At 42.9% G+C, this 251,368-nt stretch overlaps 3 protein-coding genes, 3 long non-coding RNA genes and 2 other non-coding genes across 19 annotated transcripts in view; 5 read left to right on the forward strand and 3 right to left on the reverse strand.

Annotated features, from left to right (window-relative positions):
- LOC120097005 (uncharacterized) overlaps positions 1–14,874 on the forward strand; it is a 20,041-nt gene extending 5,167 nt beyond the window's left edge. Inside the window, exon 3 of the long non-coding RNA XR_005494002.2 lies at positions 14,392–14,874. This is a non-coding gene — a long non-coding RNA (uncharacterized LOC120097005). The remainder of the gene's footprint in view (positions 1–14,391) is intronic.
- A 14,296-nt stretch (positions 14,875–29,170) lies between these two features.
- Trnas-aga14 (transfer RNA serine (anticodon AGA) 14) lies at positions 29,171–29,251 on the forward strand. The gene has a single exon. It is a non-coding gene; the product is annotated as a tRNA-Ser (tRNA).
- A 17,145-nt stretch (positions 29,252–46,396) lies between these two features.
- LOC120097167 (uncharacterized) lies at positions 46,397–49,575 on the reverse strand. The gene is made up of 4 exons (XR_005494394.2): positions 48,335–49,575; positions 48,023–48,128; positions 47,326–47,433; positions 46,397–47,191 (listed from the first exon to the last, which is right to left on the reverse strand). It is a non-coding gene; the product is annotated as an uncharacterized LOC120097167 (long non-coding RNA).
- Positions 49,576–92,492: 42,917 nt separating this feature from the next.
- On the reverse strand, positions 92,493–113,026 carry Spryd7 (SPRY domain containing 7). 2 transcript variants are annotated; one of them, NM_001009635.1, is made up of 5 exons: positions 112,621–112,816; positions 106,374–106,490; positions 102,770–102,936; positions 97,711–97,813; positions 92,493–92,867 (listed from the first exon to the last, which is right to left on the reverse strand). In NM_001009635.1, the coding sequence occupies exons 1-5, from the start codon at positions 112,724–112,726 to the stop codon at positions 92,770–92,772; spliced, it is 591 nt and encodes a 196-aa protein (NP_001009635.1). In that variant the 5' UTR covers positions 112,727–112,816; the 3' UTR covers positions 92,493–92,769. The 2 variants fall into 2 exon arrangements, with proteins under 2 accessions (NP_001009635.1, XP_017455114.1); XM_017599625.2 differs by lacking the exon at positions 97,711–97,813 and having other exon boundaries at positions 92,766–92,867; positions 112,621–113,026.
- Positions 113,027–113,087: 61 nt separating this feature from the next.
- On the forward strand, positions 113,088–115,708 carry LOC134482127 (uncharacterized). The gene is made up of 2 exons (XR_010058156.1): positions 113,088–113,166; positions 113,247–115,708. It is a non-coding gene; the product is annotated as an uncharacterized LOC134482127 (long non-coding RNA).
- A 3,134-nt stretch (positions 115,709–118,842) lies between these two features.
- On the forward strand, positions 118,843–157,975 carry Trim13 (tripartite motif-containing 13). 5 transcript variants are annotated; one of them, XM_063274481.1, is made up of 3 exons: positions 118,843–119,473; positions 149,388–149,486; positions 156,391–157,975. In XM_063274481.1, exons 1-3 carry the CDS (start codon positions 119,465–119,467, stop codon positions 157,618–157,620), a joined length of 1,338 nt encoding a protein of 445 aa, XP_063130551.1. In that variant the 5' UTR covers positions 118,843–119,464; the 3' UTR covers positions 157,621–157,975. The 5 variants fall into 5 exon arrangements, with proteins under 5 accessions (XP_063130551.1, XP_063130553.1, NP_001012210.1 ...); XM_063274483.1 differs by lacking the exon at positions 118,843–119,473 and adding an exon at positions 126,704–126,956; NM_001012210.1 differs by lacking the exon at positions 118,843–119,473 and adding an exon at positions 149,152–149,172 and having other exon boundaries at positions 156,391–157,633.
- A 200-nt stretch (positions 157,976–158,175) lies between these two features.
- Kcnrg (potassium channel regulator) lies at positions 158,176–230,193 on the forward strand. 7 transcript variants are annotated; one of them, XM_063274279.1, is made up of 5 exons: positions 158,176–160,365; positions 163,886–204,981; positions 223,229–223,326; positions 224,710–224,885; positions 229,525–230,193. In XM_063274279.1, the coding sequence occupies exons 1-2, from the start codon at positions 159,794–159,796 to the stop codon at positions 164,118–164,120; spliced, it is 807 nt and encodes a 268-aa protein (XP_063130349.1). In that variant the 5' UTR covers positions 158,176–159,793; the 3' UTR covers positions 164,121–204,981; positions 223,229–223,326; positions 224,710–224,885; positions 229,525–230,193. The 7 variants fall into 7 exon arrangements, 2 of the variants coding, with proteins under 2 accessions (XP_063130349.1, NP_001178616.1); XR_005494005.2 differs by lacking the exon at positions 158,176–160,365 and adding an exon at positions 221,004–221,068 and having other exon boundaries at positions 170,579–204,981; XR_005494011.2 differs by lacking the exons at positions 158,176–160,365; positions 163,886–204,981 and adding exons at positions 204,988–205,145; positions 221,004–221,068.
- LOC120097224 (small nucleolar RNA SNORA42/SNORA80 family) lies at positions 163,254–163,391 on the reverse strand. The gene has a single exon (XR_005494454.1). It is a non-coding gene; the product is annotated as a small nucleolar RNA SNORA42/SNORA80 family (small nucleolar RNA).
- Positions 230,194–251,368: the final 21,175 nt, after the last annotated feature.

The following is a 251,368-nucleotide window of genomic DNA, read 5'->3' on the forward strand; positions in this document are numbered from 1 at the left end:
GGTAAATGGGAGAGAGAATGTCAGTGGTCTTTCCTAATGGTGAACACTGCATGCTATAGTGCCAACCTGCTAGGCAACATGTGCCCATCGGAGCAATAGTGGCCTGCCTGTTAAAATGGCGATGGGGGGTGGCTAGTGAACCACCTTTGAATTGGATTTGAGGTCTGCTCCACAGGAAAGAATTCATGCCTGGTACTGTAAGTCTGGTCAAAAGCCCTAGAGGGGAACACATTACTGTTGTCTTGCTAAATGGATGTTTTGTCAAACCGATCTCTAAATAACTATATTTATACACGTAGCCTAGTGGCTTTCCTCAGCCTTGGGCAAGAAGCTTCTTCTCCCTTCAATGATCAGCAAGTAATACAAAGACTCATCACTCATCCAAGTGCTAAGAATAAGTGACTGTTGCCTGTTCGTACCTAAATGGGACCTTGAAGGCAAAGGAGCAGAAATATGTAACAAGTAGAAGTAGAGAAGTGCTTCTTCTGGACATGACATAAACATTACACCCAGGAACTCACTGCAGCTATGGCTACCTCACTGCAGCTGTGGCTACCTCACTGCAGCTGTGACTACCTCTTTGTAAGGTATGGCTACCTTTACAAGATCAGCCAACATTCCAAAGGGAGACACTGATTGGATTAAATGGATTTTTTTAAAAGAGAGGATGAGGAAAAGGTGAAGGAGGAGGAGGAGGAAGAAGAAGAGGAGGGGAGGGGGGAGCAGGGTGAGGTGTTGGTTACTTGCAAAGAGTAAGAGGGGAGAGGCGGAGGTCCTACAATAAAGATACATTGTTTGTATGTGCGAACTTGTTAAAGAAGATAAAAACAAACAGTATTCTTTTTAAAAATTTTTGAGATTCAAATTAGACCTGCACTTTTATCTTCAGTACTCAGCAAACCCTGCTGGACACACGCGCACACACACTAAATTAAATTTAAAATGTCATACAAATTGGGCATGGTGGTACATGTCTGCAATTCTAGCATTCTGGTTGTGGAGGCAGGTGGATAATGAGTTTGGAGCCAGGCTAAACTGTAGTGCAAAACTGCTTTTTAAAAATGATGGTGATGATGGTGATGATGATTTAATTAAAATTGAACGATAATTGAATATCTACATATTTTTATTTCTTCCTTCTATCGGAGAAAAATGAATTGTCTCAGAGAAACTAGATTCCAAGCTTATGCTCATTAATTGACCCTGAAGATTCTTGATTCCCAAATCATCCCTGACATTTAATTCTGGGACATGTTTGGCAAATGTCTGTACTCACATAAGAGAAAATCTGTCAGCTGTCTAGATTTGATTTTCAGAGCACTGAAGCAAAACTCATGCTACTGTCCCCGAGTTTAGCTCAGAAATAAAACCCATGTAAGTTCTACTTCAACTTATGCATTCCTTCAGATCAACATCAAAAGCTGAAGGGGGAGGGTCAGAGTGTTGTGGATGAGTGCTCACTGAGCAGACCAGGAAAAAGAGCACACTCTAGTTAGGAATGCCAGCAGTCACAAGAAGGGCAGATCCTTTAATCAACCCTTATGACAGGCCTCCACCCTCAAACAAACAGGGAAAGTGCTGAGTGACGTAGAACTCATGCTATGAAGCACACAGAACCACTGAAGTTACTCTTCAATGGTCTGCCATCCCCGAGGGATGACTCTATTTCTTCTTCTGTGCGTTTTCATATTCATGACAACTACAGGAGGATGTTCTCCCCCCAGCCCAGGACACAAAACTGTTGTGGTAGAAAAGAAAGAACAAGAGAGCAGCAAATGGATGTACCACCCAGGTTAGTTTTTATTGCCAGCTTGTCATAACCGAGAGTCGCCTGAGATGAAGATACCCTAATTGAAGAAATGTCTCTCTAGCGCGGAGATTAAAATTGTGTGCCACCATGCTGAGCTTCAAGGATTTTCCTATAGCAACAAAGGCAGTATCTTGGTTAGGGTTACCGTCACTGTGATGAGACACCACGACCAAAGCAAGCTGGGGAAGAAAAGGGTCACTCAGCAGTGCTTCCATCCTGTGACCCATCACTGAAGGAAGCCGGGACAGGAACGCAAACAGGGCAGGAACCCAGAGGCCAGAGCTGATGCAGAGGCCATGGAGGGTGCTGCTTACTGGCTTGCTCCTCATGGTTTGCTCAGCCTGCTTTCCTATTGAAACCAGGACGACCAGCCCAGGGATGATCCCACCCACAATGGGCTGTGCCATCCTCCATCAATCACTAATTAAGAAAATGCCTTATGAATCTTATGGAAGGAGACATTTTCTCAATTGAGGTTCCCTCCTTTCAGATAATTCTAGCTTGTGTCAAGTTGACAAAAAAACAAAAAAAAAAAAAAAACTAATCAGTACACCATCTCTAGCCTGTTGGGTCTTACCCTTAGAGTTGTCTCTCATGGTCACGAGAAGGTTCTCACAGGTATAAGACTTATGTCTACATATACCTGCATCTAAATGTAGGGAGAAAAACATGTCTCCTTATTCCCTTTTCCAACATCAGAAAGAAAAACCTTTCCCAGAAACATTGCAAAAGTTGTACATATAAATTCAATTGGGGTTGGGTTACATACTCATACGATGATGATGATGATGGTGATGGTGATGATGATGATGATGATGATGATGATGATGATGATGATGATAAATAATGGCATTTTTCAGTTCTAGATGGAGAACTGGGTTCTGGCCACGAGGATGAAAGTTGAGGAGAGTCTAGCTGCTGGAAAAGGAATAATATTGGATGCTTTTGCACTCTGTGACCAAAATCAAAATGTGTGCCAGAAGACTCTTTGGGAGAACAGTTTCAGAGGGGTTGAGTTGATCTTGGCAGGGAAGGGTATGGTAGGACAGTCCCGTTGATAGCAGAGAGAGCTGGTGGCAGAAATTTTCATTATCTGTCCTTCAGAAAGCAGCGAGTAAGACAACATCCAGAGGCTACGTATAATTCTCAAAGGCCTTTCCCCTGCCAGCTAGGGCCCACATTCTAGTGTTCTCATAACTTCCTAGAAGTAGTGCCTCTAATTTGATGCCCACATTCAAGACATAAATATGAACTGCCAGTCTCTACCACCCTTTGATGCTCTGCAAGGGTAAAATGTCCGTGTGTCACCCAGGCATGCTCTTTGAGGTAGGTCCATAGCAACCAACAGTATTATTCAGGAAGACTTCATAGAGCCCATATCTCCCTGCAAAGCCTGTGGGATCAAGGGAGAGGATACCAGCATTCCCTCCTAACAGGAGTCCTAGAAATACCTTTACTGCCATTTCTACACACACAGTCTGTGCACGGGTGACTTGACACAACCTAGAACCACCTAGGAAGAGAGCCTTAATGAGGAATAGTCTAGACCAGGTTGGCCTGTGGGCATGTATATGGGAAGATCGTTTTGACTGATAATTACTGTTGAAAGGCCTATTGTGGGCAATCCCATTCCCTAGACAGAGGTCCTGAACAACATAAAAATCTAAAAGACAGCTGAGAACAAGCAGGCAAAGATGCATTTATTCACGCATTGCTGTGGACTTTTAATGTGGTATGACTGGGGGTTTAAGCTTCTGCCTTGGGGCTGGGGATTTAGCTCAGTGCTAGAGCGCTTACCTAGGAAGCGCAAGGCCCTGGGTTCGGTCCCCAGCTCCGGAAAAAAAAAAAAAAAAAAAAAAAGCTTCTGCCTTAATGCCTCCAAAGTGAGGTACTGTGAACTGGAATTGTGATCTATATAAGCCCTTTGGGATGGTTTGAGTGAGGTTGGCCTCCATAGTCTTATGTACTTGCTTACTTTGTCTCCAGTAGGTAAGCTGTCTGGGAAGGAGTAGGAGGCATGGCATGACTTTGTTAGAGATGTGTCACTAGGGGTGCACTTGTTCAAAGGCTTAGCCTGGCTTGTGCGTGCTCTCTCTCTCTCTCTCTCTCTCTCTCTCTCTCTCTCTCTCTCTCTCTCTCTCCTTTCTCTTTCTTCTCCCTTCCTTCTTCTCTCCTCCCTTCCCCTCTCTTCTCTCTCTTCTCTCCTCTCTCTCCTCTCTTCTCTCTCTCTTCTCCTCTCTCTCTTTTCCCTTTCCCTCTCCCCTCTCCCCTCTCTTCTCTCTCTCTTCTTTCTCTCCTCTCCTCTCTCTCTCTTCTCCCTTTCCCTCTCCCCCCTCTCTCTTCCCTCTCTCCTCTCTCTCCTCCCTCTCCCTCTCTCTCCTCTCTCCTCTTTGCTGCCAGTAGACCAGCCTGCATTTGAGCCACCATGTTCCCCACCATGACGATTATGTGCTTTATTCTGTGATGCTCATGGACTCAGTCTCTTTTACAGTAGTCAAGCTTCCCATTAAATGCATTCTTTTATAAGAGTTTCTATGGTCCTGATGTCTTTTCATAGCAATAGAACAGTGACTCACTCAGCCTTCCTCCATTACGTTGCTTCTTGTCAAGATTTTTTATCATAGCAACAGAGGTGAAGTAGAACAATCCATCAAACTGAGAATTATCCTAGTACAGAATCAAGACCCATGTGGCAGAGGTACTTGAAGTGACTTTCCCAGTGTTAAAGTACTGAGGAGGCCTGGCTATATCTGATAGTGCATGATTTTAATTTCAACACTCAGGAAGCAAAGGCAGGTGGATCTCTATTCGTTGAGGCCAGCCTGATCTACATGGAAAGTTACAGGCCGGCAAAGGCTACATAGTTCCTGTCTTAAAAACAAAAACAAAACAAAAATCTCTGAGCAGCTGGAAAATGCTTGGGGCACTCTGGGAAAACTCTGCTAATTAAGGTCAAAGTCTACCATTGACCATAGCCTTCTGGGGTTGGAGCAATATGGAGGACTCCCTTCATCAGCAAGACTTACCCTCTCTGACTTCGTCTGAGGAATTCAGAACCCTCATACACACCTCTACCTGTAGAATGACACATAGCCTTGGTTAGATTACAGTTCAGCTTTCTCCCCCTGAGAATCCAGTCAGCTGGCACCGGAGACTCTTGAAGTGCTTCTCCATGCTAATGGTATCCTAAGTCCTCAATGACCTTTGCCCATCTTGAATGTTTCTACCCCATCTGCCAAAATTATAAAAGCCTCGAATGGCTGCAAGCGAAGTTGATCTGCCTCTCCGAGCTGGTCCCGGGTGTTTTCTTCACTGTACACACTCACAGGCTTCCAAACCCCCATCTGCCTGTCGTCTGCTCTCTTTGCCCACAAGGACCTATACCTATATCAGACAATCCACAAGGGCTGGGAGAACCACGGGGCACAAGCATGAAGACCCGAATTGGATTCTCAAAACCCACATTAAGAAAAAAATAACGCCTGGCACAGGGATGAATCTGAGATCCTAGAGCTGGGGAGAGAGGTAAAGATGAGAGGAGCCCTGGAGCTCAATGGCCAGCTAGTCTAGAGTAATGGACAAGCTCCGAACTCAGTAAGAGAATCTGTCTCAAAATAAAAGTAATTTAGGACTTCCACATGTACACTCACATTCATCTTCAAACACACACACACACACACACACACACACACCTCTACACACACATACACACACACAAACACCTCTACACACACATACACATCTTCACACACATACACATCTACACACACCCCTACACACACACATATACACACACCCCTACACACAGCTATAGATACACACCCCTACACACACACACACACACACACATCCCTACACACACACACACACACACACACACACATGCATGTGCCCCAACACAGAGCACTACTAAATGAAGCTAAACACTTGTACACAGGCCGCCTTGGCTTCATTGACCCTGCAATCAAGGCAAACTGAACAACCCTACCAATGGCCAAAAAGAAAGAGAATGGGTTGAAACTACACCAGAAAGGGGATACTTTCCTGACCTTGTGGTAACTAAAACTCATCCTCAGTGTAAGGAGGAATGCAATTTCTGTCCTTGGCTGTCTTGGAAGGCTAAAATAGATCGGCACTTCAGCACTCAGCTGTGGACACATGCCCATGTCTGTCTGAATGAATAAGCATAAAATGCCAAGAGCTGGGTACACGGCCATCAAGTGCCCAGACAGTGACCCAGACAGTGTCACTCACCGTGCAGCAGTGACCTGGAGACCTGGCCCTGCCCCAGCAAGGGGGTCCAGGACAAGGGGCTTGATAAACAGTTTCTTTCACCTCAGTGTGTCAAGTGCTATTATGGGCATGTGACCAGAGGCTGTGGGTATGCTAGTGGGCAGAGGGTCAAGAGGGTAGATGTCAGGAAAGCCCCGCATTAGGTCATCCCAGGTTTGTGGACAGTACAGTCACGCAGGTTCAAAGCAAGAGCCCTGAGTCATGAGGAAAGAGCTAGAAGGACTTCAGAAGCTCCATCAAATAAGGCAGGGTAAAGGGTAAGGGGAGGGGCTTGGAAGATTGTCCCTCAAGATGGTTTGCAGGGGGGTGGGGTGGGTGGGGGATGGCAGTTTTAAATGTCAGTTTCAGAATTTTTTTTGAGACTGTTTTGTGAAGCAGTGGTTGCATGTGACTTTATTATGTTATCTCAGATAATATAGTAGCTTCCATACATCATGTAATTTAAAGCCTACATTAACTATGTTCTATTCCTTCTTCTGACCTCCATGGGCAAAAGACATGCACACGGTATACATACATACATGAAGACAAAACAGCCACACACATAAAATAAAATAAAACGTTTTCAAATTCAGAACATCCAGGATTTGAGCTGTAATAATGTATTAGTGAAGGAAACTGTATACCACAGTGAAGGAGGTGTATATCACTCTGCTCTGCGTGCTGGACCGTATTCTCTGTAACTTGGATTGGGACACAGAAATGATCAACTCTGGCCACTTGAGCTGTCCAGGCAGCATTGTCAGAGAGAAACACCAGTTCTTAGAGCCCTGCTCACAGTTACACAGTAGGAACCTGCTGGGCGCAGGGCCCCCTGGGAAATGGATGCACAGTGAGCTTGAGGCTCGCTGCTCAGTGCAACCCTTTCCCTGGCATCTTCCTACCCTGTACAGAGAAAGTCCCAGGGGAACCCTGAAAATCAAACCCAGCAGAAGCACATGCTGTGGACAGTAGAAGAGTAATTTTGGATTGAAGCGATCTGTGGACAGTAGAAGAGTAATTTTGGATTGAAGCGATGTCTTTTTTTTTTAAAGGCTTTAATTTAATCTACAAACTTCATTTTTTTTACTTCATTTATTTTTTAATTACTTCTTTTACTTTTTGAAATTATAATATAATTATATCATTTCCCTTTCCTTTTCATCCCTCCAAACCTTCCCATATACTCCTTCCTGCTCTTTCCAATTCATGGCCTCTTTTTCATTAATTGTTCATACATGCATACATACATACATGTGTGTGTATGTACAGACATATATATATATATACATATATACATATATATATTCCTAAATGCAGAAATACAACCTGCTCGGTCTATATAATATTACTTGTACGTCTGTTTGCAGGGCTGACCATTTGGTACTGGATAACCCATTGGTGTGCTCTTCCCCGAGAAGACTGTTTCTCCCACTCTCAGCTTTCCATAGTTGACTGTAGTTCTTTGTGTAGGGCTGAAGCCTCACGGGCTTTCACCCATCCACATTAGCATGTCTGCTGTTGTCCTTGTTCAGTTCCTGCTTAGGCGGTCATGCTAACAAGAATGGACGAGTGTAGCTTTTGACATTCCTAGGGAATACAAACTCACAACGATCTCCCCCATCTTCTGACTCTTTCAATCTGTCTGCCCCCTCTTCCAAAATGTTTCCTGATTCTTAGGTCCAGGAGTGTTTTACAGATGTATCCATTGAGACTGGGATTCCCAACTCTGCATTTTGGTTGGCTGTGGTTTTCTATAGTAGTCTCTGCTGCAAAGAGAAGCTTCCTCGGTGAGGAATGAAGACATGTGGGCACCAAGACAAATGTTTGTAGATTGTTGTTGGGGATTATGTTGGTTTAGTGGTGGATGTAGGTTCTCCTCCAAGATCCATAACTTCACTAGCCCCCTGCTAACTGGTTAGGTTTCAGTACTAGCCATGGTCTACCTCTTGTCGAGCAGGCATTAAGTTCGATTAGAGCACTGTTGGTTACCCCCAAGGTAACTACAAGCATGCCACTACCTCAGCCTTAGGGTTACTGTGCCATGCTGGTCGCTGATGTGGTTCATGGGCATCATAGCAGGGTATGGGTTCTCTCATTTTGAAGTCTTCATGGTATCTTATGGTACCATAAAAGCTACTTCTCAGAGAAGAGACTTCATGTCAGTTCCAGCTCAAGGGCCTCGGGGTCCTTTGTCTAAAGTACACTGTGACTTCAGCAGCAGGGGCATACCTCCCACCTCTGGGTCTGACCAGGGCAATACCAATAGCTTGTAATTTAGGGGAGTTGCTTGAACCAACGTCTTGACCAACAAATCGAAAGGGGAGTTGCTTGAATAGCCTTGGCCAACAACTCAAAAGAAGGCTTTTCATAGCTGACGTGGGGTTTTTGTTATTTGCTCTGTGGCTCTTGGAGGGAGCATTATCAAATGAGAAAAGTTCATTTAAACTATGTATGTGTATCTATACATAGACTTATGTTTTAGGCTTTTAAAGATAGTTAATAGTATGATTTCCTACGACTTTTTCAAATATCCTTAACGTTATTCTATTATCTCCCCTCCTTTTGTATCTATCCTACTCCCTCCCCATCCCTAATTAGATAGCCCATTTGTCCCTGATCAGGTGACTCGTACCCTGCTGCTGTCCTGTCAACTGTTCATGAACCCCACCGCCCCAGCAATGGTTCCGTGTTCCTTTCCTAGTCTGCAGTTCCTCCATGGTATTTACTCACACCTGACAACCGGGAGCTCGGAGCGTTAGATGAGGAAGAACACACCATGTTGTCTTCCAGGGTTTGGGTTTCCTCACTCAGTACGATCTTTTCTTCTACCCATTTACTTGCAGGAGTTCATATTTAATTTTTCTTTATAGCCCAATACAATCTACTAATTTCTTTTGCATGGAGTTTTGGGAAGCTGTGGTCAGACAAGAAAGCAGTGCTAGTAAGCAGCGGTGTCCTACTCCTCCCAGGCGCAGGGGGCAGGTGTGAGGACCAGGACCCCAGAGCAGTGCTGTTTGGCCATTTCACTGCTGCTTCAGGGACCTTCCTGAAAGCAGTGAGACGCAGACTGAATGATCTCCCTTTATATTAACACAGCATTGCTGGCCCAATGAGATCCTTCAAAACCTCACAACTGAAAGTCTCTCTAGGGCAGTGTGGCAAACGGGCAGGGGACACTTTCCTGCGGAGGAAAATCAACTTGTCTAAAGAAGGAGAGGGAAGAGTTTCAACACAAGTATCAGCCTTCATGTATGTGAAGGAAAGAAAAATAAGGACAAAACCAGGAAAGAGATAGGGCAGAGCAGACCTCAAAGACAAACAGAGGCAGCCTTCGAAATAACCAGGAGGAGGAAGCCATTTCGCCAGGCCGCCTCTGACTTCTACGTGTGCGATGTTGTGTGAAAGCAAGGGGAATCTGAGCTAGGCAGCAATCTGGACAGGAAGCATGTGCTGTGCTGACTCCAGCCCAGCCAGTGCCCCAGCGTTAGTGGCTTACAGCAGAGCAGTATGCTCACACCTAATGAGGCCTGCACCCATAGCAATCTCCTCACTGCAGAGAGCTGCAGAGCGCTGAGGTGTGAGTGTGAGGGTCAGCAGAGTTCATCTGTCGGGGAGTTGCTCCACGATGAGCACCAGACGCTGGCCAGAGGATGAACGTGTGACAATTAGCGCTTTGTCGATTACACCATTGCTCAAGGTAAGGTAAAGTTGTAAAGATGCAATATATTTGAACTATTTGTAAAATTCTTAAAATTCCCCAGAGGCATATGCTGCTTTAACGCTAACATTTACTAGACCCGAATTGAGGATTCCTGCCTCAATTCCTTCAGTGTGAGGTCCATGGAAGTTATAGGAAGAAGGTGACTTAATGGAATCTACATGTCACAAGGGGAAGCAAGCTAGGAGAGGAACTAACTGCCTTAGAGCCCTGAAAGTGTCAAAGGTGTACTGGGGACACAGGTGAGATTTTTCTTAAAATGGTAGTTCCTAGCTCTCTATGTTTGCTTGAGTGATCCTAAGACAGGGTTTTATACCAACTATCCAACTGTATGGTCAGCCTTAGTATTCTGAAGGACTGACATTTAAACCAATGGACTAGAACAAGCGCACATATCTGCTCCTTCCTAATTAGGGAGCCTTGCTCAGTCAGCCCAAGGCTTGTGGAGAACTCAGACCAACTTTCCCTGAGCGGGGGTGGGGGTGGGGTGGGGGTGGAGAGAGTTTCCCAGTCTGGCAGTCTTTGCATTTGGACAGCACAATTGACTCTTCCTAGGTCTCCAGTCTGCTTGCCCATCCTGAAAACTGTGGACCTGCCAGTCTCCTGACCCATAAGAGACAGTCCCTCCAATGTGCCTTTCTCTGTACACACCCTGTCAGCTCTGCTTCTCTGGAGAGCCCCTGAGAACTTCACTGTGGGCTTCTAGAGAAAGAAGACTTCCTGGATTCTTCAAATGTGCCAACTTGAAAAGCCAATACCTAGAAAATGGCACACAAAGAAAAAATTTATTTTGCGTGTGATTCCCACGGACTCACCAAAATTTGGAGCATGTATGAGGATTTCCTCCCTCAGGTGAAATCCCCCAGCCCTCTAATTAGTGAAAAGGATAAGCCCACTTCCCCCCTGCCCAGATGACATCATTCTGAGAATGACTCCACATGGTGGGAGAGGAAGCAGTATAACTTCATAGAATTGCAGAGTTCCCAGAAAGGCCTCCAATCCACAATAAAATACCCAAAAAGAACAACTCAATGGGAGAAGGGCTTGTGGATTCAGAAGTTGTAGTCCATGGTTGCTTGGCCTCTTGCCACTATACCATCTGGGAAGAATAGCAAAGCAGGGACATGGATAAGATGGGCTGTTCATTCTATGGTGAACAGAAAGCAGGGTGGGCAGGACAGAGGATATCCCCAAGCATCCTCACAAACTGATCTGCTTCCTCTGCCTACATCCCCTAAAGCATCCTAACTCTCCCCAAATAGCACCACCTGTCCTCAAAATATGAGCCTTTGTGGGGAACGCTTCATGTCGAAACCACTATGCCTTGCTTCTCTGCTAGGAGTTCTTCCTGTTGGCGCTGACGTCCTAGGCAGAGAGCCTCGTTTCTCCCCATGGAAGAAGCACTGTCCACACTTGGAGACAGCTGAGGGCAGCTGGCAGCTGGTCAGCATCATGGCACGCTCCTTTCCTTGCCTTCTCTGATGGGCTGTGGCAGCAGGTGATGTCTGTTACCTCCCATCAGAGGTCACTTGGGTGATGACACTTCTCTGTCCTTTCTTCCATTGCTCCCAGTGGTAGACTTCAGATGATGGTAGAGGTGTTAGACAGAAGGAAGCCAGAAGCACAGGGACAAAGTGCCCGTTCTTCCCAGGCCCTGTACTAGATCAGGAAGAAACTTTTCATTTTGTTAAATTACCGAATTCTCCAAGTGATTTGTCAGCAGACTCGGATATAGAAATACTGCTATTCAAAGGCAGGAATACTAGACACATTTGAAGACTAATGTTTGAAAACCGTGATTTCCCACTAACCTTAACAGGGACAAAAGTCAGGGTCTTGCCTTGAGAAGGACAGAGCTGTCCAAACACAAAGATGCCACAAAGAGATTGAGCTCCCGCTGGGTGCTGCCCGGCTCCACAAATCCAGGAGGTGTTAACTGCCTTCCTTGCTCTAGAGTTACCTGTCTGTGCAAGTAGCTGCTCCTGGGAGGAAGGGATGTCCAGGCTGGACGCTGGGAGAGTGACTTAGTTAGGGTTTCTATTTGCTGCAAGCAAATACCATGACCAAAGAGTTATGGAAGAAAGTCTTCACTCAGCTCATCACTCAATGAAGTGGTGACAGGAACTCAAACAGGGCAGGAACCTGGAGGCAGGAGCTGATGCACAGGCCATGGAGGGTGCTGCTGACTGGTTTGTTCTCATGATTTGCTCAGGCTGCTTTCTTATAGAATCCAGGGCCACTAGCCCAGGGATGGCACCACCCATAATAGACTGGGCACTTCCCCATTGACTACTAATTGAGAAAATTCCTTAGAGTTGGATCTCACGGAGGCATTTCCTCAACTGAAGCTTCTTTCTCTGGAACACTCTAGCTCGTGTCATGTTGACACAAAACCAGACAGTACAGGGAGGAAAGAGAATGACATAGAAGCCCTGCATGCCTGTTTCCTGGCTTCATGCAGTACCTTGGAGTTTTGTAACAGATGCCTCTCTGTTTGATACATTCCATGCTGCAGGGATGCTTGCTGAGTAGGGAAGTAAAGAGTTCAAAACAGATTCAGGAAATCCCTGAAACTGACCAGATTCACTAGGCCCCTCCCTCCCAGAGTAAGCAATAAAGCTCTTAAGAGTCACTCTCAGACAAGCCAAGCTGCAGAGAAGACACCAGAGCTGCCTAGAAGAGGTTTAGACCAACTGAGCCACTTGGAAGGGACACTTGTCAATTTGTTGGGCTCCCTGAAGGCTATGCAGTCTGCTCCAGGTTTCCAGCTCTAGAGAGCTGTTAGCCATGCCAGGGTGGGCTTTGGTGATGTAGCTGTCTTTGAGTCATTTGTTTCTGTAATTAGCCCCAGTAAAACTCATTATTTCATCAAGCTAGACTTTAGTGATAGACATACCTTGGTATGTCATGGACTCCCTATCTGAAGTGAGTAGGCATATGCGTAGTGTCTCCCCGGGAAAAGAGTTGTCCCACAACACCTGGTCATTGCTAAGAGCCGGGAGAGTCTACCAGCTCTTCACCAAGTCAGATTCCAAGACGAATAATCCCAGTTTTCTGCCTATGGTAGGAGCTACCTTCAATTAGTAGCTACCAAGAGAAAAGCCATGCTGAAAGATGACCTACCTGTTAAGCCCCGAAGTTGGAAGATAGGGACCATTTATGTGATTTGTCATAGGAAAGCTTTCTCGCTGGCTCCCTGTGTGTGGTTGGCTCCTTCCACATTCTGCTGTTCCTTTTTCTAATGTGACGTCATACAAGGTTTCAAATACGCACAAACTGTGGAAACCCCTCTTACTCCATCCTCACCCTCGGTCTCCTGTAGCCTCACTGGACCATTTTGAGAAGGATACAAGACATCCTATTGTTTCTTTCACACATACTTTGGAATAGCACCTCAAAAACCAAGGACTCCGTTAGAAGCATAACCACAACATCATTATCATGTCTAAAAGTTTCTTAATATTACAAACACCCAACTAATGTATAAAACTTCTCATTACTTTGAGTCTGTAAGTGCATGTGCGTGCGTGCATGCGTGCGTGCGTGTGTCTAGGCTGGAGGTCAATGAAATGTCAGGTGTCTTCCTTACTTACTTCAAACCTTATTTCTGAGACAGAATCTTCACTGAACCTGGAGCTTGATAGCTTGAAGACTGGCTCGACTAGCTAACCGCCAGGCCCCAGGCTGTGTCCTCCTTCCCAGTCCTGGCTGTACTGTTGCACACTGCTGCAGTCTACTTTGTATGTGGGAGCTGGGATTGGGATTCAGGTCTGTGTTTGTGAGGCACACTTTTTACAGAGCTAACTCCCTTGCTCTGTCTTTTTTTTTTTTTAGTTTGTTTATATTAATATCCACACATGAGCAACACACTGCAGGTGGCTAATCATGTCCCCTGGGTCTCTTTTCATTACAAGCTTCCCTGCCTCCTTTTCTTTTTTTTTCTTTCTAATTTATTTGTTGGAGAAACTGGGTCATCTGTCCTGTTGAGTTTCCACACACTAGACTTTGCTCACTGCACCCCCACAGTGTCATTCAACATATTTCCTTAAGCCCTGGATTGCCTGAAATGTTCAATTAGGTCTAGAACTTTGCTGCACTAGGTTTGATTTCCCTGGTAACAGTTCCCACGAGGTGGTGGTCTGCCCTTCGGATGCATCCCATCAGAAGTTCATACTCGTGTGTCTCGCCTTTGCGATGTTATGGTTAGGGGTTCAGGTCTTGCCAGTTTTCCACTAGCACAGAGCCACCATGAGCCTCCAGGGACTTTGCCTGCTATTGACATCCCTCAGATCCATTGCTCTATGATGGCGGAGTCTTGGCTTCTCATCGCTCTCCTGTTCCTCCTTCATCTGCTAGCTGCACTGTTTCTAAAAGGAGACCTTTCCCTCAACAACAGTTTGGCTACCTCAAAATACTGCTCGTATAGAAAAGACAAATGCTTGTTTCTTTTCCTTTTTAAGCTAGTTTTCAGAGAAATGAGTTGGTTCCCTAGCAACCCGTAAAGGTGACCTATGAGAGGGTTTTTTCCCCTGATATAATTATAAACGCAAGGATTTTAACATATTTGATTTATTTCAATCCATTGCAGATGCTCAAATTATTCCACCTTTGAACAGCGGGAGTCTCTTTCCATTGGCTCCCAACTTAAGGCTTCTGGAGACGGCCCCGAGGTGTGAAGCGTCTTTGCTTTTCAGTAGGACAAAGGTGTCCATTCCTGCTGCAGCACCGGGGTCACTGGTGACCCAAGGAAGCCATGTTTCCCTTAAGTGGTGAATGGCATCGAGCAGAGGCTGGCGATTCGATCAACTGCTCCTGGGAGGGACTGGCCCCTCCTCCTCCCCGCCCCTCTCCCCTCCCCCTGGCCCTTCCACTCCCCTTCCCTTCCTCTTCCTTGCCCCTCTCCCTCCCTTTTTCCTCCCCTCCCCCTCCCCCTTCCCCAGCTCCTGTCTCCTCCGCCCATCTTCCCTACTGAGTTTTCTCTGTGGAAGTTACCCATTGTGATGGTTTAACCCTCGTTATCAACTCTACTGAAATGAAAAAAAAAAAAAAAAAAAGTGAGAATACAAGCCAAGCAACAGCATTTGTGTTTAATTTCTCAGCTAATGACGCAGACACCAGCTGCCTCGGGCTCCTCGGCCCCGCCTTCCTTGCGGTGATGGGCAGTATCCCTTCTTCAGCTGCAAGCCAGAGAAAACCTTCCTGCCTTAAACTGTTCACAAGAACATCACACTGTGCAGGTCATCATCCGTTACCTGGGGATCCTTTGTTTGTGTTTGTCTCCTTCGGTGGAGCAGAGGTTGTTGTCGTCTTACTCAGGGACATGTGATTAGTGCCTACTATAGAGTAGAGCACAGACTGTGTACAGAGTGACCAGTGTGACTGTGGTGACCTAAGCCCACTGGTTTTTCAATTCCTTTGGCAAACAACCATATCCTACAAAATTCCCCTAAGTCAGGAAATGGGACTAAATTTAAATACTGAACGGTTGAGGAGGGAGGAGGCTGGGAGATGGCTCAGTCTGGCAAAGTGTTAGCCATGTCAGCATGAGGATCTGAGTTTGAATCTCCACTCCTAATAAAAAGCCACATATGTCCGCATACATCTGTAACCCTGGATCTGGGAAGGGCTGGAAGGATAGGGTCTCTGAGGCTTCTGGCCAGCTAGGTTAGCTGAACTAGTGAGCTCCAAATTCAGTGTGAAACCCTGTCTCAAAGCACAAGGTAGAGAGCAATTGTTCACACAAGAGCCAGGCAGCCCACTAGGGTAAGGAGACATCCCAGTTAAGGAGGCTGAGGAAATCCAGTGGGAACCCTCGCCACCCAGGGCATTGTCAGTGCAGACTACTGAGCGCTGGTTGCCTCACATGCTGCTGACTGGACCACACACAGACTACGGGATTGAAAGCAGTAAGTTTTGCTTTTGTTATCTGTCAAAACAAACTCCTGTCTCCATGTCAATTGATTCTAAAACAAGCCATAAACAATATAACAAAGACCCAAGACCATGTTTTTCTGCTTGAAGGCCTTGGATCCAGGCAGGCGACTGTCCTGCCTCAGGCTGGCATGAAGAGAATGTAGCCCAGTCTCTCATGTCTGAGAATACTCATGCCATGGCGGAAACTCCCACTCTTGGCAGTAGGAGTCTGGGGAGCCACCTCTCCCATGTGTCCTACCTTGGAGCTGAAGACAGGTGACACAGAACAGGCTACATTGAAGCAAGGCTGTTTAGGCTGGGGAGGTGCCCCCAGGAACTCCTGGTACCTTATAGCCTGGCTTGCCCCACCCCCACGTTTTGTCCAGCTTCCCCTCTGGCAGTGGCACCCCTCCTTCCTAAAGTCTTACACCTCACATTCATGTTAGATCCCCAGCCTGTGATCGCCCCAGCCTCTCCACAGCATAACCAAAGGGGCATAGCTTAACAGGAACGTAGATGCTAAGCAGTTAACTCTGGATCTGGGTGGATTCAAACACTTGCTCTTACAGTCCATTCCATGTTCTGGTGCACGCCTTTGATCCCAGCACTGGGGGGCAGAGGCAGGTGGCTCTCTGAGTTCCAGGCCAACCTGGTCTACAGATCAAGTTCCAGAGCAGCCAAGGTTACATAATAACCTGTCTAGAAAAGCAAATGAACAAAACAAACAAAACAAGAATAAATGCCTAGGAGATTAGTAAAGCACACCTCTGAGGATGAGAAATAGAGAGGGCATCTCCAGGGATGGTCAGGTCTCCATGTCATGCAAAAATGTGTTAATCCCTTGAGGAATTCATAATGCCACACCATTACTAAGAAGTGGTAGAAGTCAGGAGGTGGCACCTAGTTGAAGGTAGTAGGACACTAGGGTCTTGTCCTTGGGACTCTGGTCTCACTCTGGCCCTTCCTCACATTCCCCTTTCTCTGCTTCCTGGCCACCATCCCGTGAGCTGTCCCCGCACCTTCTTCATCCTGACGATCTCAAACCACAAGCCAACAGACCTTTCATCCTTCAGCTGGCTTCAGTCACATTACAAAAAGCTAACTAACACAATGCGTAAGGTGTCTATTCGAAACCAGAACGGACACGGTGAAGAATCGTGACAACTGGGAGGCTGGCTTCACTTTGCAGGGAGGCTCCATGGATGGAGTTGGAGGTGTGCTCTTGTAGAGACACGTCAGTTTCCTGGCGGGGAGATGACAGTGGGGTGGTCGTGCTGGGGAGATCATGTGTGCTAAGGGGGAGACAGCAGTGGGTAACCATGCTGGGGAGATCGTGTGTGCTAAAGCTGGTATTTAGGAGCTTGTACTCTAGCCGCAAGCAACACCATTAGAAGAGGTGAGAACGTGCTTGTTGAGAAAGCCTGAGGAAATTGGCTTCGGTTCTAGAAGGTGGCCATGACATCCCCTGTAGCCTTGAGTCAACCCCCTGCACAGTATCAGTAGAAGGTGGGGAGACCTACAAAGACTCCAAGCCTAGGTGGGATTGGGTGGAAAGGGTTATGGGTTCTCATGCCTTATCATCAGGGAGAAGAGATGAAAACAGAACATGACTTATTCTTAGGTGACCACATTCTCAAGTGATTCCCCCCTCTGCCCCAAAGTTGAGTTTGGCTTAGTAAGGCCTGGTCTAGAAAGCAGCCTCCCTCTAGCTGCCAAGTTTGTCCAGTCTAGAATGATTATACCCATATCAAAATGACACCCATCACTGACCTTCACAAACAGAGTTCAAGTGGAGAAAGACAGGTAAAGGTGACAGCATAGATGTCTTGAGCATTTGAGCTGCCTCAGCTCCCTGGAGGCTGCTGCTTCCTCTAGTCCATCCTTTGTAGGCCTCCCTGTCAACAGAGTGGGAAAGCTCTGGATTTGCTTCCCCAGTTCCATGCAACCAACGGGACAGTTTTGGGCCAATCATACCCAAAAACGGTGTGATGGGCAGAGCGGTAGTGAGTAGTGTGTTCAAGCGAATAAGCACTTTTTGCATACCTATTGTGATCAGAAAGGTTTTTCTGATAATTAATCTTCAATGTCAACCTGACTAGATTTAGAATCACCTGGGTGACATCCATGGGCATTTCTAGACGGGCTTAATGAAAGAGAAGACCCACCCTGAATATAGAAAGCATCCCCAACTCTGGTACTAAATAAAAGGGGACAAGGAGAAAGGAAGCTGTACCAGCAGGCGTTCACCTCACTCTGCCACCGGTCTGGGAAATCAGAAACTTCGTCTCAGACAAATAAGTGTCAGGCCAGTGAGATGGTCCAGCAGGTAAAGGTGTTTGCCGCTGAGAGGACAGCTTGAGGTCATCCCCCAGGACTCTTATGGTGGGAGGACTCCCACAAATTGTCCTTAACCTCAGCTGTATCCTTACAGTTTAGTCCTAGAAACCTGACACAAAGACAGGTACAGAAAAGCTTCGGTCAGCTGGGCCATGTATACTTTTAGGGAATGACACCAAATACACAACGACCCAGGGAACCTTAGTGAAGTTATTATGTACACCACAGAGGGAGGAGTTAGCTCATCTCTGTAGGCGAGCAGTCTAAGGCTGGAGACACCCAGCCTTAGGAAGCTGCTGATGCTATTTTTACATACACTGGTCAAACAGTCGTAAACCGTCATTCTTACACAACATTCACACTGAGACTAAAGGGAGGCTTTGCCATCCCTCAAAAGCCTCAACCCTCTGGCAGGCTCATTAGGGGAAGCTTTACCACTTCTCTGCGTCTGAGGGTATGATCCTTGACATGGCTGTGCCTATGTCAAACAGCACACATATACTCAGGACTTCATCGGTGTCTTCCACATTCTCACACGACTTCCTCAGCTCTCCACAGACCCCCACACAGCTGCTTTGACACATGCTCCCTGGTAATTAATAAGCAAATGTAGTAAAAAAAAAAAAACTTAACTAAGTAAGCAAACAAGATTTACCAAGAACATAATCAAGACACTTTTGTATTGAAAGTTGCCTTTAAGATGTATGCCCTAAAATCAATGCTTATGTGTTACTAACGGTGTCAACAATGTTTAAATTTGCTTTGGCTTACAGAGCAATTTATCAGTAAATCCAGAAGCTACAATTACTCTGAAGTTGGTCCAATGTTTACGTACAAATATCTTTCTGTTTGCTTTGTCTTATTGAGACAGTGTCTCACTCTCTAGAAAAGACAGCCTTTGAGACAGTGTCTCGTTCTCTAGAAAAGACAGCCTTTGAGTTCTCCTGCTTCAGTGTTCTGAGTCCTCCTGAGGTAGGCCGTGAGGTGTCTTAGTTACTTTTCTATTGCTGTGACAAACGCCATGGCCAAGGCAACTTCTAAGAGTGTGCTAAGTTGGAGCTTATAGTTTCAGAGGGTTAGAATCTGTGACGGCAGAGTAAAGCTAAGAGCCCGCAGAAAAAGCTAAGAGCTCACATCTTCATGCGCAAGTAGGAAGCAGAGAAAGACAGAAAATGGCCTGGGTGTTTTTGAGACATGCAAGCTGTCTTAGTCAGGGTTTCTATTCCTGCACAAAACATCATGACCAAGTAGCAAGTTGGGGAGGAAAGGGTTTATTCAGCTTACACTTCCACATTGCTGTTTATCACCAAAGGAAGTCAGGACTGGAACTCAAGCAGGTCAGGAAGCAGGAGCCGATGCAGAGGCCATGGAGGGATGTTTCTTACTGGTTTGCTTCCCCTGGCTTGCTCAGCTTGCTTTCTTATAGAACCCAAGACCACCAGCCCAGGGACAGCGCCAACCACAATGGGCTGGGTCCTCCCCCCTTGATCACTAGTTGAGAAAATGCCTTACAGCTGGGTCTCATGGAGGCATTTCCTCAAGGGAGGCTCCTTTCTCTGTGATAACTCCAGCTTGTGTCAAGTTGACACACAAAACCAGCCAGTACAGAAGCTCTGTCTCAGTGACACACTTCCTCCACCAAAGCTATACTTCCTGATTCTTCCCAAACACTTCCATGAATGCATTCAGATATCTGAACCTATGGAGGCCATTTTCATGAAAACCAGCACTGCCACCATAACCTGATTTACTTAAAAGCATCTCAGTCAATCCTTCAGAGGAATTCCAAACTCCTGTCTCCAGGAAGCATTCCTTAGCAACTAGACCAAAGTGGTCCCCTTTCCCCCACTGAGGCTTCAAAACAACTGCTTCCTCTCCCATTGACTTACAATGAACGTATTCTGCAGTAGGACACCTATTTTTAAAATTTATTTCTTCTTCTTAGTAAAGATTTTATTTAAAAACAAACTTAAGTGTTTAAAAATTTAAAGCAGAGCATCTCATTGCATTTATCATTTATTTTGGGCTGAGGTTGGATGCACATGCCACAGGGTGCCTGTGTAGGTCACAGGGCAACTTGCTTGCTTGCTTTCATTTTCCCCCTTTTATTAAAAATAGATTTCTCATATAATATATACTGATTATAATTTTTCCTGCCTCCACTCCTCCCAGTTCCTCCCCTCCTCCCCTCCAGATACTCTCTCTCTCTCTCTCTCTCTCTCTCTCTCTCTCTCTCTCTCTCTCTCTCTCATTAGATAGGAACAGGCTTCTAAGAGATAACAGCCAAACATCACAAAATAAAATATAATAAGGTAAAGCCAAAGGCACAGCAACGAGAAAGGGGGGGCACAGCAAAGAGACTGGACAAGGCAACATCAAGAAAAGAGCCCCGAGCGCAAGCACAAGAATCAGAGACCCGCTTGTTCCCACAGTCAGGTGAACACAAAGCTGAAAGCTATAATCTGTGCACTGAGGACCTGGTGCAGACCAGTGTAGCCCTGTGTGTACATGCTGCTTCAATCTCTGTGGGTTCCTACGAGCCTGCTTAATCAATTCTGAGTACCTTGTTCTCTTGTGGTTCTCTACCCTCTCTGGCTCTTATAGTCTTTCTACCTTCTCTTCTAAGGGTTTCCCTGAGTTCTAAGGGAAGGGGTTTGATGGAGACATTCTATTTAGAATTATGTGTTCCAACAACACACTCAACTCTCTCTCTCTCTCTCTCTCTCTCTCTCTCTCTCTCTGTGTGTGTGTGTGTGTGTGTTTGTGTGTGTGTGTGTCTGTGTGTCTGTGTGTCTGTGTGTGTGTGTCTCTCTGTGTGCATGTATGTGTGTCTGTGTGTGTGTCTGTGTGTGTGTCTCTCTCTCTGTGCATGTATGTATGTGTGTGTCTCTCTGTGTGCATGTATGTGTGTGTGTGTCTGTGTGTGTCTCTCTCTGTGTGCATGTATGTGTGTGTGTCTCTGTGTGTGTCTCTTTCTCTGTGTGCATGTGTGTGTGTTTGTGTGTCTCTGGGTGTGTCTGTGTGTGTGTCTCTCTGTGTACATGTATGTGTGTCTGTGTGTCTCTCTCTGTGTGTGCATGTGTGTGTTTGTGTGTCTGTGTGTGTGTCTCTCTCTCTCTCTCTGTGCATGTATGTGTGTGTGTGCGTGTGTGTGTGTCTCTCTCTCTGTGTGCATGTATGTGTGTCTGTGTATGTGTCTGTGTGTCTCTCTCTGTGTGCATGTGTGTGTGTGTCTGTGTGTGTCTCTCTCTATGTGCATGTATGTGTGTGTGTGTCTGTGTGTGTCTTTCTCTGTGTGCATGTATGTGTGTGTGTCTCTGTGTGTGTCTCTCTCTCTGTGTGCATGTATGTGTGTGTGCGTGTGTGTGTGTCTCTCTCTCTGTGTGCATGTATGTGTGTCTGTGTATGTGTCTGTGTGTCTCTCTCTGTGTGCATGTGTGTGTGTGTCTGTGTGTGTCTCTCTGTGTGTGCATGTATGTGTGTGTGTCTGTGTGTGTCTTTCTCTGTGTGCATGTATGTGTGTCTGTGTATGTGTCTGTGTGTCTCTCTCTGTGTGCATGTATGTGTGTGTGTGCGTGTGTATGTGTGTGTCTCTCTGTGCATGTATGTGTGTCTGTGTGTGTCTCTCTCTGTGCATCTGTGTATGTGTGTGTCTCTCTCTGTGCATGTGTGTGTGTCTGTGTGTGTATGTCTGTGTGTGTGTCTGTGTGTGTGTCTCTGTGTGTGTGTGTCTGTGTGTGTCTCTCTCTGTGTGCATGTGTGTGTGTCTGTGTGTGTGTGTCTCTCTCTGTGTGCATGTGTGTGTGTCTGTGTGTGTGTCTGTGTGTGTGTGTGTCTCTCTCTCTCTGTGCATGTATGTGTGTGTGTGTGTGTGTGTGTGTGTGTGTGTGTGTGTGTGTCTGTGTGCATGTATGTGGTCTGGCTGTGGATCTCTGCATCTGTTCCCATCTGCTGCAGAAGGAAGCCTCTCTGATAAAGACTGGATAAGGCACTGATCGATGAGTAAGGCAGGAAAACATTAGGAATCATTTTATTGATACTTTTGTTTTTCATACCAGTAATCATTGTCTTTACCCTAAGTCACTGGGCTATCTAGTCTCTGGTTCTTGGTCACCCAAGTAGTGTTGGGTATAGGTTCCATCTTGTGGAGTGGGCCTTAAGTCAAATCAAACATTGATTGGCTATTCCTACAAGCTTTTGGTCCACCATTACCCAAGTATAATTTGGAGGCAGATCAGATTTTGGTCAAAGATTTTGTGACCGGACTGGTGTTCACATTTTTCCTTTGGTTGTCTACAGAGTATCTTCCAGTATCAAAGACACAAGAGGGGTTGGGGATTTAGCTCAGTGGTAGAGCACTTGCCTAGCAAGCGCAAGGCCCTGGGTTCGGTCCTCAGCTCCAGAAAAAAAAAAAAAAAGACACAAGAATGTAGAGGTGAATCTCCATGTAGGTACCAGTTCAACTTCTCTCCATGTTCAATGAGTTATATAGTGTCGTCCTCGACAAAGGGCCCCTGCTGTCCATGTGCAGAGAGCAACCCACTGTCTTAGCAACAACCCGGGTTGTTTGGGAATTTCCATGGCAGACACCTTTGGTCAACAACTCAGTTGAGTGCAGTCTTGATATGCGAAGCTTCATTTGGTGACAAGAGGTGGCCAGTTGGGACTCCATGTCCTCCAATTTAAGGAGACCTCATGAGGACCTCATTATGATCACCTTCACATATTTTAGGAAGTTTCCACTATACTAGGTTTCCATATCATCCCTCAAATGTCCCTCAATTCCAGCTGTCCCTCCCTCATTCCCTTCTTCAATCCCATCTCTCCCTCCAACACATCTAATCTATCTGTTCACATCTCCACTGGCCCCTAGTCCACCCATAAAATCTATCTATTTCCCCCTTTTAGGAAGATCGATGTTGGGAGATCTAGGGGTTCCTAGTCCCTTCCTCTATAGCTTACCTCTCTTGGTCAATGGATTGTAGGTTGGTTATAATTTATTTAATGGCTAATATCCACACTTAAGTGAAATACATACCATGTTTTTTTTTCTGGGTCTGTGTTACCTCACTCAGAATGATATCTTCTAGGTCCCTTCATTTGTCTGCAAATTTCATGATGTCATTATTTTTTAAAGATCTGAGTATTATTCCACTGTGTAACTGTACCACATTTTCTTTATCAGTTCTTCTGCTGAGGGACATCAAGATCATTTCCAGTTTCTGGCTTTGAATAGAGCAGCAGTGAACATGTTTGAGCAAATATCATTGAGGTAGAGTGGAGCATCCTTTGTGTACATGCCCATGAGTGGTATAGCTGGATCTTGAGTTTGATTTTCAAATCTTTGAGAAGTTGGCATATTGATTTCCATACTGGCTGTACAAGCTTGCACCCCCACCAGCCATGGGTGAATGTTCCCCTTACCACACCAGCATGAGCTGCCACTTGTGTTCTTGACCACTTCTATTTCACTAGAGTTATAGGTCTATTTAATAGCTTATTTGATCTTGACTTAACTTTGATAAATGCTACCTGTTGAGAAATTTTCCATTTCTTGTAGGTTTTCCAATTTGGGGAGTATAGGCTTTAAAAGTACGTCCTTGTGATTCTCTGGATTTCCTCAGTGCCTGTTGTTATGCACAGGCAACTCTTACGAGTCAGCTCTTTCCTTCCACCATGTGAATTCTAAGGACCGAAGGCTTGGCAGTCAGCACCTTTACCTACCAAACCATCTAGCCCAGAGATAAACTCTATTTTAAAGACAGTTTTAGATTTACAGGAAAATTACAAAGTTAGAAGCGAGAGCTCCCACAGAGCCTCATCTAATTGGCCTTATGATTACCTCACATGAACATGAAGAAGAGTAATATTTTACTCCTAATAAACCAGTGCTGATGGGTCCTGATTGAAATCCGTGCTTGATGCAGATTTCCTTAGTTCTAATCTAGCACCCCTGGTTACTCGTCTTGTTGCTGTGACACAATCTCCAGCAAAAGCAACTTGAGGAGGGAAGGGTTTGTCTTAGCAAAGGCTCGGCAGCAGGAGCTTGAGGCAGCTCCCGTCACATGGCACCCCTCTCAGGAAGCCTGTGCCCAGACAACTTTCTCTTTTTCATGGAGTCCAGAGGCCCAGTCCAGGAAAAGGTGAGGCCTGTTTTCAGGGTTTCCCCACCTCAGTTAGCCTAATCAAGATAACCCTCCACAGACAATGCCCAGAGGTTAATTTAATCTAGATCCTCTCACAGATGTGTCCAGAGGTTTGCTTTCTAGGTGACTCCACATGCTCTCAGGTTGACAATCAACACTAATGGTCATACTCCTTTTCTATGATAGAAGACATTATATTTCTAAATTTTTTTTAAATTTATTTTATTCACCTGAGTACTTTGCCATGCATGCCTGGTGGTGAGTAAAGGTTGAGCCTCCATTTGGGTGCTGGGATTAGAACCCAGGTCCTTTGTAAGGACAACAAGCACTCTTAACCACTGAGCCAACTTGCCAGCACCTAGAAGACATTTAATCTTCTTGTCACTTGGTTTCTTCTGATGTTTAAGTTTCTTAGACTGGCTTGTTTTGATGGTCAGGGCTTGTTTTGAGATACACTAGTTTGGGTCTGGAGAGATGGCTCAGTGGTTAAAAGATACACTGGTTTAATGGTTAGGTCTTCTATAAATTACTCGTGTCAACAATTTCTTATGATTAGACAGGACTTATGGATTTGGTGAGAGGTCACAGATGTGGCCTTTCCATCACAGGCTATCAAATGTTTGTACAAAGGCTAGGCGGTACACCACTGCTATGGAATGATCTCACATCATTAGGATGGGTCTTCCCACTACACAGACTTGTCCAGAGGCCTTCCTTCCAGGTATTTCTAGATTCTGTTGGGTTGACAGTTGACACTAACTACCACAGAAGCATTACTAGTTAGTTTTCCAATATCCCTGACTGGGTAGCGACTGTACCTGGGTGGAGCACTCTGGAGCCATAGCTAGGTGTGTGATTTTTCTATGCTCCGGTAGAACCACCAAGGCTAAAGACTTCTTCATTACCATCAGACCAATTATTTATCCTGAGAACATTAATACTTGTAATATATTTGAGTGTTGTTATGTGCATCCACTTATTTGTGATGCATTAAGATGCTCTACATAGCTTTCTCTTTCTCTTCTGGTCCCAGGTGCTGCGGGAGCCTTGGCTTACTGTGCAGACATGGCCAAGTCCAAGAACCACACCACACACAACCAGTCCAGCAAATGGTACACAAATGGCATCAAGAAACCCCGGTCACAAAGATACGAATCTCTTAAGGGGGTTGACCCCAAGTTTCTGAGGAACATGCACTTTGCCAAGAAGCACAACAAGAAAGGCCTGAAGAAGATGCAGGCCAACAATGCCAAGGCAGTGCCAAAGGGCTCCAGCTGCAAACTCAGCCATCTGGCTTTCATCGCTCACCCCAAGCTTGGGAAGAAGACTCAAAGCTACATGGCCAAGGGTCGTAGGCTCTGCCCAAGACCCAAAGCCCAAGGTTTAAACCAGCTAAGTCCCAGGCTTCAGCTCCAGTTTAGGCTCCCAAGGGTGCCCAGGCCCCTGTGAAGGCCCCATAGAAAAGTCTCCTGCCAGTGTGAAGACAGACGGACTGCTGTGACACACCCACCTACACACTATGTGCAGATGACCAGGGTCCTATGTTGTTTTTACAAATAAACTTGAGACAAGAAAAAGAAAAGATGCTATACATAGTGTTCATGTATTCATGATGCGTTAGGATGACGACACACAGTGTTCGTAAGTGTTAGTTTCTTGAGTGCACTCATTTTCGTTTTTATCATTCTATTTTGTTCACTGATCTTAAAGTGATTTTGTTGCATATCCCTCAGGCTTTCTAAGTTCCATAAATCAAAGTTGCCAAGTTCAAGTGTCTCTAAATCGCAGCAGTAAGAATTCATAGAACTCATTCTGTAGCCCAGGCTGGCCTTGAACTCTGGAAGTCTTCTTGCCTCACCTTCCAAGTGTTGGCATTTTCCACATGTACCATCGTGCCAGCCTCTTGCATTGTGTGTATTTGTCTTTTGGAACAGGGTCTCACAGTGTATTCTTGGCTGGCCTGGACCTCAGTGTAGACTTGGCTCATAGAGTTCTGTCTGTCTCTGTCTCCCTGGTGCTGGGATTCAAAGTCTGTGCCACCATACCCTGCATTTTTACCGCCTAACACGGCATGGTACACTCAGCATTGTAAATGAGTTGATATTTGTATATTATTTGTCACAGCATCCATGTTGTGCTCAGAAGTGTGTGTCTGCCTAATGCCCTGGCTTTTAGCTCTCGTGTCTCCCAAAGCTCTTTTTCTTACTGTTTTCATACTTAATGACATTGATACTTTTAAATGTGTTTATTTTATGCTTTACTGGTTTAAAAAAATCTTTTAAGTGTATGTGTGTATGCAAATAAGTGTGTGAGAGTGGTAAGCGTGCATGTGGTGAACGGGCAAAATGTATGCATGAGTATGCGTGCCTACTGAGACCAGAGTGGGACAGTGGGCATTCGGTTCTGTGATGCTGTGCCCTGTTCTTGTGAGTCGGGATCTCTGAGTTAGCCTGGAACAGGCTGTAGCTGTCAGTCCCACCAACAGGGCTGTGGTAACAGGTGTCTGTAGCCATGCCTGGCTTTCTACGTTGGTTCTGGGATCTGAACCCAGGTCCTTACGTTTGCACAGTGCTCGCTCATGCTCATGGAGGCGTCTCCAGCCAACCAAAACAGATTTGAGAAAAGCTGGCCAGGAGTTGTGTAGAATGTCCCTCATGTTATTTTTTCTTTCTGTTTTCTTTTTCTTTCTTTCTGATTGATACTGAGTCAACTTGAGGAGGAAAGGCGGAAAGGCACGTGAGTCTAATCATGTACGTCTGGGAGCCAGTTCACAGGTAAGGGCTCTACTCCCCTTCTTGAGGGTGATACCCCTCCCAATTACTTACAGTCATTCTGTGTGGATGGTTTGTCTGCCTTTCCTCGTTTACTTAATTATCAGTCACTTACATTAAAATGGACTTCTGGGTTTTTATTTTATAAATTTTGTTATAGTCCCCTACTACTTTATTGATTTTATCGCTTAAAGTTTTCCCATCTCTGACCCCCAGAGCTCTCCCAGTGGCTCCTGTACTCTGACATAATCCACTACGGGGATTTACTGGTCCATTTTGCACAGTTCCTTCTCAGACCTAGAACCAGCTGTTTCCCCAAGAAGGCCTCCTTCTTACCGTCCCCTTCCTTCTCTTTGTTCTCCTTACTCTTTTCAAAGAGTAACATAAAAGTCAAGATTCAAGCACTAAGTGTGCCCATGATCATTGGGGCACTGTGAGCTGGTAACGTGTGCTGTAACTGGAAAGGCTCTTCACATCTTACAAAACGTGCTTTGTAGGATGACCAAAGAGTGGATGCTTCGGTTCTTCTTAAAAGAGGGAACAAAAATACTCATAGGAGGGAGATATGGAGACAGAGTTTGGAGCAGAGACTGAAGGGATGGCCATTCAGAGCCTGCCCCACCTGGGGATCCAGCCCATATACACACAGCCACCAAAACTAGACAATATTGATGAAGCCAAGAAGTGCATGCTGACAGGAGCCTGGTATAGCTGTCTCCTGAGAGGCTCTGCCAGAGCCTGACAAATACAGAGGCGAATGCTCACAGCCAACCATTGGACTGAGAACAGGGTCCCCATTGGAGGAGTTAGAGAAAGGACTGAAGGAGCTGAAGGGGTTTGCAACCCCCTAAGAACAACAGTACCAGCCAACCAGAGCTCCCAGGAACTAAACCACCAACCAAAGACTATATACATGGACAGACCCATGGCTCCAGCTGCGTATGTAGCAGAGGATGGCCTTGTTGGGCTCCAATGGGAGAAGAAGCCCTTGGTGCTGCCAAGGCTGAACCCCCCTGTAGGGGAATGTTGGAGGGGACGGGAAGGAGGGTGGTTGGGGAGAGGGAACACTCTTATAGAAGAAGGGGAGGGGGAGGGGAAGGGGGCTTATGGCCTGGAAACCAGGAAAGGGAATAAATTTGAAATGTAAATAAAAATATTCAATTTAAAAAAAGGAGCTAAAACAAAACAAAACAAAACAAAACAAAACAAAACCCTCTCAGAGCTGCACTCTGCGATGCCAGTTTGGCTGCTGCTGGCTTTCCCTACACCTGTTCCCATGCTCCTTATGCTCCTTATGCCTTCCTTTCCTTTCCTCCAACCTGCACCCTGCCACACATGCTGATCCCCGAAGGGCCTGGCCAAAGGGCTGACGGCTGGATTCCGACAGTGGAGACACCTGCAGGTGTGAAAGCAGCGTTCATGTGCACACATACAGACACACGCATATACATATAACATACACATGCACACACATGCACAAACACACACATATGTACACAACAGACACACACATACACACAACACACACATACACACACATATACATACAACACATACACACACATACACCACACACATACACACATACACACACACAGACATACTCACACACATATATATACAGATAACACACGAATACACACAGACACATACACAGATGCATACAACACACACAGACACACACAGACATACTCACACACATACACATGCACACACATGCACAAACACACACATATGTGCACGACACACACACACATACATATAACACATACACAGCCACACACACACACACACACACACACTCATGCTCTGCCTCCAGATTTTGTTTCATAGTAGAACTGGGGTTCCAACAAGTGACTCATTCTTTAGATCAGCTGATGTCACTTCTATCCTTGTTCCTACTGTCTAGAGGTATTGCTCCTAGCTGTGATTTTTCTGACTTCGTTGGACTTCATATCATCTATCAAATGAGTAAATCATTTCAGGAAATAAACGCTTTGTTTAAAGTACAGAGCGCGGGGGCTGGAGAAATGGCTCAGCAGTTAAGAGCTTTGACTGCTCTTCCAGAGGTCTTGAGTTCAATTCCCAGCAACCACATGGTGGCTCACAACCATCTGTAATGAGATCTGGTGTGTCTGAAGACAACTACAGTGTACTCGTATACATTAAATAGATAAATAAATAAATCTTAAAAAAAAAATCCGGGGTTGGGGATTTAGCTCAGTGGTAGAGCGCTTGCCTAGAAAGCACAAGGCCCTGGGTTCGGTCCCCAGCTCCGAAAAAAAAAAAAAAGAAAAAAAAAAGAAAGTACAGAGTGCTCTTTATGAGTGGCCCTCTTAGGCCGGAGGAGAAGCAGTGACAGCTAGAAGGCAACTTCCTTCGTTAGCTAGAAACTCAGCTTCCTCAGGATCCAACCACCACTCAACATTGCCATCGACTAGGACCAAGCTTTTAGAGAAAGAAGCTTCCTATCCAAACAGGACAGAGTGGTAACACCCAAGTACTTCTAACTTCATGAATCTCTGAATGGTCCTGTGGGTCCCCACAGGCATCTTCTCTACTCCCAGAAGAATCTAGAAATTCAATGTGCAGTTGAGGGAAGGAGCCGAAGAGATCCGTTGCCCGACTTTTTCAGGGTGAGTGTGAATCAAGGTGCATGCACTGAGGAGAGGGCACTAACAACAGCCCAGAGAAATCGTTTCATCCAAGTCCAGCTCAGTGACCCAGGGAGTTCACTGAGGACAGTCCCAGGGTGCTCTTGATTCAGAATCAACTGTGTGAATGAAAACACAACCCCAGCATGTTGACAGCGGAGGAAAACTGTGTCTCTGAGCTCCCTGCACAGCTTGCAGGCAGCTGGATCAGAGTTCCTCTCCTAGCTCTTATTATTGCTTATGTAAAGCTGTGAGGGGCCTTGTGTATCTTCTAACTTTGAGCCCTGGGATTCCAGGAAGGAATGTTTCTATTTGGAGAAAATGGCTACACAACAGGGTATCAGCATAATTGGTTACCACAGCAATGCTAGATTCTCCTTTTCTTAAGACATGCCGGAGGATGTGAGGCAGACATAGAGATGTTTGGTACTCCAGTATGCCCTTGGACTGTGAGTAGTGGCTATTGTGACGTTAGGTGAATCAGCTGCCTTGGCTCTCATAGAGCCATTGGAGTGATTCAGAAGGCAGGCAGGCCTGATGAGCTGTAACAGGTTTGTCTTGCTTTTGGCTCTGGCTCCAGGACACACGGTCTAATCTGACACACAAGCAGGTTAAAAAGGTCTGGAGGGCTGGAGAGATGATTCAGCAGTTAAGAGCACTTGGAGGTCTTTTGGAGAAGCTAGGTTTCATTCCTATCACCCACCTCGGGGAGTTCATTACCACCTATAACTCCAGATCCAGGGTGCTCAGTGTTCTCTTCTGTCTTCCAAGGGCGCTGCACACACATGAGCCACATCCAGACAAGCAGGCACATGCACACATGCACAGACAGAAATAGATAGATGATAGGTAGATAGATAGATAGATAGATAGATAGATAGATAGATAGGTAGATAGATGATAGGTAGATGATAGATAAATGATAGGTAGATGGCTCTCAAACCATCAGTATTTCTAACATTTAATGTTTATATTTGAGCCCTCAACCCACATTTCAGAACCTATTCAGCCTATGTTTGAGAACCAGAAGTCTAAATTTCCTGCCCCCCTTTTTTGTGTATTTTCTCCTCCTGGAATGATTTCTTTGATTTTACTTAACTTTTATGGGGTCAAATTTAAGAGGTTTCTAATACTCAACATTAAAGTGGAGGTGGCTGAATATAATGAGTCACCTTAATCCCAGCACGGGGGAGGCTGAATCAAGATGATCAGAAGTTCAGTGAGGTACATAGTGAGACAGTTCCCTCCCCCATCTCAAATAGACAAATGACAACAACAAAGAAAGTTGCATTGCACTAGGAAGGTAATGTCATGCACTAGGAAGGTAATGTCATGCACTAGGAAGGTGATGTCATGCGCTTGGGAAGTGATGTCATTCACTAAGAAGATGATGTCATGTACTAGGAAGATGATGTCATGCACTAGGAAGGTGATGTCATGCGCTTGGGAAGTGATGTCATTCACTAAGAAGATGATGTCATGTACTAGGAAGGTGATGTCATGCACTAGGAAGGTGATGTCATGCACTAGGAAGGTGATGTCATGCACTAGGAAGGTGATGTCATGCGCTTGGGAAGTGATGTCATTCACTAAGAAGATGATGTCATGTACTAGGAAGATGATGTCATGCACTAGGAAGGTGTTACAATCATGACTTGTTTTACAATCATGACTCTTTTTGTTTCAATTTTCCAATTTGTAGAAATGTGCAAAAATAAAACAGACAATATTATCATTGGCTATCTTAAACATTAAACACACGCTTCCCTCAGATTTGTCTCTGCCTCATCACCATCCATCTCTAGAACTTTCTGTCTTTCTGTAGCAGTTTGAGGTTTGGCTTGGCCCCCATAAACTCATGTGTTTGAATGCTTGATCCATAGAGAGTGGCACCATTAGGAGATGAGACCTCGTTGGAGTGGGTATAGCCTTGTTGGAGGAAGTGTGTCACTGGGGGCGGGCTTTGAGGTCTCCTATGCTCAAGCTACACCCAGTGTGGTTCATTGTCTCCTTCTGCCTGCGGATTAAGATGTAGAACTCTCAACTCCTTCTCCAGCACAGCATCTGCCTGCGTGACCAAGCTTCTCACCATGATGATAATGGACTAAACCTCTGAAACTATAAGGCAGTCCGAATTAAATGCTTTCCTTTATAGGAGTTGCCATGGTCATGGTGTCTCTTCACAGCAATAGAAGGCGAGTTCAAACTCTTCCCATTTGACACTAACTTCCCTCTCCCTCCCTTCTGTCCCTGGCAACTACCAATTTACTCTCTGAAAATGTCAGAAATAGCAAAGATGTCAAACAGATCCAAAAACTTAAAAATTAAAGAGGTAGAGAAAAGAAAATAACAGCCACATATGTAGCTCTAGTTTCAACAATTGTTATTAACATACGATCCATTTCATTTCATCCACACCCCCACCCCTTCCCTGCTATCAGATATTTTAAAGCAAATTCAATCCTCCATTCCAGTCATAATATTCTCACATATCTTTTTCTAGTTATCTAGTTACAAGAAGTGACACATGCCAGCCATCCTTTGTTTGCTCTCCATTTGCCTGAACTCCAGAGAGGTTCTTCTAAGGGTATCTCCCCTCATGGCGCATGTGGCTGTGTCATGCTTGAAGTGGTTGTAAGGGCCTTGGGTACATTCACTCACCTCTTGGGTGATGTCACTGTCACAAGGTCAGGCTGTCACACTGTCAGGCTTCACTGTCACAAGATCAGGCTGTCACACTGTCAGGCTGTCAGACTGTTAGAATGCCACACTGTCAGGCTGTCATGATGTCAGGCTGTCACAAGGTCAGGCTGTCACACTGTCAGGCTGTTACACTGTCAGGCTGTCACACTGTCAGGCTGTCATGATGTCAGGCTATCAAGATGTCAGGCTGTCAAAAGGTCAGGCTGTCACACTGTCAGGCTGTCACACTGTCAGGTGTCACATGGTCAGGCTGTCAGCCAGGACTCACTACATGACTCTCATCTATCAGTCCGACTTGGGCTTCCTTATGTGACACCAGAGCATTTTTAAAAGCCTGACAGTAGAGGCTGTAGGCCCCTGAGGATGGGTGCTAGAGCCCAAACAGCTGTGTCCCATGTGGTGGAGGAAGAGTTAGGGCTGTCTAGGGCCCCCTTGGTGAGGTACTGGTCTTGCGCGCGGGAGTAAAGCCTCCTTCCTCTTGACTACCTTGGGATTTGGGGGAGATGCAAACAGTTATATGAGGGTAGCTTTATTATTATTTTGAGAAGTGTGTTTAATTCACTGCAATTTGCCTTCCAATTTGCTGAGCAGTAAAATAAATGAACAACTGAAGTGTTTGTTTATATTACAGTTTCTGAGAGTTTGGGAAGATGGAGATTAACTTGGTGGAATCCTCGACATCAGAGCAACGATCCTCAGTGTGTGTGTTTGTGACACAGTCACAAAGTAAGTGTAGTGACGTAGTCACTGCAGACCACAGCGCTAAGTGGTCCACAGGCTCCAGCCAGGTGCGAAGGGGCCAAGAATGGCCTCTGACGAACTAACAAGGAACAATCACGTCTCTTTTGTAGGTGTTGGTGCTATGTATGAAACCTGGACCTTGTGCCTGGCAAATGGTTTTCTATTGAACTATAACCTCAGCCTCTCATATGATCTTTAGCACTAAAGACACTGTCAAACAGTCAAAGTAATGAGTACACACGTGGTTTATCAGAGACACCAAAAACAAAAACAGCTTCTAGAAAAGGAACTCAAAACTGAGTAGTTTTGAATTATTAGATAGGTAAAGTGATCTCTCAAAGGCCACAAGCACAACACCGGGAAGGAGTCCCCATAGGAACTAGGAGGTGGCCTTGCATAGCACAAGTCCTGTGTTGGTCCAGGCACTGTGTGCCCTGGGACATATTGATCTCCCTGATGCTTCACTTCTCCCTATGTCATTTGAGAGCTAATGAGTTAATGCTTCTCTAAGCATTCGAGCAAGCCTGGCTATGATCTGTGCTATGATCAAGAAACAACAGGCGTCTGTGTGTTCCCAGATGCTGCCCAAGTCCTCAGCACAGTGTGGATGACTCTCTTAACATTGCCAGGGTGCCAGGCTGAGTACAGTGTCCACATGTCTCCTGACTGCCCAGACCCCTGTTCTAACACACGTGTTCCAGCACTGCAGGTGAGCCATGGCTGAGAAGACAGGATAAGGAGCTGTGATGTCCTATAGGCCAGAGGCTGACAAACTATGACTCTCAGCCCCAAACCTACCCACTTCCTTGTTTTCTAAAATAAAATATTATAAGGATGTCTTTACGCCTGCCAATTTTGGGCACTGCCCATAACTGGTTTTAACACCGCTTAGTTAAATGGTCACAACAGAGACAATAGGCATATAAAAATTCCCATTCCTTTGCAGAAAAAGAAGGCTTTAACAGTTCTCAATCAGTGCCTAAATCTTATAATCACGTGTGGCGGTTTGATTAAGAATGATCCCCATGGGCTCATGTATTTGAATGCTTGGCTGCCAGGGATAAAAACTAAAGGGATTAGGATGATTAGGAGGTGTGGAGGACCTGTGTCTGGGGGTGGACTTTGAGATTTCAAAAGCCCAGCCAGACCCCGTCCTCTCTCCTCTCCTCCCTCCTCCTCCCGTCTCTGTGGATCAGCTCTCACCTATTGCTCCAGCACCAAGCTCTCTGCTATCTATGGTCATAACAGACCGACTGTCTGAAACTGTGCACAAGCCCCCAATTAAATGCTTGCTATAAGAGCGTTTCCGTGGTCACAGCATCTCTTCACAGCAACAGAGCACTGACTCAGACATTGTGTTTGGCCAGTTGCAAACTAAAGAATAATCAGACGAGGAAAGAAAAGGTAAACTGAGAAAAGTTATCTGCGGAGACAAGAGAACGGCATGCACATTACAGGGCAGGGCTACAGCTCAGGATGGAGGGGCGGTGACGTCACAGGGGGTGGGGGCTGGGGTCTGTTACTGTGGGAGGGAGTTCTCACTTCCTCTCTACACGGACCTTCCCATAGGACTCTCCAGAGCGCCAGAAGGTGCTTGATCCAAGAGGAAGCAAGGCAGAAGCCATTCCCATAGCAACGTTAATGACACAAGCCAAACCCAATTGTAAGGAAGGCCCAACGCTGAGCCTGAGGGGGCAAGGAGAGGCTTCTGGAGCTATCTGGGGACTCCCTGTGTCTACAAGGCCTCTCTGGATTTCCCACAGGAGAATTGGCCATCTTCTTACCTCCGTAAGAACCAACTCTTCTTCGTTTCCCTGAGGTGACAACTGCATCTCTGTGTTCCTAACAAGTAAATCCCCAGCTAAGATGTGAGGGAGGAGTTACTTGACCAATCACCTCCTATGAGGAGCTCCAGGGCCCGCCCTACCTACAGCTTCTTTCTAGCCCATGTCTCCTGTTACAGTGTGGCCATGGATGGAGCCTGGGCTTCTGCATTTATACCTTGATCCCTGGGGTTGGGGATTTAGCTCAGTGGTAGAGCGCTTGCCTAGCAACCGCAAGGCCCTGGGTTCGGTCCCCAGCTCCGGAAAAAAAAAAAAAAAAGACAGTGGTTATACCTTGATCCCTGGTGGTCTATGCACCTCAGTTTAGGATGGAGAGTGATTTGGTTGTGACAGCGTCACCTCATTGAGTCCCTGGGTTGATTTCACAGATCTGGCTGGCTAGATGGGTGCTCACCTCCTCCCTCACTACCCCATGTGTATCCCCATCAACACTCCCTCCAGGAGTCAAGGTTATGCAAGTGGCTGCCCTCTGCTTCTAGACCCACCAAACAAGGTCTCCAGACGAGATGAGTGCATAAGACTCTGGGGCAATGTGTAAGTGCCTTTGAAGAGTGTGGTCACCAATTTTAGTGGAGGACATTCACCCAGCTAGTGTTTTTCTCATGGTACTGTGTCATAGGGGGTGGAGTAAAGAGGTCACTGGGTCTATCCAAAGTGGTAAAGGCAGCCAAGGAAGTTAGTGGTTGTCATGGCTTAAATAGGAAATGTCCCCTATAGTCTTGTGCACTTGAACACTTGTTCTTCAGTTGGTGGCTCTGTTTGGGGAGGATGTATGTCACAGGGCTTGGGTTTTGAAAGCTTCAATCCTCACATTATATGTACTGTGCTCTCCCTGCTTCATATTCACACTTAAGAGTGTGAGCTCTCGACACTGCGCCCGCTGCCACACCTCCCAAATGTTACAGACCCTTGCCCTTGGTTCCGTCGGCCCCAAATGAACTCTCTCTCTCATATGCTGTCTTGGTAATGGCGTTTTATCACAGCAACAGAAAAGTAATAAAAACTTCCTTTCTACAAGGAAGTGCTTCAATGGGATATCATGTAATCGAACCTGATTGCTATAATTTGAATTGTGTGTGTGCGTGTGTGATGTATATGAATGTGTAGGTGTGTGCACCCTTGCATGCCCATGGAGAGGCCAGAACAGAAAGGTGTTTGGCTGGCTAGCAAGCTCTTGATCCATCTGCTGGGATTATAGGAAGATGCAGCGATGTCAGGCTCGCCTCTGTCTCTCTCTGCCTCGCTCTCTCTGTCTATTCCTGCCTGTCTCTGTCTGTCTCTCTCTCTCTCTCTGTATCTGTCTCTCTCTCTGCGTGTGTTTATTTTTGAAATTAAAATATATTTGCATCATTTTCCACATTTCCTCCCTCCAACTTCTCGCATCCCATATACATCCCAATGTTTTCTCTCAGATTTCTGGTCCTTTTTGTGGATGTCTTTAAGAGTGTGTGTGTGTGTGTGTGTGTGTGTGTGTGTGTGTGTAACAACTTGTTTAGTCCATATAATAATACTTGTATATATATATATTTATATTTATATATTTTTTATTTATTTATTTCAGGGATGACCACCTGGTATTGGATAATCAATCAAGGGCAGAGGGCTTCGCTAAGAAAGACTATTTCTCCTGATCTCAGAATTCCTTAATTGCCCATCATTCTTTGTCTAGAGTTGAGGCTCTGTGAGATTTCCATCTTCCACATTGACATGTCTATCGGAGTGGTTCTTGTTTAGGTCTTGCATATGCAGCCCTATTGATGAGACTTTATTGGTATAGCTTCTCTGACACTTCAAGGAGACATTATCTCACAGCAAATTGCCCGATCCCTTGGCTCTTCTAGTCTTTCTGACCCCTCTTCCAAGATGGTCCCTGAACCTTCGGTGTATCAGTTGAGACCGGACACCACAGGGTCAACTGTTCTCTGTATTTTGATTGCTCGATCGTGGTCTCCTATAATGGTCCCCACCTCTTGCAAGGAAAATCTCTTTGATGAGGGTGGAGAATTACACTTACCTTTTGGTGTCTGAGTTAGCATTTTTTTATTGTTGTGATAAAACACCAATACCAGAAGCAACTTGGGGAGGAAAGGCCTTATTTCATCCTACATTTTCAGGTCAAGGTCTGTAGCTAAGGGAAGTCAGGGCAGGAACCCAAGGCAAGAACCTGGAGACAGGAGCTGAAACAGAAGCCATGAAGCAATGTAACTTATTGGCTTGCTCCCCTTGTCTTAGTCAGCTTTCTTTTTTTTCTTTCTTTTTTTTTTTTTTTTTTTTTTTGGTTCTTTTTTTCGGAGCTGGGGACCGAACCCAGGGCCTTGCGCTTCCTAGGTAATCGCTCTACCACTGAGCTAAATCCCCAGCCCCCTTAGTCAGCTTTCTTACTCCATCTAGGACCACCTACCTATGGGAACACCGCCCCCTGTCAGATGAGCCCACCCACATCAATCCTTCATCAAGAGAGTGGCCACAGACTTACCTACAGCCGGATCATAGGGGCATTTTCTCAGTTGAGGTTCCCTCTTTCCAAATGATTCTTGTCTGCATGTCAAGTTGACAAAAACAAGACAAAACAAAAACAACGGACTAGCACATTGGGTATAAGGATAAACATCTGGAATGTAGTTGGGAATTTTGTTTGTTCAGTGAAGTGGCAGGCACAGGTTCTCCTCCAAGATCCCTGACTTCACTAGCCCCAGGTAGTTTGTAAGGTTTCCAAGACTGGGCATGATTTCTCTCCTTCTTGTTGAGTAGTCCTTAAGTCCAATTAGAGAGCCGTTGGTTGTTTCCAAGGTGCACATGTCATCACTGCACCTGTAGGGTTACTGTGTTGTCCTGGTGTTGTTATGGTTCACAGGCATCCTGGCTCGGTAAGGCTGTTGGCTGCTTCACCCCCTTGCAAGATTACATGGCATCTTCTTATACCATGAAAACTAGTCCTCAGGGAGGAAGATTTCAAGGATCCTGCTTGGGTCCTCTGGGTTCTGTGTCTAAAGTGTCTTTAGCAATAGGGGCTTACCATCCACCTCTGAGGGGCAACCAAGGACAACAGCAATAGCCTATAATGTTTTTGGAGTCTTTGGACAACCCTGACCAACAACTCAACATGCCTGGTGTCAGGGGTTTTGTTAGATAGTCTGTGGCTCTTGGAGTAGCATCACCAGACCAAGTTGATAAATTTTATTTGGACTATATATGTATCTACAGATTTTTATGTGCTATATGGAATTTTAGGTAAATAGATAATACTATGATTCCTTATGACTTTTCCAGACATTTTTACTGCGATTTTGCCCTTCTTGCCCTCTTGCTTTAACCTCTATCCATAGCTAAAAGCCACCTCCCATTTTTCCTTTCAAATCACTTGTACCCCGCTATTTTCTTCCCTGTTGCCCTGCCTCCCATACCTTCTTACTTTCCTGCTTTCAGAGCAGATTTTAGGTTGCACACTCACACCCGAAGATTTGGAAACAGTAACCACAGATGAGCGACAACAGAGATGCTTCTCCTTCTGGCTCTGGGCTAGCTCAGTCTGAAGTTTTCTAGTTCCGTCCACTTTCCTTATACCTGGCTTTTTACATGGGTGCATGCTTCTGAACTCTCTGGTTCTCATACATACTTGTACCACTGACCCATCCTCCCAGTCCTCCACAGTTTGGGTCTTCTTACTGTATGCACACACATATTTTTATTAATTCTTTGAGAATTTTATACATGTGTACAGTGTATGTTACTCATATTCACCCCCACTCCTCCCTCTAATTGCTCTTGGTCCACCCCCTGGTCCTCTTCTTTCTAACGTCATGTCCTTCCCTCCATCACAGAACTGAATTTAATTGGTACTGCCCTTCTAACCACGACTGTGGGGCCATCCACTGGGGGCATGGTCCACCTACCAACGACTTTTGGTAGAGCAGATTTCCAGACAGCTCAATAGGCACTTTATCACATGATTATGTAATCAGTTTAATCCGTGCCTACGATTAACAGAAGAAGAATGGTCAGGGGGAAAAGGAAATCTATGGTTCAAAGAGAAAAAGATCACCAGGAAATTGAATGTTGGAACCAAGGCTGATAATAAAAGATGTAAAGATATCAAGACAACATCTCATGCAGGAGGCATAAGGAATTTTCTGCTCCTAAATAGAAGGAAGCTTCTGTAAAGGGGATCAGGTTCCACCCTAAGCAGAAAGGCAGACTTGGCAGTGTCATCCATGTGGTCTGGGTTTAGAGTCATGAGGGGTAAGAGAATAACTGGGTTGTGGAATCCTCCTCTGCAATTACGGAGAGCCACTGAGGCCAGGCATGGGGCAGGCAAGTCCCTGCATGGGGCCCAGTGTGGAGCTGTGAAAGTGAAGCCTGGGTTGCATTGGAAACCACAAGATGATAAAAATGCCACACTTATGAGCTATCTGCCAAGGAGAGCTGCAGACAGAGAATGGAACCAGCCTGGGTGAGAGACAAATCTTGTGGTCAATAAATCTGGAAAGGTGGAGCTGTCTAAGACTCTTGACCTTAAACATAGAGCTACAGGGTATGGGGTTTGTCCTGCTGAGGTTAGGTCTTGATTTGGACCGATATTTCCTCATTGTGCTCCAACTCTTCCGGTTAGGAATGTGTCTTAGATACCTTTATGTGGTTGTGATGAGACACCATGACCAAGACAATGTATAGAAGAAAGAGTTGATTTGAGAATTACAATTTCAAAGGATTAGAGTGCATGAGCAGAATGACAAGGAGCTAACTAGGAATGATGTGGGCTCTTGACACTTCTAAGTCCACTCCTGTGACACCCCTCCTCCAACACGGCTATATTTCCTAAGCCTTCCCAAACAGTTCTACCTACTGGAGAACAAGTATTCAAACATGGGTGTACACAGGACATTCTCATTCAAACCACCACAAATTAGTAATGTATACTTTGCCATTGTTTGTTGAAGATACATACTTTTTTTTTTTTTGCAGGAAGATACAGTTGAGAAATTGCCTTGACCTTTAAACAGTGTTAAGACTTATTTCTATTACTGTTCTATTGCTGTGAAAAGACACCATGACCAAGGCAACCTGTTTTTTAAAAAAGCATTTAATTTTCAGCTCATAGTTGCTGAAGGTTAGAGTTCATGATTATCAAGGTGGGGAACATGGTAGCAGGCAAGCTTGGTGCTTGAACAGTCGCTAAGAATTTGGATCCTGATCTGTAAATTAGCGGCAGGGAGATAAAGAGTTAACTGGGAGTGGTTTAGGCTTTTGAAACCTTAAAGCCCATCTCCAGAGACATTCCTCTTCTAACATTCATTTTTTAAAAAAGGTTTATGTATTTATTTATTATGTAGCTGTCTTCAACACACCAGAAGAGGGCATCAGATCCCACTCCAGGTGGTTGTGAGCCACCATGTGATTGCTGGGATTTGAACTCAGGACCTCTGGAAGAGCAGTCAGTGTTCTTAACCACTGAGCCATCTCTCCAGCCCAAAGCCACACTCTTAATTCTTCCCAAACAATCCTACCAACTACATAGCAAGCATTCAAATATATGAGCCTGGGGGAAGACATTTTTCTTTCAAACCACACCAAGACTGTAAAAGACTATGGGAACTTTGAAGTAGGACTAAATGCATATTGCCTTATGATGTAGAATGTCACCAGCCAATGGCAGTCAGAAAGTACAATGTGGTAGTTTGAATTAGAATGACCTCAGAGGCTCAGATATTTGGAGACTTGATTCCCAGTTGGTGGAACTCATTGGGAAGGATCAGGGGGTGTGGCGTTGGTGGAGGAGGTGTGCCACTGAGGTGGACTTTGAGGTTTCAAAAGCCCAAACCATTGTCAGTTAACTCTCTGTCTCTCTGCCTCCAACGTACAGATCAGGATATAGATCCGTAGCTACTCCTCAAGGACCAAGCTTACTAGTTCCAGTGTGCCTTTCTGCCTCTGCTACCTACTTGCAGATCAAGATGTGAGCCATCAACGTTCCTGCTGCCATGCCTTTGCTCCTCTATCACTGACTGTGACTCTCTGAAACCATAAACCCAATTAAACACTGTCTTTTATACGTTGCCTTTGTTCAAGGTGTTTTGTTGTAGCAATAGAAAAGAAGTAAGACAGCTCTTCACTGGTGGGCGGGAACTCATGTGCCCTTTCCTACTTCATGTTGGGGTATGAGCCAGTTTAATCTTGAGCAGGCCTTGTGCAGGTCACTACAGTACTGTGAGTTCATGAGTGTGTTGGTCCTGTTGAGTCCAGAAGACCCTGTTTATGCCTGTGCTCACAGACTTCTGGATCGTACAGGTTTTCTGTCGCCTCTTCTACTATGGTCCCTGAGCCTTGTGAGTAGGTCATGATATAGATGTTCCCTCTGTGGCTGAGGGCTCCACGGTCACTTATTCCTCACAACAGTTGTGAGTTTCTGCACTAATTGCCATCCACTACATAGAGAAACTTCTCTGATGAGGACTGAGAGCTGCGTTATATGGTTTGTATCTTGAGTATCCCCTAAAGACCTGTATTACTTGAGGTTTACTACAAGAATAGAATAGTTCAGATGAGTGTATGAGTGTGTGTGTGTGTGTGTGTGTGTGTGTGTGTGTGTGTGTGTGTGTGTGATTCAGCTACTGCTACTATCCTATTAGATTAGAAGCTGTCAAAGTGTGTACCCAGTGCAAAGCACATTCTGGGACCTGTTGTGTTGGCGGTCATGGGCAGGAGGTTCTGAACCCAAGTTCTCGCAAATTCCACCAGGGATGTTTGGCTGTAGGTGACGTCTAAGGACAGAGCACGGTCCCTGGCTTAGAGCAGATGGGGTGTAGATGCAGCCGTCTCTCAGTAGAAGAACAATGGAGTCAGGGTGGCTGAGTGGGATCGAGGAAGTGGAAAAGACAGATTTCCAGGAAGAAGCGGGAGCAGATGGTCTGCAGGACAAGGGCAGGGATTCAGTTCGTGGCACAGAGCCAAGGGGTCAGCTGGACAGTGAAGTTCCAGGTCAGAACCACATCCTGTCATGGCTCCCTTCTGGGGCCTAAGATGGGCTCCTTGCAGAAAGCTGCATTGGCCACTGTGGGCCACAGTAATAATGACATGGATGTCCCCAAACACTACCCCTGTGAATCATAGCATCCACAAGGTGCTTCCACAACAAAGAAAGAAAACTAGCTCTTAGGATCCTCCCAGGACCTCCAAGACCAAGTTCTCAGCGCATACCTTAGAGGTATATTTGCCCCAGAGGGACAAAGGGCAGGAATAAGTGACAGACAGGAAATAGAGGATGAGGGGGGAGGGAACAAAGGAAAGGGGGCAGGGGTATTTGACCTAGAGGGACAAAGGACTGCCTTAGGAGAGAGGAGACAGATGTGGTCCACAGGCAAAAGGCAGCTTATAAAGATAAAACGGGAAACCCCGTTTTAGGATGAGGTGTTTAATTCTGATTGGACATGTTAATCAGGTGACCCAAAGGGGCTTTTGATTGCTGGACTTCAACACTTTGATAGCTGGACCTCAGTAGTCAGCCTCAGGAGGAGGAAGTGACCAAATAAGGGAACAGACCTTGGAGGCTTTAGAACGTAATCTAATGGTCTTCAGCAGGGCAGAGGGAGTGTGGGAGAAGGGCAAGGCCTGCAGGAGCCATGCTCACTGTGCTCCAGCTGCCCAGAGTCCCTTCATGGCTACCAGGATCACTCCTGCATTCCCAGCTCCCAGGAAGCCGAGGCAGGAAGAGTACAGGTTCGGAGCTGGCCTAGGCTAGACATCAACACCCTGCCTCAAACAAACCAAAAAGGAAAAGAAAACAGAAAAAGGGTTTGAAGGAGGAAGGAAAATGGGCAGGGAAGAAAAAAAAAAAGAAAGAAGGGATGGGGAGAGAGAAGAAGGGAGGAAGAAAGGGAGAGGGAGACAGGGAAGGAAGAAGGGAACAGGAAAGAGGAAGGTGGGGAAGATAATTTAGTCTATAAAGTCCTCCCTTGGGAGCACAAAAGTTCAAGTTTAACCCTCAGAACTCAGACAACAAGTAGGGTATACTTTCCTACACCGATTATCCTGGAGACGAGGCTGGACAGGAGGTTTGCTCCTTCCTTGGCCAGCCTAAGCAGGAGCGGGGTCCCAGTGAGAGACCCTTCTCAAAAACTAAAGTGAGGACATTCATAACATGCCCGAGGACAGATACCCCAGGCTGACCTCTAGCTTCTCCAAGCAAATTCGCACATGTGTGGCTCCCTTCCCACTCCCTTACAGATCCCTTACCTCCCAGAGAACAATTTACTGAGAGAAGAACGGACCAGGGAGGCAGCGAGACCAGTGAGTCTATGAGCATTGGTTTAAGCAAAGGTCTTATAAAATGCAAAGACATGGGCTGGAGAGGTGGTACAGTAGTTAAGAGTACTGACTTCTCTTCCAGAGGTCCCAAGTTCAAATCCCAGCTACCACATGGTGGCTCACAACCATCTGTAGTGGGATCTGATGACTTCTTCTGGTGTGTCTAACAGCTACAGTGTATGTATAACACACACACACACACACACACACACATACACACACATATATAATTTTAAAAAAATGCAGGGGTGGGGAAAAATGCAAAGAAGTGACTCATTCAGACCAGGTAACCTGGTTTATCTTGACCTGATATCCAAGAGTCATTCCTGACTCAGAACTGCACATGTCCACTCCAATGGTTATATGTACTTTCTAAGGAAATCATGTCCAGCAAGACTGGGGTAATTATAATAGTCACCCTCAAGATGGCAAAAGTTAGGTCAGGACTAACGGACCCCACAGTCCAGTGAAGTTGCCCGTCTGTCTGCCTTGGGGCAGGGTGAAAGATTTCAAAGCTGGGATTCCAAAGGCTTCTTCCCCCAGGGGGAAACTGCTTCCTGGCAAGTCATTCACCTCTGACATGGGATTTCAACATCTGATTCCAGAGTCAAATGAGCCACAGAGAATCAGAGGCATCCTCTTAGCCAGTATTTGAGGCAGTCTAAGAGTTCTTCTGGTCTCAAACTCCTTTCTCTCCTTTGACAGCTGCCCAGTGGCTACAGTCAACCACCATAGAAAGTCAAGTTGACCTTCCAAGCATTCTTTCTCCAGTCCGACTTGAAATTTCACCATCTGAGATCTCCTCTTTAACTGGACTCTGTGTCCACAAAACCACAAGTACCTCATGGGAAGTAATACTTCTTTACAAAAGAAAACCCCAGTATTTATTTCTGTATCACACACTGGTGTTCCATATCTACTCTCGTGCAAGCCCCAGAGGAATATATCTCTGGCCTCAGGAAAACAGCACTCAGGATCCAGAGGGTTTGTCCACATGCACAGAGCTTGGGGACAGCAGGGACAGCCCCTGACTCTGTGTCATCTGCTGCTGATGCTGTGGTCTCTGCTCCTGCGCGCAGCAGCGACAGATGAGGCTGGGACGCCTGGCTTAGGTTAAAGAGCTTAAATAGGAACTGGGACAAGGACATGGAGACCTGCAGAGCTAAGGGCTGGCCCCAGCCAGCGAGACCAAGGCTTGAGGATGCGTCTCAGACATTTTCACTCCCCCACAATTTTGTCTCCAGGCACCTTTCAAGAGACCCTGAGCCTCGACAGCCTTTGGCGGAGCTGTCTTTATACAAGGTATGAGAAGAGAGCAGATCCTGAACAGACCTGAGACACAGGAAGCTCTTTCTGTCCCTTAACCCATACAACAGGAGCTCAGAGCCCAGCCAGGCCCCGGGGCTCTTCTCCAGAGGTCTCAGGACTGTCTGCTTGCACATGAATGTCATTATGTCTGTGAACTTTGTTGTTGACAGACAGGAGAGATAGTAGAGGCAATTCAAGGCTGTGGAACTGATGATACTTGTCTGTGAAAAGACAGCAGCAGAACCAGAGAGCATTGTGTGCTTCTTATTTTACAAAACAGAGACTCAACACCCCACCACAGGGCCCGGGACTGGACCTAAGCCCTTGTGCCCTTGTAAGTGCTGCAGAACTACCTCACACAGCTGGGTGTGGCGACCCATGCCTGTCACCTTAGCAGGAGGCAGGAGGATCATTGTGAGTTTGAGGCCAGCTCAGGCTGCTTAATGAGACCCTATTTCAGTTCCTCACAAAACAAAACAAAAACCACCACCAGCAAAACTTGCAACAAAACCACATAAGCCTGCCAATGCTTTTGTGGTTTTGTGGCTTCTGTGCGAGCATGATGTTCCTTAAAGCATTCCTGAGAAGCATTCCCTGCTGCTCCCTGTGAGGGACACTCTGCTAGACCTTGTGTCTTGGTGGCAGCTTGGGGGTAGGTCTCCCTCTCCGCAGCACAATGTGAGGTTACCCTGACTCTGATGTATTGGTGGGTTATAGGGATGGAGGTGGGTGAGGAGGAAGACGAGGAGGAGGAGGGGAAGGCAGAGGAGGAGGTAGGGAATGCTACCTGGTCTCCGAATTCAATAACACAAGCTCTGGTCTTGGAAAACTTGCTGAGGAAAACTTTTAATCCCTCAGCAAAATGACAGTCTTTGCCAGTTCACCGCATGTTTTGGTGGCTTGAATGACAATGGTTCTCCTAGGTGCGTATATTTGAATGCTTGGTCCCCACTTGGTGGAACTGTTTGGGAAGGAATAGAAGTGCAGCCTTGTTGGAGGAGGCGAGACACTGAGGGTAGGCTTTAGGTTAAAATAAATAAATAACAGAAGAACGAGGCAGACCTAGTCTTGCTCTCTCTCTGCCTGCAGTTCGGGATCAGATGTGAGCTCTCCTCCAGCACCCTGTCTGCTCCAAGCCCCCAGTCTTGATGGTCACAGACCAACTCTGGAACTGTAGGAATCCCCTCAGGTAAACACTTTCTTCTATAAGTTGCCTTTGCCGTGGTGTTTCCTCACAGCAGTAGAACAGTACCTAAGACACGTGCTGTCGATGTTACTGGCATTTTAAATTTTAATTTTTTTAAGAATTTTTAAATTTTGCGTGTATTAGTATTTTGCCTGCATGTATGTCTGTGTGAAGGTATTGGATCCCCTGGGACTAGATTAACAAACACGTGTGAGCTGCCATGTGGCTGCTGGGGATTGAACCTGGGGCCTCTGGAAGAGCAGCCAGTGCTTTTAACTGCTGAGCCATCTCTCCAGCCCCTTAATTATTTTTAATTGGTATATAATTGAACGTACGTATGGGAGTACAGTGTGGTTTTCAAAGGCTACATTTATTTGTTGTGTGAATGTAGTGCGCCAGCGGTAGAGAATGACTCACAGGGACCTTTGTTCCTTCCACTGTCTGGACTGGAGAGATACAAGTCAGGTCCTCCGGAGGGGCAGCAAGGACTGGAGAGATACAAGTCAGGTCCTCCGGATGGGCAGCAAGCAGCTTTTCTCTGAGCTGTCTCCCCAGCCTAGAACGATGTCGTAAAAGCTGGATAACAGCCTGCACTGGCCAGACCATATTAGCATGTCCATCACCTTTGAAGTCCTTTCTTGAGAGTTGGGGTAAAGTGTGGGTTTAGCATATAGGAGGCACTGGGTTCACAAAAGTAAATACGTAAACAAACAAACAAACAAACAAACAAACAGGTTTTTTTCCTAGGTCTTTAGAAAAAATGTTGTCTGATTTGTGTCTGGCCCCGTAGGTGACCCTGTGCTGCTGCTCTGGCTTAGCGTGCGACTAAAAGCTGCTTCGTTCCTTGGCAGACTGCACACTTTAGCTACCAGATGGTTAATTCCCTCTAGCTGTGTCTGTCTAGGCCAACTACTTACAGTGAGCCTGCATTTACTCCTTTGGATAAGAACAGGACTTAGGAGATACAGCCTTCTGCCCTAGAAGCAGAGGGCGCAGAAAGCAGCGGCTTCACCTTACAGCAGGCGCGGGCTGGGGCTAGCGCGCCCCCTGGAGGCCAGCCACGGGAACCGGCTGCTTCCAAGATCAAGCCGTCTGTAAAGTTTCAATGCACCCTAGGCTAGTGAACAGCTTGGAAAGTAGGGCTATTTAGAGCCTTTGACATCCTTTTCTTGGGGGCCTAGGGAAGATCCTGGGGCCGTTCGCAGATCCTCAGGCTGCTGAATTGACCACATTGGCCACACTGAGAAAAAAGAAACTTATTTGTTTAGCCGACATTTCCTGAATATCCAGTCTACTCCGTGTCAGTCTCCCCTGGGAGACGCTGAGAAACCCCTCACCCAGCTTTTTAAAATGTGCTCCCTTCTCATACTTACACGGCAAGTATTTTACAGGCCGAATCTATCTCTCCAGCCCAACAACGTGTTTCAAAAGTTCTTCAAAGTTTTGTGTGGTGGCGCTCCACTTTAGTCCCAGCATTCTGGAGACTGAGGCAGGACAATCTCTGTGAGTTCAAGGCCATGCTGGTCTACATATAGAGACCTCACCCAGGGCTACCTTGTGAGGCTCTATTTCAAAAAAGCAACAAAAATATCCCACAAACAAACAAACTTGTGCTTACAAGTTCCTCATTCGGTGTCACAGAGTCAACGTTAAAACCAGCAGTTTAGAAAAGTTTCTCTATCGTGGTGTAGTGGGATCCAATATCCAGGAAGACAGTCTTCCTGTCCTGTAGACCAAGGAAAGGAGACCACATCTGTCTTGAGTGCTACACCTGGATCTAGTTCTGCACACTTTTTTGTTTGTTTGTTTGTTTGTTTGAGGTTTTGTTGTTGTTTTTGAGACAGGATTTCTCTATGTAGCCTTGCCCAACCTGGAACTTGCTATACAGACCAAGCTGGCCTTACATTCACAGAGATCTATCTCTGGCCTCACCCCCAGTGCTAGAATTAAAAGCATGTGCCACCACACTAAACCCCCTCCTCTTTTTTATTCAAGCATGCAGGTTCTTACATTGGTCAGAATCAGAGAACCCAGCCAGAAAAAAATGTATATAGAAAACAAGAGAGGAAAGACCCGCATGGAAAGAAACAGCAGGGGTTGGGGGAGTATGGACAAGGGGAATGCCTGAAAAAGATGCTCAGGGTAGAAGAGATGTCCTGGAACCCACTGGAGGAGAAGACGGTACAAACAGTACCAAGTGATGGGGTAACTCACCACCAACTCATACAAGGCTGCATAGAGAGACCCTGTCTCAAAACAACAACAAAACTCCAGCAAAACTGAACAAGTGGATCAAACCAGTTCCACAACTGTACCTTCAGGGGTTGCGCTTGAGGTGAGGATCAATTGTCTTGTTATTCTTCCCCTTATTCACAGGCCTTGGGAGAATAACGGTGCTGTCAGCCCTCTTGAGTTGCATGCCTTGTAAGACACAGTTGTTTTTTCTCCTTTAATTCTTTGAGAATTTTATACATTATATATTTGATCACAGTCACACACCCCAATTCTCTCAGAGCTGCCCACTTCCTTACCTGCCCGACTTTGTGTTGTTCCCCCTCCCCCATTAAGTCTGACCTATGTTTCCCAGACACTCTTGGATATTTGCATTCCGCTGGAGGGTCATCAACCTGCTATAAGGGCGATTCCTGAAGACTGGAACCCCAGACTCAAAGAGTACGCATCAGCAAAGAGACTTTGTTTATTCTGCAGAGAACCTGCATCCAGGGGTCCACCATACATCAGGATGAAGACAGAGGTGTGGACTTTGCAGGGGCAATTTAAAGACTGTTAGGGGGAGTGGGTGAGTTTTACCTTTCTTTCTTTTCATTGGTTGGCTCTACCTCCATGGGTATGGGTGCCTCTGTGACTGGTTAAGGCTCTGGGAAATTTTGGGGACTTTTGCTGATTAACTATTCTTGGCTCAAGCTAGGTGATGAGGCAGCCTACTGATTGGCAGCCCATGAGCGGTGTTTTTATTTCTGGAATTGTCTTGTTTTGGATTTTTCCAGTTCTGGGAAAACAGAAACTTAGGCCTAGTCTCCCAAACTGCCGGTTTGCAACCTGTCATGGAGTCAGCCTGGCTCTGGCTAACTCCGTCCTCTCACTACCTGTGGTCACATGTTAAGGAGACTGTTATCAGTTATCCACTGCCAAAGTTCCTCAGCTAGGAATGAGACTTTGTGCCTGATCCAACCTCTGCATGCTGGGATTTTGTCTGGCTCGAACACTGCTCTGAGTTCATACAAATGGCCCTGCTGTGTCTGGAAAACACTGCTTTCCAGTAATGTCCTGCCACCTCTGGCTCTTCTAAACCTCCCACCTCCTCTTTCACAGTGATCCCAGGTCTAAGGGAAGGGGGAATCCCACTGAGGGCTGAGCAATCCACAGGCTCTTTATTTCGTTTTGTGTTTTTATTGTGCTTTTGTTTTTTTGTTTGTTTGTTGTTGCCATATTTTTTAGACAAGACACACTACAGAGCAATAGAGATTTAAAAAATGTATGGTATTGGTACAGAGACAGGCAGGTAGATCAATGGAATAGAATTGAAGACCCAGAAATGAACCCACACACCTATGGCCACTTGATCTTTGACAAAGAAGCTAAAACCATCCAGAGGAAAAAAAGACAGCATTTTCTACAAATGGTGCTGGTTCAAATGGAGGTCAGCATGTAGAAAGAAGAATGCACATTGATCCATGCTTATCACCCTGTACAAAGCTCAAGTCTACGTGGATCAAAACCACATAAAACCAGATACACTGAAACTAATAGAAGAAAAGTGAGGAAGAGCCTTACACACATGGACACTGGGGAAAATTTCCTGAACAGAACACCAATGGCTTATGCTCTAAGATCAAGAATCGACAAATGGGACCTCATAAAATTGCAAAGCTTCTGTAAGGCAAAGGACACTGTCATTAGGACAAAAGGGCAACCAACAGATTGGGAAAGATCTTTACCAATCCTACATCTGATAGAGGGTTAATATCCAAAATTTACAAAGAACTCAAGATGTTAGACTCCAGAGAACCAAATAACCCTATTAAAAATGGGGTACAGAGCTAAACAGAGAATTCTCAACTGAATAAAATTGAATGGCTGAGAAGCACCTAAAGAAATGTTCAACATCCTTAGTCATCAGGGAAATGTAAATCAAAATGACCATGAGATTTCACCTCACACCAGTGAGAATGGCTAAGATAAAATACTCAGGTGACAGCAGATGCTGGCAAGGATGTGGAGAAAGAGGAACACTCCTCCATTGCTGGTGGGATTACAAACTGGTACAAACCACTCTGGAAATCAGTCTGGCAGTTCCTAATTGGACATAATACTACCTGAGGACAAAGCTATACCACTGCTGGGCATATACCCAAAAGATGCTCCAACATGCAATAAGGACACATGCTCCACTATTTTCATAGCAGCCTTATTTATAATAGCCAGAAATGGGAAACAACCCAGATATCCCTCAACAGAGGAATGGATACAGAAAATGTGGTACATTTACACAATGGAATACTATGCAGCTATTAAAAATAATGACTTCATGAAATTTGCAGGCAAATGGATGGATCTAGAAAATATTCTGAGTGAGGTTAACCAGTCAGAAAAGAACACACACGGTTTGTACTCACTGATAAGTGGGTGTTAACCCAAAAACTCAGAATACCCATGATACAACTCATGGACCACATGAAGCTCAAGAGGAAGGAAGGTCAAAGTGTAGATGCTTCAGTCCTACTTAGAAGGGGGAACAAAGAATGCTTCACTCCTTCTTTAAAAGGGGAACAAGAATACCCTTGGCAGGGAATAGAGAGGCAAAGATTAAAACAGAGACTGAAGGAACACCCATTCAGAGCCTGCCCCACATGTGGCCCATACATATACAGCCATCCAATTAGACAAGATGGATGAAGCAAAGAAGTGCAGGCCGACGGGAGCCGGATGTAGATCTCTCCTGAGAGACACAGCCAGAATACAGCAAATACAGAGGCGAATGCCAGCAGCAAACCACTGAACTGAGAACAGGACCCCCGTTGAAGGAATCAGAGAAAGAACTGGAAGAGCTTGAAAGGGCTCGAGACCCCATATGAACAACAATGCCAAGCAACCAGAGCTTCCAGGGACTAAGCCACTACCTAAAGACTATACATGGACTGACCCTGGACTCTGACCTCATAGGTAGCAATGAATATCCTAGTAAGAGCACCAGTGGAAGGGGAAGCCCTGGGTCCTGCTAAGACTGAACCCCCAGTGAACTAGATTGTTGGGGGGAGGGGGGCAATGGGGGGAGGGTGGGGAGGGGAACACCCAAAAGGAAGGGGAGGGGGGAGGGGGATGTTTGCCCGGAAACCGGGAAAGGGAATAACATTCGAAATGTAAATAAGAAATACTCAAGTTAATTAAAAAAAATAAAATTAAAAAAAAAAGAAGGGGGAACAAAATAATCAAGGGAAGTGGAGGGTGGGAGGGACTTAGGAGGAAGAGAGGAGGGGAGGGGGAAAAGGGGGCGGAGTCAGGTATGGGAGGAGATGGAGGAGATGCACAGAGGGTCAGGAAATTGAACAGAGCTGTGTAGCAATGGGGGATGGGGAACTGGGGGTAGCAACCAGAAAGTCCCAGATGTCAGGAAAACAAGAGCCTCCTAGGACCCCCATAGGGATGACTTTAGATAAAATACCCCACAAAGGGAGGGAGATCCTGTTGAGACCATATCCAGAGGTTAGGCATGGGCTCCTGGTTGAGGGATGGGGCCACCCACCCATCTGCAAAATTTTAACCCAGAATTGCTCCTGTCTAAAGGAAATACAGGGACAAAGAATAAAGCAGAAACTGAAGGAAAGGCTACCCAGAGACTGCCCCACTTAGGGACCCATTCCATACACAGACACCAAACACAAACACTATTACTGATGCCAAGATATGCTTGCCAACAGGAGCCTGATACAGTAGTCCCCTGAGAGGCTCTGCCATAGCCTGATCAATACAGATGCAGATACTCAAAGCCAATCATCAGACTGATCACAGGGACCTAATGGAGGAGTTAGGGGAAGGACTGAAGGAGTTGAAGGGACCTTACCTGGCATCAATGGGAGGGGAGGCCCTTGGTTCTGTGAAGGCTTGATGTCCCAGTGTAGAGGAATGCCAGGGCGGTGAGGCAAGAGTGAGTGAGTGGTTGGGGTTGGGGGGAGCACCCTCATAGAAGCAGGGTAAGGGGGATGGGATAGGGGGTTTGCAGAAGGGGAAACCAGGAAAGAGGATATCATTTGAAATGTTAATAAATAAAATACCCAACTTAAAATAAAAAGATTTCAGTGTGTAGCTTTGGCTGGCCCAGAATGCCCTGTGCAAAGCAGGGTGGCCTCAGAGTGAACAGGAACCTTCTGAGCACGGGAATTAAAGGCGTCTTCGGATCCACGGTTCTTACTCTCTGAACCTTGACCAGTCATGGGTCTGTGTGCTGATCATCATCTACTGCAAAAAGGAGCTTTTCTGGTAAGGGTTGAGAGATGTGCTAGTATAGCTGTAAAGAGAAGTCAGGTATACTTCTTCAATACTGTGTCCACTTAGTAGAACGATAGCGAGTCCTCCCTCCGGAGCCTAGGACCTGCCTAGCCACAGTGCCAAGCATGGCTTCCAACTTGCATAGACAGAGGAATGCAAAACACCATCGAACTGGGCACTGCTAAATCATCTCTCAGAAAATGACTTGGAAGCCCCTTTAAGGCAGATAGCTGGGTGTCTCCCGTAAACTCCTAGACAAGGAAGAGCATCCCCTTGGGTGAGCTTCCAAGTGAGAGAAGAAACTGCAACAGACAGAGACGCCAACATCAAACAGACGTGTTTCTCAGAGCCTCGCCGGGGAAGCTGCAGCGCGCGCTGCAGTTCCTGTTGGTCTTTCTATCTGGTGCTAAACTTCCCGTGGAGGCACTCCCAGCTTCCCTTTCCCACGGCAGGCATTTTAACACCACGGAATAACCAACAGCAACCTCCCCGGGAGACAGTTCACTTTCTAGCTGGTCTCAAGGACACCAAGTACTCTTTTGAGGTACTCTCTTCCCTGTCACGGAGTTGGGGGAGCCAGATTATCCCCAGCCAAGGGTCCTTGGAGGACACTTTGGGACAAACATGCTTGGATCAACTTCCAGAGTCAGCTTCTCAGTGAACTCAGACAACATATGCAATTTACTAGCATAATGTACATTATTATATATTATATTATATATTATGTATTATTATTATATGCCTCAAAAGAACAGGCAGCGAGTGATAAAGGAGGACACCCGATGCCCTCCTCTGACTTCCACGCAGTTGTGTGACGCCATTCCTGGGTAGATGGGAATTATGTCTATTCACCCCGGATAGGGAACCAGTGATTGATCAAAGCAAGGATTACCACCAACGTCCATCACTTTAACTGGTGAGTTTGCTGGAGTTGCCTACAGGAGGGTGGATGAGGGGATACTTATAAGAAGAAAAAGAAAGTCCATGGAGCTAGAGCCATCTGAGAGTAGGGAGCCTCAGCTGAGAAAATGTCTCTGTAAAATACAGCCGTGGCTAGCCAGTAGGGCATTCTCTTAATTAGTGATTAATGAGGGAGGGCCCTGACCATTGTGGGTGCTGCCTCCCCTGGGGTGTGGTCCTTGGTTCTGTAAGAGGCAGCCTAGGCAAGCGTGAGGAGCAAGCCAGTGAACTGCATCCCTCCACGGGCTCTGCTTCAGCCCCTGCCTCCGTGTCCCTGCCCTACTGGCTCCTCTCCTGATTTCTGTGGAAGCATAAGCTGAATAAACCCTTTCCTCTCCAACTTGCATTTGGTCGTGGCGTTTCATCACAGCAGTAGAAGCCCTAACTAAGACGGGGCTGAGAGGCGCCTCAGCAGTTAAGAGTGCTTTTTGCCCTCCCAGAAGGCCCGAGTTTGGGTTCCAGCACCCATGGCAGGAGACTCACCATTGTCTGTAATCCAAGGGGTCCAATGTCCTGGCCTCTTACAGCACCTGCAGACATGTGCACATACCCATAACTATACACATAATTAAAGATAAGTTTTTTTTATACAGGGTCTCACTCTGTAGCCCTGGATGGCCTGGAATTTTCTATGTAGACTAGACTTGCCTTGAACTGACTCCAGAGTTCTGGAATCAAAGGCTTGCCCCCCATGCCAGCCCTAAAAATGAGATCAATCTTAAAAAGAAAAAAAAATCACATTCACACACACATATGCACATGTGTGCATGAGTGTGTTTGTGAGTGCTGTGTGTATGTGCATGTATGTGTGCATGCATATGTGAGTGTGCGTTTGTGCTAGAGAATAGGAGAGGCTGCCTGTGGTCAAAACGTAATGTTGGCACTGTTTTCCTCTGCAAACATCTCTACTTTTTCCTGGTTTGTGTAGTCAAAGTGCAAGCAGGAATCAGTAGCATGAGTTTGCTTCGCTTGTCTACACTAGGGCAGTTGCCAGGCAGCTGCTCACTGGTAACCCTGGTGTTGGTATTCTGTCTAAGCTCCACCCCCACAGTTGCCTGGCAACAGCCAGGTGTGCTCCGCCCCACAGTTACCTGGCAACAGCCAAGTATGCCTGACTCATTGTAGAAGGGGCAGCTTGCCCCCTCCTCATTCTCTTTGCTCTCTTCTCTTGCTCTTACTATCGCTCTTCCCCTCTTACCCTTTTTCTCCTCTCTCTCTCTCTCTCTCTCTCTCTCTCTCTCTCTCTCTCTCTCTCTCTCTCTCTCTCTCTCTCTCTCTCTCTCTCCCCCACCCCCCCGGCCCTTTTCCTTGTCTCGTTCGCTCATTAAAACCTCTCCATGTGGAACCGTGTCGGCCTGTTGTGTTTTGTCCCGATGGCAGTCCGAGATTTCTACCCCAACGCCTGGCATGTGACCAGGCATGCCAAGGGCAGCTCACACCCAGGTGAAGAGGTTCCCAGGCCAGGAGCACTGGTCCATCCCTGCTCTGGAATTCTAGGGCAGAACTGTGGGTGTTTTTATTTTAGTTAGCTTGTTTGCTTTTTAATGTAGGCAACATGTCACAGGGAGAGAAAAATATCAGGCCTCCCAAATTTCTTCTGTCTTCCGAATAAAAGTTCAACTACACCACTGAGCAAAGTTTCTCCAGGAAGATTTGCTTTCTCTTGTGCTTGGAAAAGTTTGCTGTAGGGACAATGCTACTGCTCTTCATAGTAGCTGTTCCCAACCTGGAAGCAAGTCTGTTGTTTTCTCTGCTGAGCTCACCCTCAGGTTTTGCCTTGTGAGTACTGCTGGCCAGCACTGGACAGACTTCTGTGCTGCGCTCTGGGGGATCCTTTGGGGGATGTGAGAGGCCCTTGCTCTTTAAGAAACTGGTCTGTCAGGACAGGCCAAAGTGCCCTTTGCTACTACAGAGCTTGGACCTGATGTGTAAAGGCTCCAGAATGTTGATAAAAGAAAAGAAAAAGTAATCAGGCCTAATTTGAGTCTGTACCCAAATCTAAGAGAAGAAAGTTTTCATGACATTGGCAGTCCTCAAAGGAAAGATATGCAAATGACTTAGGGGAGGGGAGAGGCTCCCCTGAGAAACAACTCATGAGCCACCAATGTCTTTCTTCAGTCACACTTCAAAACAACCAGATCGTCCTTACCATTAGGAGATACCATTCCATCATGAACGAAGCTTTGGAAATGGTCTAAAGATTACAGTTCTCACGACTGCAGAGACGGCTCTGTGGTCAAGAGCACTGGCTGTTTTTCCAGAAGGACCCACATGGTGTCCCACAAACATCTGTACCTCCAGTCCCCAGAGATACGAGGCCCTTTTCTGGCCTCTGTGGCATCAGGTACACTTGGTACAGCAGTACATACAGTAAGTAAATATATAATTTTTAAAAGATAACAGTGCTCATGTTGCTATTGTTTAGCTCCCTCCAAGGCCCAGAAGAAGTATCCCTCGCCACAGCAGAAGAAATGCTCTGAGCTAAGTAGTAGCCTTCCATGGCTGGTCAGCATGACCACATACCCTTGTATATAAGATCGATGTATCTTCACAGGGATGGGACCTTAGAGCAGCAGAAGGAGCAGCAGCCCAAGTCAGCAAAGGAGAAGTGAATGCTTCCACTTTAAGGACAGTTTAGTTTGGTCTACAGAGTTCTGTAAGGTGGTCAGGAAACCATTATGGTATTCCTAAGAGTGAGAGCAAGGGAATTTGCCTGGTCTATAAAAGGAAATTGGCCAGGTCAAGTAGCCACACACATGGCACAACGGACAGTCCCGGCCTCTGCCTCAGCTCAAAACCAGAGGCCCCCAGGTTCCCAAGAGGAACATGGGCCCCCTAGAGAAGACCTCTTCTACCCTCCACAAGGCTAAGACCATGAGTTCAGAATCCAGGGGAAGTAGGAGCCAACTTTTCCTGCCGTGTATCCAGTAACACACAAAGATTTTCATTTCTCCTCTTGGCAACCTAGAGCACTATTGAACGTTAGTTTCCAGAGAGAAAATCTCTGCGCTATGGCTCAGTTAAAGTGGAATGAGGGATGGCTATTTAGTCGTTGAAGTTCTGTGGTGGTTTGAATATGCTTGGCCCAGGGAGTGGCACTAATAGGAGGTATGGCCTTGTTAGAGTTTGAGTGGCCTTGTTGGCTGAGGTATGTCACCGCAGGGATGGGCAATGAGACCCTCCTCCTAACCATGTGGGAGTCAGTCTTCATCTAGTGGCCTTTAGATGAAGATGTAGAACTCTCAGCTCCTTCTGCACCATGCCTACCTACACACTGCCATGCCCCCACCTTAATGGTAATGGACTAAACCTCTGAACCTGTAAGCCAGCCCTGATTAAATGTTGTGCTTGTAAGCATTGCCTTGGTCATGGTGTCTGTTCACAGCAGTAAAGTCCTAATTAAGACAGGCTCCTTGTTCTATTGATCCAGTAGCATAAAGGTTTGGCTGGACTGATTATCTTAGTCACCAAAGGGAAATGTACACAAAGAAAAGTATGTCTTTCTGGTGAGCCTTTTAATATTCCCATGCCCAGTGGCCATCATAGAAGCAAGCAAGCAAAACCCCTAGGACAGAGTCCTTGGTCCTTTTAGAGTGAAGGGCAGGGGAAATATGAAGTGGGTGATAAAAAGGAAGGAGCTATGGACAGCAGTAATGGTCTCATGGGCAATTAAGGAAATGAAGAAGCAGGAGCTAGAGAGATGGCTCAGTGGTTAAGAGAACTCTTTTTTTCCCCAGAGGTCCTGAGTTCAATTCCCAGCACCCACATGGTGGCTCACAACCATCTGTAATGGAATCTGATGCCCTCTTCTATCATGCAAGCATACATGCAAATAGAGCACTCATATACATAAAACACATACATAAATAAATGAATCTAAAAATTATTGAAGACATCTATATTTGCATGTTTTCTCTTTGCTTGTTATATATAAAACACACACACATATGTGTGTGTATATATCTATATCTTGGTATCTAGATAGATAGATAAGATAGATAGATAGATAGATAGATAGATAGATAGATAGATAGATAGATGGGTAGATACATTCTGTAGTACAGGTGAGGTTGCTAATGCCTGGTGCTAATATCCACCTTTATTTGTTTGAGATGTCTTTCAGTGAACATGAAGCCCACTGAATCAGCTAAATGGTTGGCCAATAAGCTTCAGGGTTCCAGCTTCAGTGATCTGACTGTCACTACTCCATCTAAACATCCTATCCTTTGGTCTTTATCTAGAATATAAAATCTTCATCCACACAAACAACGATGTGTAAAAGTAACTTTTATTTGCCTGATGTAATTGATGGAGGCTTACTGCTGAATAAACTCACCCTTTCTAGCTCTTTCTGAACTCTGGCTGGCTCAAATCAACTATTCTAGCTCAAATTCCTCTCTAAGCTGATTGATTCAATCTGGCTTCTCTCAACTTCTCACTGAATTACTCTACTTGGCCTCAAACTAACTCTGGCAATTTGTTCTAATCTTCTGGCTCATTCTCATTCTCTGCTGTCCTGCGCTGAACTCTGTGAACTCAAGTCCACAACACTGCACTCACTTCACTGACTCCTAACTGACTGCTCTGAATTGAACTGAACCCAACTGCATCCTGCCCTGACTGAGTGAACTCAACTCTATTGCCTGAACTCAGCTGAACTGCACTTGCCACACTGACTCCCAACCGACCGAGTCTCTCTCCTCATGCTACTCCTAAACAGCTTCTCTTCCCTGTGCTGTTCTTGTGAGGCCTGGGTGTTTCCTAGCTCTGACTCATTCTGCCAAATCTTTCTCTGATTCATCACTTTGTCTGCCCCTCAATTAGGCGTAACTTTTTAAACGTGGCTGCTTCTTTCTACAAACTGACTTTACCTTCAGCTTTTGGGATTAAAGGTGTGTACTAAGGGCATGTCTGTATTCCAGTCAGAGTAATTAAAGATGTGTCATGGAAGCCAGATCACACAGACCTTGAAAGTCTTTGGATGTGATTCCTTGCCAGAGTAGCCATGTTGCTGGATTAAAATTTCTCTACTCTTGTGCACAAATGTTCCAAGTAGTTCTATTTATAATGCCCCCTAAAGTGGAAATAACCCAGATATCTGCCAACAGTGAGTAAACAAATTATGGCATAGTCACATAATAGAACAGAGCTCTGGGTGGGGGGTGGGGAAGACATCTATGCTGTACACAAGATAGGGACGACTCAAAATAACTGTGTAGATGGAAAGAAGCCAGATACAGAGTACATACTGTATTATTCCGTTTACATTCAGTCCGGGAAAATGAAAGGTAATGTATGCATGCAGACTACAGATACTAGGTTGCTTAGAGACAGGTTGAAGGAAGGAAGACTTCAGAGGGTTATGGACACACCAGCAATCTTGTTTGTGGAATGGATTATGGTGATGTTTATTAACCAAACATTTCAAAAGGCCTACTAAATCTATTCAGTCCAGGATACAAAATTGGGGTTAACATTTTTAAATGATAAAAGAGAAGCTACAAACACTGGTGTGGGTCTCCTCATTTTCTAGAAGAATGTCCAGTGTCTCCATCTGAAATTGTAATTCTGGGGAGTTTTCTATGCTCCCTTTGCTCCCAGGTAACGACAAGGTGTTTCTATGCCGGCTTCAGCCTATTTCACCTCCCGAGTAATTGATGCAGAGGCCTGGGATTTTTATTAACAGGCTGCAAACTTAAGCTGAGCAGGATTTGAGTTATTCTAGCCTGACTGGGCCACCTACTACCCAGCCACATAGGATATTACTCACCATCTGATCTTGCACTGGCTTGCTCTGGTCCATGTGGGTCATGATGTCATAGGGATCTCATGGGAAATTCTCCTGGTCCATTCACATGGTCTCCCACATCTTCTCCTTCCTCCTTCCTTCCTTCCTTTCTTCCTTTCTTTCCTTCCTCTTTCTTTCTTTCTTTCTTTCTTTCTTTCTTTCTTTCCTTCCTTCCTTCCTTCCTTCCTTTTTCTTCCTTCCTTCCTTTCTTCTTCCTTCCTTCCTTCCTTTCTTTCTTCCTTTTTTCCTTCCTTCCTTCTTTTCCTTTTTCTTCTTTTTTTTTAAAGATTTATTTATTCTATGTATATGAGTACACTGTAGCTGTCTTCAGACACACCAGAAGAGGGCATCAGGTCCCATTACAGATGGTTGTGAGCCACCATGTGGTTGCTGGGAATTGTACTCAGGACCTCTGGGAGAGCAGTCAGTGCTCTTAACCGCTGAGCCATCTCTGCAGCCCTTCCTTTTTCTTCTTTTTTCCACCTTTTTCCTTCCTCTCTTTCCTTGCAACCCCCAGACTGAGATCAGAAGTTCTTCCCTATTCTCTTCTGCCAGTTAATTGGCTGATCAGCTCTTTATTAACCAATCAGAGGTGATGGAAAACAATTTTTACATAACACTGAGAGCAGAGATGCTTGATCATGTCAAGGTCCAGACTGCAACCAGATGTCTATGCATAGAAATCAGGATCAAACACACAGTGCACAAAACAATCCCCCAACCTCAGTCAGCCAAGATTGGCCACCTCAAATCCTATCACACAGGAAGCTCTTTTCCCTTGCCTATTGTTTTCACAGAGGCACTACTTGGGAGGGTCCTCTGTCCAACTGCCTGGGCAGATGCTATCCTATTGGTAGTTATGAGGCATGTGGGATGGTATAATTGCAGACTCCATTTTTGCTAGGTTTAGAGATTTTTGGGACCATGGTACCCTTAAATACTGATGAATTGGTTCTTTGCTTGAGAAAGTTTATTAGCTATCTGTTCTAGAATTCCTCATGAGATATGGATGTTGAATTAGGATCTGACTTTGGGGTTTTCTCTCCTTAATGTTAGTCTAAGAGCATCAGTTTATGTCATTTCCCGTAAATGTCACCTTAGATTATAGTGGCACAGACCATGTATGGTGCAGAAACCAGAGGGCAATGTGCCAAGAATACACCTTCTATTCCCTGGCGATGGGCAGTGTCTCGAGTGACAGGAAGGCTGGGGCTCTCGTCTACTCCGTGCGTGTGTTACTGACAGAAGTGGGAATGTATTGTTAAATCCCCACTGCTGTGACAGATCACCTGACCGGGGCAGCATAAGGACAGAGGGCTGTGACAGATCACCCGACCGGGGCAGCATAAGGAGAGAAGGGCTGTGACAGATCACCCGACCGGGGCAGCATAAGGAGAGAAGGGCTGTGACAGATCACCCGACCGGGGCAGCATAAGGAGAGAAGGGCTTTTTTCGGCTCACATTTGGTGCATTCCGGCACGATGGGGAAGTTGTGGTGTCGAGCACATGAGGTAGCTGGTCACATGGCACCCATGGTCAGGAAGAGCAAAGCAGCAAACCCTGGCGTTCTGCTTGCTTGCCGTTTTCCATGGCCCAAGACTCACCTCCCTGGGGCTGGCTACATTCAGGACGGAGCCTCCTTCAGTAACTCCTCCTTCTGGGAGTATAACACTCTTTTTTTTTTTTTTTCCGGAGCTGGGGACTGAACCCAGGGCCTGCCACTGAGCTAAATCCCCAGCCCCTATAACACTCCTATGGAGTGCTACAGAGGTGGATTTCCATGGCTATTCTAAAGCAAGTGGAGCTGACAAGGAATAATTGCCATCACAAGTACTACGATATTTTTTCCTTTTGAAAGATGTAATTGTTATCATCACTTCCATGTATGTGTGTGCACTGTGGGCATGCCTGGGACCGGAAGAGGGAGCCAGATACCCTAGAACTGGAGGTAAGGATGTTTGTAAGGAGCCACACGGTTGCTGGGAACTGAACCTTGGTCTGCTGCAAGAATAGTGAGTGCTTTTAACTGCGGAGCCATCTCTCTAGCCCTTTATTAAGTATTTTGTGTGTGCACCATGTGCATGCATATATACATATAAATATGTATGCATATATGTATACATATACATACACACACACGCACACATATGGCATTCCTATGTGTGCAGAGGGCTGACTTAACACAGAGAGGCTTCCTCAATCACCATCACCTTATTTGTTGAAGCAAGGTCTCTCTGTCGAACCTAGAGCATGCTGATATGGCTAGTGTAGCCAGCCAGCCTGCTCTGGGGATCACCTTCCAAACATTGCTGGAATTGCAGGCTGCCGTGTCACCTGCGTGTCTGTGGGAGTGGGGACATGCTTAACACCACCACTGCTGCATTCCCCGTGGTGAGGCACACCATGTCCTCAAAACACAGCACACCAGGACAGACAGGAGTCTCAGCCTGCAGCCCACAGCGGCACTAACGTGCTCGTGACTCCCTTGTGACACAAACACCTCCTGTTAAGCACTCGTCTCTCAAGACTGCTGCAATGTGGATTAATCTTGAGAAGATAAAAACACTTAAACTCTTAAACGCTTAAACTGTGCAGTCATTAAAAAAAAGAGTTCGTGCAGTGAAAATGGAGCAGACGAGTTAGTTATGGGCATTAAGAGGAGGACTCGAACACACGGGATGTAGGCAAGGATGCCAGACCAAATAGTGTTTGTCTTGGGGTGAGATAGAATGTGAACACCAAAAGCTTTTGAGGCACTGGTCAGATTTTATTTTGAACTATGTAGTTTTGGGTATGTGTGCCGATTCCTGGAGAGACATGAACAGACATCTATTCACTCCAGGTGGGGCACCAACTATAAACCAAAACTCCTCCATGGGAGTACAAATAGAGCTAATGAATTATCAGAGCATGGTGACGGGTCACTAACACTAAAGAGCGTTATCACCACAAAGTCCCATGCTAGCAGGGATGATGCCCTCACGACCACTGATCATGGAGTCCTTCACCCATTCAGTTAATCAGCACCTTCCATGTTCTCTACGATCTTCTAAGACCAGCTAGAGGCAGGAGGAAAATGGCGGTGGATCTCAAATGAGTCTAGGGAGTTCTCTCCGCTCTGCCAGGCAGCATTACCAGCCTGTGCTAGTTCGCTTTTCTATTGCTGTGATAAACACAGTGAGCAGAGGCAACCTGAGGAGGAAAGCGTTTATTATCCTGATCACAGACCATCACAGAGGGAAGACAGGTCAGGAGCTCAAGGCAGGAACCTGGAGGCAGGGACTAAAGCATAAGCCACGGAGGAGTGCTTATTGCTTTGTTCCCCATGGCTCATTCAGTTTGCTTTCTTTTATCACCCAGCACCACCTACCCAGAAGTGGTAGCACCCATAATTGGCTGGACCTCGTACTGAAATCATTAATTTAAAAAGAAATGTCCTACAGGCATACACAGGCCAATCTGGTAGAGGCATTTGTTGAGTTAAGGCTCCTCGTCCCAGATGACCATGGCTCATGTACAGTTGACGACTGACCAGCACAGTCTGATCACCACAGACCTCTCTATCGGCTGCTGTTTGTCCCGTCTCCATGGCTCCAATAATACCTACTGCTAAGACGGACAGAAGCCATCTAGGAAAGGCTATGGCAAGCAAGTGAGTTTCCTAGAGATGGCCATCATCTTGCATGGCTACAATAGCTGTACTCTGGAGAGGTCTGGCCTCAGCGACTTTGTCCCTGAATTGCTTCTCACTGATGGCATGCCTTTCCTGTCATTATTACATAGCCCAATGATTCCTGGGCATCAGCCCACCCTATCGGGCAAATTTCTTACAGATCAGCATGAAGATGTACTTTCATGAACTAATGTTGTTCAGATGAATTAATGACTTTATAACATTCCTGATTTGATTTAAATAATTTTAGGAAGAAAGCTTAAGGAGATGGTTTTAGTTGTTTTGACAGAAAGATATGGTAAAGTTAGAATCGAGAATAGAATGGGTCCTCTCCTCATAGAATAGTAAGTAAAGACTGCATTATAAGGAGTACAATCAGCTTTCATAAATTACACTAAGAAGAGAAACAGTCTTGGGACAGATTTGTGATCAAGGAAAAACATTCATTCTAGGTCAGGTCCAAGGATGAAGCCACAGTGTGCACTCTGATAAAGTAAGACACTGTGAAACTATTGCTTTGAACTTATAATGAGCTTACAGAATGAAACACTGCTATCAACATCCTTCTGTAATTCCTTTTTGTGTAACATTTCATCTATGAGGTAACTTTATATTTTTTAAAGATTTATTTATTAATTATATATAAGTACACTGTAGTTGCCTTCAGACACCAGAAGAGGACACCTGATCTCATTACAGATGGTTGTGAGCCACCATGTGGTTGCTGGGATTTGAGCTCAGGACCTCTGGAAGAGCAGTCGGTGCTCTTAACCGCTGAGCCATCTCTCCAACCAATGAGGTAACTTTATAAAGAACTTTTGTCTAAGAAGGTAAAAACTGGGCTGAGAAAAAAAAATGAAGTATAGCTGTTGGGGCTCTGCTCCATCCACCAAATGTATGTATGTATGTATGTATGTATTTTATATATGTGTGTGTATGTGTTATGTATGTCTATATGTATGAACATTCATACACATGTAGGTATATGTGTATGTATCTAAGTATGCATGTGTACTTATGAAATTGATGAAACAGGTGTTTGGGGCCTACCAGTGTGTGTGTGTGTGTGTGTGTGTGTGTGTGTGTGTGTGTGTGTGTGTGAGACTTTCTTTTTTTTTCTTCCTTTTCTTTTCTATCTGGCTCATGAAGAGTTAATAAATTCTGAGCCTCTTACCAGGCTACCAGGGGCCCTTAAGCCAAAGAGAAAAGAGCCCAAGTAAGGAAGCTTTTTTTCTTAATCCCCTGCTGCTATGGGCAAGGAGTTAAATTGCTAGAAGCCACCAGCCTTTGGGATCCAGAAAAGAGTCAAATTGCTAACTCCCCCCGCCCCCCCGCAGCTTTTGGCCTTGCAATCACCAATGCAATACCCCTTTCTCTGCCTTCCTCCAGAGAACAAATGCTAGGCTCGCTCTCAGCATAGGATGGCTGGCCGTGCTGTGTCCAGAGGAAAAGGCTGTATGATAGTGAGATAGGATTGTCAAAACCCAAAAGACTGGCCATGATAACTTGGGCAGAGGGTGGAAGGGTGAGGCTCTCATACCTCTCTAAAGGGGCATGGCAGGTAAAGACTAACTAGGCCATCTGCCACACAACCTGGCCAGCCACTGCTGGGCATCTCCTGTGACAGATGAAGCAGATGTCCCCAGAGACAGTTACTTCTATGCTCACGGCAGCTTTACGGTCTGAAGTAGTTCAAAATGGGGAGTGAATAGTGATAGTCCAAGTGCAGTGGAGTACTACTCACCACTAAAAAGGGATAACTATTAACACATGACAATGGGGAATCTAATAATTATACTGAGGGGAGAAGCCTGACCGTTGTGAGCACATTCTGTCAGAAAGATAGACAGATGCCCTTTGGGTGTTGCTATACAGTGCTGCAGCTTATTAGATTACAATGAATCCATAAGAGTTAGCACATTTTTGAAGACCAGGCTGGTTTACAAATCAAGAGACCACTGCTAAAATGAAGAGACAGCAACAAGGCCACTTCCTCCTGAGCGAGGGTGCTTAGCTGTCCAGAACAGTAGAAATGGCTCTCCTCTTTTGACCCAACACAAGGGGGGCTTGGCTGTCCAGCAATGGCCGGGGTGCAACCTTACTATGGCATCTATCTTACGATCTAAGAGGGTAACAAGGCAGGGTTCGTGGAGAAAGGAGGACGTACAGGGTGAGGTAGGGAAGCAGGTAGGGGTGGGAACGGATGTGCACCTGAAGAACTTACCTGACAGAAAAGACAGTCTTTCCCAGTTTCAACAACAGGAATGAGACAGTTAATTCTGCTTTCTTTGATAGTCTGGCCAAGGCAAATGTAGATGCTTTAATTGCTGTCTTAATTGCTAGCACTGACTCTCATACCATGCATCATGTAGTAAATACTCCTACATGCACGTATGTGGTTTACAAAATCAAGGCAAGTTGGAGATGGCTGTAGCAGAGTTTAGGAAGTTCCAGAAGTGGGCTGAAGGGAAGTCTGTGTTAACAAGATAATGAGGCAGGAGGCATCCGTACCAGGCTCCCCGTCAGCAAGTGCTTCTTGGCATTAGCAATAGTGATTGGGTCCAGTGGCTGTACATGAGCAGCTCTGCCAGAGCCTTAACGATACAGATGAGGAGGCTCGGGGCCAAGCATCCCACTGAGCACAGGGACCCCAATGGAGGAGTTAGAGAAAGGACTGAAGGAGCTGAAGGGGTTTGCAACCCCACAGGAAGAACAACAATGTCAACCAACCAGACACCCCAGAGTTCCCAGGGACTAAGCCACCATCCAAAGAGTACACATGGATTGACCCATGGCTCCAGCTGTATATGTAGCAGAGGATGACCTTGTCTGGCATCAATGGGAGGAGAAGCCCTTGGTCCTGTGAAGGTCAGATGCCCTAGTGTAGGGGAATACTAAGGTGGGAAGGACAGAGGGAGTGGGTGGGTGGTTGAGGGAGCAGCCTCATAGAAGCAGGGGTTGGGGGGTGGAATGGGTTAGGTAGTTTCTGGAGGGGAAATGGGAAAAGGGGGTAACATTTGAAATGTAAATAAAGATAATTTAAAAAAAAAAAAGATGAGGTCGCTGGGAGTGAGCCGCTTGCTAGAGAAGCTGCAAGATACAGCTGTGAAGCGAGAGCCAGGCCTGAGAACAGAAACCATCTGATCAGGACCAGAGGGCAGATGGGGCATGCTTGAATCAGCTGCAGCAACAGCAAGGAGCCAACCTGAGCGGAACTCTAGGGATAGCTGGAGAGTCCTCTGCCTGGCACCCGACACATGCATCAGGCATCATTTTATGAGGTCCAGATGAGGAAGTGACACCCCTTTCTTTGTAGGTATACCTGATAAGTTCTTGGGCCTGGTTTCCACAATAAGGCTTTAATCCACCCACAAGCCCCTAGAGTCTCGATTCACCACCACCACCCCTGCTCCCAGTTAACTACAAGGTGGATCTCTATTTACTTCCAGAAATTAGATATTCATTAATTTGTGCTAGATGGGCGATGGCAAACACATGGTACAGTTTCTGCGTCCACCCAGGGGCTGCAGTCATCCTTTTCCCTCAGAGCAGAATCAGAAGCTGCTTGTAAAATGGGGTCTCTAGGTCAAGGCACAACCTGAAACCCCACTGCTTTATATAATGTTTTATTCAAAGAGTTGGAAAGGGCATAGCTCTGATCTCAGCCCAGGTCTCTTCCACTTAGTACAAAAAGGAGGGAGTGTTGGGACAATAGCTCCACCAGGATGGTGCTCGCCAGGAAGCATGAGGGTCCCCAACTCTCACATAAAAAAGCTGAGCACATCTGTGCACTTGTAATCCTAGCATCATGGAGGGCAAGGGAATAGCACCCCTGGAGCTCACTGCTCAGCTAGGCTAGCTGAATTGGCAAGTCTAGGTTTAGAGAGAGAGCCTGTCTCAAACAAACTGGAGAGAGATCATCTAGTCAACATTGACCTCTGACTCTGCATTCATTCATACACACATGCATGTGCACCTGTCTACACATACACACATGCGCGCGCGCGCACACACACACACACACACACACACACACAGAGAGAGAGAGAGAGAGAGAGAGAGAGAGAGAGAGAGAGAGAGAGGAACATGATCACTTTTATACATACAAAAGTATATACATTATAACTATTTATTTAATTTTATAAAAATTAATCAGGGTGGCAAGGAGCCAGCAAATTGATGGTTATAGGTAGACAGGTTAGATGTTTGATCTCAAGCACTTCGTAAACTGAGTGTGGTGTTCAACATCTGCAATCCCAGGCACCTGGGAAGTGAAAGAAGGAAGATCAATAGTTCGAGGTTATCCTCAGCTACAGAGTGAGTACAAATCCAGCCTGGGCTACCTGAGACCCTATCTCGAAAGAAGAATATCACCATCAGACATAGAGCCAGCATTCAAAGTTCAACTGTCTCACTTGGGTCAGTTCTTTCTCTACAGTTAACTTTTAAATATCAAGATTTAGGCCGACATGACTGTAACCCCGGCATTCTGGAGGCTGAGGTCACCAGAAGGTTGAAGCTGCTAGCTAGGCTCCATAGGGAAACCTTGTCACAAACAAACGAGCAAACAAATCAGACATGGAGACTGGAAGAGACACTGTCACTGCAGAGCACGAGCTCTCAAGCACCCGGGACCCAGCTTCTGAGCTCTCTTCTTGTTCGCCTTGCCCGTGAAGACATGCTCTGCCAGACTCCTGAGGACTGCAGTCTGCAGATCTTGTCCTTCCTCCCTGGCTGTGGGTGGAGGTTGAGGGGTGTTTCTTCAGCCTTTGAAATTTCCTATCAACTGGGTGAAGCCTGGAAGTGGGACGAAACTCAGGTTCAGTAGCTGTGGCAATAACATCACATGTGGTGAGGTTTAAAGTAACTAATGTCACCCAAAGCAAATGTATGTCTGGGACCCTCTCCTCCCTGGGCTGACGCTGGGAAGGCCACTTACTGAAGCATGTCTCTGTGAACATTCTAGCGGAGAGGCTGCCCATTCACCCTTCCCATTCACTAAAGGTTTTATTCCTTGATAACTTAACTCTCGTGAATCTGAGACTCAGCAGCCCTGGCTCGCCCAGGCCTTCTCAGGTCTGCGAGCATTCTGGCAACATAACCACAGGTCACATGTCTGGGTAAAACGCACATAATTAAGACTCAGACGCAAGCAGCAAACGGCTGTGTCTTTTCCGCCCCGGTTTTCCTGTCTCACTTCCCCTGTGTTGGGTGGTGGTGGAGCGGTCATGGGAGATTTTGCCGAAGGGACCTTCCCCTGGGGGAGCAGCAGCTTTCTCACTGCTGTGACCACACCAGGCAGAAACAAGAGGAAGAAGGATTTATTATGCTCATGCTTTCCCAGGTCTCAATCCATCATGACAGCGAGGGTGTGGTGGGATACAGTGGCCCCCACTGTGGCTGCTAGAAGGCAGAAGAGAGGAATGCAGGAAGGGCCCAGAGTAAGAAAGAGTCCCAAGGACACTGTGGTGGGTCGAACATGCTTGACCCATGGAAAGTGCAACCATTAGTAGGTGTGTCCTTGTTGGAGTAGGTGTGGAAGTGAGTCACTATGGGATGAGGTCCTGTGTTCAAGCTCTGCTTAGTGGGGATGAAAGCCTCTTCCTAACTGTCTGGGAAGAGAATCCTCTCTCCTGGCCACCTTTAGATAAAGACGTAGACTCTGGGCTCCTCCTTCACCACATCCACCTGCACACTGACACATTTCCCATGATGATAATGGACTGAACTTCTGAGCCTGTCAGCCCGCCCCAATTAAATGTTTTCCTTTATAAGAGTTGCCTTGGTCATGGTGTCTGTCCACAGTAATGAAACCCTGCTCACAGGGACCCTGCTCCTCTGGCTGGACCTCACTCTTGCCTCTACCATTTTCTAAGAATGCTTCCATATTATGAATCTGTCAAGTATTAATCTGTTATTTTGGTCAGGGCCCTTATGTTCTAACTGTCCCTAGATATGCCCTAGATGTGCCCTCACAGACAGGCCCACAGCATATTTGCTAATTATGCATTTTTAAATCCAATAATAGTGATGATCAAAATTAGCCATCACGAGGGTTCTCTTAGTTATGGTTTTCTGGAATATATCCACATAGTATAGATTATACATATATATGCATATATATATGTGTATATATATGTTTGTGTATATGTGTATGAGAATGTACATGTATGCATGAGAATATGTGAGACTCTATAAAAACTTTTGTGAACATTTATTTCTACTTGGAATTTAGTCACAGACATGTGGTTTCTTTTTTTAAAAGATTTATTTATTTATTATATGTAAATACACTGTAGCTGTCTTCAGCCACACCAGAATAGGGCACCAGATCTCATTACAGATGCTTGTGAGCCACCATGTGGTTGCTGGGAATTGAACTCAGGACCTCTGGAAGAGCAGTCAATGCTCTTGACCACTGAGCCATCTCTCCAGCCCGACAAGTGGTTTCTACCCCTCATGAGTGGGTTCATTTTTGGCTCTCTGCTGAATGGCTGATAGCCAACAGCAGCACTGTGGGCCAACCTAACGTCCTTTCGCCACATATCCAAGATACTCTTCTCAGAGAGGGCTGCCCCACGGGGATGATATGGATTCCCTATCGACAACTCCACCAAGACTAGCAGGTCCCTGGCCCTTGTGCTTAAAGAATTGTAATCCAGGATTCCAGTTATTTCCATCCTTCTTTCTTTCCCAGACTGAGATGTTTTCATTCTTAGAAGTATTGTCACTGAGGTTTGCCATCACTGTGGTCTCAAGAGTGGCAGAGCAGCGCTGGTCCTTACTTTTCTTGTCACTCTGATGGGAGATTGAGCGATGTAAGGGAGGAGAGGTGTGCTTGGCGCACAGTTGGAAAGGACACTGTCCGCCGGGGCAGGAAAGGTCGGGCGCCTACAGCTCTGTGGCAGTGAGAGTGCAGGATTGGGATGCTGAAATCTCGGGGAATAAAAGGTAGAAACTGGCCAGAAAGCACAGCTGGGTAAGCTTGAGTGGACCTCAAGGCCGGGTCCACTTCCTCCAGGCTGACCCACCAGCTTCCTTGCCAAGCTTCATATTCCTTCACCGAGGACTAGGATTGCATTAGGCAGTAAAATAATGTTTATACACGATGGTCACGTATTTGCGCTTGTGTTCGGGGTAGTGAGCAGTGCAAAGCAGGTGAGGTAGCAAGGCAACAGGATCAAAGAACCTTCCACAGCGGTGCTGTAAATCATCTGTCTGAGAGGATGCCATCTCTCAAAGATGGCTGCTTTGTTGTCTTCTCCTTCTAGCCATAAGGATGCCGATGTTAGCAAGAAGGGATACGCCCCGCCCTTTAAGAATATACCCTGGAGGGCTGGCTCAGTGGTTAAGAGCACTGACTGCTTTTCCAGAGTCTTGAGTTCAAATCCTAGCAACCACATGGTGGCTCACAACCATCTGTAGTGGGGATCTGGTGCCCTCTTCTGGTATGTCTGACGATAGCTATAAATAAATAAATAAATCTTTTTTCTTCTTTTTTCTTTTTTTCGGAGCTGGGGACCGAACCCAGGGCCTTAGCGCTCTACCACTGAGCTAAATCCCCAACCCCTAAATAAATCTTTAAATATATATATATATATTTTTTTTCCCAGAAAGTTTATAAGACTATCTGTAGGCCAGAACAACACAGGACTGTAGGCATCAAAGTACCATAAAGGCTGGGAGACTGAAGTTAAAGAAGTGGGAGTGGGGGGAGGGGGCCAATAACAGCAGGAGCAATAGCAACAAGTATTAGGAGACCCGTAGAATCTCTGACACAGCACCTAAAAGTTATTATGCCCCTTTTCTGAAGCTCTAAGTACTGGGGAGCAAGGTCAAAGTTCACCTTCCACTCTCTTTTGGTTTGAGTAGACATGTCCTCCAAAGGTTCCTGTGTTGAAGGTGACCTGCAGTTGTGGCCCCTACGGAAACTTGAGAGGCTGGGACCTAGCTGGAGGAAGTGGGTCTCTGGGAGAGCATCTCTGATGGAGATACTGGGACCAGGCTATTCTCTGCTGTGCTTCCCGGCTGCCCTGAAGTGACGCTTGCTGCATCACACCATCTCTGCCTCACTGCCTTAGCAGCCATGGGCTAACCTGAACTAAATCAAACCTTTCTGACTTTTCTGTGTTTCTCTCGGGTGTTTTATCACAATAATAGGAAGCTAACACACGTTGGGGATTTAGCTCAGTGGTAGAGCGCTTGTCTAGCAAGCGCAAGGCCCTGGGTTCGGTCCTCAGGTCCAAAAAAAAAAAAAAAAAGAAAGAAAGAAAAAGAAAAAGAAAAAGAAAGCTAACACATGAACACACGTTTCCAACCGTTAGAGAAGGTAAATGTGCTGGTGAGCTAGGAAGGTAAGATTTCATCACAAATCCCAGAGTGTTTTCTTCTTTAAAACCATGTTTCAGGGCTAGGGGCGTGGCTCAGCTGGTAGAGAGCTTGCTTAGGATGCAGGAAGTCCTGAACTCAACCCCCAGTGTCAGTATGATTGCACAAAGCTCTAATCCTGGTGCTTGAGAGGTGAAAGCGTGAGAATCAGGAATTCGAGATCATCCTCAGCTCCACAGAAAGCCGAGGTCAACCTGAAACATGAACCCCTGTTTCAAAACAAAACAAAATTCCCATTAACAGGCAGTGCCTTGAGAACTACAGAAATCACATCTTTCCGCGCACTGCTGATGTAAGTCGCAGGCTTGTTAGCGTTTCCTCCTGCAAACTGAGGGCATTGGCTAAGCTCCTTAGCACAATGGACCCGGCCCTCGCCTATAGGCATCTCTGGTTTTTCTCTCTCCCTGATCCAAACCAGCCTGTTTTGCTGGTGCGGTTATTAAAGCTCCCTTGCATAACACCTTGCCTTGGCCTCTCCCCATCAACAGGATAGAGGATCCTTCTCTAGCTGACCATAGAAGCCCCTCCCATGGCTCCCGGTTTCTTTAATTCCACCAACCACTCACTACTCTTTGACCAAACTGCCTTTATGTATGACGTCTCCTCCACTTGGAATATCCCCATTTTTTAACTGAAATTCTCTCTCTCTCTCTCTCTCTCTCTCTCTCTCTCTCTCTCTCTCTCTCTTTAATCTCTGGGGGTGGAGTGGGGAGGGGACAAGCCAATAAACATTTCTGTTTGTCCTTTCACCACAAGACAAAGAAAGGTGGTGCCGCTCCCTCCTGGGTTCCTATGAGGTTTTCTTTTCCTGTCTTTCTGTAGTGCTCTCTCTTCATAAGGCTTTTGTCCCAAGGAATCTGTGAGGTCCTCGGAGTGAAGAGTCCTCCCATCTCATCCAACCACCTGCATACCCAGGATCTGCCCAGAGCTTCTCGAGAACCAGCACAAGGGTGGCCATATGCAGCAGTGATCGGAATGAAGACTTTCTTTCAAAAGCCACTGGGCCATAATTGCTTTTCTTAACCAAACGGAACTAAACAACTAAATCCCTATTACGGCCAAGCACACCAAGGGCTTAAGACACACACATGACACACCCTTATCCACTCACAGAGTCAAGGAACCATCAAAACTGGTCTGGGGAGAGATAGGAGTGGTTCAGTCACTAGAACTAACCGGGGAACATTCTGGAACCTCAGGTGTGCCATGTTCCTTTCCACTGCACACTAATGCATTCTGGGACTTCATATACATATTTTTTCTTCAAGAATAAAAAGGGCTCAAAGACTTCTTTGTTTGAGACAGGGTTTCACTATGTATCCCTGTACGGCCTGGAACTTAGTGGATACATCAGGGTGACTCAGAGATCCACCTGCCTCTGCCTCCAGACCACTGGGATGAAAGACAAGAGCCAACATGGCCTGCAGGAGCTAAAGATTGCTCTAGTCCTTGACTGAGAGTTGGACAGACAGATCTTATTGTCCCAGAAAAGGTGTGTTTTAGACACCTCAAACTGGCAGGGTCTGAATGATGCTGAAGACTCCACTCCTCTCCCTCAGAAACCACTGGACTGAAGAGACCTTGCTTCCTACAATTCCCCGGCTTCACACTGCACTCTCCACACACTGGAATCGGACCGGCTGGCTCCCATTCCTCCCCGTTTTGACTTGGCGGTGGGATGGCTGCTGGGATTTTGCTCCCAGATGACTAGGTATGATCTGAGGTATCAGATCTTCTTTACACCGACTTGCATGTGTGCGCTGAGGATTAAACCTAGGCTTTGCTTGTACCAGAAAAGTGATCTAACACTGAAGCTTAATCCTCGGCCAACAAGTTATCTCTAGAGACCCAAAGAAAATAGTTTTCTCTGAATTGAATTGTAAGTTGTGCTTTAGGAACACAATTCAAGTTAGCCAGAACATCATCAGATAGACACACAGCCAGAGGCAGAGAAATCTCTTCACTGGGGTCTTGCTGAACCCACGGTTCTGGCTGGTTTTATATCAACTTGACACTAACTAGAGTTTTCTGAAAGGAGGGAACCTCAACTGAGAAAATGCCTCTGCAAGATCCAGCCGTAAGGCGTTTTCTTAATTAGTGGTTGATGCGGGAGGGCCGGGCCCACTGTGGGTGGTATCATCCCAGGGATGACAGTCCTGGGTTCTGTAAGAAAGCAAGCTGAGCAAAGACATGGGGAGCAAGCCAGTAAGCAGCACCCCACCATGGCTTCTGCATCAGCTCCTGTCCGTAAGTTCCTTCCCTCTTCCTGTCCTGACTCTCTTTGATGATGAATAGCAATGTGAAAGTGGAAGCTGAAGAAACGCTTTCCTTTCCAACTTGCTTTTGGTCACGGTGTTTTGTTGCAGCAACAGAAACCCTAAGACACCCAGGAAATCTTTACGGGCTGCAGATCTTATCACATCCTTAGAGATGGCAGAGACCGTCTCTGAAGGAGAGTGTTCCCTAGGGTCAGAGGGAAGCTCAATGGTGTCTACTGAATGAGGCTAATGTAGATTCAAGGTAATTGACTTCATTTTTTAAAAAAACTTTTTACATTTATTATTTATTGTGTACATACATTCACACACATATATATGCTATGGTGCATGGTATGTCTGGAGGTCCTTTTGGGAGATGGCCTCTCCTTCTGGGTCCTAGGGATTTAACTCAAGCCATCAAGACTTGGTGGCAGGTGCCTTTACCTGAGGCCTCTTGCCAGCCCAACTTTGTCTGTTTGATCATTGCAAAATTGTATCTCTCTGCAATCACATTGCAACATTGTATCTCTCCGCAATCGCATTGCAACATTGTAAGGATTTATTTATTTTATGTATACGAATACACTGTAGCTATCTTCAGACACACCAGAAGAGGGCATCAGATCCCATTACACATGGCTGTGAGCCACCATGTGGTTGCTGGGAATTGAACTCAGGACCTCTGGAAGAGCAGTCAGTGCTCTTATCCACTGAGCCATCTCGCCAGCCCCATCACATTGCAACATTGTATCTCTCCACAATCACAATGCCCAGTCACCCGGGGTCAGACGTTTGCAGGCTCCTGAAAGCAGGTGAATCCTTTTACAGAGCTTACCTTCCTCCAACTTTGCTTTTAAGGCATTTGCTCTGAGGCCGGATCTTTGCCCGAAGCATAAGCTGAGAAACTAATTTAGGATCTCTTTTCTGAATCCATCCCATGCCTACACCCAATGTCACCACCACCACCACCATGTCCCTCTTTAAGACTGCCTGCTCTTTAAAAGCCAGACCCCTCAGTCTGAAGGGGTCAGGATCCTCCTAGCTCTCAGGGGATGGAGAATCAAGAAACCACTGTGCTGAGGCCTAACAGTAGCCCCTAAGTCTGGCCCTAATCAGTACTTAGCTCCTCCATGGGTCTTTTAAGCTATGTCACTCTATGTGAAATTTCCCGCCAATGAAAAATTTGGGGAGAAGGAAAAACTAAGAAGCCCCTAAGTCATCAAAGCTTGGTATTTCCTTTTTCCTGGGATTGTCTGGGGACTGCTCTGGAGACTTCGTGGCCTCACCAGCACATCTGTCTCATGGTGGCTGTCTCTCTCTTATCTCACTGTCCTTCCCTTCTCTCTCCTGATGAAGTTCCCCTCCAGGTTTTAAAAAGAAGCCTTTTTTCTTTTAAAAGCCTACTGTATTCTTTCCCGTCTAATTTTCCTCCTACCCATTTTAAAATCCAGCTATAGTCTTCAGGCGTGTTGTGGTAATTATTAAAAATATCCACAAACCCTTGTTAGCCAGCATCATCAAGCCATATGGCATTAGTGGGGTATATTCATCTCAGTGGTGGCCAGTTCTAGGGCACCATGCCACGATATCTCTAGGTATTCTCTGGTTCCAGTGGTGGCCACCCTCCTGGCTCTCTGCCATTGAACTCTGCTCACATTCCCAGCATCCACCCCCTGCGGTTATAGTCTCAACTCCCAATAACCCGTTAAAATCAAAACTTGATAAGCTTGTAATTTAGCAATCAGATTTATATCTTAAATTCTCAATCCACAAAAGGTCCATACAATAAACATATAACCAATTGATAATGATATAAACTGCCCACCTAGATAAGATAAATTGTCCTATAAAATTCCATCCCTTATGAAATATTCATAACTACCTGTGGCCATTTAAGGCCACACGGATCTGGGTCGTCCTTCTGTGTTGTTGTAAAAATATAAAAATAAAAAGTATTGTTGTCTTTTACCCTCTTGGTCCACACCACGGTGCCCCAAGATATCTGCTAGATATCTTGGCGGAAACACATCCCAGCCGCACTTTCCTACACTCAAACCCTCACATAAAAGAACACACAACACAGTAATCTTAGATCCAATTGGTAAGATATAATTGCCCTCTTAAACATACAAAGCCCGGTACCATCCATGCCTTAAGAACATTGATAACAACCTGTAAATACACAGAGCAGAATCTTAACATCACCTGCCATGGCTTCTCCCCTCTCTCTCTCCTCTCTCTGTCCTAGTCTCCTCCTCCTCCTCCAAACTTCTCTTCCGCCCATCCTTCCTCTCCTCCAATGACAGGCCTCCTTCTATCCTGTACCTGCACCTCACCTGTACTTTACAAATTCAATGGGGAGAAGGTTCTGGTGAAGTCACCTGAGTCCTGAGTACATGACAGGGCAGCTGTCCTTGGGGCAGTGGAATTAGCATCAAAATACAGATAACTCCAGGGCAAACCACAACACTTCTCCATCTTTGTTCTTCTCTTTTTCTCCTCTCTCTCCTCCCTTCAAAACTCTGTGCCCACCTCACTTTTTCACTGCCCAATCACAGGCCTTGCCTTAACTTGTGCCAGCCTTCACCTGCACATAGACAGCAATCTCCAAGGCCCTTTTCCGTAATAAACCTCTTTCTGAAAGGAATCTGACGTATGACTCCTGGACGTATGTCTGTCACTTTCAACTCTTGCTACCATTAGGGTTAGCAGTATGCTCCATTCCCCATCTCCTTGCAGTGCTAAGCCACAGTGGACATCGGAGATGCTCATTGGTCACTGTTTCCTCACAGACGTGCGGGTCTGCAAGCGACTGGAAACACTGGTGTTTCTGCCCTGGACTGCGTTCAGTGCAGTTAACTGTGACTCGGAAGACACGGTCTACTGAAAAAAATTCTATTGGCTATGGCCTGAACAGAACACTCTAGAACAAGGCTGAACCAATGGAATAAAACCTCAGCTCTAGGGGCTGGGGATTTAGCTCAGTGGTAGAGCGCTTACCTAGGAAGCGCAAGGCCCTGGGTTCGGTCCCCAGCTCCGAAAAAAAGAACAAAAAAAAAAAAAAAAAAAAAAAAAAAAAAAAAAAAAAAAAAAAAAAAAAACCCTCAGCTCTAAGCGAAGTCATAATGTCCTGCCGTCACGTGAGCAACGTGAACATCCGGAGTTAGGGTAACCTACTCCTGAGAACGTGCAGATGAGCTGAGCCTGCCTAAGCTGCTTCCCTACCACCCCTTCTCTGCTTCCCATGTTCTGTGTATGCGGGGGATGTGATCCTTTGCACAGGGCATAGGATGAGCCCACAGCATTATGCTACAGTGACAAGTCACACCATGTCTGCGGCCAGGACTTCAAGGGGACAGAAGAAATAATAAATATTTGTCGATTCTACCACACGGGCCAGGTGGAACTGGGGGTGTAGTTAATTAGGGCGTGAACCTTGTTGTATGTGGTGGAGTAAGTGAGGAAGCCCCAGAGCCAATGGGCAGGGCCAAGAGATGGGCAGCACCCCAATACTTTCAAAGCCTGTGCTGCAGTGGGGATGATCTGGGAAGGGCTCCGCTCTGCTGGATGGAGGGCTTCTGTGGATAGTGAAGGTGACTGTGTGGTAGAATCAGGCGCCATCAGAAGCGTCACAGCTCTGCTCCAGCTGCCCTAGTGGAAGGTTTTCTGTTCAGGCGGGCAAGAGGCATCCTGGCAGCCCAGAGCCAAGAAATACCACAAAGTTACACCACATCAGAGTCAAGCAATACCACAAAGTCACACCACACAACAAACCTCTCACAAGAGATTTATCAGGAGGGAAAACCCCAGGAGTGGCTGCATCTGCTCCAATGAGAAGCAGCAGGGAACTAAGCAGAAGACAGGGCTTATATATAGGATTTCTTGGGAGTGGCTTGGGATTGGAGGGATTATGTGGCCTGACTTTGGAAGCTCAGGAATTGGTAGGTTTTCCTGTTCAGAGATTGATGGGTTTTCCTGTTCAGGGATTGGTGGGATTTTTTTGCCCTTTTATCCTACAACAGCCATCAAGAAATACTGCCATTTTGACTGCAGGACAGACACGTCTAGGTCAGTTTTGTCCAGCTGCCTCCAGTGGGGCTGCTGGAGGAAACATGCAGCTGAGTTACACACATCACCAAGGCTATGGCTGCCTCTGAGCTTCCCCAGTGGAGCATGCCCACTGCACATAGAAGATGCTGACTGTATTTACTAAATGAAGAACCCTCAGGACATTTTACTGAGTGGTGTTGGCACTTGACGATCATCCTCTGAGTAGTCTCTGAAACCAGGTTATGTCAGTCGAGCAGCCATCTTATCTTTCAAGATAAAAATCAAACTGCTAGGAGCTTCTGCTATGCTTGTCAGTGTTTCTGTGATGGTTCCAGAAGCTTCCCTGTGCTGACATTACACACACACACACACACACACACACACACACACACACACACATACACACACACCACACACACCACACACACACACACCACACACACACACCACACACACACCACACACACACACACATACCACACACACACACACACACACCACACACACACACCACACACACACACACCACACACACACCACACACACACACACATACCACACACACACACACACACCACACACACACACCACACATACACACACCACACACACACACACCACACACACACACACCACACACACACATACACACACACATACACACACACACATACACACACACACACACACATACACACACCTCCCCCACACACGCATCAATAAACAAAGATCAGCTTATTGGAAGAAACAGTCGAGAAGAGATTTTAACAATACAGATGTAGAAATATATTATCATAAAATTATTTCAAACTCATGGATTGTCAGATATTTCCAGATACTGGGCAGTCCAGCTGAAGTGTGGGGATACAAATACAAAATCCAGATATGTGTTCCTTATCAGCCCGGGCCATCCCTGACTGAAAATAATCCACATTAGTGGGGTGAATGATTAGCTGGGATTTCTTCCTTACTTATGGAAGGGCACCACACAGACAATGCGCAGAAGTCACTACTCACTCGGTCACTTTTGGCACTTCTATAGGACCAAGCACTCTTGTAACCAAGTGTGACTTCAGATGGCCTTTCCTGGTTCCTGTGGTTTTATGAGGATTTTTTTCCCTTAGTTTTATGAGTTTGTCTTTCATGCTGTCAGTGTTAAAAAAGAAGATATTCCTAACTTTCTAGTTTGTATCAAGACCCTGTAGGAGTTACACATGGATTTATGTGATCACACAGCAAGGTAGATGAACCCTTAATGGAATGGCAGATCAAAGTGCTTGTAATTATCTGATGAACATTGTCATTCTGGGAATTCTGTGTCACCTTGGCCATGATATCTATCCTCACTCAAGTTACAGTCTAAATAAAAATAAAAATAAAAATAAAAATAAAAAGGAAAGGACATGACTGCTCCTAGATAAAAGAAAGAGCACAGCCAGAGGCAAGGACATCTAGGAGAGCCCAGAGTAGCACGGCTAGGCAGAGCTGCGCCATATATGGAGAGAAGGGGGAGGGAGGGGGAGAGAGGGGAACAAGGTACAGCAGCCAGAAGGCCAAAGGTACAAAAGGGGTGGTAACCAAAATGTCTGGGTTGTACAGGAAAAGCCTCTGACAGCACAGCCTCTGGGCTGGAGAGTTTAGGGTAGGGGACCAGGTTTGCCAGCAGTACCCTGTAGAAGGTAAGAAGTAAGGTGTCACAAGATGCTTGATCACACAAACCCCAAGATTGTGTACTGGAAAAACCTTGTTGTGTGGCTCAGCTAGGCATACTCCTTTAGGGCTGGAGAGATGGCTCAGTGGTTAAGAGCACTTACTGCTCTTCCACAGGCTCTAAATTCAAATCCCAGTAACTACATGGTGGCTCACAACCATCTGTAATGTGATCCGATGTCCTCTTCTGGTGTGTGTCTGAAGACAGCGTCAGTGTACTCATATACATAAAAATAGAATAAGTAAGTATACCGTTAATCCAAAGAGTTTTCTGCAAACAGGATTGAATATTGAATATTGGATAAAGTCAACTTTAATACACACACATGTACACACACACACACAGAGTCGGAACAAGCGACCAGCTGACAGCTAACAGGAAGTGAACATAAGGAGGACGTAGAAAGGAGAAACATTGAGTTAATGAAGGGTATTAAAACAGCATGGAGAAGGAGTTTTTCCTTCTGGGACATTGGTGGAGTAGGAAGGTATATGGTGCTTTCTCTGTGTCTCTGAGCTAGCAGGCTTTCACCACGGCATATGGCTCCTGAGTCTTCATTGGTCAAATCAAATGCTTGGAATTTTTGTTTTTAAAACAACAATGAAGGATCCTGGGAGAATCTGGTGACCAGGTCCACTTTGATATAGGCACTTTACTTTTTCCTGGATTTGCAACTTAACACTTTCCTAATTTGTAAAGGGACAGCTCTCTGTAGCACAGCTTCTTGCTTCCCAATTCAGTTTTAAAACTGTGTTTGAGGCTAGAAATGTGGTTCAGTGGTGGAATATTTGCTTAGCGTGCATGAGGCGTGGATTCAGTCTCCAGCACTCCAGTCAAAACAACTGTCTTCCTCGACTAGCCTTGGATGGAGTAATTCTATTCCTAAACAGCTTACAAGTAACAGCTCCTCTGCCTCTAGACATGCCTTTATATGGGGTTCTGGTGGCTGATGCTGAGCTACTTGTTTACAAGTTACAGTGGTCACTGCCGGCTCTCCCAGCAACCCTCAGAACCTGTGGCTCCTCCCAACTCTTCTCACCCTGCCCCCTACCCTCAACCACTCCCTCTCAGGTGCTGGAATTCTGCTCCCTCCTTCCTTGGCCTGATCCACATAACCGTTTTAGCTTTTGGTGGGTGGCTCCTCTCTTCATCTCCTTCCCAGCCTCTCTTCTCATGGGCCAATTTAGTCTTATGGGCTTATTCTGCCTGTTTTCTCCCTTATTCCGATAATAAAAATCTTCTCCACACTTTAGGAGTGGTCACATCCTCTTCCTTTTATTTCATGTTTTAATTCAAACGTGTCTGAGTGCACATGGAAGCCAGAGGTCAACCGTGAGTGTCATTCCTCAGAGGCTATCCACCTGGAGCTTGTTGATCTGACTAAGCTGGCTAGCCAGCCAGACTCAGGTCCTCCAGTCTGTGATGCCCCAGAGCTAGGATTACAGATGTGCACTGCTTTGACGTCTTTTAAACATGAGTGCTAAAGATGGAATTCAGATTCTCATGTTTGCGCGAGAGCACTTCACTAGAAGAGCTATTACCTCAGCCTCTACACACTATCTGTCTGTCTGTCTGTCTGTCTGTCTGTCTATCTATCTATCTATTTATTTTGGGGCGGGGTCTCGCTATTTGCTCCAGTTGACCTGGACTTCACTGTGTAGAGCAGGCTGGCTGATCTCACAGCAGTCCACCTCCTCTGCCTCCAGAGTGCTACGATGAAAGATGTATGGTAGCACAGCCAGCTCTCCTTTATTCTTTTTATTTGATGTGTGTACAAGTAAGAACAGGTGCCCATGGAGGCCAAAAGAGAGTGTAGGAGCTGGAAATACAGGCTATTGTGAGTCCCCCAACATGGGTGCTGAGAACTTAACCACTGAGCTATCTCTTGAGTCCCAGGGATTCCTTCTTTCTTTTTTTCTTTTCTTTTCTTCGCCCCCCCCCCCCCCCCCGGAGCTGGGGACCGAACCCAGGGCAGGCCTTGCGCATGCTAGGCAAGCACTCTACCACTGAGCTAAATCCCCAACCCCCAGAGATTCCTTCTTAAAGCTCAAGATCTGCCTACTTGTTTAGTTTCAGTAATTTGTTAAGCACTCCATTCATCAACATATACTATGATAGTGAATTTTTATTGTCAACTTGATTGGAGTAAGAAACAACGAGGGCGTCTTCCAGAGACTAGTCGAAGGGGAAGTGCCTGCCCTGAATGTGGGGGAACATTTCATGGGCCGGAGTCCTGGACTGAAGAAAGAGGAAACCACCAGCTGAGCACCAGTATTCCCCTTTCTTTGTTTCCTGGTTCCCTGAAATGTGAAACTGTGCTCATAAGGCATTGACAAGAGCCTTTCTACTCCCATGCCTCCCTGCTGGGGTGGACAGAACCCTCAATAATGAGCCAAAATAAGCCCCTCCTCTCTTTGATTTGCCTGATATTTGTTGTAGCAACTAGAAAAGTTACTAATATACTCATAGGCTCCCACAGATCTGCTCAGAATCTTTCTCAGTCTAGATACCCAGACGCAAAGAAGTGGCTCCCACTTCTTTCAACTGCTTTCGATCCCCACCCCCCACCCTTTCCCCCCAACCCCCGCCAGCCTCCTAGATTTTCACTGGAAATGCCATAAGCAAAGTTCAGAAGTATGCCAGGAAATATGTTTCATGTTTTGTTGCTTAAAATGGATGATCAATTGAACTGGTAACTTCAGGACCTCTCCCTGAAAGTCAGAACACATGGGAGACCAACACATGCTACTTCTACAGTGCTCTGACCAGCATGCTTACAATTAAAAAGGAGGAGTTACTTGGGCTCATGGTGTTAGAGGGTTTTCTTCATTATGGTAGAAGGGCACAGCAAGACAAAGGAGGGAAGTTCAGGAGGCAGAGAAAAGGGGATATAGAAAGGGCCACAGCAAGGCACAGCCCCATGACACTTGCCTCCCAATGCGACCTACTTCTTCCGACTAGGCCCCACCTCCTACTTCACACATCCCAATAATATCATCATTTATGACTCCATCAGGTGACTAATTCATTCACTAGGTCAGAGGCCTCGTGATCTATTGTCTCTGGAAACGCCCTCACGGACACTTCCACAAGTGTGCTTTGCCAGTGTCCTAGGCATTTCTCAATTCAGCCAAGTTGACAAGACTAATCACAGTTGTCACTGTTGTTGCAAACACTTCACTTGTCACCTCTGTCTCTGTCTCTGCTCATGAAGCTGAGAAGCCAAGCTAGCTCTACTTTCCTAAACGACTGGATCGCCTTTCACTTCAAGACAAGACATATTTTTAGTTTTGTTTTTTTTTATTTTTGTTTTTGTTTTTGAAGACAGTGTTTTCCTTGGCTGTCCTGGAAACCCACTCTGTAGAGTAGGCTGGCCTCAAATTCAAAGACCTGCCTGCCTCTGCCTTCCAAGAGCTGGGATTACAGGCATATGCCACCACTGCCCAGCTTCGAACAGGGTAAATCTTAATATGAGATGTCCTAGTATAGATTCTTGTTTTCTTAATTACCTTAGGATTTATCAAAAGCCTGACTGGAACAGGATTGTAATTTTAGAAGACACTTAGCATTGACCTATGTCATCAAGGATTTTGGGACAGTCATTTTGCCTGTGCAGACACGGCATGCTTCTGTTGTGTTCTGGATATTTTGTTGACAGGACAGGGCTGCTTCTACCTCAGCTGACCCCTAGAGATAGGTAGCAGCTCTTTCTGCCAGCGGCATGTACTTTCCATACAAACTAACCAGAGGGCCCACCTCCTGTATTAGGTAGGCTCTTACACTCTAGGACAATATTCTTTGTCCCGATCACGCCTTGACTAGGCAACAACTAGGACAGAGATTACAGTCCAAGACTAGTGATATCATTCACATTAACTAATCCTAATCTGCCTTGCCCTAGAAAACCACAGAAAGGCATTTCTCCTCCAATGCATACTTTTCCTTCACTTTCTCTGACTTGAAGTGCTGGGGACTGGGTCCCTGATCAGCACGCATACCAGTAAGCAACTTACCACAGACCTCCACTCCTAGCCCTGCACTATGACCTTTTTTTTTTTTTTCCTTTTTTTTCAGAGCTGGGGACCGAACCCAGGGCCTTGTGCTTGCTAGGCAAGCGCTCTACCACTGAGCTAAATCCCCAACCCCGCACTATGACCTTTTCTGGAATGATTATTTTATGGATGGCCAACATTCCCTGATCTACTGACCTTGCCACGTGCTTTGCTTTCAACATGCCCCCAAGAGCCTTGTTAGAAACTAGATCCCCGAGGGGGTGGTGCCAGAGGTAAAGTCTATCGGGAGGCATCTGGGCTGTGAGGCAACCAGCACTGTGAATGGATCAATGCTGTTTTTGGCAGTGGACTTGCCTATTCTACCCTCGCAAGGCAGTAAAGACTAAACTTTTGTTTTTTTCTCAAATGACAAGTCATCAAATGCCCGAGGACATCCATAATTGTCCTTCGTGGAATACATTGTGCAAATCAGATCCCTGTATGGACCTTTTGATGTTTAATTTCTAGTTGCTCTCTTATAATTAGAACTTTGCAATTCATTCTAGTCCCAGATGCTCAGTGGGTTAAATGTTTCCTTAGATTATTCCTAGTTTTCTTAATATTATTCACCCAGTTACATATTAATTATGCAGAATTTCAGTAGCCTAGCACTCTGCTAATCAGTGTTCTTAAGATGCAGTGTTGATGAGGATGGTCCATTCTGCAGGTGGCTTCCTTGGTAGTCTAGAGGTACACTGTTCCTTGACATGCCAGTGACTAATGTGCTAGGTCTTTTTCAGTAAGTTGCCAGTTAACACACTGCCCTATAAGGACCAGAGCTGGGTTTCTACATCAGCTTTAGGGTTGTAGGTATAGATATTAAAGTTATCATTCTTTTTTTATTTTTCTTTTTTCTTTTTTTTGGAGCTGGGGACCGAACCCAGGGCCTTGCACTTGCTAGGCAAGCGCTCTACCACTGAGCTAAATCCCCAACCCCTAAAGTTATCATTCTTGGAATGGCAATGTGGTTTTGTTGGTACAGGGTTTGTACACAGCTCTGGGTTTGATTCTCAGCATCATATAAGTCAGGCACGACAGTACAGACAGCAAGACCAGAAGTTCAGGGGTGTGTGTGTGCAGTTACAGTGTGAGACTGAGGCCAGGTTGGACTATATGAGACTGTCTCAAAACAAAACAAAACAAACAAACAAACACAAAAAAGCAGCATCATTGTTTAATGCACACATGCTTTCTCCTAGAGTCTGTCTGCCCTTTTATTTTTGTTTGCGTATGAGCATATTGTGTGTGCTAATGCATGGAGGACACAGGACAATTTCAGATCACTCTGCAGGAGCTATCTGACTCAGTTTTTGAGGCAGGGTCTTGGCTAGGCTGGCTGGTGAGCTCCAGGAACCCATAAAAGATCGCAAAGCTTTTTATGTAGGTCTGGGGATCAAACTCAGGTCCTCACGTGTGTAGCAAGCAGTGCACCAACTAAGCTACCTTCTCAGCTCTTTACATTTATTAAGATTATTTTTCTAACTCCAAACAAGTGACTTAAAAAATTATCAGAGATCAGCTAATAAGTGAACCTATAATAGCATCCAAGATAAAATATTTTGATGTAAATTACTTCATTCTATTTCCTATGCAAGAGGCTCTAGATTTAAAAATAAATCAGATTTTACATATTGATATTTAACAACTTATATTTTTTCATATACTAATATAACTTGGAAACTGTAGACATATTTATGGATGAATTAGTTAGCAAAATTCTTTGAGGAAAGGCCATGCTGTGGTGGCTTATGAAACACTGCATAGTTAACTGATAAATTAACTTGTCATCACATATATGGAACTACGGACTAAATTCAACCAATCATGGAACTTTTCTTTAAAGTTCCATATTGCTATGCTGTGAGATTTGTTTATACTGCTAATTACAGACAACATTCCATTTTCTGCTGTTACCAATTTGGTTCCAATTATTGAACGACAGTAAGTTGAATGGGAATTTCATATTGAATCAGCAGGCAGCAGAATTTCAATTGCTTTTACTATTGTTTTCACTCATTCATGTGACAGCCAAATCAGCTTTTAACAGTATTTGCTGCAGGATCCATAAATAATGTCAGTTAATGTAAGTGAGCTATATCTACGAAAAATCAAATTCTACTTGGTCTCTATCCTCCAATGTTACTATATTATATATTAATAATGCCACATCCAATTTCTCTCACATTGCTGGCTTCACCTCTGGCCTGTAAATAGACTTACAAGCAGGAGGGATGTAGAAATGGCTCAGCAGTTAAGAAAATGCTACTCTTGCAGAGGACCTAAGCCAGATTCCCAGCACCCATGCTGGTTGGCTCACTGCCTGTAACTCAGTTCTAGGTGATGTGACACCCTTCTCTGTCTTCCACAGGCACTGAATTCACATGCACACATACATAGAAAAAAGAAAACAGTTCGAGATTGAAAGTGAGACAGACAGACATACACAGACAGACACACACACACACACAGACATACAGACACAGACACAGACACAGACACAGACACACACACACACACACACACACACACACACACACACAGAGGTGTGTGTGCATATTCTCCCTGCTCTTCACTGTGGATGCGGCCAATGCTTCAAGTTCCAACAGGGACTTTCCTACAGAAATGGACTATAACTGAATAGTAGGCTGAATAGCCCTTTCTCCCTTAAAGTTGCTTTTGTCAGAGTAATTTATCACAACAACAGGGAAAAAAACTAGAACAAAAACCGGAAAGCAAAGTGGAGTCACTGCTATGATTAGCCTACATGGCTGGGCTATGGAGGCATTGGGCACTTTGTTGTTGAATGATGGAAGCAGAGCTTAACAGGCTATTCTGCTGGGAGCTTAGAAGACAGTAAAGGTGACAGAAATGATAACAGTAAAGGTCCAGCTCACAATCTTCAGAAAGCAACAAGGAACCAGACTAGGAGCCATTCCCGTGGTATTTTGGACAAGAATCTGGCTGCATTGTCTCTGTCCTGAGAGCTTGAGTGCTTACGTATGAAGATGGTGGACTGGCTTGTTTGATGGGAGAGCATTTCAAGGCTGGTGGTTTTCAGACAGGTGCTGAGATAGCAGCTGTAACTGAGGTCAGCACCACTGTGGTGAAGCCTCCTGTGTTGCACTGGGACAATAGGAAAGACGCTCCATCCTATAAAGATCCAAAAGATTTAAAGCAAGAAAACCTAAGCTGTAGGAGTTCCCTGATCCTCAGAAGCAACTGCCTAGTAAGGTGCATCTTTAGAGCCAACAACAGCTGGAAGCTCGTAGAGCTGTGGTCAAGGGATTGGGCAACATCTCCAACAGGAGTAGAGTAAGCTGACAGTGTCATAAGCATCACACACATGGAACTGGTTTTGAAGGCATGAAATATGAAAAAGAAAACCAAACATCACGATGATGAAAACGATAAAGACAATCCAGGCCTTGAGAATAGAATTTGGTGAGGAGACGGAAACATTGAAAAAAACAAGCCAAAATGAAGACGGAACTGAAAACCCCAATAACTCAATGAGAAAACTCAAGGGAGAGCCTTACAAGGAGAATGAATTAAGGAGAAGACAGAATGTCAGGACTGGAAGATAGAGTATCTAGATCAAATAAGCAAGGGGTGTGAAAAACTAAAACAAACAAAACCAATCCCACAGGAAAGGAACATGTGGGACTTCATTAAAACAACAACAAAACTCTGAATTATAAGCAGAGATGAAAAATCCCAAGTCAATGGCATAGAGCATATCTTCAATAAGATCATAGAAGAAAACTGTCCCAAACTAAGGAAAGACAGATCCATATAGACACAAACAGCACACAGACCACTGAACAGACAACCAGAAGAGAAAATCCACATCAGTGAAAATCACTAAGTATACAGAGCAAAGAAAGTGTACTGAAAGCTGTAAGAAGGAAAAAAGCAAGTCACATATAAAAGAAAACCATGGGGGCTGGGGATTTAGCTCAGTGGTAGAGCGCTTACCTAGCAAGCGCAAGGCCCTGGGTTTGGTCCCCAGCTCCGGAAAAAAGAACCAAAAAAAAAAAAAAAAAAAAAAAAAAGCTTTAAGTTTTGGGCTGGAGAGATGGCTCAGTGGTTAAGAGCACCCGACTGCTCTTCCAGAGGTCATGAGTTCAATTCCCAGCAACCACATGGTGGCTCACAACCATCTGTAATGGGATCCGATGCCCTCTTTTGGTGTATCTGAAGACAGCTACAGTGTACTTATATATAATAAATGAGTAAATAAAAAAAAATTAAAAAAAAAAAAGAAAACCATGAGAATAACAATTGATTTCTCAATGGAAACCTTGCAAGCCAGAAGAGCATGAAGCAGTGCACAATCCTAGAAGACTATGATGACCGTCCTAGGGTAATCTAGCCAGGAACACTCACCTAACATGAATGAAGAAGAAAGAAAAACTTTCTACAACATAAATACTCTAAACATTTTATACCCAACAAGTCAAACCCAAAAGCAAGTATAGGAAGCAATATTTTGGGCTAAAGAAAGGAATGAGCATAGGAGAGAGGCTGTGGAAAGAAATATGAAGCCATAATTATTATAATACAAAGTACCACCAAGAACAGAAAGAATACCAAAAACCAACACATCATGACCACAATGAATAGACATATTTCAATAATAACTTTAGATATCAATGGCTTCGATTCTCTCTACAAGCTTACTGAATGGATCAAGAAACGAAATCCATCAGTTGTCTACGGCTGAGCTTTAAAGACAGGCATGGCTTAGAGTAAAAGGATGGACAAATAGGACAGGAAGAAAGCAAGCATTGCTATCCAAATATCTGACAAGTAGACTTCAAGTTAAAAGTAATCAGAAGATATGAAAAGTGACACTTTATTCTTATTAAGGGAGCAGTCAACCAAGAAGACATTACTATCCTAAACATATATCCTAAACATATATGCACCAAACATTTTGACCTCAATTGCATATAAAAATTTACCTCTGAATTTAAAGGCAGATTAACATCAACCCTTTCTATTATAAAACTTCTAGAAATTATAACAAATACACAATGTGACAGGATATAGAATCAGCTTGCATAAATCAGTAGCTTTTCTATATATTACTACCAAGCATACAGAAAAGCTCATGGACACAACTCAATAATATCAAATAAAATAAAACATCTAGGAATAAGTCTAACCTGGAGGTGACGGACCTCTAAAATTTCAAGCCTCTGAAAAAAGAGGTAGAGAAAGACACTAGAAATGGCAAGACATTCCATTCTTATAGATTGGTAGAATAAATACTGTGAAAATGACCATTTTACCAAGAGCTATTTACAAATTCAATGCAATCCCAAATTACCCAAATACTCACTTTATTCTTCACAGAAATAGGAGAAGCCATCCTAAAACTCATATAGAACCACAAAAGACCTGATAGCCAAAACAATCCTGAAGAACAACAAAAACAACAATGCTGGGGGTTGGGGATTTAGCTCAGTGGTAGAGCACTTGCCTAGCAAGCTCAAGGCCCTGGGTTCGGTCCTCAGCTCCAAAAAAAAAAATGCTGGAGGGATTATAATTCCATCTTAAAGTAGATTACACAGTAATCTATATAGTAAACATGATACATATATAACAAATAACACAATATGTAATCCACAGTAATAAACAATGATACTGGCATAGACATGTAGACCAACAGGACAAAATGAAGATCCAAACATGAATATTTGTAATTTCAGCTATTTATTATTTAACCAAGATGGGCTGGAGAGATGGCTCAGTGGTTAAGAGCACTGACTGCTCTTCCCGAGGTTCTGAGTTCAATTCCGAGCAACCACATGGTGGCTCACAGCCATCTGTAATGAGATCTGATGCCCTCTTCTGGTGTGTCTGAAGACAGCGACAGTGTACTCATATATAATAAATAAAAATAAATACATCTTAACATTTGACAAAGATGCCAAAAACATAGCTGGAGAAAACAAAGCATCTTCAACAAATGGTGCAGAGCTAGAAAACCAGATGTCCACACACAGAGTGAAGTTAGATCAGTAACTGGATGTCCACTTACAGAGTGAAGTTAGATCAGTATCACACACAGAGACTAACTCCAAATGGAGCAACCCTAACAATAGAACCTGAAACACTAAAACTGTTAGAATAGGCAATACCCTCCATGGTATGGATGTAGAAAAGGACTTGTTGCCACCTAAGGATTAAGGCTAACATAACATATGACAGGCAGAGATCAATGAAACAACCAATAACAAGTGTTAAAGGGGATGTGAGGAAAAGGGAACCCTCATCCACTGTTGGTGGGATGGCAAACTGGTGCAGCCACTATGAAAATCAATATGGAGAACTCTCAAAAATAATGTAAAATAAATTACCATATGACCCGGATATTACACTCCTTGGCATGTACACAAAGGACTCTGCATCCTACTCCATGAATACTTGCTCGGCCATGTTCACTACTGCTTTATTCACAAGGGCTAGGGCATGGATACAACCTAAATGTCCCCAGTGAGCGGATAATGAAAATGCGGTATACTATAGAATACTATTCAGCTGCGAATAAAATAAAACCATTATGTTTACAGCTTAGATAGAAAGATAATATTGAGCAAGGTTCCTCAGACCCAGAAAGACAAATGCCACATGTTCTCATTTACTGGAGGCTCCGAGTCCTCATTTTCAAATGTGAGTATAATCTTTGTCCCTCAGTGAAACTTTGCTTTGCAACAGATCCATTTGCAACAGAGAAACCATAACAGAAAACCATAACAATGGAAATGCAGAGTTGTGGAACACAGTCCCAGTGGATACATCTACAAGACAACTCCTATGCCTAGGGTTCGGGGAACACTGTAGAGAAGGAAGTAGGGAGATTGTAAGAGCCAGAGGATCCGTGGGTTTGCTCTGAGACCGAGTCTCCTACTAATGCCACAATTCACACCCAAAAATCTCACCAACATGACTACCTAAACAGTAACTCAACAGGCCAAAGTGGACAAGGGCAAGACCACATGGCCTCAACCCTACACAAAGAACTACAGTCAACTAAGAATGCAAAGAGTGGGAGAAACAGTCTTCTCCAGGGAAGAAAATATGAATTGGTTATCCAATACCAGATGGTCAGCCCTGTACATATGCACAGATGAGCTAACATTATACAGACTGAGCAGACTACATTTGGGAACATACATGTGCTCTTGTTCTCTCTTGCTCTTGCCTTCCTGCCCCTGCTCTGTCCTCCCATTCCCTTCCCCCATCTCTCTCCAGAGCTTCTACTTCTCTATTTTATTCTATTCTCTCTCTCCCTCCCTCCCTCCCTCCCCCCCTGCTCCTACTACCTTCTTAACTCCCCTCCCCATGCCCTGAATAAACTCTATTCTATACTAAAAGGAATATACATGTGTGTATACATATATATATGTAACAACTATTAGTAATAAAATAGAGGCCGTGAATTCAAAAGAAAGCAAGGAAGGTTATATGGGAGGATTTTAAGGGAGGAAAGGGAAAGGGGAAATGATGTGATTGTAACATTAAAATTAAAAGAAAAGTGGTAAGAAATATATAGTATATACATGTATAAGATTGTTAATGAAAAAGTACAATGTTAGAAAAAGAAAAAAGAATGTGTGATTAAAAAAATAGCTTTTAAAAATATAAATAAGAGCTGGGGTTGGTGAGACGGCTCAGCCATTAGAAGCACTTGCTGCCCTTGCAGAGGGCTGGGATTTGCTTGTCAGGACCCACACTGGGGACCTGTCACACTGGGGACTGTCAGAACCCACACTGGGCAGCTCACAACTGCATGCAACTCCAGCTTGGTGATCTGATGCGCTCTTTGGATACCTACATGCAAATGCACATATACACATAGATATAAAAAAAAACCTAAAACATAACAGGTTATTTTAGGACTACTGAAAGAAGTATACTGAAATTAGAGACTTCTCTTTTCCACATAGCTCTACCCACCCACCCTCCTCTGTATATTGAGAGAAGGAGCACTACAGTACATAGTCTAGTCTGGCCTTAAATTTGTGAGCCTTCTTCCCTGATCTCTCCAGTGCTGGGTTACTGTCTTGTGCTACCACACCAGTTTAACATGTTGTGAGTCAAAATTACTAAAACAGACAATGCAAATGAAGAAATAACACGTATAGTTTGAATCCTATATATATCTTCAGAGGTAAAATGTGGGTTTATGTAAATATATTTGCAAAGCATATTACCAAATGTTTGTCCTCTAAATAACAAGTATCCATAGCTTCTGGGATTAAAACCAGCCTGCCTTAAATTCCAAGACATTTTACATCATGCAATTCCTTTCAAATCTAGTATGCACAGGTTCTAAATGTCTCTGCTAAGTATCTGCTGCAGAAGTCTGGGCTGGGTCCAAAACGCCCCCTACTCTAACGAGTTTCCCAGTGATCCTGCTGGTCTAAGACACCACGAGAACCACTGCTTCACAACAAAGGTGGCTATGTTTATTAAGTGTCTGATAATTAGAGCATTTTACACACTGTTGACGAGTCACAGGCTCTCAGCAGAGCAGTACAATTACCCTTCGTATAAGGTGAACTCTGAAAACTCGGCAGAGGACAGAAGGACACTGGGTAACTGTTCTCCAAATTCTAGCGTCATGTTTTCCTTGCCCTACATGCCATACAACTTGTTGTGATGCATCCTGACTGCTTATTTGAGAAAAGAATGTGACTGTTTGAAGATATATTAGCTTAGTCAGGCTGCTAACTAAGAGACTCAAGCTCAAAGGCTCAGAATCATCAGGACTCACTTATTTGAAAATTTCTATAATTATTACCATATAATTAAAAAAACAGGAAGAATGTTTTAAAATACAATACTGAATATTCCTTAATACATCTTTATTATTCCTTACAGCAAACAATCAATTAGATTTTTTTTTTTTGACGGGTTCTCCCTACACAGCCCTGGTTGTCCTGGTACTTAGAATACTCACTATATAGACTAGGCTAGCCTCAAACTCACAGAAATCTACCTGACCTTGTCTCCAAGTGGGAAGGCGTGTGCTTATTGGCTTATTTATATTAAAGCATCCTAACTCCTGCAGATGTCGGCCAGGCACTGCGTGCAATCACCACTTTCGAATCTTGATGGTCTTCAACAGACGGTCTGATAACTTTTTCAGTTTTCAAAAGGCAACAGAAAGCAGGGAAACAACACAGCAAAAGAAGCACTTTCAGTTTTAAGAAAAGTAGTCCATGAACAGAAAGAATGTATCAGCAAAACTAAGCTGCCAGGTATGTAAATTTCTGCCAATTCATTTTATCAAAGAGGACAAGGAGACACAAAATTATTGGATTACAGGCCATGGTGACTCAAGTTCAGGATGACAAAAAAAAAAATCACTCAATTACACATCACTGTCAAACAAATACTTTTTATAAGAAAAATTCCCTTTAAATATTTATATACATGTTACCACGTAATACTGTTAATCAAACCCATGGTTTATTTGTTTAAATAAGATTAAATAAATTGCCTAGATCTTTTAAATCAAACCTTAGTATGGTATAATGGATATATGGGTTCCTTAGACAACAATAAGAAGCATGTGTTCTTGTCTCTAGATCAAGGAGAGCTTTATCAAGTGGTAAGCGCTGTGTGATGGTGCAGAAGTCTAAGTTTTGAAAACAAACTCATTCAGAAGATCTGCTGCTCAAATAGTATTTTTTCAAAACCAGGTGGAGGAGTATGATAAAATTCACTGAACTGGCAATCCAAAATTGCACTGTCGTCAACTAGAAGGGAGAAAAGAAAGAAATTAGATTAGAAGAATATTTAAATGCACACATAATTATGAAACAACGGCTTTCAGGCGGGGATGTAACCTAGTGACAGAGCACAGGCTTAGCAATTGCTAGTTCCTGGGTTCCAGCACCAAAAAAACCAATTTAAATAGAAACTACTTTCCTAACATAATAATTTATGGCTTTTAGTTTTATTATTTTGTGTTCATGGGTATTGTGCTAACATGTCTGTGTACTACTGTGCATGTCTGGTGCCTGAGGAGGCTAGAAAAGGGCACTGGGTCTCCTTGAACTAGAGGTACAGATGGTTGTGAGGGGCCACATGAGCTGGAAATTGAACTCAGGCCTTCCTTCTATAAGGGCAGCAGTCAGTGCTCTTAACCCCTGAGCCATCTCTCCAGCCCTTAATGTCGTATTAATTAGCAATAAGAGTAAACACATCTGCCATTTGGGCTACAAAATCTGTTACATTTGTGTGTGTGTGTGTATGTGTGTGTGTGTGTGTGTGTGTGTCTGTGTGTGTCTGTGTGTGTGTCTGTGTGTGTGTGTGTGTCTGGGTACTCCTAGGTTCATTACATGGTGCATACTCAGAATTTAGAGGGTAACTTTCAGGAGTCAGTTCTCTCCTTGCACCTTGTGGACCTTAAGGATTTAACTTAGCTCTCATAGTTGGCAGGAAATCTGTTTGCCTTGGGTTGCAAAATCTTTATAACAAAATCTGTCTAAAACATACAAAGGAAGTTATCAAAACATCATTAATAATGATCCCAAGCCACATATGGAGATGTATATCTGTTGTCTCAACTACGTAGAGGGCTGAGGCAGGAGGAAATCCTTAGCTCAGAAGGTTAAAACCATCTGAGGAAATGTGGTAAGATGCTATCTCTTAAATAAAATGATAATGATGATCTCTCAGTTATAAATAATTTTAAAAACCAAAATGTTCGGGGCTGGAGAGATGGCTCAGCGGTTAAGAGCACTGACTGCTCTTCCAGAGGTCCCGAGTTCAATTCTCAGCAACCACATGGTGGCTCACAACCATCTGTAATGGGATCTGATGCCCTCTTCCGGTGTGTCTGAAGAGAGTGATGGTGTACTCACAACATAAAAAACCCCCAAAATGTTCTATTTTGAAAAAACTATTGATTTGCAGAAAGTTCAAAAATATACCAGTGAGTGAGTGAGTATACTGTGCCCTTCCCCAGCTTGTCCCAGTGGTAATCTCTAAGTGCAGTATCCAAGTCAGGAAATTGATACTGGCGCACTGCTGTAAGCCAGGTGACCTACTCTAGTCAGTTTCTACAAGGTTTGTAATGAGAATGCTACTAAAGAGAAATGACAGGATATAGTCATACAAATAAACACACTCATGCTTACTGCAGTTTTTTACATATAATGATCAAATATCACATATAAGTCTATACCTACTCACTGATCCTGGGATAAACAATTCTAATACAGGCACACAATGAGCTTTCACTACAGCAATAAAAAAGAAATACTGACATATGCTACAACCCAGAAAAGGAGTATTAACCGTCTGAACCTGTATACATAATACTTAAGAAATGCAGGCTAATCGAAGTAAGCAAATGCAGACCCAGCTGCCTGGTAAGAACTTGGAGAGGTCCAAATCAAGATTATCAAGAGCAGGAGGAAACGCTGAAGCAATAAATATGTTCATTACCTTGACCATGCTTATCACAAAATAAAATAATACCATTGCAGAGAAAAAGAAGAATGTCAGAAATCACTGTCAGCTTACATTAGTTGAGTGTTGGCTCTGCTGTATAGCACTGTCTCTCTATAGGTTGCATTTAAGAGTAGACAGTGAGCCAGGGAGCAGTGGTGTACACCTTCAGTCCCAGCTCTCTGGAGGCAGAGCAGCAAGTGTATCTCTGAGTTTGAGGCTAGTATGGTCTACAGGGCGAGATCTAGGACAGCCAGAGCTAAGCAGAGAAACTCTGTCTTGAAAAACAAAAACAAAACAAACAAAAAATAGAGAGAGTGAAAATAGACTGTCCTAGGATTAAGGATGAAACAAGATGCATGGCAGAGGGAATTAATTCTGTTTTTATTTTAAATAGCAGACTATTAAAATATCTAGTTTAACCAAACCTATTCATCAAATTAAAGAAAATATATATTTTGTTACATATAATTTGTTTCATTTTATGTTTTACATAATTTGCACTTTATGTTTGAAAGACTTTGTTATTTCAAATTGTGTGTACATGTCTGCAGTTGTTTGCCCACATGAATACAGATGCCTGCGGAGTCCAGAAGAGGGCACCAGATCCCTCGCTGGTGCAGTAAAGACAGTTGTGAGTCACCCAATATAAGTGCTAGAAACACAACCTGTGTTCTCTGTGAGAACAGCAAGTACTCTTAGTGGCGGAACCAACTTTCCAGCCCCAGGAAGTGTTTTATAATAATTTTATTCCATACACTCACTTGTATTAATGTAGCTATTCCTCTGATCTTTACTTTCTCAGGCTATGTTGCTTAGAATATTAAGCTATATTTACATTTTTTTTTTTTTTTTTGGAGCTGGGGACTGAACCCAGGGCCTTGCGCTTACCAAGCGCTCTACCATTGAGCTAAATTCCAAACCCCAATATTTACATTTTTTTTTCATTTCATTTATTATATATAAGTACACTGTAGCTGTCTTCAGATACACCAGAAGAGGGCATCAGATCTCTTTACAGATGGTTGTGAGCCACCATGTGGTTGCTGGGAATTGAACTCAGGACCTCTGGAAGAGCAGTCGGGTGCTCTTTACCACTGAGCCATCTCTCCAGCCCCTACATTTTTTAAGTAAAGAAAAGAATTTCTTTTAAGCTTACTCAGTATGTTAGAATACTAACCTATATTCAATTTAAAAACACTCTTTTTTGTTTCTGTTTTTTTGAAACAGGATCTATCCATGCAGTCATAGCTGTTCTGAAACTATGTAGATGAAACTGGCTCAAAGGGTGAGGATGACAGGGTAACGGGAAGTAGAAATGACCAGCATGACTATACATATATATGAACTTATCAAATAAAAAGAACAGCACACACAAAGATATAAAAGGTAAAAATCGCTGAAAATGAGTTGTTAGGAGAAAAGGAGATGACTGAAGCACAGCTGAAGAGAAGCTGTTAGCTTCGGTCATTATTTAGTGTTTGTCCCCATGACCACACCCCTCACGCTAGCCCATAGAAGGTTAGTAATAGCTTTATTATAACCCAAATCTACGTTACATAATCAAGATAATATTTTAGACCTAGTAAACCACAGGCAGAAAAGACAGTTTATTGATCTGAAGTTGGCAAGCTATGTACTAAGAGCAGAGCAGAATGATAAAAGCATTACAGTTAGTGTTTTTCTTTCTTTTTTTTTTTTTGGAGCTGGGGACCGAACCCAGGGCCTTGCGCTTGCACTCTACCACTGAGCTAAATCCCCAACCCCACAGTTAGTGTTTTTCAAAGGACAAAGAAAAGTGGTTTTTGGTTGGGTTTTTTTTTTTTGTTTTGTTTTGTTTTTTCGAGACAGGGTTTCCCTATGCATCTCCATCTGCCTCTGCCTCCCAAATCCTGAGATTAAAGGTGTGTGCCACCATTTCTGGCTTAAGAGCTTGTTTTTAGAGCTAAATGTAAATATATATTAACAAAACGATATGTCTGACATATGTCTCAAAATAATCCAAGAAGGAGGGAAAAAGGAAGTGTTGGGTTTGATGCAACTTGGACGGCTCCAAATGGACAATGCAATGGGTGACAAGTACATGAAGGCTTTATTGTAATATTCTCTTTACTTCTGAGAAAGCTTGAAATTTCCTATAATAAAAAATTAAAGGAAGCCCTTGGTCCTGCTAAGACTGAACCCCCAGTGAACTTGATTGTTGGGGGGAGAGGGGCAATGGGCAGAGGATGGGGAGGGGAACACCCATAAAGAAGGGGAGGGGGAAGGGTTAGGGGAATGTTGGCCCGGAAACCGGGAAAGGGAATAACACTCAAAATGTAAATAAGAAATACTCAAGTTAATAATAATAAAAAAAAAATTAAAGGAATCACGAGCCATCTATACTGCCTGATCTTAGGGACCAACTATACAGAAACGATAGCACTAATACGTCATGGCTATCAAAACAAAACTGTTGATCTGAAACTATTCTAAGTCAAAATCTTTCTCAGAAGTGTGACAATGTGTAGGTAATTTTATAAAGGCAATAAATGCTCAATTCACATAAAATTCCCTAATTTCAAATACTTGTTACAACTTCATCTCCTAGTCAACTAATCTTTACTAATAATTAGTAAAAAAAAATTGTAAATTCAGTGAGAAATTTTGGACTTTCTAGAGAACATAAAACTCCGTGTGTAGACAAGGAAGTGACTGGAAAGACGGCTTGGTTAAAAGCACTGGCTGGTCTTCCAAAGAAGCAGGGTTCAGTTTCCAGCACCCAATGGGCAGCTCACGACCAACTGTAACTCTAGTTCTTCTGTGTCCTCTAGCACCAGGCACACATGTGGACATAGGCACATACTCCAGCAAACAGAGATCACAGAAATTTAAAAAATAAAAACAAAAAATGATATGATCAAAGGGACCATGATAAGATATTTAATTATAATTATTATATATTCAGAAAACTTTTGTAATATGTAGGGAATAGATATTATCCTTAGTTCTGCAAAGATAATGCAATGGTCTGGGTACATTCTACATGATGTCCTTATGACCGACTCCTTCAGACCTCTGAATGATAGCCACGAAGTTAACCTAATGACAAACGACAGTCGACATGAACCTGCTAACAGAAAGAAGAGCAGCATTGGCGCTTACCATACACGACTGGATACACGGTCCCTCGTATACCTGATGCTGGACAATGCATGTTTTTCCCATTCAAATATACATTTAATTCTACATGGTCATATGTTATACCCTAGGAAGGAAAGAGAAACTGTTAAGGATAAAAATATAGCTTGCACAGAAACCCCAATAGCCTAAAGCCCTGACTGAGAAGCACACTTACAGAGACAAGGCATGGGGTCACAGGGCCTCTCACTGCAGCTGACAATCTGGCAGTCTACTTTAACATTACTAGTGACTACTGGGGTTGTGGGGTATTAATAATGTAAAATTCCAATTAGAGGGAAAGCAAAGATAAGAGTTTAAATTATAGTATTATATTTGGATAACCTGGATTTTATTTTTTAAGTAGTAAGAGTAAATATGTCATGAGGACTCTTTTAAACTCATAAAAAATACTGGTCTTTCTCTAGACTTTTAGCTAATGGGGAAAACTGTTCCCCATTAGGGTGAACTGTTATGAAGAGATGAACTGATATATGGTATTTATTATTTTAAAAAATACTTTACCTATTTCTAAACTTAGAAATATTTTTTATTATTTTTGTGTCTGGTTATGAATGTGCCCACATGCAGGCAGGTATCCAAGGAGGCCAGAAAAGGGTGTTGAATTTCCTGGGGCTGGAGTTATAGGCAGTTGTAAGCCATCACTATGGGTACCAGGAACTGAACTCAGGTCTCTGGAAGAACAAGTTATCTGTAGACAAGTCAGTTCTAAGAAATCATACATTTCTCTTTTTACCCTTGTCTCAAGTAAAACTATTATCTATAATTTAATCTGAATGATGGTGAGTACCTAGTTAAAAAGAATAGTTTAAAAAACTAAAATTAAAAAAGGAATAAAAATGTATTGGTGTATACACTAGTGACAGCTAGAAAGTGGCATCAGTCATATTACTACAGTGCTTAGTCACTTGAGACCGCCCGCACCGTGAAGCGTTATTTTAGGCATTTCACAGTCATTTAATGCCACAAGACGGCTACTTTCACTTCACAGATGAGGCAGCAGGAGCACGGAAAGGTTGCAGAGCTAGAAAGTAGCAGAACTGAGATTTAAACCATAAGGTTCTCTTCAGAACACTTTTACTCATCATGCCATATTCTACTTTTCTTTAAAATTTTGTACAGTACAGGTTGGTATCCATGGTTGAAAATATGAAATGCTCCAAAACCTGAAACTTTCTGAACACTCAGACTACACTATTATACCCCACATAGAAAGTTCCAAAACTGGTGCTGTATGATGAGTCAGTCAAAATAAAGGTGCACTACAAGTTCTGTACAAAACTGGGCCAGCAAAATGGCTCAGCAAGGGAAATGTGCTTGCCACAAAGCCTGAATCTGATCCTGGTCTCAAATAGTAAAGGACCTATGCTGTGTCCTCTGAGGGCCACCAGTTCCACGTGGCATGCAAGGTATCCCATAGTACAATGCAAATAAAGCTCTGGAAGTCTTACGCTGCAGAGATGCTCACAGTCACGCTGGCTGCTCTTGCACAGGACTGGGTTTGGTTCCTAGCTCCCTCATCACAGCTCTAACTCTAAGACCAGGAATCTAAAGCCTCCTCCTGGCCTCTACAGGTACTAGGCATGTACATGTGCATATACAGGCAAGAAAAACACCCACAAAAATATTATAATGCAAATTGTCTCCATGCTTACCCTTCCTTGGGTCCTATTGCATCAAGAAATTTTACTGTATATATATAAAAACTCTAACATCAAACAAAACCCTGAGGTTGGAAACTTTGCTCATCCCAAGCATTTCAGATAAGGCATATTCAACCTGCAGTTAATAACTAGTGCAAAACCAGATCTTTCTCCTGAAGAATGAAGACTAGAAACACGATGACCTGGGGAGGCAGCCTAGTATATGTGAGACACAGCACAGTAAGAAATCATTCTTAAAAAGAATAGGGCTGGAGAGATAGCTCAGCAGTTAAGAGCACTGACTGCTCTTCCAGAGGTCCTGAGTTCAATTCCCAGCAACCACATGGTGGTTCACAACCATCTGTAATGAGATCTGATGCCTTCTTCTGGTGTGTCTGAAAACAGCTACAGTGTACTTATAATCAATCAATCAATCAATCAATCAATCAATAAGAGAAAGAATAAACAGAAGTCAGAGAGCTCTTCCAGATGATAAAGCACAACCACAGAGAAATCAATGAGTAGCATACTGCTTTTATGGTCTCTGAATAACTGGATGTAGGCCAACTATAGCAATGGACAAACTCAGATGCTTTCTAGGAGTTCATAAGCATTTCCTAGGCTCAACTCCCCTTCTCAGCAAAGGTTCAGTAGAGTCAATGTGTAAGGGCTATAAAGGGTTTCTCAGGTTTTAGCAAAGCTAGAGTAGGATGATGGCTTGGGGACTGGGACTGTAGCTCAGTTGAAAGAGTGCTTTCCAGCATGCCCAAAGCTCTGATCTTGGTCCCCAGCACCACTGGAACTGGATGTGGTAGTATGTCTGTAAGTCTAGGCTTTGAGGAAAAGCAGAACCCCAGAAGCTAAAGGTCATCACATATAGCTACTTAGTCTGTGGCCAGCCTGGGCTACATAAGGTCCGTTCTCAAAAAACAAACAAACAAACAAACATTGAGTAATTGATATGAGGCATAGTCTCACCCAATAGCCCTAGCAGGGCTGGAACTCGGTATATAGAGCTCAGGCTGGCCTTGAATTTGAGGTGATCCTCTTATTTCTGCCTTTCCAGAGCTGTGATTACATGTGTGACCCATGAACCCTAGCTTAAACAATGACTTGAGTGATGGCTTCTGTTTCATTTTAGTTTAAAAGCACGAACAATGCACTTTTTACATTTTTAGTAAAGAGGTCTGTTTTCATTTTTAAAAAATCAAAACATAATTACATAAAAAGAATGCGATCCTCTTTATAGGTGGAGTCCAGGCTCCCTCCACCACCAGTGGCACCGTTATCCACTGCAAGGTAAGTTACAGATAGGGCATCTATCAGGAAAACAGAACTAAAAACGTTTGGCAGGGTATAACAATCCCACCTCCCCCAGCCAAGTTCAGTTCAAGTAGTGTTCCAGCCTAGCCTGCCTTTTATATGATGTAAAAACCCTGAGTCTGCCACAGTACACCATAAAATACAACAAGGGTTTCCTGTGTTCTAGGCAGCTCCTCCTGCTGCCACTGATGACAGCTTTGAAAAGTTTATCAGCAAGCGTTCAGATCAGGAAAATGATATGGTCAGCTTTCTTGATTCTCCTTATACGTAACATTTTGGGTCTTTTTTTTTTAAACTACCAGAATCGGCATAAAAACATAAACATCTAATTTAATAATGTTGACAGACTAAAAGTGGCATTCTTAGATTTGTCATCTAGTGGTATCAGTCATCTCAATGAATGAGATGGGACAGCAAGGAAAAATATGCCTAAGTTCAGTATGCAATGAAGGAAATATGTTTCAATTTCATCTTTTGTTATAAATAGGTTGGTAGCCTCAACATGACAGCAAAATTCTCTTTTAAGAACTAGTCAGTTAGCTGGGCACCGTGGCACACTTCTCTGATGCCAGTACTCAGAAGGCAGAGGCAGGTGGACCTTTGTGATTTCTAGGTTAGTCTGTTCTACACAGTGAGTTTCAGGCCTGTTAGGGCTCTATAGTGAGACCCTGCCCAAGAAATTATTTATATAAGGATGCGCCTTATTATAGGTATCTGGCAATGACCTAATATAAAAAAAATCGAGTAGTCTTAGTTTGCTTTTTATTGCTCTGATAAACACCATGACCAAAAGCAACTTGAGGAGGAAAGGGTTTATTTTATCTCACAGCTTACACTTCATCCATAAAGGGAAGCCAGGGCAGGAATTCAGGGCAGGAGCCTGGAGGCAGGAACTGGAGCAGAGGCATGCAGGCGTGCTGCTAATGGACTTATTCTCCAAGACTCACTCAGCTTGTATTTTATTATGACCAGGACCACTTGTGCTGGGGTACCGCCATCCACAGTGGGTTGGACCCTTACATACTAATCACTAATCAAGAAAATGTCCCTGGGGTTGGGGATTTAGCTCAGTGGTAGAGCACATGCCTAGGAAGCATAAGGCCCTAGGTTCGGTCCCCAGTTCCGAAAAAAAGAAGAAAAAAAAATGTCCCCACAGACTAGTCTACAGAGTGATCTAACAGAAATATTTTCTCAATTGAGAGTTCTTCTTCCCAGATGACCCAAGTTTGTGTCAAGTTGACAAAACAACCAAAAACTAACCAGCATACAACTACTTAAAAAAAAAAAGCAAAGCAGATTTTACAATAGTTTATGCCTTTTGTCTCTTTTTCTTTAGCAACTGACCTTTTTGTTCCTCTTTTAAATGGGATCTTGCTATATAGCACAGGCTGTTCTGGAACATACTAAAACTACCAGGACCAGCAATAACCAAAACTGAAAAAAAATCTTTTATAAGCAAGCTTTGAGATTTTTTTTTTGAACAAGGTCTCACTATGTACCTGATTGGTCTGAAACTCACTATATAGACTAGGTTGCCCTCAAACTCATAGAGATGCCCCTGCCTCCTCAGTGCTGGGATTAAAAGCATGTGTCACCATGCTATGTTCTAACCCTGGGGAGTTTTAAGCCCAATTCTTTGAAGGGTTCTGAAAGTAGAGGCATTTAATAAGATTGGATGTAACAAAGAGCACCACTTGCTATAACTTCTAATATGTTCTAAATTAATAAATGTAAAATATTTTGAGAGCTCTCTGGCCTCAAAAAAGCCTAATATTCTCTAATATGATCAGAAGGCTTCTCTGTGACAGTAGTATTTTGTTTAGCAGTCAACCTAAAGATGGTCTTGCACAGGATCAGTCATCCTCATGTTCTGGTCTGCAAGAAATTCCAGAGCAGTGAAGTGAGGCAGCAGTATTGAGCAAGCATTCTCTTGGAAATGGTACCAGCTCATTAGAACCATTCCCAGGGCTTTGGAATAAAAGTCACAAAACCATGTCTACTCAAAACAGCTCAAGTTTAATCATTTACAACGACAGCAACTCTCTCAGGAGACTCACCACTACATCTCCCTCCTGAGGAAGGCTGTTTGCTGGCAGCCTGTTTTTCTCTTCGTTGTTGTGGTACAGGGCTCCATCATTTCTCATCACCAGGCTATGCATGTCACGGCCAAGAGGAATCTGGTTCAAGTTAACTTTCTGAGTTGCAACACCTATACCCCAGATTCCTAAAAATACAACAGTTTAAATAAATCATAAATCTAAAGAACACAAATATAAAAGATTTATTTATTTATTTATTTATTTTTTGGTTCTTTTTTTCGGAGCTGGGGACCGAACCCAGGGCCTTGCGCTTCCTAGGTAAGCGCTCTACCACTGAGCTAAATCCCCAGCCCCAAAAGATTTATTTTAAAAGGGAATATCAACTGTTTTTATTTTGCCTGTCTTCCTTCCTTCCTTTTCCAATCATGTCTCACTGTGTAGCTCTGGCTAGCTTGGACTTGGAACTCACTATATACATAGACCAGGTTGGCCTTCAATTCAGAGATCTGCCTGCCTGGGTCCCCTTAGAGCTGGGAGTAAGGGTATATACCATTGTTGCTTGCTTTTGTTTATAAAATCGACTTTTGCAAAGGTAGGTTGCAGGGCCAGTCAGATACCTCAACAGATAAAGAGACAAGCCTGAAAACCTGAGTTTGAACCTCAGAACTCAAGTCAAAGTGGAAAGAGGACAGAGCCACCAATTATATAAGGCTGAACTCTGATTTTCACACCCCCACCAGAATTTTATACACATACAATAGTAACAAAGTTTGTGAAGTAAGCTACAATGTATACTACGTTTTCTATAGATAAACTGGGAGCCAAGAGTTGTATTGCTGGGGTTTAAACAATCAGTTTTGTTATCTTGGACAAAGTACTTAACTTCTCTGTTTCTTCAAGTGTTGGGTCTAATAGTACTTATAAGGTGTGGTGGTTTGAATGAGAATGGCCCCAATAGGCTGATATATTTGAATGCTTGGTCTGTAATTGGTGGACTGTTTAGGAAGGATTAAGAGACCTGGCCTGTGACCTTGTTGGAGGAGGTATGTCACTGAAGATGTGTTTTGAGGTTTCGAAAGCCCACACCAAGCATGCAAAGCATGCATATTCTCTCCCTCCCTCACCCCCCCTCTCTTCCTCCTTCCTGTGGATAAGATGTAAGCTTTCAAGTACTGCTCCAGCACCATGCCTATCTGCCTGCCACCATGCTCCCCTCCATGATGATTACCTTCTGAAACTGTAAGCAAGTCCCTGATTAAATACCTACTTTTAAAGTTGCCTTGGTCATGATGTCTCTTCATAGCAATAGAACAATAACTAAGACACGAGGTAAGAAAAAGATATGGGACTACCCAAACTCAGCACTTAGGATAGGTTAAGAATGTTTTTAAATGAATGAGCAAAGCATACACTGGATATTTAAAAGCCACTAGCTAGTACCATTACTATTTTCTCTTAAAGTTTCTTTGTTTGATTTTTGTTTTTAGGGCTAAGGATGTGAGTACAGCTTTGTGGAAGTCTTGGCCTTGGGCTTGATTCACAGCAAAACATACTCTCTGTTTATCTGTCTATCTGTCTGTCTGTCTGTCTGTCTGTCTATCTATCTATCTATCTATCTCAGCTCTATTATATTTACAATGAGTAACAATATCTTATGAATAATAATACAGAAGTTGAACATGAATAAGATAAAAAATAATTTTCTTTTTTTAAAGATTTATTTATTTATTATATATAAGTACACTGTAGCTGTTTTCAGACACACCAGAAGAGGGCATCAGATCTCATTATAGATGGTTGTGAGCCACCATGTGGTGGCTGGGATTTGAACTCAGGACCTCTGGAAGAGCAGCCGGTGCTCTTAACCACTGAGCCATCTCTCCAGCCTCATAAAATAATTTTCTTAATGCTGGGGATCTAAATCCAGTACCTCTCACATGCTAGTAAGTGCTCTTACCAGATTATATCTCTAGATATTCTCTTGCCCAGTCAAATAAAATATCTGAAGTCTTGAACCTTTTCTCAAGGTGCTAGCTTTCTAGTTTTTATTAAAATCAAAAGAAATACTATACATGGAAGGAGGTTTGAATTTCCATGTTGCTAATACTTTTTCAGAATTGACTGAATTCTTTTAAGAAGCAAGTATATATTGGGGAGACAACAGTAACTGCAGCCAGTGAAGTAACTTACAACAACACAGTGGCCAGAGTTGGCCTTATGCCATTCACTTAAGAAAACCAGGATAAACTACTATAGGGAACCAGCTCCAGAAGTACTATATTGTCCAAAGAGTGGGATTCTCTTTATAATAGTCTTTTTACCCTGTAGTTACATCATTCACGAAGATTTCACCAGGGGTCTCTTTATAATACAGCTTTTATTAAAAACAAAACAAACTGTACATATCTGACCATATATAATACTGCTATAAGTAATGATCCTAGTAGTCATACAGATTTGCCATATAATTCAAGAAACTCCCTACAATTGCAAAAGAAAAGTCTTATGGTTTGGATGTGAAGTGTCCCTCCCAAAGGGCCATGTAGATCCTTGCTGATGGATTAGTCACACAGAGTGACTGCACCAAGAGGGTTCTACTTTCATCGGGGGTTTGTCCCTTGTGTAGTCATAGTACAATGGTATTATTAGAAGGTGGTATAAAAATAGGAACTGGGACTTGTTTAGAAGGAAGGAAGTTACTGGGAGCACGCCTTTGCACCTCTGCAGAGTATATCTTGTCCCCAGCCTCTTCTGTGTCATTACTGTTTCCTGGCTCTTGCGAAGTTGGGAACTTTGCAACACCAGTGTTCTCCCAAGATTTCGTGCCTCACTATGGCTGGGAAGCACTCGCCATCTCACGGTGATGGCTCACTGTATGTGTATAGAACTCGGTGGGCAGCTCGGGTGGTCATAAATTTACAGATCTGCCACGCTCTGACTCCCAAGTACTGACATTACTTTCTTACAGCAACTAGCATAAGTGCACACCTCAGACTTGTTACAGAAGTCTGTATCTGATGACTGCTTCAGAAAACAAACTAGGGTATCTTGGTAAAAGAGTTAAGGAGAAGGGTTGGAGAGATGGCTCAGCAGTTAAGAGCACAGACTACTCTTCCAGAGGTCTTGAGTTCAGTTCCCAGCAACCACATGGTGACTCACAACCATCTATAATGGGATCCAATGTATGCTTCTGGTGTGTCTGAAGACAGCTACAGTGTACATAAAATAAATAATTATATCTTTAAGAAAAAGTTAAGGGGAAAGTTCAAATCAAAAGATTACTCTTTATCCTAACATGAAATATAGCAAGAGTCAACATGCTTTATAGGTTTAACACATAGGGTGGCTCTAGAACATCTGCTCAGTATGTCCCGTCATAAAACACTGTCATACATGCAACTCCTACTGCAGAAAGTGCAGCTCCTAAAGTTCCTATTCCATAGAAGAGAAAACAAAACCTAATTTAGCAAACTGATTTAATTTGAATCACAAGAGTGGAAGACTGGGCCCTGTATACAGAGTTTAGGACTTTTCTTAACCATCTCCTAAAAATTTTTTCATATTCAAAATTGTTAATATTCAAAATCACTGACATTTAACAGTTAAGTACAATTATACTAACCGGTAGACTGGATTTTGAACTCAAAGTAGCTTTTGTTCTGATGTAAGGGTGCACTAGCTAAACAACCTCCAGTGCCACAGATTCTTCTTCCGTTTTTCACAATGACAACATCTGTTCCTAAACAAAACACAAATACCACAATCACAGTTAATTTGTGTACTAGGTGTGTATGTGTAACAGATGGGGGTAGGGAGAGCAAGTACACAGGTCTGGTTATCAGAAGTCTGTATCAGGTGTCTGGTGTATCAGAAGTCTTCATAGCTTCCCACCTTATTTTCTCAGCTGGAACCTGGAGGGCACTGACTGGTTAGACTGGCTGCCCAGAGAGCCCCTGAGATCTTGTTTTGTCCCATCAGTGCCTAGTTACAGAAATGTACAGTCATGCCCAGCTTTGTGTGGGTACCAGGGAACCCAAACATGAGTCATCACACAGCAAGTACTTTATTCACTAAGCCAGTGCCCCAGGCCCATTCTCTAATTTAGTCAACAACAACAGTAACAACAAATCAGGAACATTATTAGTCTTTTCAAAGTCAGGGAATATTGATAGATTATTTTAAATACTTTATTTTCTACTTTTTTTTTCGGAGCTGGGGACCGAACCCGGGGCCTTGCGCTTGCTAGGCAAGCGCTCTACCACTGAGCTAAATCCCCAACCCCTATTTTCTACTTTTTAAGAGATTGCTTGTACATAATATTCATTTGTAACAAGTCTTTTGCAATTAAGTTGTTTCAAATAAACTAAACTATGCTGAGTATTTAAATTATTTGTCAAGGGGTCAGTGAAATGTTTATCTGGATGGAACAGGTACTTGCACCAAGCCTAATGACCACCCGAGATTGATCAGGACCCTACATGGTGAACTGACTCCCAGAAGTTGTTCCCTGACTTGACATGGAAGCCATAGCACATACATGCCCCCATAAATGCACATACAACATAAATAAAATATTAAAAAATAAGGTAGTAGACTAACTCATTTCATTTTTAACCAATAAACAGAGTAGATAATCTAACAATTTTCATTTAACACAGGCCATAGAAACTTTAAAAGCTTAGTATACTGGTACAATTTTCAATTCTAATCGAATGACTTAAGACAATCTATTAGAAGACAGCTGAGTATCTACTAAATAGAAGCCATTAGCAACAGTCTTATACTAACTACGGCACACACTGGAGTGGTCAAGTAAGAGTAGAGGAGTACCTCAATGATGGGAGGAACAGCTGCCATGTTGAAATGGCTGACGCAGAAAAACTTAGAAAAACATGACACTAAGAGAACTACTAGTCACATGGCAAAAATGTGAGCAAGTCTATTAGTTGTGAGACAAGGGCTCTCTGTACTGCCTGTACTAGTCTCAAACTTTTGATTTTTCTTTCTCACTCTCCTGAATGGGATTATAGATATGTGCCACAATGCCCCACTATCATTAAGATCTTAACATCATTAAACACTTTATTTTTATAGAAAAGTTTAGTTTCATCTCAAACAACTTCATAGATGACAGCAAGAAAAATACTGCTTTTGAAATATGAACCTATTAGTACTTTGCTTCTGAATTTTGGTGTTGAAAAGCAAGCACATCAGAGATCATGAGTAATTCTTACATGTAAGTATATACACATAAGCACAATTCTTACACGTAAGAAAAATCATTTAACACAAATACATGTGACTTCCAAAGTCTATGGTCATTATTATCTCCTCCCTGGCAATAAAATCATAAGCCAAGCAGATACAAATATTAGGACTAGGTGGCACTTCTCCAGAAGGGCCACATAAAACTTGACAGTAGTAATAAAAGTCTGAGTTCCTACCTAAACAAAGCATTCTAAACTGGTTGTTTTAAGACCATACACTGTCAAGGTAAATGCACTTTTTTATATGTTGTTTAATTAAAAATGTTAAGAGCTGGTGCCTGCCGAAAAGCCTCAGAAGACTTGAGTATGATCCCTGGAACACACATGGTAATAAGTAGTCCTCTGACCTCCATGTGTGCATGCAAGCAAGAGAGTGTGCGCATGTGCACACACATACAAAACTTCTGAGCTGGAGAGATGACTCAGCAGTCATTTGCCACCAAGTCAAACAACCTTCTACGTGTTAGAAGGAGACAACCACTTCTTGAAAGTTAACCTCTGCTGACTATGGTAGACCATACCAATAGGATATGCTGAAGCAGCAGAAACACAAGTACAAGTAATCCTCTGGCTCCACATCTGTTCCTAAACACACACATATATGCAATAGACAAATACATTAATAAAATGCAATTTTTAAAGATTTGTTTATTTATTATATATATGAGTACACTGTAGCTGTCCTCAGACACACCAGAACAGGGAATCAGATCTCATTTACAGAGGGTTGTGAACCACCATGTGGTTGCTGAGATTTGATCTCAGGACCCCTGGAAGAGTAGTTAGTTGATGCTCTTAACCACTAAGTCATCTCTCCAGCTCAATAAAATGCAACTTTAAAATGAAAACAAAACCACTAAATTATTACAACAAATTTTATAAATGATTTGTTTCCATCTGACAAATAACTCTAGTAGTTTTGAATAAAGGGCATCTTCCTTGATGTCACACAGCACAATGCTTGGCTTCTAACAGGTACTTAGTAACTAACATGGGAATGAATACATAAGCTGTGCTAGCGCACTTTGTAGCAAACAAGTAGCATGGGCTTTCCTTTTAAGGACAGACTTCCCTCTTGAAATCCAACAATTCTGAGGACTTGGTATTAGGCTTCAGCATTTGATGTGGGTTAAGTCTGTACACTTCACATTTTGGGGTCACATTGATTAAATCAGGAGCAATTATGTGACCTAGCAAACTAATAATCAGGGAAAGTGTCAGGACTTCTGCAGAGAACTGAAGAGACTTTTGTTTTTGTTGGATAGTATAAGAAAAAGTAGCTGGGATGGTGGCACATGCCTTTAATCCCAGTGCTTGGGAGACAGAGGCAGGTGGATCTCTGTAAGTTTGAGGACAGCCTGGTCTACAAAGAGAGCTCCAGGACAGCCAGGGCTATTACACAGAGAAACCCAGTCTCCCCCCCCACCCCCCCACCCCCGCAAAAAAAAAAAAAAAAAAGGAAAAGAAAAGAAGTAGGGAGCTGCTGCAAATGACCATGGCAACTAGCCTTCTAGAGTAAGAAGTAGAAGGCAGGAGATTTAACAATAATTACACCAAAACCCAAAGGAACATAAAGCTCATCTCTGGCAGCACTGTCTTTTCCTAAAGCCAGTGCTGCTTTGTACCTTGTGTCACAAAAATAAAATTCCTCCATTGGGCTGGAGAGATGGCTCAATGGTTAAGAGCGCTGACTGCTCTTTCAGAGGTCCCGAGCTCAATTCTAAGCTACTACAATGGTGGCTCAGAACCATCTGTAATGGAATCTGATACCCTCTTCTGATGTGTCTGAAGACAGCCACAGTGTACTCACATAAAATAAATGAAACTTTAAAAAGAAAATTCCTCCTTTATGTAAACATTCTGAGTTGTAATTTTAGTACTTGAAATTAAAAAGGTCTTCATTTCTTCTGAACTGGTCTTCCAAACACACCCTGCCTCTATAATAATTTACTGCTTTTCATCTCATCCTATGACATAAGGTTAATGGAAATATGAAAAGATTTTCAAAACAGCTAGGCTGTTTGGTGCGTTGGAACTTCAGAAACAACTCTAAGAAACAACTCTAAATCATTCATTCTTACTTTGATGTATTTCCTCACTGAGACAGTTAATGCAGAAAGGTGAATATACCAAAGATCATTCAAGGGTGTTTGTGAATTAGGAGAGAGTAACTTCAAGCTTACCTCTCTTTAACCAGTACAATGATATTCTGTATTTGGACCTAAGTAGCTCAGATAGCTTTATTAATAACTGGTACTACTTTGAAAAGTCCAATCAGATTTGAGTATAGATAGACCATTTTATAAACACAGCCATAGAATGTGTGTTAACATTAGAAATTTCCAAATGAATAGTGTCTTAGTCAAATTTCTATTGCTATGGTAAAACACTATGACCAAAGCAACTCAGGGAAAGGGTTTCTTTCACTTCCAATTCCACATCACAATCCACATAGAAGGAAGACAGGCAGCTCCTTAAGGTAGGAACCTGGAGGCAGGAACTGAAGGAGAGGCCATGGAGGAACTCTGCTTACTGGCCTGCTGCTCCTGATATGCTTAACCTGCTTATGCAGCTTAGGACAACCTGCCATGGGCTGGGCCCATCCACAACAATCATTAGCCAAACAAACAAACAAACAAACAAACAAACACCAAAAACCAACCAAACAAAAACAACATAAAAAGCTCTACAAACTTGCCTACAGGCAATCTGGATGAAAGCATTTTTCTCAGCTGAGGGCCTTCTTGCCAGGTAACTCTAGCATGTATCAAGTTGCCAAAAATAAATAGATAACAGTAGCAAAACACAACCAGGATGAGAACCATTCCTTTCATAATAGCTACCTTGGAAGTTATTTGCTCCTAAAAGACCAATTTACAATTATACGAATCAAAAAAATATTTTAAAAGCTTCAAAATGGTTTTAAGTAATGCAGCATCATTGTTTAGATATGAAATGTATATTTTCTTTTTTTTTTTTTTTAAGGAAAGAAAGTGAAAAAGCAAGTTGGACATGGTGGTACACACCTGTAGTCCTGTGGAAGGCTGAAGTGTCAGGGTGGCTTGGGGCCAGGAATTGGAGACAACTTGAGTATTATAAAAACTATCCCCCTTTAAAAACAAAACAACAACTAAGAAACCAACAAAATAAACCAAAATGAAACTAGTATGAAACAAACAAAAAAGACCAAATATATCCTTTAGGTTACATAACACAAACAGTAAGTTTTCCATATTTTCAACTTAAGAACAATCCATATTTGAATAATTCTTCTACTCAACACCTCACTTCTTTTTATTGTGATTCTCACATCAAGCTTTACTGTGTTTGAGGATAATTTCAATTTATTGTAAAACAGGCTAAGAGAAACGTTCAATGGAAGGGAAGAAATTGGGAGATGTATCACCGTCCTTCCCTCAGTACCTGAGGGTGCTGGTTAGCACAGGAGAAAGGGAAAATGCAATGATAAACGGATCACTTAGTTCTTCCTGAAAGAAGACAAAGGCCAGGAATAAGGAACGTTCTACCGAATAGACAGCACAGTGGGGGCTCAAACGTCCACTACAGTCTCTACTCTTATTCCAGCCATTAATATAGTATCTTGTCACCTGAAAGTCATATTCATTCAACGAATGAGCAAATTAAATAGAAATGTTTCCTGAGAGAAAGTACAAGATCTGAACATCCACTGTCTACAGTGATGGATAAGAAAGAGCTTAAAGGTATTTAGTACTGAGATTCTGTACTACACTAGAGACTGTAAATTTGTGTTGGCACGATAGTAAACAATGACTGTATATAGTATTGCAATAGAAAACATAATGGGCAATGTTTCCAGACTTGTAGATTATCTGGGCAGAAAAGACTTTTGTTGTAAATAATAAGAATGCTTGTGTTACTTAAATACACAGTCTTTTAGACAATGAGGTATTTGAGGAAATACTGAAATAATTATTCTAGGAAATCTGCCTGGACAATATTCCAGAAGCTTTGAACTATATGGGGCTGGGGGATCTAAAAACTGAAGTAATAGTATGTGGGAAAAGATGCTGCAGAGGGGGAGAATGTTGGATGAGAAATTATTATTAAATTAATTATTAAGCCATTGGGAACTGGGAAAAACAGGAATGGGAAGGAGCACTGTCCCATTTTGCAATCGCTTGACCCGATGGCGACAGTCAGATAAAATTACAGCGCTCCCAACAGTGACTAAGGAGTCCAGCAATGGAGATATTAGTGGAAGTGGCATGTTACGACCTGAGGTATACTACTCTAGGCTTCTGCAACCCGCCTTGTTTGGGCTTCAGGAAGTGAGGGGGAAATTACTCCCCCAGAACAAGCTTCAGCCTATATTTGATAGTGCTGAAGATAGGATTCAGCAAACACCGGTGACACTCGACACCGGGGCACTGATGGCGGGCGCCCCCGCTTTCCTCACCTGGGAACACCTGACTCCTCACTGGGAGAGCCCTCCGACGCAGGCACAGCCCATGCCCGAGAGCCGAGGCCAGGGAGGCCACAGGGGACTGCGTGGTCACGTGGTCCCCGCCCCATTTCCCTCGGCCCTCAGCGGGCCGTTGGGTCTAGTCGGGAGGCCCTTACCCATGTGCTGCGTGTCCAACTGTACGGCGGGCATCTCCTTGAGAGGAATGTGGCCAGTTCCGCCGTCCCTGCAGCAACGCAGGCAGCACCACGCCGACGCGGCCATGGCGCAGCTACACAGCCCCGCTGCTCCGCCCGCGCCCGAGTGCTTCTGGGTCGCGGGAGCTTCGCAGCCCGCACAGAGACGCCCGGGCTGGGAGGCGAAGCGTAGGCTGAGGCGGGGGCCCTCGGCGAAGAAGCGAGGACCGCCCGGTGGGGCGGGGTAGTGTCGGGAGGTGGGCGGGACCAGCGGCCAGCTCGACTAAAAGAGGGTGTGGCGGGTGGGCGTGGAGGTGTAGAGGGCTGAGCAAGGCCCTCGGCCTGACTGACTGGAAGAGGGCGTGGCCAGTGGCCTGACGGATGGAAGAGGGCGGGGTTGGAGAGAGGGGGGGGGTGTTCGGTGTTTCTGGAAGTAGGCGTGGCTAATGCCCTGACTGACTTGGGGTGGGCGTGGCGGCGTGCGCAGGCTTAATTGCGGCGTCATCCTCTTGGCTCTGACGCTGGCAGGTGAGTGGCACCTCTGAGAGCCTCCCAGTTCCCTGAGGCTGATTCTGTTGTTTTTGAGACCCGACCTCTGTGCTCCCTAGGGTCTGGAACTCCAGCTCTGACCGCCTCAGCCTCCGTAGCAGCTCCGTGCTGACTCGGCCCGCTACTGGTAGCGGCTCCGCAGTGATTTTTAGAGCCGGTTGATAGCAGCAGATCGCCTTTGGGGAAGGAGTTAATTTTCTCTCCTTGTCGCACTGACTCCGACGCCCCGGCCTGTGGATGTGCGGCGAGGCTCTTCGCATTTTCCATGCACCAGAATTTATCGCTGGGCTGATGGCTGCGTGGACCTAGTAGGACTTGCAAGTGGTCACCTGGGAACACAGAAGGCGGGGACAGGGCCGGAAGGCGACTTTAAAAAGTCATTACCGTATTTGTGTGTTCAGGACCTGCGTTCAGGCGCTCCCGTGTCCAGGCGAGGTCGGAGGACAACTCTCAGAAATAGGTTTTCTTCCCCCATCTTGGGGATCCAGGGATCAAACTCAGGTCTTCAGGCTTGCTTTTCGGTCAGACCGTCTTGCTCAGCTCTCTGGTGCACCAACCGTTCCTAGAAATGTGAAGGGAATCTTCGGAGACTCGGTGAAGCGAAACTCAGTCCCAGTGGTGGTCACTTGTTATCTGCCTGTTGTTTAGATTATCCTTCAGACATCAGGTGTCCCAGAAGAATCTGGCTCAAACTTCTCTTCCAAGATAAGGTTTCTTCCACCTTGAAAGTTTTCCAGGTCTTCATCAAATCTGGGAAACTGAACATAAATTCCCAATTCTTAAGTAAATGGTTTCCCATACTTTTTAGTCAAATAACTTTTTAATGTAAATATACTTTATGGAGATTTTTATCCTTAAAATGAGGGAAAATTTCAGGCTTTGGTATCTTCTATTTATATAAATGTTTTTTAAAGCTGGAGATATAGCTTAGCGGTTAAGAGCACTGGCTGCACTACCAGAGGTCCTGAGTTCAATTCCCAGCAACCACATGACAGCTTACAGCTGTCTGCAACTCCAGTTCCAGGGGATCTGATATACTCAAACAACAATGCACATTAAATTCATACATACATACATACATATTTTTATTATAATACCCAGGAAACTATCCAAGGCTTGTTTGTACTTTGAGAGTTAGTAATTACAAAATTAATATCTAAAGTAATTGCTAAAACGATTGAGGGCTATCTCTCTCCACTGTCTCTGTATCTGTGAAGTACTCGGTTGGTAATTACACACACACACACACACACACACACACACACACACACAAGTAAAAAGAAAAAAGACAATTAGACAACACCATAGCATGGCCCCAGCCAGTTCTGAGGCTGAAGTGGGTTCTTTTATTTTTCCCAGTCGGCCTTTATGCCATTTTAACTACAGTTTTTGCAACATTTCAAACTTAATCCTGTTCCTACTTTATAGATTAAATGACTGTGCAATTCCACATGGGTAGAAAACCTGGGGGGAGGGTCTGACTCCAACCCCGTATTTACCTCAGATCTTTTAGCATCTCACATTTTAAAGTTTAAACTTAAAAGTTACAACCCTCTAAAGATACTCCGTTAACAATGCAGATTGCGCTTCATTGTTGCATGTTTTGTTAGTCCCCACATTAGCTAATCTGCTATAACAAATGTAAAGAATAAAATTTGTTTTATAAACCAAACCTATTGCTTAGAAGTGCTATTGAAAGCAGTACATGTGGTAGATCTTTAATAACCTGTCACATCTCTAATTAAAGACTGTTGAATGGCTGTGAGTAGGCCACCAATGTAGAGAGGCAGAAGTCATCGTCCCTGGTTGGGAAAGTAATTTGTTAGGGCACTGCCCAACATACTTTGCCCTTACTAATCGAAACTCAGGTGTACTCAACAGAATGAAGCAAACAAAACCGGTTTGCTCCTGGAACAGATGCCCCAGTCTTGGCAGCTGAGTGTCGATGAGCTCAGAGACTTCCTCATATTTGGGCTCTACCTTTATTACTTTCAAAGGTGTTACTAGTTCTTTTTGAAAAACAGATATTCTGACAGTCTTTCACTGTCACTTTAAATAACAATCACAAATAAAGCCAACAACAACAACAAAAAAAGGTTCTCTGCAGTTAGAAAGTCATTTATCTAAGTCAAAAGCAATAACAAAGAATGACTCCCAGGCAAAAAAAAATTTGTCTGCATCACTGACCTGAGCTCGAGCAGGTGAGCTGCCGGGAGTGTACAGCTTGTGCTTGGCAGTTGGCTTTATCCATGCTCGGATTTTCTTTGATTGTGTTTGTGAAAGACAGACATCTATTGAGTTTCACACTCTGTTCTGGGTCATACAAAATGTTTTCTTAAGGGCTGGAGAGATGCCTCAGTGGTTAAGAGCACTGATTGCTCTTCCAGAGGTCCTGAGTTCAAATCCCAGCAACCACATGGTGGCTCACAACCATTTGTAATGGGATCTGATGCCCTCAGCTGGTGTGTCTGAAGACAGCTACTCTGTACTTATAATAATAAATAAGTAAATCTTTAAAAAATGTTTTCTTAAGAAATTATTTATCGGGCTGGAGAGGTAGCTCAGTGGTTAAGAGCACTGGGGGGCTGGGGATTTAGCTCAGTGGTAGAGCGCTTACCTAGGAAGCGCAAGGCCCTGGGTTCGGTCCCCAGCTCCGAAAAAAAAAAGAACCAAAAAAAAAAAAAAAAAAAAAAAAAAAGAGCACTGACTGCTCTTCCAGAAGTCCTGAGTTCAAATCCCAGCAACCACATGGTGGCTCACAACCATCTGCAATGTAGTCTGATGCCCTCTTCTGGTGTGGCTGAGGACAGCTACAGTATATGTATATATAATAAATACGTCTTTTTAAAAATGTTTTATCAGATATGTAGCAGAGGATGGCCTTATCTGACATCAATGAGAGGGGAGGGAGGCTTGATACCCCAGCAGAGGGGGATGCTAGAGGCATGAGGTGGGAGTGGGTAAATGGGTGGAGGAGCACCCTCATAGAGGCAAAGGGGAGGGGGGAGAGGGGAGATGGGATGAGGGGTTTGTGGAGGGGTAACCAGGAAGAGGATATCATTTGAAATGTAAACGAATAAAATGATTAATAAAAAAATCATTTATCAGTTTTTAATTTTGTGGACTAATCCAAACTGACACAAAGGTTAACAGACATTTATCCAGTGCCTCAGATTATTAGGTTCTTAATGTATTAGTGCGTAATATAAACTAACCTTGTAACAGCCCTCTGTGGGCAAATAGTATTCTTTAATTTATAGATGAGGAATCTGAGAGAAGACAGAAGTGCAGCTAAAGTCCCATTCCGTGAGGGATGGCACTGCATTCAACTCATGCACTTTGGCTGTTATGCCTACATGCATAGGCACTGTGTAAACCGCCTGCCCTAGGGTACTGACCAAGCCAGCTCAGCCTGTCAGTGGGTTCTCCAGGGAGGGAGCCAGGATTGAAAAGAAAAAAGACAATTAGACCACTCGGTAGCCTGACCCCCGCCAGTTCTGAGGCTGGGGCGGGTTGGTTTATTTTTTCTCAGTCTGCTTTTATACCATTTTAACTACATGCAGATAATAAAGCCAGTTCTAGGTTAAGGAACAAGCAAGACAATAAACACGGATAGTCGAGGAACAAGCAAGGCCATAAACAAAGCCCTGTGATCACTGTTTCTAAGGCTTATCAGGATGACTGAGATGGCTGAGCCTACTTCCCTGTCCTAGCCCAAAGTCAGATTCTTGCCTGAGACCTATTTCTTTGTTCTAGCCCCAAATCATATTCCTGCCTGAGCTTACTTCCCTGTCCTGGCCCAATGTCAAATTCCTGCCAAGTTTCTAGAAGCAGCCCCAAAAGCTCTCCACAGGGTGCTCTATTTAAGAATACATTCTATCATTGTTTGGATGTACCCCATGGTCTCACATGTTTGAACACTAACTCTCCCCCTACTGGGTGTTTGGATTTAGGAGTTTGTAGAGCCTTTGAGACTGACCTACATAGCAGAAGTGGGCTTAATGTGGGAGGCACATGAAGGCGACTGGCATGTATGGTTCCAGTGAGAGCTGTCCTTCCCTCAACTGTGTCCTTAGACTCCTGCCAGCACAGATGGAACCATCCCAAACCTGTCTCCTCCCAAACCATTAGAAAATACAACCTTCCTTGAATTGAACACATCAGGGATCTGGTCACAGGGTGACATTTACTTATTTTCTTGTCCTTCAAGTCCTTACCCCAGATGTTGACATTTAAATTTAATCTGGTGTTAATTATACTCATTTAATTTGAATTTATTGAATTGTATATTATCTATATCAACAACCAAAAATATTGATTTGATTTTTGGCTGTGAGCCTAGCCTTTAATGGTTGAGCTGTCTCTCCAGCCCCAAAATATAAATTTTAAAATTAATTTTTTCGCACTACTGTTGGCTGTCTTGAAAGTGTTCTATAAGCAGCATTATTCATTCCTCACAGGATGTCTTTAAGAGTTATCTAGTATTTTTATTTTATTTCATTTTATTTTAAGATTAATTTCTTTATTATATCTGTCTTCAGATACACCAGAAGAGGGCATCAGATCTCACTACAGATGTTTGTGAGCCACCATGTGGTTGCTGGGATTTGAACTCTGGACCTCTGGAAGAGCTGTAAGTGCTCTTAACCGCTGAGCCATCTCTCCAGCACCCTAGTATTTTTAATTGCCAAAACTGTACACTAGGTTGGCAACTTAGAGGATACAAAGATTTATGAATAAAAGAGAAGATTGGAGCTGGGTGTGATGGCACACGCCTTTAATCTCAGCACCGAGAGGCAGAGCGGGTCTTTGTGAGGTTGAGGACAGCCAGGTCTACAAAGTGAGTTCTAGGACAGCCAGGGATATGCACAGAAAAATCCTGTCTTGAAAAAAACAAATAACATTGGGTAAAATAAAGAAATTTGAAAAGGGTACAGAAAAATCAAAGAATAGTGCAAACTATGGGGTTTTTTGTTTGTTTTGGGGGGGAGGGTTGGGGATGGGATTTGAGATAGGGTTCTCTGTGTAATTCTGGCTGTCTTGGAACTCACTCTGTAGACCAGGCTGGCCTCAAACTCAGAGATCTGCCTGCCTCAGCCTCCCGAGTGCTGAGATTAAAAGTGTGGGCCAGCTACCACATCAGGCTACAAAATGTTTTAATATAAAAAATAAGAACGTAATAGCAAAGGCTCTCTAAGAATGGCCTTACAAAATTTTTAAACAATATTCTTTGTCAGAACCTCCTAGGTTTGACCCCTGCTGAGCCTGGCTGATGCATGTGGAACCTACACACCTGGGCCACACCTGGGCAGTGGTCAATTCCTGCCTTTTGCTCTCTCCGCCTTTGTCCTTGAGATTTAGGCTGGTCTTCTCGGATTTCTCCCTAATTAATTCAGGTCACATAGTCGGTCTTTTGTTACCGAAGTCAAGAGCCAGGAAGTCAGAGCCAGGGTTTCTCACTGTGCTTCCCAGATATTTTCTACCTGGGGAACTTGGGTATATAAGTGGTGAATAAAGCTACAGGAGTCTCTCTTCTTCTTCTGGCTTGACACGGATAACCTGTGTGTGTGTGTTTCTTTAATCCCGCAGGCTTTCGCCCGATCCTTCTTACGGGCATGCAGCACCGACAATTCTTTACTCAAAACTTAAAGCCATCTTTCCTCCAGTAGAAGATAAAGCAGGCTGTCACCAACCCAAGGGAGCTGTGACATCCCCGTCTAGCCAGTAGTCCCCTTATTCTAAATCCAAGTGCTACCTCTGAGAGCCTATTCCTTGCCAGTTTAGGCCTGACCATCCACTGCTAGAATAGTTCTAGGAACAGGCTATTAAAGAGACAGATGGGAATTATGATGGATATTCTTGGTTGTCAACTTGATTACATCTGTAAAAGAACTACAATCCGGAAATGTACATACAATCTCTCACCTGTGGGAGATTCTTTTTGGCTTGGTTTGAAGTGGGTGAATCCACTTCTATCCCAGACCTCTGAGGTGGGAAGAGACAAACCTTAATCTGGATCCTGAGGTGGGATGACACACCTTTAATCTGGGTCTCGCCTTCTGCCGGAAGCCTATATAAGGACAGAGAAGAAGGAAGCTTTTTCTCCTTGCCTGCTTCCGTCACCTTGTGAGCAAGTCCATCCATTCACTGGCATTAGAGCCTTCCTTGGACTCCAGCCTTCGTCTGCTGAAGACCAGCTGAGACCCCTGGCCTTGTGGACTGGACAACTGCTGGATTCTTGGACTTTCTGGTCACAGCCTTTGTTGGATTATCTGCAATGCAGCCTGTAAGTCATTCTAATGATTTCCCTTTATATATAAAGAGAATCGTTCTATAAGTTGTTACTCTAGGAACCCTGACTAATACAGGAAGCAAAGCAGAGTAATTCCAAAGTTGGTTTTTACATCCTTATAAGAGATAAAGGTGATTAGGTGGGGCTCAGTAAAACTGAGGATTCTCGGGTTTGCTCTCATCTTGGGGTAGAGAGGGCATTTTAACTAGTGGCCTGTCTAAGAGCAGGTAATATTCTGAGCAACTTTTACGACAAAGAAGACAACATATACAGCCTCGTGTTTAGGGGGGGACACTGTGACAAATAATCAAAGGTTTCCCAAAGTGTCTCAAATATTCAGGTGACATGTGTCTTTGACCTACATTAAGGCCAGTGAGCAAGAGGTCACTGTGGTCACACATATAACCTAGTACTCAAAAGGCTGAGGCAGCTTGGGCTTCATAGCAAGATCCTGTCTCAAAAATCTTTCTTTTGACATTTGCAAACAACAAACAAACAAGCAAAAGAAGTTCTTGGTGTTTATATAATATTTATGACAAAATAAATTATGTATAGGTGGTTGAGATTGTGAAAAGAAATCCTAAAATGTTTAGTAACGACACGTGGATTATTTAAAAGTATATCAAATATTGTTAATTTAAGATATGTAGCTGTCCCCGCCAGCGGGGACCCAGTTATTCAGGGTCCCGAAGGGGCGCTACCCTTGGGCCTAAATGGGGGGCGAGAGAAGAAGGAGACCAAGCAAGATTCTGTTGTCAAGGTCTCCTTTATTGGAGTGAACGTTACAACTTAAGGCTTTCAGGTAGGGGGAGTGACCTTTGTGAAACACAGAGAAGGGGGAGGTGCGGATATAGGTAGTGATAGCTGGAGGCTATCACTGGGTTTGATCCGTAGTATTCCAGAACAAAACGCAATAGAACCATCACTGTAACATGTTTGAAACTACTCAACAAATAAACACCCATGAAATACCCTGGGACTATCCACAGTAAAGACATGCTTTTGGACTGGCCAAGAGAGCTTTAGGCTGAGAACCAGTGATATTAATTAAGCCTGCCTGCTTCCCACCTTCCTCCCTCCCTTCCTTCTTCCTTATCTTCCTTCCTCTCTCCCCTCCCCTCTCTTTCTTTCTTTCCTTCCTTCCTTCTTTCTTTCTTTCTTTCTTTCTTTCTTTCTTTCTTTCTCCTTCTTCCTTCCTCCCTCCCTCCCTCCCCTCCTCCTCTTTCTCCTCCTCCTCCTCCTTCTTCCTCTCTCTCTCTCTCTCTCTCTCTCTCTCTCTCTCTCTTCCTTTCTTTCCTTCGAGACAGTCTCATTGTATAGGACTGGCTGGGCTAGAATTTGTGTGTAGACGAGACTGCCCTCAAACTCACAGCAGTCTGCTTGCAGCTGCACGCAGATGCTAAGGACTTCTTTAGTATGCTCTTGGTTCAATTTCTAGTAACACCAGAGGGTTTTTTTTTTCTATTCTAAAATTTAATCAAATGTTTAATAATTATTTTGTAGCCTGAGTAGAGATGTAGCTCAGTGGTTGAGCTCTTGCCAGTCATGGATTGAGCCCCAGGACTGGAAAAACCAATAACAAAACTGTATGCAAGGGAGCACAGTAGAAAGACAAAACAAAGCTGCAGAGATGACCACACCATGAAGGGGAAGGTTTTCACTGTGGGTATCAGAGGCATCAGAAGAGCCCAGAGCAGGGCACGGAAAGCAGACCGGTATGACCAGGGCCAGGGAGGCAGGAGAAAATAGTGCAGATGGCCAGAGAGCACAGCGAGAGACCAGGAGGTAGACAGGTCACACGGATCATAAGGAGAATGAGTAGCTGGGGAGAGGACTTTTGTTGGAGACAGAAAACCTACTTCACAAGTTCCTGAGGAAAGCTGGCTTTTATTGCCAGAAATCCTCTTTTAGTCCAGCCTGACCTCATTTCTGTATATATTGACTTCCTGGGACCTAAGAAACCTGACTTGTAGATGTCTGGTAGTTAAATCAGTCTTCATTAAACGTGTAGTGCAGTCTACAGAAAGAAAGACAGGAAGAGACTGGAAGTCACTTCAAGCTTCCTACTCTTTGAGGGAGACTGACACACTAACCAGACTTGAGGTTATAATACCTCAAAGCCCTCCCCTAGTGACATGCTCCTGCTAACAAGGCCACACTTCCTAATAGTGCCACTCCTGATGGGCCAAGCATTCACAGACATGAGTCTATGGTGGCCATTCCTATTCAGACTATCACATGGAAATTCAGTTGAGAAATGCTCCTGTCAGATTGGCCTGTAAGTAACTCTGCAGGGTATTTTCTTGACTAAACGGATTAATGATTGATTGATGTGGGAAGGCCTGGCTCATGGAGGTGGGCGGGGGGTGTGCTACCCCTGAGCACTGGGCATGAGAAAACAGGCTGAGTAAACCGTGGGGAGCAAGCCAGTAAACGGCACTTCTCCCACTTCCCAGCCCTGACCTACTTCTGTTCCTGCTTTTGGCTTCTCTCGGTGATGAGCCGAGAATGTGTAAGCCAAGCCAGTGCTTCTGAGGGAGCTTTGTGCTTTATCACAGCAATAGGAAACCAATTAGAATGGAGACTGGTGGACTTCCCTGACAGACCTGATCTTGTGGTAGAACAGTGCAGAGTTTTGGAACTTTGGGTTGAAAAGGCTGCTGAGTGTTGAGAGCTCGGTGAGCTTCTGTGGGAAGAACACTACCAGCATCGCTGCAGACAATGGAGGCCTGGCTTGTGGAGTTTCTGAGAGAAGACAGAAAGTCTTTATCAAAGACGATTGGCTCTTTGGGATAGTTTGAATTAAGAATCTGTGGTTGTGGGGTTGGGGATTTAGCTCAGTGGTAGAGCGCTTGCCTAGCAAGCACAAGGCTCTGGGTTTGGTCCTCAGCTCCGAAAAAAAAAAAGAATCTGTGGTTGTGGTGAGCTAAAGCTGATGAGTAAGAAGAGCCCAGCATCTTCACCTTCAAAGTGAAATCCGAGGACGTTTGCTCAAGGTTAGCACCCAGAAGCTGTGGTCAAGGATGCATCTCATGCTTGCTTTGCAGCTGAGCGCGCCTGTGAATGTGCTGCCTTCTGTGGTTTAAATTAAAACAAAAAGGGCTTTGAAGATTTGATTAAATGAAAGGTTTTAAGATGGAGAAAGCACCCTGGGCTATCCACGTGGGCCCCATGTAATCACAAGGGCATCCTCAGAAGAGGGATGAAGGAGGGTCAGAATCTGAGAGGGAGAGGGGACGGTGAAAGCAGGGCATAACATGTAGCTTCTAGAGACTGAGTGCACAAGTGGACAAGAGCCACCAGAGGAATGCAGCCCACAGCTCAGACGTGTACTAACCTCTAGACCCTGTAATACATGTAGACCGTTTTCAGTCACTATGCTAGTGATTCAGACAGATGCTTGTCTTGGTATACCCACAAGAGGAAACAAGTAATATCAAAAAGTGCACTGATATCTGAGTATATAGTTTAATGTATTTAAAAAATTAAATTACATTAATTTAGTTTGTGTGCATGTATGTGTGTGTGCGCGCGTGTGTGTGCGCGCGTGTGTGTGCGCGCGTGTGTGTGCGCGCGCGTGTGTGCGCGCGCGTGTGTGTGCGCGCGTGTGTGTGCGTCGCATGTGCCGCGCCCTGTGTGTAGCCAGATCTCTCTGTCCAAGACCTGGAGTCAAGCCTGGGTCATCAGACTTGGAGACAAGTGCCTTTACTCACTAAGCCATCTCATTGGTCCAAGCTGGATGACATTCTTCTTCCTGTTGGGGCAGCAGCTGCCCTGGCTGGCTTAGATTCTCTTTGCAGACCACACTGGCCTTAAACTCACTGAGATTCACCTGCTCTGCCTCTCTAGCAAGGTTGGTATATTTTTATTGATGGATTTTATAGGCATATATATAAAACTATTATCCATATCAGTAAGTACCAGGACTGAGATGTTTAGTGGGGTAGGTGAAATTGCTTCGGGTGCTGAGGATGAAGCAGGGCCTTACACATACATGGTAAGTATGCAGTCTACCGCTGAGCAGCAGCCCTGGATCCTCTCTGTGTGTTCTCCGTTTATTGGGTTTGTAGGATCGAACCACTACTACAAATGAAGGAACACCTGCATTCATATCTACAGAGCTGAGTTCTAGGCTCAGCTATGATGAGGTTTTTTTGTTTGTTGTTTTGTTTGTTTGTTTTACCTTCCATTGAATTTCCAATACAACATGGAAAAATCCTTGAGTGGGGCAAGACTGGCCCACCTAGCCTTCCCTAAATCCCAGCAGTGCAGTCCATCCCCTGGATCATCCTTCATCCTTGAACTAGTGATCTTGTTTTTAGACTAGTGGATTGTCCTGACATACACTGGCCATTTATATATTTGCTTCCCTGGATGCAGTTGCTGTAGTCCATGGTAGCAATTATCTACCTTGTATGGTCCATCTGGCTCAGTAGTAGGTAGGAAGAGACCAGGATATATGTGGCATTAACATCAGAAATCCTATCATTTTTGTGCTCTCAAATTATAGGAATTAACGTTTTGATCTGCTACAGACAGACATCCTGAATCATTCTGTATCTGTTTGTAGAGGAGAACTGAAATCAATCGAACACTGTGCTGGCTGGCTTTGTGTCAGCACAAGCTAAAGTCATCAGAAGGAGCTTCAGCTGAGGAAATGCCTCTATAGGACCCAGCTATAAGGCGTTTTTTCAATTAGTGATCAATGGGGGGTGGAGGGCCTAACTCGTTGTGTGTGGTGCCATCATCCCTGGGCTGTGGTCCTGGTTCTATAAGAAAGCACACTGAGCAAAGCCAGTAAGCAGCACCCCTCCATGGCTTCCACATCAGTTCCTGCCTCTGGGTTCCAGTCTTTCTTGAGTTTTTGTTCTGACTTCCTTCAATGAAGGAATATGATCGGGAAGTGTAAGCTAAGTAAACCCTTTCTTCCCCAACTTGCTTTTAGTCCCGGTGTTTCACTGCAGCAAAAGAAACCCTAAGACAAACAATATGTGGCTTGAATTTTCTATATATGAAAAGAGAAAGGAGATCCATTAACTAGAATGCTTTAAGATGGTAAACCTACACGTACATGAAACAATGCAGCAGTTTACTGGAATAACACGTTTTGCAAGGTGAGCCTAAGACCGTTAGACAAGTTCAGGTAATGAAACTGCTTTTATGCACAACTACAGTAATCAAAGGCGGCACTTCTAAAGAAGCATTAAGTTGTGTGTGTGTGTGTGTGTGTGTGTGTGTGTGTGTGTCCTATAGTCTGTAAGAATTGAAAAATTATTGAATAGTTTTATTAGTTTCCGCCCTGCCCCCAACACTAGGACCTGAATCTATGTTCAAGGTAGGCTTTCCTCTTCAGTTCTTCCTTTCTGACAGGGCCCAAGAAGGTTTATCACCAAAGGAGCTGTTCTATTGCTATGCAGATGCCTGAGCAACTTGTTGAAGAGTTTATTGGGCTGACATCAGGACGTGAGCTCATGACCATCAGAGCAGGGAGCACAGCAGAAGGTGGTACTGGAGCAGTCCCTGAGAGCTTACATGTTTTGACAACAACCATGAAACAGACAGCTAGGTCCAAATAGTAGCATGGGTTCTTGAAACCCTAAAGCCCAGTAACACACCTCCTAATCCTTCCCAGACCATTTCGCCAAATGCAGACCCAGCATTCCAATATACTATATAAACCTCTGAAAACCACCCTCATTCAAACCACCACAGTGGCATTTCAAATTCACACAGGTTCCCACTAACTTAACAATTCAAACATGAAGGTGAGAGACTGACAGAAAATGGAGTTTATAAAGCCCTACAGATTATTACCGTTCATAAAGATGCTGCAAAGGCATCACTGTTCACAAAGACTGGCGAGGCATCGGCCTGTTATTGATCTTGTTGCTGCTTTGTTTTGTTAATGGTTTTGGAGATTAATCCCAGGGTCTTGTGTATGCTAGGCAAGGACACTACCACGGGGTGGCCTCCCTAGCCTTCACTACTGCTGAAGCCATTTCCCTGCCTTTCTATCAAAATGTATTTCAGGTACAGCTAACTCCAGGGAATGTAGAACTCTGGGTAAATACTTTCATGGGGCCCCTGTCTATATAACATAGAAAATATAATACAAAATCCACAGACCTACATGGAGGATAATAATGTATTTATGGAGATGAAGAACAAGAGCAGGTAATAGTTACTTATTTGTTCATTCCTAATCAGTCATATGAACGCACTGGGGGATGGGTGGGGCCTTGACAGGATCTTCCTATACAGCTTAGGCTGTCTTCCAACTTACTAATCCAGGCTAGCCTAGAAGTTGTAGTCCTCCTAGCTCAGTCTCCCAATTGCCAGAGGTTTAGGTGTGTGCCACTATACTGAGCTTTCATTTAGATAGTCTGATTAGAGAACAAATTGATAACTTTAATAATTCATTAATTTTTTTTATTAAGAAACACTAATAGGGGGGCTGGAGAGATGGCTCAGTGGTTAAGAGCACTGACTGCTCTTCCAGAGGTCCTGAGTTCAAATCCCAGCAACCACATGGTGGCTCACAGCCATCTGTAATGGGACCCAATGCCTTCTAGTGTGTCTGAAGACAGCTACAGTGTGCTCACATTTGAAATAAATAAATCTTAAAGAAAGAGAGAGAGAGACATTAATAGGCCAGGCAGTGCTTTAATGCCAGCCCTCAGGAGGCAGAGGGAGGTAGATTTCTGTGAGTTCAAGGCCAGCCTGATCTACAGAATGAATTCTAAGACAGCCAGGGCTAAATAGAGAAGCCCTGCCTCAAAAAACTAAAAAAAAAAAAAAAGGAAAAACCCCAATAATGCAATAGCTCTTATAGTTGGATAAAGGATGTTCTCTGTTTACTCATCAATATTACTCAATACAAAATAGTATTATTAGATAAATACTTACATTTGCATGTACTATATATTTACTTCAAAAAAAAAAAAATAAGAGGGAAGTCTCAAGTTGGGAGGAGCTAGCATTTGGGAGTTTTCTCCCAATGCTGTATTGAGTTATACTGGCTATGGTCACAAAAACCACAAATGCTTCCAAAAGAAATAATCAATGTTTACAGGAAAAGTGGTAATCCACCCAGTAGAAAACTATCACTGTCCTATTGTATATGCTTAAAATTTTGCAAAATAAAAATATGAAAATGATATCTTAATGACATCACAGTGTCTAGGAGCTGGTCAGATGTAACAGGAGTTCCAAGTTCTGTTGCTAGAGACTGCAAGTTACAGGAAGACAAGTATGTTAGTGTAAATAATGTTATTATTTTATGAGATGGTTAGAGAACATTTTTTGAATAGTTTCTAACGTGCCATTAGGAGAAACAGCTTTCTGGTGTTGAAAATTTAACTTGCCTGAGGAGTAGAAAATTTTCAGAAAGCACCCGGACCTGGAAGCCAGATCATGTGAGGAGCCTGAGTGGGGCAAGAAGATGGGAGTGAAGGAACCCATTTCCTTCTGAGTGCTGGTCAGTAGAGCATGGGAGAGGGGTGCTAGTCAGTAGAGTGCGTGCGTGCGGGTGCGTGCGCGTGCGGGTGCGTGCGTGTGTGTGCGCGCGTTTGTGTGTGCGTGCGCGCATGTGTGTGTGTATGTGCGTGCGCTTGTGTGTGCGTGCGCGTGCGTGTGTGTGCGTGCGCGTGTGTGTGCGCGTGTGTGTGCGTGCGCGTGTGTGTGCGCGTGTGTGTGCGTGCGTGCGCGCGTGTGTGTATGTGTGTGCGCGTGTGTGTGTGCGTGCGCGTGTGTGTGTGTGTGCGCGCGCGCGCGTGTGTGTATGTGTGTGCGTGTGTGTGCGCGCGTGTGTGTGTGTGTGTGCGTGGGGGTGCTTGGTCTGCTCACATCTGTCCTTTCCCGTAATCTGAAAGTTTGAGAACAATCTGTTTTGCTCCAGTGACTTCAGGTTATTTCTTAAGGCAGCGAGCGCCCCTACAGCTCTGTTCACCTAGAGGCAAATTTAACACTAACTGGAAGTTTCTCTAGTTACACGCAGCTATACTCCAAATGCATTGACATTTCAAAACGTTCCCCATCCTCTGCCCACTCAAAACCGTATCTTCTTAAAAGTTATGAAGGGTTGGGTTGTAGCTCTGCGTGGAAGGGGACACTTGGCCTTGCCAGCTCCAGGCCGGCTCTTTAGCACTGCCAAAGTGAACGGATGGATGGATGAATGAATGAATGAATGAATGAATGAATGTCTGGGGACTTCTGTTGTCATAGTAATACCATTCAGCATCTTAGGGGAATTTGGGGTACACAGATACAGGTGTCTATTACAACCTGAAGATTTACACTCAAGAGTTACACTCTTAGGCTGGAGAGATGGCTCAGAGATTAAGAGCACTGACTGCTCTTCCAGAGGTGCTGAGTTCAGATCCCAGTAACCACATGGGATCTCATATATAATTAATAAATCTTAAGAAAAAAAGTTACACACTTAAGTACATGTAAATAGGATTTTAGAAGAAATAACTAGTAACACATGTTTAGCTCTAATTTATAACACATAAACTTAATTATTTAGGGAAATATCTGCTGATGACTGTAATTTACTTTTCATGTATAATAATAATGTGGGTTGACAAGTTCAGAGGGAAATTAATAGATGCCATAAGTCAAGAAGAATTACCAGTTGATAGATTAGATGGAATGCACAATAAAATCCCTTCCGCTTTGCCTGTGTGTAGTTTTTCTTTTGTTGGCTCTGAGACCGGGTCAGTGTAGTGCATACTGGCCTGCCGCCTTCAGCTCCTGACGCAGTGCTGGGGTGACGCGCACAGCTGAGCCACTTTCAAGTTTTCATTAAACTAGAAAAATGACATCACCTTAGATGAGCAGGAAAAACAAAGCCCACAGAAGCTCGTAGGCTGTCTTTTGCTTATAAAGGCTCTGGAACATTCTATATTTAATGCAAATTCCTGGTTTTGTGACAAGTCTTATTAGCTTATCTTCTTTGGCTTTCTGTTTATCTGCTGACTGTTAATGTTCGTGTTTGCCTGAATTAGGCCCTGGGCAGTATAGTGATATTCTATTTATACTCCATGGAGCCTCAATGGCTTAACCCAGTGGCCAGTACCACTGACTCACTTAGTTCTATGGGGAACATTGGTTCTGCAACTTTGAATGAAGCTAATTAAACTTTTATTTTGAATTAAATTTATTTTTATTTGGGGCTGGAGAGAGAGATGGCTCAGTGGTTAAGAGCACACACGCTGTTCTTGCAGAAGACTGAGTTCAGTTCTAAGCATGTAATTGGATGCTTCAGTTTCAGCAGACCCAATGCTCTCTTCTGATCTCTACCAGCAGCCACAGCATGTTTTTCGTTTGTGTTTATATGTATATGCCTGACTGTCTGCATTGCACCACCTGATTCCCTGTTCACTAACCAAGCGTCCCTCTGATTCCCATAATGCTATCAGAAAAAGACGTGGTATTCCTTGAGTGTTTCTGGTCTTTGTGTGGTGGTTTCTCAGGTGACTAAGGACGGCTCTGTGACTGACGGCTATGTTAACTCCAGAGGTCTAGCTCCCTAGGATGAACAGTACTGGTATCCTTTTCATGTGTAAAAGAGATTAATGCCAAGTTTAAAATGCCAAGTTGACTCCACTTGAATCTCCATGAGTCTTTATAGCTCTGTTCTGCCAGACACCCCTCAGCACAGGACCCATCCCGGCTTGTCTTTGTATTTTCCCCACATTTTTTATATTGTTTTAAAAAGCTACAGAGTGAAAATAGGTAGGTAGATATATAGGTATATAGATATGTTGGTATATAGATAGGTGGATGTCCCCGCCAGCAGGGACCCAGTTATTCAGGGTCCCGAAGGGGCGCTACCCTTGGGCCTAAATGGGGGGCGAGAGAAGAAGGAGACCAAGCAAGATTCTGTTGTCAAGGTCTCGTTTATTGGGATGAACGTTACAGCTTTTAGGGCTTTCAGGTAGGGGGAGTGACCTTTGTGAAACACAGAGGAGGGGGAGATGAGGGTATAGGCAGTGATAGCTGGAGGCAAAGAGGTCAGGCGATGAGGTCAGGTGGTGGAGACACTGGGTGTTGACTGAGGAGATAACTGGTATCTGCTCGAGCTGAGGCATCCCTTGAATGTTATCTTCCTGTGCCGTAAATTCATGGGAGAGGTTTTGTCCAGCAATCTTAAGACTTAAGGCAGTCATCTTAGGGGTGAGTCTCTTGTGGCCAAACAGCCCAGAGTCACCTAGCCACTTTGAACCATGCAGTCAAAAAGCGGCTAGGACCAAATCCAATATGGCTCCGTGCAGGTGGATATGTAAATGATAGTTGGATGATGTGTGTATGCATGTTTCCTTAAAAACCTGTAGCAAATATAATGTACATATAGAACAGATACTTTTATTCTGAAAAACTGTGACATTTAATTTATGACATCTGGATGATGACAAAAGGCATGTCAGGTTACAATCTGTTCTAAGTTAGAAGACTGAAGTGTGACTGACTGACTGTCTCAACTCATCTCATGAATTGGTTGTATTTTGTCCAATATCAGCACTTTCACTGGCATTCTCTCTCTCTCTCTCTCTCTCTCTCTCTCGCTCTGTGTGTGTGTCTATGTGTCTATCCATCACGTATCTACCCATCTGCTCCTCTATTCCTCAATATCTATTCATCTGTCATCTGTATCCATCTCTCTGTCTATCCATCTGTCTCTAATATCTCTATCCATGAGATATTATGAGAAGGACGTAAGTGGAGAGATCTTTCTACACTATACACACACACACACACACACGCACACATACACACATACACACACATACACACACATACACACACATACACACATACACACACATACACACACATACACACACATACACACATACACACACATACACACACATACACGCATACACACATACACATACACACACATACACACACGCATACACACATACACATACACACACATACAGACACATACACACATATACACACATACACACACACATACACACACATACACACACATATACACACATACAAACATACACACACACACACAGTGTGCTACTTAGCACTTCTGATGTGAACTAGTGAACTAGCCGGCCTTAAAGTCTCTTGTAGAACAAAGTAGAGGACAGACCAACTGACAAACTAGGCAGAGACATAATATTGGAAATCAATGAGGGTCGGACTAGTAGAACTAGTTGCCGGGATTTAGTAGATGCTCTGATAAATGCCAAACCAATACTTCAATAATTCATTATTATATAATAAACACTAATAAAGTAAGAGATTATAGCCCTTTTAAAATTGTATGAAGTAGGATATTTTGTTACCCATGAATATTGCTCAATACATGATATTTAACACTGAATAAACTCATTTTATATAGGTACTTTTGTTCAGATTTCAAAAATATGTTATAGATTAGACTTAAATAAATACTATTTGTTATGATTTCTATAGCAGGTAAGTTATTATGTTAAGCATACTTCTGATTGTTTTATAATAAAGCAGTATCAGAAAATACTGTAGATGTGTGGAGGTCTAACATACCTCTGAAAATGAAAAATGGTTTAATTCATCATTAGGCACAGCACCTAAGTCTTCCACCTCTAGCTTCTTCCTCATTGCTACTCCTTGAATTTTGCTCTTGATCAAAAGCCTGAGAAGTGATTGAATTAGGACAAGAAAATAAAACTGAAGTGGTAACTGGGGGCTGGACATGGAGCTCAGAGGAGAGCTTGCTCAGCACAGTGTGTGGGCTGACCAGCCTTGTGGTGGGGCTGGGGAGTGCCTAGGTATTTATTTGGTGGTGCAGTTTCTGCACTTGGTGATCTACCACTGTGTTGTCTCCTTGAGCTGGTCTCTACTGTGGCCTCCCACCTCACTGTAGTTGTCGCAAACATTATTGTTGTGTGTGCATGAGGTGTATGTGGGGGCCTAAGTGGAGGTCGAGAGCAGCTTAGCAGAGTTTGTTTCCTTCCTCTACCTGGATTCTGAGGGTCAAAGTCGGGTGACCAGGCTCGTCAGGCAAGTGCCTTTACCGATAGGTCCATCTTGTTTGCCCAACATCTGTGTGTTTATTTCACACAAACATCCCCACCTCATTTACGTCACAAAACTTACATTTTTTTTTTGTTCAAAATTGCTACAGATACATGACTTAACACTTCAAGCAGGTATTAAAACGAAAGGTTTGGTTACACCAAGAAAGGAAAATAGGGAGGTGTCTTTGGTATTTCAGGAAGAGTCTTGTTTTTGCTTGACAGTGGGTCTCAGCTTTGATAAGGAATAGGGGTACATTCTCAGGGGTGGGAAGCCTGTCTGAGGGTCCATGGGAAGCCACTGGCTGCCCGGCCGATCAGTGGGCAGGTTGCCGTGTTGGGTGTGTCCCATCTCCTGCTCACCCTGACCTTTGACCCTGACCTCTCCATATCTGCCGGTGGATGTGTTGTGGGAGTCTCTGACAGTGTGCTTTTATATTTTACCTTATGCTGTTTCATGATATCTGTCCCCTTACAGTTCTTACATTTGAATTGTAAATTGAGATGTAGACTAGTTCAAGCTGTGCTCCACAACTAGCCATACCGCCATTCTTCTGTTTGCCAACCCTCTTAAAAATTTTGGGGGGGGGGGACTTTTTGTTTGTTTTCAGACAGATCTCAGTGTGTGGCCTCAATGTGTGACTCTCTCACTTTGTAGACAGTCTGGCCTTGAACTCACAGAGATCCACCTGCTTCTGCTTCTGCAGTGTGGAGATCGGGGAGTGGTGGGTCTTAAAGGTATTCACTGCTACACCAGCTGTTCTTGCTTTATGAGTGTGTTAGCCAGGGTTCTCTGGACCAGTGGTCCTCAACCTTTCTAATGCTGAGACCTGTTAATAAACTTCCTCACGTCATGATGGTGACTCCCAGCCATAAAACTATTTCATTGATACTTCATAACTGTACGTTTACTACTGTCCTGAATGCAAATATCTGATATATGCCCCACCGTGTCAGTGTGTGTGTGTGTGTATATATATATGTATATATGTATGTATGTATGTGTGTGTATATATGTGTATATATATATATGTATGTGTGTATGTATGTGTGTGTATATATGTGTATATATATATGTATGTGTGTATATATATATACATATACATACATATATATATATACATATATATATATAAAGACTTGTTAGGTTGCCTTCCATAATATGGTCTAGGCAGTCGAGCAATAGTTGTTTCACACTGGAGAGGCCAAGAAGCCTGGCCAGTGAGGAGGCTAAAGTCTCAGCAGCCCCAACCTGGTGGTGAGCAGCTGGAGTGTTCTCGGAGAGCCATTCATCTTTAGTCTGTTCCAGAAGCCTGGAAGAGTTGCTTCTACTATGCTGTAGCAGTGACAGGATAGATGAATTTGCCAGCAAGGCGAACAAGCAAAAAGCAAACTGTCCATCTTCCCAGGCCTTTAATCTGAGCTGCCATTGGAAAGTGCCACCCGCATTTAGGGACGGTCTTCCTACATCAAATAATCAGATTGAGAAAGGCCCACACAGAAGAGTCCAGGTTTGCCTTTTAGTTGGTTTCAGATGTTGTCTCGCTGAGCCATCTCTAGCCCCCTGTGAACACCTGACCTTTCTGTGTCTGTCTTGGGGGCTGGCTACCAGGACTGCTCCCTGATATCCTGGGTCTGTAGGGTAGCACCCAAGGGCTGTGTTGCTCTTGGGCAGCATGAGTCATCTCGCAAAAGCCCTATGATACTCGAATAAATTTGGGAACCTGAGGGGCAGTGCTAACCCTGCCTCTCAAGTGGCCACCCTGCTTGGATTGGGTGTGGCCCACCACGAACATCTTTTAGTGCCAGGGAGTTTTCATCTCTCTCTGTATGCCCAGCCCTAAGCCTTCTGCCTTCTTTGTTCTGGGAGTGATAAATCACTGTTGTTTGAAGGCAAAATGCAAATTCTTTGCTCTGTGAAGCCAGGTTTCTTGTTGGCCGAGTGTGTCCACATGGCCGGCAGAGGGCGCGCTTGCACCGGTGGCGAAGGACCTTCTTGAACCGGTATAGATTATGTCAAGTCCACCCGAAATACCAAGTTTCCAAGTCAGTTCTTGGAGATTTTTACTTTTTAAATTGGAAAACTTTTGACATTCACTAGTGATCCTCCTCATCCCACAAAGTAAACTGGGGTTTCTGAAGCTGGTCCTTTAAGCTAGAAAGGATATGGCTGTAGAAAATAAACTGCTCTCTCAAGTGGGCTTCAGGCATGTGCTAACTGTTGGGGGAGGTTGCTAGCGAGAGAAGAAAGGCAACTATATTCCCACCGCTAATTTGCTATATATGTGCATTTAAATAGACATACCTAGGGCCTGTGTCCCAGCACCAGTACTGAAATAGAGTTTTGTGTGTGAATTTCATACTTTTGAATGTATAATTTTCAGGCTCTTCTAGACCATCAGTTCTCATATTTCCTAATGCTGTGACTTTTAATACAGTTCCTCATGTTATGGTGACCCGACCTAACATTACTTTCATTGCTACATTACTGTGACTTTGCCACTGTTATGAGTTATAAAGTAAATATTATTGGAGATAGAGGGGTTGCAACCCACAGGTTGAGAGCTTCTGTTTAGACAAACAGCACAGCCCAATATATGGTTTCAAGGCATTCAAACTACCTGGGCTACAGTTGTGAATTGTCTTAAACACTGCACCTTCATCTCCTTCCTATCTATATATAGAGCAGGTTAATGATTACCTTTTGCATTGGATTAATTTTTTTTTTTTTTTGGTTCTTTTTTTCGGAGCTGGGGACCGAACCCAGGGCCTTGCGCTTCCTAGGTAAGCGCTCTACCACTGAGCTAAATCCCCAGCCCCGCATTGGATTAATTTAAAGGTGAAATGAGTTCATCTTTGCAAAGCTGTGTTGTATGACAAGACATCCTGGGGAAATGCAACACAAGTCTCATTTCAGAGGGTACTTATGAATGCCACCCAAGTACAACTTGGTGAACCACTGAGTTTATTAGTGTTATTTACAGGAATCTGGGTGAGGGGTGGAAGGAGCAGAAGTGACAGATTATCACTAAAGCCCACTACAGCATGGGTGACAGCTCCCGAAGGCTGGGAACCTGGAGCAGGCCACTCAGCAGGCTGGAGACTGTCCTTTCCAGATGATTCAGTTGGTCAAAACCTGTTCTAGGCTGCTAGCATGGTCTCTACTTCTTTCAGACAGCTGGGCTTGAGAGTGACTCTAAGCCAGTGGTTCTCATCCAATCAAGACCCCTTTGGGGTTACAGACCATCAGGAAAACACAGACATTTACATTACAATTCATAACAGCACAAAATTACAGTTATGAACAATTTTATGGTGGGGGTCACCACAAAACAGGGAATTGTAGGAGTGAAGAATCATTAGGAAAACTGAAAAAGACTGCTTTGAGCAGTCTTTATTGTTTGTTCTTGGGAGGGAGGGGCTTAGGAAATTAGTCAGATTCAGGGACTTCCTGAAGTTATTTGAGTTGTTGTTTGTCTTAAGGAGCTTTCCTGCAGGTTGGAGTGTTTGAATCTTGGAGGAAACTGGACATACAACAGGCTATCATGGCAGTTACATCATCATCATCATCATCATCATCATCATCATCATCATTGGTTACAAGAATAAAATACACAACTTTGGAAAGACACTTTAATGAATATGGGCATCATTCAAAGGATTCTTTTGAGAAGGTTGGGAACAGGCTTTGAATACGTGGTGTAGGGAGTGCTTTAGTCAGCTATGGCAAAGGGGAGAGGCTTACACATCCTAGGACTAGGACCACAGAGTCTGGAGCTCAGCCCTAAGTCTCTCTTAGGCAGATTGAAGTAGCTCAGAGATGAGCCTCGGAGGCCATGATTTGGTTGGTGTTAGAGGCCCTACTTGGGAAGAAACACAGCAAAAACAAAAACCAACCCCCAAAACCTCAGCCCTTAAAGAAATGCTAATGTCAAGATCGAGTTACTTGCCTTTCAGTCTGAATGGGGAGCTAGAAAGAGCCAGTTAGAGAGGAAAGGGGTTGGGGGGAAACACCCTGGCTTCATGGGGGCAGGACAGAGAGGGTTGCTAGAGTAAATGAATTCTTAAGGCAGCAAGAGCAGGGAGGTGAGGACAGTGGTAAACCTGCCAGGGAGAAAAGGCCCCAGACCCTGAACTGACATTTCCTGGAATGTCCAGGAATCCGACTGAGGGCCATGTTAAAATCTTGTTAGGATTCTGATTTCCTGGGGCCAGAATTGTGCCTTGACAGCAAACTCTGAGGAGGCTGCGGGTTCTTCAACTCCTGTTGCTTCTCCCTGAGATCAGAGAGAACTGGACAGCAGAGGTGGTTACCAAAGGTTCAGCCATGGAGCAAATGCATGGGAAGGCCTTGAAGCTCAGATTCAAGACTGCCTTTTCAAGGTCCCAAGTAGTAAATGGTGTTACAGGAGTCTCCAAGTGAGAACCCCAATTCCGGGAATCCCAAAAGATCAGGCATGGCCACACAACCCAAAATGCCATCTAAGAGAGTGTTGATAGTGAATTCTAATAAATGTGACCATGTTGAGAGGGCGAATACATGAAGAAGTTCAGTGACCCCTAATTAGGACATCCATTGGCATGGTGTAGCAACGTCATCTCAAGCTGCACAGGTGCCCAGAGGAACTTTAGGTGTGTCCTGATAGCAAGTGGCTCACTGGAGGGCGCAAGGTGGTTCCCATAAGATGCCCGCTGCTGCCCGCTCCTGCCCGCAGGCTGATAATAGGGTGATCTGTCCTCTGTGAGACTGCACTACTCCAGTAATCCAAGTTGACCACAGGACGGAAGACCCTAAGGCGCCCTCTCAGGGCTGGAACAGAACATTGCAAAACATTGTACGAGGTCTTTACTTTTGTGCAACCAGCCTTGAGGAAGGATGACCTAGGACAGACAGCCCAGCTTTCAGAAGTGCTAGAAGCACAGACCAGTGATCACTATGTTGCAGGCACTTAGGCAGGGGATTGACTCTAGATAAGACATTTAAAAAAAAAAAAAAGGAAGGCAACTGTTTCACGATTTCAGTCTTGTGGGGTCTTGTGAAGAGTCAGCCCTTTCTAGCAAAAGCAGTTTGTAAGTGGATTAGAGGGAGTGGGGCGAGAAGAGGAAGGGATTTTAGATTTATTGACTTCCTCTGCCACCTCTCTGGAGCTGAAATGAAAAAGAGCTGCTTTCTTTGGAGAGGGGACCCAGATCTCCACTAGTCAGGGAGATCTGGTGGGGCAGAGAACAATAGCAAGAAAATTTCCAAGGGTCAAATGTGTTGGCTGGCATCTGTGATCCCGGCATTGGAGGAGAGGGAGGAGCTGAGGCTGGAGAATCAAGAGTTTGAGGCCAGCCTGGGCTACACAGTGAGTTCCAAGTCAGCCTGAGCAACTTGTAAGACCTTGTCTCAAAAAGAGAAGCGGGGAAGAAAGCCCTTCAAGGACTTTTCTCTCAGAAGGAAGGAATGGAAGAGGGAAGAAGTCCCTCACTGGCCTGAGTATTTGCTAAAATTCCATACATGTATCTTTTCACATGCTGCCTAGAGGCAACCCTGGGAGATCTGAAACTTTCAGGGCTACCCCAATCCAGCTCTTGCCAACCCAAATGGCTGCTACAGCAACATGGGCTTCGAGTCATCACCCTAACTGTAGAACAGCTTCCAAGGGTAAATGAGGGCAGGCCAGCACGGCCACAGAGGGCTGGGTGAGGGAGCTGCAGAAGGCTGACACTCGGGCAGGGCAGCCCGCCATCCTGTACTGAGCCGGACACTGATGTCTCAGCCTTTAGCCTGTTCAAGTGCAGGCGATGGCTGTTTTAAAGTCTATTATTTCACACGCATTTAGTCTTACGTTTTGGTCGTTTGTTTTTTTAATCAGCAGAAGTTTGTAATTTCAGCTTTTAGTTATTCCTCCTAAGTGCTGAATACAGATGACCTGAAAGAGCCTTCGGAGTCTTCTGAAATGTGAGGAGGCCTTTTATTTATCTGTGTGATAAGTTAAGTGTTCCAAGACTACTGCCGAATGCGGTAGAAATGCACTCCTCAGGAGGAGAGGAGGGCACAGCAAACAGCAGAGAGAGCTTTTCCTCTCAGATGGTGTGGGATGCATTTCTGCAATTCTGTTTACTGAAGGAGCAGGGGAAACGTTTCTCGGTGGAGCAACAGACTCTATGGAGTGTTCACATGTGTCTTCTACCTCTTTCCTCACAAGACTCAGGATTGAGGCCCAATCTGGAAGATTTCCTTAGCTCCTCTTAGGCCCCAACCAGTTTACTAAAGAGTTCTGTTAGTTGCCACCTCAAAACGAATGCATTTGAAAACTTAACTAACCTTCCTCTCACGCTGGCTCAACCCCTCTTTTTCTTTCTTCCTGTTCTAGAAGCTGCTCCTCCATGCTCCCCTTACCTCAGCAGCACCTTCTTCCTCTGCTGTGGTCAGAGACGGCTTTCAAAATCTGGTTATACATCCCTGTCGTCTTCCTTCACGCATAAAATAAAACCCACGGATAGTAATGAGATGGCAAGGCCAGAGACGCGGCTGTGGCTGCCCGGTGGCCGGAAAAGCCCCTGTAATCTTTTAGGCCATCCAGTCCAGTAAAACCGGATCCTTTGCTTGGACCCAGAAAAGAATTTCAGTGTAAGCCCAGTTTGAAGTGAGCTGAGGTTTACGGAGACTTTTTTCAAGTCTCTCCTTTTATTCTATTTGTATGTGTGCTTTGCCTGATGGGCCTGAGCACCACGTGCACGCAGGAACCCAAAGTTAAGACTCCAGATTCCTGGAGCTGGAGTTGCAAGAGGGTCATGCTCGATCACGGGGCTGGGAAGCAAACCTAGGTCCTCTGTAAGGACATCGATTGCTCTTAACTGCTAAGTCATCTCTCCAGACCCCTTAAAAATATTTTAATATAGATTTTTAGCATGGGGACTAGGAGAAGAAAGAAAGAAGTCCTGGGAAGAAAGTCAGAGCATAGATGTGGGCTTCTCTGGGACACAGGCTTTTTTTTTTTTTTTCTCCAGATCTGGGGATGGAACCCAGCCAGGACCTTGCACTTGCTATGCACGCGCTCTACCACTGAGCTAAATCCCCAACCCCGGGACACAGGCTTTTTAAAGATTTATTTATTAAATACAACTCCACTGTAACTGTTTTCAGACACACCAGAAGAGGGCATCAGATCCCATCCAAGATGGTTGTGAGCCACCATGTGGTTGCTGGGAATTGAACTCAGGACCTCTGGAAGAACAGTCAGGGCTCTTAACCACTGAGCCATCTCTCCAGCCTGGGATACAGGTTTATAAAGGATTTGGGTGAGTACTGAGGCTATGGTCTTCGGTGAGTTGTTAGGAACCTAAAACCTAGAGTGCCTGATAGAGTTACAGGAGACAGCAGCACTCTAGGTCACAGGGATGCACAAGGCGGTCACATCTCCACTGCAAGCAGCCTTGGGCATACGAGATGGCTCAGCAGGTAAGGGCACTTGCCACACAAACCTGAGTCCATTCCTAGAACCTGTGTGAAGCTCAAAGAGAAAACCGACACACACACACACACACACACACACACACACACACACACACACACGCACACACGCACACAGGCGCACACACATGCACAGTCTCAAAATCCCAAGAAGAGTCCTGGGGAAGGAGTGGGGTCCCACTCGAGGTTGTATGTATTTAGGTATTAAGCCTGGTTCATTGCTATTTTAATATAAAATGCCTACATAAGATGGAGATATTAGCTCTATGCCAGCAACTTTCACAAGTGATAGTTGTGTGGAATTCTTTGATTTTAAATCTATTACTACTCTGACTACTTGACAGTTTTTCCATGCAATATTTAAATCATGTTTTTCCCTCTCCGTGTTGCTCTGGATCCTCCTCACCTCTCTACCCCCACTGACCTTTATACTGTTTTTAATCTCTTTAAAAAAATTAATCAAACACACACATATAATTTTCTGCAAAAATTCAAAAGCAGAAATCAAGATGAACAAGCAAAAGAACAGTAAGAATAAAAGAAAAAAAAAAAGGTCCCCAAAGCAATATGAAACAAAAGGTCTACAAAAATACCATTGTGTTCATTTTGTGCTGGCCATCGCCTGCAATCTGGTTAAGATACCCAGTGAGACTCCTTTGTCAGTGAGGTCAGTTGTAGATAGCATCTTGCTTAGAAGTGGGAGCTCACATCTACTTCCAGCTCAGGGCTAGGACCCCTTTGGACTTGAACCTGTGTAGGCCTTTTTCGAGCTGCCTCTGAGTTCATATGTGTATGAATGAAAACCTTCTCTTGTGTCAGGAAGACGTCCATTATCTGTGGCTCTTACAGTCTTTCCACCTCCTCTTTTGCATAGATGCCTGATTCTTGAGGGGAGGGCTTTGAAAATAGGCCCTTACTCTCTCCACATTGCCTGCTGTGGGTCTCTGTGTTAGCTGTTATCTATTGCAAGGAGAAGCTTCTCTGATGATGGCTGACTGAGGCACTGATCTGTGGATATGTCTGAGTGTCATTAGGAGTTGATCTACTGGGGCTGGGGACATGGCTCAGTGGTTAAGAGCACTGTCTGCTCTTCCAGAGGTCCTGAGTTCAAATCCCAACAACCACATGGTGGCTCCCAAACATCCCTATTGAGATCCAATGCCCTCTTCTGGCCTGCAGGCATACATGCAGGCAGAAGGCTGTATGATGTATACATAATAAATAAATATTTTTTTTAAAAAAAGGAGTTAATGGGTTGGGGATTTAACTCAGTGGTAGAGCGCTTGCCTGGCAAGCGCAAGGCCCTGGGTTCAGTCCCCAGCTCCGAAAAAAAGAAAAGAAATAAAAAAAAAAAAAGGAGTTAATCTACTGCCACATTCCTTTAGTGAGAATAGTATTGGGTTTTCCTCTAGGCACATCCGTGAGCTTTCTATTCCCAGTTCTTGGCCACTCGAGCAGTGTCAGGTATGTATGTGCTGTCTCCTGAAGTGGGCCTTAAAATTCAAACAGACTGGCTGGTCATTCCAACGTTTGTGTCACTCGTACACCAGTATATCTTGCAGGCTGATCACTGGGAGATACTGAAGCTTATCTCCCTGCCCCTAGCAGGGTGCAGAGTATCTTCCAGTGCAGTGAACACTAGTCAGTAGGCATTAGCCCTGTTGCTCCGGGTTTCATGACATATGTAGGCGTTGTCTTCAGCAGCAGGGCCTTACCAGCAGGTTGTGGAGAGCAACCGTAGTCTTGGCAATAGTGTGTGATGTTTGCGGTTTCTTGATGGCTCCTTTGGCCAGCAGCTCAACAAGACGGAACGGAGGTTTTACTTAGTAAAATGTCTAACTGGGGCATTGTCTCCCATATTTTTCGGTGACTCCATTCAGATTCTTTCCGTGTATGTGTATGTCTTAGGAAACTTCTACAATAGTTGGACTTGAAACGGCCCTTAATATTAGTTCTTCTCCCTCCTTCAGCCTTCTCATCCATCCCCCTCTATTTAATCCTCCTTTCTTGTTTTTACAACAATATTACTCTCCTTCTAGTACTGGGAGAGCCTCTCTCTGCAGTAGTCCCTTACTGACACCCAACGTGTGTTTATTTGGGTTGTAATACACATATCTAAGGTTTACTCTCCATATGAAAAAATGTGCAATGTTTGTCTTCCTGGGTCTGGGTTACCTTGCTCGATTTTCTCCCATTCCTTCCACTTACCTACAAATTTCATAATTCCATTTTTCTTGGCAGGTTTTTTTTAAAAATCTTATTTATTTAATGAGTATGAGTACACTGTCACTGTCTTCAGACATACCAGAAGAGGGCATTAGATCCCATTACAGATGGTTGTGAGCCACCATGTGGTTGCTAGGAATTGAACTCAGGACCTCAGGAAGAGCAGTCAGTGCTCTTAACCACTGAGCTATCTCTCCAGCCAATTCCATTTTTCTTAGCTGATGGGCACTATTCAATATTGTATAAGTACACCAGATTCTCGCTAGCTGCTTCTCGGTTGGACATCTAGGCTATTTCCAATTTCTGGCTATCATGAGTAGAACAGCAATGACTCTGGATTAACAAGTATCTCTATGGTTTGATGAAGAGTCATTTGGGCATATGCTCGAGAGTGGTATAGCTAGGGCTTGAGGTATATACTGATTATCAGCTTCCTGAAGAATCACCACACCGATTTCCATAGTGGCTGTACAAGTTTATACTCCCACTAGCAATGAGCGCTGCTCCCTTAACCCCACACCCAAATGTGTTATCATATGTTTTAGTGACCTTTGGGTGCTCTGACAGCTTTAAGATGAAATATCAAAGTAGTTTTAATTTGCATTTCCCTGATGACATTGAAATTTTTTAAAGTGTTTCTCAGACACATGTGTTTTTATCTTTTTGATAACTATGTTTAGTTCTGTACTCCATTTTAAAATTGGGTTGTTTGTTTTCTTGATGTTAACTCTTTAAAGTTCTTTATATATTTTAGATACTAACCCTCTGTAAGATGTGTAATTGGTAAAGACCTTTTCCAATTCTGTAGGTTGCCATTTTATTTTTGCTTCAATGTCCTTTGCCATACAGAAGATTTTCAGTTTCATGAGGTCTTAAGAGAGACCCCTGTGAGAGCCCCCAACGGGTCCACAACCCACAGGTTGAGAACTGGTGTTAAACATGCAGCCATCCGGGTTGATCAGAGAGGTGCAGATACTGTCTTTTATCCAGCTTTTCCTCTCCCCCCCCCCCTTCTCCTTTTCTATTTTGTCAAAAATCAGGTGTCCTTAGATGTGTTGACTAAAGAAAAGGGTTGGTCTTCAATTTCATTGATTAAAGTATCTGTTTTTATGCAAATATCATGCTATCATTATCACTCTGGCTCTGTAGCACAGCGTGGACTCTGGGACAGCAATGACTCCATCAGTTCTTTATTACTCAGGATTGTTTCAGTTATCCTGAGTTTTTTGTGTTTCCATAAGAAGAATTGTGCCGAATCTCTAGACTGCTTTTGGCAGCGTGGCCATTTTTACTGTATCAATCCTACTGATCCATGAGCATGAGAGATCTTCGCACCTTCTGGTGTCTTCTTCAATGTCTTAAATTATGTAGGTCTTTCACTTGCTTGGTTAGAGTTATCCCATGATTTTTTTTTTTTGAAGCTATTGTGACAAAGGTGTTGTTTCCTGATTTTTTTATCAATATGCTTGCAGTTTATATGAGAAGGCTATTTAATGACTTGTGTGAATTAGCTTTGTGTCCTGCTACTCTGATGCAAAGGTATCAGCTTAAAGTTTGCTCAGGAAAAAAGAAAACAGAAAACAAAAAAGTTTCCTGGTGGAGTTATAAGGGTCTTTTACTATGTATAAAATCCCGTCACCTGAAAATAAAGATACTTTGACTTTTCCCTTTCCTATTAGTACCCCCTTGATCTCCTTCAGTGTCTCATTGCTCCAGCTAAGACTTTAAGTACTATATTGAATAAATAGGAAAAGAGTGGGCAGGCTTGTCTTGTTCTTGATTTTAGTAGAAATGCTTTGACTCTCTTCAGGACTTTTATTATGAAGGGTGTTGGGTTTTGTCACAGGCCTTTCCTCCATCTGAGATGAACATGTGTTGTTACTGTTTTTCTGTTTATATGGTAGATTATGTTTACTGATTTGTATATGTTCAACCATCCCTGAATCTCCGGGATCAAATCTAGTTGATCATAGTAAATAATTGTTACGTTCTTGGATTTGGTTTGCAAGGATCTTGCTGACAATTTTTGCGTCTATGTGTTCATAAGGGATATTGGTCTATAAATTTCTTTTTGTTGTTGTTGGGTTGTGGTGTGGCTTAAGTATCAATAATTGGGCAGTTTCAGCTATGTGGCTCTGGCTTTAGAGAGAGAAATAGAAGGGACCACTGGGACAATTGATGCTGGTTAGCTGGAGCTAAGAAAAAGCTGTGATTAAGAAGAGACCAGCATCATCACTGAGGTGAAATGTTCTGGGAGGTGTTTTCTGAGAGCACAAAGAGGCTGTGTTCCAGAGATAGCTAAGGTTGTACCTTGTGCTGCAGCTGGACTTGGTAATGTTTTAAGAGTCACCCAGGTGGTACTGGTTTTGAAGGCATGGAGGGGTCATGAAGATCAGCCGAGGCTCAACACTGTGAGAGGCCATGGAAGGCCATTGGTGAAGCTACAACCTCAGTTGTAGTTGATGGCCCAGGACTGAAGGGTTCATGAAGATCAGCCGAGGCTCGACACTGTGAGAGGTCAGGGAAGGCCGTTGGTGAAGGTGCAGCCTCAGTTGTAGTTGATGGCCCAGGACTGAGCATCATGCAAAGAAGTGGAGTTTAGGCTTGACACCATGAAGAGAGTCTATGAGAGGCTATTATTAGGAGGTGTGACCTTGTTGGAATTGGTGTGTCACTATGGGCGTTGGGAGACCCTCACCCTAGTGCCTGGAAGTCAGTACTCTGCTAGCAGCCTTCAGATCTAAGATGTAGAACTCTCAGCTTCTCTTATACACCATGCCTGCCTGGATGCTGCCATGTTCTTGCCTTGATGATAATGGACCGAACCTCTTAACTTTTAAGCTAGCCCCAATGAAATGTTATCTTTTATAAGAAAAAAGGTATTGATAATTGTAGCTGCAAGAAAAAAAGGAAGTTGGAGACGTTTCTTCAGTTGCTATTTTGCAGAATAATTTTCGGAGTATCAGTGTTTAATTCTTCTGGGAAGGTCTAATAGAATTCTGCTCTGACTGCGTCTGGCCCTACCTTGTTTTTTATTTTTTTGCTTTCACTCTGCTCGGGAGACTTCATTGCTGCTTCAGTCTCGGTCAGGGTAAGGTCTCTTTACACGTGTGTTTCTTTCAGAGTTTCTAATTTGGAGTACAGCTGGAGAGAGGCTTCCCATAGACTCCAGAGGATGCCCTTTCAATTCTCACGTTTGCATAATTTCCTGTTTTTCTGAATTGCTTCACTTTGGAGAATTCGTTGTGGGCTCTCTTTCCGGTTGCTAAGTATGAACTCCTCCTCATTATTAATCCATAAGCCTCTTTATTCACCAGATGCTTAATAAGGGCCTGCTTTTTGCCCCGTGGTCTTTGAAACACAGGCGTACTGTTACTGTGCAGAGATAATACAGTGAAGATTAAAATTGGCCCATGGTGTGTCAGGTAAATGGCACTGCCACTTGGAAAATTTCCTCCAAAGTAAATGAAGCAGGAATGGGGAACTGGCAGCTTCAATGGTAGGTGGGGAACACGAGTGAAAAGGCAGCGTCCAGTGGAAGGTTGGGCCACAGATGGAGACTGTCTCTGTAGACCTGGGCGCTTCTTTTGGAAGCATTTCTTCCTTAAAAGAGGTTTCCAAAACCAGACCTGAGTGCTACAGCTACAGAAAGCCTGTTTCTCCTTCCAAATTTAAGATGAAAACCACGAATATTCTGAAGATTGCTTCCATATTGAAACTGACTGATTTCTTAACAGGAATTTGGGGGGAAGGTGTTCATGTATCCCAAAGAGTCACAGAGGTCTCATTTAGGTCAGAGGCAGAGAAACATCTGTGAAGTTTGTGTCCCCAAAGGTGGGATCCTTCTGGCTAACTGGAAGACTGTGTTGTGTGGCAGGGTGGCTTGCCCTGCTTTGCAGTCGCCACTGTTTAGAGACTGGGTCCCAACCGGAACTCACCATCCATTATGACTGAATGAAGAAGAATGGTGGACATAAGCCGCAGTGCTAGCCCCACCCAGAGGAAGTTAGGGCTTTGCACACACAGGAAGCTGTTAGGACAGTCCGTCACTCCTGAGATACCTAGAGGAGCTGGAGGGAGGACAAGCAACAAGCAGATGGGGTGGTCAAGTCCTGTCCGTGTTGTAGTTGTCACTAGTACATGTTGTAGCTAGTTGTTAAGTGTGGCTAAGAACCAAGAACTTCCTCTTTGAAAAATACCAGGAACGGAAGAATCTTTTTTCTCCTCCTGTTTCCTCCTTGTAACTTGGTTACAGACTTTTCTGTGGGGCTTAAGTTTTTCTGAGGAGATAAACATAGCTGGTAGGTGCCAAGATGATGGGCAACCCCACGGCTAGGCTGAGACCCCAGCATGAGGGTACAGGAAGGCCTTTTCTTGTGAGCCGGACCACTGAGATTCATATGTTCTCACTTATTTTTGTTACTTTCCAGTCTAGTGAACCTCAAACTTACAATAATTTGAGGATAGTTGGCATTATTTAAAGATATCTATTTCGGGGTTGGGGATTTAGCTCAGTGGTAGAGCGCTTGCCTAGGAAGCGCAAGGCCCTGGGTTCGGTCCCCAGCTCCAAAAAAAAGATCCAAAAAAAAAAAAAAAAAAGATATCTATTTCCAGGTCCCCACTGCAGGCCTCTGGGGAATTCTGTTTATTTAAAAGTGTCAAGAATACCCCTCTAGGACTCTTCAAGGTTACAGGGGATATTCCCTTGGGGTGCGTGCGTGCGTGCGCGTGCGTGTGTGCGCGTGCGTGTGTGCTTATTGTCTGGATAGTCTTCTGGGATTGGTGCAAAATGGAGGACTCCCTTCACTAGCCGGGCTTCCCCTTTTCTGACCTTAACTCCCACATGCCTCTACCTGCAGACTGTCACAGAACCGTAGATTACAAGTTCAACTTCCTTTCTCCAGCTAGGAACCTGTTCAGCTAGCACCTGAGATTCCTGGGATGCCTCCCTATGCTAATGCGGTAACTCAGAACCTAGAGCCCTCAGCCAGTGACATTTACCCACCCTTGATATTCTTACCCCTACCCCCAACACTACATAATCCTTGGATGACCCCAGGTAAAGGTGATCTGTCTCCCTGAGGCTGGTGTCATTTCCGTATGTACTCCCAGGGCTTCTGACCCCACCCCATCCTCTCTTCCCCATTTGTGCTCACTGACAGGTGTCGGTCAGCTGAAGGTCCCTGTGTATATGGCAGAGACTGGTGTGGGGCATCTTTCTTGACCACTCTCCATCTTATGAACTGTTGACATGGAACTCTACTTCAAAGGGACAAGAGAGCTTATTCTGAAGCTACAGATGAGTGACCCTGGCCGGGGAACACAGGTTATCCCAGACTCCATATTTCTGGGATCACTGGGATTATTAAGGAAAGGATAGTGTTCTCAGCCGGGTTATGGTGGGTGGTCCTATTTCCAAATGTCCCTTACAGTCACCTGGGGACATTCTTCCAAGTGAAGCCTTGGAGCTGACCTTTGCTGTAAACACTATGACATCTGTCACCTTGCCATCTCTCTCCTGCCATTCTCCCAGGGAGAGCTTTCATACTCTCTGTATCTTGTCCTTAATCCTCCTCTGCCCTTCACAGTGGAATAAAGACTGGCCTGTGTGACTGAGTAGGTCAGCCGGCTTCCCAAGTTTCCCCCACAGTGATCTTCTACCCAACAGCATCAACTTTGTGCAAAGTGAACATGTCGTATTAACGTGTCACTGCCACATCCCTACTTCTGGGCTCAGTTCCAGACATGGATTTTTTTTCAAAAATCATCATTAACATACCTGGGAAGATTCTATAGTCATTTTCAAAGCTCAATTTCCTTCTCTTTTTGAATTTTGAAATTTTAACTAAAAGGGGGTAGATCTGTGTACGTGCATATTCCTGGGGTGCTTCACTGTATAGACGTCAGGGTAGGTATACTAGTCTCCTTAAGCATTTGTGATAGTCTCCATCCTTTTGAGGCTTACAGAGCATCATTGTTTCCTGTGCTCATGGACTGTGGGACAGGATTCAGCTTGTTCTTTTCAGAACTTGTTAGGACTAGCCCAGCCCTGGGCATTCTGGTTTTCCCCAGTTTATGCTGCTTTTCCCTGCTGCTTCTCCCAGGCTCTAAGACTATCCCCTCTTCTATGCGTGCTGTCAGACACTGTGCCCACCCAGCAGCAGCTCATTATGACTTTCAAGCCTTTGCCCATTACTGCATTTTAAAAGGCTACATCAATGCTTTACTTGATATTTGCTTTTCAGTGAGAAAGAACTGCCTTTCCTCATAATTATTAGTCATTTATATTTTTATAGACTTTTGTGTGATTGTTCAGGGGATCGATCCATCCAGGGTTTTGAAATCGATGGGAAAGCACTCTATCACTGAGCCACAGCCTCATTCAGTCTTTATTTTGGTTTTTTGGTTTTTGTTTTGAGACAGGACTTCTCTGGGTAGCTTTGACTGTCTTGGAACTCACTATGTAGAGCAGGCTGGCATAATGGATGGCCTCAGCCTCCAAACTCTGGGATTAAGGCCTGTTGCCAGCATATTATGCCCAAAGTTTTGTTTGGGTCTGGGACAAAGCTTTCATTTGCACTGACATTTTTGGTGCTGTAGAAAAGAACCTGTCTGTTACAAGGTACTTGATTATTGTACATAGAGTACCGTCAAAGCCTAGGTGTAGATATCTGTTCATCAGATGCAGTTAGGTGAGTCCAGTAGAGAAGCAGTTTGGGTGTCCCTCTAAAAGGCTCCTTAGATAAGATGCTAAAGAATGTAAATTCCTGACTATTTTAAGACAATTGCTTGAGAGAGGTCTTGGTTTTCTAAGACCAGAGGCTAAGTCAACTGGGTGGCCTTGAGCTATACTACCATAAAGGCGACACGGTTTGGCTCCTACCCTCTTGTCTTGGAACCTCCCCATCATGACGGTGCCTTGGTTCAGTCTGCCAAGGGTGTAAGGGAGGAGCTAGAGGTTAGAGACTTCTTTTATATCAAATGGACCAAAGATAGAGCTCCCGGTCCCCCGCCTTTTTTTTTTTTTAAGCTAGGAAGATCCTTTCTAGAAGGAGCTTCAGAAGTTTCTAAGGAGCTGGCAGTGTAGTTGTAGGATCAAACTTGTAAATAGATATTTTATGTATAGTTTAGAAAACGAAGCTACCTCACTGAGCTAGTAGGTTTTTACCCCAGTTTATGCCTCCCGTCTTTATTGGTATACATATTAAATAATTTAACCAGTTACACGTGTTTTTGGAATGTGATGCTACCCTCCGGAGGTGCGTCTTGTTTTCCCACCTTGTAGAAAAACCTGTTCCCTTGATTCGGCTCTTGATTCCACTGTAGGTGCTCTCGTGAGGACTGAATTAGAAATCACGGGGATTGTTCTTAGAAATGGTGTAGCTGGGACCACACGCAATGGGGAGGAGGAGATTTTCATTGACTCGGAAAGGGGCTTTCCCCAAAGGCTGCTCTCAAAGGCTGACCTTCTCAAGGCGGTAGTGGACGTGCTCCTCCAGCACTCACCCGGCATTTACCTCGGGCTTTCAAATTTGGATAGGAACCATCTTTTTCATTCTCTGTAACCACGGGTCTCCGCCAAGGAGGAGGATATCAGGAAAGTCAGGGCAGCTGCTACGGGCAAGATATTTTAAAACCAGTTAAAAGTTTTTGCCTCCGAGGGGAACCGCAGTGGTGCCTTTCTGCACAGCTGGGTCAGTGGTGTTCGACCTAGCGATCGCCCGGTCCTCTGGGTCCTGAGATTCAGGCAAAGTGATATGAAGGGTTGGGCTATGTTTTGTTTTTGTTGTTCCTGAAAAAATGCAAAGAACAACAACAAAGATTACAACAACCTAAACCCATCCCGTCGCCTTAGCTTCCCCAGGAGCACTTCCCAGGGGTTGGGCGACCTGGGCAGTGCGCAGGCGCGAGGCGGCGGGGCGCAGAGGGCGTGGTCGCCGTGTCCATTTCGCACCGGCGCAGCCGGACCGCAGTTGGTGGAGGTGAGCTCTGGGTAGGGGCCGAGGGCCGGGAGTCGCTGGCCCTGCGCCAGTGGCCAGGGACACACGCGTGGGCGGTGGCGAGCGGCGTGGTGTGGCGGCAGCGGTCCCGGTGTCGCCGCCCGGAAGGTCCGCGCTCCGCTGTGGAGGCGCTCTAGCCAGGAGAGGGCCAAGAATGCAGATTTGTGTGTGTAACACTCTTTCTCTTTTCTCTACAGCGTTCTCCAGTTTTACAGTCAAACCGTGGGGAAAAAAAACCCGGCTTTCTCCAGAGAAAGAGTAAGCGTGCCAAAAGCACATGCTTGCTGGGAACAAAGGTAAACGGTAATATTTTCTGGTATTTATGAAGGGGAAAAATACCCGATTTTATAAGTCCTAGGACCATTCCAGATGGAACTACAAAGAATAAATGTCTTCACCCACCTCTTTCAGTAATAGGTGGCCTTTGTTCTTTCCATATTTCAAAATTCAGAAGCCTTGCTTGCCTTTCATTTCTTTGGTAATTACTATATATATTTATTAAAATTGTGCATTAAAGGAACAAAAGGGATCCAGCAGCATTTTTCCTGTGTGGTTTGTCTTAGTTGTCCAGCTATTGGGGCTCTAGATGAGGGCTTGAGTTTCCCTCTGCAGCTCTCTAGACGTTTGCATGAGGAGCTCTTTTAAAACAAAATGTCAGTATATAGGCATTCTTTGTGCTAGGGTTCAATGGGGCTATTATGCCTTTTTCATTGATTTTTTTTTTTTCTTTAAAAGCTTTTGGTGAGGAAAGAACCCAGTTTTGAGCTATGCTAGCATATTCTACCCCGGAACTACGCCTCTGCCCTGCTTAAGGCTAAGCCTCGGTTTCACACAGCCTAGGATCACCTGAAAGCAATCTGAACTGAGTACTCACTCTTCATGCTGGTCTGTGGACTTGTCTTAGTTTACACAGGAGAGGAGCACACTGTGGGCAGCTCTGTCCCTAGGCTGATGAATGTGGGCTGTTATGGGCCATGGGCAGCCAGCAGTCCACATTCTTATGGTGTCTGCTGCACTTTCTGATTGTGAGTGGGCTCCATGTTGGAAGGCTTTGTTGTGGGGAAATAGGAAGCAGTTTTGTCTTGAGTTCCTGCCCTGACTTTCCTCAGTGATGGGTTGTAACCTTTGTCAGTTGATTCTGGTCAGTGTTTTACCATGTGTACAGAAAGTGACAGGTCCAGGCCCGAAAGACCCATGTCTTCAGGCTTCTTTTCTCCCTAGTAGAACTAACACCGAACTGTTCTTTTCCTCCGTGCACTCATTCTTGGGTTCTGGAAGTCGATCACACTGGGCAGGTGCTTTCCTGTGAGCTGCAACCTCAGCCCTGCTCTCACCCACCCCAGGTCATGCTTCTGTGCCCTGGTTGTATTTAATTTCAAGTAATAGTGACAATCACTTTATAAAAGATAAAGCCGATACTTGTGAAAACCATAGTTTTAAAAGAGATGTTTAGCAGTCTGCGGAGTAAACTTGCGTTTAGTAAAGGTGCTGAGTTACTCCCCACCACTTTGTTCCGGGGGTCTAAGCCGGTGTCTTCAACGTTCTGAGTGCACCTCCACCATTTGATATATCCTCAACTCTCAGCACTCAAAGGTCTCCTAGTTAGACCAGGCTGGCCTTGAACTGACATACCTGCCTGCTCTTGCATTCAGAGTGCTGGGTTTGGATTAAGGTGTCTGCCGCTTTGCCTGGGTTAGAATACTGAATTTTTGACTTGCTTTCTAGATAGTTTTGGATCCTATAACTTTGAAAACTCCAGGTCTGCGCTTGGGTGGTAGAAGGGCAAGGTGGGTTGGGCTCCACGATTTTACTTGGGAAGTGAGGAAGTCATTGGTTTTAGGCCCAGAACTTAAGTTTTATTCCTACCCCTTTGTTCTCAAGATGTATAGATGTATACTACTAGTAACTGATTTAAATGGTTTTCCATTGTACGTCAACCCCAGTGGCCATGTGTTCGAGGCTCTTCCCCGCTTTTTCTTCTATCTATTAATTTGAGTGTATCTGGTTTTATGTGGAGGTCTTTGATCCACTTGGACTTGAGCTTTGTACAGGGGGAAAAGAATGGATCAATTTGCATTCTTCTACATGTAACACGGTCCTGCTCACTCTTTGCTAGGATGAGGAACTGCATGGAGAAGTGGGTGTGTACATGTGCACACACACATACGCCATTTTTACTTACCTTAAAGATAGGGTAGCTATGTAGACCAAGTTCAGATATCAGTCTTCCTCCCAAGTGCTGGGATTAAAGACATGTGCTACCATACACTGTTTAGAAGACACTTGACAATCTGAAAAAGATTGGCTCAGGAGGTAAAGATGCTTGCTACCACTGTTGACAGGACCTGAGTTACACTGACAGGACCAACATTGTTGAAGGAGAGAAAAGAACCAACTCCCATAAATTGCTCTCTTACCTTTGCATGTGTGCACGCGTGTGTGCATACACACACACACACACACACGACTATTTAAAGATGGGCTTTTATTCCTTGACCAAGTATGGCCTCTAAGGGAATTATCTAAGGAAATGATCAGAGATTAGGAGGTTTTAATTAAAGCTTTTTTTTCTGTAAGACTTTACTTACACAGTACCATTCTAAAAAAATCAAAACTACAGATAAGTAATAAGAGTACATGCCCAAGATGGGATGTCAAGTGTCTGAAGAATAGGAACTTATATAGGAAAAGGTCATTTGTAAGAGTACACTGTCGCTGTCTTCAGACACACCAGAAGAGGGCATCGGATCCCATTACAGATGGTTGTGAGCCACCATGTGGTTGCTGGGAATTGAACTCAGGACCTCTGGAAGAGCAGTCAGTGCTCCTAACCGCTGAGCCATCTCTCCAGCCATAGGAATCAAAGGCTATACAGAGGTGGTCAGGATGAAAAGGAGAGAGAGGGTACCTGAGGCAAAAAAGAATTTGGGGAAAATGGAGAAGAATACAGTAAGAGGATAAGAATTTTTAGGTAATCAAATACGATGAGAAGTGAAAAGGAAAACATAAAACTTACAATGGCATTCAAAGTCATACACTGTAAAAGCTACTTGTGTACTCATAGTGGTTTTGTCTTAAAAGACTAGGTTTCAATATGCAGCCCAGGCTATCCTAAGACTGCTCTTCCTGCCTTAGCTTCCCAAGTGCTGGGATGCAGGCTGACACCTCCATGTCCAACTCTGTATTCAGTCTTAAGTAGAAACTAACCTTCCCCATAAACGCCTACTGGGGGAGCCAGCGAGATGGCTCAGGGTGGAAGTACTTGCTGAATTCAGTCCCTGCAGCCCTCGTGGTGGTGGGAGAACTGACTGCCAATAAGTTATGATCCCTCTGTGCATGTCTGTCTGTCTGTGTCTGTGTATGAAAAACATAGTAGATGTAAAAAACCAAAACATCTACTGGGAACAAACAGAGAAGCTACTATATTACAATTTGCATTTGGGATTTGTTAGAACACTGACCTGAGGACTTTGAGCATGCTAAGCAAGTGCATTACCACTCAGCCAGAGTCCAGGCCTCCTGCCTCCTGGGAATTTTCATCTTAAGGCATTTTGTTTGGGACTTAGGAAATTCAAAACAGTGTTTAAATAGATCACTCAGGAGAGGATCTTGGAAAAAAAACTAAGTTAAGCACTTGGCTTGTAAGAATAAAGGATGGAGTTAAATCCCCAGAACCCACCTATAAACAAAGATATGTGGTGCTGGGTAGCTGTGATCCTAGGACTGGAGAGGCAGAGACAGGTGGCTGGCCGGCCAGTCTCTGCAAGCTACTGGCCAGTGTGAGATTCTGCCTTACAAATCACCAACAGCCCCCAAACAAACAAACAATCCCAGTAAATAAACAAAAAACTAAGACAGTAAAGACTCCCTCTCAACATCAATGTGCTTTTAAAACCTTACCGTTCGGCCGTGCCCATCAACCAGTGAATATTAAATAATGGCCATCATCCTGAAACTGAGTCCTACTGGGCCATGGTGGAAAAACCTGCACAGGGCAGGAACAATGAAGCAATTCCATTGTAAGAAAAAAAAAAAAAAAAGACTCCAAGCCATGGTAAACCTACTAATCTGAGAGCCAGCAGCCTTAATTTGGAATAATGCTTACAATGAAAGCTTAATTATCAAAAGATTCTTTGATTGTCATGTTTTTGTGTGGTAAGTACAGGTGCTCAGGGACACTGGGAGTGACAGCTCCCCCTGATCTGGTCCTCTGCAAGAGCATGTACTGTCAACTGCTGTGCAGCTCTCCTACCCTTTTCTTTTTAAGGTTTATTTATTTTATGTATATAAGTACACTGTAGCTGTCCTCAGACACACCAGAGGTTGGCATCAGATCCCATTACAGATGGTCGTGAGCCCCCATGTGGTTGCTGGGATTTGAACTCAGGACCTCTGGAAGAGCAGTCAGTGCTCTTAACCGCTGAGCCATCTCTCCAGCCCTGCTAATCTTATTTTTCAGGTAACATACTATATGCTATTTAGTATAAGTTCCCCCAACATACTAGCTATTGACTCTCCCTGGGCATTCAGATGCTTACCTGCTACCCCAGCATTCGGTAGCCCAAAGCAAGAGAATTTCTGTGACTGCTGCACTACATAGCAAGATCTTGCCTCCCTCCCACCAAGTGCAGAAAGTCAAGCTGGGTGACGGTGGCGCACACCTTTAATCCCAGCACTAGGGAAGCAGAGGCAGGTTGATCTTTGAGTTTGAGGCTACCTGGTCTACAAAGTGAGTTCCAGGACATCCAGGCTACACAGATAAAGCTGTCTCAAGAAAACAAAAAGGCCAGCATAGCTGAGTCAGCCCAACATCCCACTGCAAAGGTGGAGGAGAGCTGAGGAGAGGCACCAGTGCCGACCTTGGCCTTCTGCAGGCATGTGTATGTGGGACTGCATGTGGATAGCTCAGTGGTATACTCTGCTCGGCGTGTGCACTGCTGGATTTAATTCCCAACTCCAACCCCGGATTATTGTCTGATGGCCAGTAGAGTACAGAATATTCCATCCTATTTTGTTATTTTGGTAATATTTATGTATTCCTGAGTAAACTGAATAAAGAAATACTGATTTTGTTTCTAGGTCTTAGGGGTTAAGGTACTTTAGCAAATTTGGATTGAGTACTTACTATATGCAATATATATTATGTACAATATTAGAAATGAAATCTGAAGTCTTTAAAATATGTTAACTCATTTAAAGCAACACTGATAAAAACCATTGTATGTTACCAAAAGAATGATTTAGTAAAAACACCCCCCCCTTTGTGATAAAGGTGGCATTCTTTATAGAGCGACGGCTTTCTGTCTTGGGGAGACTCGGGGACGCTGCACTGGTGATTAGGGCTGTGTACAGCTTCGAGCTGTATTCCCAGCCCTGGGTATTTGTTTGATGAAAATAACTTCAAATCATTTTGATTGGCACACCCAAGACAGATCTGGTGTCACACCACAGATTTGTAGCTGAGGGAGCATTTTGGTAGCTTTTGAGATAACTTGTTGTTTTTACTTTAACCAAATCTCAACAAATAGTGTTTTTGTCATACTGTGGTGTGTCAGATCTCACTTAATGTAAGCCTCTTTGTCTCTGCTACTTTTTTATTTTTTATTTCTGCAGTATTGGGAATTGACACACTCCAACCCTTTCTTATATTTTAAACAAGTTTTCTCTCTATGCATGACTTATAATATTGCTTTAGAGACCTCCAAATATTGACATATTTCATTTTATAATAGTCCCCAATAGCCTTCATGCATTTGATAACTTTACCACTTATCAGAGTCTTTAATGGGAAGACTAAAAGTACATTTTGCAAAAATTCAAATTTTAACATAAAACCCCAGCCTTTTCCCTTTTCATTATCAAGAAGTACGGTGTTTCTGGAAATAGCAAGTACATTTTACTCATTTTTCAAGATGTCTGTCAGCTACCTAAATCTGCAAACGGCCGGCTTCCATTGTTTTCCTCATAACAGCAGCTGTCTCAGCTTGTAGCTGAGTCGCATGAGCCTACACCCCTTTCCATCTGCACCGCTGGCCACACAAGTGCCTGTGTGTGGTTCTTGTCACACACTTAAAGACATGCATACAACAGTCGGGATTTGATGGAGTAATTTTGCAGCTTCATCAAGCTTTTATTACTTGCTTCTGAAATAGGGTCACTTGGTCCAGACTGGGTTGGAACTCTCTTGGAAGCTTTGTTGGCCTTGAGCTGATCTCTCTGTCTTTCTGAGTATTGGGACTATATGTGTTGCTGTAATCAGCCTGGCTAAGAGCACTTCTGGTTGAAAGGCTCCTCCCTGTTTTTGTGCTCTGGAAGAACATGACTGAGCAGTGGCCCAGCTCAGTGCTTCTTGTAGACCAGCAGCGCCTACCTACCCACTGGGGCTCTGACACAGTTGGTGCAGATATCAGGGTAGCATCATCGTGAGAATGCTTTTGGCTTCCCAGGTCTCTGGGAGGGACACGTAGGTTTCTGCCCCTCAGAGAGAGAATTAATGCTGTAGCGTAGAGGACATAGGATGAGTTTGTTAAAAACAACCAATTCAAAAATAAAAACTCTCCCAGACAACCACAGCAAAACTCCACCTTATTTAGTTAATTTCTAGGTCAAATTGGACTCTAGCTCTTATGCTTTTTCCACTGTGAATCCAAGTGATCAAGGAAACTCCTCACCACCCTCTAATTTACCCACAAGTCCTTTAATGAAGAACTTTGTCCTCGTGGGAGGACGTTAGACTAGTGGGTGGGGATACATTGTAATGAAATGAAATGAAATAGTAGAAGTTGGAATAGAGTGCATGCTTGGGTGTATATGTGTGCTTCTGTCTTTAAGTAGCATACCATTTTGTATTCGTGGGCCCGAAGTAAAGAGCTCATTCTGTTACAGACAGTGGGACTCTTTGTTTCTGACTTCTGGTAGTCAGCTCTGTTTTAAAACAATGTTGGGTCCTGTTGGCTCCATTTGCAGTTGTCCCAGTCCTAACCCCGTCTCAGCAAAGGCTGTTGTTGGGACGCTGTCACAAAGGCCTTGTGTGCGGGCGTGTCCTTGTCACAGTGAGTTAAGTATGCTTTAGTACTTTCCCAAGTGTCTCCTATATATTCTTTGGTTATTTCAGTATGAGATCATTTTATTGGGAAGATGGTGTCTTCTAATTATAAGGGAGGGGCTTACCAGAATCAATGTTTCCTTTTTCTGTGGTAGGATGTGATGGAGTTGCTTGAAGAAGATCTCACATGCCCGATTTGTTGCAGTTTGTTTGATGATCCCCGAGTGTTGCCCTGCTCACACAACTTCTGCAAAAAATGCTTAGAAGGGCTCTTAGAGGGGAATGTGCGGAATTCATTGTGGAGACCATCTCCATTCAAGTGTCCTACCTGTCGTAAGGAAACTTCAGCTACTGGAGTCAATAGTCTGCAGGTTAATTACTCCCTAAAGGGTATTGTGGAGAAATACAACAAAATCAAGATTTCTCCCAAAATGCCCGTGTGCAAAGAACACTTGGGGCAGCCTCTCAACATTTTCTGTGTGACCGACATGCAGCTGATCTGTGGGGTCTGTGCTACTCGTGGCAGTCACACCAAGCATGTCTTCTCGTCTATTGAGGATGCCTACACTCAGGAAAGGGATGCCTTCGAGTTCCTCTTTCAGAGCTTTGAGACTTGGCGCCGGGGAGATGCTCTTTCCCGCTTGGACACTTTGGAAACAAACAAGAGGAAATCCCTACAGTTGCTCACTAAAGATTCAGATAAAGTAAAGGAGTTTTTTGAGAAGTTACAGCACACATTGGATCAAAAGAAGAATGAAATCCTGTCTGACTTTGAAACTATGAAGCTGGCAGTTATGCAGACCTACGACCCGGAGATCAACAAGCTCAACAGTATTTTACAGGAGCAGCGAATGGCCTTCAACATCGCCGAGGCGTTCAAAGACGTCTCAGAACCCATTATATTTCTGCAACAGATGCAGGAGTTCAGGGAGAAAATCAAAGTAATCAAGGAAACTCCTTTGCCACCCTCTAATTTGCCCACAAGCCCTTTAATGAAGAACTTCGATACCAGTCAGTGGGAGGACATTAAACTAGTGGACGTGGATAAACTCTCTCTGCCTCAAGACACCGGCGTGCTCACCAGCAGGAGCCCCTGGCACCCCTGTCTGCTGCTCATGGCGGTAGTTCTGCTGGGTCTCCTTGTATTCTTTGGCCCCACTGTATTCCTGGAGTGGTCTCCACTTGAAGAATTGGCAACTTGGAAAGACTGCCTTTCAAGCTTCAATTCTTACCTGACTAAATCAGCTGACTTTGTAGAGCAATCTGTTTTTTACTGGGAACAGATGACAGATGGGCTTTTCGTTTTTAGTGAAAGAGTGAAAAATGTTAGTTTGGTGGCACTGAACAATGTGGCAGAATTTGTATGCAAATACAAACTATTATAAAAACTTTCAGTTATACAGTTCTGCTTCTTTTTTTTTTTTTTTTTGGTTCTTTTTTTTTTTTTTTTTTTTTTTTCCGGAGCTGGGGACCGAACCCAGGGCCTTGCGCTTCCTAGGTAAGCGCTCTACCACTGAGCTAAATCCCCAGCCCACAGTTCTGCTTCTTGATGGGATTGTTAGAGAACACAGGAATAATTCAGATTTGATAAAGATTCCAGTCTGTTTCTTTTTTAAATATTTCTTTAATAATGTCATTTATATGTGATTAAAAAGTCAGCATAAAGATTGAAGTTTAATAGTCCCAAACCTTCCCTTCCTTCTTAAAAGAGGGTTTTAAAATAAATATTGTTCCTCGAAATTGGCTGAGTTTGTGCTGTGGTAATCGTGTGTATCTGTACTCATTGGTGATTTCTTAAGTCTGGAACTTTGAGACCAGCTAGGACAAGAAATAAGAGAACAGGGTGAGAGCACAAATGAGCTAACACCACCCCTGTAACATAGAGTACATGAGTACACACACATCTTTGAGTTAGAGCACACATGAGCTAACACTGTACCCATGATGCAGGTAAGGCAGTACTGAGCCTTCAAGCATACTGGGAAAGAAAACAAAGCTGCTTTTCTGACTGAATTCTAAAAAAAGGTAAAGACTATAGGCATTAGATTCCAAGTTTGTAATTTAGGAAGCCGTATCTCTCCCTTTCCTATTTTTGACAAGACTGATCTAGTAATCCTTCCCAAGCCTCACAAGTGTTGGAATCACAGTGACCTTTGTTCTTGTTAATTTTTTTAAAGATTTATTTTATTTATACGTGTACACTGTAGCTGTCTTCAGACACACCAGAGGAGGGCATCAGATCTCATTATAGATGGTTGTGAGCCACCATGTGGTTGCTGGGAATTGAACTCAGGACCTGTGGAAGAGCAGTCAGTGCTCTTAAAACTGCTGAGCCATCTCTCCAGCCCCTTGTTAATTTTTCACAAAGGTGATACAAGCTGTGTACATGGGAAGGGCAGGAGTTGGGAAAACCACCTTTTAACTGGTACCTAATGTGGTTGTGTTGCAAAATATCACATTAACTGTATAACCAGGCCAGTTCACTTGCCTGCAGAGTTTTGGGTATGGTAAGACTATCCTGACAAGATGTATTCAGAGACCATTTGTTAGCCACTAGGTGAAGGCTGATGCTATCCTTGCTGCTCATTAAGAGAGAATGATGCTCACAGGACAGAAGTACTTTTCTCTTCTTGCTTAGAAATCGAATGAAGGGGTTGGGGATTTAGCTCAGTGGTAGAGCGCTTGCCTAGCAAGTGCAAGGCCCTGGGTTTGGTCCCCAGCTCCGAAAAAAAGAAAAGGAAAAAAAAAAAAAAAGAAATCGAATGAAAACAAAATAACCCATCCTTAAAACTGCTTTTAGTCAGCCTTATTTTTGTCATAAAATACAGGCTCTTGAAAGCCCACTGAGTGAAATGGATTTTAGATAGCCGAGTCTTTACCTCATCCTTTGATTTTGGTTGAGAAGAGGTAATATGATGAGATGAGAAAAGCATCTTCCCTACCCAACCAGCCATGGGATGGTCAGGTGAGCTGAAGGTGAGGTAAAGGCTGCTCACTCGTAACATAAGTCATGGTCCAGCTATTAAATGACTAAGGGGGTTCTAAAACCAGATAGTGTTTTCTATACATTTATCTTGACCACAAGGGCTGGGTAAGGGTCTGCAGAGACTGCTCTGCTCCTGATGACTTCGAAATACAGGTTTATGTTAGGGTTTCAGTGGAGAATGCTTTCCTCAGTGCTGGAGACAGAGCTCAAGGCCTTGCCCACAGTAGGCAAGTACTCTATCCTACCCCTGAACTGCACTCCATTTGCAAGGGGGATTTTTTTTTTTTTTTTTTTTTTTTTTGGTGTTCTGGTTCCTTGTTTTGAGTGGGTTACAGGAGAACGATCTGTTTGAAGTCTTGAGCTCACTGGCATTCTGCCTTTCCCATTTTACATACCGCAAGTTCCCAAGCAACTTAACACTGGCAAACACAGCTATGATACACTGTTTGTCTTGACAATAGTTACCTTGGAATTTAGGTCTAGTTTTCTATCTCCACTTCCTCTTTCTTAACTGTGTGTGGCAGGTTGAGTTGGAGGGTTTTATAAGTCTGTGCTAATGGTCTGTAGCTGGGATGAGTGGTCAGGAACTGGTCACTTTGAATGTGGGAGGGAAGATATTCACAACGAGGCTCTCTACCCTCAAGCAGTTCCCTGCCTCTCGGTTGGCAGGCATGTTAGATGGCAGAGACCAAGAGTTCAAGACGGTTAATGGGCAGATTTTTGTGGACAGAGATGGTGCTTTATTTAGTTTCATTTTAGATTTCTTGAGAAATCACGAGCTGCTGTTACCCTCGGACTTCTCAGACCATCTTAGGCTCCAGAGAGAGGCTCTTTTCTATGAACTTGACTCTCTTGTTGATCTCTTAAACCAATATCTGCTCCAATCAGGATCTGCAAGATCTGCTGTCATGGAGGTGCATTTCCTAAACCGAAATACTCAAGCCTTCTTCAGAGTGTTCTGCTCTTGCAGCAAGACAATCGAGATGCTAACTAGGAGGATTACAATGTTTGTAGAGCAGCCCACTGCACTGGCCAGCGATAGTAATTCCCCTCAGGTGGCTTTACCTCCACAGAGACCTTCTCACCATGACCTGCTCTTCCACTGTGGCTCTGATGGTGCTACTGAGAACCATGCTGGAGTCAGGTATTTAGAACGCTGAAGCATCTCTTCTATTCCAGTTCTCTGACATTTACTCTCAAAACTGAAAAATCTTTCTGCTTAAGCTAAAACTCCTCTTGGCAAAAGAAAAGGAAGTTTAGAATAATGTTCAACAGAACAAGTAGTTATTGGACACTTACAAACTAAGAAGGTGTTGAACAAGTAATAAACCAACACTGTCCAGGGAAACTAGAAACTGCCCTGTGTGGTTACAAGAGAAACTGAGTCTAGATTATATGCCAGTGCTAAGGAGTGACTTAGAATGAATCAGTGTATGCTTGGCTTCCATATTTCAGAGGTTTTCCCTTACATACTATGCATTTATTCTTTCAAGAATTTGTTTGATGCTTTCCTTCAGTGGAGAAGAATATTTTTAAAGCCAGTTTCAGACAGATAGATAAATCTCATGGCAAATTTAGTGTCTTGTTATAGCTTTGACTTTGCCTCTATTCAAAATACTGGAATAGGCTATCAGTATCTTAAGAATGGCTGCCTTCTTTTGTTTTGAGACAAGATCTCATTCTGTAGCTCTGGCTGGCCTGGCAGTCTCCTGCCTCTGCCCCCAAGTGCTGGGATTCTGGGCGAGCACCACCACGCCTGCCTCTGCTGGAATCTCAGGCTAATTTCTGCCCTGTAGTCAGGGACACACTACCTCATCCCCTGTGAAAACATCTTAGTGCTGTGTACCATTATCATCATCAACCATGAACACTGGTTTTAACTCTTAGGAGGAAAAATGCTTTGTGTGTTCTTAGAGCATTTAAAAGGACGTAACTTCCGGAAGAGAGGCATATTTTAGCCCCTACAGTAGCCATCAGGAACTGTTCAATGCTTCTTCCACAACCCTTTTCTCAGGTACCAAGCAGAGGACAGGATAACCAAGTGTATACACTTCCTTATCTCTTGGTCTTCCAACGAAGGTCCTGTTGTCCAACTTTTAAATTCTGTTCTTTATTTTTATTGAGGAGGAAGTACTTAAATAAGAGGAATAATGTAATGCTTCTGTTGTTTTAAATTTCAATCAAATGATGATGACCTTTTTTGACATCCCTTTTCAGATAGTTAGAAACCAAAGGAAAAATGCCATCCTCGATTTTAGGAAGACTCATGATAGGTGAAAAGATGTCTTGGAATACTAAATTATCCGAAGAGACAAGATTAGAAACTGAAGTTGGGTCATTGCATATATACTGTACCAAGTGACTCTTGACTTTTTGTTACGTTTCAGGAACAGCACAGATTTTTTTTCCAACTCAATCTAAAAAAGGCATAGTAACATTTTATAACATAATTCTAAGACCAGAGATATTTCTTTCTTTTTTTTTGAGATGGGTCTCATAGTCCTGGCTAGCCTGACTGTCTGACCCTATCCTCCTGCATCTGCCTTCTGAGTGCTAAGATTAGCGGTCTTACCCATCTTGTGGTGGGGTTTTTGGTGGTTTTAAGTTTGGAATTTCTTCTGGTGTTTAACTTACAGAGCCAGTTCAGAACAGAGATACAGAGTCTATAAGGTGACATGAATGTGGATGGCGGTTGAGTATATAACTAGTCGGCCATTACTTGTTCGTTGTTAGATTTTGGTCTGAATCTGTCTATTCAGATGTTTTTGGATGGTGGATATGGTAGAATAAGCCTAGCTGGCATCAATATGGTCCTAGCATTCAATGTTGTTTGGTAGTTCTCTCAGGTTCTTGGCTTGTATTTTTAGATATCCATCCATGTGACAACACACTCAAGTCAACACAGTTCAAGTTAATGGCCTCAGGATTCAAGAGTCTCTTCTGTAGCCGTTTTCTGATCTCTCCTTTTTAAATTAGATGAAAAAGCATAGTTGCCCTTAAATTTCTTCTTTTTTTAAATAAGGTGTAGGGATGGCACTCAATAGAAGACGCCCTGCCTGACATGTACTAGGAGGCCCTGGTCTGACCTGCATGCAGCACTAGGAATGCAGGTTCCCATGTCTACGAAATCCTTCTCAATTTAACCTCAAAGGGAATCCGATCCACTAGTTTTAGTTCAGTGAGTTATTATAAGAAGATTCTACTTTTTAAGTACCTACTACTTGCTATTTGTACCCTAATATTTTATGATATTCTGTGGCTTTCTCACAAGTGTTTCTAGATGTATAATTTAGATCGGAACTTGGGAGATGAGATGCTTTACTACTGTTAAGATTTTGTATCAAACACAATAAACCTTTCTTGGAATGTGCTTTGTAGCTTGGTAATTTTTAGTTGTGTGTTGTTTTCTTTGCCAGTAAAGAGTTTCTGAACATGGCCTCTAGTGATCACCATTTCAGCCATGACCTCAGTTCATGACTAGGGATGTGCTTAAACACTGTTTTCCCATGAAACTGTATAGTGTCTACCTGACACTGACCTAAGCTGTATTTCACATTTTTAGAACAGTGGAAAGACCCAAAAATATCCTTGATGACAGATGTTTTTTGTGCTATATTGCCATTAATAAGGCAAACATGGGTATATGAGCTGACATTGTGGAATGCTTAGTGGGTGGATAAAGGGCTTTGCATTTTCAATCAGATTTTGACTACCACATTTCCTTTTCAATAACAGGCAGAAATTGATGAAAAGGTAGCAATAAATTAGAGTCTTGGCCTTTGGTACCTTCAAATTTTAACCTGAAAAGGCTGGTTTGACAGGAATAAATCTCAAATTACAATGGCAGTTCTAATGCCTAGAGCTGTGGAAAACTGTAAATATGCAGTGTTAGTAAACAAATCAATTTAGTCAAATTGGGTTAAAGAAAATTGACAAAGAACTGGAAATGAGTTACTCTAAGAAAAATAAGCGAGTTTAATTCTTTGACCAAGAATTAAAGTTGGAATCATGATCTCTTTTTTTCCCCCTTGTTACTGTGCGACCCATTTCAGTGCCAGCAGCCTACAGACAGGGGCCAGGCCATGGTGTTTGGCCACAGGTTGCTATAGCACAGGACACTATGAGAGGCCCAGGGGAATGGGCCTGCCACAATGGTCTCTTTTAATATGCAGTTACTGATTCAAATTTGAAAATGAAGTCTCAAAAGAAAATCTCTTTTTAAAAAGTCATGAGCCAGGCAAGGCATGATGACGTGAGTCTTTAATCCTAGCACCTGGGAAGCAGAGGCAGGCAAATCTCTGACCTTGAAGCCAGCATGGTCTGCAAAATGAATTCCAGCCTAGCCAGGGATAAAAAGTAAGACTCTGCCTAAAAAAACAAACAAACAAAAAAAAAAAACCCCCAAAAAACCAAGTTGTTGCCAAGCCTGGGGTGCACAGCTATAATACTAGCATTTTGTTTAAGGCAGAACAATCATGAGTTTGAGGCAATCGTGGGCTACACAGTGTCTCAAAAAAAAAATAAACAAAAAACAAAACAAAACAAAACAAAAACAATAAAAACAAAAGGCTATGATGGCTTGTGTGAGGCTGTGAATACGTTTCTATGTGTACTTTGTTATTAAAGGAATGCTTTCTGATTGACTACTACTTTGTGTGCCTCAGGTACATTTCCATAAAGCCTGATAATCGGAAACTGGCCAATGGAACAAATGTCTTGGGCCTCCTGATCGACACTTTATTAAAGGAAGGCTTTCGTCTGGTCAGCACTAGAGCACCGGCCTCTGGAGACAAAAGTGAATATTATGTCTTTGAAAGGATAAAGAGCCCTCAAGTCCTTGGGATCAATATAACACCCAGATCAGAAACTTCCACCATGCCAGTGTCGTCTCGGAAGTGACACTGCTCTTCTTTGGGAATTCCATATCAGGACATGTCTGTCAGATTTGTACTCAGTCGAACTTCAGGTTTCCCTAGCAGTGCTTAAAGCCACACTGCCTGTTCTCTCAAAACAGCACTGTACTTTGTGCTTTGGCATTTGCTCTTTTCCCCATGAACTCTCAAAGCTTTTAGAAATAGGCTCTGGACTTGAACTGTATCTAATCCTAGTTTAGTCATTTATTAGCTATGTGACTTAATTGAGACATTTAACATTTCTGTGTTTTAACTTTTATCTATTAACTAGGGACAAAAACTATCTCCCCTTGTAGGGTTATGAGGGTGGTGGTTAAAGGAGACAAAGTCCTCATTATGTTGTCTGGCATGCGGTAGGCATTCAGTAACTGTTATTAATGATAATGATCATGACATTCAGTAACTGTTATTAATGATAATGATCATGGGTCACTTGCTTTCAAACCCATCTCTTCTCCAGGCCTTGTTTTCTCCCTTGCCTTTTGTTTCTCCGCAGTGTCCGTGCTTTAGGGTTTTATTGCTGTAAGGAGACACCATGACCATGGCAACTCTAATAAAGGCAAACACTTACTTGGGGCTGGCAGTTTCAGAGGTCTAGTTCATTTTCATCACAGTGGTAAACATGGCAGTATCCAGACAGACAAGGTGCTGGAAGGGCCAAGAATTCTACATCCTGATCCCTAGGCAACAGAAGGGAACTATGTGTCACACTGAGCATAGCTTGAGCATAGAAGATCTCAAGTCTGCCTCCCCAGTGACACACTTCCTCCAACAAGGCCATACCTCCTAATAGTGCCTACTCTATATGGGCCAAGCATTCAAACATGAGTCTATTGGAGGCTACAACTATTCAAACCACCACAGTGATTCACCCTTCATGCATACAAAGCAAGCCCTCTATGACTATGATTGTACCCCTCAGCAGATGATTCTTCTGTATAGACATATATCACCATAAAACCAGGTTTTCTTCACTAATGTAAGTTCTATGAAAAGTTTATAATGCTCCTTATACATACAGTATTGTGCTAAACTTATAAATCATACAGTATATACATTCAGTGAAAAGCTTTGGAACAATATTTAAAATACATAGAACTTTGTGTTTTATTTGTATAAAACACTAGGATAAGCACCTGAGAGAAAGTATTTCATCAAGAGGCTCCTAGTGTTTGCTTATAGTTGAGTGAAAAGCTGTTGTGTATATGCACTTCAAAGTGTGCAAGCCATTCAAGAACATATTTTAAATATTTTTCTTAGGTAGGGTTACTATGATGAGACAACATGACCAAAGGTAAATTGTGGAGGAAAGTTTATTTGGCTTACACTTTTGTGGGGGTCCCTACAAACATGAGACTAGCCATCCATGTGAGGCAAGGAGATCCAGTTCAACATGATTCAGCGAGTCTGTGTTGGTCCAAACTTGAATCTGACACCAGGCAGTTTATTTCGGTCATCTCTAAGTACAACATTGGAAAAAAGTTTCCTGGTGAATGTGGGCCTCAGCTTTTAGTCCACTGTGCAAATTGAATAGATTGCAATCATTAGTCATTATGTTTGCTCCCTTGACAGCAGCACTTGGTTACCTGACTTAGAACAATTTCTAAGTTAAAGAATAAAAGTTCTAAGTTTAAGACAGAAGTTTAACTGTACCAACAAAGCTATGGTGAACCTTCAGGTCCAGAAAGAAAACCCCAGGGGGTATGTGCTTCAGCATAGATGATCTCGGAGGTAGCATCATGATGGATGCTTCTGGTCACAAAGTTCCCTGAGATGGGGCTCACATTAAATACAATGAAGGGACTTGAGACAACGGGAGACCTCTGAACAAAAAAAAAAAAAAAACCTATTTGATGCCCTATTCCAACACATTGTGGTGTTACCTGATCATTTAACTAGAATGTCACCCATTCTGTCTGATTGGCATCCTGACTTGTAGATGTAGTACCTTTCAATACACAGCTTTCATATTCATGTCATCAGCTTTGCTATTGAAACATGGTGGTGCAAATCTGCTGAAGCAGAGGGAGTAGGAGGGGAGAAAGAAGGAAAGGCTAAACCAAGGCAAAATAAGCATTGAACAGGGGGAAGCCATAGCCCAGGGGTGGTAGCACACACCTTTAATCCGGCACAGAGAAGGCAGAGCTCTGTGAGTTCAAGGCCACTCTAGTTTATAGCATGAGTTCCAGGACAACCAAAACCACACGGAGAAATCCTGCCTTGAAAAAAAATGGGTGGGGTGGGGGGAGAAGAGAAACCATACCTTAAAAACTGCTTGTGTGGGGGCTGGAGAGATGGCTCAGAGGTTAAGAGCACTGTCTGCTCTTCCAGAGGTCCTGAGTTCAATTCCCAGCAACCACATGGTGGCTCACAGCCATCTATAATCAGGTCTGGTGCCCTCTTCTGGCCTGCAGGCATACATGCAGGCAGAAAGCTGTATGATGTATACATAATAAATGTCCTTAAAAAAAAAAAAAAAACTGCTTGTGTATGCCCAAGATTGTGGCCAGTCTTGTGGCATAGTAATAAAATCGGGTTGGGGATTTAGCTCAGTGGTAGAGTGCTTGCCTAGCAAGCGCAAGGCCCTGGGTTCGGTCCCCAGCTCCGAAAAAAAGAAAAACAAAAAAAAAAAAAAAAAACCAAATTTGTGAAATCTAGGTTGTGGGAAAGAAAAAAAAAAAAAAACAACCTTTGTAGAGGACCTCAAAAAGTTACAAGAAGTAGAATACTTTTAGTAATATGTAGGTCAGTGACTACAGCATTGGTCCAAGAGCAAGAGATAGTCTGGGATGTTAGCATCCATCCTCTCATTTCTGTGGAACTGGCAGCTTCCTTAAAAAACAAAACAAAACAAACTTGCTATCCTTTTGTAGACAAGGCTGGCCTCAAACTCAGAAATCCACCTGCCTGTGAGTATTAGAATTAAAGGTGTGTACAACCGCTGCCAGGCTGAAATTTATTTTAGTGTATTATTTTAGAGAAGGATGCGTTAGGTGTACTTTTCTTACACTTAACAGGAAAATGTTATTTTGGTAAATTTTTGCAATGTGTGTGATTTAACTTGTTGGATATAACTGACATACATATAGTGCTGTTTAATTCTTTGTGGTGTTTGTTGATAAGACTATTAAAATTGTTAAGTAAAAGACAATATTCTATCTCAGTTTAGCAACGACTAGAGCATGAAAAGTTTAAGATGCTATTAACAAGTTCTTAGGGTTGGGGATTTAGCTCAGTGGTAGAGCGCTTGCCTAGGAAGCGCAAGGCCCTGGGTTCGGTCCCCAGCTCCGGAAAAAAGAAAAAAAAAAAAAAAAAAAAAAGAACATGTTCTTAGTCACTCACATTTGCTGATCACAATTTTGAGTTTATAAATAGAATTTTCTTTTTAATGCCATTATGAATTGTACTGGTAAATGTAGAGGGACAGGGTTTTTTGTCCTGTACAGTAAGTTTCTTCAATGCTAAGAGTATTACTTAGCACAAAGTAGATATCAATAAATATTTATTGAACAAATGACTGCTATATATTGTATATTTCCATGGATATATTTATTTATTTATTTATTTATTTATTTATTTATTTATTTATTTATTTTAAGCTCCTGTAACTCTGTAGACCAGGCTGGCCTGAATTCAAGAGATTTGCCTGCCTCTGCCTCCCAATTGCTAGAATTAAAAATATGTGCAATCATTGCCCTGTAAATTGACCATAATTTAGAAATATGTATTCCTCACTAGGGAGAGTATATTTTCAGAATGAGCAGAGTCCATTCATTATTTTAGCCTTATCCCATCTGGAAACATTTGTCATCTCAGTGAGCTCCTTTGTTTCACTGTATTGAGTGGGCCAGTAACTGGGATACTGGCATGAGTCTTTCAGAAAGGGAGGCAGACATTTTCATATACTCACCAATTAAATCTTCATTAAATTCACTTATTATTTATTTATTTTTAAAAGATTTATTTATTTTTTTACTTATATGAGTACACTGTAGCTGTCTTCAGACACACCAGAATAGGGCACCAGACCCCATTACAGATGGTTGTGAGCCACCATGTGGTCGCTGGGAATTGAACTCAGGACCTCTGGAAGAGCAGTCAGTGCTCTTAACCACTGAGCCATCTCTCCAGTCCCCACTTATTTTTTAAATACTTATTTTTATTTATGTGCATGTAGTGCCCAAGGAGTCAAGATGGTATTGAATTCCCTGGAATTGACGTCACAGGTAGTTAGTTGTGAGACATCTAATGTGGTACACTGGGAACAAAACTTGTGTCCACTGGAAAAGTAGGAAGTGCTTTTAGCCAGTGAATCATCTCTCAAACCCCAAATTATATTGTTATAGGAAAGTGACAAAAAAATCCAAACCAAACCAAACCAAACCAAACCAAAAATCACCAAACCAAAGCAAACCAAAAAACCCCTATCTTGTTCAGTGTCTCAGTTAGGGTTTCTATTGCTGCAAGGAAACACAATAACTAAAACCAAGTTGGGAAGAAAGGGTTTACTTAGCGTATATTTCCACATTGCTGTTTATCACTAAAGGAAGTCAGGACAGAAACTCACACGGCAGGAACTTAGACGCAGAGGCCATGGAGGAGTGCTGCTGACTGGCTTGCTCCTTGTGGCTTATTCAGCCTGCTTTCTTATAATTCTATATTCAGAACCTAAGACCACCAACCCAGTGATGGCCCATCCACAATGGGCTGAGCCCTCCCCACCTGATCACTAACTGAGAAAATGCCTTATAGCTGGATCTCATGGAGGCATTGTGAAACTGTACAGTACAATTTTGATTAGTTTGTTTAAAGGAGTGTAATTCTTCAAGTTGAATCTTTAGCGCCAAATTAGAAACTCAAATTCTTCTTTTTTGGGGGTGGGGAGTCAGGATATATATCTGAGGTCTCAAACTTGATACATGATTGTGACCATGACCATGAAATGTGTCCAGATTGTGCTCCTCAAGTGCTGTGCACAATTAGGCCTGGCTTATGAGATGCTGAGCTCAAATCTCCAGCTCCCTGAATGGTAGTCACACCCTTAGCAACTGAACTACATTCCCAGCCTGTACTCTTCAGTTCCAGCACTCAGGACAAGGACCGGGGGACATCTGGGCTACAGGCCAGCAGGGATACATGAGACCCTGTACAGGATTTAAGTCAGTACAATTCTTAAAATTTCTACACATGCATTATACTATATAAGAATTTATCCTAAGAAATTAATAGTACTTTAAGATGACACTGAAATACTAGTTTCTATTAATGCATTTAGACATTTGAAAGTTAATACTGGGGGTTGGGGATTTAGCTCAGTGGTAGAGCGCTTGCCTAGCAAGCACAAGGCCCTGGGTTCGGTCCCCACCTCCGAAAAATAGAAAAGAAAAAAAAAAAGTTAATACTGAATGTAAACCTCAGTTAAGTGCTGCATAATTCCCTACTAACCAAACTAAATATTTTGTCTGATAAAAATTTTAAGAGGTTTTATTTTCCTGTTTGGTGAGTGTTAGATTTTATTTATTTATGGAGACAGAATCCTGCTATGCTTTCAGTTCAAGTACTAAACTTCAGGTGTGCACTATCAATACTTATTATGTTTTATCTTTCATAGATATTCTCCAAGGTACAGTGGAGATAATTTTTTTGTTTTAAGGAAAAAAAATAATGGCCAAGTTAAACATAAAATTGCAGAACTGCATGGTAATATTACATTTTCCATGTAGCTCCAAGTTGCCCCTTTTGCTTGTATCATGTTATTATATTAAATATAAATAAAATGTTTTTTGGAAGTTGATCCTTGTTTAAGACTAAAAGTTTCAGGCCATGACAGAATCCAAATTCTCAAATCTGGTTAAGCTTCAGATAACCAGCAGCACAGCCAATTTTCAAGACCACCCTGAACTCTAGGACAGAAAAGTTTAAACTTGTTTACATTGTTATTTCCTTGGAAAAGTTACCAAGCCACCCAAGTATTTCCTTAGCAACCCCCCACCCCCACCCCTGGCTATGTTTTTAGTTTGGGAATAAACCCCAGGGTCTTGCACATATTACACAAGTACTCTAAGTTACCTCTTCAAGCCACAAATGACTTACACTGCATCATGCCCGTTCCTCTATTTTCATGTCCTTCTTTACTAGGAGGAAATCTTAAACTTCTCATACATGTTCACCTATTATGCTAGGGAAATACGTCCTCATGACATTAAAACTAGCACATGTCTTTGAACAAAGTAACTTGTTAGATCAGTGAATAATTGTGTATGCATTGCTGAACGAGAATGGAAGCTACATTGTAGCTGACGCCTTTAAAATGAGGTTAAAAAAAGTAACTTGCAGATTCTTATGTGTAGAATCATCTAAACAATCTAGTGGATATTTGTTGTTTCACTTTGCATATTATTCTGTGGGTTCTTTAAAAACCTCATCTTACTATTTCTGTAGTTATGTTTTCAATTATGAGAAAATAAATTTAAAAACAGATAAAAAGTAAAAAACCTATAAATGTTTGATTTGCCTTTTGAAGTTACTGTTAAAGATTTTGAGTATTAGGCATTGATATCTACTATATCAAGTATAAGATATACTATAGCATATAACCTGTGAATCTAAAAAAACTGTTAAAATTACTATCAGCACTATATATTATATACATAAAAATAAAGCAGAATACCTTAATAGGATATTTCAATAATCCTTAATAAATGGATTACAATAGTAATCTGTAGGTTGAGCAGGACTGCCATGAATTAGAGCCTGAGTTAGGACCAGTCCTACAATAAACAAAATAGAAGCAGGACGATCTTTATTATTTCCAAATGCAGGGCAAATAGGAGTGCTATGGATTAAGGCTGGTAAGACCTAGTCTTGGTACTCTGGGTTGGGCAAGCAGGTAAAAGTCAGTATAGGAAAGCATCAGGAACAAATGAATTTTCTTAATCAAAAGGAATTTCCAGTTTCATCTGGTTTATATCTGTAGCTCTGGCCACTCCCAAACTCGAAGATCTGCATGCCTCTGCCTCCCAAGTTCCAGGATTAAAGGTGAGCACCACCATTTCAGCAAATATATTAATACTTCAGGTTTTTAACATTGTTAAATATTCTCCTGACCCACACTAAGATCCCAGAGTACTCAATACATTTAAAACCTGTAATCTTGAGGTGGTAGCAAAACTGGAATTCCTTTTTTTCTAAGTGTTTTAATAGTTTTACAAGAACATCTGGGAGTCAGCTTTATTCTTCTAAACTTTTCTGAAGGTTTAAAATATATATAACCAGATTTTCTTAGCTTTGAAATATTAGAGGTAAATAAGCTTTGTGAACTTTATCCTACTGTGTCATCTTTATGAGAAATAAAGAACCCTTATAAGGATCACTTTATACATGAAATGTTGTTCCACTACGTTCATGTTCACCTTGTCTCCAGAGAATGTGAAGCTGGGGACTATACATTTCACTTAGCTGAGGACTGAAAGTTCCTACTCCTAGCTACCAAGTTGCCTTTATTTGGCAAGGCACACTAATATTGTTACTATATTCTATTAAATAACAGAACATATTTACGAATGGAGCATGGAATTAAAAGCCCTAATTACATCATTAGTCATTAAATGAGCTAAGATATCCTGGACTCAAACATATTTCATTAACAGGCTAGTAAGAGATACAGAATCATGATATAATAAAACTAGTTGCATATAGGTAAGGATAGTTTTTTTGAATCAGTACCCAAGAAAATGTCTACAGGCTAAGTAGGACTTTCCATAGAACTTCAATTTACTGTGAAAGGCAGAATGAAAGCGGCAATCAAGTATTTCTAGAAGCTAACAGGAGGTACTCAGAATACATGTTCAGTGTTTGTTTAGTAAGTAGTTTAGCTCATTAATGGCAAAGGTATGTTATATTAGGCAATGATGAGCTCCCAGAAGGATGCCATGTAATTAAGTGGGAGAAAACCCATATACTTTAATGTCTAGAAATGAGCAACTATGATTTATAAGTAGCATATATTTATTGGGGACAAATGTCATTTTCTTAGGAAAAGATTATGCTGTTGTGGGACCTGACAGTGGGACACTTAGTACCATTGTGAAGTATTTATGACAACCGGTGCTTAACATTGTCTCATACAAGTATACTTTCCAGGCATTCTTATCATCTTCCTTATTTCTATTACAATAGTAAGTACCAGGTAGTGGGAAGACCTGGATTTTTAACCCTTGAAAGAGCAAAGATTTTCTTTTTAAAGGTTTATTATTTATTATATACATTGTAGCTGTCTTCAGACACACCAGAAGAGGGCATCAGATCTCATTACAGATGGTTGTGAGCCACCATGTGGTTGCTGGGATTTTAACTCAGGACCTTTGGAAGAGCAGTCGGTGCTCTTAACCACTGAGCCATCTCTCCAGCACGAGCAAAACTTTTTTAAGGTAAGAATTCTGATGTTCACATTTCAAGAAGCCTTTAAAATGTTTTCCTATCTCATCAATTCTAAGGTCCTCACGATGTGGTCATTACCATAATGCACACTCCACAGTTGGTAGATGGGCTTTTAAGAGTTTACTTGCCTCCCAGAAGCTTACTCACCTCAATTTTGTCCTTCAGTGCAATAAATAAATAATTTTCCCCCCTAAAAAGCCTTTGTAGCTCCTCTGGCTGCTCGGTAAGACATCTGAGTATTTTATATTTCTCCTTTCTTGCAATACATTGTTGGTTTACACCCATTCTCTACATGTGATTTAACATTAGCGATATATAAAAAGATTTCCATCACAAACGGTTTGGGAAAACAAATGTTTATTAGCAATAGTTTAATTTGCATAAAGAATTTGTATGCTAGTTTTTCAGAATCTTTATTTACAGAATTCAAATTTAATCATTCTTTTTAACTACACAGAAACCAAGGCAATCTGCTATAAGGAAACATGCATTGAAAGAATTTAGTTTCTTACCAGAAAACAAGTGTCTGAGACGAGGACATGACTGCTGCAAGGTATGGTTGAGGACAGGGTTTTTATTGTAGATTATGAAGAAGAGCACAGCCAGGGACATCTAGAAGAGTTTAGAGTAGATAGTATGGCCAGCAGGATTTAGAATGGGCTTGGGGTTGGGGGTGCAAAAGACTAGGATTGAGACCCAAAGAGTTTCAAATGGCATGGTTATATAGGAATGAAAAGCTGGGGGAAGGGAGCCCATGAGTTGGAGAACTTTTGGGTAGGAGTGGGATAAGAAAAGTTGAGAAGAGGGAGGATGCCAGCATGGATTCTGTAAGAGGTACTTCCTAGGCAGAGGGCTTAGAGGCCAGCATGCTCTTTTGTATGCTTGGTTAACATTGTCTCATACAAGTATACTTTCCAGGCATTCTTATCATCTTCCTTATTTCTATTACAATAGTAAGTACCAGGTAGTGGGAAGACCTGGATTTTTAACCCTTGAAAGAGCAAAGATTTTCTTTTTAAAGGTTTATTATTTATTATATACATTGTAGCTGTCTTCAGACACACCAGAAGAGGGCATCAGATCCCATACCATGGTTAGCCATTTGTTCCCAGCTTCTTTTAGACCTGACACACTGACAACTACTTAAAACCATTACAAAGTTTTCTGGAGTTTTACCAACATAGAACTTCAAGAAAATATTTAAAACCATTGCAGAACTCTCTTGAGTTACACCAACATACCACTTTCTAGAAAGAACATTTCTGATTCTATTTTTCTTTTTCAGAACTCAGGCAGATCTTAAACCAGTGCTGTTCCCACCACAGATATACAATCTAAATCAGGCAAATTATCAAGTTACAAAACTACAAATTTCTTGCAATTGAGACTCCCAAGCAATCAGAATCACTAAATTTAAAAACTTATGATAGCTCTTGTTGTGGTTTGCCCTGGAGTTATCTGTATTTTGATATTAATTCCACTGTCCCAAGGACAGGTGCCTAGTCAAGTACTCAGAACTCAGGTGACTTCACCAGAACCTTCTCCCCATTGAATTTGTAAAATACAGGTGAGGGGCAGGTACAGGATAGGAGGCCTGTCATTGGAGAAGGAAGGATGGGTGGGAGAGTTTGAAGGAAGAGGAGGAGACTGGAACGGAAAGGAGAGAGCGGGGAGAAGCCATGGTAGGACAATGGAGGCAGACGTTAAGATTCCGATCTGTAGACTGCACTAGTCTGAGATCCACCTGTCTCTGCCTCCCAAACACTGGGATTAAAGGTGTGTGCCACTATGCATGTCTGGGTCTTTTCTTGAAGTAGACTCTAACTTGAAGTTTAAGTTTACAATTGTTTTTTTAAATTTAGGGCTGGTAAGATGGCTCAGGGGTAAAGGCATCTGATGCCAAGCTTGACAACCTGAGTTTGATTTCAGGGATTCATGTAAGAAGTCGTGCTCTGACTTCTAATACTGTAGCATGAGAAACAGAGCATATGCGTACCTACTCATACACACACACACACACACACACACACACACACACACACACACACACACACACACACACACACAGGTTTTAACTAACCTTGCCTCCATGTGTGGAGGTAGGAGAACAATTGCAGAAACTGGTTTGCCTCTTCCACCTGTTGGTTCCATGTTTGTGCAGGCCTGGGGGCAAGTGCCTTTACTTACTGAGCCACCTTGCAATTGACTTGCTAAATGACTTAAAATTTCAATTACACTCTTGTTTTTGAAGAAAAGATTTCTTTGGTAGTCCGATTTTTGGACAAGTGAGGTTTATTAATAAATATAGTTGCATACCACGTTCTTGAGTTTTACATGAACAGTTTTAGAATCACCATTAGCATCATGAGGGCGAGACAACATGGGCCTTGTGCATACTACAAACACTGACTCAAGAATATTTTCACACCCCCACCAAACATAAATCTCATCTTGTATCTTGATAAACTTAATGTGGTCACTGAAACACAAACCTTAAGGACTGCCTTTCCCTAAAGTACTTTTCACAGCATGACGAGGAGTCGGAAGGCATGATAAAGGAGGAAGCCCACAGAAGTTTCTACACCCTCAAGCTCAAATTAAAATATTTAGAAATGTCATCCTTTAACATTTGCTTTTATGTTTTCCACTACTATTATATAAGTGATAACTTTTAACCCACCAGATAAACCCTTTTGCTAACAGTTGAGGCTAAGAAGGCTAGGGTGTAGCCTTTTTAAAGCTTACCAAGCATGTTGCACGCCCTAGGTTTGATCTCTAGCTACAACAAACCAACAGGAGAGACAGCTCAGCAGTTAAGAGCATATCTTGTTCCTGCAGAAGACCCAGGTTTGCGTTCCAGACCATGTTGTAGCTCACAACTGTCCATAACTCCAGTGCCAGGGAACCCTGTACTTAATTCTGACCTCCTAGCACTAGATACCCAGATGGTAGATGGATAAACATGAGGAAAACACACACATAATATAAAATGCAATCTAAGGGAACATAAAAACAAGTCCACATATGTCTAGAAAAGCATTAAGGCGAGTAACATCAATTGCCTTTGTCTTGGCTTTTGTACTTGAGACTCTCACTTTGTTGCCCAGGCCTCTAATGAATTCTAATTTTATACTTGAATATGCAGTCTTCAGACACACCAGAAGGCATCAGATTCCATTATAGATGGGTGTAAGCCACCATGTGGTTGCTGGGAATTGAACTCAGGACCTCTGAAAGAGCAGTCAGTGCTCTTAAGAGCTAAGTCATCTCTCCAGCCCATGAATCCTAATTTTTACACCAGAATCAGTTTTCACTACATTATCCAGTGTTTATAAATAAAAACTAAACCATATTCTGGCTGGGCATGGTGGTTATATGACAGTACTCTTAGCACTTGGGAAGCAAAGGCAGGTGGATCTTTAAAATTCAAGGCTAGCCTGATCTACATAGTTTTAGGCCAGCCAGAGCTTAAAAAAACAAAACAAAAAATTGTCACAACCCTCAAAATGGAATTTGTATTTACTTAGTGTGGTGGTTTGAATATGCTTGCCCCAAGAATTGTAGCCTTGTAGGAGAAAGTGTCACCTTGGGAGTAGGCTAGGAGACTATCCTAGCTGCCCGGTAGTCAGTCTTCTGTTTGCCTTCAGAACAAGATATAGAACTTCTCTAGCACCGTACCTGCCAGGCACTGCCACGCTTCATGCCTTGATAATGGACTGAACCTCTGAACCTGTAAGCCAGTTCCAATTAAATGCTGTTCTTTACAAGAGTTCCCTTGGTCATGATGACTTTCACAGCAATGGAAACCCTAAGACACTTCACTTATAGTTTTCAAAATGACAATATATTTACCTACCATTTTCCTCTAATACTTTCCTTTTGAGGCCTTAAAGGTTGGAAGAATAAATGATAGTACAATCTGTCGATTAAGAATTCAAGAAGAGGGGTTGGGGATTTAGCTTAGCTCAGTGGTAGAGCGCTTGCCTAGCAAGCACAAGGCCCTGGGTTCAGTCCCCAGCTGGGGGGGGGAGGGGAGAAGAATTCAAGAAGAGCTACTTGACCCCCATGGTTCAATTAGGGAAAACCTGCAAGAAGCTGAGGAGGAGAGCAACCCTATAAGAGGACCAGCAATCCTAAGTAACCTGGACCCCTAAGGTCTCTCAGACACTGGATCACCAACCAGGCAGCATACAGCAGCTGATATGAGGCCCCCAACACATATTCAGCAGAGGACTATTGGGTCTGGGTTCAGTCAGAAAAGATGCACCTAACCCTAAAGAGACTGGAGGCCCCAGGGAGTTTAGAGGTCTGGTAGGGTGGGGACATCCTCATAGAGACAGGGGAAGCAGGGAGGAGGTATGTGGAACAGTCAGAGGGTAGACTAGAAGGGGAATAAAATTTGAAGTGTAAAAAAAAAAAAAATCAAGAAGTGGCTTAAGTGCTTACAGCATGGTATGTTCTTAGCCGAGGATCAGAGCTCAGTTTGTAATACCCATGGCAGGCAGCTCATAATGCCTGTAAATCCCAGTTCCAGGGGGTCCAATGTCTCTGACTAGTGTGCAGTGTATGTATGCATGCATGCATGTATGTACACATATAAACACACTCGCAAATTTTAAAATGAATTGAACTCTTGAAATCTTTTCATTCTGCTTTAAAAACCTAACAGCAAAAACAATTGAAGCTAACTTTAGAATTATCTTATTTTGAAATTATTTGCCTAGTACTAATAGTTAATTCCCAATTATAACTCTTATAATTTCTGCACAGTACCTTTCCTTTTTTATAAATTTCCAAAGGGGTGACTATGAGGTAACACAACTACTTCAAATGACTTTTAAAAATATTCAAGAACTTCTCTCTCCTGTTCAAAAACCAAGCATATACTATTTAAATAAAGACTCTGCTCATCCTTAATAAAATCTCTTATCCACAGTAAACCAGTGATAAATCTAATGACACTACTTGTAATATTTTTTTTTTCGTTTTTCTTTTTTTTTGGAGCTGGGGACCGAACTCAGGGCCTTGTGCCTGCTAGGCAAGCGCTCTACCACTGAGCTAAATCCCCAACCCCTACTTGTAATATTTTATAACCTCAATTTACTTATAATTTGTTCACTCATTCACCTACACTTTAAACAGCTGCATAGATTAACTTTTGATACACTTTACAAATGTTTCAAAATTTTCTACTATAAATATAAGAAATCACCAAGAGCTTATTTACTAAGCTCAAAAGTCTAAAACTGAACTACTGTAGCAGATTGAACACCATCTGAGAAAGGTAGGACCTCACTTGGTAAAACATAAAACATCACTATATGAATGTTAGGAGACAACGTTTAGGCTAGTGCTTTGTGGTTCTGGATGTCTTAATTCTCTATTTTAAAGTTTAAAATTTCATTTATATTTCTAATATATTTAAAAGATTAATAATACATGTAAGTAAAGGAGGCACAATCATTGATAGAAATGTTAATATCTGCATTAAAAGATTTAAAAACTATATAAAGTTAGTCGTGTCACTTTCCTGTGATACCATCTGTTCATAGAGCAAAAACCCATCTCAAAACCAAACAAAATCCACCACAAATACAGACACCGAGTCGCTCAGCTCATGGGAGGAATAGTTAGCTGCTGCTGCTGAAGAATTACTTGGCACACACGACGGAGATCTGGCCTAAAACTAAAATGTACCAGAGACAGGGGACCAACAAGATGGCATATCTAGTGAAGGTACTTGCTGTATAACTCGGTGACCTGAGTTTGGTCCTTGGAACTCTTTTAAACCCTGAAGGAAAGAACACACAAAGTTTGTCCCCTAATAGCCACATGGGACATGACCAAACATAATAATGAGGTACATCGTGGAAGAGGCCTTTAAAAATAAAAAGCTTAGAGTTAATCATTTAAAAAAAAATTGGGGTTGGGGATTTAGCTCAGTGGTAGAGCACTTGCCTATCAAGTGCAAGGCCCTGGGTTCGGTCCCCAGCTCCAAAAAAAAGAAAAAAAAATTGACAACTTAGAAAGGCTGATGCATGATATACCAATTGTGGACTTTTATTCTGCAGGAAAGGGCAGGGTTTTAGAAAATCAAATCAGTGGTATACATTGAAGGTGATAAAACAAACAAACAAACACCCCCCCCCCCCATTGAGATGCTGCTAAAAAGAGAGAAATAACCAGGCACTTAAGTACAGCAACAATTCCAAAACTGGAGGAATCAAAAGACTGTGGCTGCTTGGGTCCCTGACAAACATGAACAAATTCAGTGTTTCTTGGAACCACTTACTTTGACTCTCGCAAAAACGAATCAAGAGGAAAACAATTTGAGAGCCAACAAAGCACTATTAATAAAAACCTGGTTAATCACCCATTTAAACATTTCCCCCCTTCTCTTAATGGTCATGGACGGAGGCTCTTGAGTCAGAATAAAAACAGTTTCTTCCATCTGCAAAAGCCAAAAGGCTAAGGAACATATAATTGTTTGGGTTATCCTAAAGTACTAAGACTGAATTTTATATTAATGTCTATCTACATTACCCTAAAGTACTAAGACCAAATTTTATATTAAACTAATACAGCAGACTTTTAAATATATTTCAAATTGTTACTTATTTGAGTCCCTTCTTTTCTTCTATCATTTAAGTCCTGGGGAACTGAACTCAATCAGGTCACCAGGCTTGGCTTTGCAGGAACCTTTACTAGTGGACTCATTTCAGTAGCCCCAACTTTTAACATGTTTACATTAACTGTAACTCACTCTTGTCTCACATACTCTGTGCTGTTCCTGTAAACACCCCAATTGTGTTAGCTTCAAAATCTTTTACTATTCAAATGTTACCTGTGGGAAACATCCCCCAAACATACTTTTGAAAGGTAGAGTTGAAAAAAGACTTCCAAATAGCAATCGCTACCACTCCCATCTTGCCACCTTGGTTTTTCCAGAGAACATAAAACTGTCATTTGCCCATCAGTACTGTAAATTCCATAAAAGCCAGGGACTTAACTGTTTGATTTTGTGATGATCTTCAGCACTGAACTATTAGTAAATCTCTTATCTCTCACTATGTAAATACTACAAATCTCAAATATGCTGTCTAGGCCGACTTAGAGATCCACTTGCCTCTGCCTTGAGTGTTTCAATCTCAATTAAAGGTGTGTGTCACCATGCCTGGCTGTTTTTGTACTTTTTTTGGCTTAATTACACAGGGCTGGGTTTACATGTGGGTACCACATCTGATTCCAAATATATTTTTAAAGCTATCTGACAAAAAATTTAACATTTTCATATCACTAGAAAATATAAAATTGATATAAAAACCTATAATTATTAAAATTCACAATTTCTTTAAAGATTTACATTTTCTCTTTATTTCAGCACAATACTTGACAACTTCATTGATTCACACTAAAATGTTATTTTAAATATTGCACATGGAAAGTTTACATATCAGCATTCCTAAATATTGTAATATAAAGTAAAGAAACATGCAAGCTATCATTTTCCAAAGATATTATTTATTAGATTCACCAAAGAGAAGTGTGTGTGTGTGGGGTATGCTTCACTAGGAAGATCCATTGGACACACACATTAATAGGTTAGGCTGAGGAACATTTAGCACAAAAGCAGCATCAGTATTTTTCGTGTTTGGCATTGGTATATGTTTTACTAGTAGAGCTCTTTTTGAGGTCCTGGGTTTAATCCCTAGACACTAAAAGAAAACAAACAAAACTAAAGCAAAACAAAACAACAACAAAAAGTGAAAGAGGAACAGAAGTAGTGAAAACTGGCGTGCCTAGGACGTATTTCATAAATGAACTAGTCGAGAACATAATCCCTTAAGTTTCTGGTGGAGGAATACCCTGTGCATTAAAAGGTTCCAGGTATTAGACATAAAGCTGCTCTAAGCTATCCCTTAACTCCTCGGTAGATGGAATGCATCGATGGTCTTTCATTTCTTCTGTAAGTAGCATGCCTAAATATTTGCTGGAGCCAAGACTATTTAACACAATAAGGACTCCTTTTTCTCTTTTGGATGATATTTAATAAAAAATGACACTCAGAAAATATTTTTCATAAAGGGATAGTAATATTCATTTGCAAAAGGGAAAACACAAAACTAAACAACCAATTTTAATTAGAATGTTAATCTGTAAAACTGTACATCTAAAACCCTAGATCACAAAAGAATATCCATGTGTAATTATTTCTTTGAAAGATAATTAAATTGTTATTAATGTAAATGCATAACTTTAATTTTGCTACTAGCTATTTATGCTTCAAAATTTATCAGAAAGATGGAAATTAACTCTAGATTTCCAAGTCATTAAAATATACTTAAAATTTACACTTAAATGTATATTTTAATATATACAGGCTATTTCTTCCCTTTGAAAAGATGGGGGGAAAACTACATACACTTAAAGTAATCTTAGTGAGTTTTCTATTGCTGTGAAGAGACACTATGCTTATGTAACAAATGCTTACCTCAATGGCCCATAGTGATACGTAAAAGAGCCAATATCATCCTCATACAAAAGCTTCAAATTCTAGCCACAATATATAATCTTTTTCTACTTTACACATGGACACCCCCACTAGAAAAAAATGATTGCTCCTAAAACAGAGTCTTATTTTATAATTAAATCAATAAGTTAAAACTTACTTAATTGTACCTTTAAATTAGATTTGGGTAGTGGTTCCTTTGGATACAATTCCTTAATAAGTAACTGAAATACTTTTAAGATTTCCACAACACACAGTATTGGGTAGAACTCATTAAGAACCTTTAATTTGAAAAGGTAAGAGGCTCCTTGTAGGTAATGACAGAGTTATAGAACATTATTGTGAGATACCTACATTTTCTTAAATATTTTAAAATAATGACCAAGTATTTCAAATAACAAACATAGGCTAGTCAAAAGAACATTTCCTCTGAAATATAATTAAAATATTCTTAATATATTTATAAAATTAATAACTATGTAGCTTTAATCTGAATTTAAGTATTAAGGCACAGAAGTCCTTCATACTTTTGACTTGTTAAAAATCTCCTATTAAGGACTTAAGGTATTTCATACTTTATCTGTATCTAAAGAAAATTTCAAATCAAGAGAAAAACATGGGGCTGGTGAGATGGCTCAGTGGTTAAGAGCACTGACTGCTCTACCAGAGGTCCTGAGTTCAATTCCCAGCAACCACATGGTGGCTCACAGCCATCTGTAATGAGATTTGATGCCCTCTTCTGGTGTGTCTGGAGACAGCTACAGTGAACGCATATACATAAAATAAATACATTAAAAAAAGAGAGAGAAAAAACATTTTTCTATTATAAGTAATAATCTGAGTTCAAATTCATATAGGATATAAAGACACATTAAAATAAATCTATGGTACTTCTTATATGAAAATGCTGGAAAGTTGTACTAAGAATATACTCTACCACTGTAGTTCTTAAAAACTCTGGAAAGGTGTTCAGGACTTAAAAAATACTTATTATATCAATTACAGTCAGTGCTCCATCTGTGAGTCAAACAACCACACATTCGAAACATGTGGGTGGTCAGGCATGGTGGCCCATAGATCTAACTGAAGAATTTGGGAGGCAGAGACAAGAAGTTCTCTCTCTGAGCTCCATGGCAGCCTGGTCTATATGGTAAGACGCAAAAAGAACAAACCAAACAAATTATTTCTTGAGCAAAAACTGCATTTGTACTGAATTGTCCAGTTTTTTTTTCTCGTCATTATGGGAATAACAACCATCCACTGCACAACACAGTAAAAGCAATATAGAGATAAGTTTAAATATAAGAGGAGGACATGCATTCATCACAAGCAGACATTTTATACAGGAGACTCAAGTATTTACAAATCTGGGTATCTAGAAATCCTATAATCAATTCCCCACAGACACAAAAGTAATTATATATATATATATATATATATATATATATATATATGTGTGTGTGTGTGTGTGTGTGTGTGTGTGTGTGTATACACATACATACATACATACATACATACATACATACATACATACACAGGTTCTCCTTTGACTTACTTTTTTTGGCCAAGGATGACCTTAAGCCTCTAATTACTTTTCCACTTCCCCAGTGCTGGGATTACAGGTGTGCACCTGGGATGCAGTTGTAAGGTAAAACCCATGGCTTTGTGCATGCGAGGCAGAAGCACTCTACCAACTGAGCTATATTACCATCCCACAATTATATAGTACTTTAAGAGACACACTATGTGGAGAGCTGTTACTAACATCATTACAGGGTCATACCAAACATAAAGTCACTAATGAAGTCAGAAAAACTGGAAAACACACAAGTAGCATCAGTACACATTGAACTACGGTTGTAGAGTATTGTCAACCTTACTTCAGCAGCACAGTCAATACTGGAGATAATCTCAGAATCTTAACGCCAATATTTACGTGCTGCTAAGGCACTGCTGACATCGCTATCATAGGAGCTATGAATAAAAAGACAGGTACTTTCTTCAGAAGATCAGATCCTTGTATTTTGAGGCAGCACAATATGGCCTGCACCTTTTCAAAATCCACAAACCATTATGTGCTGCTACTTTACTCCAAGGTTTTGTTTTTGAAAACTCATAGCACCTGAATAGTAATTTACAAAAGAGTCTTTTTAGGAAAAAAGCAAAATACATAAAATCCATGTTTGAAAAACCCATCACTGGTATGTGCATAATTTTATAAGGTTTCAGCAGAATAAAATATATTTCTATATCATAAATTTAATAAAAGCCTACTGCAAACACAGTGCTATAACTTATATAGTAATCATGAAAGGAGAAAAGCAAGTCATTTTTCCATGACAACTTAATAAGAATCTGATTATTAAATTAGCCAAACTTCTGAATGTATTTAACATATAAAGCAGTTATAAAAGTTGGGTTTTACTTTAAGAGCAGCACACCCTTCAAAGCCAAATTCATAGGATGAAGCTTTATGTTAAAGGTCAAACATAAAACATATAAGAGCTCAGTTTCAAGAAATGTATACTAGCAAAATACTTAAGACACACACATGAAATATATACCCCCCCCAATCTACACATGAACACTCAAGAATTACTTCCATATTGGAATAGTCATTTTGAGTTCAGTGTCCTTTATCACCCATTATCCAGAACAACATCTTAGGATGACAGGTCAAGTTGGTTTCCTGAAAGGATACAGAACAGGAATCCTGTAGCTCAGGCCTAAGTAACCATTTGTATGGTTCCCATTACAAAGGCTGTTCCTTTAAAGGTATATCATTTTATATAATAGAACAATTTTATACAAATAAATTTGCTTTCTGTTCTCATTATTTATAGGATGCACAGTTGTTATTCTGTTCATGAGCACAGTCATATTCCATTTAAGTTTTGTTTTTTCTCTATTATTAAAATGTATGTAGATAATTTATGAATAACCATGGTTTCACCCATTTCTCTATTATTGCCTGCAAGTTTTAATACAATTTTTAACATCTATTTAAGATACATCAACACATACTTGAATTTACAGTGTGCTAATTTGTTTCCCATTGTTGTGAAAAACATCATGATCAAAAGCGACCAGGGAAGAAAACAGTTTTTCATTTTACAACCGAATGTCCATCACAAAGGGCAGGAATTTAAAATCAGGAAACAGGAGGCAGGAACTCAAGCACAGGCTGTAGAGGAATGTTGCATACTGGCTTGCACTGCTTGCTCTCTTATACACAGGACCGTCTGCTCAGGGGTAATGCTACGCAGTGGGTTGGGTCCTCCCACATCAAGTATTAACCAAGAAAATGCCTCCTAGATATATGTCCATAGGACAAGCTGATGTAAGCAATTCCTCAGTTGAGATTCATTCCTTCTTTCTAGATGTCTGTAAGTTTCTAAACCAACCAGCACAGTTACATGAAAATTTAGGTTCTCTTCAAACCTACTGTCTAGTTAAATTTTAGACATGTTTTAAAACATACACGATTATTTTCACTTAAATATTTTACTGAATATCTACTCTATGTAACCACTCTCCCACTTGTTATACTATGGTTGCTACAGTTATCTTGAGTTTGAATTTCTACTTCCCTAGTATTAAGTTAGCTTAGCATTGTTATTATTGGTAATCATGTATCTTCTTTAGAAGAATGTCTATTTCAAGACTTTTTTTGGTTTTTGCCTATTTACTGATGGTGAGTTTTAAAAAAAAAATTTCTGGCTTAACAGTTAATACTACCTACCAAAAACTAGATATGCAAATATTGTCTTCCATTTTGTCTACCTTTGTGTTTTGTTTACAGTTATTAATGCACAAGTTTTAGATTTTGAGGAAGTTTATAAAATGTTATTACCTCTATTTTTGGTATTAAATACTTGTCAAATCCCCTGTCTTGAAGTTTTACCTTAAGTTTTCTTAAGGGGTTTTCACTTTTAGACATTTTTGTTTAGTCTCTGACTATCTGAAACAAAATTTTCACTACATAATAAGGTCTAACTTCATGTTTTTGTGTGTGTAAATATCTAGGTTTTCTCACACTATTAAAAGACAGTCTTTTCCCTTTAGTGGTGGACTGAGCCCATCTCTAGATAAAGAACTGTTTTTACTATTGCATTTCATAGCGGATTGTCCATTCAAACTAGACTGTGTGGCAGTCATTTCCTAGTACAGCCCAGGCCATTGCTCCATTCCTATGCACCTTAGGGCACCTGAGATACCACACTGTCTTTACATCTTCAAATATTTGGTTTCAAGTGTGCCAGCTTAAAAAAAAGTATGAAAATAATTAAAGGTAAACACTATTAAAAATGATTTTGTCCTTTATCTTTATGTAATGGTTATAGTTTCAAATTCAGTGGTCTTTAGAGACAAGGTTTCTTTGTGTAGCTCTAGTTGTCCTGTAACTCACTCTGTGGACCACGCTGGTCTGGAACCTAGAGGTCTATCTGCTGGTCTTCCTCCTGTATGCTAGGGTTAGAAGTGTGCACCCCCATGCCTGGTTCCAAACTCAGTGGTTTATATTCTAGCCTAAGGACCAAAGTAATTTTCTTTGTTGGGTTTTGATATAGTTCAAGTTTTTACTGATGTTCTTAAAAGAAAAAAAAAGGCATTATGAAAGGTGAGATAAAAATAGGTAAACTGGGCTGGAGAGATGGCTCAGTGGTTAAGAGCACTGACTGCTCTTCCAGAGGTCCTGAGTTCAATTCCCAGCAACCACATGGTGGCTCACAACCATCTGTAATGGGATCTGATGCCTCTTCTGGTGTGTCTGAAGACAGTGACCGTATACTTACATATAATAAGTAAATTTTTAAAAAAATAGGTAAACTAAATTGTCTTGCTCAAGAAGGTAACCCAAGGGGTTGGGGATTTAGCTCAGTGGTAGGCCCTGGGTTCGGTCCCCAGCTCTGAAAAAAAAGAAAAGAAAAAAGAAAGAAGGTAACCCAAGTGTATATAGGAATATATGGTAATCTTTAAATACCTGAAATTAATATTCTTTGTATAAGAAACCAGAATTTCACAGCAATTTAAGTAGATCAAAATGTCCTATTTTCCCTTCAACTCTATTTGTTTCAATTAATATTTTTCTTTAGAAATATTTACTTACCTTAAAAAACTTCCAATATTAATTCATCTTGTTTCCATAAAATTTAGCACTTCACAAAATATTTAAGAGATTTTTAGGCATGTTGCCTAAGCTATATATCATCTTGACTGCATCAGAATAATGGGACAGGTTTTGAATTTAACTTATTATTAATATAATAAGCAACTAGTAATTTGTTGGGGCACAATGACAGAATACAGACTCTGAGGTCAGAACCTTGACATTCTCTCTGGTATAAGTCTCTCCCATGGCTGTTATTCTAATATATGGAGCCCTCTCTGGCTCCTGGGATCTGTGAATGAACATTAACACACACACAGGCCTTTAAAGAACGCTTCTGAACCACAGCCATCTCATGAAGCTGTCTAAGAACACTGAGAAAACACGACCAGGTTTAAGGTCTGATGACAGGGCAACAAATCCCAGGGAACAAAGAATCTACTTAAATAGCAAAGCTAAGGGTATGGAATATTGCAACAAAATTTGGGAAGTTAAAAGCCAGCTATGCTAATATCTTTGATGTAGCAATAGTACCACTATAAAATCTTTGGAACTGTTTCTTCTCTAAACATTTAAAAACCCTAGTTCTAAAAGTTGATATGTGAAAGTGACAGAACCATTTGTAGTGCATACTACTAAATACTGAAAAATTTCATTTCCACACGTGAATTTTCTCTAAGAAAATGAGCTTATGTAACATATTTGAAAGAAATTGTTTTAACAACAACAACAACAACAACAACAACAACAACAACAACAACAACACCACAACCACCACCACCACAAAACTAAAATGACAGTTTAGGACAAGTCAGATGTGTGATCACTGACAATTGAATATGTACTTTAATTCTGTATTCAGTTTGCTCATTTTTACATGGAAATTTTTGAAATTCAAGTTTCAGGGCTGCAGAGTTATTAACTCAGTGGTTAAGAGCATTTTGTAGTTCTAAAAGGCCTGGGTTCAATTCCCAGCACCCACATGGAGCCTTGGCATTTCTTTTTCTTTTTTCTTTTTTTTTTTTGGAGCTGGGGACCGAACCCAGGGCCTTTGGCTAAATCCCCAACCCCCTTGACACTTCTTCAAGTGCCTACACCCATGTGCAGACATTCATAAACGTAGCATACTCATACAATGATATTTTTTTAAAAGTTCAAATTTCAGAACAGAAGATGAGAATAATCACAATAAATGTTCTGAAGACATTACCCAATGTATTCATGCTTAAAAGTGAAAAATGGGGGTTGGGGATTTAGCTCAGTGGTAGAGCGCTTTCGTAGTAAGCGCAAGGCCCTGGGTTCGGTCCCCAGCTCCGGGAAAAAAAAGGAAAAGAAAAAGTGAAAAATGGCATCATTACATTGAAACATTGCATCGGATTGTATATTTGCAAATTTCAATTCCTACCCAAACCAGGTGGGTGGCTAAGTGTTATGAGTGGAACATGCTTATAATTTCAGCATTCTAGAGACAGAGGCAGAAGAAGTACTATAAATTTAAGGTCAGGGAGGGTTTCACAGCGATAAGCTGTCTCAGACAAAGAAAATGAACATACCAAATTTCAGACCCTGGTATAACCGTTTTAATTTTACCCTCCCCCAACTCACTCCCATCCATACAAGGCATCATATAAGCAGGGCTGTCCTGAATTTCACTAACTAGTCAAGGATGACCTTACTCTCCCTCTCTCCTGCCCTCTGCCCTTCTCTGGGATTACAGGCACGCACCACTGCACCCTGTCTACTTGTTGCAGGATATCAAACCCAGAGTGTCATACTTTCTAGGTAAGCACTGTACGTACAAACTGAGCTACACTTTCAGCCAGTTTTAACTTTTCTAAGATCCAAAGTAACCTCTTAGTAGAATTCTAGTACTTGAATCTAATTAGAAGGTGAAACATTACTCAAAGTGGAAAAAAAAGTTCGTATTTTGCAATAAAACTTAATAAATTCCATGGTTATGATGTTGAGAATAGAAATATCATCATGGCTTAAGCATAAAGATACAGATTCAGCATAATTGTTCTATTAAACATTTACATATCAAAGGCTTTGAGGATAAAGAATAACCTTTGTAATTCTCAAAACTTCAACAATTAAAAAAATTAGAGACTACAATGAACTCATGAATTATAAAGTAATATATAACCTTCAGAACACAGACTACTTCATACTCTCCGTCTCCAATTTTGACAGTAGGTGGCCCTTTCATCACTATTCAACTCCAAACCAAGCAACTATTTTTCACTTTTAGCATACACTTCTCTCCCAGGAAACATTTCCTTTTAAAGAAACTAATTTTTTACATAAGCTTATTTATTTGTTTGTTTGTTTGTTTATTTACTTGTGGGCTGGTGTTTTGCCTGTGTGAGCTATCTCTCCATCTTCCTAAAGAGACTTAAGGTAGGTAAACTTTCCTCTGAAGTAGCACAACAGACAGGAGTTGATACTATAAAGAAATTATATTGCAAATAAATTAAAAATATCAAATTTTTAGCTTATCACATAATTACACAATTACATTTTTACTAAAAACAAAAAATTCATCACTTGCCATAAAACCGATTCTAACTTCCTCAATAATAAAAATATTCTGACCCTTCCCCTCTTTCTAGTATTAATTAATTCCCATATTTATATTATTCAAATCCAACAACTGATAACACTTAAAACTGGTATGATTATGTATCACTACTATTGTATTGCTAAGCTGACACATTTCTTTTTTTCTTTTTCTTTTTTTCTTTTTTTCAGAGCTGGGGACCGAACCCAGGGCCTTGTGCTTGCTAGGCAAGCGCTCTACCACTGAGCTAAATCCCCAACCCCAGCTGACACATTTCTTAATGGAAAATAGCTCTTTTTAAAAAAACTAGCATAGCTTCTGAGAGTAGTCAGAATGTTTCCTGAATTAGGAAGTAATTAGTTTATATCATTATTAGATTACAGCATGATCAATACCGAGAGGACTGAATGTGACTTTTTCTTCATATTTTGTTTCTTTATTAGGACATTAAAAAGATAATCTAATATTTTTTAATGTAGACAATGTACTCAAAGATTTTAAATTATTAATCATATATATTTAAATTACCTTTTCTGTAAATGTATATGTAAAAGTATGCCATTGGTGTGTGGGTCCCAGCAGCGAAGAGAGTGTTGGGTATCCTGGATACTCATGTTGCTGTAAGCTGCCTGATGTAGTCTGCTGTAGGCCCTGGGAACCAAATCTGGGTACTCTGGAAGAGTATCAAGTGTTCTTAACCAGAGCTATCTCTCCAGCCCCTCAAATGATATAGATTAAATTGGCATTATATAATTAAGTTTATGTATCTAAAAATGTAATGTGAAAAATCAAATCAAAAATAAAAAGACAAAAAACAAGGAGGAAAAGAAAAGTATGACTTTGAATTTCTTTTTTTTTTTTGGTTCTTTTTTTTGGAGCTGGGGACTGAACCCAGGGCCTTGCGCTTCCTAGGTAAGCGCTCTACCACTGAGCTAAATCCCCAGCCCCTGACTTTGAATTTCTTAAGCGGAAAAAATTTTCTATTAGAACTCTAAACTAGAAAGCAAATGTGAAAGAAATCTCTTAGAAAAACGAATGCAAAACTACGATTATTCAATTCAGTACGTCTAGCATATTAATACCATTATGCCACAACTTCTAGGACATCCATATGCACAGAAAAGTGCTCGTCTTGGACCTTGTATGGTTCTGGTTCTCATCTCTAGCACTGTAAGAGAAAAAGGAAGGAAAAAAAAAGACACCTCACCAAAACAAAATAAAACAAAACAAAAAAAACCCCAAACACACAAAAGTCAATCAAACAAACAACCCCCACCCCCTCCTCTTACACACACAGTCCATAAGGGATTAACTTAAATCACTATCTTGAGAGAAACTATGGTATTAAATAAATAAAAGAGAAAGGTAGACACAGCAGAAAACCACATAGGATAATGTAGTGTGGTCACAGTAGGAATACACTATCAACTGAGAAAAACTGTCTTTCCTAGAAACTTTAAGTTGATACAAGGCTGAAGCTGGCTTCCATGTGACCAATTAATGAACCCTAGCCTAGATTATACAAGGTTAGGATTTATAAACATTTCAATTCTAATTTCCCAGAGATAAAAATTGGAAAAAAGAAAAAGCAAACAGCATTTCACCATGAGTAAAATGAAGGTTTCAGTATTTATTCACCTTACCTCTCTACCACCTGGCCCCAAATAAACCATTCTGAATACTCGAGTTGAATGGCTGATCATTTGTAATTATAAGGTCACCTAACTTACAGGTTCTGGATTACCAATGAGATAGCTGACACAATGGAAAGGAAGCATCTGAAGCACCGACTTTCTTTTAAACAGGGTCACCTAACCCTTAACACCATTAGCAACAGAAACTTGGTCCTGAATTCTCTGCAGAGATTTAAAATTAGCTCAAGTGGATACTGTTAATTTGAGAATCTGAATTACTTTCATAGAAATAATTACTTGTATGTATTTAACACTATTTTAATGCTAGTTTTCTTAGAGATATATTAATGTCAGCCAATCTGTTAGAATTACTGTTATAATTTATATTTTTCAAAATTTAAATGAATCAGGACAATCTTAATGTGTGTAAAAGTGTGTACACATACAGAAAAGAAACTGCACTGGCTGTTTTCCCTTCCTCTGAAGTTTTAAAAGTTGAATGTACAAAGAAGTCTCAAATAAATGTATAAACCAAAAATATTTCTCACGAGTCTATTTTCAAGCTATAAAACTGTAAGATCAATACATTTTGAGTAATGATAATAAAAATACCATTACCAGTACTGAAGAGATTGCTCCTTGGTTAAGAATACTTCTTGCTTTTACAGGTACCAGGGTTTCCAGCACCCATATGGTAGCTTACAACCAACACCTTATAACTCCAGTTCAGGGGATCCAATGCCCTCTTTTTGACCTCCATGCATACCAGGAACATACATGGTACACATATATGCACACAAATAAAATAAAAATATATAAGCCTTAAAAATGATCTTTGCTTATTTGTAAATTTTAAAGAAAGGATTAAATATTGTGATTTCAGACTTGGAGATAACAGGGTCTTTCTATAAAATACTTTCCACACTAGTAAAGTTGCCTAAAGCAATGAGATCATTCTTGTTCTAAATTAATATCAAACATCAGTTAGTAGAGAGCTAATGGGCGATTTAAGTTATTCAAGAATAAACAGAAAAATAATCAGATACAAATGGAAATATGATACCAAACACAAGTCTTCGTAGCAGTGGTGCTGGGTCACTGAAGAAGGAAGGAGCTAGAAACTAATACTTACAAAATAATAATTGTTGGGCTACTTAGAGGGCTGTTTTAGTAATATCTTCATTTTATCATTGTTAAACCTGGGAAAAAAGAGTAAAGACTTTAGAATTTGATCTTATTACATAAGCAAAAACATTTTCAACTGATGCCAACAATCACTATTTCCTGATTCTTAAACATTAAAAAAATAAAAAAAATCAGTGGTTACTAATCTCTATGAGGATAAATAACTCTGAGGGGAGTAAAAGATCTGGAAATAAAGCATTATGCCATGTTAAAACACACCAGAAGAAAATATTGTTTAGAAATGTCTGAGGCAAAAAATAAGACAAACTAGCAATGCTGCAATTGTTCTCACGGCTGTGCTTTCCTCTTAAGGGAAAGGGTTTATTTAGGGCCTCACACCCTAGCAGGAAATACATCACAGCCCATCCTTTAAAATGATCAAACAAAACTACCCTAGTGACCTTAGTCGCACTGTTTGATTTCTGTGGGATATGATTATACACTGTACTTGTACTTTTGAGGCAGTCTTGTTAATACAGCCCAAACTGGCCCTGAATTTGGGATACTCTTGCCTAGGTGCTGGGATTACTGGAATATACCAACATACCTACATACATGTACTTATTACAAGAGATAGCACAGAAAGAATACACTAAACCTTTATAATTTTACCAGCATATTCCAAGTGTGCATTTTATTATGAAATACTTTCTCACAGAAGTAGCAACATTTCTTTTTCTTTCAAAATCCATCAATCCCCTTTTCCAATAATGCCAACATGATTTTCTACCCCAAAACCAACTCTATACTGAATGCTAAAAAAAAAAAAAAAATCCCAATCAAACATTAAGATCCTTCTGTGCTAAGTTCTGGTCTCATTCTGTTCTTACAATGTAACTATAATCTTGATGAAGTACTTATCTGTCCTACATGAATTTTTACACCATAACTACAAACGTAACTGTTGTACACATATATTTTCTTGAAAGGGTTTTTATCTGCTGAATACAGTTACAATATACAGAACTCTTATTTTAATGGCTATATAGTTTATATGACTATCTCACAACATATAATGGGGAAGGGTCTACTGTAATTTCAACTGCACTACAAAGCTACTAAGTGGGCCACAAACTACAAATTCCCCAACATCTGAAAATACATTAGAAAAAGCCAGTTCTAGTTAGAAATTAACATTTTTTAAAGTGTTGAGCTTTATTTTTATTTTCCTTTTACTTGTCACATCTATTGTATGTTTGCGGGCTTTGCCTGCTTGTGTGTCTGTTCTCTTCTTGCATGCACAGAGCCCACAGAGGCTAAAACGTGTGTTGGGTTCTCTGGAACCGGGACTGTGAGTTGTCATGTGGATTCTGGGAAGTGAACCTGGGCCCTCTGAAAGAGCAGCAAGTGCTCTCTTTTAACCTTTGAGCCATCTCCCCAGCCAGCAGTTTTTCTTAAGTGATCAATCTCTTCTGCTTTTGGTGTACAGCGAACACAGGTATACATATTAAGGCTTCCACTAGAATAAACCAGAATTTGTTCCCAAACAGTCTCATAAAAATAAAGTTCTGATAATGAATTATTCTTCATATGACTGAGACAATACCAACATTAGAAGTGTGGTAGAAATGATAAGCTTTCTAATTAGACCCTGAATTTTGTAGATCCAAGATAACCAGTGGCTGGGATGCTAAAGCCCAATGCTTGGTTTGGTATGAACAATCCTTCCCACCCCCACCCCATCTCATTTGTGGTGTTCTTTTAAAGAAAGAAAGAAAGTAGAAAGAATCTTTTAGAGCTTGTAAAATGTATAAATTTTAGATACCTAGTATCAGAGATTTTGATTAAACAGATCAGGAAAAAATGCTTTATTTTAGCTTATTTTACTAGCTAGTCCACAGACATGTTTTAGCAGGAGTCAATCAGGGTAGAAGATACTTTCAAGAGAAGATTATGCAGCTAACTTTTAGGTTAAGCACCCCCAATATCAGTATGTCTATCTGTCAAACTACATCACCATATCAGAAACACCACTCTCCCTAGAAAGCAATTACAGTTAAAATGCTTAATTTCCCAATGTCAGAATAGACCGTGGTCTCGATTAACTCACGTAAATATACTATATGACAAAAGCTAATTTTCTTAGTAATAACAATTAAGAAATGGTATTCTGAGTTAACTCTGACCAATAAAGCAAACATTAAGCATGGGGATGGATCAGAAGAAATTTTAATGAAGACAACAAAAGAGAAATGATGAGTATCTTTTAAAAATACTACTGCAAATGTCAGGCTTTAAATCAAAACACTGATCAACAAAAAAACAAACATCACTAGTAGTGTTCTATCAAAGTTTTATAAATAAAACCAGAACTTAAACAGAGAGCTAGTATTCACTTACCTAGGACTGTAATTATACAGACGGAAGAGAAAAACATGTAGGTTGATGCAAGTCTGTTTAAATTACAAGTGTACAAGTCTATAAAACTATATCACTTGAAATATAAAGTCTAATTACTATAAGATACACAATAGGACATGGTATCATTTTAAGAAGAAATCATAAAAGTATGACTAGAAATATAAAAGTTTAAGGGTAAGAAAAAAAAATAACAATTTGTACATTTTTACCTCTGGCCTATGCTAGTTCTAATGACAACATGAAGTATAGAATGTTTTTATTATAGTGAAACTAACAATAATTCAGCCTTTTTTATATGAGGCTACAAAAGGAAGATAACGTCCTCAAAGTGAAAGAAATACTCCAAAGTGGTCACAACTTTTCTTTCTCAAATATATATCTGAATTTGTGATACAAGCAACTTATTTTCTTATTCTATTAGCTTAAAAGTGTAGAAAAGCACACGTATTTGTAGAGTTTGCCAACTCTAACATGAAATTTCCTGAATAAAAATTAAATATAACACCATTGAATAAACAGTTAAAAAAGAAGTCCAAAGCCCACAGATATTTACTATTTTCTTAAGGAAGCACTGAAAAGAGAGTGTCTTTCAAAAAGACCATTCTTCAAACTACATATGGGAAACCTTTCCACTTGTGTGCAAACTTCCTTGGCCACTCTGATTATAGACTAACAGAACTCTGCAGTACAAGCTGGCTGACGAGCAGCAGCGATCACCCAGCTTCAATTCTTATAAGAGACAAGAATGACTTATGGTGGTGACACTTGCTTCTTCTACATGATGCTCCCACTATTTAAAAAGCACTACTCAAGAAAAACATATGCACCTAGCTCTGAGAAAAGAAGTGCTTCTGTATGGTTTATTTAACAAGTACACTTGTAGCATAGGACAAAGTTATTTAAGGAGAAATTCAAAAAGGGTGAGGTGAAGAGAGAAGATAAATGACTGCTTTGGTTAGAAAAGGAACTTACAATGTATCTTAAAAACTTAACACATTAACAGTCTTCAGTTTCTGAGACTACATTTAACTATTATCAAATGTCTGACTAGTTTTACCATCTATCAGAACGAGTGCACAGATTCCATAGTTGTACAAATTCCAATCAAAAAAGAAAATCACACTCTTGCTCACAAAATGCCCCAGTTTCCTCCCAGGCACACGAACTGAATCACTATCATATGCTGCTGACTTCAGGTACTATTTAGAAAAACAATCTCCAGAATGGCAAAAATTAAATACAGCATTAAGTGTTCAGCCAATATGATTTTTTTTTTCCCTTTCAGGAATCGATTTGGGGTCTTGGCATGCTAGCCAAGTGTCTACCACTAAGTAATAATACTTCCTGGACCTAGCCTAAAAGAGTTAACAAAAGCCACAACTGAAGCTGGCAGAATGGCTCAGTGGGTAGTGGTGCCTGCTATGACAATCTGAGTTTCATCCCTGAAACATGTAGAAATGAAGGTCCCAACTTGACTGTCCCCTGAACTCTGTGATACACACCCCCACCATACACACGGTAATAAAATAAAAATGTAAAAATCACAACTATCAAAAAACTTCCAGTGCAATTGTTAAATGTGTACTGCAGAGCTAAAACCGTAGTTAAGCCCAGAGCTATCAATTTATAAAAGTAAAAACACTTATTCTGTTAAAATAATTTATATATAATAAAATGCTATTTAGGACTCCAACTTTAAATGTAAGTTATGTTTCAACACTTTATTAAATTTAAGTAATACCTAGTCTTGAAATAAAAATTGAAAGTATGAAATAGTAGCAATATAGTAAATTTAGGTATTTTGCAAAAACAATAAAATAACTGCAATCTTTTTTTTTTTTTTTTGGCTCTTTTTTTCGGAGCTGGGGACCGAACCCAGGGCCTTGCGCTTCCTAGGCAAGCGCTCTACCACTGAGCTAAATCCCCAACCCCAACTGCAATCTTTTATAAAAATGAACAAAATGTTTTCCACTAAGTTGTCAGTGTAGAATGTCAGAAATAAACTATAAAAAAAACCCCACAGGATAATAAGGTAATTTAAAATATGCTCATTTAGTACTAAGGTGTTTGTAATATAATTTATAACATTGAGTTGCTTTATTATTTTTTTTTTTTGTTGTTTTCTTTTTCAAGTTTCTTCATGTAGCTCTGGCTGTCCTAGAACTCACTAAGTACACCAGGCTCGCCTCAAACTTAAAGATACTTGCCTCCCAAGTACTGAGACTAAAGGCATGCGCCACCACCACCCAATTTATAACACTGAATATACAGAAATAGTAATAGATTAATTTTAGAAGTCACATTTGAAACATGTTGCATATTTTCTTTCAAGTGATTATATCAAAATAGCAAAGTAATATTAACCTAGTTAATATGTGATAATAAAATGTCCTAAGTGTGGCTCTACTGAGAACAGAAATTTTACTTTAAAGCCATATTTTTAAAAATTTTAAAGACTTAAAATTAACTAAATATTGCCTATTGAAAAATGTGGATCAGAAAGTATCAGTTCTGATACATTATGCCTTATTTGAAAAAAACAAACAAACAAACAAACACATTAGGGATAGTTGTTAATTTTAGAAAACCACAATATATATACATGTACAAAACTGCTTCTCATAAACATATTTAAAATGTTCAAGTTAATTCTGTTATTATTTAGCAAATCTTTGCAATACTTTAAAATATCTATCAAAGAAAACAATCCTGCTGACAGTTTCAAATCCAAGTTCTGTTATTAACTAGCATTATAAATCACAGATAATAATTTTAAGGCCCCTCATCAACAAATGTTAAATTACCCCATCCTCGTCTATTAACATATTTTTCACTGTAAGATAAATATTTCAATAAGATAGAAATGATAGTACAAATGTACTTTAAGGGCAATTATTTTTCCTGGAACCTTGATCATGCCTTTAACTGAAAGAAAAAAAAATTCTATATTCAAGATATAACTATCACTGGAGAACAATTTTAATTAAAATATTTAAATCAATTCAATAAATTTCTGTCCTCAAATTCTTAACAAATAAACCACATTTTAAGAGAGAACTGGAGAGATTTGCAAATTTGAAGTATTTACAACATGTCCTATAAAGGGTCATCATATATAACTGTAACAGCTTTTATTATTAGCCAAGTTAAGGTTTCTTATTGTATCAGAAGTGGTCAGCTATAAGAAACTTTTAATATCTGTACTGTTGCTTTTAGATACTAAATTATTTAACAAGCTAAACTTCCTATGTTAATAAGCCAGATTATAATTGTAGAGAAAACAATAACATAATGTCAAATATTTGGTTCAAACAGTAAATTCTAAGACCCTCAGGTATCATAAATTTTAAACTCTAAATTTGGAACCATGCATTTAAATCCTCGCCTGCACTATAAGCTCATATACTGCTTTCTCCTTCATTTAACCATTAAAATTGTGTCAATTATCTAGATTAAAAGTGATAAATTAAATGTCAATTCCTGCCTCCTTCCAAAATACTACATTTTTATCTTAATACTCTCTAACCTAAAAAACACTGGGTAAGATAGAGGAAAAGTTTATTCACACCCATCAAAACTGTTTTGTCATAACTTAAAAATCAAAGTTATAAAGACATTCTATGCTTTGTATTTATTTGAAAGTCACCATGTATAAATGTAACAAAAAGTTATCAGAAATTTTTGTTTAAATTGTTTACTGATTTCTATTTTGCCTCAATTATTAACAAATGTGCATTTCTGGATTATCTATCTCATAATATAAAACTATCAAACTCTAGTTTTTTATTATTTGGATATGGATCTTGACATTCTAGCATTCTAAAACACACCTGAGAATTTGTTCTAAAATGTTTAAACTATTTAAAGTTAAGAGGTTTTTATGGGCAGGAAAACTGTATTTTGATTCTTAAGATTAAATTGCACTTCTTAAGAAAACAAAGCCTTTGAGATTTTTTGTCATTTATTTATAGTCATATTACATAATCAACAATTCTAAAGAAAATTAGTTATATTTTAGCAATTGCCATTTCATTTAGTAAATATTATTAAAACTTATGGTTAATATTTTACTAGAAAAAAACTAACCAAGTAATGTTGAGTAATAATGTCAATATATTCGTTTTTATTAGACCAGATTACCATTTAGGAAATAATTGTTTAAGCTGAACACTAACTGAAATGCTCAACTAAATATAAAAATCGAGTAAAAATAATGTTAGAAAAATGGACTACAATAAGTATTTTGGAGATTAAGGTAGTAGTTACCAAACGTTTAAACATTCTAAATTTTATTACTAGAGTGCTGTAACTTTTGATATTAATAATATATCGAGTATCTATGAGTAAAATACTTATTTTTGCTTAAGAAAGTAGGTTTTTCAGTTTCAACCAAATTGTGCCTTGGTAAGAAAGGTATTTGGAATACTTCAAATTTTCTTAAAATATTTTCATTAATCTTATCTAACTTCTAGACTCTACCTACTTCTCCACTTATCAAACCGCTAAGTACTAAATTCCACCTGACTTAAAACACTTCATTTTGTAAGAATAAAGTCCACTACATCACTAGACTCCTCATCTAGCACATTGTAGTAACATCCTTGGGAAAAAGAAAATTGCTACATACAGTTTGTTCTTTTTTAGGGGGTGGGTGGGGGAAAGGTAAATTCAGATGAATCTACAATGCAGTAAAAACATCAACTATGTTCTTAAAAATCTGGAATTTTAGCATGCAAGACACTTAAATTCAGCCAATTTACAAGATTTCTGTTTATTCTTTACTTACTGATTTTAGTTGATTCAAATGTTTCAGAATTACTATCAAGTCCAATCATATTGCAAAGATATATAAGGACAGGTTTTGAAAATTCATTAGTATAAAGCAGACATACTGGTACATATTTACAACCCCAGCACTAAGGAGAGTTTGAGGCAGAAAAATGAGTAGTTCTAGGTCAGCTTAGGATACAGAGCAAGTTCTTGGCTGGACTGGAGAATTAAGACCCTGCCTTAAGAAAACAAAAACAAACAAACATTAGTATACCTTAATCTCCTATCATATTCCAATGTATTACGTGGGTATTCGATCAAAAAACTGGTTGTTTTCCACAACTGGCTCTCTTCTAAAGGTTAAAATCTGCAATAAAAATGGCATGTGTTACTGCATGAAGACACTCAACAGAGAAATATCTCCTGTAGTTCCCCCAAGTTGATCTAATCCATCTCGACAATGCTCTCTGGAAATATCTTTAGAACAAAAAATAACTTGATTAAGAACAAGTAATATGCATTATCACCCAAAGCCTTTTCAAACAAATCAGGTAAGTTTCTGCTTCCATTTCTCTTTATGAGAGAACTGAGAAAGATTATAAAAAATACTTTGTAATTCTAAAATCTGTACATAGTTTAATTTTGGTTTTTTTTTTTCCTTTTTTTTTTCAGAGCTGGGGACGAACCCAGGGCCTTGTACATAGTTTAAAAGCATGCAAAGGATAAGGATAAAATTTGACTACCTTTCCCCTAAAATTACTAAATGAATCAATGATGATAAATTATCATTATTCTCAACTTTAGTATTGTTATACTTGAGTGAATATTTTCAAATATTTTAATATTACAGTTCTACCAATTTAAAAATTTTTAGCAAATGAGAAATAAACAGACCACCACTAGACTAGCCTTTTAATGCTTCCAAATAGAGTTGTAAATGCAACTTTATTTATTTGTTTCACCCTTTCTGGATCTTAATGACTTAACAGGCAACAACTATATTAAAAGAGCAAGTTATTAAATAGCCAAAGGGGTAGATGTACTACATATGAACCATAATACTTTGTGGGAGTTTTCTACTTTTATTTAGGAATGGCTGAAGCAAGAAATAAAATAAAGAAAGAATGAATACCAAAAGCCCCTTTATATCTGTTGTTAAATATTTGATTGTTTAATGGGAAAATTGCATATTTTTTAAAAGATAAAGTTTTTTATATTTAAATGCATTGAAATATAGGTACCACAACCTTAAAAATAACAAAACAATAAAAAATTAAATGTTAAATTTTAACATAGTAATGTTTTTAAGCAGTATAAGAATATTAGATAATAAGGAACAAAAAGTTTGGATATAAAATGTTTATGACTAAAAGAAAAATCTCAAAGTAAAACTCAAATTTATTAGTTTACTATTTATACTTAGAAACATCACAAGTCTTTCCCATGTAACATTTCTTTGCTCAAACAAGACAGACTTAAATAGGAGCACATTAAACTCACAACTTCAAGAAAAGTATTAAGAATAAATTACACACCCACACCCACACACTTATTAAAACTCCATTACTTGAAACCTGTCTCAAAGAAAAATCCATTAAAGTATCTTTTATAAAGGCAAGAAAACAAAAAAACTTACCTACCAGAAAGCATTATTTACAGAATTTATGGTCATTTGTACATACTAACAATCAGATATTACATAATAGTAACAATTAAAATAAATATTATATTATATAGACAACCACATTTTAAGGTTCTAATACTGTAACCTATTAAAATTAAATGCTTTATATAATTTTCAACACTCAGTTGAAATAAAGTGTTATTTTACTACTGATTTCCTTTAGTTTTATGAGATTTGAGACCACAAAGTTACAGCAAGTCATAGTTTGAAATCTAATTATATGCTAAAATTAATTGCAAAGCATATAGTTTCTAAATTTGTGCAATTAAAAATAAAAAGAACAAACTATGCATAGTCTTACAATTTTTTCTAAAATGTGCTGTTCTAATTATAATCATACTAATTATGTATCTCATAAAAGGGGTTAAATAGAAATTAACATGGTGATAAACAAAAGAAAATAAAAAAGCCAAAAGCCTTTTTAAGGTTGGAAACATTTTATGATTTGAGATGAACTTTATAATTTCCGTAACTGTAAATTTAAAATCTAGTTGTTGAAAGCTTTTTGAAAAAATATTAAATATAGTCTGGAAATATCTTTCTTAAACTCCATCAGCTGAGCAATAGTTCTAGATTGAAGACTTTTTCAACATTCTTTATAGTTGCTACATACAAACAAATACATCAATAATAGAAGTAAACCTGTACACAAGTCTTCATGAAACAAAAACTAAAAGCAGCACACAAAAGAGAAGAAAACATGCGAACCAGAACATGAACACTATGACAATTTATCCTGAGATTTGGTTCCTAATAAACATTAAAACAGATATTAATCTAATGGCATACAAAACCCTAAGGCTGCATTTTGTAAATGTACACTAAAGACAAGTTAATAGGTTTTTTAAAATTGTCTAAAATTAGACCTTTAATTGGAACTAGTATAAAGAACAAACAAATGAAAATCAATGCTACCAGGGAAACTGATACTTTTGTTCCCACTCTCCTACAATAGTAAATGGAATGCCGGGAGAACTATATCAGCACTATTCTTCAATGCTATTTTCCTGTGGTAATAAATAACTTTTGCAGCTTTCACAAAAGAACAGAAAATTAAGAGTAATCAGTTTCTGTAGAAAAACACAGATAACTATTTAAAGATTTAAATAAGTAGTTATAGATCTATTGGAATTCTGTCTTCTACCTAGTATTACATTAAACATGAAAATACTTTGAATGTTGTGAAATTTATTTAGGTGCTAGTGTATTCTAAATAGTGTATTCTAATACGAGAATTAGTTTAAATAAAGAATATTAGTTTCAACAAGTTGGTAAAACAAACAAATCAAAGAAAAAAGAAAAAAAAATACCTTCAATTATGGCCCTTAACATAATACAAATCCCATAAACCGAAGTGTCAAAAAATATAGTTCAATTTCACCAGTCTGGTGAAATTAAAGCTTCTCTCCACTCCCATAATTCTCTCCCAATCATAATTAATTTGAATAAAAATTAAAATAAAAAAACATACCAACAGTAAAAAGCAAAACGCATTTTACATATTATATGCAGAATAGAAATGAGATCTACACTTTTAGTAAATCAAATGTTATAGATAATTTTAGGAAAATTTTATAAAAAGATCCAAAATAAACACTCTGAAAAAAAATTATGGGGTTCAGTAAACATAATTATTATTAAAGTAATATAAGAGTGTATTAATTGTAAATTAATTTATAGTCTTATATATTTATGAAAATGTTTCAATTGAATATTTCTAACTGCATGTTTGTCTTAAATTGAAATGTCTCAAAATTTCAATTATTTATAAGATATAAAAATTTAAGTTCCTTTCAAAATCATCTACTCTTTGAAAAACCACACCCTGTTATCAAGATGCAATTAAAAGGAATGACAAGCAGAGTAATAAATATTGATGACTGTCTCAAATAACACTAAACAAAAACTGAAATCAGTCAAATAAACCAACACATATGCACTGCTGTATACAACACATTTCCTCATAATGAATTTGTAAAAGGAACGCATTAATATATAATATATGCTCACCTGTACATACTTGTTATAGTCTCAACTAAGAAACATAAATGGCTTGTAAACTAAAATTTTAAATTCACTGCAATGCCTCAGTTAGAAAACAATTTAAAAAAGATTTGCAAGTTCTAAGAATATATTATATTTTTACGAAAAAATGTAGAACAGATAATTTAATGTTCATTTTCATCAAAATGAAAGAAACAATTCTCCCATAATATGTATCCAATATATACACGAAGGCTGAGACGAAAAATTTTCATCAAAGGAAAAACCAAGCACCTTAGATCCTTCGGACAAGTTTTCAACCAATGAAGAACAGAAATGTCTTATAACTGCAACAGCAGAAATACAGTTTTCCGAAAATAGCCTCTTCAGTTTTACATTTAAATATATATTTCAGAACCATCTGAAAGGCTTTTACGGAAGAAACAACTCTATTATGTACTAACTTAAAAAAAAACCCAAAAAACCTCCGATTTTACAGTTTGTACCTACTTGAGTAGTTCTCTGACTAAACATAGTTTTTCGGTAGGTCAAGAATTATCAGCTCCAGGATCAACATTCAAACCCCCCAGTCCCGCTTCCTTCCAGCCAATCAGTGGGTAAGAAGCCCGGCGTTTGGGAGCTCCGTTAGATACAATTTGAAAAACATCACATTGCGCTCCTACTCTTCTGGAAGGGATCTAAATGAGGGCGGGTCCCAGTTTTCACAGACACAAACCAAATCCAGGGTTCTGATAAAATTCCAGAGGGAGAAAGCTCTGTAGGGGGCCTGCTCGGAATAGCAGGTCACTGAGGTTCCCAAGAAGCCTTATTCCTCAGCGAATAACTGAGAAGCTGCTGCCAAAGCATCTGCGGAGGATTTGTGAGCCAGGTTCGTGCGACCCTCCCGCAGGACCTCACATTAGCTAAGGGTTAATCTAGGGGTGCTGAGGGAGGAAAGCGATACAAGATCTCATGAGTGTTTAACGTGGACTCCACAATACCTAGCGATTATTACCTAAAGTCAAAGTTGTCACTGGCTTATTCAAAAGCTGTCGACTCCCGGTTGACAAAAAGCCAACAGTCAATGGGGGGAAAAAAAGAAAAGAAACGAACCCCCAAAAGGAAAGACAACTCCGATTTCTTCCACATCAGCGCCAAGAAAAGTTGAGGACTGCAAAATTACCGTTAAATCGTAGGTGCAAAGGCTTGTCGGCAGGAAACACCAAGTTCCACGCTACTTTTCCTTGAGACGCTGCGTTTCAAGGACTGGAGAAGGAAAAAGTCTTCTAAGAGAGCGACGCCAGGAAATCGCAAGCTCGCAGCCCCGTCCTTCCCTTCACCCCGACACCCCTCCCCCCGAGAGAGAGAGAGAGAGAGAGAGAGAGAGAGAGAGAGAGAGAGAGAGGACCGCCGGGAGAGCAACGACAAAATGACCCAATTGGCCGCGTCTGTCCGCCGCGCCCCGGGCCGGGACCGGCCGGCCCGTGTCACCTCTTCCCTGCGCGCCCCGGGTGTCCCGGGCAGCAGTCCCTCCGGCGACCCAAGTTTCCCGGCCCGACACGGCCTGCGCCCAGACTGCCGTGCACACCGGGGAGGGCGGGCGCCTGTCGGGGAGCCGCGAGCGAACCTGCCGCGTCGGCCTAGCTCCCCGGCCGCTCGCGCTGACAGGTCGGGCGGCGGCTGCTCGGCCGCGTCCCGCTCAAACCGCGCCTCCCCTCCCCCAGCTCAGCGCTCCCGCCACAAGCGGCCAGACGCCGCCCACCCGAGGACACCCAAGTTACGCCGGCCGGATCTCCAGGGGAGCTTCTGCCAGTAAAGTGAGGGCAGATCTCGAGTCCGGTCCCTGTTCCCCTCACGGTCCTCCGGTCCCACCGCTGCCACCTCCCGAGACCCACTTTGCTACTTGAGGCTCTTACCGATGGCGCCGGGTCTGGCGAAGCCCCACCGACTGTCCTTTGGTCTAAGTTATTTTTTTGATGATTTTTGGGGGATTTTCCGGCGCGATCCTAGCGTCGCGCTACTCTCGGACAGGTTATCCCTTCTCTCCCGCTAGATTGATGAGATCAGGCATCACTCGAAAATGGCGCCGAAAGCGCTGAGGCTCCTCATTCAAATTCGTTAGAGCCAACCCCGCCGCCCCGGGGCATGCCGGGAAAGCGGGCTGTCTCCACAGCTGTCCCAGTCGCTCCCCCCCCCCCGCCCTCGCGCGACCCTGTTGCGCATGCGGAAACTTCTACCTCCCTCTTCCCCGGCACATGCGCAGAATCGTCTGGCGCAACACTCTCCACTTCCTCGGTTCCAGTCCCCGCCGCATCTTGCACTTGCGTGTGTGCCCGCGTTACCCTTGTACGGCAGTGGAGGTGGTCAGCTTTCGGACACAACTCCGGTGACACACTAGTATTCTACCTTTGGGATGAAACAAATTATGGCCTATTTTAAGTGTTTCGTAAAAACAAAACAGTAACAGCTTTTAACTGAACTCCGAGCCACCGTGTGTGCCTTAGAGCCTTGTGTGGCTGCTCAGGAATTTAAAACTGCACAACGGGTGTCGCGCTCTCGCTCTCAGCCAGCGCTTCGCAGATCTGTCAGACCTAAGCCTCGAACCACTTCACGAGGTAGGAATTTTACGGTTCAGTCACAGGACCAGCGGGCGGCTGTCACACATCGACGGTTACCCCCACCCTAGACCTCGAGGCGTGCGACCCGCCCACTATTCACAAGCTTTCGATTCTGAACTGGAGACACTGGAGACGGAGATGTATAGTCTTTTGGTACTAAGGTACTAGGGTACTATAGTCTTTGGTACTAGTCTTTGGTCACTAGGGAACTTTTCCAAAAGAAAAAATTAGTGCTGTAGTAAATCATGGCCTCAGCAAAAAGGTTTCCGTCTTATGGAGCCTGGGAAAAGTAAGAGCCACTGGGTATTGATAATGTGGTATGCACTGTATCAAACGCATTGTATCAAACGCTTTGTGGGCCAGGTGTTTCATTGCCCACAGAACCTCTAATGAAGTAGGTATTATTTTTGCTTTATGGCTGATGATACCTGATGTTCGGATTAGAAATTCTGCCGTCTTCCAGCTAGCTGGTGGGAGCAAAGGCGCTAGGCAAACCGCTTTTAAGAATGGCTCTATAACAGGACAAAAAAAATGATGAAATTAATATTTTAACTTTTCTTACCAAACAATTGTTTTTGATCCTTTGCTTGCAAGACATCGACCCTGCCACTAGGCTAATTAAGATGAAGTTTCTAAAAAGGAAAACTGCCATTGTTCCTAAATGATTATAGTTTAGGGTTGTGTTTTGATTACCTTTCTCTTGATTCTCATGGACTTTTAAAAATGACTTTCTGTGAGTGTTTTGCTTACATGTGTGTATGTGCATCCTGTATGTGCCTTCAAACATGGAGAGAGGAGGGATTTCCTGGAACTAGAGTGAGAGTTGGTTGTGATCCAGTGTAGGTGCTGAAACTAAGTGTGGGTTCTCTGCAAAAGTCAACAAGTGCTCTTAACTGCTGGGCTCTCTCTCCAGCCCTAGCAAATGATTTTTTTTTCCCCAAAAAGAACCCAACCGTTTAAAAAATCAGGAACATTACTCTGTTTGCTCTAGTTTTTATTATAAAAACAACTTGTGATGAATTGTAACTCTAAAAAATATCTTTTTATGGAGTTGAGGCTGGCCCAGGCTGATAATCCTGCTTCAGTTAAGTGCTGGGATTACAGGTTTGTGCCACCACACCCTGCAGAATTGTAGCTTTTGAACATAAAAAAAGATGTGTGTTGTTATTAGGGCTGTTAAAACAGTGGATATGAAACTTAAGTATCAAAGAGTAAGCGAAGTGGAGAAGGCTTCCACGGTTTGCACTAGTGAGGTACAACTGGAAAAGAAATAGACTCTAGCAATCAGATCAGGACCAGACTTGGCTGAGTAGTGTTCGGTTATCTACACTTGCTCCGACTAAAACTTACATGGCGATCTCTTTTTGGAATATTTCAGTCCCATTTTATTTAAAATCTTAACAAACCATAAATCCTTATTGAGTCATTAAAATGGGAGAAACCAAAATCCAGTAACAAAGTTCTTGTGCCTGAACAGAAAGCCAATGCGCAAATTTTTCTTTCCACCACAAGAGGGTGCAAATCCCTGAGTTGCACTTCAAAGGGGGGGGAAAGGGTGATTTTCTATCAGATGATCACACTCAGGAGTAAAAACCTGGAGGAATGTCCAATCTGAATTTTACAACCCCAAAATGTGATACACCTTATGGAGCTACCGAACCCCACTCTCCAGGTAGTAATTAGTATTTGGGTATCAGGGTGTACTTTCCAGCTGTCTTTTAGAAGTCTGCCCACTTTCACACACTGCTTAAGCCTCTGCATACAGTATACTCTGTGTACTCCTGTCAGAGAGTAGAGCCCAAACTGTATTTAAAATCTGGAATGCAGTCACCAGCAAACGAATGGTAGTTATGGATACTGTGAAAAACAGGTCTGGAAATCTCAGCCTGCCCTCCCCGTCACTGTTTTCAAATGGGTACAGGGCTGGAGACATGGCTCAGTGGTTAAGAGCACTGACTGTTCTTCCAGAGGTCCTGAGTTCAATTCCCAGCATCCACATGGTAGCTCATAACTATCTGTAATGGGATCTGATGCCCTCTTCCAGTGTGTCTGAAGACAGCCACAGTGTGCTCATATAAATTAAAAAAAAACAAAAACAAAAACCAAAAAACCAAAAAAAACCTCAAATGGGAAAATACAACTGGCTTCAAGATATTAACTTATTTAGTTAAAGCTATAAAAAAACCATCATTCAAGAGACTCAACGTATCAGAATCAGAAGCCATTTTGAATAGTAACTTGAAAACAACACATAATCAAATTGTTCAAAAACTATTCATCGGTTTGCAGGTCTTGTTGTTGTTGTTGTTTGTTTGTTTGTTTGTTTGTTTGTTTTCTCCTAGACAGGCTCCTCTATGTAGCTCTGGCTGCCCTGGAACTCACTATGTAGACCAGGTTGACCTTACATTCAGAGTCTACCTATTGCTTTCCCAGTAATGGAAGTAAAGGCGAATACCACGAAACCCAGCTTCTTCAGCAGTTTTTAGCACCCTTTTATGCTCCTGTTGTTTCTTTAAAATGAACTTAAAAAAGCCAATAAATTAGAAATTCAAATTAATAAAACATTATTAGATCTTCCATTCACTTGCTGCTTCTTGTGGGGAGACGAGTTCTCTTTCAGTCCAAATATATATTACCTGCCCCTCCCTCCTCCACACTTTTTCTTCTCAGCTTTTCTCAGGCAAGCATGGGTCCTAGTGTTCCACTTCTATATTCTTGGGAGTGCATTTCCCGACAGCTTGATAAATGTACATTTGAACAGTATTTTTACCATCCTGTTAGAGTTTTTGAGGTTGGCTCTTGTTACTATTCCTCCCTCCCTGACAGGAGTCTATCTGGGGCCAGGGAATGCATTTAATTGTCCCATCTCTTTTTTTTTTTTTTTTTTTGGAGCTGGGGACCGAACCCAGGGCCTTGCGCTTGCTAGGCAAGCGCTCTACCACTGAGCCAAATCCCCAACCCCTGTCCCATCTCTTTTAGCATCCTTTGCGCTGGAAAATTCTCACTCTCTCTTGTAAGTCCTGGTTGTATTTGAAGTATAAACGTCATACATCTTTAGAAGAATGTCCACTCCATGTTTACTTACATTTAGCCCATGCATTTCAGCTGAGTACTACGCAGACTCTGTTGCCTGTACCTCAGAGTATCACTTGTAGAACATGGTACTACTCACTGGTGATCATAATTCTGATCACCTTGTCAGTGTGTGATTCAGACTTCCCACAGTGTAGTTACTCTTTTTTTCTTCCTGCCTGGAAATAGAAAGCAGTTTGTGGGGACATTATATCCTACTTCCCAGAAGTTCCTCTCATGATCAGCATTCATGATTGCTTATACAGTTCATGTGATGGCTGCAAGACGACTGAACAAATCCACACCCCTCTTCATCTTCAGCCCACGGCATTCTCCTGAAACAAAGCCCTTCTGGTTTCCCTGCTTACCTACTCATTAACTACAGGAGTACATTTGAATTCCTGGTTTTCCACTTCTGTATTTGCTTATTCTCATTTATGACGTCCATCTACAATTTTTTTTAAATTTGGATTTTTATATGCATATTTTGCCTATGTGTATGTATATACACCATGTTATGTCTGGTGCCTTTAGAGGTTAGAAGACGGACAGTATCAGATCCCCTGGAACTGGAGCTGTAAGCCACCCTGTGGGTGTTGGGAACGAAACCAAGATCTTCTGCAAAACCACAAGGGTTCTTAACTGCTGAACCATCTCTCCAGCCACTCTGCCCATAGTTTTATTTGTATATTTGTGTACTGTTTTTCTGAATCACTTAGGGTAGGTTACATATATCATTGCCTGTCACCTCTAATCTTAAACTGTATATTAATTATTTTGATATTCAAATTGTCATGTGTAGCTATTAGAAGCACGTCTAGACGTGCTTGTGGCTCTGTTAACATTACTTTTTTTTTTTTAAAGCACTCCCTCCCTTACTTGCTTGTATAATGAGGTAGGACATGTTTATCTCATACTTAAGTTTGCTTTTCCATGGAATAAGCCTTTTCCTTTTTAAAAAGCCTGTTTCCATGTTAGTGGAAAATGACCTTAGGGACCAGTGTTCAGTATACGTACTGTTACTGGATCATCTGCTTTTTGGAGCTTGTAGGAGACAGTTCTGAGAAATATATGCATGTATATATTTGTGTATATATGTGTGTGTATGCTCACATTTATACGCAGATCTTGCAATTTGTAAGGATATAAATTTAATTTTAAATTATCTTAAATATAATTGAAAGACTACTCTAGTGACATTTATAAAGTTCCAGACAAAAGTAATGAAATCCCTAGCACTCAGAGGCAAGCAGATGTCTCTGAGCTCTAGGGACTGCAGAACGAGTTCTAGACACAGAGAAACCCTGGAAAACTGAGAGAGAGCAGTGCAGGGAAGAAATGAAGTCACAGCCACACCATCATTCATATAGTTTTCATGTTCCCTTTTAGTCAGTGTCTATATACATAATTATATAGAGTCATAGTTCTCTTAATCCCCTTTCACTTAACAAGCCATAAACAGATGAGTTACTATGTAATTTTCACAATCTTCAGTTTAGATTGCTCTGAGATATATCATTAGAATTTTCTATTCCTGGGCATTTAGCTGATTTCTAGTTTTTTGGTATTATGATTCTGAAATGAACATTTTTATACATATGCCCCTTTTAATTTAATGTTTTTTTCAATCGACTGGAAGAGTTCCTAGAAGTAAACCTTCTGTGGGTTTTTATATATGTTCTCACACAGAATGAAACAAACATTTACCAGAATTCAAACTAGAATTGGAGATCAAGACAAAGAAAAAGAATAATCTCTTTTAGTAGACAGTTGAATATACAGCGAGAGAAAAAATTTCCAAACAATTATAGCCTGAAAAATAGAGGAAGATCATGTAATCCGTGGAAATGGGTAACACAGGAAGCTTTTAAAAGAGGTAGTAATTAGACTGTTGAAAGAGGCTTGGTAGAGACTTAGCACACCGGGATGGACTGTTAGTGTACAAGGTAGAGATGGCCGGTAGAAAGCATTTTAGGTAGAATCACTACTGAAAGAAAATGGAACTGGTGGGAAGAGCCTGGCATTTCAGACAGCTGGGTAGTCTGCCATAGTTTGTAGCTTGGGAATCTTTGAAAGCGATGAGTATAAGGTCAGCCTGCTCAAATGATTAGAGGTTAGACTATTAATGGTTTTATGTGCTATTTTTATATTGATACAATTAGAAAATCTTAAAACAAATTAATTTGGTTGTTTTTCTGTTTTTGCTTTTTGCTTGTTTGTTTTTTTCTGACACAGGGTTTCTCTGTGTACCTTGAATGTCCTGGAACTAGCCCTGTACACCAGGCTGGCCTCAAACTCACAGAGATCCACCTGCCTCTGCCTCTTGAGTGCTGAGATTAAAGGCATGCACCACCACTGCTCTGCCTAATGAAATGTGTATTTTAGAAATTTACTTTCTCAATGAAGAGCTGGAGAGATGGCTCAGAGCTTAAGAGGGCATACTGCTCTTCCAGAGGACCTGAGTTTAGTCCCTCCCTTGTTTTGTAAAAATGAACACTTCCATCTCAGCATTGCATCCACATAGACATACAAATACATACACCTAAATTAAAAATAAAACAAATCTTTGAGAGAAATCCACAAAATTTCTTAATGAGGTTATTCAGAGAACAGAGAGGTATGGAGAAACTCCTTAGGAGAGAACTGTCTGGGCAAAGTAATGAGCACTTGAACTTGGAGGAGAAGAGGCGACATGAGTGAAATGAGGTATAAAAGAAAAGGGAATTATTTGTTCGGCATGTAGTACATACTCCTAGGTAACCATCTAGCACTTACTCAGTGCTGCATGTAATCTATATTTTTGTTAGTTATCAAGTACATTAAGGGTGAACAAACAACCACACTTTCCTCTTATGGTCTAATCTAATGAGAAAAAAAGAGATCTTAATGACCTTACCAATCACAACTCTTGCCAGTAACAAGAAAGTACAGGGCGCTAGGAAAGCTTCATATTATGGGGCACTCACACTGGACATAGTTTGATATGTGTGTGTGTGTGTGTGTGTGTGTGTGTGTGTGTGTGTCAAAGTGCCACGGAGTGAGTGCATTTGGAGGCCAAAGGACCATGTGGCTTTTGGAATTGAACTTAAGTTGTTAGGTTTGGCAGCAAGCACTTAACCCACTGAGCTATGTCTCTGGCTGAACAAACGCCCTACCAGAATGTCCAAAGACAGCTTTGTCTTCATCTCTGGACTCTGAATATGTAACAAACATGTCAAGAGAACGGTGTTTTGTGATGCTTTGTATATGCTTGGCCCAGGGAGTGGCATTATTAGAAGGTATGGCCCTGCTGGAGTAGATGTGTCACTGTGGGCGTGGGCTGTAAGACCCTCATCCCAGCTGCCTGGAAGTCAGTGTTCTGCCAGCAGCCTTCAGATGATATAGACCTCTCAGCTCTGCCTGCAGCATGCCTGCCTGGATACTGCTCTCACCTTGAAAATAGACTGAACCTCTGAACCTATAAGCCAGCCCCAATGAAACGTTGTCTTTTATAAGACAGATTTGCCTTGATCATGGTGTCTGTTCACAACAGTAAAACCCTAAGACATGTTTGAAAGTAAGACCACTATGTGGTCTAAAAGTCGATTATCCTAGATGGTCTTTTAAGTGTGGTAGAAGCACGAGAGAGGTGGTGGTGATGACATGTGAGAAAGGCTTTACAAGGGTTTGCTGGCTTGAAGATGGAAGGTTTGGAGGCAAGGAATAGCTTGTGAGCTCTAGAGGCTAAAGAGAGGTTTCATAGAGCCTCCAGGGTCACAACTCTACCTTCGCTTAGTTTTATGATACTGAAGCTCATTTTGGATTCCTGACCTATAAGGTAATATATTTTTATTGTTTGAAGCCACTAACTTTGTAATTGTGTAATTGCACAGCAATTGGAAACATGTAAACAGCCATTGTCTTTGCCTTTAAAACATTCATGTGTGTTATGTGTCATGGGGATGGGGACCCATGTTTGCCAAATGCATATGGAGGTCAGGAGACAACCTGGAGAGTTGGTTCTCTCCTTATGCCATGTCGGTTCTAGGGAATCAAGCTAAGGTCAGCAGTCTTGGCAGCAAGTGTCTTTACCAACCAAGTCACCTCACTGGCCAGCAGTCAGCCATTTTCTATGTGTTGTGTAGCTGTGGTAGAAAAGTGAACATTAAATACTAAGTACTATAGTATACTGCTTTGCTTATAGAAATGCATAGAGCATTTTTTTAGTTTCCTTTTCTAAGTGCCAGATCTCAAGATAAACAACTTTTTAAAAAAGGTTATTATATGTAAGTATACTGTAGGTGTCTTCAGACACACCAGGAAAGGGCATCAGATCTCATTACAGATGGCTGTGAGCCACCATGTGGTTGCTGGGACTGAACTCAGGACTTCTTTTTTTTTTATTTTTCTATTTCACATATGTTTTTTTTTTTTTTTTTTTTTATTAACTTGAGTATTTCTTATATACATTTCGAGTGTTATTCCCTTTCCCGGTTTCCGGGCAAACATCCCCCTCCCCCCTCCCCTTCCTTATGGGTGTTCCCCTCCCAACCCTCCCCCCATTGCCGCCCTCCCCCCATAGACTAGTTCACTGGGGGTTCAGTCTTAGCAGGACCCAGGGCTTCCCCTTCCACTGGTGCTCTTACTAGGATATTCATTGCTACCTATGGGGTCAGAGTCCAGGGTCAGTCCATGTATAGTCTTTAGGTAGAGGCTTAGTCCCTGGAAGCTCTGGTTGCTTGGCATTGTTGTACTTTTGGGGTCTCGAGCCCCTTCAAGCTCTTCCAGTTCTTTCTCTGATTCCTTCAATAGGGGACCTATTCTCAGTTCAGTGGTTTGCTGCTGGCATTCGCCTCTATATTTGCTGTATTCTGGCTGTGTCTCTCAGGAGCGATCTACATCCGGCTCCTGTCGGTCTGCACTTCTTTGCTTCATCCATCTTGTCTAATTGGGTGGCTGTATATGTATGGGCTACATGTGGGGCAGGCTCTGAATGGGTGTTCCTTAAGTCTCTGTTTTAATCTTTGCCTCTCCCTTCCCTGCCAAGGGTATTCTTTTTCCTCATTTAAAGAAGGAGTGAAGCATTCACATTTTGATCATCCGTCTTGAGTTTCGTTTGTTCTAGATCAGTCAGTGCTCTTAACCACTGAGCCATCTCTCCAGCCCAGTGAACAACTGTTTAAATATAGCATCTAGTCTACCACTGAAATGATGTACCTGGAGATCACACTGTAATTTGTTGGTAGGAATATGGAGAGCTTTTCTTGTGAATTTACTCATCTAAGTATTCTACTTAAAATTTGAGATTTATTTTAGGTTCATATTTAGTTTGTTCAAATAACTTAGATAATTTCTCCCCTGTAGCTAATGGATCTTTAGAAAGAAATCCTTCCCAGAGGGTATTTATATAGTATGGTGTGATGGCTTGGCCATGTAAGGGACAGGATGACATGATTTCCTGCCCCTGGAACAGAGCCAGCAGGGCATGGGCCGCCACAAGTATTGATAGTTACTGTGGGCATAAGGTTTGTTTGTATAATAGTGTATATATTATTACCCTCCTCCTTCAATGAATGCCCTGTCTGCCAAGTTAATGACTTCATGATAATCAGAGACATCAAGAGTCCAGGAGGCGATGGCATGTCTATATCTCAGCAAAATGGTAGAACGCTGTGACCTTATGGCTGTGAAAGTCAGGACAGCCCTTAAGGCTATAAAAAAGAATGCTGAAAGCATAAGTTTGAAAATACATAATTTCTCAACTATGCAAAATGTAAGGATGCAATATGAATTGTATAAGGAGCTTCACGAATCTAAAGGGACAGAGGTAGCATACTATGAGCCAGCTTGTCAGAAGGGTACTAAGGAAGGAGATAAAGAGATTTAGAGAGTGGTAATGGCAAAGTAAGAGTCCACCCAGTTTTGTTTGTTTATGCTTACAAAGGCAGGTAGATTCCTGAGTTCAAGGTCAGCCTGGTCCAGGCAGGGTCAGAATAGTAATTTCAGGGTGGCGTCCTACTCACCTATCTTATTGTCTGTATGCTTGCTGTCTCTTAAGAATCAAGGGGCTGACTGAGGTCATGGAATGCTGATTCATGTGATACTCAAAAGGGAACCTGGGGTAATGACTGAATGGGCATGTAAAATAAAAAGTGGGCTTTTGATCTGCTATCCAGAGAGTTTTTAGAATAGCAAGAGAAAGCTGTCTGGAGTAGAGCAGAACAGAGAGCAATCAGGAAAGTTGTCTCGAGCAGAATATAGGTAGGTCTTCAGCTTGGACCCACAACTGGACTTGGAGTTGTTTGTTTTTGTCACTTCTAGAGACCCCTTCCTCAGAACCCTTCTCCAAGCTGAGGCTGATCCTTGGCAGTATGGGATTGTATAGTTTTATCCTGTGGCAGGGGCAGATGCAAGTGTGTGACTATACCTCTGGCAGCCTGGAGACAGCACTGGGTGCCACTGTTTGGGTCCTATCCACTGCGTGCTCGCTCTCTCTCTCTCTCTCTCTCTCTCTCTCTCTCTCTCTCTCTCTCCTCTCTCCTCTCTCCTCTCTCCTCTCTCCTCTCTCCTCTCTCCTCTCTCCTCTCTCCTCTCTCCTCTCTGTTTGAAACTAGTCCTGGCATTGGACTAGTTCTGGCATTGGACTAAACTGCACGTACCACGTTTGTTTTGCTGTCATGTCCTCATGCCTTCAAGGCATCTACTTTACTGACTGCGCTCTCTCCATAGACTTAGAACTACATGCTTTAATCAGTAACTGTATTAAGAGAACATATGGTCTAGGTGTAGATTTACTGTGTAAGTTGGATAGATTTGTTTCATGAAACATCAGTGTGTATACTTTACCTTTGTCATGTGACTCCTAAAGCTGGTTAGACAAAGTTGCATGGCGGTGGTGGGTATTTACATTCGTTCCAGGAAGTGTATTTCTGTCTCAGGAAACTGACCTTGCATTGCTTATAGCCCTAGTTTCCATAAGTGCAAATTCATATCTACAGCATTTCTAACTCTGTTCAGCATATAGGCCTAAGAGTTCTTTATTTATCTTTTCCTGTATGTGTCATCTTGCCTTTATGTTCAGTACAAACCACTGTGGACTATAGTAAAATTCATTTACAAATTAATAATTAAGGTTGGAAGGCTAATTAGCTTTTTTACTCTCCACCAATAAGGATAATTCAAGAGGGAATGAGCTCATTTCTTTGAGTTATCTACTTTCTGAAGTTGATGTGAAAATGCTGACTTTGGATAAAGCAGTAAACAGTGCTTTGTAAACATTGCCATGTAATGTAATGATGTAATGTAGTGATGTAATGTAATGATGTAATGTAGTGATGTAATGTAGTGATGTAATGATGTAATGTAATGTAATGTAAAGTAAACCTCGTGAGAAACTAAAAGGAATTGAGCCTATTTCGGTTTGGAACCACAGAATCCTAGAGTTAAAACATACCTCTTTCTCACTGCACCTATTGTCCAAGTAGCCCCCCCCCAAGCTATGAAAACAAACTTGTCCCACCCGCTTGTGACAACCCTTTAAATATGGCCATTATTGTTTTCAGTCTTGAGGACAACTGAGTCCCCACTTGCAAATCCCCACAACCTGAATGGCTCTTTAATGCTTCCTCAGTAGTTTTATGATTTAACTCTTTTTTTTTTTCTGGTTAGATTGTAATTTAACAGGACAGGACCCTTTCAAAAAGTGACAGCTGGATCTGTATATGTTCTGGAATATATCATAACAGTTGATGTTCACTTTTTGTCCTATCTATTAAAATTCCTGTATTTGGAGAAGCAAATTTAGACTCATAAATAAAAAATTTATTTAAAAAAATTGAGGCCCTTGAGTACTGTCACTCACATGGCCCACTGTCAGTCTTGGCACCACATCTCTGTTTTAATCTGTGCTATCCTGTACTTTGATAAAGTTATCTTGCTACTTTTGTAAAAAAAAGTTAAAAAAAAATGGAGGGACAAAAGGTGCTTGTGTTAAACCAGATGACCTGAGCTTATCACCAGACACCTTCCTTCTCCCATACTGTGCACAAAACAAATGTTAAAGATTTTTAATTGAGGAATAAAATTTTTTAATTATTTATTTTATGTACATGAGAACAATGTAGCCATCTCCAGACACACCAGAAGAGGGCATCAGATCCCATTACAGATGGCTGTGAGCCACCATGCGGTTGCTGGGAGTTGAACTCAGGACCTCTGAAGAGCAGTCAGTGCTCTAACCGCTGAGCCACCTCCCCAGCCTGAGGAATAAAACTTTATGCTGTGGAGAGAATGTGAGATTGCATCTGATGACAAGAGAGGCTTTGGTGATTTGGAATGATCCTGGAAGGTGAGGAGGACAGGAGATCAGCAGTCTACAAGCTCCACTTGTTTATTTTTAATAAACAGAAATGAAACCAGAACTGTGGTTTCGAGGATACATGAATGAGGATATGTGACCAGTTCTTTAGGACCCCGAAGTTGAATGCTACATTTCTATCATCAATGTGGAAGGTTAGAACAGATCTGTGGGGAAATAAGAGAAAATGTATGACAACACGTACTCTTTTAAGTAGACTGACTGTTACAGGCAGCTCTGAAGAAACTTAACTGCAGAAAGGTGAGGTTGTAGTTCTAACGGGAACACTTTCTCTTACAAGAGGTGTGCCATGTTAATTTAGTCCTTACATTTTTGCTGTTGATGTTTAATTAAAGTCTCTGAGAAGTCAAGAGAGTAAATGCCATGCTATACCAAAAGAAACTATAAAACACATGGCAAATGTGACAGGAAACAAGACTTTATGTAATTTAACCAATTTAATTAATCTCCTTATATTAAAAGAGAAGTATATGAAAAGCAAACATAGAGGTGTTTAAAGTAGAAGTCCCGCCATTTGTGAAACAACACAAAGTTGCTCTGACTTAGCTACAGGCTTCTAATAAGCTGCAAGGCCTCCAGTCCTCTTCCCTCCCCCACCCCCTCCCCCACTTTCTTCCTTTTGGAGACAGGGTTTTATTCTGTAGCCAAGCTCATCCTCAAACGTGTGATCCTCCTGCCTCAGCCTCCCAAGAACTGGGATTACAGTTATCTGACTCCCTTTCCAATGTACTCAATGTTTCTTCTACATACTATAGATGCAAAAAAGGTAGTGTATACAGTTGTTAAGTTCAAGATTATTTCTAAATTGTGTGATATAAAAAATATATTATGTCGAGGTCTTTTTTTAGGGGTGGGGGTGCTTTTAAAGTGTGAACTTAGACATTTCCCCTTGAATTACCAATGCATATGTATTAAAGAAGATTGTGGGTGATTGGCAGCATTAGGAATGATAGGAAGACATTGTTTTCTGAAGACCATTTAACAATAAACCTCTCCTCCATCTCTTTTTTCAACGGACAAAAGAAGGCCTCATATTTGTCTTTTTATAATATCAATAACACTTTTATAGTACCAAATAACATTACTAGTTGGGTGGTGGCACACAAATCAATTCTAACACTTAGGACAGAGACAGGAAGATCAAAGAGTTCAGAGCTAGCCTGAAAACTATCTCAAAAAATGACTGAATTTTATCTCTTTAGGATTATTGACTACTGTTGCTTGTTTCTTTTTTTTTTTCAGGAAATTACTGTTTAATATTTTATGGAATAGAAGGTTTCATCTTTCAGCCATCAACTAGAGAGCAAAGTAGGAAAGACTTGGGAGCGAAAAAGAGCCCCTGTCTCACCTAAGAAACTACTTAAGGGTTGCCATGAAATTGCATTTGTTTTAATCACCTTGGAGTGTGTATATTGATTCTGGGACTTCCCTGTTGCAGTGAGACTAATAGCTATTTTAGCCTGCTTTCCTTAGGATAGCTTAAAAGTTCTGGCAGCGTCTTCACAGAGAAACAATTATAGTGCTTTAATTGTGCACTTTCATTCCATCTTTGACTGGAATTGGGAACTTGGACAGAAGAGCAAATCCTCATGCATGCAGGCATGCAGACAGCCCCAGGAGTGAAGACTGCTAAGTAAATGTTCTTCACCAGGGTATTTGATGATGCTTAGTTAAAAAACGTGGAATCAGGTCGGAGAGATAACTTAGTGGTTAAGAGTACTTACTGGCTTCTTAGCATCCATGTTGGGCAGGTCATAACCACCTACACACACACACACACACACACACACACACACACACACACACACACACACACACATGTACGTTCATGGGCACAATAAGAGGTGATTCATGAGGTAAAATAATAGTGGCCAATTTAGAAATGCATACTGAAATAAAAAAACCTTCATGTGCCTTAGTAACATTTAACTTCAGTAAGGTTTGTTTTTCTCTCCCAGGTTTTAAATTGTGGTAAAATTTAAAATTTCAGTTTTGTGGTATTAAATATATTCATAATGTGAATATCCATTATCGATATCTATCTTCATCTAGCAACATTTGTCAGTCATTAAGACTACTGAACCTCTCCTCCACCCACCCCTGCCCAAAGTACGGTTACTATAAGAGTCAACAAGTGCCTTAAAAACTGGTCCCAAACTAGATTTTCTTTAGCTTTATGTTTTGTCCTAAATTTAGTGTGAATGCTCCATTGTTTTAAACACAGCGATAACACAGTGTTATCACTCTCAGTGTGAAGATGGTATTTTAGGTAGAGCCTCCATCTTTTCCTCCCCCAGTGGCTTTCATCCTCTAGGCACACAGAAACAGCCCCACTCCCCACCCCTGCTGTGTTCCAAGCTGGACTTTTAGAGGCAAGGTTCTAGGCCATTCTGTGGTTGTATAACATGTCCCTTTTAGTTTTCTTTACAGCTTAGCCAAGGCTATTTATAGTAGGCTGTGGAATAGACTAATTGATGCTTATCTCCCATGAACATGAATGTGTCACCGAAACTGAGAATTCAGAATGAATGTTCAGAAGCATCCTTTTGTATTATCTCACACTTCATCATTACAAGTGTACAAGACAGTTTTACTGTGCAAACAGTGATTTAATGTTATGGCTAGGGCCATACCCCACTTTTCCTAAGAGTAGTAAATTTTTTTCAGCCATCTATGACTTTTCTTTTTCTTTTTTCTTTTCTTTCTCTCTTTTTTTTTTTTTTTTTTTTTTTTTGAGACAAGGTTCTCACCGTGTAGCTAAAGCTTGTAAATCATGGTCCCCTGCCCCAGCTTCCCAACTGCTGTGATTACCGGCATGTAACTCTCGGCCTTGCTTTGCAAACCGTCTGGTTATAATAACTTTAGTCTTTCCACCCAGCTATAACACCAGGGGAGTGTGGCCCACTTTGACAAGTGATGGTAACACTGGAAGTAAAATATGGATCCAAGTGTAGGAATGGGGCTGATGCTAATGTCCTGATCCCCAATTGGTTCTTGATCTATCAGTAAAAAAGCCATAGGCCAATTGCTGGGCGGAAAGAATAGGCAGGACTTCCCGGGTTCCCACAGGTAAGCAGACAGATACAAGGAGAGGAGAGGGAGAGTTTGTTATGTTTCGGAGAGAGAAAAGCCAAGCAGCAATGTAGCAATGTAAGATCTCAGGTGGAGTGGCCATAGGCCACTTCTACCGGTGTGCAATTGGGGATGTTGAGCAGTGCCTAAATAAACTGAGTGACTAAAGTTGAGGGCAGGTGGAAAGGTATGGCGCTAAGAGTATTGATAAGGGCACACTTCTCCAGGCAGGATAAATGTAGCGCCCAGCAACTGTGCCAAAAAGGCAAGTTGAAATTGAACAACTGTGTGTGTCTGTGTTTCATCCACGGATCCAATATTCTTTGGTGGGGGCTGGTAGCACAGCCCTGTCCCTGGGCTTAGTCGGGGTAGCAAAAGCTACATGCAGCTTCCAACCTCCAAACTGAAGCTCTTTTCAAGGATAATAAGACATAGCTCATCCCTGCCTATCCTCATAAAAACACTCACACCGTCGGAAGAATAGTCTCTTCCCTGTTGGTTGTCTTTTCTTTTGGCAGGAGGTCTAACTCTAAAGTACCCCAATTCTCAGAATTACTACATTAAGAACATTTCTGTGGTTTGTTAAGAGGGCAGATCTCACATTGAACATGTTACCATAGGAAAGACACACAAGCAAAAGTGTGGGTGCTTCCCAAGAAACAAAGGGGAAGGTTCTTGTCCCTGAAGCTCAGCACATCAGGCATAGAGCTCAGGTCAGGGTAATTTTAGAAAAAATAAGAGGCATAAGTGTGGTATTGGAAGTCAGAAGGCTAGAATAAAATTATTTTTTAAATGATTCTTTCATTGATAATAGAATACAGTCACAAAACTGCTCAACAGAGGTTTCTGACTCCTAGGATTCCTATTTCTTAATACTCTAAAATACTTGTGTTTTATTATTTCTAAAAGGAAAATATAAAGAGAGGCTAAGCCTAGTTACCCTGTCTTGTTTTATAGAGGCAGTTTTGTTCAGAACATTAGAACGTGCTGTCAGCTGTGTTTAAGAATAAATTCTTGTTGGTTTGTGCCTGCTCAATGTCTATACGTGAATCAGGTAGAACTTAATTTCAGTATTGGAATCTGTTTGAAATAGCATTATTCTTAATATTTAATTTAAAACAACACCTTCTAGAATCTGGTATTAGTAAGCTTATGCAGGCACACTAATAGCCATACTATAAGGAACCAAGCAAGTATCTTATGAGGTAGTCTCCATAGCTTGTATTTTTGAAGTTGTGAATGTTTCAGGTGATTCATTTTTTCCCCGAATGTATGTATGTATGTATATATGTATGTATGTATGTATGTATGTATGTATGTATGTATTTAGGTTTTCCAAGAGGGTTTTTCTACGTAGCCCTTGAACTTGAACTCAGAAATCTGCCTGCCTCTGTCTCTCAAGTGCTAGGATTAAAGGCTTGCACCCGCACTCCTAGCTTCTTTTTTACATTTTTATACATTCTTAATCAAAATAGAATTATATCACCTACCCTTCTCCTTTTCCTTTTCCACCCTGTAGGTGATTCTTTTTAAACCACTTGGAAACTGCAGGAGACAGGAAAGAGGACAGTATCTAATGAAGCTGTATGTTTCTCTTGACTTCTGCATATTCTAGTTTGGTGGGACTAACAGTTTTCTCTCTTCTAGATTACTTTGTAAAACACCGTGGTTTTTACAGGTGTCAGAACAGGCTTGGACAGGCTAAGGTGCATTGTATGGTCAAGCGTTCATCATGCCCATGCTTTTAAGCTGTATTCACCCTTTCATGCACTGCCACAGGGCAGTCAGTCCAAAGTCACCTTTACTCTCAAGAATGTTCAGTGTTCTTGACATCTCAATTTTAATGAAATGAGTTTTTTTTTTTTAAATCAGAAGTGGAATTAAATATGCTCTGGGGTCAGGTTAAGAAGCCTTTTGCTTATCTAAGTCCTAACTTAAAAGATCATCCTGCTGCATTTATTCAGCCCGTGTATTACTCCTAGAACAGTGAGCTGTAGGCTGAACTCTTTGATAAAATTGTAAGACCAAAAGATCAAACTTTTCAAAGCATCCCAGAACAAAACTCAGAAGTATTTACAGAAATAGAAGAATGTCTAGCAATATGCCTGGTATCTAATTAAAGAGCACTGGGTACATAATGAAGCTAGAAAAGTGACCCATGATGAGGAGAACAATCAGTTAAATGAAAATGATCTTATAGGGACATTCGTGCCTGAATTAGCTGAAAGGGACATAAAACAGTATTACAGTAATGACCTACATGTTTGAATAGCAGACATATAGGACATATTTCTACTTTTAAAAACAAAATTTTAGAGATGAAAGCTGTAATAATATTTGGGATGAATAAAATGAACTAAGTATAATTCATAGCATATTAGACATGGCAGAAGGCTAGTGAAAGGCCCAGCTGTGGGAAGTGTTCCTAGTGTTGAGAAGAGGTGGCTCAGCAGTTAAGAGCCAGGACCCCTCGTGGAGAGGTCCTGAGTTTGGGTCCCAGCATTCACGTGGGACAGCTCACAAGTGCCTAAAAATTCCAGCACCAGGAGATATGACACTTTCTGACCTAAAGGTCACTCCCTCATCCACCCATACATACTTTCCAACCTACCCACTCCCACATCCTTAAAAATAGTTACAAACAAACAAAATTTGAAAGAATGAAGACATGATGATGAGAGAGTAAGTGATCTATGAGGTAAATTTCCAGGGGTCTCATATACATGTAATGGAGTGAGCAAGGGAGAAGAAACATACCTATAGAAAAGAAATTTGAAAAAATAGTGGCCCACATACTTGAATTTGCTGGAAACTATTACAACACACATTCAAAATACCCAGAAGCAGTAAGAAACTACCCAAAGCACAATAACCGAACTGTTCAGAACCGGTGATAAAGAGAAAATCTTGAGAACAGCTACAAAAAACAAAACAAAACAAAACAAAAACCACTAAAAAGGCAAAAACTCCAGAAGTTTACAACGGCTCAGAGATGACCTATTCTAACAATGCCTTCCAAGACCAGGAATGATACAAAGGTATCTGTTCTTACTCAATCAGTTAAGAAACTGAAATAAATCTGATGAAATTTATCATCTCTGAGAGTGCTCTCGGCCTCTTTCTTGTCCTTCTGCCTTCCACCCCGTTCCTCAGTGAGTCACTGGTTGGCCATGACTAGAGATTAGGTTGCATGCTTTAGAACTCTACAAATGGGGAATCACATGGTATGCATGCAATTAGTCTGAAATTCAGTTCATCTTAGAATCGATGTGCATTTCACTCTCTTCAGTCCCTAGGATTTCAATGTGTATATTATGGTAACTTTCAGACAAACGTTAATCAATCAACAGGTCTGAGAGCTTGTTTGATCTCTTGAGCACCGCCCCAATCACCTGAAGATATCTCTTCCAAACTGTCAGCTGCTGGTGATAAGAGTTTACATCCTCAGAGTAAAAATCTTGTGTTCATTTCCTCATTTTCTTTCCTCCCCACAGACAAAGATAAACCATTGCTAAACTTGTTCCTCCTTTTGGTTACTGCTTCCTCACAGACAGCCATTTGCTTCTTGCTAGACACCCTACCCTTACTACATACACCTCCTCCTCTGCCAACCTGTACAGAGAACATGTGGACTGGACACTGGAGGGAAGTTTGAGTAGGTGAATGAGGCGACTCTGATTCCCTGGGGAAAGGGAGTTTAAATTTGATAATCTCTTTTTCTTTTTAATGATCCCACCGGGAAAGAAAGCAGAGGAGTGGAGCCTCCAGAGACCAGGACTGAGGACCACAAGGACACATGCTGAACACAAGGCTGTCTCTACAGTGCCCATTCACTGTAAACTGTAAGCCACTGGGAATGATAAAGAGATAGAAGACTGAAGGCTTTCTTCATACTTCATCTGGGATTCTTGATATGGGCAATATTTATTTTGTATTATGTGAGTCTTTTAGTTCCTAGGGTAAGGAAAGCACGAGAGAAGAAAACCATAGTGCTGTAACCAACAGCTTAGCAACAGCTTTCCCAACACTGGAGGCCTCTAATGAGTCCATTTCCCTTCCCACCCCTTCTCTACTTCTCCTTTGACAGACTCTCCACACAGCCTGCTGGCCCCCACTCAAACTAGCCTCAAACTCTTGTTCCTCCCGCTTTACTCTTCTGAGCGTTGGGTTACAGATGTGAACTACTATGCCTGGCTACAAGTATTTCTTCCTATCAAACTGCCTATCAAAATGCTTGAGAAATTACAACCTTCCTTCTCCTGGGCAGTTTTGTTCATTGCTATGTCTAGTGTGTTGAACCTATACTAAGCATGCAGTCGATAAACCTGATAAGCCGTTTCTCTCTGGTAATCCAAGTCCATCACTGCTTTAAAATTACACACACACATACACATATTCTCTTGCACATGTAAGATTTGCCTGAACTGGGTGTGGTAGTGTGCTCGTAGAAGGCTAAAGCAGGAAGGCTATACTCAGCCTCAGTCTGCCCTCAGCCTTCTGTCTACATGGTGAGACCTTGTTTAAAAAAGCCCTTTCTTGTTCCTCACATTTCCCTATTCACTTCATATTACACATTCTTAGCAATTATTTAATAGCTTTTACTCCATTTTACATGTGTGTTTTCCTTATATGCCTATCTAGTCTATATAGTTATATTTGCAGTTAAAAGACAGTGCTTCAAGTACATATACACCATGTGCTACAATGTTGTATGTGCAGAAAAAAAAAAAAGGACACTGACATTGATAGTGGTGGTGCTACCTGTAATCTTAGCACCCGGGTGGACAGGCGTGAAGACTGTTCACATCCAGCCTTGCCTGCATGGTGAGTTTTAGGCCAGGCTGAGCTAGTGAGCTTGTCTTAAAAAAAAAAAAAAAAAGAGGAGGAGGAGGATGAGGAGGAGGAGACATCAGCAGATAGTCATATTCTGAGTCTATGCTCTTTCAAGAGAACTTAGATACTAAAATATATATATATATTGCTATTTTACTCATATATGTTTTTAATAAATTCCTCAATTTTTAACTTAAAACCAAGGAAGTTTCCTAAGAAAAAGCACATAAAGTTATAAAAGCATTTTTATGTTGGTAAGTTTTTTCAGTAATAAAGTAACACAAAAGCTGTACACTAGCCATTCGAGTCTTGGCGTTTTCATAGACATTTTTATGGGAATCGTGTTCCATAGTTAATATGAATGCTTTAAGAACGTCTCTATTACTTTTCAGAGAAGCGCCCTGGATTACATCACCCTGGACCTCTACAGTACCTAAACTGTTCCTCCTTGCCTCATGAAGGAACGGAAGAGTTAGGACCCAGTGAGAGGCTTGCTGAGGCGTCAGAATAAGGCTGTAAAGGTGGAACTCTGTTTTCTATAACAGATTTTCAAGTAATCTGAATGAGAGTAAGTCGCTCCGCGGTGACCTCCCTCTCCACGCACCATCTCCCTGCCACAATAAAGCCAGGCAGTGGATGCTAAGGGGGATCTAGTGATGGCACTTCATAGCAGTCTGTGGTCCCTTCTTTCCCCTCCACCAGCGTGCCAGTGTTGAGGATGCTGCACAGGTTTCCCCGAGCGTGACAGGCTGTCAGAGAGTACTGTCTTCACTCAAAGCCTTTTTTGGTGCATATAAAAGCGCAAACACAAACCATGGGAAATAGAAAACCTCAACTACAGATTTTTGTTCTACTGACATTTACATGGTAGACTTCCCGTTTATGATTTTAGACTTTCAGCTACACAATACTAATAAAAACTGAGTTTGAGAACTTATTTGTTCAGTGGCCACTTCCCACGTGAAGATTTGTGTATGGCGGTGGTGGTGAACATCCAAGCAGGAAACCGCTCCTGACGGCATAAGGAGCTGTGTCCTCACCCTTTGGCTCCAGCAGAAAGACTTCGTACGCCATTTTCCCTGTTAGGTATAGTCGTTATCTGACTAGGCTATAGACAGTGTGATGAGAATGGAACGATGCCTATTACTCTGAGACCCTTCCCTAAAAATCCTTGAGGGCGTAGCTCAGTTGGGACAGCAGTTGCCTTGCATGCTCAAAGCCTTGGGCTTCATCGCTGACACCACAGAAATTGGCTGTAGTGGTACATGCAGACAGTCCAGGCACACAGGGAGTTACAGATCACCTTCAGTTATGTATCAGACTCTAGGCCAGCCAGGGATACATGCAACCCTGTCCAAAAAACAACAAAAAGCCCTCCAAACCTCTCCTCTCAACAGACGAGACCAAAAGATCTGAAGGAAATCTTGGAGCATTCAGTTCTAAAAGCCTATGTGAAGAAATGTCCCCTCCCCCCAACTCCTTAACTGAACTGTTCAGTTATTTCAGGAAGAAACAAATTTGAGCCATTACTTATCTGTGAGTTGATCTATTAGAGCAGTTAGTCTACCTTCAATGTACCTATCATGCACAATCTGTGTGGGTACTATTTCTATGTGAACATACTTCATAGTCAAGGGGCTGTGGGTATGTGTAAACATCCCTTCCAGGAGTGACACACAGCACAGCCAAACGGATTCCCACTACTCATGGGTTTTACTGTGGATGAGCACTAAACAGTGTAAAGGCACTTTATGTGTTTGTGGTAACGAATGGTGATGCTGGCGACACGGTGTTCACTAAAAACCCTAAGAGGAAGGCTGCAGAGGTGCCTCAGCGCTCACTGTCCTTCCAGAGGACTGGGGTTCCGTTCCCCGCACTCACGCTGACCAGCTCACAACTGTCTGCAACGCCAGTTCCAGGGAATCTGACACCTTCCTCTGGCCTCCACAGGCACCCAAATACACTCACGCACACACTTAGAAAAAGCAGTTAAAAACATAAAATGTCATTTAGAATTCTTTCTTTCTTTTTTTTTTTTTTTTTTTTTTTGGTTCTTTTTTTCGGAGCTGGGGACCGAACCCAGGGCCTTGCACTTGTGCTTCCTAGGTAAGCGCTCTACCACTGAGCTAAATCCCCAGCCCCTAATTATTTCTTTATTATATATGAGTACACTGTCACTGTCTTCAGACACCAGAAGAGGGCACTGGATCTCATTACAGATGGTTGTGAGCCACCATGTGGTTGCTGGGAATTGAACTCAGGACCTCTGGAAGAGCAGTCAGTGCTCTTAACCGCTGAGCCATCTCTCCAGCCCTCTTTTTTTTTTTTTTTTTTTTAAGGATTTATTTATTATATAAGTACACTGTGGCTGTCTTCAGACACACCAGAAGAGGGCGTCAGATCTCATTACAGATGGTTGTGAGCCACCATGTGGTTGCTGGGATTTGAACTCAGGACCTCTGGAAGAGCAGTCAGGGCTCTTAACCGCTGAGCCATCTCTCCAGCCCAAAATGTCATTCAGAAACAAAAATCAAATCTTAAAAAAACCTCTAAGAAAATGGAACGACCAGGTCTTTTTCTTGGATTGTTTAATATGTAACCATCACTGGTTTTGTGTCTATAACAAGTATGTTACGAGCCCCCTCTTCTTTCAATAGCTAGGTAGGTAAATTAGAGCATACTGTCCTCAGCTATAAGGATATTTTTCTCAGCTATTCTAACAAGCTGGGTTGTGTGGCTTCACTGTTCGCTTTCTTCACCAGCACTCTGTCATCTATGACTGCGGTGTCCTGGTGCGAGCTATACTATGCTGGAAGTCATTTTTAACTCAAATGTTCCTCAGACTCTAAACTGTCACTGGAGAGATGCCCTGGGAGCAACTTCAAGACTTAAAAACATGTTTGAGAGAAAGTTGCACTAGCACATGCTAGGCGTGGACGTCAGCACGGGTTTTGAGAGTCAGTGCTCTTCCACCATGGGGTCCAGAGACTTAGGTCATCTGCCAGGCTTGCATGATGAGTGCTGTTACCCACGAGCCATCTGGGTAACAAGAAGAATCTCTTACATGTTAATTTTCAGTAAAAACAGAACTGAAGATTGTTCTTTAAATTTTCTTTTGTTAGGGTTGGGGATTTAGCTCAGTGGTAGAGGCCCTGGGTTCGGTCCTCAGCTCTGAGGGGGGGAATTTTTTTTCTTTTGTTTATGTGTTTTAGATTTTTGTGTTTTGCCTGCTTGGATATTAATGTACCATGTGTGTTCCTGGGGACCTCCAGGTCCCTGGATCTAGACTTACAGATAATGTAAGCTCTCTTTTGGTTTCTGGGAACTAAACCTGGGCCTCTCCAAGAGCAATAGTACTCTTAACTGCTGAGGTATTTCTCCAGACCCAAGAAAATTTCTTATTACCTTCTTCATTTTGGTTAAAGGTGAGCTTCAGGTAAGACTGTGATCTGATGTTATCAATGAAAAGGGGGTTTCTTGTGGAAATAACCTGACAATACCTACCTTATAGGATTGTTAGGGTCTTAGTGATCATGTTACTGTCTAGCGCTCTTCCTGGTTTGTATTTTGTAAATGGTAGCCATTATGATACTACTAACAGCACCGAGGACTCTCGCCCGTCATATTCCTTTTATCTTGGTATATTGTGTGTCTCAGGCGCGTGTGAGTGTGGAGGCCAGAGGCTGACACTGTTTTCCTCTGTTACGTCTCACCTTACTCCCTTTTTCTTTCCTTTTCTTCCCGAGACAAGGTCTCTGATCGAACATGGAGCTCACCAACTTGGCTAGACTTTTGCTGCTAGCAAGCACCCGACTCCACGCCTCTGGCATTGGGGTTATAGGCAAATATGGGGTTACAGTGCAAATATGCCCAGCCCTTTTAATATGGTTAGGTCTCCTTACTTTCAGAGTACGGAGTTTAGTGACTGAGCATACGCCCTCTTCCCTTACATTCCTATACAGACAGCACCCCAACAAAAGAAAGTGAAGTTTAATCTAGTTAAGCCAAGGAGAGCTTCACACAGGGAGTGGAACCAGTCCAAGAAAGGAGGGCGAGAGAGGGGAAATAGGGAGTGGGTATATTATAGGCAGCAAAGCTGGAGGGATAGAGTCGTCTAATTCTTTTAACACTGGACACGGAGCTACCAAACTTGGAGTTTGCTCTACTAGGTTTCCATCTCCCTTTAGTCCAGTATCTCCTCACTACACTCAGGTTCTTTTTTCTGGAATGGTAATATATGTTCTGTGCCACCGCATGTTGTAAGTATGTAATTTACTTTCTGATGGGGAATGCAATTAAAGATTGTCTTGAGTCATTGGCTTTGCACTTTTAAACAGTTTAAACAGTGCTGAGACTGTCACTGCAAGACTACAGGGACTTTAAAAATGGGAGTAAACGCAGTTTCCATTCTGACATGGCTGCGACACTCTGGGGACAGGGCAGTATGGCTCCTGTGGGCATGCCCATTCGAATGCATGGTTCCCAGTCGGTGGAACGGTCTGAAAGGATTCGGAGGTGTGGTCTTCCCGGGGGCTTATCCCTGGGGGTGCCTGCACTTGGAGCTGTGAGCCCTTAGCTGTGCCTGCTGCATGCTCTGGCTCAGCCACCATGGACTCTAGCCCTCTGCGACTCAAGCCCAAGTAAGCAACTTTTTTTTTTCCAGAGCTGGGGACCGAACCCAGGGCCTTGCACTTCCTAGGCAAGCGCTCTACCACTGAGCTAAATCCCCAACCCCCCAAGTAAGCAACTTTATGAGTTGCCTTGGCCACAGTGTCTTATCATAGCAATAGAAGAGTAACCATTACAAACTCTTCTAGATAATTTCTTCACACATGTTTGGGAGCCCCCAGATATAAACTCCATATCTTTTTTTTTTCTTGTTTGTGGGGATTCATTCCCCCCCCCCCCAAGGTCATCTCAGCCACATTTCCCATGTCTATGTTTTGTGACATCGATGTTCTTAGGAGTCTTAGAGTGTGTGTTCTGTCCCTGATACTTCTGTTGAGTTCTGGCCAGCAACTCCACATAAATGTAATAAAGGCATCAGAACTAACACGTTTAAAACACATCTTGTTTCCTCTATAATTCTTTTCCTCTGTATCTTGTCAGATGTCAATAAGTTGCACAATTTTAGTCAAGTGACTAGGTTAAAAAGCAAACTTGAAGCCATTAACTCCCGTGTGTGGCCATTTTCTGTTCCCTCCCAGCAACAACCTTCTGGAGCTGTTTCCGTGTTGCTGAGGTTGGTGCCCTGAAAACAATCTACTTCCGTGTTTCCAACTGCACTCCTTCCGGGCCATCAGTGAAGAGTAAGGAGAGCCCAGAGAGGGAAGAGCCTGTAAGCAGGGCTTTGGTTACAGTCCCCCAACGAAGCACTGCAGCTGGCCTCTCTACAGGCCGGCAAGGCCGGCAGCACTGTTGGAACCTCCGCCTTGCAGCTCTCCAGTTGTCTTCCCTCCCTGTTCCCAGTGGCAAGAGTACAGCAGCTGCTAACACACTGCTCCATTACTTCAGTAAGGATTTCCTTTCGCGTCTTATGTCTGCTTGACTATATGCTTCTTCCTCCATCTCTACCCCAGGCAGGGCCTCCCCCTGGACGGCCTAGAACTCACTGCGGGCAGACTGGCCTCAGACTTGTAGGATAGTGGATCATACCAGGAAATTTGGTAAGGTGGAGTGGGGTCTGTTCCCCAGGCATACACACCTGAGATGGTATGCAGCTCTGCTCCCTGCCAAATCCCTGGCCTGCCAGACTTCCCACATAAGAAAACATGAGGCCTCAACAGTTCTCCATGCTAATGAGGTACCTAGAGGCCCTGCAAAAGGTGTCTGATCCATTTTCCATGACGAACAACCAATAAAGAGTTTGGAACCAAGGACTGTCTCATCTACCACTGTCATGGGGAAGCATGGGGAAGGCCTTCACCTACAGCACCACTGCCTAGGTCTTCCATAGAAGGTCTCCCAACCGTGCTTCCAGCCAACCGAAACCAGATTTAGGACAATTACCACAGAGCTAAGTAGAAGCTCCCAGCCCCAGCTCAGGGTTAGACTCGGTCAGCCCAAGGGCCCCCAGCAATCCTGGCCTCATTGAGGCCTGTGGACTCCTGGCACTTTGTTCCTGACAGCCCCCAGTGGCAACTGGGTGCCCAGGGGTCAGGAATATATCAGTTCTGAATTTCTCACATCTCAGGCTGTACTTGCCCACCCACAGCAGTGTCTTGGTGTCTGTGTGCTCCCATGAAGCCCAGCACCCACCCAGCTGTGCATTTCACCTCCCCAGGAGCCCTGCAGAGTGGCAGGTCCCACACAGACTCATGGAGATTCTCCTGCCCATGTCCTGCCTGCCTTCTGAGTGCTGGGACTAATAGTGTGTGCTCACACCAGGCGAGACACAATTCTTTCTGCTCTGTGCCTCTTCTTACTCAGCCGCCTGCATGCTTCTCACATTTAGAGCAAAACTCAGACTTTTCTATGACCACCAGATTTTGTGATTGAGCCCATGCTTTTCCCGATCTCCCATCGTTTCCTTTGTAACTCATTAGGCTTCTTTAAAAAAATGACTGCTACTGCTGTGAGGACGGAACCCTGTGCCTGGCATGCTAAGCAAGCGCTGTATCACTGAGCAAGATGCTCAGCCCGGCTCGCCCCACGCTCTTGAACACAGTGCTCTCCCGCAGAGCCTTTGCACACACTATTCTCTGTGGCTAAGTTGCCTGGGTCTTTGCCAAGTCCACTTCCTCTCTTTACGCAGTTCTCTTCTCAAAGTCGGACTTACAGCCTTCTAACAACTCCATCGATAGCACTGGTTCTCAGCTTTCCTCATGCTGAGACCCTTCAATACAGTTCCTCATGTTGTGGTGAGCCCAGCCATAAAATGATTTTCACTGACATCTGATGCATGACCCCGGGCCCCCTCCCTGTCACACTGTTTCCTCATTGCAATATAATATAAACTTTATAGAGGCAAAGGTCCCTGGCTCAGAGTTAAGGTATTCAGTAAGTTCCAGGAAACAGGTAGAGTTAAGGAACTGTAGGGATCGTAACAAATACTGGAGGAAACAGACCAAAGTACCTGCCAAGAAGACACTGTCCAAGTAAGACAGAAGACGTAATGCATATTCACTCATCTAGAACATAATACAAGTGAGATAAAAACACTGCACTTGGTGATGGACCAGAAGAGCATTTCCCAAAACTCGTGAACAAACTGTATCTGCAGAAAACGCTTAAACAAAAATGGGCTTCAATTTTGAGGCACATCCTGGTTAGGCTGTTTTTGTTGTTTGAGTGAAATAAGATCTCCCGTAGTCCAGGCTGATGTTGCCCTTGAACTCTAGATCCTCCTGCCTGCACGTCTTGGGATCTGGGATTAGAGGCATGTGCTCCCATACTTGGATACTGTGGATAATCAGATGTGAAAGGAAGGAAAATCTTTTCAGACCTCCAGGCAGAAGACACAATCATGTGCAAGAAAGGAAGACCTCTAGCTGACCTTGCCCTTCCTCTAAGCAATTATGTATCAGAAAATAAAAATATCTGCACTTTTCATCAAAGGTAGCAGAACCTTAAACTATCACATCAAAGTGACTGCCACCCAGGAGTTAATGGAGACGGTGGCCAACAAGAGAGTTCAGTGGGTAAAGGCGATTGCTGCCAAGCCTGATGTCTCAGTCTGATCTCCAGGATCCACATGGTGGAGGGAAGGGAATGGACTCCTGCAAGCTGTTCTCTGACCTCCACATGTGTACCATGGCAACAGAAACACAGGCACACACACAAACACATACAAATAAAATAATGTCATAAGAAGAAAATGCAAAAGGCAAATATATATGAATATATTATACATGCATTATAATATGTATATGTTTATATATATGGCAAAAATAGCATCTGAACATAGATGAAAACCAAATGACCAGTGAAATTAAGATTACAGAAAAGAACTAAACATAAAACATCTTGTAATCATATTTTTCATGGGGGTGATTCTAATTTTGAAATATGAAGAAAATAGTAATATTTTTTACTTTCAATATTTAGCAACTAAGGTCATTTTGGCACAGAAATATTTTCCTAAATGCTCAGCAATTTCTCTTTCAAACCCCATCCATGAATTTTTGGTCTTATTCATAACAGACACATCAAGGCTTATTATGCTTAATATGATAAAAAATATGTTCACATGATAAAAAATATGCATTTTAGTTGACTTTGAAAATATTCCTTTTAAAAAATAAACCATAGGGATTAGGAGATGGCTCAGTAAGCAAGAACGTTTGCTATCCAAGCAAGGGGGGATGAATTTGAATCCCCAGAACCACATAAAACTTGGCATGACCACACCCCATACCGGCTCTAACTCCTGTGTTGGTAGTTAGAGACAGGTAGATCCTGGAACTTGCTGGCCAGCCAATCTTGTCAAAATAGGTTCAGTGAGAGACCGTCTCTAAGAGCAAGGTAAAGAACAAAATAAGATACCCAAACATTTTCTTCTAAGCTCTACATGCACATGCATGGGAGCATGTACCTCAAACAGTCCAAATTGCATTTTAAACCCACAGAAAGGTATTCTTACCGTAGAAAGGTAAAGAAAAATAACACAAGGAGTTTGAATTATTCTACTTAATGAACAGTTAGATCATACTTGACTTTTAATTATCCATAGCTACAACATTGTTGTTATTAGCTGTAAGTGGTTGAATGAGAACTGCCCCCATAGGCTTATATATATATATATATGTGAATGCTTGATTCCCAGTTGGTGGAACTTTTTTGGGAAGGATTGGAAGGTGTGGCCTTGTTGGAGGAAGTGTGCCTGTGGAGATGGGCTTTGGGCTTTCAAAAGCCCAAGCTATTCCCAGTGTGTCTCTGTGTCTGTTAGTCAGTCTCTTAGTCTCCCTCCCCCTGCCTCCTGGTTGTGTCTCAATAATGAGTTCTGTTACTGCTCTAGCACGGTGCCTGAATGCCTCCTGCCATGCTCCCTGCCACGATGGTCATGGAGTCTAACTCTTTGAAATTGTAAGTCACAAATAAGGACTTTGCCTTGGTCATGGTGCTTTAACACAGTGATAGACAAGTAACTAAGACAGTAATATCATGGCTTGGTTTTGAACCTTAGTGTGCCAGTTTTACTGTAGGATAGTGTTACATTCTCATTCTTATTCTCTCTCTCCCTCTCTGTCTCTCCCTCTCTCATTTTCGTTTTATAGGGACAGGGTTACTCTGTGTAGCCCTGGTTGTCCTGGAACTTGGTTTGTAGACTTGAACTCAGAGATCCACTTGCCTCTGCCTCCCAAGTGCTGGGATTAAAGGCAGCTACATTCTTAAGTGCCCGTTTATTAAGTTTATTTTTATTGAGAAAGAAAGAAAGAAAGAAAGAAAGAAAGAAAGAAAGAAAGAAAGAAAGAAAACACTCGTTAGATGGCCTTGGAAATAATTTCCTCAATTCTTACTCAATCTGAGACATCTAGAGCTAGCTGAGCACCACTTCTGGTTTCCTCCCATGTTATTGTTAGTGTGCAGTAATTCTGTAGCCAGGTGTCCTAGTTTGAGTTTCTATTGCTTTGATAAAACACCATGACCAAAAGCAAGCTGGGGGAAAAGGGTTTATTTGGCTTACACTTCCACATCATAGTTTATCACTGAAGGAAGTTGGGACAGGAACTCAAATGGGTAAGGAACCTGGAGGCAGGAGCTGATGCATGGGCCAAGGAAGGGTGCTGCTTACTGGCTTGCTTCCATATTAAACTAGAATCTCAACTCACTGGGTCCATATTAATCAACTCTGGGTCGTTTCATGTTCTTTCCACCATTATCCCTCAGCCTTAACATCCATTTCCATACATCGTCTCCAGATTTCTGCCTGAAAGCTCTTTAGTAGTACAGCACACCACCTCATGGACTACTTTCTAGCTCCTTGTTGGGGCCTGCTTGGTTTTAACTGGTTTTGGGTCTGGAGGCAACTGTTGGTGGGTACTGAGGGATAGCGGTAATGTCTTATCTGACAATTTTTTCAGAGAAACGCACTGCTGGCTTAGCAGACAAGGAAGGATTAATTTCCCTAATCAAAGTCGGAGGAGGCAGTATTTCAGGGTGGGGGAAGAAGCACGTCTGCTGAAGTTGTAGACTGCTTCCTCGGGTGAGAGAAACCCCCGGGAGTCTCAGCATGCAGAGATCTCAGACTCAATAGGACCCTCCCATACATTTCCCCCCAAGTTACAGGAGTCCACTTTTTACCAATGAACGCTCGTACTTAACAGCTGACAGCCTCCAAATGCTAGGATCTGAATTTTCACTGTAATTTGGCCAACCTTATAATGAGGGCTTTGGTTTGATTTTCTATAATGCAAGCTGTAATGGCTGCTGGAGAGAAGATTCACTTCCAGGGCACACTTATAAACCTTTAGACTGCTTCTGTGCATACAGAGCTGGCCATTTTACCCCTGGATTCACTGTCCTACAATATATTCCAAAATGCTAGAAGCTGGTTAAAAAAAATTTTTTTTAAATAACAGAGCTCATTCTTTTCCTTTGTCAGTTTATCCAGAGATGCTGGGAGCAACCAACCAGCCCCATCATTTTCCCACAAACTGTTAAAAGTTTTATGTACAGACTCACCAAATCTGTTGCCTCTCAGAACTGGTGAGTCAATTGAATACATTTGTCTCCTTAAATCTGTAAAATAGTTCACACCACGGACTTTCAGTACTGAGTTTCCAGGAGAGGCTTCAGTAATTTGTTGGCAAATTGGAAAGCCTAATCCAGATACTTAAAAAAAAAAAATTCATGGGGTTGGGGATTTAGCTCAGTGGTAGAGCACTTGGCTAGCAAGCACAAGGCCCTGGGTTTGGTCCCCAGCTCCGAAAAAAAAAATTCATCTGTATATTTCTGCCGTTCTAGTACTTCTGGTATCAAAAATCTGTATTACTCAAGGCTCTCTAGAGGAACAGAACTTCAGAATGAAACTATGTATGTGTACATGTAGAACTATGTATGTGTACATGTAGAACTATGTATGTGTACATGTAGAACTATGTATGTGTACTACATGTAGAACTATGTATGTGTACATGTAGAACTATGTATGTGTATGTGTAGAACTATGTATGTGTACGAGTAGAACGGTTTACAGGTTGTGCTCCAGCTAGGCCAACAATGGCTGTTTACCAAGGAAGGTCACAAATCCAGTAAGTGGTACTCAGGCCACAAGGCTACATGTCTCAGCTGGTCTAATGCCTGTGAAGGAACTACCTTGTGAGGAGAGCTACAGTGAGCTTCCCTTTTCCTTTATTGGCTGCCAGTAAAAAGGCGTGCCCAGATTAAAGGTAGATCTTCCCACCTCAAAGTTAGATTAGATGTGTGTGCTCCTATCTCAAGAACTGGACTAGAAGTGGGCCTTCTCACTTCCGATTATTTAATCAAGAAGAAAAACATCCCTCACAGGTGTGCCCAGCCATCTGGGTTTTATTTGATTCCAGTTGTAGTTAAGGTGGCAACCACGAACTGCCATCACACCAGGGGAGCAAGCATTCGGGCATACGGAGAAACAATCTGTATGGCAGAGTTTGGCTGAGGCTGTTCCTCCTTCAGGATTGCATTATGTCATCTGAAAGTGTTTACTTAAGCTCCTCTGGGCTGCCTCCATGGCAGCTGTGACATCACAGGGAAGTCTAAGGGTTTGGGACCTGATAACAAAGTATGTTAATGTAACGTGGATGTGGTATCCATTAAAAAAAAATCACTGTTGTATAAGAAACTTTAGAAAGGACTTTTTATGAAGCTACTTAAAAAAAAATTACTAAGTGGGCACCATCTACTGGGAGAATGACGACCATTCGCAGCAATCAGACTGTCGGCCGCATTCCAGAAAATGTCACCATCACTCTGAGGGGCGCACAGTCACTGTGAAGGGCCCTAGAGGAGCTCTGCGGAAGGACTTCAATCACATCAATGTGGAGCTGAGTCTTCTTGGAAAGGAAAAGAAAAGGCTCCATGTTGACAAGTGGTGGGGTAACAGAAAGAACTGGCCACTGTCAGAAGCATCTGCAGTCACGTTCAGAACATGATCAAGGGTGTGACACTGGGCCTCCATTACAAGATGAGGTCTGTGGATGCTCACTTCCCCATCAACGTCGTTATTCAGGAGAATGGGTCTCTGGTTGAAATCTTAAATTTCTTGGGTGAAAAATACATCCACGGGGTTCGGATGAGGACGGGTGTTGCTTGCTCTGTCTCTCAAGCCCTGCGGGATGAATTAATCCTTGAAGGAAATGATATTGAGCTTGTTTCAAATTCAGCGGCTCTGCTTCAGCCACAACAGTTAGAAACAAGGCTATCAGGAAGGTTCTGGATGGCATCCATGTGTCTGGGAAGGGAACCATGCAGCAGGCTGAGCAGTGAGACCTCAGTTTCCTAGCTCCAGAAACAAGATCCTGATCACAAGTACAACTTGGGCTCTTTGGGGACAATTTGGGATTGGAAAAAAAAAATTAAGTGATCTACAAAGGACTCACAAGTACACATTTTCTCACTATCTGCATGTACTTATTTTTTAAAAGAGCTATTTGTTATTTTTAATTATATGTATATGTGTGTGTGCATGTGCACATATATGTGCGTGCAGGTTCCACAGAGGTACCAGGTGTTCCTAGAATGGGAGTCGCATGCAACTTTCCCAGCATGGGTGCTGAGAAGCAACCTCTAGTCTTCTGGAAGAACTCTACATGCTCCTAAAAGCTGAGCCATCTCTCCAGCCCCGGGCTGTACTTATTTTAAAATGTGTATGGTATGAATGTATAGTGTTTTTGAATGTATAGTGTTTCGTAAGTATAATTATGCATTTACAAAAGTGTTTTGAATTGCCTTTAAGAGAATATGAATTATTAAAATAGCTCAACTGCTATTTTTACCTCTAAAAATGAAGCCTATTTAATCTAACACCAAAGAAAGATAAATAAGTAGATAGAAGTTTAAGGCAAACTGTAAACAATACCATGTTTTAAAGAACATGTTATTTACCTTGATAATGGTGTTGCTTTTAGTTCCCTAGATAGAGTTAAACCCATTTACCAGGTAACTGTTGACTTAGCATTTATTGTGAAAACAGAGACTCTTATACTTTCTTTTCCACCGAGAGTGGAATTCTTTTTGGCCCATTGTGTTTGAGACAGTCATATTCTGTAGTACATGCTGGTCTTGATCTCACAGTAGTCCTCCTGCCTCAGCCTCCCAAGGGGATTACAGGCAGTAAGCACTATGCCTGGCTCTTCTTGGTCTTAGGAAGGAAGCAACAGACTTCTCTTCGTTCTCAGGTAGCAGGACTGATGGCCTACAGAACTACGGCCATGCACCAAGGATTAGAGACATGGAGGACTAGAGCCATACACTAAGGACATCATCACTTTTACCTAGCCTTGTCTTTAAAGCCAAGGCTCCTCCTGCTCCAGATCTGCCCTAAGAGTGAGTGTTCCTTGGAGTTCCTAGCTAACTAGACAGCCTCCTGGCCCTCTTTGCCTCCATTTCGGAGACTGCAGAGATCCAGACTTTATACCAACCTCTCTGGGAAAGGTCCCCCCACCCCCACTCCCGCCCCCACCCCCGTCCCAATGTAAAGGATGTGTTTCTTCTCCTGGCCCTGAGGTCCATACCTCCTCACCCAAAGACAAGACTGTGTACCCCTTGACCTCAAACAGCTAATGACTTCTCTTGGGGTCTTCTCTCCAGCCCTGCTGTCTCTGGGTACATGGCGGTGGTTCTAACAGTTTCTATCTTAGCTCACAATTCTCTTACCTCCCATCTAAGTCTCCAGGATCCTGACGGCATACACAACCGACTGTTACTTCCATCGAACATCTTCCGGAGGTTTTCCCTTTCTTACAGGTTTTGAACTGATTGATGCTTGATCACAAGAACTGACTCACAAAGCAGAGTAACCCTTTGACATAGCTATGCTAAGGCGGAGAGATGGCTCAGCGATAAAGAGAACTGATTATTTTCCCAGGTCCTGAGTTCAATTCCCAGCAACCACCTGGTGGCTCACAATCATCTGTAATGGGATCTGACATCACCTTTTGGTGTGTCTGAAGACAGCTACAGTGTACTCATATACATAAAATAAATAAAATAAGTCTTGAAATGCTGTGCTAAATTTTCTGTTGACTTGTAGGAGAAAAAGAACATTTTCCCCTCAAAGCATTTATGTTCATTGTAAAAGGCTAAAAAAAGTAAAAATAAACATTTCCATTCAGGTACGAATGCAAATTCCTCAGCATGATTATTCTGAATAATGAAGGCCCTCATCATCTGCCCAGCTTCCTTCTTGTCCCTTTTCAAGACCCACTCAGCACCCAGACCCACATCTATTGTGCAGGCCCCACTGTGCACTGTTCTCTTCTGGACACTTGTTTTTATTCTTAGCTGACCTAACCACCCAGGAAGTCACCATCTTTCTTTCAAGAGACACCCTAGGTGACACTACCTACGGAAAGCTGAGGAAGCTAAGAGAGCTCAGCTCACCCAACTCTTGCCAACCCCAGGCAACCTCACAATCTTTTTCACACTATATGCCTCTTGGATTTCTAAAGCAGGAGCTGGAGGAAGAGTGTGGGAATGTAAGAATTAAAACCATAAAACCCAAACAAGCAGTAACTTAAGAGTGGTGCATTTACACACGCCGGAAGAAAAGCACAGTTTTTTGTTGTGCTTTCTTGGAAGAAATTGGGTGATAAACATGAAATTTATAATCTCACCAGACCAGACTTTTTGTGCAGGGACTTTGTCAGCATGTAGTTTTCCCTTATTTCATTCTCTCCAATACGGGAATTCTATGCTCCAGGTGTCTAGGAGAGCCCCTGGGTCTTTACTCCTCTCCTGCCTGGTTCGGTAACCTCTACTCAAAAGCCAATTAATAGTCATGACAGTCCCCAAATTCTCCATTTACTTCGGAAAAATGCTCCATTTTCACTGTTCTTTTTTTTTTTTTTTTTTTTTTTTTGGTTCTTTTTTTTCGGAGCTGGGGACCGAACCCAGGGCCTTGCGCTTCCTAGGCAAGCGCTCTACCACTGAGCTAAATCCCCAGCCCCCATTTTCACTGTTCTAAGTAGTCTTCCAACCAATGTCTTACAACATAGATTCTAAGAACCAAATCGTTTTCTTTCTGAAGACTTTAAGTTGTTGCTTCTTAATAGAGATCTTTGCTGTGATAGGGCGGACCGATCCCCGCGAAGCGTATTTCCCTGCTCTTAACTCATCTACCTATAAATAGCGCCGCTCACCGAGCTGAGTCACCAAAACCCAGAGTTTACTCAAAATAGCTCTTAAGGACTGCTGGAATCGAGTCGCTCCAGTGGTGACAGATTGACCACATACCCATACCCATCAAGCTGGGCCATGGACCAGAGCCATAGAACTGGCGCCCAAAAGGTTAGTCAGGAGAGTAAGATCCTAGTCCCTGGGATAGCGAAGTCTGGACTCAGGAACCAGCTAGTGGTCAAATTCCGCCTGGACCGAACAGAGTCCTCCCGGTCCTTTTGGAACTGGGAGCCGCGGGGGTCCCGGCACCCGGCACCGCCCTCGCCCACTGCACACAATGGGGAGCGTCGAGGGGTGGCCCCGCTGGAGCTTTAGACCATCTTCCCCCAGGATCCCCGCCGGACCCTCGGCTGTGGCCAAACCACCTGATGACCTCCAACTATTGCCCACCCTCACGAGGGTGCAGAGCCTTAAGAGCAGCAGCCTTGGGGGGGGATGAAAACGGAAGTGCCACCCCCTGCAGGCAGGGTGGTGACGTCACCCTACCGCCAGCCTGTAGCGGGGGTGGCTGCCCATCACGTGATCCACGCCCCTCCGAATCCCGCGCGCGCGCTCCCTCCCCCCCACCAGACTCCCACCTCTCCCGCCTCCTCTCCCCAACTTTCGCCCTCCCTGCTCCCTCACTGCTGTCAACAGAGCCAGCTCCGCCTTCCCCTTGCCTCGGCGCCCCCACCTACGGCGACGCAGCGGGCTCCCGTGCTCAGGTCTCTGCTCCTGGAGCGCGGGGTACCCCTTCTCAAACCCTGTCCCCAAATCCAGGCGCTCAGGGAGCGTGGGCCTCGGGGGTGCAGTGGCGGCGGCGACAACAGTTCTCCACTCATTCCTCCCACCGTGGACTAGGCGGACTCTGCAGGTCTGCGTTCAAAGGGGATCGAGACACGCACGGCCTCCCGGGCGCCCCCTCCTTTCACTCTGCGGCCCGCTCTGCCGGGCAGCCCTGCCGAGCTTCGTCTCCCGTAGGGAGCCACGCGCAGATCGCTTCCTGGAGCCCCTCACTCTCTTCTCTCCGTGCACTCCGGGGTTACAGCTTTTTTTTTTTTTTTTTTTTTTTTTTGCCGTCGCTGCTCCTCGTTCTATTTCCTCCCCCCTCGCACCCCCACCCCCGCCACGGTTTCCTTCTAAAAGTGGAGCCTGGTGGAGGGAGAAAAGAAGCCAGAGTCGAAAGGGGCGGTGCGCACTGACCTGTCAGAGACGGTGGAAGACCCCGGGTCTGGGCGAGCTCTCCAGCCAGTGGGGGCACTGGAGCGCAGGGCTCGAGCGGAGCGGCGGCTGCGCTCGGCCAGGTGTCCCCCTAGGCCGGTCTGCGCCGCCCCCTCCTTCGGCGCCGAGCTCTCCGCCCCAACATCGGGGACCAGGGAACCCCCCAGCTCGATTTTTTGTGCAGTTTCAGCAAAGCTCCGAGGAAGTTGGTCCTTTTGTTCCACTATTTATAGATTGCGTCAACATTGCGAAAAGAAGAAGGCGGAGCGGTGGCCCCTCCCCCGCCCCTCGGCCCGCTCCCAGGAGAGAAAAGCCCCAGCACACGACCTAAGTACACAGCGCGCCAGCCGCCCGCCCCCGGGCCTCCGGCTCGCCACTTCCCCCTCCCCCCTCCTGGGCCCGAGCGCTGCCAACCCCGTCACGTGCCCTCCCGGGAAAACCAGCTCCCCCGGGCTGTGCGCCGCCCGCCTGGTTCCGTGGCAGCGGCCTCCGCCCTGCGGCGCTCCCCAGCTTGTGGCTGGGGTCGCGGGCCCGGGTGGTGTGCATGACCTGGGTACCCACACTCTGGCCACTCGACGGGGGATCCCACGGACCCACGCCTTGCTCAGAGTGGCGCCGAACGTCCCGCTCGCTCGGGCGTCTCTACCCCCACCCACTCCGTCTTTGGGAGCGCCACCGCCCTACTTGCAGAGAGCGCGCGCGTTTGGGCCTCGCTTTGGAGCCCACGGCCTGGACAAGTCCCTCTGCCCCCTCGTGCGGCGGCACCCGCAGGCGTTGGCTTGCTAGGCCTCACTCCCCGCACTGATGGCCAACAGGCGTGAGGGGTGCGGGGGTGGCTCCTAGCCGCTTCCAGGCGGCAAAAGCGCGGGGCGCGGGAAGCGCAGGGCGGACGCTCTGGATCCGCAGGTGCAGCTAGCTTCACGCTAGCTTCCTTCTCGCTTTCCTAGTGCTTTAAGACCAGGGAATTTGCGCATCAGATCCTTGACAAGGGAACGCGATTATTGAAGACTTACTCTTCTGTTACAGGAGTGATTGGGGCAAACCTTTAGAAGTTGCCTTTAAACCCGTAGGACGAAGTGATAGGCCCCTCCAAACCCCGAAGTGAAACTGAGCGCCCTGCTGGCCTAAAGCCTAGGCGGAGGGCTCCGTGTAAACAAAAAGTGCGGTAAACACCAAAAGAAGACCTTACAATAAAGCCAAACATAAGTGGTTAGTTTAAGCGTTATTAACTTCCGTAGCTTCTGGTCCCTTTCCTAAGTGGTTGAATTAGAGCGCAGTTGTACTTTTCAGGATCAGAATATAAGTTAGCTACCAGTTCACTGGTTCAGGAAAACAGGCTGAGCTCGATGAGAACAGGAAACGCGTCGGACCTTTCCCAGCAACTGGAGAGTGGTAAACAATCTAGAAGAACTCCCCCGCCCCAAGTTCGGACCACCACACTTCAGCACGGGCCCCTAGCCCCAGTGAGGGGCATGGAAGTTGGGTAAAGGGGGGGGGAGTTGGGTAGAGGGGTGGGTCAAAACTTGGTAGGGTTTTCTTTTCCAAGAGTTAGTTGGGGAGGAAATAGATATGCCTAGAGTTGAGAAACCTTTCCAGATTTAGGCCCGCTTTCTTTTTCTCTTTTTGTTTCTTTCTCTCTCCCTTTTTAAAGGAGAACCTAGATTCTAAAGCTTAGAACATGGCTTCCAAGTTTGCTGTGTGTGCGCTTGCTAAAAGAAGGAAGTGAGACAATATAAAGTGAACCTTTGCAGTGGTCGCTTCCTTTCTAAAGTTTGGAACTGCAGGCCTGACGGCTTCGGTCGCCCACACCTGGGGCACGCAGAGCCTAGGGTGGGAGGTCATTCTTTCTTTCCTGTCCTCTTTGCAATTTACCCAAAGGCCCTAAGCTACTGCTTTCCCATTTTTCTACCCTGTTCATTTTTTAGCATTTGGAAAACAAAGCTCTTAAAAAAAGCAGATTCGTTTCTTTCACACTTTGGTTACACCAATATCTAAAAATTATGTTTCTTTGCATTTAGTAAACTAGTCAGGGCCTGCTGATCCTTCCCACCCCCGCAAGGGTTAGCGTGGTCATGGTTGCCTTACCCCGTCCCTTGACTTAAGGCTCAGTGTCTCAGCTATTTTGTCAAGACACCGGCTCCCCTCACCCCCTACTTTGTTCTTTCACGGTCTTCCTAGCCACGGAGGGGAGAGAAGGAAAGCAAAACGAAACCACTCTAGGCGAGTCAGTAAGAGCCACTTCCCTGGGGCAGCTGGGGCAGACCAAAGTGTAGGGTCGCGAAAATTGGCAGAGATGGGGTGGGGTGGGGGGAGCTGTTGCTGGAGGAAACCCAGGAGTTGCCAGGATCTGTCCTAGGTTGCGAGGGTCCCCCCCCCCCCATCTCCGGAAAAGCGAACGTGGATAGCAGCAGTACACCATTCTTGCGTGGAAAGTTTGGTCTGGGCTTCGAAGTTGAAGACTATTTGGGACCCTGCGGAAGTAAAGGAGTGTGACATTGGAGTGAGTTTGGCTTCTACAGGCAGATTTCTTAGCAGAGTCTCCGGCAGGAGCGCAGGCGAGGGCACGCAAAGGCCTCTTGGGACTCGAGGCCCCGCTGAAACTGGATAAGCATCCCGCCCACACGCAAATACCAAAGGTCTACACAATTTAAAAGACTTCACGAAACTAGTTGCATCCCTCTTCCCTCAGAGGAGTAGCCTCTGTAGTCAGAAAGGCGGCCTCAGGCAGGTTTCAAAGAGGCGGGAGGGCAGACTTAGAGACTGCAGAATTTAGCAGTTAAGCGAAGGCATCCTCGCACAGTGAAACACAACTGGTGCGCTCAGGAATGGCAGCTGGTGTCAACGTGGTCAGCTAAAATGTGTCCTCACTTCCCCTTCTTCCCCCACGGAGAAACAACAACGTCGTGAAACAGTGTACACCCTCACCCCACCCCCATACTTTCCGTACCGCACACTTTATTCTGTTTAGTAACACCTTTGTTGCAGCAGTCTCTGTAGGTCTGGGCCAGGGTGAGAAAGACCTACAGAGTCTCGGGGAGTTTGCTGGAAGCGGTTTACTGGAGTGCTCGCTCTGCTCTCCCACACCTGACTAAGGACTTAGCTAGCTGACAGCCATTACCCTTCCAGCAGCTCAGAGGCTGTTTTGCACGGAGGTCATTCGCTCTGTAAAACCTGAGAGTAGGAGTTCTGTACTCATCTGCATTGTTCAGATTCGGCCTCGCCAATAATTTATTTAACCACAGGACTCAAGAAACGGCCTTGCCTTTTAGAGCCGCGGAGTGGAGTTCTTTTGGTCGAACGTTGGAAAGGCAGAGTTGATTTCCTGGCACTGTTTTGTCATTCCAAAATGTGTTGTTTCTTTCTTTTCTTTTCTTTTTTTTCTTTTCTTTCTTTTTTTTTCTTTGAGCTGGGGACCGAACCCAGGGCCTTGCGCTTGCTAGGCAAGCGCCCTACCACTGAGCTAAATCCCCAACCCGAATGTGTTGTTTCTTAATTCTACCCCCAGGACCACATTAGTAAAGATCAGAAAGCCCTACCTGTGAAAAGGAAGGCCCACGCTACCCTTTCTTCCCTCTCCATGGGCGAGGCAAAGTACCTATGAAATAGACTCTTACGCTCTGGTTTTACCTCTCCCCCATTTCTTAAAGATATTAAATTATTCAGCACAAAAGCTAGTTTTGACTCAAGAGATTCTAAAAAGGTCTGCGTTTACCGAGTTCGCCCTTTGGTCTTATTATATGGTTACTTTTCTCTGTTGCAAATGCCATATATTCGTGGGGGTGTTGCTGCTAAATTGGGCATCTGTGATTGTGAAGTTGATCTTCCCCTCTATTCCTTCTAAATAAAAAGCACGCGCTTTCAAAAAATTGCACACTCTATGTTTTTTAGTAAAAAAAAAAACAAACAAACAAACCCCATGCATTCATAGCTAATGCTTTGCCTGAGCTAAAATTAAGACTTAAACGCTCAAACTGCTGACCCTTTGGGCAGTCCTTAGAGCCATCGAAACCCCTGTCCTTTGCGCTTGCCACTGAAACCCGCGTCAGACACTTCGATGTGGAGTCCAGTTTGGAAATAAATCCACGCCTCTCGAGGTGAAATGGGAGCATACCCAAGCGATGCATCTGGCTTTAGAGTTTATGAGGAATATGGTCTGGAAAAGGGAACGCCTGTTTTAGCCGGCTGCATGCCCTGCTAAAGTCCTCCTGGAATTCCTCCTGCAAACAGCACGCCTGGCCTCGACCCACAGGGCCTCAGGCGACCTCTGGTCGCGGAGCTTTTGAGTTAACCCTCCAGCAGCGAGCTCTCCTCGGTCTCAGCCGGGGTCGCTAAGCTGCTGCTGACTTCAACCGAAGGGTAAAGTTTAAGGTTGTAGATCAGACGTCCTGGAGCGGGCTGGAGAAAGGGAGATGAGACTGCCTCTGCGGTTAGCACCTAAAAACCTAGGACACCGCGCTCGCTGCGAGGCGAAGAAAACTCCCTTGGGGGAAGCACTAGTGTACCCAAGACTTTGCCAAACTCTCCACAAGGCCCGGGGTAGCGTTCCACCCCCGCCCACCACCGGGTTCTTTCGCAATCCAGCCGGCTTCTGGCGAGGGTTCGGCGTGGGCTAGGGGCTAGAAAGAGGCAGGAGCCGAAGTCGCCGTTTCCCGCCCGCCCAGCCCAGGAAACCTTGAAGCGGTTAAAAAAGGCGCGACGCAGTGGGGTGTGGGGACGGTGACACGGTTCACTCGGTGTCCGGGTAGGGTCCGGGGGTGGTGCGGGTGGGCTAAGCAGGGAGCAAGCGGAGGCTGCAGGTCAGAGTGCCTGCTCCTGGGGGTTGGGGGGTGATTCCAAAGAAAACGAGGGTGAGAAAAGAATGGAGCCCGCAGTAGGGAGCCCCTGGACACAGTTATGTCCGGGGAGTGCCGGTGCACTGACTCGCTACGAGGGAAGAGGCTCCCCTGTGGGCTTCTCCCTGAGCGGGGCTGGACCGGTGCCGAGCGCGGGGCACCGAGGTCGCCAAGTAGCCTTCAAAGCCGGCGGAGGCGGGTCGCCATTCAAGGCTGGGGAGAGGGAGGCTCATCGAAAGTAGCACCCCTCGGCTTGCATTCCTGGGACCCTCCAAGAAGGAAGGGAGCCTCGGCAACCAGAACAAGCCGGGCTGAATCACCCAGAGTTTCCCAAGTTTGTAAAGTGAAAATCCTCACAGAACTACGCCCATTTCCCCTTCTCGAAGAAAACCAAAGCAAGCCTAAAGCCAGGCCTCCGAGGGCATCTGAACTTTGTGTCCCCACCCCGCCTGCTCCGGCGTGATCTGCGGGACGCTACTCCTCAGGCTGCCAGGCGTGGGGTGCGCTGGGTGCAAGGCTGGTCAACTCCAGAGAATCACAGCAGGAAATGCTTCGCCTGGCTTTCGATCACCCAGTCGAAACATTTGGTTGTATCTCAAAATAACTTTTTTGATAGTCTGGAAAAACAAACAAAAACCCAGCCCAAATAGAATAACAGACTTGTATCAGGCAACCATTTATCCCCATTATAGTGAGACTTTCCCCCACCCCATGAATTGAAAGAACTAAAAATTTGAAGATTTGCCTGCTTTCTACAGCTCTTGGATGCTGTTTCTCGTTTCCACCTGATTCTCTCCTCTCCCCCTCCCCTTTCTCCACTATCACTTTCTGTCTTATTTTTCTTTTTCAGATACTTGCTTCAATCATATCTCCTACGACAACGCGTAGCCCTCCCACCTTAGGCAACCTCTATGACTCAGTTTACAAGTTTATAAACCCTCGCAAAACAACCCGGGTTTGGTTCTTTTCAATGCACAACCACGGATAATTGTGCATTGTTTGTGTGTGAGCAGGGTTCTCTCTCTCTCTCTCTCTCTCTCTCTCTCTCTCCTCTCTCTCTCTCTCTCTCTCTCTCTCTCTCTCTCTCTCTTTCTCCCTCCCTCCCTCCCTCCCTCCTCCCCTCCCTCCCTTCCCCCCCCCCCCAACAACGACGCGTTCCCAATTACAAGCTCCGGCTCCTTCCCAAAACTGAGAGGGCTTTATTTTTACAGGAACTTAAAGAGTTAGGAGAAAATCACCACGTGCTAAGCCACAACTACGCTTTTTTAAAAAGACAAATATGAATACTAAACGGTGTAATCCGTTTTTGAAAAAAAACTTAAATATTACTAAGTATGGATCTCCTCATTTTCTTTGGCTGTTTTTCACTTCCAATAAGGAAGTATTAAAAACGAAATTCTTGCGAATAAAATAAAATTATGCGAGCTGTACCCCTTAGTTTGGAGGGAGAAGATGAAAATTTCAGGTTTTTTTTTTTAAAAATATCTTTTATGGATAGGTAGTTATTAATGTGAAATAAAATGTTTTAGCCAGTCCTATTTGGTGCCTGCACGTAGTAGGTGCTTACTGAGCATTTAGTCTCTTTACCTCCTTTCGCTTCTTCCTTCCCTTCAAAATGTTGGCAGAAGATACAGACTTCCCAGTGTCTGAGGAAATTACATTAAGCTTTGCTTCTGGTTAAGGCAATCTCCGCTCACATAAAAACCTCACAAAATTTACCCAGGAACTTTAATAAGATATTAAAACTTAACGGAAATGGCTAGGCAGAATAAGAGTACTGTGATTACATATATATATATATAAATCTGAAACACATTAAATTAATTCAATTTTTTCAGCGACAGTAATAGTAACTATTACCCTTTGATTCCCTTTACCAGTTTCTTTAGTAAGAACGAAATTTGTGGGTTGTTACTCATTTCTAGCATCTCTGGTGAAGCGGCCTCAGCCCACTGCTGACCTATCTTGACCTTGTATCTGTCAGAGCGCAATTTGTATTTTTAAGCAATTTGGCTGCTTTTCTTTTTGATAGAGGTTTAAGTGCAATTTTAAAAGCATAAAATCGGAAACGGGAGAAAGCGTTTAACACCCACAAGCGGGGAAAACCCATCTATGCCCCTCTCCTGTCCTGCATGTGGAGACCCTGGAGGCTGAGAGCTGGCAGCAACTACTTTGTGACATTGCTCAGGGTCACCTAGTCTTGAATTGTTTTCTTTGTGGCCCTTTCACGGGCAGTGAACAGACAGAAAGTGAATTTCCTAGCAACTTTGCACTGCTCTCTAAATAGCAGAGGATTAACACAGTTCTCTCTCTCTCTCTCTCTCTCTCTCTCTCTCTCTCTCTCTCTCTCTCTCTCTCTCTCTCTCATTTAATACAAACCACTGGGCAGGTATAGGGTATAGCAGGTGACCTCTTCTTGCAACAGGTCTCAGTCCCCTGGATCCAGGCTATTCACTCGGGAAAGAAGAATCTCACCTAATCAGTGTGGAACTCTTTCAGAGGTGCGTTCTTGAACTCAGCGCATTTGTCTGCAACACTACACCGAAATTCAAGCGTCGTGCATGATAAAAATTTGGTGTCAATGTTTGCACACACGCGCCCTTACGAAATCTCTTCACATATAGAGGGGGCGCATTTGCAACCCCAGGACCATCTCTTTTGAGGGGTTCGCTAGTTCTAGAAAAGTATACCACACATCAATTTTCTGCACTTATCTCCGGTCTCTTTTCCAATGGTCTGCAATCCTGAGGCTCGACTGTGACTTCTCCGGAATCCCGCGCCGGGTTCCTACTTTCGCGGAGCCGTGAGCGCGGTGCGGAGGAGGTCATGGGAAGTTCAGAGCAGCAAGTCTGCTTCGGAATTGGAAAAAACCGAAACGTTTGAGCATTCTGGGAGCTGTGGTTTGGGGCTCAGGCCGGAGCCCCGTCAAAGTCCTACTTGCGGGAGAACTGTGGATCCCCGTGCCTTGTTCAAACTGGACGCAGCGCAGGGAGGGCCAGAACACGATTACTTGCGGTCACTTGGGGTTCTCGCGTCAGCGTGACCACGATATATTCTTATTTTTGAGAACTGAGATTTGAGCTCGGCCCTGGACTCCCCCGCAGCCCCGCAGCAGCACGGATTGTCTTCGTAGAGCTTTCCCATCTGAGTACGTGAGGGTTCAACCCGGTCGCGTCTGCCGGGACTGATTGTGTCCTTACCTCTCTGTTTGGCCCCTTGGGTACTCCGCAGCCATGCAGGTATCCGGACGGAGCCAGGGAGAATGAAGAAGCGGCAGAAGAGAAACCCACGCGGGCTCCCACGCAGCGGCGAAGCCGCAGGTATTTGAGCGGCTTGGCCCGAGAGCGAGGGGCTCACAGGGGAAACTGCTTCTCAAACTTCAGAGCTCTAACAATTCTGGTAGGGAGAAGGGAAGGAAAGAACTCTTTTCTCTGTATCCTGCCAGTATTGGCCAGTCAGCAGAAGCACTCAAAGTGAGGGTCAGAAGCCCTGGAGCCCACTGGGAGAAGGCAACCTTGCCTGACTCATGGTTGCTAGACAAGGTTGTTCAGAGGCCTAGGCCTTCCAGGCACTGGAGAAGGTCTTGCCTAAGATCCCTTAGGGTTTACCCCAAGAGGGCTGAAGGGAAGCCTCAGACACCAGACTAAATTTAGGTAGAGAATTCACATGGGTCTTTCCAGGGCCCATTCACCTCTGGGCAGACCTTAGCTCCTGCTTCCTCTTTGACCCGAGTTTTCCAAATTTGCAATCAGTGAGTGAACTTAAGGCCCACTGCCTTCTGAGAAGCCGGAGTTTGGGGCTGTCCAAGAACGTTTGAAATTTTGTTCTCTCCTTCTAGTGAGGACTGAGTACAGACCTATATCCCCTGATAAATACATGAAGGCACCGTCTCCTTTATTGGGAGAGAGGGTGTTGATCACACTGCTGGGTCACCGGGAGAGGTTTTGCCTGTGCTGGGCAAGTGGGCTTCCCTGTGGTAAGAGACCTCTGTGGCCCCCTTGGGAGGGAGTCCCCTGTGATCCTAGCAAGCATGAAAGTATCCATCAGACAGGACTGCGCCCCCCACCCCCGCCCCCGACCCCTTGTGTGCGCATGTGTAGGGAGGAATGGGACATCTGGGTAGCTCTTGCCCAGTGAGCCCATCTAGAGGTAGAGAGCCTTACAGGACCAGAGCTGCGACCAGTGCACATTCTCCTGGCTGGAAATATTGTGTTTAAGCTTCTTTCCTGTTTACTCTCTATTTATCTCTTGTCGGGAGAAGGTAATCCAGCTAACAATTATGTTGTCTATTTAGTAGCTATTGCATGTGAAACTCAGGCTTGGGAGAGTGAACAAGATAGCTCTTGTCCCCACAGAGTTCACGATCCAGATTCTTGTTTTCTGTGGAGAAACGAGGAAGAGAAGCTATAATGGGGGACCGATGGGCATGACCAAGGTGAAGTGAGGATGGCTAGTTACAAGTTGGTATCCTTGGAATACAAAGAGCAGAGGAACAGTGTGGGGAGCACAGTGGAGATACAGGAAGGGATTAGCCTGGAATCTCCCCACTATCACAGGAAGTAAAGCATGTGGGGCTACAGCATTGCACTGTACCCAGTGCTCTATCTTCTAATACTGTAATAAACACTGTGACCAAAAGCAGCCTGGGAAGGAAAGGGTTTATTTCATCTTCTAACACTGAAGTCATAGTACATCACAGGTAGGAACTGGTACAGAGGAGTGCTGCTGACTAGCTTGCTCCCCTTGTCTTGTTCAGCCTGCTTTCAGATAGAACCCAGGCCCACCTAACCAAGAGCAGCACCGGCTTCAAAGAGTTGGGCCCTCCATGTTAGTTATCAAGCAAACAAATACCCTACAGCCTTGCATTGCCTATGTTTTTCTCAATTGCGATTCCCTCTTTCCAGATAATGTCTAGGTTTGTGTCAAAAGGACAAAAATATTTGCTGGTGGGAGTGTGAGGAAGGCAGCTGGTCACCTTTCAGCAGGAAAAAAAAAAGATAGTGCACAGGAAGTGGGGGCGAGCTACTAAACCTCAAGGCTGGCTTCAGTGACTCACTTCCTCCAGGGAGTCTCTTCCTCCAGGTTCAACAGCCTTCCAAAGTATAGCCACAAAATGGAGGACCAAGGGTCCCCCAAATGCATGAGCATGTAGGTATAGTATGGGTATATGTCAAACACAACATGTTCAAAACAAAACAAACAACAAGACAAGAGGCCACCAAACCAAACGACCTCCACCTTCACGGTCCCTTACAGTGTTAAAAGGATGCCCTGACATTCTCCTGCAAAGATGGGCAAGAGTCTAAGCACACGAAAAAGTAGGGAATTAACCCTGATGTGGGCGAATCTGAGGGCAAGTCTTCAGAATAGCTATTGATGACGTAGGTGACAGCATATTGTAAAATGGGCTGAAACAGGTGTCCACAGTCTTTTTAGATCTATAAACATACTGAGCTGTATTTGTCCAGGTTGGTATTGCTTTCCTGTTCCTCAAACCCAGAAGACATCAAGGTGACTTGTTAAAACTATGCAATTCATGCCAGGCAGTGGTGGCCCTCCCCTTTAATCCCAGCACTTGGGAAGCAGAGGCAGGAGGATCTCTGAGTTTGAGGCCAGACTGGTCTACAGAGCTAGTTCCAGGACAGTCAGCACTACACACAGAAACCCTGTCTTGAAAAACACAGACAAAAATCCAAACTGTACA

This window comes from Rattus norvegicus, chromosome 15, assembly GCF_036323735.1.
Source record: "Rattus norvegicus strain BN/NHsdMcwi chromosome 15, GRCr8, whole genome shotgun sequence".
In the NCBI taxonomy this organism is placed as follows: domain Eukaryota; kingdom Metazoa; phylum Chordata; class Mammalia; order Rodentia; family Muridae; genus Rattus; species Rattus norvegicus.

What these genes read in the sequence shown, in the direction of transcription:
- Trim13 (XM_063274481.1), top strand. An exon ending in CATGCTTGCTGGGAACAAAG is followed by an intron (nt 149,487 to 156,390) that starts GTAAACGGTAAT and finishes TTTCTGTGGTAG; the next exon opens with GATGTGATGGAGTTGCTTGA.
- Spryd7 (NM_001009635.1), bottom strand. Translation starts at nt 112,726, where the DNA reads ATGGCCGCGTCGGCGTGGTGCTGCCTGCGTTGCTGCAGGGACGGCGGA. An exon ending in GTTGGACACGCAGCACATGG is followed by an intron (nt 106,491 to 112,620) that starts GTAAGGGCCTCC and finishes TGTTTTGTTTAG; the next exon opens with GAACAGATGTTGTCATTGTG. An exon ending in CGTGTATCCAGTCGTGTATG is followed by an intron (nt 92,868 to 97,710) that starts GTAAGCGCCAAT and finishes TCTCCCTTCTAG; the next exon opens with TTGACGACAGTGCAATTTTG.
- Kcnrg (XM_063274279.1), top strand. Translation starts at nt 159,794, where the DNA reads ATGAGTGGTCAGGAACTGGTCACTTTGAATGTGGGAGGGAAGATATTC. An exon ending in GAGAACCATGCTGGAGTCAG is followed by an intron (nt 160,366 to 163,885) that starts GTATTTAGAACG and finishes TGTGTGCCTCAG; the next exon opens with GTACATTTCCATAAAGCCTG.